This window comes from Lynx canadensis, chromosome B1 (assembly GCF_007474595.2).
Source record: "Lynx canadensis isolate LIC74 chromosome B1, mLynCan4.pri.v2, whole genome shotgun sequence".
In the NCBI taxonomy this organism is placed as follows: domain Eukaryota; kingdom Metazoa; phylum Chordata; class Mammalia; order Carnivora; family Felidae; genus Lynx; species Lynx canadensis.
The window spans coordinates 116,248,698-116,537,055 of NC_044306.2; the positions used below are offsets into that span (position 1 = coordinate 116,248,698).

The following is a 288,358-nucleotide window of genomic DNA, read 5'->3' on the forward strand; positions in this document are numbered from 1 at the left end:
CAGAGCCTGGAGCCTGTTTCCGATTCTGTGTCTCCCTCTCTCTATGCCCCTCCCCCGTCATGCTCTGTCTCTCTCTCTGTCCCAAAAATAAATAAACGTTGAAAAAAAAAAAAAAAAAGGATATCCAAGAGAGATGGCTTTATGAGTGGAGATAGCAAGGAAAAAGAGAGAGATAATGGTAAATCAATCAGAGATCGGTCCTTGGGAAGAAACAGAAAGGAGTACGATGCAGAACTAGAGCTAAGTCTACAAGTAATATGAAGTATATTCTTTTTTTTGCCAAATCCAGCATGTGATATTGGGATAGATATAGACCTTTAATGACATTATACGTATTGGGGCAGTTTGTGAAGGAGCACATGGGAGTCATGGAGAGCCTTAGGTACTTTTATGTGCTCTAAGTATAAATCCCTTATTCTGTGTACAAGGTATTCACAGTTGTAATCATCAAGAGGATAAAACTTAGAGAGGATTTAGAATCTTCATCTCCCATCAAAGTCCATGATCTTTAAAATCTCCTGCTAAAACAAGACCAGATATTTGGAAAGGAATCAAAGTCAAAGAGCAGATTGATAAACCACTAAGTAGAAGATTTGCCTTACTTTTACCAAGCCTCTAAGATAAAGAAAAGGACAATTCTAGAGGAGAAGGCATTGTTTAATGTCATCCTGACATTCTACACTTTAAGACTTGTTTTATTTTTGATTTTGGTAAGACTCAGAGGTGCATACTCTACCCAGTCAGAAAAGCTTTGTTTGTTTATTATTGTGTCTCCTCTTGTGTTTTCAAAAATAGGAAAATATCCTTTACTGTAAAAGTTTTTCACTTATGTTTTCTGGTCCCTAGAGGATATCTATTATTTTCTTACTGGGTTTCTATTATTCAGAAATGGCTGCTCTCTCCCATTCAATATGATTCTGTTGGGACTGCCAATCCTAACGTCACATTCCTTGTGATCACACACAAAAATACCACCACCCTGGTCACAGGAATGGATATGTAACCTAGACCATATTTTTCTATTCTCTTGCTAATGTCGATTGATTCAGAGGCAGGCATGTAACCCAAGGTAGGACAATTTGATATATTTCTTCGAGAGTCCTCATACTGGAGTCAGAGAATGTTCTTGCCCTTTTGGATAATGACGCTTGAAAAGTACTGTATTTGTTAGTACTGTATTTGTTGTATTCAGCTGATGCTACAAAGACCTCAACTTGGTATTAGCTTAAACAAAATACAGGTTTATTAATCTATCATATCAAAGTCTGATCTGTATAGTTAGTTCTCTTTAACCAAGTCATTAGAGACCCAAATTCACTCTATGTTGTTATCTTACAATGGTCCAAGATGCCTGCTCCAGCTTCTCCCTTATGTTTGCATTGCAGCCATGGACAGAGAGAGAACAAGGTGGGGAGGACATCTCATTCTTTCAAAGGCATATTAAAAGGTGTATATGCCACTGCTGCTCAGCTCAAATTGGCTATAACTTGCATGGCACACCTATCTTCAAAGGAAGCTGGTTATACTGCCATTACATTAATAAGTACGTGATTAGTTAGAAATTCTATTGTTATAAAAGAAGTGGAGGGGCGCCTGGGTGGCTTAGTCGGTTGAGTGTCTGACTTTGACTCAGGTCATGATCTCATGGTTTGTGGGTTCGGGCCCCGCATCGGGCTCTGTGCTGACAGCTCGGAGCCTGCTTCGGATTGTGTCTCCCTGTCCTGCTCCTGCTCTGTCTCTCTCTGTCTCTCAAGTATAAATAAACATTAAAAAAATTATTAAAAAAATAAATAAAAGAAGTGGAGAGTGGAAATTTAAGGAACGTGTCTAATTTTTTTTTCCAAATATAAACATTAGGGTTTCCTGGAAGCTACCTTTTCTACCTATATGATGTTTTCCTACAGTTGGTAACGGTTGGAGTATTTGAATGCATTTAAATTTTATAGTTACGATACTTCTTGACACCTAGAATAAGTAGACCAATGAATTTATTTATTTGTGTGTGTGTGTGTGTGTGTGTGTGTGTGTTATGTACCTGTATTTTGCTAAATAAACTTAAGTCAAGCTATTGTCATCTATGGTCCAAAGAGTCCTGACTCTTACCCTACATGCTGCAAGGGTAAGGGGAAAGTGATTCTTAGTCATTAAGAAAAAATGAAAAGAAGAGGGCTTCCACTCCTTCTTGTATGACATAGGATATGTATAAAGTTGAGTATCATAAAACAATGGTATTATATATTGAAAAGAGTTTTGGAATACTTGGGTGGAAGAAAAATTAAACTGAGCAAAGAATTTAAAATGTCCAAAATGGTTGAGGTTTAATTAAATCTGAAGATAAGGATGAAGAGTACAGGGATTTTAATAAGAGTACAATAACAATAAAAAAATAGCCATTTCTTTTTTTTACGTTTATTTATTTATTTTGAGAGAGGGAGAACACATGAAGGGGTTAGGGACCTGGAACCACACACAGTCAGAAATCCACTTACAACTTTTGAATCCCCAAAAACTTAACTACTAATAGATAAAGTCAATTAACACATATTTTGTTATTATGTTATATACTGTATTCTAATAAAATAAACTAGCGAAAAGAAAATGTTATTAAGACCTTGATTTTTTTAGCTGTTTATTAAAAATATAAATTATAAACCTAATACATTCTCACTGTCATTCATTTATTACTGAGAATAGTCTTTAGTGTCAAGCTCTAAACTTGATTTGGGAATGTAAAGGTGTTCAAGGAAATGAGACAACATACAATTGGGCAAGAAGTTGTAATGATACATGTTAAGTGCAAGGAGAGGGGAAGTGCAGGAGAAAAGGGAAGACAGAGGCACCTCACATTTTCAGGGGTGGGACAGGAAGATATCTTAAAGAAAGTGGTGTTTAAACTGGGACCTAAAAGATGAGTAGGAGATGGTAAGGGAAAGAGGAGAGCAGAGTGTTCCAGAGCAAACTGCCTGGACAAAGGCCCAGAGGCCAGACAGATTAAATTAGTGGTCATTGTGGTAGATATGGACATGAGAGGAAAGGGCTAGAACTGTAGGGGAAGTAAGTGTCAAGTCATATAAACGATGCTCAAAAAAGGTGGACTTTATTCTAAGGGCAATTGGAAGGATTTAAAATCTTGTAAGGCAATCAGAAATGTGCTTCAGAACTTCACTTTATTTCATTTTCTTTTCTTTTTATTTTTTAAAATTTACATCCAAATTAGTTAACATACAGTGCAACAATGATTTCAGGAGTAGATTCCTTAGTGCCCCTTACCCATTTATCCCATCCCCCCTCCCACAACCCCTCCAGTAACCCTCAGTTTGTTCTCCATATTTATGAGGGGGACAAAACAGAACTTCACTTTAGATTGCTGCTTGCAATGTGGAGAAGAAATTGTGGGGGTCAAGACTGAAGTCAGGGTTTAGGATCATCACCAACTTGCAGTAGTCCAAGGAAAATCATCATCCTCAAGAATTACCTTACTTGACATGGGAACAGTTTGCTTTCATCTATATAAAAGCAATGAGAGGGAAAGCAATTCACAAATTTAAGAAATCATTAGGAAGTACAATCACCATGACTTGTGGTTGATTTAAACAGGGACATGTGCAGAGCCTGCTTGGGATTCTCTCTCTCTCCCTCTCTCTGTTCCTCCCTTGCTTGCACGCTTGCTCTCTCTCTCTCTTTCTCTCTCTGTCTCTCAAAATAAAATAAATAAACTTAAAAAATAACCAGGACATGAAAGAGAAGAAGGATGTAAAGATAACACCACTGTTGCTGTGTGGGCAACCAGTGTTTGGTGATGTCATTCATTTAAATATGGAGGCAGGAAAGTTTTGTAGGAAAGAGAATGAATTAAAATTTTTAGTAAAAGCAAATTATGTGGAAGTAATGTCATGCTTAATGAAAAATTGCAAAGTGACACAAAGACTCTCCTGCACCTTTTATTCTCTCCTTCTTTGTAGATAAATGTAGATAGATGATATCTATCTAGATAGATAGATAGACAGACATATAGAGGTATAGATAGATATAGCTATTCCTTAACCATTTAAGAGTAAGTTGTTCGCATCATGTGTTTTTATCTCTAGGTACTTCAGTATATATATATATATATATATATATATATGTGTGTGTGTGTGTGTGTGTGTGTGTGTATTTATGAACAAAGACATTCCTTTACATAACTACACTGCACTTTTCGACCTTAGGAATTTTACATTGATACAGCATTTTAGTGTATTGTCTGTATTCCAGTTTTTTCAATTGATCCAATAATGTCCTTTGTAACATTCCCTCCCCACCCCACCCTGGAAGTGGATTCATTCTAGGATCATGTATTGTATTTCATTATATATCTTTTTAGTCTCTTTCATCTGAAATAGTTCCTCAGACTGTCTTCTTCTTCTTCTTCTTCTTTTATTATATTTTAAAAGAATATAGTCTTCTCCTTTTCATAATGGAATATTTTCCATTCAGAATTGTCTGACATTTTGTCCTGATTAGATTCAGGACAGATGCATCCCAGCTTATAACATCACACAAGTGATGTTGTGTCCTTCCCAGGATATTACACTCAGAGGCAAATGATGTCCACCCACCTCTCATGTATGATGTTTATTTTGATCACCTCATCAAGGCATTGTCTTGTTTTCCCACAGGATAGTTACTCTTTCCTCTTTGTAATTATAAGCATTTTATGAGGAGACACTCCAGGACATACAAATAAACATATGCTCTTCATTAAAATCTCTCTCTCCCATAATGATCATCCATTGATGATTCTTGCATGAGCCATATTTACTATGTTGCTTACAAAATGATTTTCCAACCCCAACATTCCCTCCACACTTAATCTTTGTTGTTGTAAACTAAAAACCCTCCTTCTCCCCGCATGCGTTTGATTTACTTTTCTACCTATTACACCCAGGGACTTTTAGATTTCTCTCTTTCAGTGGTTTATAATTCATGGCCATCTTTACTTATTATCATGTTCAAATTGTCCTATATTTGGCTGGCTTGAGTATTTTCTCTCAGCTATTAGATATGAATTCTAGTTTAAAGTTTGGACATTTTGTCATGGGATTCTTTGTGAAGCTGACTTGCCGCTGATGAATTCAGTTGTGTACATGTTGAGTTTTAGTTGTCTGTAGGACATAAAGGAGATCTCCAAGAGGCTGTTGGATTTATAGATCTAGAAGTCAAGAGTGTAGTTTACACTGAAGTATTTAAAGATAAAAATGTACGATGTGAACAACTTACTCTTAAATGGTTAAGGAATAGCTATATCTGTCTATACATCTATCTATCTATCTATCATCTAAATATCTATCTATCTATATCCTACATTGATAGTAATTGAAATCTGAAAGGTAGATAAGATTGCTGAGTATCTGTGTAAGCAGCAGTAGAGAGCACAAATCTAAGATAAACAATATTAATTAAAACAATAATGACAATAACCAGTACTAAGCTTATTTTAAATTATAGAAGTAGTATACATTTATAGTAGTAATTAAAAAAATCAAATAATGAAACTGGAAGCCTTTAAGAGAATACTTTGTACATGTTGCCTCATAAATAGTGGACACAGTCAAAATTAGAATTTTATGTTACCTAATTCTTTCTCTCTTCTTCTTTATCTGTATTTCCCACTAAATGTTACCTTTTTTTTTTTTTAATTTTTTTTTTTCAACGTTTATTTATTTTTGGGACAGAGAGAGACAGAGCATGAACGGGGGAGGGTCAGAGAGAGAGGGAGACACAGAATCGGAAACAGGCTCCAGGCTCCGAGCCATCAGCCCAGAGCCTGACGTGGGGCTCGAACTCACGGACCGCGAGATCGTGACCTGGCTGAAGTCGGACGCTTAACCGACTGCGCCACCCAGGCGCCCCTAAATGTTACCTTTTAAGGCAAACCTGCCTGTAATATTTGTGTTGATCCAAATTGAGTATAAACTTACCCCAAAGAATCCCATGTTAAAATGTTTAGGATTCAAACCAAATACCAACAGCAGCAGCACTCACATCTGAGAGCCGAGAGCAAATATTCCCTGGTCTGTCTGCTGAAATGCTATCTCTCACTACTCCTTGTGGAATGGCAGAACTCCAGTGCTCTCTGAATCTGTGTTTAACAATGTCCAAGAAGCACCAGGAATAAAAGGCAATGTGTTTCATAGAAATTTCCTCTAAAGTAGGCCTCACACACACACACACACACACACAAAATCATTAACCTAGGTGATTATAAATTTTGTGCCTGTGTTTATTTTCTCATAGGGAGAGGAAGTGTTGTGAGCAACTTATGCTGAACGGGAATGAGAAACATGAGTTTAAGAGAGAGTAAATTCAGGGTACACACATGATAAAGCACTCTTATGGAAAATGAACTGGCTGTCAGGGTGAAAAAGGAATCATCAGAACATGTGTTTTTAGTCATGTGACTAAAAAACCACAAAGTTTAAAAAAATTTTTTTTTTTCAACGTTTCATTTATTTTTGGGACAGAGAGAGACAGAGCATGAACGGGGGAGGGGCAGAGAGAGAGGGAGACACAGAATCGGAAACAGGCTCCAGGCTCTGAGCCATCAGCCCAGAGCCCGACGCGGGGCTCGAACTCACGGACCGCGAGATCGTGACCTGGCTGAAGTCGGACGCTTAACCGACTGCGCCACCCAGGCGCCCCAAAACCACAAAGTTTTAGAAAGTGAGACAAATTATACTCCTCAGAGGAATTCACAGAATTCTTGGGCTGGTTGTCATTCTTAGATGAGTTGATGGATTGGTGGGGCAGAAGTGCTATTAGATTGAATCAGCATTCCAGCTAAAACCTCCCAGAAAGTGATGGCATGAGTCAATGACAGTTGTCCTTAATGTCCCTTATAACTATCATTGAAAGTGCTTTACAATTACAGTTTTAATAGTGAGCATTTCATAATGTATATAATTATAGAATCACTAGGTTGTACACCTGAAATGAGTATGTTATGTGTCAACTCCTTCAATTGAAAATTTAAAAATAAAGTGCATTATGTTTGTAAAAAGAGATTACATTTCTTGAGCTTTCAGTATGTGCTTGAAACATTTCCAAGTGCTTAACATGTATTAAATTATTTAATTTTCAAAACACACTTCTAAATTATGCATTATTATCATTTCAATTTTTCAGATAAAAGGCTGAGCTATAGAGAGGTTGAGTAGTTTGCCAAAAATTGTGCCACTGGCCAAGAAAATGCTATCATGATTGATACAGCTTCTTTTCAAAGAAGTGAGCATAGAAGAATTAACTGTATATATTCTAAAATTTCTGTAAATGAATTGATTAATTCATGATTGACCAGTTGTTTTTGTTTTTGTTTTTGTTTGGTTTTGCTTTTTCTTGAGCTCAGCCGACTCTCTGATAAATAGTACTGACATGTCCCATATCTGTTTTGAAAACACAAATTGCCTAATTTGATAGTGCAGTGTAAATTCATATCAAATGATTAGTGTATTTTTATTTTTGCACACTGCTGAGCATACAGAAACTGTAAATTCTCAGAGAGTGGCACTGTTTACATAACATAAATTTCATGCGAAAACCAAGGATAATTATCTTCATATTAATTTAAAAAATCTCATTTCCCTGTAGTTTTAGAAAAAATGTCACTTACTTTGTAAATATATCTTGAAGATATGTCACATTATTTCATAATATTACAAATTTGATTTTAAAACTTTAACCGATAGAATAAAAACCTATAATAATATCAAATTTATTATAAAAATTCATTAAAAAATGCCTTTTAAAAATGTTTTTTGGACAGCCCCTTCATTCCATATGTAGAATACAATATTTAAATTATTCTTTAGTATCTACATAATTTATAATCATTATTCACAGAATTATCATTAATTTAATTGCTAGCACTGATGATATTCATTATTTTGTGGACCCTTTCATAAAGATTCTTGGAGACCAACTGTTGCTATGCATAATGCAATGAATTGCTAAAACACCTGTTGCTACTTCTTAAAAAGTTGGTCATATACATAAATTGCCTGTCAACCATAGCCTGGGCTCCATCTATTGCACAATGTATGACATTGGGAAATGGACTTTTTCCAAGAATTAATTTTTAAGGCTTTCAAACATAAGTGACCCTTTTGTATACATTCTATATAATTTTGAACAAAACATATCCACTAATACTTTTGCATTCCTTATGAACTTTACATTATGAGCAATGAAACTTCATTATCAAACAAGATGGTTTAATCCATAGTAATCAAAATTTGCTTGACTGTAGTTCACTACTTAGTTGATTTTATCTACCTTTCTTAATGTTGCTGATTTTTCTTCAAAAGGAATCATGACTTGCAGAAGAGGTGAAATTATTATTTTTTCATTATCCTAGTTATAAACTCTTACTCACATAATATTAAATTTATTTTAGTGTTAAGGGTCCCATCACATTTTGTGATAATTTGTGTTCCTCTGTAGGAAACAACTTGATTAAAAGACTTAAAAACAAATCCAATGTTGATATTATGATTTTCAGTGTTTTTCTCTGAATCTCAGTAATATGACACACATTGGCCAATTTTATCTTTTGTATCTTTCCTGTCAGTAGTGCCTCCCTCCCTCCCTCCTCCCTTCCTTTTTTCTTTCCTTCCTTCCTTCCTTCCTCTCTCTTTCCTTCTTTCTCTTTTAAAAAAAATCTGTGTACAAGCAACAAAATAAAAAACAAGTGGGACTACATCAAACTAAAAAGCTTCTGCACAAAAAAAGAGACCATCAACAAAGTGAAAAGACAACTACAAAATGGGAAAAAATATTTGCAAGCTGTATATTTGATGAGGGGTTAATATCCAAAATATATAAAGAATCCATAAAAATCAACAGAAGAAAGAAAGAAGGAAAGAAAGAAAGAAAGAAAGAGAAAGAAAGAAAGAAAGAAAGAAAGAAAGAAAGAAAGAAAGAAAGAAAAAGAATAAAGAAAAAAAATGATTCAGTTAAACAATGGGCAAAGGTCCCAAATAGGACCTCAAAATTTTGTTTTCCAAAGATGATATACGAATGGCCAATAGGTACGTGAAAAGATCCTGGACATAACCAGCCATTAGGGAAATGCAAATCAAAACCACAATGATTCTAACATCTGTTAGAATGGGCATTATCAAAAAGACAAGAGATAACAAATACTGGCATGGATGTGGAGATATGGGAATCCTAATGTACTGTTGGTTGGATTGAAAATTGGTACAAGGCTCAAAAAATTAGACATAGAACTACCATATGATCCAGTAATTTTACTTCTGTGAATATATCCAAAAAAAATGAAAACACTAACTCAAAAAGATATCTGTACTCTCGTGTTGATTGCAACATTATTTACAATAGCCACAACCTGGGAACAACCTAAATGTCCATCTATGATTGAATGGATAAAGAAGTTGTGGTATATATATAATGGAATATTATTCAACCTTAAAATAGAGGAAATCCTACCATTTTCAACAACATGTACGCACCTTGAGGGCATTATGCCAAGTGAAATAAGTCAGACAGAGAAAGGTAGACACTGTACAATCTCAGTGTAGAATCTAAAAACAAAAACAAAACCCACAAAACTCATAGAAAAAGAGATCAGATTCGTGATTAGCAGAGGTGGGGATGGGAAAGGGGGAATTGGAGGAAGATGGTCAAAGGTACAACCTTTAGTTTTACGATAAATAAGTACTAGTGATATAATGTACAAGATGATGACTATAGCCAACACTGCCCTATGATATACAGAAAAGTTGTTATGTTATGAGAGTAGATCCTATGAGTTCTCATCAAAAGGGGAAATTTTTTTCTTTTTATTGTGTCTATATGAGATGATGGATGTTAACTAAACCTACTTTAGTACTCATTTCATAATATATGTAAATCAAGACATCATGCTGTACACCTTAAACCTACACAGTGATGTATAACTGGGAAAATATTTGCATCTGTAGAAAATAAAAATAAAATGGAAAATAGTAACAAAAATAAACAAAGACTGTTTATAGAGGTGAGCCATGTTTCGTTAAACTCATTCCCTAGCAATGATCATTTAAATGTATTTTAGCTTTTGCTACAAAAAGTTAACATTATCTCAAATGTGTCGATGCAAACTTTGCAAAAATTCCTGAAAATACGCTTTTTGTCACAAGGGGCATACACATTTCTTTGTATTGGGGTGGAGAAACTGGAATAGGGCTCTCACTGGTAACCAGATTTCTAAATTTCCCTACTTGTCCTTAAGCCCTCATTCTCGGTAGAGCTTAAAAATACAATTTTTATTTTGAATTAGACAAAGGATGCATGAATTTATATTTTATGAAAAATTATCTGGAGAAGAAAATATCATTCCTTTTTTAATCTAAACTCTGGGAGCGCCTGGGTGGCTCAGTCGGTTAAACGTGTGATTTCGGCTCAGGTCATGATCTATCTATCTCACAGCCCCTGAGTTGGAGCCCTGCATTGGGCTCTGTGCTGACAATGCAGAGCCTGGAGCCTACTTCGGATTCTGTGTCTCCCTCTCTCTTTGCCCCTCCCCCGCTCACACTCTGTCTGTCTCTCTCTCACACACAAATAAATAAACATTAATAAAAAAAAATTTAATCTAAACTGCCAAACTGTTTGGGGGGCAGGGCATGCATACATACATACCGATACAGAATTTTCTCCTTTTATATAATGTGATTACACTATATAAATTGCGCTATGAATATGTCAATTCATGAGGTCAAATATTTTTTTTAAATCAACTTTATACAATAAAATTTATCCATTTAAAATGTACAATGTGATGAGTTTTGACAAATGTTTACACCCATGTAACCATCAACACAATCAAGAAATGAAATATTTCTATCACCCTACAAAGTTCCTTTGTATTCTTTGGCATTCAATCCCTTTCCCAACTCTGGCCCCATGAAACCACTGCTCTAATTTTTATTGTTTGAGATTTGTTTTGCCAGATTTTAAATTTCATCTAAGTGGAATTATACAGTAAGTAGTCTCCTGTCTTTGGTATCTTTTTTGATACCGAGCATTCATTTTCTGGAGTCATTCATGTTGCATATCTCAATACTTCATTCCTTTTATTGCAGAGTATACCTACATATGCATTTGTTTATGTAATTACCTCTGATGGACATTTGGGTGTTTCTAGTTTGGGCATTATTTTCTTAAAACTTTTTTTCTCAATTGAACTTCTCTGGTACCTTGTTGAAATTAATTGGCCAGATTCATGTGGTTTATTTCTGGACTCTATTCAGTTTCATTGATCTACATGTGTATTCTTAAGCCAGCCTGCTCTGTTGCTTATGGTAACTTTGAAATAATTCTTGAAGTCTGCAACTTTGTTGTTTTCAAAATAATTTTGCTATCCTAGATTTTTTATCTTTTCATATAAATTTTAGAATCAGTTTTTTAAAAAACACTGATGGAATTTGGATTTTCCATGATTGGTTTTAAAAATTTTGATTATAATGTTTCTTAGTATAGTTGTGTGTGTGTGTGTGTGTGTGCATGGGCACACACATGCGGACATATATATCCTGCTTTGGATTATTTGTGCTCCTTGGATCTATGATTTATACTTTTAATCAAAATTGGTAAGGTGTTGGCCATAATTTCTTCATATATTTTTCCAGCCCACCTCATCCTGGAATTCTAATTGTACATTTTAAGACCATTTGATATTGCTTCACATGTCTTGAGGCTTTATTCATTTTTTTCAGGCTGCCCCATAATTCTCCATCCTTTAGCTTAAGTGTTTTCTATTGAAGTTTATTAATCTTTGTTTCTCTTGCGCTGCCAAATATTATGCCGAGTCTGTTCAGTGAAATTTTTTATTTCAGGTATGACACTTTTTGGCTCTAGAAGTTTCACTTGATCTTTTTTTTTGTTTGTTTTTTTTTTAATTTTTTTTTCAACGTTTATTTATTTTTGGGACAGAGAGAGACAGAGCATGAACGGGGGAGGGGCAGAGAGAGAGGGAGACACAGAATCGGAAACGGGCTCCAGGCTCCGAGCCATCAGCCCAGAGCCTGACGCGGGGCTCGAACTCCCGGACCGCGAGATCGTGACCTGGCTGAAGTCGGACGCTTAACCGACTGCGCCACCCAGGCGCCCCTCACTTGATCTTTTAAAGATGGTTCCTTTACTCATTATATTCATATTTTTCTTTAAATCCTTTAGCATATTATAATAGTTATTTAAAGGCTATTTCTGCTAATTGTATCATCTTTTCCATTTTTCAGTCTGATCCCATTACTGATTTTTTTTTCTTGTTTAGGTCACATTTTTTTTGCTTTTTGGCATTCAGTAATTTTTTTGAGGGGGTACTGGTGATTGTGAATTGTTATATTGTTGAGAATCTGGTTTTTCATGTCTTTATTCATAGAACATGTATTTTGTTCCAGCAGGCAGATGAGTGGCTTTGCAGATCAACTTGGTTCTTTCAAGTGTTTTTATACAGTACTTTGTTAGAGAAAAAACACAGCAGCCTATGTTCTAGGGCTAGTTCAACCTTTTCACTAAGAAAGGGCTCTTCTGGGGTTTCTGCTGGATATCATGGTTATTCAACAAGGTCTCCCCACTCTTGGTCATCCACATTTGTATACCTCTCAGCACTGTGTGTCCTGAGCCCTGTGCCTGGCTTCTTTGGGGTTTTACACTTTATATGGCAGCTTTATATTCTGCCAAAGTCTCCAGGAGACCCCTAGTCAGCCTTCAGAAACTGTTCTGGGTAGCCCCCTCCTTTCCCTGCTCCACCTGCCAGATTTCAGCCACCTTAGCCTCACTGCCACTCTGACCTCTTCTTTCACTCAGAATATCGCCATGTTCTTCCTACACCAAGACCCGGGAAGTTACCTCTGGGCTCAACATCCCAAGTGTTCCTACTGACCACTTCTATTGTTTCCTTTTTCTCAAGGGTCAGTGCTGTACTGGTTTCTGTCCAGTGTTTGAAAGCACTAGTTTCATATATTTTATACAGTTTCTTTTGTTTCACTGGGAGGTCCAGTCTGATATCAGTTACTCCATCTTTGCTAGACGTAGAGTAATAGGCACAATTTATTTTGGTAAATTTTGCCAAATATCCCTTTGAGGAGATTATACCAATGACCATTTCCACCAACTCTGTATGATAATGATATTTTTCTATCTATTATCAAAACTGAGTTTCATTCAGTGAATTCATTAACTTTTTTAAAAAAATATTTATTTTTGAGAGAGAGCACGAATGGGGGAAAGGCAGAGAGAGGGGGACAGAGGATCCAAAATGGGCTCTGTGCTGACAGCAGAGAGCTTGATGTGGGGCTTGAACTCACAAACCGTGAGATCATGACTTGAGCTGAAGTCGGACACTTTACTCACTGAGCCATCCAGGTGCTCCTCATTCAAAGTTTTAATATTTGTCTCTTTGAGAGTAATAAATGACACTTTATATTATTTTTATTTACAATTCTTCAAATATGAGTTAGGTTCAGTCATTTATATATATTATCATGCATTTGCATTTTATTTTATTGTATTTTATTTATTTGCCTATTTATTGGCCTTAGTCATTTTCTCCTTTATATTATTCCTTATTAATTAATTTCTTAGCATTATTTTTATATTCATTCAACTATTCATTCATTTAGTCATTCGACAAATATTTATTACATACCAGCTATGTTGTAGGCCCTGTTCTAAGTACTGAGGATACAGCAGCAAGTTGACTCTGCACTGACGAAGTTTATATTCTAACGAGTAATGAGGAGTGAGAGAATTAATACAGCATAAACACATTTGATGTATCATGTGGTGATAAGTAAATATAGAAAAAATTAAGCAGAGTATGGGAAATTCAGTACAGTGCAAATATATTATTGAATAGGGGGAGGGGCTTCTGTTTTATATAAGATTTTTAGAGAAAGATTCTTTGATAGATGATATTTAAGTGAAGATTTGAATGAATAGAGGGAGTAAGCCATGTGGATATGTGAAGGAAGAACATTCCAGTTAGATGGAACAGCTTGAGCAAAGGTCCGGAGATGGCTGTTGCTCAGCATGCTGGTGGATGTGAGAAGAGGCCGCTGTGGCTGAAAGGGAGAGAGGAGAGGTGTGACAGCAGTCGTGGTCAATGACATAGCTGAAGAGAGTGTGTAGAAGAAATTGGCAGAAAATTATGAACTCACTGTTAATCCATTCACCTGAGTAAGATGGGAAGCCATTGGAGGGCAAAGCACAGAACATGGACATAACTCATGTTCATTTATAAAGAATCCTTCTAGTAGCTCTGTGGAGAAGATACTAACTATAACAGAGCAAAAGGGAAACAGAGAGCAGCAGCCATGTCTCTCAACACATTATTGAATAATCCATTAATTGTGTTGAGTTGCAGTGTTACCTTGATTATATACTGAATTGTCAGATGCATTTGGCTCTTTCTGTTCTTTTTCTTTAACTTGTCTGCTGTTGTTCATGTTACACTTCATCTTGCTCTCTAGTAGGTCTATAACAAGGGTGACCACATTGCCAGTTAACAAGAACAGTCCCAGGATACACCTGTTGTAAGCCAATTAATACCTGTTAATTACTTTTGAGGGGCGCCTGGGTGGCTCAGTAGGTTGACTGTCTGACTTTGGCTCAGGTCATGATCTCACCACTCGTGGGTCTGGGCCCCATGTCAGGCTCTGTGCCGACAGCTCAGAGCCTGGAGCCTGCTTCCGATTCTGTGTCTGCCCCTCTCCCACTCACGCTCTGTTTCCTTCTCTCAAAAATAAATGAAGAAAAAAAATGCCTGTTAATTACTTTTGATAGGTCTTTTCCATCAAGTGTCCTGGTTGGATGATAAACTACATGCTTACTCTATAACCTCATTACTCTGCTTTCATTCCTAGTTTCTAGGTCTTCTTGTATGTTCATTTAAAAAACTCTATTGTTTATTTTCTATCATTCCAATAAAAGGTCTGATACTTTGGGATAAAATTGGTACTTTGGGATAAAATTGAATTTTAAAATACATTTTGGCATAATTATTATTTTTGTGATATTTGTCTTTTCCTAATTCCAAAAAGAGTTCTGCATTTTTAAATAGTGAAGTCTTTTCTACCCTTCAGTATATTTTAAGGCTTTTCTTTGTATGTTTTTTAAATAATTTTTGATACTTGAATGTAGCATTTCATAACGTTTTCTTATGGAATTTTTAAAAAATGAAAAAGTAATGACTATAGGATACCAGCCCCATATAGTCACCACCCAGCTTCAGCTGCCATAAACATTTTCCTAACTTTCTAGTCAATCTAATGTTTTTCTTGCTATTATTATTGAAGTATTTTTTATGGATGTATTTTCTAAATAATTGTTCATATATTATCATAAATGACCACATTTATGAATTCTACTATTGTTTCAAAACTTTTTTTGCTCATGGGATTGTCAAATACAAATACTGTTAATTGCAAATGATAATTTGCAATTGATTTTCTTCTCTCATAATTTTGATCTTCTTCTCTCATTATTTATACCAATTTTTGGCATTCTCATCTTACATTAACCAATTTCTTGTTAACTGGCATAGATTTAAAAATAGCATTGTAATAAGTATCCTTATAACATTATTCATGTTTTAAGGAAATATACTGAAAGAAAAAAGTCCTAAAATTTGCCACTAAATATAAATTTGAACTTTGGTATTTCTCTTTATCAGTTAAGTAGTTGTTTTCTTGTTATGAATCTAAAAATTTATATCAAAGTTACTAATACCCAATCATTTGAATCCAGATTGGGTACCCGTAACTTTATAAGGTAAGCAGCTTTACAAATTTTAATGGATCTTTGTAAACACCTTTTTCAATAAATACATGCTATTCGGTCAGCTCCCTGTATCACTTGGATAGGCTATGAGCTTTGGGGGTGTTGGAAGGATCTCCCTCAATTGCAGTGTGCGCAGTGGGACCACAAAGCCAAATCACACCATGCCAGAAACCACTTGAGTAGACTCTACATGCCTGACCTTCTCTGGATCACATTCTGTTCTGTAACTTACAGTTAAATTGCCCACCAATCTCCTACTTTTGAACTTTAAGCAGTCTCATTTATTTTTTCTATAAACAAAACTGTGTTGAGTATCTGTGTCCTGGGATCAAGAATGGATTATCTTTTTGTAAATGGTCTGTCTCCACAGGAATATCTATAAGGCTTCCCTGGTGGTCTCAGGGCTGGGTGCAGTAGGCTGTCCCTGAAAAAACTCCGGTGGTGAACACATTCTCCTCCCAAGCTGCAAAAAGACAACCCAGAACCTGAGCTACCCCAGAACTGTGAAGGCTCAAACCTCCTCATTATTTTCTAATAGGTTCTGAAGATATGTTTATCTCTTTGATTAGAACATAGTATCATCTTCTGACCGTTTTCACATCCAGTACTGATCACTTATCCATATTTTCTTTGGGTAATTGTATTTTTCTTAATTTATAGAACTATGGCTTTGAATAAGGGATACCAACCATTTTATCTTGATATATATTATCCCTCCAGCTCGTCTTATTTTACCGTTTGGAAATTATACTAATGAATAAGTTGATAAATCTTTTCCTGGACAGCAAACAGTTTTGAAAAGTTTTGCCTAAAGTTTCTTATTTGCTCTTAAGGACAGAGGCAGTAGAGTGTAGTGTCAGGCACCTGTATCCAAATCCTGGAGCTGTTTCTTACCAGCTTCAGCCCTTATGTTACCCCAGAGATTCCTACTCATGGATCTTGCTCTCATCCCTCACCTCTTGCCTCCTTATGCTTTGTGCTTGGCATCCTATCCTCTATGCTAAGCTTCCACTTGCCATGAGGCCTTTGTACATTATACAACACTTTCTTCTGACTTTTCCCCTTATGATTCCTCAGGTATTCATGTACACGTACCTTTTGATCTGACAGCAAAGGGCAAGTGTTGGGGGCAGGCACTGTAAGTTAGCTCACTCACAAACCATTTTCAAATCCCTTCGGATTTGCCTGCCTTTACTGTAGAGCAGGGGTTATCAAACTATGGTTCTGGGAGCAGCAGCAGCAGCAGCAGCAGCTTTTTCTCAAGACTTGGTAGAATTGAAGATTCCCAGACCCCTTTCCGGACCCCTTCAGAACTCTGGGGGTGGGGTCCAGTAGTCGGTGTTTTAATAAGCACTCCAGGTGATTCTGATGCATCATAAGGATTGAGAACCTAAAGCTATTGAAACTGGAGTACTAAAAACCCGATTCTCAGCTTCCCCTGATGCTAAAAGTGGCCATGTGATGCGGCTCTGGCTAGTGAGAATTAAGTGAACTCAGTTGCTGAGGATCCTGGGAAGGATTTTTTTGTCTTTAAAATGAATGAATGAATGAATGAATGAAGGCGGATCTGTCCTGGGGTGGCCCTTTTCTCTTCTACCTTTTTGCTGTCTTGAATATGTTTGAAATGAAACTAAATTAGTATCTGAGAAAAGTTTACCGTGTCAAAGGCAATATAATAAAATGCAAAATTTATTGTCATCGTATCTGTGACCCCATTGAAATTATTGCTAAAAACGCATGACTTAGTGCTGAGACCTCCTTCCATGTTAAACTAGTAATTTTTTTGTGTGTATGTTTCTTTTCTATTTATTCAGGATAAATCTTCATTGTCTTTGGAGAGATGAATAAACCCAATAAATGTAATATTATTTCAAAAGTATCAGCTATACTTTCAAGATACACTCACTTATTTTATATGCCTTACTCCAAACACTAACTTTTGATAGTTGATGCTTTCATTGTATCACAATGAAAGTCAGGGTGGGCTTAAGGAAAAAAAAAGTAAAACTTTCAGAATGAACATTTGTTATTGATTATAAGAATGTGTCAGATATGTATATGGGGAAGAGGGAGGGTGAATGGTGGGTAGCTGCATGATCTATTAATAAGAAACAGTTTAATGCAGGAGATCACTAAAGCATGGCTAATTCTGAAGCCAAAACCCACACATTCTTAACTTTCCCCCCCAGCTTTCGAACCAGTCTCCACACACAGTACAGGAACTGGAACATTATTCTTTGAAAGCAAAGCCAGTGTTTAGAAATTCTGAAGTTGAGCTAACAACCCAGCATATAGAAGTCACACAGGATGTTATTTTAAACTGTAATGCAGAAATGTCAGTTCATTTGATATCTTTATTTGTTACATGTGGGCTTGAAGAAAGCATGTTATGTACATTTTTGTTTTACAGATACTCTGTTACAGGGCATATTCAACTGTCAGGGAAGTTTGAGGTCCATCAAGGATACAGGATCTTTACTAAATAGCTTTTGGAAAGCAAGGGAATTAAAAGCAAAAATGAACTTTTGGGACCTCATCAAGATGCAAGGTTCTGCACTGCAAAGGAAACAATCAGCAAAACTAAAAGGCAACTGATGGAATGGGAAAAGATATTTGCAAATGACATATCACATAAAGGGTTAGTATCCCAAAATCTATAAAGAACTTTCAAAACTCAACACCTAAAAAACAAATAATCCAGTGAAGAAATGGGCAGAACACATGACTAGACACTTTTCCAAAGAAGACATCCAGATGGCCAGCAGACACATGAAACGATGCTCAACATCATGCATCATCAGGGAAATACAAATCAAAGCCACAGTGAGATACTACCTCACACCAGTCAGAGTGACTAAAATGAACAAATCAGGAAACTACAGATGCTGGTGAGAATGTGGAGAAACGGGAATCATCTTGCACTGTTGGTGGGAATGCAAACCAGTGCAGTCATTCTGGAAAACAGTGTGGAGTTCCCTCAAAAAAATTAAAATTAGAACTACCCTACGACCCAGCAATAGCACTATTAGGAATTTACCCAAGGGATACAGGAGTGCTGATGCATAGGGGCACTTGTACCCCAATATTTATAGCAGCACTTTCAACAATACCCAGATTATGGAAAGAGCCTAAATGTCCATAGACAGATGAATGGATAAAAAAGATGTGGTTTATATATACAATGGAATACTACTTGGCAATGAGAAAGAATGAAATCATGCCATTTGGAGTAACGTGGATGGAACTGGAAGGTATTATGCTGAGTGAAATAAGTCAGTCAGAGAAGGACAGATATCGTATGTTTTCATTCATATGTGGATCTTGAGAAACTTAACAGAAGACCATGAGGGAAGGGAAGGAGAAATAAAAAATAATAGTTACAAACAGAGAGGGAAGGAGGCAAACCACAAGAGACTCTTAAATACAGAGAACAAACTGAGGGTGGATGAGGGGGTGGGGGAGAGGAGGAAAATGGGTGATGGGCATTGAGGAGGGCACTTGTTGGGATGAGCACTGGGTGTGGTATGTAAGCCAATTTCATAATAAATTGTATTCATAAAATAAATAAATAAATAAATAAATAAATAAATAGCTTTTGGAGTGTGGAGAAAAGAATATTCAATGACTTCTCACTTCTCCTACAATATATATTTTAAAATATCATTCAGAATTCATTCAGAGAGGATGTCTGGGTGAACCGACTCAACTGGTTATGCAATTTAATCATCTAACTCCTATTCTATCAACATTCTCCCTCTCCATTGCACATAATTCAAAGATTAAGCACAATTGGATCTAAAGAAAGAGGTAATGAACCTCATGCTTAATTGGTTGCACTTGACTAAAGCTTGTGCTATCTTAGCAACACTATGCTCCAGACACCTCATGTAAACCATATCCTGCATTTATATTTTCTTTTTTTCCTTCATTACAAGTTTTATTTGAATACTTCCAAAATGTTAAACTGGATGGTTAATTGCTGGCCTTCTGCTAATTCATTAGTTGGACAAAGGGAAAAAATGGAATGTGAAATTTTATATCAATGACATATGCTTTTATGTTCACCCAGTCTGGACATTACACAACTTTGTTTTGTATAAATAGGATAAAAAATTAGTTGAAAATTTTGATGTCTCTATATTACAGATAAGCAGAAAATTCTTTTGGATATAACACTAAAAGCAATCCTTGGCAATCTTTTTGGAATTGTTTCCAAAGGGGGGAAAAAGTTCTTTTATTTTTAGTAAAAATTAAAAAGGTAATAAAAAAGAGAAAGCTATGGAGTGAGAAAGGACCTTGCTTTTATCAGTAGGAAAATTAAAAAGAAGGTCTGCAAACTATAGCTATACCGATATATTATAACTGTAGGGAAACCAGAAAGTACAGTTTAGTAATGGGTCTTCCAAGGGGTAGTGGTGGTTTTGCATCTTGACAGAAGCCACAGTGTATGAAGGACCAGAGCACATTGGACTATAACATCTGTCCACACCAATTTCATTGAAAGGAACTGCCTATCAGTATAGATAATTCCAAGTAAGTGATGGATATTTAAAATATTATATGAGTTTTAAAATGTATTTAACAAAAAGATCTTGATAGAACTAAATAATAGTGACAACAAGCAGGAATGTATATTTAATGTGGAGAGATTCTATAACTATGTATACTGTATTTGTTTGGGAAGACCTTTATCTCTCCTTCTATTCTAAATGACAGACTTGCTGGATAAAGGATTCTCGGCTGCATATTTTTGCTGTCTAGCACCCTGAAAATCTCGTGCCAATTCTTTCTGGCCTGCCAAGTTTCAAAAGAGAGATCAGTCACGAGTCTTATAGGTCTCCCTTTATATGTGAGGGCACGTTTACCCCTTGCTGCTTTCAGAATTTTCTCTTTATCCTTGTATTTTGCCAGTTTCACTATGATATGTCGTGCAGAAGATCGATTCAAGTTACGTCTGAAGGGAGTTCTCTGTGCCTCTTGGATTTCAATGCCTTTTTCCTTCCCCAGTTCAGGGAAGTTCTCAGCTATGACTTCTTCAAGTACCCCTTCAGCACCTTTCCCTCTCTCTTCGTCCTCTGGGATACCAATTATGCGTATATTATTTCTTTTTAGTGTATCACTTAGTTCTCTAATTTTCCCCTCATACTCCTGGATTTTTTATCTCTCTTTTTCTCAGCTTCCTCTTTTTCCATAACTTTATCTTCTAGTTCACCTATCCTCTCCTCTGCCTCTTCCATCCGAGCCGTGGTGGTTTGCATTTTGTTTTGCATTTCCTTTAAAGCGTTTTTCAGCTCCTCATGACTGTTCCTTAGTCCCTTGATCTCTGTAGCAAGAGATTCTCTGCTGTCCTGTATACTGTTTTCCAGCCCAGCGATTAATTTTATGACTATTATTCTAAATTCACTTTCTGTTATATTATTTAAATCCTTTTTGATCAGCTCATTAGCTGTTGTTATTTCCTGGAGATTCTTCTGAGGGGAATTCTTCCGCTTGGTCATTTTGGATAGTCCCTGGAGTGGTGAGGACCTGCAGGGCACTTCCCCTGTGCTGTGGTGTATAACTGGAGTTGGTGGGCTGGGCCGCAGTCAGTCCTGATGTCTGCCCCCAGCCCACCGCTGGGGCCACAGTCAGACTGGTGTGTGCCTTCTCTTCCCCTCTCCTAGGGGCGGGATTCACTGTGGGGTGGCGTGGCCCGTCTGGGCTACTTGCACACTGCCAGGCTTGTGATGCTGGGGATCTGGCGTATTAGCTGGGGTGGGAAGGCAAGGTGCACGGCGGCAGGGGGGGCAGGCTTAGCTCGCTTCTCCTTAGGTGATCCGCTTCAGGAGGGGCCCTGCGGCAGCCGGAGGGAGTCAGATCCGCTGCGGGAGGTTTGGCTCCGCAGAAGCACAGAGTTGGGTGTTTGCGCGGAGCGAGCAATTTCCCTGGCCGGAACCGGTTCCCTTTGGGATTTTGGCTGGGGGATGGGCGGGGGAGATGGCGCTGGCGAGCGCCTTTGTTCCCTGCCAAACTGAGCTCTGTCGTCCAGGGGCTCCGCAGCTCACCCTCCCTTTGTCCTCCGGCCTTCCCGCTTTCCGAGCAGAGCTGTTAACTTATGACCTCCCAGACGCTAAGTCGCGCTTGCTGTCGGAACACAGTCCGTCAGGCCCCTCCGCTTTTGCAAGCCGGACTCGGGGGCTCTGCTTGGCTGGCGAGCCGCCCTTCTGCCCCGGCTCCCTCCCGCCAGTCCGTGGAGCGCGCACCGCCTCGCCGCCCTTCCTACCCTCTTCCGTGGGCCTCTCGTCTGCACTTGGGTCCGGTGACTCCGTTCTGCTAATCCTCTGGCGGTTTTCTGGGTTATTTAGGCAGGTGTAGGTGGAATCTAAGTGATCAGCAGGACGCACGGTGAGCCCAGTGTCCTCCTACGCCGCCATCTTCCCAGAATCCCTATGTATACTTTAAAAAGTAAAGCACACCTCTTTGCAAATGATTGCTTTGATTTAAAACTATGCAAAACTAAGGATATTGAACAAATTTTATTTAAAAAATCAGGCGTTCCTGGGTGGCTCAGTAGGTTGAACGTCTGACTGTTGATTTCGGCTCAGGTCATGATCCCAGGATTGTGGGATTGAGCCCCATGTCAGGCTCCCCACTGAGCATGGAGCCTGCTTAAGATTCTCTCTCTCTCTCTCTCTCTCTCTCTCTCTTATTGCTCCTTTTCCCTGCTTGTGCTCCCTCTTTCTCTCTCAAAAAAAATTTTTTTTAACCTGTTAGACCGGAGAGGATGGTATTCCATACTCCTACAGGTGTATGTTGCAAAAAGCTAGGGTAGCAATCAGAAACAGTTTTGTTGACGACAGTTGAATCCTGGACATGTGTTTTGTTTTGTTTTGCTTTTAATTTTATTTTTAAAAAGTAATCTCTACAACCAACATGGTTCTCAATCCCACAACCCTGCGATCAAGAGTCCCATGTTCCACCAACAGAACCAGCCTTGCATGCTTTTATTATTGTTTTACATTTCTGTTTTTACTTGTACCCAATTATCATTTAAAATGAAGTGGGTGGGGGCGCCTGGGTGGCGCAGTCGGTTAAGCGTCCGACTTCAGCCAGGTCACGATCTCACAGTCCGTGGGTTCGAGCCCCGCGTCGGGCTCTGGGCTGATGGCCCAGAGCCTGGAGCCTGTTTCCGATTCTGTGTCTCCCTCTCTCTCTGCCCCTCCCCCGTTCATGCTCTGTCTCGCTCTGTCCCAAAAATAAATAAAAAACGTTGAAAAAAAAATTTAAAAAAAATAAAATGAAGTGGGTGGTATTTTCTTATGATTTAAAACAATAGTCAGCCATACAAGTCCACTCTCAAGGATACCTTTTTGATAGTGAGTGAATATTTTGCCCAAGAATCTAAGCAACTCTTGTCTTTAAAATTATTTTGTTTATTCATTCACTTACTAATCTGACAAATATATGTTGAATGACCTTTATCCTCTTGGCACTGTTAAGGCACAGGAGCTAGAACATTCATTCATTAATATATTTTGATAAGTTTGTTGTCAGTCATTTCCTGGGATTCATGTGTTGCCTGGGGAGATTTCAAGTTGTTTAGAGGAGAATAAAATGGAAAGACTGATGAGAGAGAAACATTGAACAATGAGTTAACTTTTCAATGTTTAGACAGTTTGTGAGTTCCCTAGGTTGTCTATATTAAAACCACACCCTTCATTATATGAGAAATATCTAGCAATGATTGAATTTACTTTGATTTGAACAAGACATGAGTTTCCCACCTTCACTGAACATGCGGGTACAGGAATTAAGTTCAGTCAAAGGTCAATGTAAAAAAACTCAGTTTCTGCATATATGAATTTGTGATTGTAAACCATATAACCGTTACATACACATGGCAAAGAACTTGGTGGGAAGTACAAATAAGTCCTGTATAAAATCTTCCCTGAATTAGCATCTTATTATTATTATTATTTTTTTAAAAGAGAAAAGTTTTGAAATTCTGGCCTTGCTCAAAGGCCTCTTTCAACAACCCAAGGGACCATGGTGTCATTAACTATGTCCTCAGCTGTTAATTGACTTTGCCAAAGCATGGAGATTTTGAGAGAGACAAGGAGACAGAGAGAGAGAAAGAGAGAGAGAGAGCGATAGAGACAGGGATAGAGAATTTCATATATATATAGATGTAATTTTAAATCACAAATTTAAATCACACTGTGTGTCTCAGTGGATTGAGTGTCCAATTCTTTTTTAAATTTTTTTTTTTTCCAACGTTTATTTATTTTTGGGACAGAGAGAGACAGAGCATGAATGGGGGAGGGGCAGAGAGAGAGGGAGACACAGAATCAGAAACAGGCTCCAGGCTCCCAGCCATCAGCCCAGAGCCCGACGCGGGGCTCGAACTCACGGACCGCGAGATCGTGACCTGGCTGAAGTCGGACGCTTAACCGACTGCGCCACCCAGGCGCCCCGAGTGTCCAATTCTTGATATCAGCCCAGGTCATGATCTTGCCGTTGTGGGATCAAGCTGCGCTGAGCACGGAGCCTGCTTGAGAGTCTCTCTGCACCCTGCCCACCACTTTCCTGCACGCACGAGCATGCACTCCTCCCTCTCTCTCTCAAAATAAATCAATAAACATTTAAAATAAAAACAAAATCACAAATTTAAATGGTAAACAAAATAAAATACACTGTATTACTTCTAGAATTTTTCATAGGAAGAAAGTAAGTGAGATCCCATTTAGAAAAATATAGGGGCGCCTGGGTGGCGCAGTCGGTTAAGCGTCCGACTTCAGCCAGGTCACGATCTCGCGGTCCGGGAGTTCGAGCCCCGCGTCAGGCTCTGGGCTGATGGCTCAGAGCCTGGAGCCTGTTTCCGATTCTGTGTCTCCCTCTCTCTCTGCCCCTCCCCCATTCATGCTCTGTCTCTCTCTGTCCCAAAAATAAATAAACGTTGAAAAAAAAAAATTAAAAAAAAAAAAAAGAAAAATAGAGAGGACCAAAGGGTGAAAGAAGAATACATCTTCAGAAAATGTCACCCATTTCAATACAAATACAGTGTGAAGAGAGGACTTTCAGAAAAGGAGTGTAAGAGTCACCCCAGACTATGTTGGCATCGTCATGGCAGATATGCCCTACCACACACTTAGGATGTGGATTCTTGGCGGTCGCCATGATTGATCAGTTATGCTGCCCACATACAGTAGGTCAGCGAGCAGATTCTGACACCAGGCTGCCTGGATTTTTATCTCGATGCCACCACGTATGAACTGTGGAACTTTAGGGAAGTTAATTAATTTTCTGGTCTCTAAATTCCCTTGTTCCCAAAGTAGACCTGCTAAAATTCTCTGACTTACAGAGCCACTCTGAGTTAAAAAACAAAATGTACTTGAAACAATCTCTAGTGCTCAACAATCATCAGCTATTGTTATTTTTGTTTACATTGGTGTTTCAAGTATTATCATTCTTCTGAGATCTCTTATTAACCTTGTCCAGTCTTATCCCTTCAACTGTCTGTGTTTAATTTACCAAAATTATTGAATTCCGTGGGTGTCATCTCCCTCTACCTCCTATCTCTTATTAATGAACTTCTCTATAAAAATAAAATTTGTTACTTGCATCTGCTAGGCTTAGGGATGTGGCATCCCGCCTCTTGTGGACCAGCTCATTCCTATCCTTAAATTCATCCAAGCTTTTGTCCATTTTTGGACATTTTATTCCATTTATCCTACTTCCGTCCTTTTTGGTTCTCTTGGACTATTCAAATTTCCATGCTAGTTTCCTTGTCCTCTTTCAAACCATTCTGCAAAATGTGGCCAGCCTGGACTTTCTGAGTTAGTTTGGCTCCAGCTGCTCCTCTAAGTGAATCCTTTCAATGGTATCCCTTTCTTCCTAGAATAAAATACTAATTCCATCACATGGCCTGCATGATCTGGGTTCTGCCTCCATCTTCTTCCACACTCTCCCCACCCTTCACCTCTTTTACCTTTTGTTTCTCCAGCTACATCTGCTCTTCTCTCTGTCACACTAACAGAGGACATCATTCCTACTCTGTTCATGTGGTCCCCTTTGCTTGGAATGTCCTTCTCCCACTCCACCATTTTTTTTTTTATACCTGATTTGATGCAATCCATCTTATTCCAACTTCAATATTACTTTATTAAGGGTAACTTTTATGACATTCCAAACTTTTTGATCATGACTTCCTCTTAAAGTATCCTGAAATTTCTCTTCCATCCCTAAAGAATCCTGAAGTTTCCCATGATAGTTATCTAAATTGCAGATTTAATATTGCTTGTTCAATTTTTTACTAACTCAACCAGAACTTCAACAGAATGTAAAACTATGTCTTCTTGCTAACTGTTGTATTTCTGGCACAAAGTGGCTGGTCAGTTATTTTTGAATATAGTGCTGTTGCCATCACTAGGAATTTTGATGTTAGAAAAATTCCTCCACTCTTCCCTTAAGGCTATCAAATTTCACAATTTACTGCATGAGTTTTGACATTAGCCTCAGCTTTAAACTGTCTGTAGCCAGCAGAGAAACTCACTAGGAATTTTAGCTATTTCAAATCCAAATATGATGAATCAATTTCCTTGCCCCTCCGGAATTCTCTTATGATAAAAGAATGGGACTATGTAATTTTATAATTGAAATGTACAACGAACGAGTTTGGGTGCATTGTTTGTGGCCATCTTAGAATTTTGGGCTCAACAGGTGAACCTTGATAGGCTAGTTAATCTTTCTTTGACTTAATTCTCTCATCTTTAATTTTTTTTAATGTTTATTTTTGAGAGAGAGAGAAAGAGAGAGAGAGAGAGTACAAGCAGGGGAAGGGCAGAGAGAGAGAGGGAGACACAGAATCCCAAGCAGGCTCCAGGCTCTGAGCTGTCAGCACAGAGCCTGACATGGGGCTGGAACCCACGAACCATGAGATATTGACCTGAGCCGAAGTTGGACACTTAGCTGACAGAAGCACTCAGGTGTCCCTCCCCTTTTGTTTTTAATTTTTTTAATGTTTATTTATTTTTGAGAGAGAGAGAGACAGCACAAGCAGAGGAGGGGCAGAGAGAGGGAGTATTCTCTCATCTTTAAATACGAAAATATATTTGATCCTTTAAAGTCTTTAAAGGCATTCTTGGAATATAGTAGGTACTCAATAAATGATAGAGGTTCTGTATGATTCTTATTGTTAATATTAAAACCAGATATAGCAGCTGTATCTGAAGCATATATATATATATATATGAGTGTGTGTATGTATATGTGTGTGTATATATATATATGCATATATATACACATATGTGATAAGACTGTAAATCAGAGTATTTCTTGCCAGGATACCCATTGTAAATAACCAAAAAGCAAACTGGATAAGAAAGGGTCAAGAACAGTTTGGTATACTGTAGGTATGGGGCATGTATGTGTTGAAGGAATGAATTAATAATAGAACAGTTATAATACCACAGATCTTCCATTTCTTAGAAATACAGGAAAAATGGAAAAAGCTTCAAAACTAATAGGTTAACATAGAAAAATTAAGATTTTTTTTTTAAAAAATGAGAGAGTGCAAGTGGGGAAGGGGCAGAGAGAGGAGGACAGAGGATCCAAAGCGGGCTCTGTGCTGACAGGCTGACAGTAGCAAGCCCAAAGTGGGGCCCAAATTCATGAACCAGGGGATCATGACCTGGGCTGAAATCGAACACAACTCACTGAGCCACCCTGGTGCCCCCATATTGGGATATTTTAAAATCTTATATATCCATGTTTGTTGATAAATTTACTTTTTAAAAAAAATTTTTAATATTTATTTATTTTTGAGAGAGAGAGAGAGAGAGAGAGAGAGAGGCAGAGACAGACAGCATGAGCAGAGGAGGGGCAGAGAGAGAGGGAGACACAGAATCCAAAGTAGGCTCCAGGCTCTGAGTTGTCAGCACAGAGCCCAATGCTGGGCTCGAACCCACGAACTGTGAAATCATGACCTGAGTTGAAGTCGGCTGCTCAACTGACTGAACCACCCAGGCGCTCCTGATAAATTTACTTTTCAATTTATTACTTTGAATTTTTAAGGTAATTTCAGTGTAAATAAATACTTAAATTAAAAGTGAAAAAGAGGTCTTGATAAAAAGCAATATCAATTCTTCTCAAATTGAATTAATTAAAAAACTCTTTAGTGCTTGATAGTTGTGGTAGAGCCCTTCTCAAAAGGTTTTAAGTCCCATGCTATCATTTATGACGATGAGGACCTCAAGAGGATTAGTGACTTTATAAAAGGAGGAAGAGACATGGAATCTCTCTCTGTTTACGTACACACACTAAGGGAAGGCCGTGAATGGACATAACCAAGAGGGGGACCTTCATCAAGAACTTGACCACACTGGCATCCTGATCTCCAACTTCCAGCCTCCAGAATCATGACATAATTGTTTGTTGGTTAAGCCATCCAACAGCCCAAACTGACTAAAATACTAAGTTTCTACGATTGATAGCCCAATTGAAACTATCAAGATCATTTTGAGGATACTTGTCTTTCCAGAAAAGTCACAGGAAATCTAACTGTTACAAAAACCATGGGATTTGGAATTGGTCCTACCTGCCTTCCAAACCTGCTCCACCACTTAGACTTTATGTTGATTGAAAACAATGTAAGTGAAAATGTAAATAGCAGAACATGGAAATTGATAGGAGGAAGGCACAGACATATTTATATAATAATTTGTCACTTCATAAAATGTTTAATTAAAGAATCCTTGTTAAAAGAGAATACAAAGAATTACAAATATTTAATGTTTTAGTAATGAATCTATTGTCTATTGTGAGATTCTTTCTTTTGTGCAAAAATATACACCTTCCGATAAAATTAAGAATGTAATAACTCCAAACAAACAGATTTCAACTCTATTCCATGAAACTGTGGAGTTCAAGTGATAACTTAAAAGAAGTTCATTGAAATACATTGTGGTCACAGAAAACATGCTTTAACACTGCCACTTTTGGGGGCTTGATGTGGACAATGAACGTCCATGAGAGAGAGAAATAAAACTGTCTTCTCTGGTTTGGGAAATCTGGGCTTGTGTTAGGGAACCAGTGACAAATTTATGGCAGGTATTTGGAGAAGAGGTAGTCTGTCAAACAAATGTATCTTTCTTCTCTTCTTGAGAGAGAGCAAGCTGTTTTATGGATTTCCTGAAATCCTTAAAAATAGCAGGAAGATAAAAATTTCCATTATTCATGGAATGCAGTACTCCTTCAGGTTGAAAGGGCCAAATATTTATACTTGCATAGGTGAAACTGGAAAGCACCACACCACGCTGGATATTGAGCTCTTTAGGTATGATCCATACCCACAGCCCTACATGCCCTACATCTAGGATCCCTGGGCTTCCTTACTCAAAGGACTGATGTCTGGTTTTAGTATCACGTGGATTCTGAAAATTAGGAAAGTCGGACACAGTGGGATGGAGAGCAGGGCACAGAGTGACCTAACTGTAGTTGCATGTGAGTGCTTGCTGTCTTCCTGGGTCTAAAAAAGGCAGACTTTACACTACAAATTCCTTGGTCACCTTGCTTTAGACTATTTAATCTACCTGAAAGATCCCTGCCCTGACAATTTTTTCTTTCCCCCATCCTCATGAATTTGATCCTATGAACCTTATGCTTTTCTGAAGCTTCTGAATACAAGTAAGTCTGAGATTCAAAATTCACCCTCATCTGTAAATGGGATGTTACTTGCAGTTACCTGCAGGGATGTGATAAAGACTGAATGAGGAAATGTATAGGAATGTATAATGAAGTGCCTGGCACATAATAGACACTCTATAAATGATAGCTTTAAAGTAAAGATATTAAGACCTGCCTCTATCTTCTTTGGATTATTGTCATAACAATATTATCCTAAAATGATTTTCCCTTCTGTGAGTACTATGTATATACTTTTCTTCCTATGATAACCCATAAAAAGATTTTACTTTGAGTTTGTTCTATAAACATACAACATATTTTTCTAGTGTGGTTATAAGTTTAATGAGTTTGAGAAATAATTAGTCAATTTCCTTTATTTTATCCTCAGAGCCTATCTTAGGCACACAGTAGGAGAGTATGTGATAGGTCTTTGATTCTGAAAACGAATTTTGAATATTTAAAAGTATACCCATCATGCTCCTGGCCATCTATTGAAAGTGGGACAGCTTATATAAACAATTTTCACTCTACTAGAAACAAATGTGCAGGATAACTTTGTTTGATTGTATTTGGCAGCTTTAGATCCTTTTGGAAGATAAGGAGGAAAATAATGCTTCATAATGATTGTAAATTCAATTTAAAATTGATTTAAAAGTCTTCCTCTTCGGTTATTATGACTGTTTAAGTTCTGGCCCTCCTCCTCTAATTACCATGATTTCTGGCCCCTGTACTCCTCCTTTATTTCTTGCCAAGGCATAAAATCAAACCCCGCTGTGATGATCCTTTTTCATGTTTCCAAACAAGCATGATCTTTTCAGGAATATAGAGAGTGAAGTAGGGGAAAGTGAACTTCTTGAACTACTCAGCTCAGAACTCCCCTCCCCTGGGAAACCTTCTTCTATACCTTCCCTGCTCCCCCAAATCCCTATAGAAGCAATTACTCTTAAATAGGAATTTTCTATGCTATCTCTGCACCCTGTGCACATTGTTAATCTTTCACATTACCAGATCATACTGTAACTCATTTCTTTACACCTGCCTCTCTTCTGAGACTGTGAGCTACTTGTGGGTAAAAGGTTGTGCTGTAAACACCTTTGTATTCTGAGCTGCTGTTTGGATATATATGTGGCAATTATTGACTGAACCAAATTGTCGAGTTCTTGAATCATTACTATTACTTTTAGTCAACACCTTTTGAAAACGTGTTTACCTGTCCATGTCCACAATAAGTGATCAAGAATAACTATTTGGCTAAGCCGTGATTTTGAAAAAGTTTTCTTTGTAATGTGTTCATATTTTCTATTTTTAGAAGTTAGTGCTTTTATGTTTTTTAATCATTAAGCTCTTGGCAATGAATTACTTCTGCTTTACATACAGCGTTAAGCTCTTGGTAAAAAGTTCCCTGCCTGTTCTGCCTTTTCTGATAAATGTTTTCCTGTTGAGTATATTTCAGATATCTACTTTTCCTGGAATGACACATTCTATCCAACTATATGGTGTCTCTCCATGTATAAATATCCCAGATTTAGTTGCCCCTCAGGAACTAGCCTTATATTTATAAGATTTATTTTCTTTTGGTTGTTCCTCTGATAAATAAATTTAGCAAATACAGAGAGGCTGTTCTTTGGAATATTATGTACCATGTTTTGTTTAACCACCTTAAGTTTTTTTTTGAAAAAGGTGAAGGTGAGAATATAGAAATTAATAACTGAATGCTGTTTATCTCTCTTCCTTATTTTCAACTTTTTTATTTTAATTTTTTACTCTATAAACTTCCAAATGTAACTGCATTAGAATATTAATACTAAGTTTTTCTTGTACAAGTAAGAGATAGATAAATAAAATAATATGTCAAATATGCATATTTATATATAATATCAAAATGATTGACATGACCACCTATTAAAAGTAACAGTAAAATAATTTTCTACATGCGGTTTGGCCAAAGGGCAGAAATCAATTTCCCTACCCAGAACTAAATTATTTCCTGAATAATAGCAAATAAGTGAGATAAGCAAATATTTTTTAAATGCTTAAAATTACATTTAAGTGCAATGATCTCTGTGCCCTGTTATATTATAGAGTTTAAAGGGATATTGATGTTAACTGTCATTTTAAGGATGAAGTTAAGTCACTTGTCCAGGGTCACATACCTAGTTAGTAGCCAAGTAAGTCCTCCTGATACGCAGACCAAGATCCTGTTATTTTTTAGGCAAATAAATCAGAAAGACACATTAAACCATGAATGATCAATGTGTTTCAGTTCTCTCCGTATTAACCATGGAAATTATATAATGGGCTATGTTTTGGTGTTACATTTTTGTGAATTTTCAATGTCTTACTATAGACATGCAAAAAAGCACTATTTAGTGTTTGTTTTCTACTTTATTCATTAAACACTTATTTAGCATCTTTGTTCTGCATGGTGTTAGGAGCCAAGGATATCTATGCGGCTGAGACACACCCATGCCCTGGGAAGGCATGGTTTTAGTAGAAGAGCCAGCCATGTGAGCACATACTCTGAACATTAAGCAGTCCTTATATAAATTTTCTTTTAATGTTTTTATTTATTTTTGAGACAGAGACAGAACATGAGCAGGAGAGGGGCAGAGAAAGGGAGACACAGAATCTGAAGCAGGCTCCAGGCTCTGAGCTGTCAGCACAGAGCCCGGCGCGGGGCTCCAACTCACGGACTGTGAGATCATGACCTGAGCTGAAGTTGACCACTTAACCTACTGAGCCACCCAGGGGCCCCACCTCTTTCCCACTTTCAGCTATGTCCAGTCATGTTCCTCTAAAAGTTTTGTCTCCTTAAATATGGACCACTGTAACTGTCATCTATCCTTGCTCGAATGCATTCTTCATCAGCTGTTAAAAGGACTGCTTAGGGGCGCTTGGGTGGCTCAGTCGGTTAAGCATTAAGTGTCCGACTTTGGTTCAGGTCATGATCTCACAGTTCATGGGTTCGAGCCCCGCTCCCGGGCTCTGTGCTGACAGCTCAGAGCCTGGAGCCTGCTTCGGATTCTGTGTCTCCCTCTCTCTCTGCCCCTCCTCTGCTCATGCTGTCTGTCTCTTTCTGTCTCAAAAATAAATAAAAACATTTAAAAAAAAAAAAAGAAAGTGGGAAAGAGGTTAGTGAGGTCTCTTGCTCAGTCCCAAGAGACTGTTTCCCTGGGATTTCTGCTTTTACAGCCACCTCTCATTCATCCCCAGTAGGTTCTGTCCTCCACCTGCCCAGGAATAATTGCTATTTGTTAAGCTCCTGCCATGCATGTGCTGTAACTCAAAGTCTTTTTTTTTTCCTTTTTTTTTTTTTTTTTGTTTCTGTGGCCTCTGTCACCTTCCTCTAGTTAACTATTACTATTCATTCCTTAAACCTCGGTTCAAATGTCATCTCTGCTTGGAAACATTTCTTGGCTCTCCAAAAGCTATTAATCATTTGAAATGCTATCTCTTGTTGAAGTGACCACTATTATAAAATTTTGATAGCTCAACTTTGTCTTATTGCAGTTTTGCATTTTATCAATTAAATAAGAATAACTTCTATCACTTTTTAATCCTATAAAAGATATGTGGCATTCATTGGAAAAATAGGCCCTCTTCCTTAGAAATTGAATTGTTATCATTTAAACAGATCCTGGGTTGTTTCCCACAGAGATTATTTGCACATTCACCTTAGTGTGGACAGACAGGTTGGTAAGAATTTACTTCAGAGGTTTCTTAATTTTCCAACGTGTCATTAGGGATGAATCAATTCCTAACTCTTAGCGTGGCCTCTGAAACATGGATCTTCATGCCACAAAAGAAATTAAGCAAACCAAAGACGACATGCCATATATGCTTCAAGGAATAAGAAATTTGAAACTACTTTTATCAATGTATTTCTTAGAACTGTATCTGCCTTTAAACATAAGAAGAACACTTTTATGTTTGAATTGAACTGCCAGTTTTTTTATTAATAAAATATTGTCATAAACACCTTTACAAATTTGAAATATCAAGCAGTATAGGAACGTTAAACAGTTATAACAAGTATTATGCAGTCTATTTTACATGGTTTGTATTATTGATTCTCCACTACGTCATTCGCCTCTTTCATCTTCTGAACTTATATCATTTACTCAATTGCCTCATCAGTACTCATTTTAGTAGAGATTATTTCAATATGTCACACTTTAGAAAAAATATCAGATCTTGGAGAGCTTGAATTTTTTGCTTTAGTTTCCTCCAAAATTGCTTTGTATATTAGGTCATAAAGATTTCCTAAAACTAAATCAGATATATTTAATTTTGTATGGTTATAATTTCTTTGCTTTAGATAAATATTATCTATAGTAATATGAATATGTTTTAAATTATTTTATGATGTCTTGAGAAATTATGTCCATTGTAACATCAGAAACAATTTTGAAGTTCTCAATTTATCTTATAGGTTAGTTGCTGATGTTTTTCCATTTCCCTTTCCCCCTGGCCCCAGCCCCAAGATTTCCAGTGAAACCAACATCTCTAAACAATTATCAAAGTGAATGTTATCTCTGGTTTGTTTCTAAAATCTTTATTTAGTTCTGAAATATATTTGTACCACATATCTATGAATGATAAAGAGGTAATACTGTTGATTTTACTTTGTAAGACATAATGGACTGAGTAATTTCAAACATGTGTAATCAGTCTTCTAAGATATTTTAGTTTACTCTTGATACGAACCAAAGTCCTCTGTATGGAATGCAAATCATTCAATAATACTCTTGAAGTATGAATTTATGATTCAAATCATTATGATTTATTTCTTAATGCTATCTCTTATGATTGTATCCTGTTTCCCCAGTGGGAAACAATGCATAAGTATTCCTGTGGTCATCAAAATAGTTTCTATATTACTTTTTGCAGGAGAAAAACTAATCATTACCTTCCTGCTCACATCCTTCCTGAAAAGTACCTGTTCCCACCATTATGAGGAATGGTGAACCTAGGCAGCCTCTTTGTACCAGGTAATCTTGCCCTTGAGAGGATCCAAACAGATTCTTCTGGCCAGGAATTAGAATCTAGAATGATCAAACTGAGTGAGTCATCCAGCTGACAAAAACTGAGTCCCAAGATGATAGAGAAACATAAAAGGAAGTCAGTTCTAAAACAACAACAACAACAACAACAACAACAGCAACAAAACTAAATGCAGTTATGGAGAGAAGACAGCTAGAAGTCAGCAAAGAGAGGTGGTTTTCAGGGATGGATAGGAGACAGCCCCATGGAAAGCAGAGGGAGTGGTCTGGTTCTCAGCTCTGCAGTCTGGATCTTGTGAGCAAGCTAACGCAGCTTTGTTTCTTACCCTCAGATGCCTGGAAGACTGCCTGTTGTGCTCTTACTATCAAATTTCTTTCACTACCTGCTTCAAATTGTCTATGCAAACTTGAGTAGATTTTTATTAATTGCAGCCTAATAATTCTGAGAGCTATTTAAAAATCAAAAGGTATTTTGGGGTCCCTGGGTGGCTCAGTCTGGTAAGTGTCCGACTTCGGCTCAGGTCATGATCTCGCAGTTGGTGAGTTCAAGCCCTGCATCAGGCTTTGTGCTGACAGAATGGAGCCTGGAGCCTGCTTCAGATCCTCTGTCTCCCTCTCTCTGCCCCTCCCCCACTTACACTCTCCCTCCCTCTCTCTCTCAAAAATAGACAAACATATTTATAAATTTAATAATACCTAAGAGGTATTATAACTCAAAAGAGTAAAAGAGATTATCTTACAGTTCCATTTCATATAAAACTACCAGATCCAAAGTATGTGAATTATAAAATATATGTATTTGTATCTAAAAAAGAACCTTTCAATCTTCAGTTGTATTTCCATATTAGAAAACCGTAATTACCTTTTTTCTATATGATATCTATTACACAAGACAATCATGTCAGACATTCTCTAGTAAATTCTCAAACATCTTCTTATCCCTAATCAGACCTGAACTCTGGCATGTGTTATACTTGAACTTAATCAGAAGTATGCTTATTTGCTTAAGTAATACATTTCTTGTATTTGTTTCTAGACTAGGATTTTTCTAAATTGTGTTCTTATTTATTCTAAGTTCAGTATATATATTTTTATGTATTAGGAATCTTGTGATTCTCAGAGAAAAAAAACAAACCTTGAAATGGCTTAGATGAAAAGGGAAGTTTATCAGCTCTCATAATAGGATTCTCTAGCCTAGGCTTCAGGTCTAGCTCAAACAATAACTAAAAATTTTTCTCTCTTTGTCTGTTGACTTCGCTTACCCCTATAGAGCTTTCTTTCTCACATGGGTGCTACGCTATCTTACATCCTCTCAGTTAAGGAATCTTGGAAAAAGGAGAACTTCTCATTCTTTTCTTTTTTAAATGTGTATGTATTTATTTTTGAGGGAGAGAGAGAGAACACAAGCAGGGGTGAGGTATAGAGAGAGAGAGGGAGACACAGAATCTGAAGAAAGCTACAGAGCCTGATGCAGGGCTGGGACCCACAGACTGTGAGTTCATGACCTGAGCCTAAGTCAGACACTTAACATACTGAGCCACCCAAACACCCCTTCTCATTTTTAACGTTTCTAGCAAATGTCTGACCATGCTGCTAAGAAGCAACTTCTGTGACCAGGGATAGAATGCTTTGAGTTATTAAGTCTGGGTCCCATGTCCACTAATGAAGTCACATTAAGTAAGAATGGGGCAATGGGAGTGGGTAGTTTCACAAAGGAAAACCAAGATGCTTTTACTATAAGGACAGATGGTGCAGGGAGGCATAAGCATCCCCTAAATCTACCCAAAACTTCATCCATTCCTGTCTTTATTCTGACTTCACCTGCCCACTTCAGTTATGATAGTTTTGTTGTCAGTTGCGGCCTGTTGACCCATACGTTCTTAGACATGATAATCGGTATCTTTCAAATAGGATCCGCCAATTCAAAAATCATTCATCTAGCAATAGCCTTAAGACCTGAGAACTTTTATGTGATATGCTCAGAGTGCCTGAAGATTTCCTCTTTATTCCAAATATTCCCTCTCACTACTCAACACAGAGATATGTGTGTGTGTGTGTGTGTGTGTGTGTGTGTGTATCCATCCCAGTGGTCTTGGAGTTTTCCAGTTTTATTGAAACACAAATATCCCTTTAGAGCAGTAGTATCTTAAGCTATTCAGAGTTGGTACTCTAGCATGGATTGGTCAATGGCTGGTGATAAAACAGCTATTAAGGGGCAATGTCAAAGGGAGATAGAATAGTTAGATGATTTTCGTTGGCACAGCATCAAAGATTTGCTTGATCTGACATCACAATTAAGTTTATGGTCATTCTTGCTGTAAGCCATCTTTTATACTTCTGCAACTCCAATGGCAAAACGCAGGTAAGTTATAATGGATAAAAGAGAAGAGAAAAAAATGGCAAAAGGGTTTCATATTCATAGATGTTGAAAAAAATAAAGGTATTTCAAATTGCAAACCACATGGAAGATAAGATATTAAAGCTCTCCATCAGTGTTTGTGGAATAAGACTCCGTGTCAAAGAGAGTTTGTATGTTATTATTCTTGTAATTTTTCAGTAGGAAAAGTACACTTCAATAATAGATACTGCAATCACTAAAAATATTATTAAATTCAAGTACAAAGCAATAATGTTTTATTGAATTGAATTGATGAAGAGAGAGAACACAGAGGATATCATTATGTATTTTCTACCAAAATGCTTTAGTAAAAATTGGTTATATCTTCTGAGGTTCTAAAAGTTTAGCTATTATATTGTTTAAAACTGTATTTTGCTTTGTAAATATGATTAAATTGATAAGGTCTGAGCTGTGGTCTACTTTGGTTAGATGTTATTTTTACTTATTTTACATTTTTCAATTTAGAATCTCATTTCATACATAAATGTGAACTATTTTCTAAGTTGTCTACCACGTATATTAGAAGAGTGTTTTTAAAAATGTGTTTTCTTGATGGGCCCTAAGAGTGGGAAGCTGCCATATGTGACTATATGTAGCCACATACTGGATGATGATAAAAAGTACATAGCCATGCTAAAAAATATGCCTGAACATAGATAACTGCAAACAATCTCCCTCTAGTGTCCAAGAAGGAAAATGTTCAGAACTTACTGGAGTGGAATTTGTTGGAAACAATGCTCAAGTGAAATCAGAAGATGGTGTTCAGTTTGGGCCTTTCTACTGATGTGCTGGGCACTGAGAACCAGTTATTGATCAGAATCTTCAATAAATGAAAAGAATTAATTGCATCATTGTGAAGTAACTTAGTAGCTGACAACATTTATTATAGATCAGTTTTTACTGTGTTTGCCAAATGGCAATTATAATTATATGTATAATATATAATATATATGATATATATATAATATATAATCATTTATTTCATAAACATTTGTCAATATCAAACCCTGTGAATGGCGCTAAGGTATTTTGGGGAAAAAATTACAAAAACAGAAAATCAGAGTCCCTACTCTTGATAACTGTAATATATTTTAGCTTTTCTGTCCTGAGTATTTATTCCCAGCCCTGCCTCTGACACTAAGTGAAACAATTTATGGGTTCTTTCTTCCAGGGAATGTGAATGCTTAGAGAATAGCAATTCATTTCATGTCAGTCTAAGTAAACACAAGGAAGCAGTCTATGAAAGGAAATAAAATATTACATTCCAAAAATGGGTCTTATGCTATTACTTGTCTTTTTCAGTGGTAAAGAATTGATAGAATTTTTTAAATTGAATTTTAAATCTTTTACTAATTGCTTTAAAGTCAGATTTTTTTTCCCTTTAGGCCTTGAGTTCTTGCTCAGTGTTTCCTGGATATTAGTATTTTTAAGCTTAATTTTTCTACCTGCTCATTAAATACTTGAATATAGTGTATGTTTACATTTGCACAAAGGAAACAAAAATACAAATGAACTACACAAAAATTAAATATTATTGGAATATCTATATCTATATCTATATCTATCCATATAAATCTACCCTTCACCAACCCATTACCTTCACTCCTATTTCCTTGCCCATGGTAAACCAGCATTAGGAGTTTGAGTTTTATTTAGATATTCAGCTTATGTACACATATGCCACAGTTATAGTACATTTTTCTGCATTGTGCTTTTCTCACCTAACTGTATAACTTGGAGATATTTGCATGTTATCACTATTCATTTATTTCTATTGCTCCATCTATACCTCTCTTTATATCTATTTGCCCACCTATTTATTCATCTACCTGTCCATCCATCCATCCATCCATCCATCCAATATATCATTTCTAACATCATCTAGTAAGTCTCCTCTCTCCATCGTTCACCTCCACCTCTTTCTGTTCACATGCATCAGTCCCTCTCACTAAAGACTGACTTTCTTTCCTTTCTGTCCACAAGACAGAAAGTACTACCAACAGATTCTCAGTGTGCATCTTATATCAAGAACACAGATAGACTTAGTGCTAATTCCGAGTTTCACAGGGAAGGAAGGGACTCAATGGCTTTATTGGGTCACATGTGACACCAAATCCATCCACTGTAGTCTGGGCCACAGATGGTGTTTCAGCAACATGACCATCAGAGGCCTTGCCCTACAGCTATGAGAGCTGTAAGTGAGAGACACTTCTCAGAGAAAAGGGGTTTCTGAGAAAGAGGTAGGGGTCTGGGCATCCAATTAAGTTTCCACTTATAGGTAAAGTTTCTCTTAAAAAATCCAATTCAATTGTAAAACCAACTCTAATACCAAGAGCATTACTTTGGACATTTGTGTAGGAATTATCTTCTAATACAACTATTTCTGGGACATCCTCTTATTTTTCTCCAGCTTCTGGACTTGCATTACCATTATCTGTATCACACTAAAAATGCACTGCCTTGGGATCTGAGCTAATAAAATTACACTATTTTTCCCCCGAATAAATCAGGATACTTTGTCTGAAGTGTTACTACTGAAATGAAAGAATAGAATTCTGAAATCAAATGCCACCTGAAAAAAAGTCAAAACATGTTTACTCTAAGCATATCTCCTAGTAAGAAATATATATGGATAGTGACACTGAAGCCAACTTGTTATTGCAGAAGAATTTAGAGGAAGTTAATTCCTCAAGAGGCCTTTAGGACACTTACAGACCCAATGTTTCAATGTTTTCAACTTTCTTGGAGACTTTCGAGGAACATAAAATGCTATAATCAATATTCGTATAGACAGTTGGTTTCAAAGGTCACCTGTTTGTATACTTAGAAGTGTTGACTTAAAATTGTTGTTATTGTTATTGCTGTTGTTGTCACTTTTATTTATGGACATTTTCAAAGCTATAAAAACTGAGAAGAGTATAATAAAACTACATACACACATCACCCACCTTCAACAATTACCAACTTGTGACCAATCAGATTTAACTTACTCCTCAACACACTTACCCATCCCCCAGATTATTTTGTAGCAGATCCCAGACCTAAAGCCATTTCATCTTCGAAGTATTCCAGTATGTACCCTTAAAAGATAAGAATTCTCTAAGAAAACTCATTCATAGGAACCATGATCACACCTTAAAAATTAACAATAGCTTCAAAATTTATCATATATTTGTCATGTAAGTTTTCCAACTTGCCTGCTTGAATGAGAGTCATAATATGATCCATGAATTATAATTGTTTAAATGTAAGTTTTCCAACTTGCCTGCTTGAATGAGAGTCATAATATGATCCATGAATTATAATTGTTTAATGTGTCTCTCCATTGTCTTTTAACATATGGGTTTCTTCCTCTATCACCTTTCTTTCCTTGCATTTTGATGTTGTGCCTGCTGCTGTTTGTAAAAACTGAGTCATTTATTATGTAGAATTTTACACATGATAAGGATTTTACTAATTTCATCACCTTGGTGCTTTTGAACATGTTCCTCCATTTCCTGTATATCTGAAAATCCAAACTTTGATCTAGAGGCTTGATTAGAATCAGATTCAGTTTTTTGGCAAGACAACTTAAGAAGTGGTACTGTGTACTTCCATCAAGCAGCACATGTGTTGTGTCGTGTTGATTTCTATGATGTTATCAAACATTGATGATGATTGCCTAGATTCCATAACTCCTTAGTGATTATAAAATGGCGATATTCTAATTCTCTCATTTATCTTTCATCCACTAACCCCTATGGAAGTTAAGTTCTTGACAATTTATTTGATTATCCTGAGGTATAGTAGGACCAGGAAAGGCAGAATAAATGCTTATTTTTTTCTCTTTTATCATTTTTCACAATAATAACCTGGTTGCTTTGCATCATCCAAAGGTGACCAATCGTTTTTTTAAAAATTATTATGAACTGATGGGTCTAAATCTATTTTATGAGTTTCAACATACTGCAGTTAATTTCCTTATTGATGCATATTTGTCCAGTGGAGACTCTTTCGGGCTCCTAAATCATTTGGACATCCCAACCTTTTATAGTGTCCTTGCTATCTGATTTTTCAAGTTGCTAAAGCTTATTTTGTATATTTCCTACTTCAGAATTGCAATTAGTCTTTTCTGCAAAGAGCCCAGATCCTTTTAGTTGGAAGTTAATAATGATACCGCAAATTTAAATTCAAGTATATAGAGTTTATTTGTATTTAACCTCATGGATCTTACATCTGTTTCTCCTTCCTTAAATATCAAAAAGCCTGGTACAAAAGTAATACAAAAGTAATTTCAGTCCTGTAGAAGCCACAGCAGTCTCAGGATAATGATACGAACCCTACCGCTGAGAATATGATTATTGGAGATAATTCAATAATGAATAGTTATTTCACAGTTGTGTAAACTATTTGTATGGCTACATGGCCAACTCTATGAAATAAGACTAATTTATATCCATGGTCCCCTCCAACCTATTCCTATTCTCCATTTTGTTTTTGTGGTAGTTTGTTTTTATTTTTAAAAAAGCTTAAGCAAAGACATGGAGATATATATTTGATATATATTTGACATACAGATATATATTTGTACCCTGCCCTTACTTAGTTATATGATCGTACACAGTTTTCCATCTTGCTTTTATTCACTTAGTGATATATCTTGGAGACCACACCAATGAAATATATTTTAATTTCTTTTTATAGATATAGAATTACATTGTGGATATATCCTGGGTGTGTTCAACCAAGGCCCTGCTTCTGGACAGTTAGATTCATTTTAAAACCCTTGAGGGGCACCTGGGTGGCTCAGTTGGTTGAGCGTCCGACTTTGGCTCAGGTCATGATCTCACGGTCTGTGGGTTCAAGCCCCGTGTTGGGCTCTGTGCTGACAGCTCAGAGCCTGGAGCCTGCTTCACATTCTGTGTCTCCCTGTATCTCTTCCCTTCCCCTGCTCATGCTCTGTCTCTCTCTATGTCAAAAATAAGTAAACATTAAACAAAAAAATAAAACCCTTGATATTACAAATAGTGCCATAATAAATACCTTTGTGTCTATGTCTTTGCTTATTTTTACCAGCATATCTTTGGAATAAATTCCCCAAAATGGGATTACTCACTGAATCAAAAGTAACATGCATGTGTAATTGTGCTAGATTGTCAAATTCCCATCCATGTGGGAAAATGCCATTTTGTATTCCTGTCAACAATGTATGATGGTGCTGGTTTTCTGACAGGTCTGCTGTAGAGATATTGTCAAACATTTTGATTTTTGCTGTCTTAGAGATAAGAAATAATATATTGGCATAGTTTTAATTTGAATTTCTTTTATTATGTATAAGCATTTCTTTTTCACATTTTTAAGAGCCATTTCATTTTTTTCTCTAAACTCTCTCTTATTTCCAGGCTATGTTCTTTATAGAATTATTGGACTTTTTTTTTCCATTTTTAGAACTTCTTCATACGTTAAGGATATTCACCATTTGCTTCTGATATGAAATGTAAATATTTTTTCCTGTTTGTCATTAATCTTTGGGCTTTGTTCAGAGTGATTTTTGCCATGAAAAAAAAATCATCTTTATGAGATCAAAGTTTCCAAGATTTCTCTTTGTTACTCCTTGATTTTAAATCAGAAGCATATTTCCCTGGTAATGGAAAAATCAGTTTATGGAGGAGTTCATCTATTCATTTTTTTAACCTTCTGCATTGTTTTATGCATTTATTTATTTTTACAATTAAATTTTTGTTGTATTTGGAATTTATCTACTAGAGTGTGAAGAGTAGATCCAGTTTTAGCTTTTTCCAGATGACTATCTGGTTAAACCAATGATTAAAAAGTCCAACTTTTAGACCACAGATTTGGGATGCTGCTTTTATCAAATACTAAATGTCTATATGCAATTGAGTATACTGCTGAGTTTTCTATTATGTCACATTGGTCTGTATGTCTGTTTATGTACCAATAACAAATCAGTGCTTTTTTTAGACGCTTTAATTTTTGGTAGATTTATCTCCATGTCTCTAATTAGTACTCTTCTTTTTCGGAGTTTTCCTGACCATTCTTGTTTATTCTCCCAAAAGATATTTTGATTCGATCTAATGTGGTTTTGTTGTTGTTGTTGTTGTTGTTGTTGTTCTTTTTAAGTAGGCTTCATGCTGAGAACAGAACCTAATGCTGGGCTCCAACTCACCACCCTGAGATCAAGACCTGAGTGGACATCAAGAGTCAGATACTTAACAAAATGAACCACCCAGGTACCTCTCAATCCAATGCATTTTAAATAAACTTTCCCAATTTCAGGGGAAAAGAAACATGATATATTTCTATTGAGATTATATTAAATTTATTAATTAATTCAGGTATAACTGGCATCTTATAGTGTAGTGTCTTCTGTTCTGAAGATATCGTATAACTTTTCATTTGCTTCAATCTACTTTTTTTTTAATTTTTGGGAGTAGTTTTAGTTGTTTTCATTTCGGTTTGTATATTTCAGGTTATGTTCATACCTAAGAATTGTATTATTTGTTTTCGGCAGTTGACAAGGGGTCTTCTCTTCTATAATACCTTCTAAATGATTTTTTGTTATATATAAGGACAATTATTGATTATTATTATATTTATTATTGGATACTAAGATTAAAAACTGCTTCTGTAGTAAATTTTGTTTTGGGGATTTTCCAGATATATGCTTGCATTATCTGCAAATAGAAATGGTTTAACTTTAAAAATTTTTAGGACTATAATTGATTTCTCTTGCTCAATTGAATGGCAATTACCAATAACATTGCTCAATAGCAGTGGGGATTTTGGTCATCCCTGTCTTGTTTCTGACTTCCTTATTTAAGCATCAAGTGATTCTCTATTAAGTAAAGATGCTAACTTTTGTGATATTTATGGAGAGAGAGATATATAATATAAATTATATAATATAATGTAAAATAATTTTTAACATGAATGGTGTCAGTTGAGTGTTGCCAAATGCTTTTTCTACATTCATGGAGATGATCATATCATTTTTCTTTTTATATTATATTGATAGAACATATTAATGGATTTCCTAAGCTTTCATTTCTGAATAAACCCCATTTAGTCAAAGTGTATTGTTTAAAAGGACAATTGGATTTTGTTTATTACTACTTTAAGATTTCTTCACATCAGTTTTCACAAGGGCATTGGTCTGTTATCTCTCTTTTTTCTTTCCGCCCACCTCATCCTTGTGTAATTTGTTACTGCATATAGCCATTATATAATACTGTCTCTCTCTGAAGACCATCATGTAGTCTTAATTCTGTATGTAATTGCATATTTAGTACCAGTCCTTATTTCAATGTCTCCCCAATCATTGAGGTTGTCTAAATCTTATTTTCTGGTAAATTTCTAAGGATAGGTTTATGTAATAATATTATATGACTGCTTGGATTCACAAACTATTTTGTCTGAAATATTGGTACCTGAAGTTTGGTTTAGCTGGATTCAACACCCTTGGTTCACATTTTCTTTCTTTAACTATTTTAAATATTGTACCTAATTGTATCCTCACATAAAACATGGTTGTTAAAATCGACATGATCTTTTTCCTACTGCCAGAGGATATGTTTTCAAGTTCAGTAGTTTAAAACGTGTTATTGTATTGTCCATTCTGGGCGGACTTTCTCCTGTGTAACTTTATGATATGTATTTTCAAATCTTCTTCATTTTGTTCATTTTATTTTAGAACATTTTCTTAAATTATTTTATTTAATGGGTTTGTTGTTGTTTTTGTTCCGTTGCTTGGGTTTCTTATTTGGGGAAAACTGTTATAAGCCTGTTGGATCTTCTTTTCCTGTCTTATATATCTACCATTTTTCTTGAACTCTTTTTATCTCTTTCCTTATTTCTTTTGATTTATCAAATGTCCCTCTTTGTCATCTAGTATTTCCCTAAAACATTGTATGTTGATCTTTTGTTCTTTCCAGTTCAATCTTCATTTCTGAAATAATTTTTCTTGTTACATCTTTTTTTTTTCCAGATCTTTCTTTTCTTGAAGCATATATTAGAGTTTTTCTAATTCTGATTTATGATGTTCTTTCATAGAATCAAATTTTTAAAATTTCCTTTAACATGTTTTAGAAGATTAGGTTACTATTTTATGTGTTTATTGGAAATTGTTTTTTGGCTTGCTTGTAGTGATGTTATTCTAGTCCTTATTCTCTTTCTTTCACATATTAAGTTTACACAGGATTGGGCCAAAATCTTTTTTTATTGCCCATTTTTAAGTTTAATAAGTTTTTCTTGTTGTTAGAGAGAGGGTTGGGCCAGAATAATTTTTCTAGTTACGTTACCCTAGCACTCCCCTTGTACTGTGTTTATAAAGTGATTTTTTAAATGCCCTTATATTGTTGATATCTACTTCCTCCTTTTGCTCATTTTTATCTACACTTTTTCTCCTTGTCCCAATTGTTCCTGACCTACTCAATTTGGATTCTATTTCCCTAGGTTTTTCTTCATTGAGGAACTTTGTTTTTTGACTTAGAGCCTGCAGAACCCATTCTCTCCTAGTTATGTCTACTGCTTTCAGATTGGCTGTGTTCTATCAAATGAGGACTTGAGAAAGACTTGAGCGTTCTCTTCTTGAGAGCCTCAGGTTTTTCTGTCAACATCATTTTTCATAGAAACTAATATATGGGCCTTATAATCACTGGTGATTTTCATCACTCACCTTATTGCCTTGTTTTACTCTAGATGTTATCTGTGGGGTTTGTTGTTATTGTGGTTGTGGTTATGTTTGTTTGTTTGTTTTTGTTTTTGTTTTCCCAGTGTCTTTTTTCTGGTTTTGTATAGCAGGCATTTAAAAACTATGCCATCATGTGTTCCCAGACTCTACCTTCAAACTTTTACCAATAGACTTTTTGAATAACACTAATCCCTTTGTGTTGGGGCTGCTTTATTTGATGTTTATTGCAAGCAGTAAAACATGGGACAAAGTCAGGACAGAGTGAATAAGGAGGGAAGCAGCTTGATGAAGTAGTTTTTTAAAGAGCTGGGGGGGGGGCGAGGGAGGGGGAAGATGCAAACATTGTTATGGGAGTGGGCAGTCACAGAAGCTAAAGGAAAGTAAGAACTGAGGTATTTGGATTTTGTTGCCTTAAAAAAAATGTTTATTTATTTATCTTGAGAGAGACAGCAGGGGAGGGGCAGAGGGAGAGGTGAGAGAGAATTCCAAGAAGGTTTTGTGCTGTCTGCAGAGAGCCCTACGCGGGACTCAAACTCACAAACCGTGAGATCATGACCTGAGCCGAAAACCAAGAGTCCAAGACTTAACTGACTGAGCCACCCAGGTGCCCTGTTGCTGTTTTGTTTGTTTTTTGTTTTTTGTTTTCAAGTAACCAGAGACAGTTTGAAAATAAAGTGGTAGTAAGATGAAATGGTATGGTTCATTTCCAATGCATTCTGCACATGTGTTAGGCCGTTTGCAACCTGGTTTATCTGCCTTTGTTTCTGAGTGGTCGGGAAGAGTTTTTACAGTAGATTTGGTGCCATGTGGGCAAACTGCACTGATCTTGATAAAGAAAGATGGTTCCTTGTGTGTACTTGGGTAAGGGAAATCTTACTAACTTTTAAATTGTTTTTAAAATCCTTACAATCTAGGATTCAGAAGTATTACAGCATCTTCATGGGGAGAGTAGACCTGTTGTCAGGTCTCTCCAATTCAAAAACACTGGTATAGGAAAGGTCTTTAAACACTTCTTTCCAGAAAAATTATTTTGTAATAATCTCTAGTTCTTCATCCTTCTTACTATTGATAAATGTGCATTACTGCCCTCTGCTGCATGAACTTGGACCTCTTCTAGTCTTGCAGACTAATGATAATTTTGTAAGATCATGGATTTGTTTTAAAGCCCATTTCTAAAAGTTGGCAGGAATTCTTCTTTTGTCAGAGAATAATATCATGATGGGTTGCAAGTTTTATCCCCCATTTGTATGGATTTACTTAGAGGCATTACTTAGAGCGGTTTCCTTAGAGACATTTTAATATTAAATGGACACTGAAAAAGAAAAGCAGATGATCATGTCTGCTATATTCAGAAAGTGCTTTACAAATGAATGGCAGATAGTGTACAAATTAACTTATAATTAACAGTCTTAGACTGAATCTACACTTGGTTAAAGAGAATGAAAATTGGTGGATTTTAACAAGCATAACTTTTGATCAGAACTTACAATTGTGGGCTTTTTAAATGAATCACCTCCTAGAATTATGCAAACATATAGAAAGGAAAATCACATAATTACATGAACTTGAAAGTAATACTTAGGAAGTTATAATTGTATCTTGCCTTTTCACATTAGAAAATGTCCCAGTTTGCATATCTCTGGCCCGGTGCTAGCTCCAGTGTTAAGTGGCGGAAAGACATGCATTCAATATTGTAGAACAAAACGACAGTTTTCAAAATTTGATTAATTCTATTGCATGCTAAGAGTATATTTATACAATACATTTTGATACCTAAAAGGCCAATGGATAAAATACTTGAGGATTTCATTTTCTTATTAGTTAAAATATAATATTGGTATTGGGGAACAAGTCTAACCCACTTTTAGAACGTGGAAACGGTTGTTATGTTCTAGATCTTGTTTGATCTTAGGTACATAAAATCTGCACATATATTCTTGATACTAACAACAAAAATAGCATCTTATGGATTTTGGGAAGAACAACAACAAAAACTGAACTAAATCTGAGTTTATTCTAACTCAGATTTCTTTATAACTTAAAAACTAAATGGTCAAAGTGCACATATATTAAAAAATGATTTCATGAGCAGTTTCAATGAAATTAGATATTCCCTCTGCTTCCACATATTTAGCACTGCCTTGAATTAATTAAAGGTACTGTGATTCCAACTGACTATTAATTTACTGAATAAATGGAACAAATCAAATTAAATAAATGGACAAATTAAGTTAGTAACAGAACAACTTGCTGATTGCTAGATCGATCTATTTTTGATTCCCGCTTCCTTTTTCTTTGATCTACAATGATTTCATTTTTGTATCATATACTCCTGTATTTTATTATTTCCATCTTTCATTAACGAGGTGCTGTTTTGAAATGGAAAAATGACCTTATCTTCTTGGCAAATAGCTTGTATTCATTTTCAGGGCCCCAGTGGAATCTCAACAATCATATTCAAACTCAGCTGGGTCCATAGTTAGCCATAAGTCACACACAGAAGAAAGGTGAGAAAGTTAATATCATTAACACAGGCCAGAGGTAAAATGTAATAGGAAAAATTTGAGTAACATTTTTAAGTGGATGTATGACACATCTCCCACCTTAAGTTTAGGAACTCTGGTGGACTTCCAGAAATGTTACTCCTTCCCCAAATATTTTAATATGCACTATGTCTATAAATCCATCTGTTAGGGGCTGAATTCTGTTTCCCCCCCAAATTTACATGTTGAAACCCTAGCCCCCAGTACCTCAGAATGTAACTGCATTTGGAGATAAGGCCTTTATAAAGGACATTAAGTTAAAATGAGGTCTTTAGGGTAGATCCTCATCCAGTCTGACTTATGTCTTTATAAGAAGAGGAAATTTGGACAAAGACATAAAGGGACAGCCAAGTGAGGACACAGAGAGGTGTTAGCCACCTGCAAGCCAAAAAGAGTGGCCTCAGAAGAAACCAAACCTACCCCCACGTTGATCTTGGAATTCTTGCCTCCAGAACTGTGAGAAAATAAAATCTGTTGTTTAAGCCATTCAGTCTGTGTCATTTTGTTATAGCCACAGACTAGCCATAGACATAAGACACCATCTAAATTGATAGCAGAGAGCCTTTTTTGTTTCTCTGCTAAATGATCACTGAGTTTCCAAGAGGCTCTACTACATTGGATGAAGCTGCAGTATATGTGCTCGTCTACTTACATTATTGATGTTATTTGTAGCCATTTACCAAGCTCACCTCCTTCAGCGGAGTCAGCATTGAGTTCTGCTGCAATGAGGAAATTTTCTTTTTTAGGTGTTCTCTACATCGCTGCCGTAACTGGGCTTTATGTCTAAAACGAGAGCCCGATGTGCTGCAAGTTACTCTTTGCTCAGTGATTATTTTAATATTGTATATTGTTTTAAAGGCATGAACTAAGGAATCCGAATAAGAGGTAATACATGTAATGCATGTAAAGTACTTAACAAGCCGGCATATAGTAAGAATTTTAATATATTTTGCTTGTTATTATTTTTTATTACTACTGTATATTTCAAGCCATTTACCTATAAAACTCCTTCAGTTGATTGTAGTTTAATATCTTGACTTTTCATACCTCAAATTGTTTTGGAGCATTGCAGCCTATTCCTACTCTATCAAAAGGTAGGATCTATTATAAAATGATCATTCAAAAATAGACCAAACACAATTTACATTTCCTATTACCGAGACTAGTGATGCTTGAAACACAGATTTTAAATTGCCACTTGGGAACCTATTTCCTTATTTTTTGCAAACAGTTTTCACATTATTTTTCAATCTGTGCCACAATTTATTTTATAGTTAATGTTTTTCCATGGTCATTAGTCATAGGTTCGGATAACTACCAGGAAGAAACATATTGTCCCATGACTGGATTAGCTACACTGCCCTTCCATTTTTTAATACTCTCTACTTCAAGTGACCAAATCATTTCTGACTGGATAAATTGCCAGATTTTCAATAGTTTCCCCATTTGAGTAATGTTTGTTTTGGAAATAATCTGTAATAATAACAGGGTAGAAATCAATCTATCTTGTTCTTGGCAGGTTGAGGGCTCATAGAATATTTTGCCTAACTCACTGTGGATTCCAAATCTTAGCAGTTAACAGCTGATTAAAACCAACCAATCAACTAACACATCTCTCCCCTAAATAAAAACAATAACAAAAGCAGGCATTTAAAAAGTCATCTTTCTGGATCCCTGTCCTATCAAAAATACAGCAGCTTTAACTTCCTTGTGGGACTTCTCTAGAACCCTGAAGACCTAAGGAATATAGTTTGGAACCCACTGGTCCAGATTACTGAGAAGTTGTTTGTTTTCTTGCTCATCAAGATGAGATTCCTTGCAATGAACCTCTCTTAAGAATTAAACATGTTTCTCTTTCACAGCCAAGTGTAGTAGTTTCCCAAGAAGAATCTTGAAAACAGCCTGCCAGAATTCAGCAGTGGGAGTATGTGGACCACCAAGAAGGATCTGCAGTGTATGGAACCAGCAGAAATTGTGCATCACAAAGGGAAAGGCTTGGTGTTAAACATTTGGAGAATGTTTCCAATTTCAGCTTCACCTAAGGTCACTTACATGCACAAGAATCAGTAGAATTTTGTCCACTTGAGTTTCTGACTATAATATTTGCACACTTTTTATTAGTTGGGTTCAGGTGCTAGGAGAGGGATCTGTTCAATAATTCTCTTTCATCTGAGTAGCAGATAAAGTATTGAGAAGATGATTAGTAGGTCAAAGATCAAAAAAAAAAGTCATTAGCTAAGCAATTGTGTTTTTGATTGATCCACTGTGAAATCCCTGAAATCATTTCATTTGTGCATGTTTGTGTCAAGTATAGCTAAGTGCCTCAAAAGTGACTGATGAGGCTTTTTCTCATTAGTAGGTCCTGTTGTTCATCAGATCAAGGTAGAAAAGAGTTAATAGCTGAAAATTACAGCAGGGATCAAATAGGAGACACAAATTTTTCATATCTGGTTGGAAATGAGCCCTATCAAGAAACACACACAAAAATGTTCACAATACCAGTGCTAACTTACGTTTACTGAAGATTATTTAAAATGCAATTAACAGCAACACATGATACTATTATTTCTTAGGCAGAGTGAGAAGCATGAAATGCTCATGTGATAAGATCCAAAATGTGAGCGTACTACTAGAATAGACAGCCAAGTAGCCTTGTTTACTACGGAGAGAGGAAACCCATATAACCATATTTTCCAAGTCTTTTAACATCCAACAGGAGGAAGGTCTGTCATGTCCATCCTGTGTGGACGAGAGGATTTAGGGTCCTGTGGGGCCTACTAAAATGTAATCTCCCTTCCCAATTTGCCATAATACCATATTTTGGTTCTTAGTAACTAAAATGACCACGACTAGTGTCATTGTAGGACTATTTTCTCCATGTACACTCTAAAAGTGTACATGTAACTTATGAAGAAAGAAAAGACTGGAGGACATATCTATTTTTTTTTCTTTCCACAGCCACATGAATTCAATCCAGTTCAGAAGTTCCAGATACCCTATGAGAGACTGAAATTGGCAGAATTCAGCAGCAGATGAGAACAGAGGAAGGCTCATAGCAGCAACTCCTGAGAGGGGCGAGAGGCAGATTTCAGTGAAGCAAGGCCTTGACAGTGGACCATAAGCCTCTCCATAGCCAAGGCACTGTCTTAGGCACCTTTGTCTTCTCAAGAACTTAAGCTCAATAAATATGCAGTGAATGCATGAACAACTGCTAAACAGACTTATGTAGGAAGTGGTTGCCATTGCGGGGAGAGAGATAATGGGATAGAAAACACGAAAAAGGCAATTATGTGTATGCACTTAATGCTCACCATGGGGCTAAGTAGTCAGAAGGAAACCAGGATCCAGAAACAACTAGTGAGATGGTTATTTTTCAACGGAACCAAAATGACTTGAGGAGCAGAGAGAGAAGGGAAAATACAGCCAAAGGAGAAAGTGCTCAGGCACTTTCTTCTAAGAAAACCCTATCCTTACTTCTGTACAGTATTGCCTTTATATATTTACTCCCTAATGATGTTATTGCAAAATGCATTAAAAAATCTATTTTTCCAAGTAGATTATGAAGCTTGTATCTTCATGCTTATGAAAACACACATGAGAAAACACATGTGTGGTTATGACATTAGTCCAAAGGATTATGTTTATTTGCAGTTAGTTGATTTTGTGTATGTATATCTACTTGTCTATGTGTGGGTTATGTGTGTCTGTTCTACAATTTAAAGAGAGCACTTGGATCATGAATACAATTAGTTTTTACCTCCTGTAAAAACTCCTCCTCCTCCTGTTTAGCCTAAGGTGTAATTGTGTGTATTTAAGCATTTGATTCCATAGTGTGATTTAGTTTCATGTATATGGGGAAGTGTTAGTGCACCTAAATGTAAACTTTGATTTTTAATTTTGATTTGCAAAAATTTCCTTTTGGAGTGTGTAGAGTGTCATGTAAACCCCTGAGATAATCTCTATCATGATACCCAGAGAAGAGGGGTTTCTTGAGAGTACATAAGTTGAGCTTCACATCATTTTGCTTTTCAGCAGATATATTGACAAGAGTTAGGAATGACCATGTGGGATCTTACTTTGGTTGGAAGTAAGGAAAGAGGGAACTGACAGGCAAAGTATCTTCAGATTTTCTCTTGATACATGTGTTCCCTCTTTAGCAGATGATGGATATTTGCAACCTTCAAATGGATGTAGAATGATTTCTTACCCATATCATTTAGCTCTCTTTTGTCTTTTCCTTTGCTCCAGATCTTGAAAAATTCCCAACCAATAGCCTCCTAACTTAAATTTATCCATTTCTCTAATATTTTCTAATTGGCATATCACAAAGAAGGCAAAAGATACACCTTCCTTAAGGTGTAAACACTGAATCCCAAGTACTCATTAATAGCATATCAATCAGTTTCCTTGCCCTTCACTAGTCCTGTAATGTGTCCTTTGTCCTTGCAAATACATTCCCAGGCATATTTTTAAAAAGTGGAAAAAAAAAATTGAATGTGAAAATCTCTACTCTAAGGAAGCACAAAGGCAATCCAGAGATAAAAGATTCCAGAGGTTTCCTCAGTTTTAATGACTCTTTGCTTGTGTTTAAAAAAAAAAAAAAATCTGAAAACGAAGAATTCCACGCCAGACAGACTCACAGATCAGGGCAGAGAAACATGCAAGGCTGGTGCTGTCTGGGAGACCCCAGACATAAATTCCTACTTTAGAACTCGGCCCTTTTGTGGGGAAAAGAAAAGAGTCACTAACGTTCTCACTTAGCGACGTGTTGAACGCATACTCCTGTAGGCGCTGGTGTGCTTTAGGATCAGGAATCCTGTTAGGATCGGGTCCACAGATCAGATCTAGAGTGCAATTCGGGAGATAAGCCTCCTTCTCTAGCTGTTAGCTGCCAAGCTGTGCTCACGGCCTCAATTTCTCTGCGCGCAGGCGTTAGAGCCTGAGAAGGACAAATACAACTCCCAAACAAGACTTCTCATTGCAGTAGAAGCATTGGCGATTAACGGCCAAACCGCTCCAAACCCGAGCACTGAGCTTGCCCGGGACGCCTTGTCTCCTGCAATACTTCCGCGCCTCGTCCGGCTGCTGCCACTGGCGCCCCCAAGCGCCGCGCGCTGGGCGCCCCAGTCCCTCTTAAATCCTCCTAGACCTTCTCAGAAGCAAACCGGACCTAGGGAGCCTTGTGAGCTGGAAGGAAAGGCTTCCCATGGAATTCCCAGAAGCTAGGAGGCAGGAAGCTGAGGAAAGCAGACCCTCAAAAGGCTCCCCTGCCTCCGTTCATTCCAGTTTGGGATTTCCTCTCTGCAAAAAGGGGGCAGTTGCCTGGCACGGTAAAGGTGCCCGGTAGAGCTGGGAGATTGAAACCCTCGCAGCGTACTCAGGGCACCCCATTCCTCCCAGCCCCAGAGACATAAACGTACGCTGCGTGTGTGGTGGGGTCCCAGGGTTAGGGGTGCAGAAGGCGGACACTAGAAAATCCCAAATGTCTCCTGGGTTTAAAGAATAGGAACATCTTTCCCCTTTCTCAGGTCGTCTTCTCCCCAATTCCAAAGCCCCCATCCATCTCAGTTGGGCACCCCTTGGCACACAGCATAGCGCAGCCTCACACACCGACTGGGAGGCAAAGACTAAAACCCAACTTGAGCATTCGAGCGTACACAGACCACAGCATTAACGCCCAGGTGCTCACTTCTCTAAATCTTCTGTAGGGCTTTCTAGTGCCCCAGTAGGAGTCAGGCATTGGAGGTGGGTGCTGGTGGTCCCCAGGGGCGGTGGAAACCTGCCCCTCTCCACTTCCACTTTTGTCCTCCGTCCGTCCCCAAAGGTCTTTCCACCGTCTGGAGCTGTGGTCAGGAATTAGGAGACCTCACGTTCCTCTGGGACTGAATCCCATTTTCTCAATTGTTGTAGCGTGAAGAGGGGTGTGGGAGGGGGGCAAGGAGGAGAGGCAGGAGGGGGGGCCGCAGAAGCAGCAGCCGCATGGGGGAAGGAGAAGAGTGGGGCGGGAACGTGGGGGGTGAGAGAAACGATTTCACTCTTTGTCACTCTTGAATTGGGGGCGGAGGGAAAAAAAACCCCACTGTGGGAAGCTATAAAAAGCAAAGGGGGCGGCGGTGAGAGAGCAAACGGAGAGAGGGAGACCGATCCGCGCGCGAGACCGCTCCCAGGGCATTGCTGCGTTCCTGGCAGCGGTAGGCTGCCGGGTGTGAACCGGGAAGCGACGCTTCGCGGCGACTGTGCCTGCGCGCGTGGGAGACCTCCGCTCGCCTCAGACCTCCAGGGTCACGTCTGGGGCGTTCTTGATCCCCCATTAGAGCGTCCGCTAACACTGTGTCCTGCAAAGGTGGAGGCTTAAAGCGTAGTAAGGAAGGCAAAGAGGAGAAAAAAGCAACTGAGGCCGCGGGAGAAGGAGCTGGTGTGGACCTCCAGAGGGATTAAGAGGACGATTGGACCGCGGAGATCCGGGTCCAGAGGGATTAAGAAGACGATTGGACCGGCGGGACCACGGAGGTGCGGGGCAAGGAGCAACTGGAGCGGTGCGGTCTGTGGGGCTGGGTCTTCTTGCACCTCGGGTCACGCCTCCTTGGCGACAGTGCTCCTCGCCTTTGATTGCTTCCAGTTACTGCAGAACTTCCTGCCCCGCTGGAGAAGCGGGTCTCGCTCTGGTCGCTCTCGCTCCTGGTCTGAAGCGTGAGACTGAGTTCACACGGTGCTGGGCCCCCCCAAGCCAAGTGGGGTTGGGGGAACAGAGCCTGCGATCCGCCTCTCCCCGAGTGAGGGGCCAGGTGTAGGGGTCCTCCCTCCTCTCTCATCCGCACCCCTCCCGGCTTTGCGCCTCCCCGGGGACCCCTCTCCAGGAAATGGCCGCGCTGATGCGGGGCAAGGACTCGTCCCGATGTCTGCTCCTACTGGCCGCGGTGCTGATGGTGGAGAGCTCACAGCTCGGCAGCTCGCGGGCCAAACTCAACTCCATCAAGTCCTCTCTGGGCGGGGAGACGCCTGCCCAGGCCGCCAATCGATCAGCGGGCACATACCAAGGACTGGCTTTCGGCGGCAGTAAGAAGGGCAAAAACCTGGGGCAGGTAGGAAAACACTCCAAATACACTCTACAGCAAGAGCGTTAGGGACCAGCGCTCTTGAGCGCCTCGTTTGCCTTTGCACGCCTCAACCTTTCAAGTGCGTCCCCAGGTGTGGCGCGCACCACAGCTAGGGAGGGGTTCCCAGAACAGATCTTCGTGGGCAGGGGTGGCTGGTGGCTGCTGGTGCTGGAGGGTGTGGACCGGGCGGATTAGGGTTCTCTCATTTTTCCTTTGGGACATGGGCATGGTCAAAATCCAGAGCGTATCGGTGGGGAATGGTCCTTCTCCAAATTTAACATGGCAATGCTGATGATAATGTTAATAGCAGCTAACACATAGCAACTATTACGTGTCAGGCACCGCTCTAAGCGTTTACATATATTTATTTAATCTTCACAACCCTATGAGCTAGGCGCTGTTACTCCCCCCATTCTGCAAATGAAGAAATTGAGTTAAGGAGTGATTAAGCGATTTGCCCAAGGCACACAAGCTAGTGTTAAGTGGCAGAGTGGGATTCCAATCTAAACAGTCTGGGGCCAGGTCCTGGTCTCTTAACCATCACATTTTACAATGTGGAGGGGGGGATTTACCCTCTTTCAGGTTCCGCTTCCCTCCCAACCACTTTCTTCCTTCAAAGAAGTGAGGTCACAGACAGAAAACTTCAGGACAATCCATTTCTCAATTCTCTAGCATTGTAAATAAATCATCCAGGAGGCAGCAAAATGATGAAGCGACATTGACAGCATCGCGTAACTCAGGCGACCAGGGTGCCTGCGACATAGCAAGGTACACGCCAGAGGCATTTTCGCAAGCGGAAACTTTTCGAGGGCGTTTGTCACATTGTCATACAGACACATTGACAGTCGCTTGCAAAGAGTTACGCAAATATTCACAAACAATAAAACTAGCGTGCACACTCAGGGCCCGCTGTGGCCAGCGCGCAGCAGCCAGGAGAGGGGGCCTTGTGGGCACTGGGAACCACGACAGCTCCCCCTTTCTGCTCCTTTTGTAGCAAGCCAAAACCGAAAGCCAGTATGCCAAACAGCACACGCATCCCTCAGCACAACTGTCAACCCGTGAAAGCGGCTCATTGCCCCACAGATCCTGGGTTTCCTTGTTTCATCGGAGGACCTTGTTGCACCCGCTGTGCGAGCTCTTCGTGTCCTCCACTGTCCCTGCTCCTAGCGCAGGCGGCAGGGTGAAGTTGAGAGCAAGGGCCAGTCCTGGATGGACAATGAGGGAAAAGTTGGCCCGGGTTTGGCCCCCTACTGCCCTCTCACGGGGACAGTTTTGCTAGGTTTACAGTTCCAGAATGCTTCCTAGGCTTTGAAATGACAAACATTTCAGCTATCTTCTCAAAGGAATACAAAGTCTACAACCACAGGACTGTTTTTTTTTTAAGGGTCTCCAGGGAAATGAACTATACATATGCATGCATACTACATGCATAAATACTACATGCATACATGTCCTTTGCACATTCTCGTATGTCTTGTGCACATACCTCCACACTTATGTGACCATTGTCATTCCCTTTTACTCTTCCCTCTGAAACACCCAACACTTTCCATAGTAATGCACTTAACATTCCCTTAGATATCCATCATGAAACGAGGCAAAGTTTAGAAGGAAACAAAGCTGTCAATCCAAATCATAAGACTTTTCTCTCATGCTCCTAACTTCGAATTCTGCCTTGTCAGTTGTTGAAGAGAGTTAGACGTTTAGTTCAGCCAAGGACAGAGGGGTGGACCCAATGATCTTTTGAGGTTCCTATCGATTTTAATCAATGTACATCCTGTGAGTTTCTGTAAAAGACTTTCTGTTTCCGTCACCACTGGGCCCCAACACTTGATGTTCCTGAATCAAATTATCAGTTATGTCAGAACTGTCATTAGCCATGGGTTTACATGGACTAAACTGAGGAGTGCAGCCCAGAATCTAGCTTATGCCTTATGTTTTGATATGCCTATTTTTCTCTGTGTCCGAATATCTGCCCTTAAAGAGGTTGCAATTCTATGTGGATGTCTTCAAATGGGAAATTGATTTATTTTTATAAATGAGTTTAATTTTCTTCTTTCTTTCTTTCTTTCTTTCTTTCTTTCTTTCTTTCTTTCTTTCTTAAATACTCTCCATAACTTAGTGGTTCTGGGGAATAGATTTCATTGTATTTACTTAACTGTAATACCATATCCTTAAAATTTGATGATGGGTTTGTGAGAAAATTGTAATTTATAAGAGATAGTGGTAACGTAAGATAAAACACAGTTGAATTGAAGTAAGATAGGTGGAAACTGAGAGGATTATCTTTTGTTATTTTCTGGCTTCTTGTTTAGCGGGTGATCTAAAATGTATTCTATTATGAAGAAACAAATGGAAAAATCTGTCTTCTTTGAAGTATAAGAATTCTTTGAATATTTACAGGTCTCTTTACCTTCTTTAATCTACTAGTTAGGTGGTTTCTGAAATTCTTTGTACTCTCACTTTCAATAATAGAATGGAAGTTAGAAAGACTATTCAAACAGGAAGATGCCACATCCTTTTTTGGAGAAAAAAATGTCGAATTGAAGTGTAGCCGAGCTGAATTTTTATCCATCAGAATAGAAAAATATGATTGATTGATAAGATTGGGTGTTAAGTGCCAACTGATCAAACTAGCTAATTATGTAGTGTCATTCTGAGGCCTGATAATTTGATTTTCTCCCCCTCTCCCAATCTTGATGAATGATGCTGAAATGTATGTGTTTCAGAGGTACAGGAACAGGAAACTGTAGGATGCAAATTCAAGCAGGTATATCAGAAACTTAGTTTTTGGTCTTCTTTTCCTTAAGTGAAAATTGAGTAATTTTTTTTTCTGATTTACTTTCAGAATATAGAATTAAAATAAAGATTTTATTGCCCTTGCAGAATAAATTAATGAAGGAATTTAATAATTCATTAATCTACAAAAGTGAAAATGAGAAAATAGGCCTGAAGCTTTTCTTGATTCGATGTAGACTGTTTTCGTATGAAGAAAACATTCTTATTTACAGGAATTCTATTTATTCTATAGGTGAGATGGATTATTTGTAAATCATTCCTGGAAAAGATGCCTTTGAAGATCAGGAAAGATTAGGAGAGGTCAAAAAGAGAACATACTGTTCTCCAGAGGTGTTACGATTCTCATTTTTAGGTTTGCTTTCAAAGACAGTTGTGAGCTATGATGGAAAATGACCTACAAAATTGAATATGGCAGTATTCAAGTGATTGATACAGAAGTAGCAAAAATGATTTCGTTGAATTAGTCACATTTATGTTTTAACTTGGCTTTCCATTTTCATCTATTGCTTATGAGTTTTAAAAGATAGTGTATCTGTATGTGGGATAAATTAACTTGTAGACTGTTACTAATGTATATACATGTCAAGATATTTCCCTTTCTAAAGAGATTATTGCAAATGTTCTAAGTTAAAAATAATTTTAAACAAAATCTTTTATATCACGTGGATACATATATTCTGAATAAGTACACCGTTGCTTGACATCACCTCTGGAGTTTAATCAAGTTTTACAGGCCACTTTAAGAACAAATAAAAAAAACAAGCAATTTAAAAAATCAATTTACCTTTGTAATTCACTTTTTTTTTTTTTTTCCAAATGGAAAACCTTTGGATTTGTGCTTGTAATTGCTTCTTTTAGTCTTCTTTACTCCTTGCTTTGTCTCTTTGAGACAGATTAATTTGAATGCAATGCTATTGGATTTTGAAATATTTTTAGAGGTTATGAGTAGAAGAGTGGAAAATAAGTACATTTTAAATGTAAATAAGCTTCCTGGCATGTGTCTCTAAAAAGAAGCTGAAAACCGGTTTAACATAAATTCGATTCCGTGATTTTCTCATATAACTTGGACATTTGGGCAGGTTTGGATAACGTTGTGCTGTGAAAAAAGAATGCTTGAAATACGTTGAAACAGAAGCTTGAGGGAGTCGGTTAGAGAGCCCTAATATTTGTGTATTGCATTTTCTTTAATAAAAAGTGCCACGGCTATTTGTATGTATGAATACTCAGGAAAGTGCTCATAGAAGTAAACTGTATATAAAATAGATGGCCTATTTGCTGTAGGTGATCACTTCACTTTTTGAAATTACCCATGACTTTTTTTTTAACCCCAGCCCAACTTTCTCCTGCTAGAGAGTAAATATCTGCAATTTTTTCGAAACATCACTTGATGCTAAGTGCAATCAGGAAAGCAAATCATTTTTAAAATTTAAACTTTCTAAAATAGAAAGGTTTTGAAACAATCTGCAGTAAGGTTCATTTTCTTTCACTGTGAATAATAGAGAATTGATAGTCGATGCAAGTGGAAGGTGACCTCGTGAATAGCAAGAAAAGTATTTTAACGATAATCTAAGTAGGAGCATCCATCATTTTATTTTTGTGCTAGAGTAGAGAGAGCAAGGGACAAGGGTACTTAAACTCACTCCAGCTGTGACTTTGACCCTACCAGAGTCTTTTTTAGTACTCCCCTCCAATACAAACTCCTCCCAGGATGTTTCAAATCTTATAGTTTTTAAAATAGAGAAAGCAATGTAATAGAAGGGTAACTGATGTATTCTGTTCTAGAAGAATGTTGCCGCTTCCTCTTCTTTTCCTTGCACAATCATTTTAAATAGATATTAAAATAACTTGTTAAATTGTAGAAGTTTTTATAATACTCAACATATTTACCATTTTCGACCCACAATTTTCTAGCTGTTCATTCTTTGATATTGATGTAACATCAAAATGAATTACAATCTTTTTTCTGTCTGTGATTCCCTCACAGCCCTTTAAAGTCATTCTACTTCATTAGACCCCTGGTTACTTGTGCTCATCTATAAAAAGAAGGTAAAGCTGCTCCTAGTTACTTATCTCACAATTGAAAATATTTATTTACTATGTGTGTCTGCCCATGACTCTCACTGAGTCATTTTTTAAAAAATAATTTTGAAACAGAACCCAAAAGGAGAAAAAATTAATAATAGTTAATGGATAAATTTTTGCATCGTGTAGGATTGCTTTAAGATAACAGAAAGATTAAATATGGAATGCATAATGAAAATTTAGTATTATCATGGAAGGTAAGCAGAGGTTAATTTTCTTTTCCTCCTTTGTCCCCTCTTGCCAGGAGCTAGAGGACAGCAACATATTTTTCTCTAATTGTTTTGTTGTGTTTTGTTTTGTTTTTCAGGACAAATATAAACTATTCTCCCAAATGAAGAGGTCAACTGATATAAAATATGGGAGATTTTTTTTGATAGGAACATCTGTCCACAGGAAGAAAAGTCACCACCCAAATATTTTAAGTAGTGGCTTCCCAACAAGTCTCTCGTGCTAGCAGCTCTGGGTTACTGCCCATGTCTCTGGGTTCAAACCAATGATGATGGAGGCCATGAATGATACCAACATCTAATCAGATGTCCTCAGGGAGAGCTCATCCCATAAATCCTTGTCCTTGGAATGATAAATTGAGCCAGATGAAACTTTAAGGCAGAGGGATTTCAATATCAGGTCTAAAATGCTGTATTTTAACTCAAGTAATTCGTTTATGTAGCATTAAAAAACAATTATTATTTCAACACTGATTCCATAACCACTTAACCATAACAGACTGTATTTGTGGAGTCTTAATAGTAGTTGAGATTTATCTATATGCAATAAACAATAACAAATAACAAATGTAGCAATAAAATCAGAAAAAAGCACAAAAGTAGTATATTTTTTAAAACCTCATTTCTTCTCTCTCCTTCATAGGTAAAAGGGACAAATGTGCATTAGTTATCCTTTGAAATATATTACAGTGCCTAATTTAATTGGTTGATTCCACTTCTGTATTATAATTTGGTATATAGATAGTTACATATTTTATAATCATACGAATTCTAACTGCTGCACCCTGTCTAAAACAAAGAAATAAAATTAATGAGGGAATAAGTACATTAGGTGGAAAAACATCAAAGCATCACAATTAGGAGTACTGATTTCTTGAAATAGTGGATCTATGCAAACATTTCCTGAAAGATGTTAGTTCTCTGTACTATATCTTTCCAAATAAGAGTGTTCTTTTTTTCTGGGGACTGGAGGAAGTAAGTGGTCCTCAGACATATTATTTCCTTCACTGGCTTATAAGTACTTATAGCACACATTAAATTCTAGTACAAAGTTCCATTTATTATTTACTCTGTGCCATACATTGCTCCAAATGCTTCATTATAATGAACTCTTTCGAACGTCTCAGCAGCCCTTCAAAGGGCAAGTCCTATTGTCATCCTTATTTTTATAAATGATAAAATATTTTATAAATGATAAAGCAATAATTTTTTCTGAGACACAGAGAGGTTATGCAGTTTGTACAAGTCACACAGCATTAAGTGCAGAAAGGCAAAAAACACACTCTCCTGTGTTTATCTGCCTGCATCTGAGGGACACAAGGTGCCCACTGACACCAGCAAGGCAGAGGCCTTCTCAGTGACCTCCCTGCAAGGATTGTGAGTTGGTTTGACTGGCATCACTCACATCTGATCAGATAAGGGAAAAATCATCGAGGGCTAGTGCCTCTGATTGCTTTTGCTTTTCCCTTGCTTTGGACTTCTCTAGCTTCCTTTTGGAGAATCAGATGATCTGTAGCAGCCCCACAGCACTATACTTTCCAAAGAGGTTCCAACTTCTGACTTGCCACTGACCAGCTTAATGTCTTTGGGAAAGTTACTTAATCTCTGGTTCTTTTTCTTTTAATATGTAAAAGAAGATAAGTAACAATAGCAACCAAGAGTAATCATATTTATGTTACTGAGCCAGAGGGAAAGGGAAGTGCACTTATTTACTGTGCTGATGTCATTATTACTGCTACCATTACAGAAATAAGTAAGACCAAGTCAAGTGCTCACGCAAAAAACAGAAAGTGCTGCTTCATCTTCCCCACCAAACCGGGCAGGGGTAACTAAATAAATGCATGTGATGTGCATGAAGGAAACAAATGAACTCAGTGGCACCAAGGGCAAGATTGCACAACAAAACAAGACAAAATGAATACACACACAAACATGCTATTACATTTCTTGTATCGAATGTTAACATTAAGAGGGATGGTGAGTCAGTGCTGTCTTGTGTAAAGTAAGCAAAATAGCATATAATTGAGTAATTGGTGAAATACACAGAAGCAAGGGTACACCAGACATTAAAATACAATCACAGTAAGTGAGGGTCCTAACAGCCATGGCAATATTAGTTATTTAACCACAGGAACCAAAATAATTGAACATGTTAGAGTCTGCTGCCGACAGCATTAATTTGATATTCTCCAAAGTAAGATAGCCTCTGCAAAGGCAAGTTTCTTGACACTTTCTGCACAGCCTGGGGCCCAGAGAGCTTGCTGAGAATTTGGAAGGTTTACAAACCTTTTTTGAGTGTCAGCTGTCCTGCGAGGAGGACTTAGAAATTCGGGGTTCATAATTCCCATTCCACTCCCTTCACTTTCTTTGTTTTATTTGGACTGTTCCAGGATTCAGGTGATTTGGAAGTATTTTAACAATGTTACATTAAGAGTGAAAGTCTTTTAGCATATTGGAAACCAGCTGTTTGCCAATAAGTGTTTCTATCTGGTAACGAGCTAAAAGACTGGGTTCAGATGGGATGATGGGCGTGGGGATTGTCATTTAAAACCAACTGAAATGACAGCTCACATTCAAATAATGGTCTTCACTTGCTCATTCTAGCTTCGCTTCATCTTAACCCTTTGAAACTTGGCTCAAGAAGCATTGGGTTAAGTTGTCTCTTGAAATCTTTTCAACAATCATTCTCTATGCTCGGTAGCCTATCCTTTATACTTAATTTATCCCCTTGCTTCTGGTGTTACATGTTTCCATGTTCCTTTCTAGATCATTCCTCCCTCTTTCTTTCACTGATCCCTCTACAACCTTCTGCCCGTAAATGTGGGCATTTGCTCAAGTCCCTTCCTTACACTTCTTTCTCTGTTCCACTCTCTCCCCTTTGCTGAGAGGATTTCCTTCTTTGCAATCATTTGCCACACAGGCAGAAATCTACCCTTAGTTTGGTTAAACTCCTGAGCCCCCTTACCTGCTCAACTGTTTGGGACATCTTTCCAGAAACAAACAAACAAACAAGTCCCCATATCAAAAATCACACATTTTATGTCTAACTTTGAATTGTCAGGAGTTAGGCAACCAAGTCTTTATGATTTCTCATAGCTATCAAAACAAAACAAAACAAAACAGGTGAAAAGTGCCCTAGGTTAATCTAATGCAGGCCACAAGAATCAAGTCTGATTGCCCAAATTCTTCTCATGCTTTGCTCATTACTCACTGGTGATGAAATAAAGCTCTGTAGATTCCCATGAATGCTCCATATTTAAATGCTTGGGATTTAAATGGCCTCCAATTTTTTTTCTCTATGGTAGACCTGTTGTTAAAACAACTCATGTCTGATTAGAATGTGCAAATAAATCTGTAATGTATGCTTATAAAACATTACATATTATGTGCATACCATTTTAAACAATATATAATGTTTATTTTTATAGCTTGAACAACTTACCACAGAGTACTTTTTGCTATTTGCTATTTTAGAAATAATTGTTAATTTTTAGTGTGAAAACCCTTCTTAACATTTCCTTTCAACCTGACAGACTCTTAAACATGCTTTCATAACTGTGTAAGAGGATTCTTCAAATGTGCTTATTTAATATTATTTAAGATGGAGAGCTTTACAGAAAGAACCAAGAGAACCTTTTATCACCCAAAGGTTTCGAGACTTTGTACAAAACAGACAAATGTAGGCATAGTTGGAGCTGGCAGATACATTAGAAATCACCTAGTTTAACTCACTCCTTTTATGTGTGAGGGAACCGCACTAGGAGATATTTCCTGACCTGTCCCCGATGTCAGTGCCTGTGACAAAAGAATTTCTGTTGGAACTTGGATTATCTGACTTCTAACACAAGTCTTCCAAATAATCAAAAGCAACACTTTCTGTCAAATCCATGGTAACAAAGCACTATAGAAGAATTAAATTCAGTTGATTTAAAAGCTGGTGGGAGATAAATTACACGGAGAGCTCTCTTTCAGCTCTGAATTTTGTCTGTCAAAATGTATTATCAAAGAGTACAATGTCATGATGACAACTATGTCAGTAGGATTTATACAAAATTAATGAAGGGGAGGGGCTTTGACTGTATTGTCTTTGCTCACTTTTTCAGTCATGATACTTAGTGACATGATTAGCAAGAAGTCTGGCTGGAGAGAATCTGCACAGGAACAGCAGGAACACACAAAAGAAGGGAAGGAAATAATGGTGGGCTGGCGGGAACACAGATTGCTTGACCTTTGTCCAAGCATCATCTAGGATAGAGGCCAATGGCTTTAAAACTTTTCTGACAGCGATGCACGGAAAAAATTGTATTTTATGTTGTGATCCAGAATGCACACACACCCCTCAAAACAAAGTTTCGAAAATAAATCTTCTTACAATGGGTAATGCAGTGAGACATTTTAAGAAATTTTAGTCCTTTCCTTTATGTTCTATTCTATGTTAGTCTCCTATTCTATTCTCTCTCTCTTTCTCCCTCTTTCTCCCTCTCTTTCTCCCTCTTGCTCTCTCTCTTTAAAATGCTGGTCATGACGGGACACCTGGGTGACTCAGTTAAGCATCCAGCTCTTGATTTGGGCCCAGGTCATGATCTCACCAAGCCCTGCATCAGGGCTTGGGATTCTCTCTCTCCCTCTCTGTTCCTACCCCCCTCCCTCCGGTGTGCTGTCTCTCTCTCTCTCTCTCTCTCAAAATTAAATAAACTTAAAAAAATAAAATAAATAAATAAATGCTGGTAATGACTCATTGAATTCATTGATCAAAATCTGAGGTTTGATACCTCTGCCCCATTTGATCGTGCCCTCACCCTGCACAGAACTCAGGGTACCATGCTGGGACATCAGCCATCCTTTAGGATCAGCACCAGTGAGGGGAGGTAGAAAGCAGAGGCAGGAAGGTCTTCATGGACAGAAGCATGCATTGTCTCAGACCTCTCCCACTTTCCCTTCTGCAACAGCATGTCGGCTTCTGGCCTAAATGTGGTGGACCTCTTCACCTACGATGTGCTTCACCTTTGCCTCTCTTTCCACTTTTAGGAGTAGGTGACCGATAACTATGCTGCACGTGGTACTTGGATGGTTCAGACATGTTTACTCAGAATCTGTTATCCTACGTTAGTATTGTTCTTCCTGAGTGTATGCTGTGTGCACTGTCATATTTTATTTCTGAGAAAATGCAGTCAAAAATGGTTACAGTCTCTACACAGGATAGCAGGTGAACCTCAGAGAGCATGGGATATAGATTCAGAAGCCCTGGGTAGCCTATTGAAGAAATATGCTGGCCCGTGAAATCATCCAACACCTTTGAGCCTTAGTTCTCTCATCAGTAAAATGTTAGTTCATAATAATATTATATTTTCTTATGTTTGCAAAATATAAAATATTGCTTATTTAATTAACATCATTAGAAGTTATTTTATGAAAAATAAAACTAAGACCTTTCCACCCTGAATTTATGAAGGACCAATGTGAATTAGAGTCAACTCTAATGAGTTAGAGTTAGCTAGAATGAGTTAATCTAGTTGGATTTTATGATTCTGGAATCATAAATTCAGTTTCTGTTTTAATAGATTGCCTTTTTTATATAAGCAGGAAGATTAAAAATTGAAGGTGTTTTTTGGTTTTGTGGGTTTTTTTTTCTTCTTATTCTGATTTTCTTGGATTTACCCAAAAATTGCAGTGCTAGTGGTTATACTTTCACCTTTCTGATTAAAACATAGTTTTTGTTTTTGTTTCATTCCTGCAGGCTACAAACTGCTCTCTCGCCTGTTTAGAATATCTTGTCTATGATATTCAAGGAGACCTCTTTTTTTTCTATCATGTCAGAGATGTGTTACTATTTATGTATTTTCAATATATCTTGGAGAGACATGATAAGTGTCTTAATAATAGAAGTAAGTGTATTTTTAAAACTGTGAAACTAAACATGAGGGTCATATTTTGGACACATTATAGGCTATTGGGGTCAGAATGGATAAGTTTAGGGGAAAAGCCAATTGTAGTCAAGTTGCGTGGATGTGAAATCACATGTACGGTGACAGAGGAAATATATTTTGTTAGAATTCTTCAAACAGGAAAGTGGGTATTTTCAGAGCTGTTGAAAGCATATTGTATGGCTAAGGAGGCATTTCCTAGCGAACAATGTAATAAGTCTTATCATTCATGTTACAAGTGCTGGAATCTCACCCAACCATTTGTCCGTGCTAAAAATAGTCTAGGCTTCCTGCTTTCTATTCCTGCTCCTAAGCAATTATTCTCCAACGTATAGGATCCTACGTCTTCCTTAATATTGAGGTCTTCTGCTGCTTTATTGTCAATCCAATTGTCATTGCTTTGGCTCAGACCATAATCATTTCCGGATGGACTATTTCAGTATTGTAATCGTTTTGTACTTCTCCAAACCATCCTCCGTACTACTTCTAAAGTGAGCTTTTTAAAGTAAAACTCTTATCAGGCTATTCTCCATCTCACGGCCATTTCTAGAGCGTGATGTCTGAATTTCCTGAGATGGCACACCATATCATCAATTATTTTGTTTCTCTCTACTTTATCCCTGGGGCCATACAATTGTTGAGTGGAAGATGTGGGATTTATAACTAAGCAGTCTTAATGGAGTCTGCCTGCTCAATCACCGTGCTGTCCTGCCTCCTCGTATAAACTGGAGGCCAGAGAAACCAGCTAGAGAACTTTTACTAGTACACTTCAGAATTCAGATGTGGTTCCATTCTTCCAAGTCAGTCAACTTGCTAATTGCTTACTTACTTCTTTGGTGTATTAGATGCTATAGTCATAGTAAACAAACATTTGTCTGACACATATGCCATGCTGGGTATTTGGAGTAGGTAGCCATAAAAGCAAATGTAGTCTTCTTGTGGAATCCAGTTGGCATTTTAAGATTAAAAGAGATAGCCAGAAATGGTCCAGTCCATGCTTTTCTTTCTAATACAATATTAAATCCGGACAACCTGATGTGTTTTCCTTTTTCTAAAGAGTTCCAAGAATGAACACTTGAATTGCATCACTTAGTTATCTCATTATTTTAACTTTAATTATGTCAAAAACTAGAACATTCTGCTTTCTGTTTTAGTGGAGCATGAATAAAACAAACCTGGATATCAATCTGTATGTAAAATCCCTCCCTTATTAACAGAAAATGTAAGTACATTATTTTAATCATTTTTCACAAATTACACTCTGATTCCCTTGATGAACAGTCAGGCCGACCTGGAAGGGTAAGACCATCGCTATAAACACTCAAGAAGAAGGTCTGTTCATGTTGGACATTATGGTGACAATGTAGAGCAGTGGTGTCTGCTTTTTCCTTTCTAAATATTTTAGAAGGAATTAAATTTTGATTTTTTTCCTTTGTAAATGCCTCACTATTCCCTGTGGAGGTCTGATCCTAATTTTACCATTTATAAAGGACTAAAGAAACATTAATGGGAAGAGGCATGCTTATGAGGAATTAGAAGAATAATAAGGAATAACAAAGTTGTACTAGTAGGAGGGTAGGAGTCTGGTGACCTAAAAATGGAAAGGTGGAGGGGGTGTGTTCAGTAAAGTAGACAAGATTTTACCGCAGGTAGGGAAGAGGGATGGAATGTGTGCTAAAATACATCACAGAATGAAATTTGATAAAGATACAAGTTTAAAATAATCTCCTAGGTTTTTTTTTTTCTTTAAACAACCACACTCATTATTTTCTGAAATTAGTCACTGCAGAAAACTCATCCTTTTGATATTGTCACTTAAATTTTGTTTTGGAACTAACTTCATAAGTAGTTTACATGTTTATTTTAGTCTACAACTTTATGACCACAACTTTATGACCACCACTACAACTTTATGACCAACTTTATGTTATATATATTGATTAACATACCACATTTAAAATGCTAGGCCCTGGGGCGCCTGGGTGGCTCAGTCAGTTGAGCTTCCGACTTCGGCTCAGGTCATGATCTTGCGGTTCGTGAGTTAGAGCTCAGCGTCAGGCTCTGTGCTGACAGCTCAGAGCCTGGAGTCTGCTTGGGATTCTGTGTCTCCCTCTCTCTCTGCCCCTCACCTATTTTCTCTCTCTCTCTCTCAAAAATAAACACTAAAAAATTGTTTTCAGGGATGCCTGGGTGGCTCAGTTGGTTAAGCATCCAACTTAGGCTCAGGTCATGATCTCACGGTTGGAGGTCTGAGCCCTGTGTCAGGCTCTGTGTTGACAGCTCAGAGCCTGGAGCCTGCTTCATATTTTATGTCTCCCCCTCTCTCTACCCCTCCCCTGTTTGCACTCTGTCTTTCTCTCTCTCTCTCTCTCAAAAATAAATAAACATTAAATTTTTTTTTTAATTTAAAATGCTTCGCCCTGAGTGATTTTATGTTGTTTCCATTAACCAAATAACCAACAGAAGGTAAGGATATCAAAGAAATGTGGTGTCATTTCTGAAAGCAATTCCAAAAAGTTCCAAAAGATATTATGAGTCATGGAATCAGTATTGTGGTTTCAATTGTAAATCCTTCAATGTTGATTGCTTTAAGGTGGAAAACCATCAACTGGGTTTATAGTCTTAAAACTAAAATATATATATATATATATATATATATATATATATATATGTAATATCTTGTAATTAGGTCTTCTCCATTAGAAGAACCTGGTCAGAATTTATATAATATGGTTATTATTTCTCAGAGGATCATGGTGTTCAGGAAGCATTTAATGAGTACAAGCCAGCAGTATGTTCCCCGCCCAAACCCACTCTTTTCCTGAAAGAAGAGGCAGGAACAAATCAAACCCAGTGCAATTCCCTAGAGTCTGTCTGGTGACACACATAACTTTATGTGCCATGTAGTTAAAATGTGTACACTGAAGTCAGAAAAACAATAAGATCCGTAAAAAGTTATTTTTTAATGCAAATATAGTCTATTAAAATTTTAGAGAAAAAACTAAACTGCTTTAACTCGGTAAAAATATTTTTGCAATTGTTCAAATTAATACAGTGCTTCCAAAATGGTCTTTGGAAATCCTTGTAAATTTCCTTGCTTGCCCATTTGCCCCACTGCTATCTTCTCAACACTTTTCAGAGGGGAAATTTTCTTTTTTAACCAGAAAAATCTTCTTGAAATTACATTTCTGGGGGGGTCCTGGCCACACCAGCTGCAACACATTGTAACTGAATTTTAGTCTCTGTTTTTCTTATTGTTAACAGCACAAGTGACCAGCACTCAGGTCTTATGCCACTGACATCCCACTGATTGATTACAAATTGGATTCGAGTGTGTGCTGTGAATTTTCCTGTTAGAAAAATACAAGCTTTCAACACAAAATAGCAGCTATATTTGATGGTCTGGCACTTAAAAAATTAAGTTAGACCAAAAAATATAATTCTGGTTCTTAGTAAACGTCAATAAAGAAGAATGTAGCCCAACCTCACCAGTAATTGTTTTTTCATTTCTTTTTTTTTTTTAATTCCACTTATGGAGAGAGTCAGAGACTGAATGGAGAGAATGTTCTGATAGTTGAGACAAAGATGTTCTGAATTTTCAAGGACCATTTAAAATATCTTAGGGAAGTGGGGCACCTGAGTGGCTCAGTCTGTTGAGCATCTGACTTCAGCTCAGGTCATGATCTCATAGTTCGTGAGTTTGAGTCCTGCATCAGGCTGGTATCAGTGAGGATCCTGCTTCGGTTCCTCTGTCCTCCTCTTTTTCTGTGCCTCCCTTGCTCACACTCTCTCAAAATTAAATTTAAAAAAAATGTTTAAAAAAATAAGATATCTTAGGGAATCAAGGCAGGGCAATGTCCAGAGCAATGGACAAATTATTGATTTTGAATACATGCTATCAGATTTAAGAATCGCGTGCCCAATGACAAGCCCATTGCAATGATCATAATGAGATTTAACATAAGGATTTGAAACAGTGATGATCTGCAGCTAAAATGCATGAAAAGGAAGAACATGACTGAAAGTTACTTGTGACTCAATCACCAAATCAAGCAGGAAAAATAGGCTGAGCTTCCAATCATAGTCATTGCTTATCTATGGATAGGCAGTACACAATGTGAGTAGTACACAATACCTTGCTTCTAGAAGACAGGACAACTAATATTTGTTGAGAACCTACTTCACGCCAAGAACTTTATATTATCTCAGTCTTCCCAATGCCCTATGAGCTTCTGTCATGTGCAGAGCACTCAGTAAATGTTTGTGAGAGGCAGTCAAGCAAGGAAGAAGTTGCTACAAAAGTGAGCATTTACATTATGAGCAAGCTCAACATATGGTATCTGAGGTCCTGTGATGGCCTAGCTTCAAATTCAGAATTATTTGATTGTAGTTTTAATGCAGAATAGCTTTGCCTTCCTGAGTTAGTAGGGAAGCCACCTTACACCTCTTTTTAGAACGGTCATTATAAAAAAGGCAAGAAATAACAAGTGTACATGAAGATGTGGAGAAAAGGGAACACTCGTACACTGTTAGCGGGAATATAAGTTGGTGCAGCTGCCATGGAAAACAATGTGGAGGTTCCTCAAAAAATTAAAAATTGAACCATGATATGATCCAGAAATTCCACTTCTGGGTATTTATCCAATGAAAACAAAAACACTAAATCAAAAAGATATATGCACTCTATGTTTACTGCAGCATTATTTGCAAGATATGGAAACAACCTGTCTGTTAATGGATGAATGGATAAAGAAATTGTGATATATATATATATATATATATGCATAATGGAATATTATCCAGCCATAAAAAGAGTGAAATCTTGCCATTTGTGACAACATGGATAGACCTTGATGGCATTATGCTGAGTGAAGTAAGTCAGGTGGAGATAGACTAATACTGTATGATATCTCTTATATATGGAATCTAAAAAAGAAAGAGACCACCAAACATACAATAAAAAACCAAGCTTGTAGATACAGAGAACAGATTGGTGGTTATTGGGGGCATGGGGTAGGAGAATAAAAAAAGAAAGTGGAGAGACACAACCAATCACTGAGACTGGAAACTGGCACAACTCCATATGCAATTAATTTAGCAAGTGTGTCTGATTATTCTTTTATGCGCTTCATTTCTTGTACAACATATTTGTTAATTATACAGAAACAGATTAGCATGCTTTACTGAAACATGAACTGAGAAAGAAAATGATAGTGGCATTAAATCTGAATTGCAAGTAATTTCTGAAGTCAGTCTACATTATTGGCTTAATTAAGATTATGAGTTCTTGGTTCCTGTGCCTGAAAATTAAGGTGAATATTCTGATCTTGGTCAAATTGGAATCTATTGAATGACTTTTGTGAGATCTTTGTTATAGTTACTATATTTTCAGGATGATACTGCAACTATATTTGTAATTATATTATATATTTATAATTATATTATAAAATCTGTTTTTTTCCCTATTCCTATCAATTTTTTAAACAGTGAATGAATTTGTCTTCCCCATATTGAGATTTTGTTTTGTTTTGTTTTAGGGGTTTAACAAGTTTATAGAATGAACCTGTAAATTCTAGAAACATAATCAAAGTCCTTATCTTCTTATCTCTGAGGAATAAACCAAATTGCCATAATTTTTAAAAGGAATAGATGATAAATATCTATCAAAGGAAAAAATAAACATTTAAAATATCTGTTCATTACTAATAGTTGGTGAAAGGTAATATATGGCTAAACAAGGACTTAATAAAGATAGTTTGTGGGAAATTCAATCCCCAAAATTGCAAAGAAGTGAGTGTTAATTTATACTCTTCAAAATGTCAGTTTTATCAGGGGGGTGGGAAGGCAATTACTACTAGTTGTTCAATAGATTCTGAATTGTCCGCCATATTTTCTCTGTCCAGATTTTCATTAATGATCAGGAAGTCAAGGTGTGGGCCAAATGTCTCCTTATGTTTCAGAAAGACTAGGGAAGAGAGATATTCCCTTGTTGGTCTGATTGTTGCGAACCCAGGGACAAGAACATAGAGCATTTTTGGAATGTGCACATGCTTAACACCTGGAATTTTCTGAGAGTTATAGTCATACTTCATCAGTCACCAGAATGAAAAGCCAAATGCCGATCTGAAGGAGAACTTCTGAGGCAATTCTTCTGGAGCTAGCAATATACCCTACTTGTCATCTCTCAGACATAAGCCTTTAATCCTCTCTTCCTACAATTGTTTATTTTAAAATGTGAGAAAGGCTAAGGATGTCACAGCCGAACTGTGAGCTTTCTCTTTAAAGAATCCCATCCTTCAAACCCATCTTAGGCAAAGGAACTGGCATTCCATGTGCTGAGCAGATGGTGTCCTACGGCACTGGCCAGCCCACATGTGCAGCTGGGCCTATCTGGCACACAGGTGTCTTGATTTGGACCTTCCTGAAATTCTGACACCACACTTTCCTCCATGGGGAAGTATGACTTGGCTATGCTGTTTTCCAGTGACAACAGATATACTGACCTAACAATGACAGCTCTGACTAAGGGGGTAACATAACCCTCTAACTCATATTTAGCTGGGACCCAGGGCATAGGGTTTGTTCTAAGAGTTTGGGCCAACTTTTTGGTTTTAATTTCCTCTTTTGTGTTTTGTCTTTCATGTCTCCTCCCTTCACCTCTTCGAATTTTGGGTAATTCTCAGAAGGGTGGGAAAGTCCCTTGGAGGGGGGAAATGCTGTCGTAATAAACAAAGTTAAGCATCGTACATCAAATGGGTGGCGTTTCTATTCATGGGCCAATATCGGGCAACCACATTCCAATATTAAGTAATCTTCAGAGTTTAAAAATGAGCAAAGCCAGACAAATTCATTAAACTTTTCATAGCATTTGACAAAAACTACTGTGAAAGTAAAAGGCTATTTCAAAACGCCTTTGTAGGCAACAAAGAAGAAATTCAGTTGATGTTCCTTCTGCACAATCTCTTACATAATCATTTGGGCTCACCAAAAATATTTGTCAGTGCAGAGCCCAGATGTTTTGAAGTTTGTTTGTTTGTTTGTTTGTTTTAAAAAAGCAATATTTAAGGACTTGCCCATTTCTTTCCATCTTAGTAACAGCTGCCTCTAACAACTGATTATAATGAAAATAGCTAGGTAGGAAAAACATTCATGGAAGTAATGAGGGAAGTAGATGGTATCACAGTTTTGAGCTGCCTCTGATTTTCTTTCACAAAACATAATTTCAAGAATTACGTATCATTTATGAAAAGCTACTCATCTTCACTCAAGAATGCCCTACAAAATGGATTGGCCCTGCCTTTAGGTAAGCAGACATAATTACTCAGCTCAAGGGGGAATTAAAGTTTATTACCCAGAGGAGATTTTATACCACTGTGTTAAGATAATTCAACCATTCCCATTGATCTAAAAGGGACAATAAAATATGGAAGAGATATTCTGCTTACCAAGAAGTAAAGGTTTATTCCAGAGAATGGTTTGATATTGATTCTGGACTGCATCACAAAGCAGATTATGAAATTCAGTACTTAGGGAAATAGATATACCTAAGAAATAACATAGATTACTTAGAATAAATCATGAAAAACTAATTTTATTATTTCTTGGACAAGGAATTTGTCTGGTCTCAGTATAATACGTGCCATCTATAGTCACTTCCTTCATGATTTAATGATTTTAGGGCTTTAAATACCACCATATGCCAATGACTCCCATGTTTGTATCTCTAGGCAAAACCTCTCTTGAGCTTCAGAGTAAGATACCCAAATTCCAAGCTAACAGTTCCACTAACAGATATTTCAAACTGACCATGTTAAAATCCCATCTTGTCCTTTTTCCTAACCTGTTGCACTTATGGATTCCTTACCTCATTTGACATCAAATCCATTTTTCAAATTTCTCAAAGGACTAGGATTCATCTTTAACTTTTTTCTTTCCCTCACACTCACATTTAGCCCATTAGGAAAGATTTTTAGCTCTATAGATCAAAACAGGCATCTCTATAAAGGTATGAATTAATAGTGGCTCACAGAAAAATGACTTAGGAATTTAAATTTGGCTGAATAAGATGCACATGTAGCAGAGCAGACCTTCCTAAGAAAATAACATCACACATATGTGAGAAACATATTTAGTTTATAGTCTAGGTGGTGTTTTATCCTTATAAATTCATAACTAAAAAAAAATTAGAAACCAATTCAATCATCAGTTCTGCCCAGAGGTGTTGCCAGGGCAGGAAAAATTACTCAAGTGGCATTCATTTGCCATATCCTATAAAAACAAAACACTTTGTCAGTTCTGTTCTTTGTTAGTAAGACTGGGTTCTTTAATCATTTTTTTTTTTAGTGACTAGACAACATCGAAAGTCATATATCAGCTATGTTTTCTTGATACCTTACAAATGTTTTTGTTTGTTTACTTTTTCTCTATATTAGGATACATATAACTAGCAGTGGGTGCTAAACAGACAAGGAGAATGATTTCTTAGATTGGCCATGAGGTTCTCTAATAGTCTTATATAGAGATGTGACTTAGCTTCCCAAACTCAGACTTTCAAATCACTTTGCTTTAATTTGACTCTTTGGGAGGGGAAGCCTTATTGATTATTTAGGAAAAGGGAAATGGTAGCACACTGGAGGTGTTATGATATTGTTATCACACTATTTATCATAGTCCCAATTTTTATCATAATATTAAATTTCTCTCCTTTAGTGAGAGAATTTCTCTCCTTTAGTGAGGAATTTCTCTCCTTTAGTGATTTATCTGTCATACTGGTACATAGACATTTGAGGAAAATTGTATTTTATTTCAGCAACTAAAAGTATCTTCTTTTGCCTAAATTTCAGTTATTCTGTAATCCCATTTATAGGACTTAGTATCTGTGTCTCAAGAGAGATGAAAAATACAAAATTAACGTTGTGATATTGACAAATTAATGAATGAGACAGATGATAGAGCCTAGATGTAGATTAGAACATCAGTCATTAAGAAAAGAAGGAACTATTTAAAAACGAATGTTGGAAAAATCGAGTATTTACATTGGAAAAAAACTGATATTGTAATACTACCTTACTACATATAAAAATCCATTCCAATGTGTTAGTGCTCATAACTAAAGATAAAAAAAAATTAAAATTTTAGAATAAAATATGGTAAATATCTTTCAAACCCTGATAAGAAGAGATTTTTTTAGCAAGGCACCAAACAAAAGGGAAAAAAAAGGTAAATTTAACTATATGAAAAGTGGAACCCTAGTCTACCCAGTGACACCATAAAGAAAGTAGGAAACAGACCACTAGCTGGAGGATGTATGAGCATATACAGCCAGCACAAATCTTGTGTGACTAAAGATTGGTGTCTGGAATATTCAACAAATCCTATAAGTCAACAAAGAATTAAAAGGGAGATAAACTATCCTGGAAGTAAAATAAAATTAAATAAAACTAAAAAAAAAAATAAAAGGCAAGTAAGCAATCCAATAAAAATAGGAAAAACACATGAATAGGCAATTGACAGAAGAGTAATAAAATGGCCAAGAAATATTTGAATAGGTCCTCAGTCTTATTAGTAGTAAAGGTAATGCAAATTAAGATGTTGACCTTCCATTTTATACACATTGGACAATAAAAAATTAAGACCTTGATAATGCCAAATTAGAAAAACTTGAATATATTGTTCATGGGAGTGTAATTAATTACTATAACTACTTGGCAATATCTTGTAATTCTGAACACTCATATATACTATAACTTAGATATTTCACTCCTAAGAATATAACCCAGAGAAATGTTTCCTTCATGTGCACCAGAAGATATGTGTAAAAAGGGCAACAGCAGTACTGCTTATATCAAAAAACAGGAAACAACCTATTTTGTCAATAAGAGAATGCATATATAAATGATGGTTGATTAATATTGTGGACTGTTACGGAACAGTGACAATACATAAATGAAAAAGCTAGAAGTGAACATGAATGAAGCTTTGATATACAATAGTGACAGAAAAAAAACAATATAAATAACATTGAGGATAGTGTTCATATTGGAGGAAGTCAGAGAATTGGTATATGGAAGGTAAGTTATAGGTAAGGTATATAGAGGCAAGTTATTGATATTGTTCTAGTTCTTGGGTTGGATGATGAGGTTGCAGTTGAGTTTGATAATTTATAAATACTTAATTTGCATGTGTCAAATATATTTTAAGATATTTAAAAATAAAACAATTAAATAAAATAAAAATAAAACAATTGAAAAAAATAATTCAAAAGAGGGATGAGAATCTTAGTATAACTTAAGGATTTTCCATTAAAGTGGGATATCTGCAGATAAAAAAATTCAGGAGAGGGGTAAACATTTGGGAGCATGCCCTCTGAAAAGTGTTAACACTTTAAAAGCAATTTTTAGAGGTCATATGTTGGCAATACTATGATAAACAGAACTAGGGAATGTTGTGTAAGAGTAGGACTCAGACCTTAGAGAATGTATTTAAAACTTTTGTGAACTTCTTTCTCAACCAATGGTGAACCACTTTCCTCCTCATACACACCCCTTCCTTCTAGAATATTCCCCTGATATATAAACCTGTATCTCTCTGCTTACTCACCATCTTTGACAACATCGTGGTTTTGGATATTTTCTACCTAAACCAAAAAGTAGAGACTTTTTTTTTTAAAGAAAATAATTTATGGCTTCAATAAACACCCCCTTCTGCAAAATGTATCTCTACCTTATTGCTGTAATTTACTATGATAGTGAATAGAGATGAAATTACTTACAATGAATGAGAAGAATAATTTTAAGATCTCAGCACTGAAACTAACATAAATACTGGATGATGTTTATTTTAATCACATTTACAAAAAACTATTGCTGAATGGTTCTACTGGGAATGTTATTCAACTTATTCGCTCCTTGGGTACCTTGTTGTAAAGTAGGTTATAATTCATAAGCTGCGGTAAAACAGGTTAAAATCTCTTTAAAATCTGTGTATAAACTTTCCTTTCAGCAATACTGCATGCATGGGATATGCGATCTTTCAGCAGTTTAGCTTTCCATGCATTTTGCATCTTGGACAGAGTGGTTTAAATGATTTTTGTTATTTCAATGGTGAGTTATATATAGTTAGCAACTCCCTATGCTAAAGATGATGAGGGGGTGCTATAACTCTTCTCATAAGAGCAAAACAGAAAATCATTTTTTCTAGTTTATTGATATAAAAAATAGCCTTATGCCAATGGTTCTCCAAGTTAGGTCCATGGACTCTTGGCTATACCCAGGACCCTTTCAAGAAGTCTAAAAGATCAAAACCTTTTTTTGTAATAAGAGTAAGATGGTATTTACCTTTTTTCACTATGTTGACATTTGTTATTGATGGTGCAAAAACAATGGTGAATAAAATTTCTGGTACTTTAGCATGAATCATGACAGTAACACCAATCTGTACTAATAGCCATAATATTCTTCATCAAAACACTCAGTAAAATTATACATACATACACACATACATACATACATATATACATACGTATGCCACTTTCCCTTAAGAATGCCCTTGATGAAATAGTAAAAGTTAATCAATTTGATTACATCTAGACCCTTGAGAAGTCATCCTTTAAACATTCTGTGTGATGAAATAGGAAGTATGCATGAAGCACTTTAGCTGCACACATGATATGACTGCAATATTTGAGTTGCAAGTTGAACTAGCTGCTTTTTTCGTCTTAAGGAACATCATTTTTTTTACCTGAAAGAATGACTGAAAAATAAGCTGTGGTTATTCAGATTCAGCAAGTATTTGGGAAATATTTTCTCAGAAATGAGCAAAGTGAACCTGTTACTTCAAGAAAAACAATTCATGATATTTGTTTCCATGATAACATTAGAGCTTTCAAGGTCTGCATAACTGCACAAACCAACATTTTCTAAATGATCATTGGATAATGTTGCAAAAATCATAACGCAAAGTAGACTAAAGGGTTTTAATGTGATAGTGTATGGAAGATTCATTGACATGGTTTCAGATTCCATACTGCAAGTAACCTTTAAGAAACTACCATCTGCCAAGTTCTGGTGTAGTAATCAAAGAAGAATATTCACAATTATATGAAAAAGCTTTTAAAATACTCGTCTTCTTTCAAACTATGTATCTATGAGAAACCAGATTTTTAAAAATCTATTTCAACCAAAACAACATATCACAAAAAATTAAATGCAGAAGCAGATAAGAGAATCCAGCTGTCTCCGACTCAGACATTAGATTTTCAAAAATGTAAAATAATGCCATGCTTCTCACTACATTTTTCTTCTGTTTCTAAAAATCTAGCTATTTTTCATAAACTAGAAAAGGTTATTATTACCTGTAAGTCAATTAATAAATATTATTTTTAAAAAAAACTTCTGATATGGTCATTATGGATAGATACAACAAACATAAACAAAAAGCTTTTTGAAGGCCTCAATAGTTTTTAAGACTCCAGTAGGGTCCTTAAACTCAAAACTTGAACAACTTTCTTATACAAATTATCAGTCTTTCTCTTCCAGTGGTTAAGCAGCAAAGCAAAAAGAAAACTTTCAGGAGTATCAGAACTTAGTAGGAGAACCAGGAAGGTGACTTGATTCATTGTCTTTAGTTTAATGTTTTAGTTTCTGAGACTTAATGCCTTACTAAAGTTGAACCCCACATTTATTCTCTTACCCAAAATTTACTGAGAACCTTTTATGGGATAAATATTGTCCTAGAACTGGAAATATAGAAAAAGACAAACATCCTTGTGGTCCCTCAGAAAAGATGTTTAAATTCAATATTAGATTTGGCTTGAGTTGATAAAAGTGAAAGATTAAATTAAATATTTGATTTAGCTTAAACTGATAAGAGTGAAAGACTGTGAAAACATTGATGTGTATTTAATAGATTATTTAAATTTAGAAACTAGGAATAAAAGTATTATCTTTTTTTATTGCCCACCCACTCTTATGTTTAGCTGTGTTAATAAAGAGTTAACCTATAATTGAAGGAATTCATTAGACATTTTATAGTTTTAGGTTGATTGGTCTTTAACAAAGAATCATAACAAAGAATCTAACTCAGAGAACCTACGCTGTGCCTATAGACATCATCCAGTTACCCCTTTCCTATCTTTGTAGGAAGACAGCCTACTTGTAGGTAAATCATTGAAATGGAAGGAAAAAAACCTACAGGTTTGTTTTGTTTTGTTTTAGTGTAAAAACCAGCTCATTTAAGTCCATAAAATGATGGTAAGCTTCACAGATGGCAAAATGCATTGGGATCCTTAGGGGAAAATAAATTCTTTTGATGTACAAATTTGAAGAATTGAGGAAACTTCACCTGGGGCCAAATTCTTATTCCCTGTAATTCGAGAAGAATTCCCACAGAATTACAGAGATTTAGAAACTGGTTAGCAAGTACTCATTTAAAGAAAAATATCTGTTAGCCAAGGAGCCTAAAATTGCTTTTTGCATAACAAAATGCCTTATTCCACTTTGATGGTGATTCAAGAATGTCCCTTCCAATACTATGTCAAAGTGAGGGCTTGCATATTTTATTAAAGTGACTTACTTGAAAAATATTGCTGTCCCTTTGCCCTCCCCCAGCTGCAAGTTCCCTAGATGAAGCATGATTTCATAAATTTATTCTGAAACAAAATTTTATTTTTCCTTTGCTCTATCCCTTCCAGCTGCAAACTCCTACCTGGCTTTGTGAAATAATTAATACATATGTTTAAAATAAGAACTCATCTTCTCCCCTCTATGCTCCCAGCTGCATATTTCCAGCCCTTTTTCAACTTTTTATTTGTAGTAATATTTCATAAATACAGAACAAGTTCAGATTCTCCAGTACCTCTTTCCAAGCCCACATGTTGCCCTGAGTCTCAGTGGTTCTGATTCTTGTCAGTGGAGAAAAGCCGGGGCTCTTCCTCAGTTACATTATTTTTGAATTCCACTATTTTTTTTTTAATTTTTTTTTCAACATTTATTTATTTTTGGGACAGAGAGAGACAGAGCATGAACGGGGGAGGGTCAGAGAGAGAGGGAGACACAGAATCGGAAACAGGCTCCAGGCTCTGAGCCATCAGCCCAGAGCCTGACGCGGGGCTCGAACTCACGGACCGTGAGATCGTGACCTGGCTGAAGTCGGACGCTTAACCGACTGCGCCACCCAGGCGCCCCGTGAATTCCACTATTTTTAATTTTACTTTTGCAATTTTCAATCCTCAAAACATTACTAAATGAGCATTAGCCAAGGGCGGGCATGTTATAATATCCTAGTGTTGAAATTAAGGGGAATTTTTTTCTGTGCTTGAAGACAACGGACATCCTTCTGAACTACCTTTTGAACTAATCACTGAGTAGGCAATCTATAATTCCTTCATATTAAAAATGTCAGTATATAAAAGCATTTCAGTTGTTGAGAAGACACTCTTGGTGTCTTCGAGAATGATTGATGTTTATGTTTGTTTTCACTTATTTGTCAGATTTGCAAACAAATTCTCTATTATTTGTCAGTTTGTGAAAAGGCATTACGAATAATCAAATGTTCTTGATCATAGAATAATGGATTGATATTTCTCTTATACAATCCAGTTTTGATTATATTCATTTGTCATCTTTCTAAATATCTTGAACATTTTGGCTAAGTAAAATATCAAGGCTAGGGAATCCTTCAATATTATGATTATAGTTGACCTTTGAACAACACAGATTTGAACTACACGGCTCCATTTAGTTATGTGGATTTTTAAAATAAATACAGTACAGTATTGCAAATGTATTTTCTCTTTCTTGTGATTTTCTTAATAACATTAGCTTTACTTTATTGTAAGAGTACAGTATATAACTCACATAATATATAAAATATGTGTTAATTGACCGTTTATATTTTCAGTAAGGCTTCCAGTCAACAGTAGGTTATATTAGTAGTTAAGTTTTGGAGGACTCAAAAGTTGTATGTGGATTTCTGACTGTGTGCCCACCCCCCATGATGTTCAAGGCCAACTGTACTATTCATTTTATTTGACTTAAAATTTCATTAGACTATTAACCCCTAAACATTTGGAAATAAGTTAAGCCTAATTCGACATTAAATCAATCATTCAAAGTCTAGAGAAGTTTCAACAACTGTGTGTGTGTGTGTGTGTGTGTGTGTGTGTGTGTTTAAGGTATTGTGTGTATGAAGATTCAAGGGGCTTTGACCTTCTCCCTTTGCTCTTCCATTTTGTGGCTTGGAGTGAGCTTTCCAAATTACAAATTCGATGGTGCCTCTCCCTTTTAAGATAAAGTTGACAGAACCCACAAGTCTATGATTTACAAGAGTGCTTATCTTTACCTAGTACATGGTGCTTTTTCTTTTTCCCTTTACATGTTTTACTTGGATAACTTACTCAACCTGCAGGCCTTATTGAACTTCTCAAGACAAAACAACATTGCTGGGTTCCAATAGCACCCTGTATTTATTCTCATTTTAACTGTTGTTATTCTGAATATTTTGGGTCACTGCCCATTATCCTTCACTGCCCATTCCCACCCAAACTGAAAGATCTTATCTTTTTCATCGTTGTATACCCAGTGTCTAGCACAATAACAGACTACAAGGTGGATGTGTAGTAAATGTTACTTGAGTGAATGAATGAATGTTGAATTATAAATCCTTCAAAGTCCTTCTCAATCTTAGGCAGTATGATTCTATATTGCTTTTTATGGAGTTCATTGAGCTTTTAATGGTGGTGATTAGAGAACATTTATTTTCTTTTGACCCTGTTTTATCAGAGGCTGAAATATAAGTAAGGACATAACTGTAGAGTGCTTTGGAGTTGAATCAAAACAGTGCAGCCAGAAAAGGAGTAAGGAGCAGGAGATGATATGGGGGACCAGTTTGGGAAGTTTCTCATTCTAAGAGTTGCTGTTTCCCAAGGAATTAACAAACCTGTATACTGACATGCAATTGCCTCCTGCTGTTTACCTCGAGTTTTAAAAATATCAAGTTTGCCATTACATATCTACACTTGCCATATGGCATGACTCTACCCACTGATACACCAGCTCCTAAACTTAACTACACATGAGAATCAGCAGATACCCAGGCTCCTCTTCAGACCAATTAAATCAAATCTCCTGGTGTAAAATCCAGACATTGTTAGTTTTTAAACCTCGTCAATCAATTTTAATGTGCAGCCAATTTGAGATCCACTGTGCTTGACGATGACAACGGAAGTGTTGATTTGGAATCACATTAAACTCCATGAGCATGCTCCAGGAAGGCATCGTCGGATTAGAAAACCACCTCTAGCAGTGAGCTATAGCACCACCACAGGAAGGTATTTGATTTCTTCTCAAAACATTTCTTCTTTGTAGTGGTGTAATTTAAAATTATGTTTATTTTAAAGTACTAATGGAGCCTCAAATGAAGGCACTCTAATTACTTTCAGGAGTGCTGAAATAAATGGCTACTTTGGCAAGGAAAAGCATTGTGTATGAAAAACTAATCTGCTTCCTTACTGCCACCTTCCTGAAGCCCATGCTGAAAAAGAGCTTAAATTTTTTGTGACTCTATAAAGAGGAAACAGAACCTCTGTTACTTTTGAGTCCACTGACACAGAAGGGATATTGAAGTTGCATGCAGGAGCTTCAATTTAAGCACAAACTTAAATATCAAAGCAAATCTCCTAGTTTTAAAAATGAAATCAGGATTATTTTACTGGGGAAAAATCCTTAACCTCAAAAAAGCAAAGCTACCATGATAATCATTCTTATAAGAAAATACACCTGTTTGTTTTACCCTATTAACACTGCAAATTTGAAGTGGTTTTATTTTTAAGAATTTTTTTCTCTTTACAATAATATTTAAAACACTGTCCCTTTGAAAAGTTTTCACTATCAACGTTTGATGTATTTATCATATTAACACTTCTTATTTCCCTCCACTTTCCCCTTCAAAATAGTTACACCAAAGAAGGTTAAGATTTCATTTCAATTCACTCTCAAAGTGCTGTACTTCTCAACCAAATTTTAGAACAATATTTTTGCCAAAAGGTTCTTATCTAACAGTTATATGTTTCCTTAATTTTCATTTGACTTTGCTTTGTACAAAAGCAAGACACAAGCCAGAGACTGTCACCTGCCCTTTCACTGCTTTCACTGAGGTCAAATTGGCAGGTACATAGTATGGATATGGGGGAGAGGATAGCAGAGTAAAAAGAAAAGTGGATACATCTTGTACTCAATTCAGCCAAGTCAATCACACAGAATTTAATACTTCACAAGTACTGTGCACTTAACGTGATCTTGAAGTCACTAAAGATTTCAACAAGATCCTCAAAATTTGACCCAAACAAACCTTGGTTACCAAGAGATTGCTGAAGGTATTGCTTTACCCACGACCAGGTGTTGCTAAGCATGGAAAGAGGTTCTGAACCAGCAAGGACCTTCTGCCTGGGGTTTAGTTAGGTACACAGAAAATTTGACTGCTTTGAAATTTTTGAGATGTTTAAATTTCTCCTTCTGAATCATGCCGCAACACCCTACTCACATCACCAAAATTGTGTATTCAAACATACTTATCATTAATAATAAAAACACTGCTTGTTTTGTTTTTAAATCATTTTAATACGAGACCTCAAGCCATTACCTTCTAGTCCTTTAATTTTTATTTCTGACATTTACCTTCTTGATCATTAGCTACATTCTAGCGCTTTGATTGCCTTCTTAGCTCTTTAGATTTTATTTCTGACATTTTCTTGAATGTTGGAATTGCTCTTTGAAGCCACAACTATTATTTTTTCATGCAGAAGGTGCTATTTATTTTAAACTCCTACTGGCATTATGACTCTAGTTTCTGTATAGCTGTGCTATACAGACCATGGTCTTCCCTAAGGAGCTTCTCCAGTGATTCTGGTATGCTTCCAGATTTGGGAACCACTGCTCTAGAAACAAAAGTGTTTCTTAAATGAGATTGAACAACTTCTTTTTGTAACTAGTATAGCTTAATTAGTGGAAGAAGATATTTCATGGAACTCTATTGATAATTATACGATTATGAATATAATTTGTTTAATAAGGAGCTTTGCATTTGTTAGAAACTAAGACCAAAATAAATTAAATACAAAATATCTCCCCACTTACAAAAATCTTTGAAAATACCCTCTACATCTTTAATTGCAAGTTCAAAATAATAATGCAAATGGGATGCGTGAAGTATATAGGCAAATTAAGAGAATGGTGCACATCAGATACCACATAAGGAAGAAAGAATGAAATGATAAAGCATCGTCAAAATATCTCCATATATTTTGGGAGAAATGTGTTAAAAGCATTGAGATGGAAGACAGATCTTCTAGGTCTTTCTGCTGTTTCACAGTTTAAAATTTTCTATTTACTATTTTTTGTTTTCTTTTACTGCCATAATAAATTACTACAAACTTAGTGGCTTAAACCAACATGTTAATTATCTTGCAGATGTGGCATTTCTGACACAAAATCAAGGCATCAGAGGGCTGAGTTTCTTCCTGGGGCTCTGGAGGAGAATTCATTTCCTGGACTTTTCCAGTTTCTGTAGACTGCCTACATTCCTTGGCTCCTGGCACCTTTTTCCTCCATCTTCAAAGCCAGTAACAGAAAGTCTTCCTTTCACATTGCATCTCTCTGATCCTTCTTCTTTAGTAACATCTCTAAGTTTTATAGTCCTTATGACAATAGCCTAGAAACCGTTTCCAGTTTTAAAGACCTATGTGATTACACTGGGGCTGCCCAGATATTCTAGAATAATCATCGTATCCCAAGGCCTTTAATACCTGCAAAGTCTTTTTGGCATGTAGATTAATATATTGACAAATTCCAGGGATTAGGAAATAGACATAGTTAGGGATTTTAATTCTGCCTACTACAGCATGTGTGATCTTTAGGCAATAATTTGTATGCCACATCTTCTATAATTTTATTGAATTACATGAATTATATAGTAAGGTAAATTTAAAAACTACATTACGTAAGTTTTGTCAACTGCAGATGACTTATGGCTAATGGTAGAACTGATGTTAATAGATTCTTAATTGGGGCTTTGGTCTAAATCGCCCTTGAAAATTTCTTAGGAAGACATAATTGTGAATCCTAAGCGTAGGCCTATCAGTAACAACCAATATAATCTGATTTTTCTTCACTATTGGAATAGATCACTAGCATTGTGATCTAAGTACCAGATACAGTAGTTAGTAGATGAAAACTGTGTATCTTTAAACATTTTAATCACAGTGAAATGACACACCACAATATCACAATATGAGAGGCACTTTGTAACTGGGTAAGTAATTCAATAGCACGTTTACACACCCAATCTCTCACTCACTCTGATTATATGGCCTGGAATGGTGGGATTAATTTAAATTGTTCTCTGTTGCATTCTATTTTGTAGATTCTTGCTCACTTGCTCTCCCAATCCACATGTTATAAATACAAGTTATACTGAACCATGTTGCTTCATTAATTTCAATTTTGGCCATCGGTCATAAGAAAAGAAATAAGTTAAACAAACAGGGAATATGAATTCCATCCCTGTGAGTTCCCTCACCTCCCCCTCCACCACCATCTAATAGTTCATTTTGGAATGCAAGACTTACACAACTTCTAGAACTGTGCTTCTCAAATTATGATATGCATACAAATTACCCAGTGACCTTATTAGAATACAGATTCTGATTTAGCAGATCTGGGGTAGAGCCTAATATTTCTTATTTAAATAATGTCCCAGGTGATGTGATGATGATGGACCCAGTTTGAGACAGTTTAGTACCTTCTGATGACGTGCTGTTGCTATCGTAACCCTACTCTCTAGGAAAGGAAGCTGTAGATACAGGCATTTGGTGTATGTGGTTGGCTGAGGGACCACAGGGGCAAAGCTACCATCTGTGGGATTATGACTGAATGCCTCCAAGTCAGAACCCCACTAGGGCAAAACTTTAGGGCATTGCCACCAAGCCTTGTATAACTCTTGGCTCAATGATAGTGAAGGCGGTGGGATTGCTTGCTGAGATGGGATCCCAAAGCCTCTCCAGTTGGCCAAGAGCACATGAGTGGGTGGGTGGGGGTGCTGGGGAATGGCAGGGTGAGGGACTGAAGCATGAGTGCTTATGTTAGGACTGGGAGTGATGATAAACTATGCCTGAACAGCGTGAAACCAGAGGAAAATCTGGTGAAGGACTATAGCAAGTCCTATGCAGATCCCTCATCTGATCTGGGTAAAAGGGAGAAAGACTGAGTTGTCTACTAGCCGGTTCCCTTCAAAGTTTCCCTCAGCATAGCAGGCACCATGGAGAATGCCATGTGAAAAAGAAGGCAGAGATCTACAAGCCAAGGACTGCTAAAGATTGCCAACAACCATCAGAAGCTATGGGAGAAGCAAGGAGCAAATTCCCCATCAACACGCTCAGGAGGAGCCAGTTCTGTCACCATCTTTTAAGTAACAAAGTTTTAGTGGACTTGAGCTATGAAGGATCTTACTTTCGATCTCTCCATACTCCTATAGAAGGTGCTGAATTATATACTATTACTCATCTATGGAATGTGATAACTTCTCTGACCTATACTAAGCATTTAATATATATTTTCTGATTTAATCCCTACAATGGTGCCAAGAGATGGGCATTATCACAATTTTAAATAAAAGGAAGCAGAAGGTGAAAAAAGTCAATGATTTGTTCAAGACCACATAATTTGTAAGTGGCACAGCTGAATTCAAATACATCTCTGCTTTTCTAGGATCCGAATTTCAATCACAGTGCTATAGTAAACATTTCAACAGGGAGTATACCCAGAACCCCAACTCCAGACATTAGAATATTAGAATATGAGATTGCGTTTTAATTTTTTATACCATTTTTAGGGCATACCAACTTTGTTGCTGGCTCAATATTTGTTCAATGACTGGTGGTTTTCTCTTCCTTTTTCTTTCTTTTCTTCTTTTTCTTTTTGGCAGTAGAAATCATTGAGCCAGCAAAGCAGAAGCATGTGAAGCCCTCCAGCAGATAAACATTTTCCATTCACATTTTGAAGAGAATAAAAAAGCCAAATAAAAGAACCCAAATGGCAAACACTGTAAAGCCATTCCTTCATAAAAATAAATTTTTGGTGAAGAGGTCTTTCATTTGGAAATTAGATCCAGCTTCTGCTTATGGAAAAAGCAAGTAAAAGGCAGGGAGAACCAGTAGGTCTGCTAACTATATAGCCACACGGTGATACTTAGAGTTCCAGAATGCAAAAATGTAGACTTAAAAGATTCGAACAATTTGTTTGCATATCTGTTCCCTGTGAAATCAGGCATTGCAAAGAAAGAGTGTCTTGTAGCTAGCTCAGAATGATATAATTCAGGACAGATTTTTTTTTTTCTCCAACACATGGTTTTGAAATCGAAGATTTCTTTTCTTTGAAGGAAGATGGAAAAGTCATTATGGACCAAGTGCAAAAAATTAAGCTCAGAGTGAGATTTTCATGGCACGTAACATTTCACTTCCTGCTTATCTTTGATTGGATGGGTATATTTCTTGTCAGCAAAGACCAGTAGGTTTTCCAGAGCTGAGGTCAGTGGTAGTCCAGTGATGGTAACATAGTGATAAGGCTTTCACATTCTAAAGGACAATGATTTTTGTCTGTTGTGAATTCAAAATATTTCTTTTTATTTTAAGATTATTTATTTATTTATTTATTTTGAGAGAGAGAGAGAGAGAGAGAGAGAGAGGCAAGGAGAGGAAGAGAGAGAGAATCCTAAGCAGGCTCTATGCTGACAGTGAGGAGCCTGATGTAGCTGGATCTCACAAACCATGAGATCATGACCTGACCTGAAACCAAGAGTCGGATGCTTAGCCAACTGAGCCAACCAGGCACCCCAAAATGTTTATTTTCTCTAATTATTCTAGAAATTGTCTTTTTGCATTATCTTATGCCTTACCTTATGGAAGACAAGTAGCTTCTCCTTCCTTTAAGTTAAAAAAAATAGTTCATTCTTTTGTACACATAAGCAAGACAAGGCAGCAAATGGTGTGAGAGGTGGCAAGCCATGATCTCTGCCCTGTAGAACCTTAAAACCTGGGGTTTAAATAATCTGGGGTAAGAGGGATGAAAAAGAAAGAGAATGCACTATTCTTTACTGAGCACAAGACACCTCCCACGTCTTGGGCTAGGAGCTTTAAATATATTATCTAATCTCTACAACAATCAGTACTACTAATTGATTTAAACCCCAGTTCAGTTGTCTCAAAAGGCAATTTCCTTAATTTAGTCCTGAAAGTAGAAATATCATATAAGAGTTAAACCGTTTATTTAGAAGATTCTCAGAAGACGAAGACCTTCAGGATTACCAAGATCTATTACTTTTCTAGGACTGCTGTAAGGAAGTACCCCAAACTGGGTGGCTCAGAACAAAAGAAACGTATTCACTCACAGGTCTGGAAGGGTGAAGTCTGAAATCAAGATGTTGGCAGAACCGTGATACCTGTGAAGGCACCAAGGAAACGTTCTTTCTTGCCTCTTCTTGGTTTCTGACAGTTGTTGGCAATCCTTGAAATTTCTTGGTTTTCTATGTTCCTTTGCATGTTGTTCAGGTTGGGGATGCTAGGGTTATAGTGACTGCTCTCAGTAGGACTTTATGTTTCTAAGCTAACTGTAAGTTTTTATTTTTACTTTTTTGTTTGTTTTGTTTTTAGTAGAGAAAAGAGACATGGAAATATGATATGGGAGAAGTAAAAAGAGGTCGATCAGCGGACCAGTCATACCTGGGTTCTCCTCCCAGGAACCTTCAAATCTATGATCTTAGAACCAGATGCAGTTATTATACAGTTCAGATAGTTGTGGGACTAAGAATAACGACTTAACTCACAGGTGGTGAGATCTAAACTTCCTAGTTGTATAGCCATGGACAAGTGACTCAATTCAACTTCAATTTCTTCATCTGTAAAATTAAGATAATAAACATGGCATAGGATTTCATGAAACAATACATTTAAAGAGTCTGGAATCATGTCTGGCACATAATGGACCACAAAATTTTGTTCTCTATGTCCTTTGGCTTAAGTGGGTACACTACATCTCAAAGGGGTCACAGTTTAGGAAATCTGATACAGGGCCCCTCTATTAGCATCTAGAAAAAGAAAAGTAGTAAAATGAACCATGATTAGCATATAACACAATAGAAGATACTGAATAGTTACCAAATAACAAATTGAGGTATGCGGGTTTAAATTGCCCTTTTGCTCCTTGAGTAGAAGCCTCAATTAGAAGCAATGTTTCAGGCACTAAAAGTAGTCAAGTGTCCAGTACTAAAAAACGGATGGTGTAGATTTTGCTTAGATTGAAAAACCCATAAATCCAATCTAGTAAACAAAATTCTTTATTCTAAACGAAATAAGTGCTATACTGTTGATGAGTTAAACAGAAACACTGTAATTTAATCTCTAGTCATTAACATCATTTCAAAACTATTGAACTGTAGTTTTGCAGTTTATAACACCAAGAAAAATCCATAATAAAAGCAAATTTCCCATTCAAATAGAAGGCTATTCTTCTTAAAAGAATGTATTAGATATATAACAACATATATTTGATTATTTATAAAATTGTGCATTGTTTTAAATACTTTAATCTGTTGATCTTTAGATTTCTATTTTATCACCCCTTTACACACTTTCCTTTTCTTCAGTTACATATGCTCTTATCACCTCTTTATGTATTTTTTTTTACGTTACATATTTCATCATCACGCTTATTCATTTTCATGGTGATAAAGTTTCTAAACATTCCCCTTCCGTTCACAGGTACCATTCTTTCTAGCCATCATTATTTGAAGAGTTGAAACTTTACCCAGTTTAAAATACTCCAGTTTAGGGGCGCCTGGGTGGCTCAGTCGGTTAAGCGTCCGATTTCGGCTCAGGCCATGATCTCCTGGTGAGTTCCAGCCCCACGTCAGGGCTTGTGCTAACAGCTAAGAGCCTGGAGCCTGCTTCGGATTCTGTGTCTCCCTCTCTCTGTGCCTCTCCCATGCTCATGCTCTGTCTCTCTCTGTCTCTCAGTAATAAATAAACATTAAAAAAAGGTTTTTTAATAAATAAAATAAAATACTCCACTTTATATTTATATTACATGATACATATGTCTATAGAATATTAAAGTTAAAAAGATGGAAAAATACAATTTAAGCTTACATTTTTTAACTAGCTATTTGTCTTTCATGTAGCCACATCCTTCCTCACTAAAGAAATGAAGTTGAATTAGAAAAAGAAGTTCTCTTAAAAAAAGATATATGTATCTGTATGTATGCTCATACACACACACACACACACACACCCATATCCCCACACCTGTAAACATTTTCTTTCCAAAGTAGAGTCACATCTAATGCATTTTTTTTCTTTTTAAAGTTGATATTTTCCTATTTTGAGTGAGACAGAGAGTGTGAGCAGGGGGAGGGGCAGAGAGAAGGGGAGAATCTCAAGCAGGCTCCTCCACGCTGTCTGCGCAGAACCCAACACAAGGCTGGATCTCATGAAATTGTGAGATCATGACCTGAGCCAAAATCAAGAGTTGTCAACTGACTGAGCCACCCAGGTGCCCCACATCTAATGTATTCTTAAAACCCTACAATCTGCAAGACCCCAGAACTTGGGCCAGGTGATTCACATACTTCAGTGGTTATTCTTTTTTTATTTTTTTGTAATTTTTTTTTAAATTTATTTTTTAGAGAGAGAGAGAGACAGAGCATGAGTGGGGGAGAGGCAGAGAGAGAGAGAGGGAGACACAGAATCCGAAGCAGGCTCCAGGCTCTGAGCTGTCAGCACAGAGCCCTACACGGGTCTCGAACTCACCGACATGGGGCGAGAACTCACAGACTTCGAGATCGTTGGAGATCATGACCTGAGCCGAAGTCAGAGGCTTTACTGACTGAACCACCCAGGTGCCCCTCAGTGGTTATTCTTATAGCGAATCTAGAAGGTAGGCACAGGGTTATCATCAAGAATGTAATTTGCCTAAGAACACAAAAGCTAAGCACTGAGGTCAGGATATTAATCCAAGTCTTTCTGATTCCAGAGTTTGTATGCTGCCCTGTGCCCAATTTTGCCTTTTTTTCCCCCTAAAGAAACTTGAAGTGTATAATTCTAAGGTGTCACTTTACTTGCATATTGGTTAAGTCTATGATCCCCATTTTTAATGCTTCACTTCTTCCTCTGAAAGTTTTTCACATAGTAGTCAGGAAGCTATTTTTATCTGTTGCAAAGTCACGCGCTTATAATAGGATCGATTTATGTGACAACAAAATTACTTGGGATGTTTACGTAAGCTTTTTAATGCGGCCCTCAACATGAACTACTATTTAATGCTTTTTGTAATTTGCACAAATAAACTGATTTCCCTTTCTAAACAGGACATAGGGGATTTTTTCTCATTAGCTATAAGCTATTTGATATGGCCCATCTTCAGAAAAGTTGACAACAAATTTATCGAACATGTATTTTTAGGAAGTATTATTGATATTTTATGGAACTGTTCCTTTTACAGGAGAGTTCATTGAAGATTTTCATTTAAAATTATTATTTTTTTAAACACTATTCTTTTTTGACCAGAGCTACTGAATTAAATGAAATTTGTTGTAAACTGCTTGCTGGCATCCATTCCAGAGATGGCTTTTGGAAGGAACATTGGTCGTCCTTACTGAAGTAAAGGAAGGGATGAAAATATACCTTTATGCCCCTGCATAACCAAAGTAATTACACCAACTTGACAGAAAAATATGGATGCACTTTATGTTTTCTTCTTCCAGAAGAAATTTAAGCAAAATAACTTGTTTGGTGGCCAGATGGAGGGCCACCACATTGTGAGATTGAAACAGAATGGACTAGAAAAACCCAGTACATTCAAAATAGATTAGAAAATGTGATTCATTTTATTTGGTGGAAAAACAGGATGTCTTGACAAATGAGAAGAAAAGAAAGCGTCCCAAAGAAAGCATCCCTTTGCTTGTATATTTCAAGCTGTCTCTATGCCAGTTGTTTAAGCATTCTCCTGCCTCACCTACTTAAATGTTCACGGAAAGGGTGTTTCATATGCTGAAGGAGCTCCATATCATTCTTGTTCTTGAACAGTTCTGACAGCTTTAAGACTGTAATTCTAGAAACAGGAGCCTGGTATTAAGCATCTGCACATGTTCTCCATTATTTCCTCCAGAAGAAAACAATAGCTGGGTAAGATTACACTCTAATGGAATCCATTTTCACTAAATAGGTACATTTAGTCAGATGTAATTTGGTAGACCATAAAAGAGAAGAAGAAGAACCTATTTGAAATGAGAAAGGCAAGTATCATGCCTATTAAAAAGTGTCTGAGAAACCGATTACGCATTCATGCATAATTGGAGACCTGGATACACCTGAGTCTTGGAGAGTTTTCAGAAGAAAAATCAGTATTTAAGCTACCAGGACCTTTATCAAGGATGTTTTGGTTTGTGGACTTAATACATTCCCATCCTCCAATAACTTTTTTTGAATGAAATTTATAAGGAAGCTTTTCAGTTGGCATGGTAAAGGAAAAAATGGACTCTAAAGGAAACTAAGAAATATAACTCGTGGTTATCTAGACAGCCAATTGGTCCCAGATAACCTTGTTGATACTCTCGGTAATTTGCTATATTTCAGGAGGAATTGAATTGATTTGCATATTGACATGCTATGCATAAGTGTGATTGATAAATCACCACTAAAACGTGCAGCACTCAGCTGGTAAAAAGAAAAATCTGAAAATCATTTTACAGGATGAACAAATAATTGAAACTTTTTAACCTGGAAAGAATATCTGGCAATATTTTTAGTGTTGCCGTGGGATGATTGTTTATTCATTCATTCATCCATTCATTCAGCCACTCATTTAACAAACATTTCTTGAGAGCCTACCGTGTGTCAGGCCTGTGCTGGAGTTTAAGACGTAGAAATAGCTAGTGCGATGAGTATAGGTATTCTTTGTAATTGAAAGGAAGAACTGAGACTAATGCAGAGGCATTACAGATTCAAGCTTGCATTTTTCATAGATTGAATATTTCTAAAAATCAGAGATTTCATAAAAATAATGGGCCATTTTGTGTTATAGAACTTTCTAGGCACGGTCTAAAGGTAAAAATGTGCTAATTTGTAGGGAATATTTAACATATGATAGTTGGTGACATGTTCTATGCTTCCTCTCAACCCAGTGATTTATTTTTAAAGTCACATATAATTTATTATTAGTTAAATTAAAATGAGCTTTTCAGAGCTAATCTTGGCCTAAAGAGAAAGCTAAACTAGGTGTCAGACAGACATTCTTCAGAGAAGCAGGAAACAAACCTACCAATTGTATTGCTGTCACACCTGCCTAAGAAAGGAGAAAGCCCATATTGTGCAGCTGTTTTTCCCCCTTTCTGCTAGTTTTTAGACTTGCAAAACAAGTCACCAAGGGAACTATGAAAACCTGTTTCCAGCCCATGACCTAGTAATTTTGTGTGTGAGGTTAATCACCAGACATTGCCCTTTCTTTGATGTCTTGGAGTATGAAGGTAGTTGTGGCCTCCAAGATCTGTCAACTTCAACACCCACGTGATTTCATAGTTTACCTTAGAACTTTGGCCTCAAAAGAACTTCATTCAAAAAACTTTCTTTAGAACATACTAAACTTACAGTCTGCTCTCTATGAGAATTGTTCAGTTACTTTTCCTAGAAATAGAATGGAATCCTTATCAGGACATTTGAAACAAGAAATCTCTAAATTTATACTTTTCCCCCCCTACATTTGTAGATCTTGTCTTCCATAACTCAAATCATAGGCTATTTTTAAAATCTGATCTACAAATTATTGTAGATGGGGCCAGCTTTGCATAGGAACACTCACCACTTAAGAGATCATGTGACTTTGAAGATCCAGAATGACAAATATACTTTGTCTCTGTACATTCTATTTAACTTTCAAGTGAAAGATTTCCAAAGTAGACCTTTTTTGGTTTTTAATTCTCCAGGACTACTCCCCACACCCCTTTTAAGATCTCTCAATATCACAGAATTAAGGGTTTGGAACAGATATTCACATGGCTAAGTAAAAATGTAGAAGTAATTTTTTTTTAATTTCTCATGACAAAGGGGTGCTTAAAGGTACAGAGAGTCCTGTTCCTCAGTGACCTCATTCTACATGTGAGAATGATATGTTTTCCCTCCAACATTATGTAGGATTATGAAAATTCATGTTGGTGAATTTATTTTTTGAAGACTCGTCCAGCAAAAAGTGAGTAAGAATAAAATAAATTCTTTCTCTGTATTTTATTTCATGAAAAACAGTAGATCAAACATCCCTTGAGATTTGTATCTAAACTGAAAATGAAAAAAAAAACAAAAAACCGAGACAACAAAGAGGACATTGGTGAAATTTCTGAGATAAAGTTTAATTTCAACTTATACATTCTTATAAGTAGGAAAAATATTTTCAGGACTCTAATCAATATATTTACAATAATGTCTTTAGTGAGACGAAAATAAAATAAAAGGATTAACAAAAAACTATTATTTTAATTCCTGAATCAATAATTCTGAAAGATATCATTTTAGAAAATGAAATTAGAACTATAATTAATCTTACTATAACATTTAATATTGTTAAATTCTGGAAACATAAAAAAGGAAATAAATTGGATTATAGGAAATGAATATTTAGGTAATAGTTCTGGTATTATATATAATTAATGCTATTAATGGTATTAATATCTATAACAAACGAAACGTACTTTTGATAAAATAATATGCCAGTCTTGAAAATTTTTCTGTAGTAGAATAACAGCATATTTTAGTACAAAAATGAATGGGGAACTAAGAGCTACCCTTTCCCTAAAGACCTAAAACCTTTTAGGCAGAGTTGACTGCATGTGCCCATGTGTTGGTCAAACAGGAGCCCTTGTAAGTACTTGCTGTAGGTTCAGATGTGCAAGACAGTCCTCAGAGGGGTTCCAGGACTTCAAAGGAGAGCAGCTGGGGGCCAGATGGGGCCAGCGGTAGCCCGGAAAGAGTTAATTTGGTAGGTTCCCTAGCAAGGTCTTCTTATTTTTCCCTGGTTATTCTCCCATTTACACAAAGAAAGTTATGGCACTGAATTATAAAAGAGAGAAAAACAGGATTGGTCTCTAACCCTCAAATTAGTTTGTATCTGCAATAGCTGGCCCACTCAGAATAACCCACTCTTTGAATTATTTAATTCAGAATTATTATAAACTTTAATTGTGAACTTGCCATTAGGATCGTTTGTATGCGTGTGTGTGTGTGTGCGTGTGTGTGATTGTTTGGAAAGACTTCTTTCTGAAAGAAACGGGTATATGTGTCTAAATCCTGGACTGAAATTGTCTAAGTGGACTTTGAAAAATTATCTTAAGTGAACGTAAGCAAAATTTCGGATGTGTCATGGCCACTCTGGTCTTTGAATGTAGCCAGCAATGCATGGGCATCGCACTGCAAGCTCTGAAAACTTGACTTTTGTCCTTAAGAGATCTTAGATGGGTTGGTAACAACTCAGAGATAAAGAAAACTAAGTGGTCCCACTTGGTGAGAAGAGAGGAAGGCATGTGAACTTAATAGTGGAGAGGCTGCTAAATACAGTGTCTGCTGGCAGTTTCCATAAACCACAAAATGCTCTTTAAGTTCTTCAAACCAAATTACCTCAACCAGTAGATAAGGTTTCAATGCATGATATTATTATGCTGCAGGCTTTTCTCCCCCTTCCAAGTTAATATCTTTGTTTTGATTTTGGCTGGGGAAGTTCCTTTGTTGGTCAGCCACAACATTTCCATTAACTCACATAAATTCCCCATCTCACGATGCTTGCCAGTTTTCTCCCTGCCCAAACAGGATAGATAACATTAGCAGTGTTGCGTGAAACATCTAAAATTAAAATGATTTTTCCCACAGCTTCCGACCGCTGGATTGTGAATAACTTCGGTATTATTCACAACCTTCCTAATGAAAGCAGTGAACTTGGGAATACTTTTTATTTTAACAAGGAACTAAATCTCCATGCCTGATATTAGAAATTGTTGATAGGTTTTAAAAAATAAAAGAATACCAGAGTTGCTCCTGAGATTACTTTTGGATCTTGTGAAATCGTTTGCCTGCTCTGGTTGCCCAGAGCTGTGGTCACTGAGAGCTTGTATGGCTTCCCACTTCAGCTCCTAACAGCATGGAGTTACCCTGTAGGCCCCATATGCCTAATCCAGCAATCCAATCCGTCCACAATCCAAGTGGCCAACGTATTCACTAAATTTCTATTGGGTGTGAAGCAAATTGGTCCTTGTGGATACTGTGGCAGTGACTACATGGGTAAAGTTAGCTAGTATTTCGTGGCTTAAATAAACTACAGAAATGAATGTATTACTGCGATGCCTAGGAACTTCCATTTATTGAGCATTTTACCAGGTATCAGGCACAGGCCAGGTACTCCACATACATCATCTCTTGAGTTACCGACAATAAACCAGTGACATGCATATTATTTTTCAAATTTTACAGATTTATAGGTACATCTCCTTTAAACAATCTGCCCATGGGTATATTGTAACCAATAAAAGAGCCAAGATTTAAACAAGATGCCAAAGGCCGTGCTCTGAACCATTACTCCATGCTATTTAATTGAACCCCAGTTAGCCAGCCTTTGGGAAGAATGGAGGAGAATAAACTTCTTTGTACTTGAACTGGTTTCAGATTCAAAAGATCCCAAGAAGAGTACACACTGGTTCCGATCTTCAAAGCTCCTGAAAAGTTCCCCATTCAATTTACGGGCAACTCCGTTTCTTTCTCAGAGGGACAGGAACACTTGGTGAGGTCTCAGTCAGACATCTTTGTGACAACAATGATAGCAATAAACCCAAAGGGTTTTTGTCTTCTGCCAGGCACTGTTCTGAGTGCTCTCCATGCAATGACTCATTCAGTCTTCACAACAACCCTATGAGGTAAGTTCTTATGTTCTGGGGGCAGGATGTAGTAATGGGAGACTTTCCTATTCAAATATATGCATGAAGTGCTACCTACTATATTCTCTTTTTAATGATTCATATTTCACATCAGCCTAGTAAAGTCTCTGAGAAGTTCTGCAATAAAGCAACTTATCTTTGTTTTAGCCAGCATCTCAAATTTATTTATTTTTATTTTATTTTCGAAGGAGAGAGAGCGCACAAGTTTGGGAGAGGGGAAGAGGGAAGGAGAGGGAGAATCTGGAGCAGACAGAATGCTCAGCTCAGAGCCCAATGTGGGGCTCCATGTGGGGCTCTATCCCATGACCCTGGCATCATGACCTGAGCTGAAATCAAGAGTCAGGTGCTTAACTGACTGAACCACCCAGGCACCCCCCCCAAATTTACTTTAATATACACTCCCATCTCCACTAACACTTATTAACATCTCATAGAGTGCAGATTGAGGATTGCTGTTCCAGATCTTCAGTAATAGCCCAAATGCAGAAGCAAACCCTTGGGCAAATGTTCAATGGCCAGGAGGTGGGGAAGAGGCAGCAGGTGTGGAGAGATGTTATTCCAGCAATTCTAGAGTCCACAGTAGAGACACTGGGCTCAGATGAGCAAAGTAGCATTTGACATGTCAATCAAAAAGTTGTTTGTCAATGCTGAAAAAAATTAGGAAAAGTTTGGCACTTAACTAACCCAAGGCACTTAACTAACCCCAGAAATAGTAGTATTTCTGCTACTACTTAATGTAAATCTTTCATCTAATAATATGGTGATTTCAGGATTTAGGGCAGACCAGCATTATACATGTAACTGCGGATAACAGGATCAATTTGTTCAAGCTGAGATAGTCTTGTTACATTTACCGGTAAGAATTGTTGGTGTTTCATAACCTGCTGCTTATCTTGGAACTCTGAGGAAAGTTTGGCAAGTGACTTAGATTCAAAATCTGGTCACCTTGCTGGCTCCATGGGATCAGTTTAGAGTTTAGTGTTAGGATGGAAACAAAACGGAATGATGCAAGGTTCATGGAAACAAAAGGAGAGAGGCTCCAAGTGGCAAAGGGAGTGAGGGAATTAATTGTCACTGGAGTTCAGGGTTTGGAGTTGAGGATGTTGGTCAAATGGTTATGAGGGCTTTGAAAAGTTAAAGCCCCAATGATGGGTGGAATTTGGAGAAGTACAGATTAGGAAAAGTAGTATTCTGATGTGTGTATGTGTGTGTGTGTGTGTGTGTGTGTGAGAGAGAGAGAGAGAGAGAGAGAGACAGAGAGAGAGACAGAGAGAGAGGGAGAGAAAGAGAGAGAGAGAGACAGGTCAGGCCAAAAAACAAAACAAAACAAAAAAACCACAAAAAAATCAGTATGGAAGAAAAGCACTGTAGCAAATTGAGCCTGTGTTCTAGGGATTGCAATCACTTGACCTGGCTTCATGGAAGTGCTTGCATGAAACTTCAGACAAGTAGGTTAAAATCAAGTTATGGGGTTCTTTGAAGGCCAGGCCAAAAGAGAGGCCTTTATGTTCTTGAGCAGTGGGATGACATAAAAAACAGTGTCTTAGGAAGAATCACCTAGTGGTTCCAGGTGGGGTTACCTGGAAAGAAAGAGAGAAGGCAGAGGGCCATGCAGCTGGCCCCGGTACCAGAGCAGCATGATGAAGACATGTATTCATATTGCAGAGGAATGGAACTAAAAGAAAAGGTTTGAAAGATTTCTGAGTATAAGGGTGAAGACAGCCATGAGAGATCGCAGGTGTACAAACCTGGATGAGTCCTAAAATGGAGGCTGAAATAATTGAATCTGAACCTCACTTTATATGTTACATCAATTTTGTCAACATACTGAATAATTATACTATTAATATATATAAGGTCATTGTTTCATATCAAAAAAGTAACATCTCAATAATTGTAGAATTTCTTTTCACAAAGGAAGTTTCCTAATCCATCGCAAAAAAAGAAATGTGTTCTCTGATAATTTGTGAGGCCACATTAACTGTTTTACCCAACTGTTTATGCACCATGGGTTATATCGGAAGGGCATTTTTCCTCTGTATAAATTCTATACTCACATAGGACAAAATTTTTTAATCTAGAAAAGAATCTGATGCCTTTCCTATTTAGCATCCTACCTTCAAAGTCTGTGCTACAGATTTCAGCTTCCTTGTGGTCATTTTCTTCCTATATGTGCAGAAGGAAAAAAAGAAAAAGGAGACAGATCTTTTTTAATTTAAGCATTGGATATATTTCCCCCTGCTTTCTGATCCCTCATCAACCTATTCAGTGCCCTGGGAGGCAGACCTGCAAGAAGTGTGTCATGGGCACCCTTGCCTGTGGTTCCCAGTTGAGTTTGACCATCAGAAAGGAGTAGCAGGAGACTGAATGATGGGAGGAGTTTCAGTGGTATGTTGGAAAGAGCCAATGTTGCCAAGTCCGCTTTCAGTGACATCATGTTGTCAGTGTGCAATCAGCCGTGATAGGAGAATTTATACCATGGAAATGAACAAATATTACAAATCAGGGTTTTCAGTGTTGGAAAATCAGGTTACCAGCATACCACTAGAAGAGTGTGGGTCCAGGTATTTATACTTTTCATTCTTTCTGTTTCCTAGCCATCTAAGTTGACTATGTACCTCAACCAAAGGTGTGTGGAGGGGACTCTCTCCATATAGCAACCCTATTCCAGCTTCTGTAACAAGTGCTTCCTCTTCAGGCTTACAGGAAATAATGGTTTCCTGCTCTGCTCACCTCAGACTACTATACCACTTTTTGTTTCTCTAAACCTGCAGCATCCAATATGGTAGCCACTAGCTACATGGGGCTATTGGCCACCTGATGGTGTGACTAACATAATAGGATAACTGATGAATTTATGTTTTTATTTTATTTGGTTACAATTAACTAATATTAAAATTTTAGAAACAAACAGTATAAAACATTTTTTCATTAAATACAACCTTGTTGTTTTGGTAGGACTTCATTTTACTTGAGACATTATTTGAACTGAGATAGGCTTAAATATATAATACACACCAGATTTCAAAGACTTCACATGAAAAAAGAGAAACACATGTAATAACTTCTTTATATTTATTACATATTAAAATAATATTTTGGCTATGTTGGGTTAAACAAAATTTATTATTAAGAATAATTTTACCTGTTTCTGTTCACTTTTTTAATGTGGTTACTAAAAAATTCCAAATAATGCCTCCTACTATTGGCCTTTTCTTCCCTAAACCTTGCCCACACTACTGAATATAGCCCTTTTTTATTCTTTTCAAATACACAGTTTAAATATACCATCAGTTTCTGACTGTTGGACCCAACTAATACCACCCTGCCACCAAAACAATAAAAAATAAAAGAAAGAAAGAAAGAAAGAAAGAAAGAAAGAAAGAAAGAAAGAAAAAAGAAAGAAGGAAAGAAGAAAGAAAATTTTAAAAATCTGTGATTCATTTTATTCTTTATGAGCTAAATTACCACTCTATTTTTTAAATTATTTTAGAGAGAGAGAGAGAGAGAACACAAGCAGGAGAGGGGGCCAGAGGGAGAGTGAGTCTCCCTCTCAAACAGGCTCCATGCTTAGTGTGGAGCCTGATGCAGGGCTCGATCCCATGACCCTGGGATCATGACCTGAGCCAAAATCAAGAGTCGCTAAATGAACTGAGCCACCCAGGTGCCCCAGAACTCTGTTTTTTAAAGAGAAAATAAACAAGTTTGTTTGGAGGAATATATTTAGTGGGCACTATTAGCTAGGTGACACTTAGCTTCTAACAATGTTTCCTAAACAATTTTTATGGTGTGGTCTAGTGGAGTAATCCTCAAAAATGTTTCCCAAATGTCAGGAAATAATAATGCTGAGTAGCTATCATATGCTAGACAATTTTTGGATAAATTGTTTAATTCAACTCTCTCAACAATCCTGAGAGATAGGACTGTTTTGAGATACCCTCATTTTACAGACCAGGAAACTGAGGCATGGAGAAGTTACTTGCCCACGGTTGGTAAACATGGAGGCCAAAATCAAGCCCAGATTTCTTGATCTTTATAGCCCAGGATCACTCTAGCACACCAAATAAGAGTTACTCCTTACTCTACGTCATCTTAAAATTTAGAAGGGCAAGTTGTTGATTATACTAGGTCTTGATCTTTAAGCTTTCCTTGCCATGTAGATGGTCTTTAGCCTCCTTTTCCCTCTTACCCAACCTCACAGACCACATTGCACTTCTTTTGCCCCAAGGGGAACTATTTTCAAACAACCCTAGGAAAGACCATAGCTCACAATACTTCCATGAAAAGTTGCGTCTAGGGGTGGCTTGTCAGGTCACTTGCAGGAAGGAAGAGCCAGAGGTTTGGTGAAATAAATCAGGCCAATTTGCATTCTGCTGAGTCCAGCCCCATCCCCAGCCACTATCTCATCCCCTCCTGCTCTTGATCCTTAATCAGAGTCTTATGTGGACCCTTAGTCTTGCTTCCCTTTAATGACAATGGAAAAGGGTGTAACAGAGGCTCAGAGATGGAAACTGTGCCCAAGTCACAAAAGAGACAAAGGTCTTCCATTTGGGGTTGAAGATGTCACAGTGCTGCCTCCTGTTCATATTTTCAGTCTATGCATAATTTGGTCCTCCTGCACTGACTCCAACTTACAGTGTAATTCTTATTGGGAGTTTTAAAGTGATGTTTACACACATGTTAGCACTTGTTGCCCTGGACTTCACGTATCCTCCCTTGCTAAATGGGTGTGAAATAAAAATATTTTTTTAAATGGAGGTAGGGACTGTACTTGAACCCATGTTAATTCCGGAATTGTGCACAGCTGTGTGACATTAAACTGTAAAAAGGAAATTATAGGAGCCTACAGGATCACTGCAAAATTGGTTATGGTTTTGGACTTCTTGTTTAGTGCAAGAAATCCTTTGGGTGCATAATAAATACCGACCATCTGATTAAATGTAACAAAGCAAGGGATGCTTCCTCTTCTACCCATTTTACTGTTTATCCTGATCTAGGATGACTGTGTGGCCACCTAGATACCTTCTCATCTAAGCTCTTCTGAAGATGAACATAGAGGCAATGTTACCTAGGATTAAAAGCTGAGCTAAAATGAGGCAGTTGTGAGTTTAGCCATGTTACTTAAATGCTGCAGGATGGTGGGCTAGCTCCTCTTGACACCCCAATTTCCTTATCTGCAAAAAGAGGGTAGTGTCATATCAGTTAGGGTTCTTCAGGTGCAAGCAACAGAAACCAACTCTTAAGTAACTTACACAAAATATTTTTTAAAAGGGAACTTATTGTTATAATACGAGGTAGCTGAAATAATCCAAGGAAAGAATGAATTAGGCCTCAGAAGAATATGAAGTGATGGAGTGCCAGAGGTCTGGAAAGCAACACTTTGTGGGCATTATTAGGGCACCTCGACCAGAATGGGAGAACTCTTACCTAATTTCATCCTTTGGCCTTTCTATTCAAGATGCAAATTCCCAGAAAGAGTCTGCAGGGTCTGGTTGGGGTCCTGCGTTCCTTCCTTTGGCCAAGGGAGGGCAGGAGAAAGTAGGGTGTCCTGACCAACAAACTGCAGTTAGAGAGACTGAGTTCTTATATAAAACATCAGGGTGCTGTTACCATGGAAAGAAATGTGGTATTGAGCAAGCAAGAGAAATGAAGTGTCTTACAGACTCTTGACTTCTAGAATCATTATGCCATTCAAATGAGATCATTGACTTAGGTACACACAGTGACAGTACATATAAGTTGTCAATTAAGATGATTTAAAAATTGTTATTAAGAAAGAGTTCATAATCCAGTATACTCTACTAAGAATGATCATATTTTCAAAGAGCGTATTTTATACACACACACATATAGACACACACAGACACACACACACACAGCAGTCCCTTAGATTTTACTAATGGGACATAGTAGCAATTTGCTATCTAACTAGATGGAGATACAGGGAAAACAAAATAAGTAGAAATTATATCCCAAATAGTTAGCATGCAATTATTTAATTCAAAAATCTGCCTTTGCTATTTCAAACACAAGCCAACAATAAATCCCACGCCATCTATTTTAGTTATGGTAAATCATAGTCGTATGTGGTCATGATTATGGCTAATTGTAGGATAAAGGATTTAATTTTAGAGTATGAATAAAGTACACTCTTGTTGACATTTATGCATGACAGTCTGAGAACAATAGGGGAAGAGCTAACAGCTATGTGATATAATTCCCCAACAGGGAGAATAATAAAGAACATTTGAATCAATGATTCTGATTCTTAATGATGGTACTGATGATTCTGGAAGCTTGAACTCTCCATATTTAGAATATACCAGCTGCTTCAAATTAGAGAGACTGTAGACTCTTCTGACACGGGTTCATTGTTGTGTGTGTGTGTGTGTGTGTGAATTAGTCTCACTGATATGTGCAAACAGAAAATCTAGAATACTTGCTTTCCTGAAATAGTTTATGGAGGAATATATTCTGTGGTACATTGCTATGCCATACTAAGATTGGTAATGTGCATTGAAATTTGTAACTTTTTAAAGAACCTTAAGAGAGAATCTAGTAACATTTGGCCTCAAATTGCTTGGGACTGCATGACATCAGGAACTTAAAAGGAACCAACTCTGATTTTTTTTTTTTATTTAAACTTCTGCTTTCACTTCACAACAATGTCTCCCATTAAAACTAAACAATTAGCGCTGTCAAAGCAAGGCCTCAAACAATTAACATAAGACTCAAAGTTATTTCCCTCATCATAAATCTTCAGTAACAGGCAAAATATGTATACAATATGAAGAGGAACAGAGTATGCCCTCTGCTTCCATAACACATCCCCATTAAGAAAAACTCCTCTACACTGACGGTAGGTATTTAGTGTCACAATATAGCTCCTGCAAAAACTTTTCAGGGAATTCTGTAAATAAATACGAGTTGAAAGAAATTTAAAATAGTACCATTTTATAATTGCACTGTGTGCAATACACTGTGGGTATTAAACTGAATCTGAGTCACCACCCTTTCCATTATGGGAAGTTCTTAAAATTCACACAGTGCCTCCATCAGGCGGTGAGGGGGAGGAGACTTAGCTAATGACTCAGGTTGTGTCCCCATCAGAGACTCTGGTTGAATTTGTATATTTGTATATCTGACCGAGATTTCTTTCCTTCCTTCCATCCTCCTTCCCACTCTCCCTTTCTCTCTCTCTCTCTCCCTCTCTCTTTTCTTTCTTTCTTTTGGTTAAACGTGATATTGTAGAATCACATGCAATTGTAATAAGTGACATAGAGAGATCCAGTGGAACTTTTGCCAAGTATCCCCCAGTGGTAACATCTTGCAGAAGTATAGTGCAATACAACCAGGGTTTGACATTGATGTGAGTCAAGATACAAAACATTTCCATTCTGCAATTATCTATCATGTTGCCTTTTATAGTCCCGGATACTTCTCTCCTGCCCTAATTTTGTCACTTTAAGAATGTTTCATAAACAGGGGCACCTGAGTAGCTCAGTCAGTTAAGTGTCCAACTTCAGCTCAGGTCATATCTCGGGGTTCATGAGTCTGGCCCTGCATCGGGCTCTGTGCTGACAGCTCAGGGCCTGGAGCCTACTTCGGATTCTATGTCTCCCTCTCTCTCTCTCTCTCTCTGCTCCTCCCCCACTAGTTCTCTCTCTCTCTCAAAAATAAATAAAACGTTTAAACAAAAAAGAATGTTCCTTAAATGGATTCATGCACTATATAATATTTGGGGACTGGCTTTTCTGACTCAACATAATTCTCTGGAACTTCATTAAGAGGCTGTTGTGTGTATTAATAGTTTATATTTTCATTGCTGGATAATAGTTCATGGTATGGAATACCAGTTTGTTTAACAATTTACCCATTGAAAGACATCTGGGTTTGTTTCCCATTTTTGTCAATTAAGAATAAAGCTGCTTGGGAATGCAAGCTGGTGCAGCCACTCTGGAAAACAGTATGGAGGTTCCTCAAAAAACTAAAAATAGAACTACCCTACAACCCAGCAATTGCACTACTAGGCATTTATCCAAGGGATACAGGTGTGCTGTTTTGAAGGGGCACATGCACCCCCATGTTTATAGCAGCACTATCGACAATAGCCAAAGTATGGAAAGAGCCCAAATGTCCATCGATGGATGAATGGATAAAGAAGATGTGGTATATATATATATATATATATATATATATATACAATGAAGAATTACTTGGCAATCAAAAAGAATGAAATCTTGCCATTTGCAACTATGTGGATGGAACTGGAGAGTATTATGCTAAGTGAAATTAGTCAGAGAAAGACAAAAATTATATGACTTCACTCATATGAGCGCTTTAAGAGACAAAACGGATTAACATAAGGGAAGGGAGACAAAAATAATATAAAAACAGGGAGGGGGACAAAACAGAAGAGACTCATAAGTATGTAGAACAAACTGAGGGTTACAGGAGGGGTTGTGGGAGGGGGTATGGGCTAAATGGGTAAGGTGCACTAAGGAATCTACTCCTGAAATCATTGTTGCACTATATGCTAACTAATTTGGATGTAAATTTAAAAAAAAATAAAAAATAAAACAAGTTAATAAATAAATAAATGAAAGAAAGAAAGAAAGATCTCCCACTGACTAATGAATTAAAATACATAAAATATGATTAAATATGTATGTCATTAAGTTTCTTTAAAAAAAAAACAAGAGACAATACAAAGGGGGAAAAGAAAGAAAAGTCGTTGTTCACCTTTGGAAGATGCAAGGTCACCGATTCATTATTTTGAAAGCTGGTTAATACAGAATGAATATATCCACCTTTTCTTGTACCAACGGAATCCCAGGGTAACCAAATGTGTCTTGAGAAGTTTCTCCTCATAATTATGTTCTAACTTGTTAAGTGAAAGAGATATAATTAGAATACCACCATTTTGCAGTCCTTAATGAGTTGATGGATTTAGATAATTAATACATGTTTGAGAGGCATCAATGCTTCCTCATGGAAATACATAAAAACTACCTCTGAAGTATTTTTGCAAGGAAATATAATCTAAATATGATTAGGTCCATAGATCTAAACTTCCAGGTTTCAGGAAATACAAGAGTCAGAGAGACTCTTGCTGTATGATTCCACAGCAAAATTCAAAATGTCATGAACTCAAACAAATGACTGTTTCTTTAACATATAAATTGTAAAGGAAATAAAAATAATCATTTAAAATTGAGAGACATAAAAAACATATCTACCAATTACAATATGTGAAATATTTTGGTCTTTTGAACAACTTGAGACAACTGGCAATATTTGAACATGAACTGTGGAGTTTGCTAATATTAAGAAGTTTAGTTTTTTAGTGTGGTAATGGTATTATTGTTTTTAAGACTCTGTCTTTTAGGTATATGTAGTGACTATTTCTGGATAAAATTATATGCGGACCGGGATTTGCTTCAAAATGAAATCTAGAAAGATAAGTATGGATATAGATGAAACAAAATGGTCCTTAAATTGATAATTATTGAGTCTGGGTTAACAGGCATATGGCATTAAATTATATTCTTTTTATATACATATCATAATTTTATTTAAAATTATTATGTGTTATATAATATACAACATTATAATTTTATATAATCTCTTTGTATTAGATAGTCTTTATAATAAAATATTTTAATTAAAATATGAAAAAAAGAATAAAGCTGCTACAGATACTTGCATACCAATGTTTACAGCAACTTTATTTCCAATAGCCAAGAGGTACAAACAACTCAAATGTGCACCAACATATAAGTGGGTAAACAGGGGCGCCTGGGTGGCGCAGTCGGTTAAGCGTCCGACTTCAGCCAGGTCACAATCTCGCGGTCCGGGAGTTCGAGCCCCGCGTCAGGCTCTGGGCTGACGGCTCAGAGCCTGGAGCCTGTTTCTGATTCTGTGTCTCCCTCTCTCTCTGCCCCTCCCCCGTTCATGCTCTGTCTCTCTCTGTCCCAAAAATAAATAAACGTTGAAAAAAAAAATAAATGGGTAAACAAAATGTAATACATGCGTAGCATAAAATATTATTCAGCCTTAAAAAAGAGTGAAATTCTGATACATGCTACATCATGGATGAACCTTGAAAACATTATGCTATATGAAATGAGCCAGAAACAATAGGACACGTAGTATATGATTCCACTTACAGGATTACCTAAAATAGGCAAATTCCTAGAGAGAAAAAGGAGAGTAGAGGTTACCAGGGATTGAAGGGAAGAGGAAAATGGGGAGTTCTTGTTTAATGTGAATGGAGTTACTATTTGGGATGATGAAAAAATTCTGGAAATGGATAGTGGCAATGGTTGCACAATACTGTGAATGTACTTTATGTCACTGAACTACACACTTAAACATGATTCAAAAGGTAAAATTTTATACAATTGCTGTGTAAGCACTTGTACCCAGGTTTTTGCATAAGCAGAAGTCTTCATTTCTCTGAAATAAAAGCCCGGGAGCATAATTGCTGGGTCATATGACAGTTGCATTTTTATCTTTTAAAGACATTGCTAAACTATTGTCCCGAGTACCGTGCCATTTAAATTCCCATCACCAATGTGTGAGTGATCCATTTTCTCGGCATCTTCACCAATATTTGGTACTGTCACTAATTTTTTAAAAAAATTATAGCCATTCTGATAGGTGTGTGCTGATATCTCGTTATTTTTTTTTAAATTTTTTTAACGTTTATTTGTTTTTGAGAGACAGAGACACAGCGCGAGTGGGGGAGGGGAAGAGAGAGAGAGGGAGACACAGAATCCAAAGCAGCCTCCAGGCTCTGAGCTGTCAGCACAGAGCCAGATGCGGGGCTCAGACTCACAAACAGTGAGATCATGACCCGAGCCGAAGTCGGACACTTAACTGACTGAGCCACCCAGGCACCCAGCTCATTGTGGTTTTAATTTACAATTCCCTAAGAACTAAAGATGTTGAATATCTTTTCAGATGCATTCTGTCATCTGTATGTTTTCCTAGGTGAAATGCCTCTTCATGTCTTTGCCTACTCTCAAATCGAATTGTTTGCCTGTTTATTATTGAGTTTTGAGAGTTCTTTTAAAAAAATCTTTTTTTTTAATGTTTATTCATTTTTGAGAGAGAGACAGAGAGTGAGCAGAAGAGGGAAACACAGAACTCTAAGTGGGTTGCAGACTCTGAACTGTCAGCACAGAGCCCAACGCCGAACTTGAACCCAGGAACCCTGAGATCATGACCTGAGCCAAAGTCGGATGCTTAACCGACTGAGCCACTCAGGCGCCCCTTGAGAGTTCTTTATATACTCTGTGTACTAGACCTTTGTCACAGATGTAATTTTCACATTTTCTCCTACTCTGTCACCTGTCTTTGAATTTCATAGAACAGAGTTTTAAAAATTGTGATGATGTCCATTTATCATTTTTTTTCTTTCTGTGAATTATGTTTTGGTCAAGTCTAAGAACTCTTTGCCTAGTCCTAGATCTCAAAGATTTCTCCTGCTTTTGTTTTTCTTAGAAGTTTTATAGTTTTATAATTACATTTAAATCTGTGATTCATTTTGACTTAAATTTTGTATAAGGTGGAGGGGTTCCTGGTGGCTCAGTCTGTTAAGTGTCCGATTTCAGCTCAGGTCATGATCTCATGGCTTGTGGGTTCAAGCCCCACATTGGGCTGTGCTGACAGCTCAGAGCCTGGAGCCTGCTTGGGATTCTGTGTCTCCCTCTCTCTTTTCCCCTTCCTGCTTATACCCTGTCTCTCTCTTTCAAAAGTAAGTAAACATTAAAATTTTTTTTTAATTTTGTATAAGGTGTGAGATTTTGGTCAAGGCTATTATATTTCCCCCCATGGATATCCAATTGCTCTTGTACAACTTATTGAAAACACTATCCTTTCTCCATCGAATTTTTTTGATTGCCCAAAAATGATTCTCTTTCCTCCCATCCTCCTTTCTTTTTGGCTACTGCTTAACATACTCTACATAATCTCATTGTGGCTGGCTTTTCTTTGTGTAGACTAAGGTTTTGGCACCTTTATGCTATGAAGTTGGATGCTCAACATGTACACGGAAGGCATAAATTTACATTTTCTTCCATATTTACAAGATAACCACACCAGCATATTACTGGTCCAGTTATGTACTTTCGTAGTTGTCATGTTTATTAACGTGCAAAAGAGAGAAGGAAACAAATAGTACATTTTAGTCCTCCCTTTGTTATACAATGTACCCGGTGTCAACAGCACCAATTAGTCTTGGTTTATTCCTGTTCTGCCATATTAGGAAGCCCAGAAACTAGGGAATGAGGCACAGGAGACTTTCCAGTCAACAAAAGTGGTAATGAGAACAGTGACGTATGCAAACAGATCCTGTACCTTCCACTGTCCTTCTCTCTCTCCCTCCCTGAACAAAGTAGACAGATCTTCGCTTTTGAATAAGGTTTTGAATATTTATTGTGTAGGTTGTAATATAAGAATTACAAAATGTGTCATTAGAGTGATATTTGTGTTGAAATTGTTGATAATAATTCATTGATTTGCCCCATATTTATTGAGTATATCAAAATTGCCCTAATTGCTGTTATAACCCTAAAGAAAAAAAATTGTAAGTTTTGGTGTCCAAGAATTTATAATTTACCTGAAGAGATGAGAATACACCTAAAACATAAATATGTTAAATATGTGCCATATAAAGGGAATGAATGATAAGTGATGGTTAAAAACAAAAAATAGTTCAGTGAAGAGGAAAAGTCTCTTTGGATGGGAATGGATGTGGGAAAGTATCACTGAGCAATGAAGATGGGTTTTGCAGTAAACTTCAAAGTGGAGACAGGATTTCAGATAGTTAAAGACCATGAAGGATGCAAAGGACAGTGAAGATGATTACCCTAACAAAGATTTGGTGTCAAGAAAACAGGGCTCCTCTGTTTGGGGGATGATAGACCAGTTTTGACATTTTGGTTCAAAAAGTAGGAGATTCAAATACAAAGGGAATAAATGCATGGTAACACAATTTGAATGCAGTGGAAAGATGCCTATTTGTACCTGGACCCTATACTCACAACACCTCCCAAAAACATTCAAAGATTTAGGCTTTAAATAGGATGCAAGAATGTTTTCATTTGTGTAATTGCTTTTAAAGATTTTAGACTGAATAATGGATAAAATGTAGTGGTTGATAAGAAAAATCTTTATTTTCCCAATAAAAGCTGAAAATATTTGTTTGCATAATTTGTCAGCATGAAATCACAATAATTTTGTTGCTAATTCAGTTCACTTTTGAAAAAATTCAGGCCAGGGGCACCTGGGTGGCTCCATCGGCTAAGTGTCCAACTTTGGCTCAGGTCACGATCTCTGGATTGGTGAGTTTGAGCCCCCAGTCCAGGCTCTGTACTGACAGTTTCTTTGCTATACTCTGATTCTATCCATTTCCCCCATATAGGCTGACTGATAACAGCAGAGTCAATCAACACTTTAAATAATTTTTTTAATATGAAATTTATTGTCAAATTGGTTTCCATACAACACCCAGTGCTCATCCCAAAAGGTGCCCTCCTCGATACCCATCACCCACCCACCCACCCCCCATCAACTCGCAGTTTGTTCTCAGTTTTTTTTTTTAAATTTTTTTTAACGTTTATTTATTTTTGAGACAGAAAGAGACAGAGCATGAACGGGAGAGGGGCAGAGAGAGAGGGAGACACAGAATCTGAAACAGGCTCCAGGCTCTGAGCTGTCAGCACAGAGCCCGACGCGGGGCTCAAACTCACAGACCGTGAGATCATGACCTGAGCCGAAGTCGGATGCTTAACCGACCAAGCCACCCAGGTGGCCCATGTTCTCAGTTTTTAAGAGTCTCTTATGCTTTGGCTCTCTCCCTCTCTAACCATTTTTTTTTTTCTTCCCCTCCCCCATGGTCTTCCGTCAAGTTTCTCAGGATCCACATAAGAGTGAAAACATATGGTATCTGTCTTTCTCCGTATGACTTATTTCACTTAACATAACACTCTCCAGTTCCATCCACATTGCTACAAAAGGCCCTATTTCATTATTTCTCATTGCCACATAGTATTCCATTGTGTATATAAACCACAATTTCTTTATTCATTTAAATAATTTTTAAATTGTTATATGCTGCATTGGCAAAATTATGAGCAGATATTTTTCACACAATTGTGATTTCAATTGAGCAACATGTACAGGACTTGGAGTCCTGACCTGGATTGAATTCTTGTTCATGTCACTTGTCATCTTTGAGTGGGGAGATAATAATAGCATTTTCCTCATATTGTTGTGATAAGGATAAAATGAAACCATGTATGTGTGTGTGTTTTTTTAAAGAAAATTGGTAGACTGTTAATTTAATAATATTAGGTAATAAACTTCATGATGGTCTGGACTACCTCTCATATATCTTAGGATTTTCCAAGTGCCCTGTGTACTACCTGGCATGTAGCACCTCATTATTTTTGGTAGCATTATTGAAAATAGCAACAGAACCACAGCACATTTATTTGCCTTTATGCATAGAATCTGTTTAACAAGCTTGTTGATGGATAAATAAATGTCCTATGAACTTATTTATGAAGAATTTAGCATACATTTATCTTATTTAATCACAGTCGATCATCTAGAATAGAAAAGTCAAATTCCTTGTGTCCAAAATTATGACTTGTTATACTTGTTATACTTCTGATATGATATATCGTGTAATGCTGAGTAAAAGTCAAATTACATTTCCTCCATTGGCTTCACTTTGTGTTTAAGCAGATGTCATGCATGATTTAATAGTCAGGATATAACATGCAGAAAAGTTAAAAAGTTTAAGCTTAGAAGGTTCAAGCCTAAACATTTAAACTTACTTTGTGATAACATATAAACAGGTATAATGTTTATATATGTGCACATAACTATATCCTGAGGTATATATCTATACATGTAAATGTGTAGATGTATAGGTACTGTAGATACACAACCATATAGTCTAAGTTGAAATGAATCCTAGTGCCTCAGAATGTGCTGAGTTTCAAATCACATTGAAACAAAATGAACATGTGTAGCTGTACAGCAATTGTCATGCTAAAATTAAAACTATTTCAGACTTCATATAGCATTCCAGATGAGAGAAGCTTTCTTTAATATAGACTGGTGTAGCAGTAACCAAAATACATGCAGCAGAATGAAATTTTATGTGTAGGTCTGTGGATGAGTGATTTAAGATTTATGATAATAAATTAAAGTGACTATTTTTATGAATTATCCCCTTATGAATCTATTTGACCATTTATCAAAGTCTTACATGGTTAAATGTCAAGGTTTAACAAACAAACAAACAAACATCTGGATACTGTGACGGATGAGAAAGACAGAAGTGCATCTGTGCACAAGTACGGTGAGTGTAAGTTGGTAGTAAGGCTGGGAATAGCACAGCATTAGCTGAGTGTGTGACACACTTAACAGAACAGATCCTGAACACGTGCGAGCCCTTATGGTTTCGGTCAGCAACACTGTCCAACCACGACATGGGGCCCCTTCTAGGATAAGTCACGAGTGTGTAATTTACCATGGAGTGGCCTATTTATGGTGCACAGGAGGATACCTTGCTGTTTTTTTTTTTTTCCCACAGTCATTAAATCTTACCAGCAGTTAGAATCCATGATACTGTACAACTTTGCACAAGATGACAGCATGCTTCCTACAGTCTTCCTGTCTTTGAAGAAAACAATATTAAGTAGTCTGACCAGAACTTGAGGAATGAGAAAAATGTGACTTTTTGAGACAGATGAACTTGCCCTCACATCCTGGCTCTTTTTTTAATTTTTCTTGGCCCACTTTTTAGTTTGTTTTTTTTTTTTTCACAACAGAGAAAACAGTATGTACCTTTCATGGGCACTTTGAGTATTAAGTGCGATAATGGATGCAAATATACAATATAATGCCCAATGTCTATTAGGCGGTCATACTCCCTCATTGTCCAACACCCTATCTCCTCTCCATTTCCTATCATCCACGGGGAAATTAAGAAAAGAATCTTAGAGTTTTATAGTTTCTAAAATTAAAACCTTTACATGTTTTCTTATGGAAAATTGATGCTAATTCATACAAGAAGAATGCGATAGCTTCTCTTATATCAGTACCTATAAAACAAGGCAGCAATGTTCTAGGAACTTTATATGTTAATATTTGAGTACATGTATTAATAAGTACCTCATCCAGTAGATATTATTATAAGTATTTTGCAGATGCTCAAAATAATCATGAGGAAAAAGTACCAACTTATTTATGTTGGCTTTATAACAAGAATGCAAGCTCTGTTGGAAGAAGACATGTCTGCCCTACTTATATTTTAAGGCACTTTGCTTTTCACTTAATAGGCAGTCAAGATACATGAATTGATTGTTTTTTCTTGAAAAGCTTCATTGCTAAATCTAGAAGGATGGCTTTATAGAAACTGTTTCTCTGATCCAAGTACAAATCAAGAAGCGCTACATAGTAAAGATCTATCAAGGTAGTAAGTGAAAAAGCAGGAGTTTTCCTCTGGAATTTGTGAATCACTTTGATGAATTTTGCTTCTGTGAACTGGTTTGTTCATCGATGTAAAGATGGGGGTGAAAAGGAGAGGGAGGGAAGAAAGAGAGAGAGGGAGGGAGGGAGGGAGGGAGGGAGGGAGGGAGGTGACACAATTTTTTAAATTCTCAGGTGTGAGAAATTACTAGTGAATTATCCTTGAAGTGATCAGATTGCATTTCAGGAGGTTGCACTGAAAAGGGTATATTAGCAAAAAATTATTATAGCATTACCAGCCTGAGGCACTTACTCCTTTGTACCTATTAACTAGCATCACAAATGAACGGACACTCCATCACAATAGATTTAGAGTACTGAAGAAAGTAGTCTCAGGTTGCTACATCTGGATTTTTTTCAAGGGTGGAAAATAAAATAATGAGGATACCAACTGGGCCACCCACTGCAAAATGTGGGTGACCAAATGAGCCAACAGAACCTCTAATGAGTATTTACTCCAAGGGACTCTGCATGTAAACTACTTCCAGACTGATGTGGTGCCAAGCTTCAAGGATTAAGTCTTTCAATGGCTTTTGTTGATCAGCGGCCACAGCATCTAGGAACAAAGGAGGGGTCTCCTTATTAAGCATATCAAGAATATTACTTTCAGACAAGAATAATACAAAGAATGGATCAAAGAACACTATAAAATAGATGGAAGATGGTAGAAATAAGTAATAACAGCATCATTCATACTCTGCATTTAGAGTGACTATAGTTAAGGCATTATTTTCCAGAAGACTTTAAAGCATCGCTTAACATTTATGTGGTCTGGCCTACATTATAGGTAGTTGTGAACATGTCCTTGGGTTTGATGATCTTGGGAGCAAGAGTTTCTCTGCTCTGTCTCATCAGTGTGCCATTAATCTTTTGTTCTTTTCCTCCTTTAGCATTAAAGAGTATAGATGTAAGTTTTTTAATAATTATTTTTGAAATATATTAAATGGAACCTTGCAGTTATGATGGCTTTAATAATATAGAAAGCATGAGGACTAACATAACACGGTTTTCTTTTAGAAGAAAGAAATCTGTGAGACAAAGAAAAGATATCTGGAGGGAATAGCTCAGTATCGCTTAGAAAGTTAGTGGCTGAGTTTATCCTGACTCAGGGATCTTGCATATCTCAGACAAATCCAATCCCTCAATGCCATGCAAATGACAGGGTGCATACGGAAAATCACATTCTCAATATGTTTACCCAGAGAAAACACAAAGCAAGAAAGTGTTTACGCACTGTGACAAAAGTCAGTGCTAGAATAGGTTCTAAGATGGCCACCCAAACAAATGTTTACTTCTGTAAAGCAAAACAAAACTTAATTTGGTATTTTAAAAGGTTGAAACATAACAACAGCTATTTGATTCCTTTCTCTTCCTGTTTCTAAATAGTTGCATTATTTGAAAACCTTTATTTTTTCAGTCCTTCTCAAAGAAGTAGTCAGTTGCAGTTAACAGTAAGATTTCCTAAGAAACACTCCTGGATGTAAATTGTGGCCATGTTTCCCCCTCTTTAGGTACAAACTAGCCATATGGGTATGAGGCGTTGACTTGCAATTTTGGAACTGCGCTGTCTTGATTCAAGATTTTTCCAATGATAATCAGTACTAGTTTTGCCACAATCCTGACACATGCTATGGGTCTGACAGGCCCTGTGCTGATATAGCAATTGACAAACTAGTAATAATGTAATAAATACATGATGATCATGTTGATGTTGGTGAGAATAGTAATAATAATAGTGACTGTTGAGTACCTGCTCTTTGCTAAGCACTTCGCTGAGATTTTCATATACATCATCTCCCTGAATCTTCAGAGAGATAATGGCAAAGATAGATAACCATTACTCTTTTCTAAATGGACTGCGGTTGGATACTTGCAGTTATACACATAGAGGGCTTCCAAAATTTTTATTTATATTCTTAACACTCCTATAAAGTGCCAGAAAATGTTTTCATTTCTTTACGTCCACTGATTCATTCAATCCTCACAATAGCCATGTAAAGTAGATAGCAGTAATGTCCCTATTCTATAAATGTGAAAAGTGAGGCTAAATTAACTGTTACAGGTCATGCATCAGAAAAGTGGTAGAACCGGGCTTCCAAACTCAAGCCAGCCGGCTAGAGCACATTAAAGTTTGACCCAAACTCAAAAATACACGTTCTGAGGAAAATAATCACAGTGGCTGGATTTTCATAAAATTCTATCCAACTCATAATATCTCTGAAACTGTATGGTAAGCATCTCCCTCCTCTGTTCTGCAGCCAGCTCTAGAGTAGACACAGGAAGTTCTCCAGGTCTTCTGTCCCTGGGGTCGAGTCCCACACAGTGGAGCTGAGAGGAAGGTAGGAATTATGAGGGTGGGGGATATTTCTAACCAAGCTGAACTCCTGGGGATGTTTCTGTGCTCTCAAGGATTCCGTGCCTTCTTTTGTCAGCTCCTTTCCTTTGCCTCTATGAGTCATTCCAAGTTGTTTTTTTTCCTCCAGGCATTTTTTAGTTTGGAAAGCGGTGGAATATTTCTCTCACCTGAAGCAAGCATTCAAAGTAACTGTCAAAAGCTTTCAAAGGTGGTATGGCTAAGGACCAGAAAGCAACAGAGATGGTGAAAATATATCACAGGGGAAACATATTCCTTCTTCCCCCACGGCCCACTTACCATACTTGATACAAGTTATATAATTGATTTTCAGAGTAAAACTTCTTAAATTCTGGAGTCAGCTTGGGGCTGAATTTCCAGGGGGGCGGGGAGGGGTGGAAAGCATGGGAAGGGAGAGGTGAGGAAAAAAGGGCATCAGCACTGCTGACAGAATAGGTCCTAAGAGTGAGGAGCCCAGGAAAATAGTCCTGAAGAAGTGGGAGTACCTGGGATGATCTGGGCTATGTGGGACAAGAGAAAGGCAGGGATCCCAAACTGGAGGCTAAAATTTTTAGCAGAGGCAGGGTGAGGGAAGCCAGCACTCAACTCTAAGCAAAGATAATGAAACTGCTTCTTTAGGGGTAATTGACTCCTAAAAAAAAAAAAAAAAAATGCATAGCCTTATTCTCCAGGAACCTAGCACTCAACTTAATTCCAGAAAGGAACTGGGATTTGTTTTAGGTCAAATGCTTGAATTTCTTCTTGAGTAGTTTTGTTTTACTCCAGGAGTATCTCTACGTTGACCAGTTACGCTTCTGTGAAATCCAAATTGGCAACGTGGGAAAGGGAGGAAGAATATGACCATATATCTTGAGGGAGTGTCTTTTTATCTTCTCTTCAATGGGGGAGTCAATAATATTAACTCCTTTTTCTTAACCTGAAGGAACTACAACCAGAGCCAGCTTTTCAATTTTCTGTAAATCCCATGTGTGACAACAGCTTAGGAAGCTTGCCAATACATTCAAAGCCAAACTGCCCAGAAAGCCATATGGAAAATGAAAAATCAATTACCTCATTATGCAGTCCATTTTATGCATGTTGGGCACACTGTGTTTCACACCAACTTGAATTAAAAGTAAATATATTCACAATAGTCTTAAGAATATAAAGCATGGCCCCAGTGTTTAGTCTCTTTAAATCTTTTTTTTTTTTTTAGTTTTTTTTTTTAAGTTTATTCATTTTTGAGAGAGAGAGACAAAGCATGAGCAGGGGAGGAGCAGAGAGACAGAGGTAGACACAGAATCCAAAGCAGGCTCCAGGCTCCAAGCTGTCAGCACAGAGCCTGACACGGGGCTCAGACTCACAAACCGCGAGATCATGACCTGAACTGAAGTCGGACGCTCAACAGACTGAGTCACCCAGGCGCCCCTAGACTCTTTAAATCGCAATCACAATCAAGACCCGTCTGGGTAGAGAGATAGAAAATGATACTTATACAAACACATATACTAATATGCTAGAGACAGGATGGATATAAGAACTGGTTATATCACCTTAAGCAAGCTATTTAACTATCTGTAGACAGGTCTTATACCTATCCACAAAAATGATGGTAGAAACCAAAATGAGACAAGCTCTGGGAAAAGTTGAGGAGGCACACAGTGGATGGGAGCTCTAGCTGACCTAGATAAATCCAAATCTTATGCTGCTTACTCTGTCTCTTTGATGTTTCCCTCTTGCTCTCACCCTCCTTCCCTTCTATCTTTCTTTTAACAAGTATTTGTCAACTCTATTAAGTGCCAGGCATTGCATCACCATCCTCTTCAAAATCCTGTGCGTGACTTCCTGTTTCTTCAACAATAAACCAATGAAGTCTTAGTAAGCCTCATTTCGGTCACCACCTTGCTTTCATACCTTGGGACACTCCGTTCTTTTTCTGCCATGCTGTCTTGTGCTGCAGGGACTTTACACAAACCATTTCCACTTTCTGGAACTTTTCCTTAGCGTGGCTCTCCCTTCAGCTAGTTAACTGCTAGGCATCCTTCAGATCCCAGCTCAAATATCACTTCTTTGGAAAAACTTTCTCTGACCCTTCATCTGGATGAGGTTCTTTTGCTATGTGCTTCTACAGCACTTCCACATTGACTCAGAGCACTTAACTCTGTTTATCATATTTATTAATCTCTACTCCACCAAACAGCAAGCTCCACAAGGAAAACATTGCTTGTCTTCTTCCACCCTTGTGAAGCCAGTGCCTCCCAAGGTGCCTGTGTAGCTTACGTGCTCAATTTTATTAGCTGAATGTGTGAGTGAGTGGATGAATGAATGAGTGGGCCCACCAACATACTTCCCTGTCATCAATTTTTGTCCCTGTCAGTGGTGGTAATGCTAAAAACAACAACAACAACAACAACAATCTTTTAAAATTAAAAGAAAAAAATTCGTGTACTTCTGTACTACACAAATGGACTCTAACGATGAAGACAATTCTGTGAAGACAGTTCCTTATTGTGATCTTTTCTTCCACTTGCAATCTATTATTAACCAGAAACCTATGACTGAAAAGCCTGGTAGTTCTGAGACAGCCTCCAGAGACTTATGACTTGCAGGCTGTTCATTAACATGCATATTGTCTAAAGAAAGAAAGAACCCAGAGGCTTACAATATGTGCTTTCAAACATGACTATTTGTGAACAATGGTCAAGACATTTAGTTTACTTCCTACCAGATGAGATTTAAATAAAAAACACACGTACATTCTTGGGAAAATTAGAATGGCTGAAAATTCAGAAGGGATGGAGAGCTAGCTACTAATGAGAAAACCCCCAGGAAATTGACGAGGTCGCTATTCAGTTGCTGCTCTTGTGACTGGAGTTGAGAGTAAGGCTGCATACATTTTGGCTTGTAATGCATATTCCCATGTAAATTCCATTGTGTGTGAAGAAAATGAATGAATTACATGCTTTTCTTTAAACTCAGAGTCTGATTCCAAAGGTTGGAAACATTTGCTATTTTTCTTTAGTGAAGGAATATTATGTCATAAAAGGCAACTTTACACTAGAGTCAGTATATTAGCTACTGCTTTTTGGCAAATTATTGTGTTCAATTACTACTTGGTCATTATTTCATAATTTCAATCACCTTACATAACCTGAAGTTAATTATCCATGTCTTATTACAAATATCTAAATGTAAGTTCATTTGAAACTATGTACTTAAAAGCCTTTAGACTTTCCCAAATTATTTTTAACTCTTAAATTACTTATGTATCACTGGACTTCAAATACAATCAAGGACTTCTCAGTGGTATTAATATTCTCTGTAAGAAAATTGAAAGAATTATACAAAAGATCAAAAGCAAGTGAAATAGGATACATGTATTAAATCTTACTTTTGGCGGGGCGTTTCAAATAGTTTTTATTGCTTTTCAATTAGGAAGACCTGCATAACTCTTGGCTTTGACATTTTTAGGAAACTTATTTCTGCCAAATTTAAAAATAACTAATTAGGCTCACAAAAAGATATTTTACCATAGTTTTAACACAATGGTTATTAGCTATTCCAAAAAAGCCACCCAAGACATATTAATTATCTGGATAGTAACAGAACATGATAAAGGTATATTTCTATTTTGCGCCCTTAAAACTGCTTTTTAGGTGTTATTTAAATGTCTAGAAATAAAATTATATGACATAAAGTCAAAAGGACAAAGGCATATAGGAAAAATATGGAAGAGAAAATGCTTTCTCTTTTTGCCTTTATTCTATTTTAAATCAAGTTGGTTGAGTAGTAATAAACATACATCAATTAGGATTTTCCAAAGAAACAGAATAGGAGAGATATACAAGATGTTTATGGATATAGAAAAATATAGATATAGAGGTATATCCATATTTCTGTATCTATCTCTGTATCTATCCATCTAGATATAGATATAAACATATAAGTCTATATTAACCAGAAACATCGATCTATATATTTATATCTACATATATTTTGAAAGAAATTGGCTGACATGTTTGTAGACCTGACAAGTCTGAAATCCATAGGCTGGAAACTCAAACTTCGGGCAGAATTTCTTCTCTGGGAAACCCTTGGGTTTTGCTCTTAAGACCTTTCAACTGATTGGATGAGGCCCACCCACATTTCTCAGGATAATCTCTGTAAAGTCAGCTGATTATAGATGTTAATCACATCTACAAAACACCTGCACAGGACACCATGATAGATCAGTGCTCGGTTAAGTAATTGACTACATTAGTCTGCCAAAGTCAACTCACCAACACCAGGTTGCTTATTAGTCTCCAAATTTCTTTTTTGCTCCTCACTGGCTATGCAATGTTTATTCTTCTTCTCCTTCACCTTCTCCTTCTTCCTCTTCTTCCTCTTCTTTTGTTTTTTAAAGATTTACTTATTTTTGAGAGAGAGAGAGAGCACAAGAGGGGAAGGGGCAGAGGAGGGGAGAGAGACAGAAGATCCGAAGTGGGCTCTGCAATGATGACAGCGAGCTCAACTTAGGGCTGTAACTCACAAACTGTGAAATCACAACCTGAGCCAAAGTCAGAGGCTCGGCAGATGGAGCCACCCAGGTGCCCCTCAATTTGTATTCTTAATTTAAATTTCAAAATAAAGCAATTTTGAAAACTGATACTTGTGATAGTCTCTTTTTCCCCTTTATTTGCTCACCCTTTTAGTCATTATGTTGCGTATTTGTACATTCATCTAAGAATCAGAATGAAAAAAGAATAAAGCTCACTCCATCCAAGTACTTGATCAGTAGGTTGAGTATACAAGACCCCCTTGGCAGGTTGCTGTAACTTAAGGACTCCTTCTCAGAATAATTAATGTTTTTTAAATATTTATTTATTTACTTATATTTTTTGAGAGACAGAGCACAAGCAGGGGAGGGGCAGAGAGAGAAAGAGACACAGAATTCAAAGCAGGCTCCAGGCTCTGAGCTGTTAGCACAGAGCCCAATGCCGGGCTCAAACCCACGGGTACGAGATCATGACCTGAGGTGAAGTCAGTCGCTCAACAAACTGAGCCACCCAGGTGCCCCTCAGAATAGTGTTTAAATAAAATAGTAGAACTGAAAGAAACATCATTGCATTGAAATATGATTAACCAAATTGTGATGTGTTTATATATTGAATAATAAGATCTAGATCTAGGTTTAATAGCCACCATGATTTTAAAATGGTGATGAGTAGAAACAGTATTCTGAGATCTAGAAATAACTGTAATGTGATATGAACATATCTGTGATTTCTATTGTTGACAGACACAGATACTAATACCACTGTGATCCATTCGATGCATTCACAACTGAAGGGCGTGTAGTTAGAATTTAGGGAAAATAAAGATGTCATATTTTCCCAACCAATTCAGAGACATCTGGTTAAGAACCAGCCAGTTGTTTGATGAGGAAAAAAAAATAATGGTTTGGTAACTAAGACTTGGAGATTATCTATAGATTTAATTTCTCAAGCTTCACCAGATGACAAGAATAATAATAGCTATAGTTAACACAGCACCTATCAAGTGCCAGACATTGTCCTGGGTGCTTTATATATGTCACATCACATCATTCTTAGAAAAAATTTCATGGGTAAGATTTTACAGATGCACAGAGAGGTGAAGTAACTTGCCCAAAATCATACAGTGTTACAGGTGGTGGAGCCAGCTCCATTATGGTCTTTTAAAATATTTTTTTAATGTTTATTTATTTTTAAGAGAGAGAGAGATAGAGCACGAGTGGGGGAGAGGCAGAGAGAGAGGAAGACAGACACGATCTGAAGCAGGCTCTAGGCTCTGAGCTGTCAGCACAGAGACCGACACGGGGCTCAAACTCACCTACCGTGAGATCATGACCTGAGCTGAAGTTGGACGCTTAACCGACTGAGCCACCCAGGTGCCCCTCCATTATGGTCTTTTAACTATTGTGCTATGTATTGTAGTTTTCCTTTATCCATTGTTTTTATGGTTTTTTTTGTTTTTTGTTTTTTGTTTTTTGTTTTCAGTTTCCAGCATTCAACTCCAGTCCAGCAATAAATGATCCTTCTGGCTATACATCAGAAGGTCATTAGTAGCCTACCAATACGTCACAATGCTTATGTCATTCACCTCACTTCATCACATCATCACAAGTGTGAGAACAATACAATAAGATATTTTGAGACAGAGAGAGAGGGCACATTCACATAACTTTGATTACAGTATGGTTATAATTGTTCTATTTTACTGTTAGTTATTGTTGTTAACCTCTTACTGTGCCTAATTTATGTATTAAACTTTATGTTTATATATGTATGTATAGGGAAAACATAGTATATATAGAGTTCTGTACTACAGCCATTGTTTCAGACATTCACAGGGGGTCTTGGAATAGATTCCCAGTCGATAAAGGGGGACTACTATAATTCATAGCTTGTTTCTTTGTATTTGTCTGAATTTTATGGGAAATAATGGGACGTCAGAATTACGTGAGAAACTTGTTGTCAATAGAAAACGTTTTAAACTATTTTGAATATCTATAAATTTGCATAAGGGGTTTACTCTTATCTATTTTATAAATTGTTATAATTAAATTGTTCATGTCAGAAGCACAAGAAATGCTTACAAAGAGTCTGTGACTGTTAACTATTAACAGACTTTCTGCTTTTCTTTTAGTACAAGCTGTTGGTGGTTGCAAATGTAAGAGTTTGAAATTTCCTTACAAGGTTAAAACATGTTAAAATTTGTTGTTATATGGTTGTTTGACTCAGAATTCTAGAACCACTTTGTTATGAAAATGTTAAGATCTTACAAATTTTAATAAGGTTAAAAATTAAGGAAAACTAACATGGTGTTAAAACATAGCTACTGTAATTTAATATTAAATATTTTCAACTCTAAAAATTTAGTGAAAGAGACAACCCACAACATGTACCAACTTTTCAACAAGTTCAAAATACTTTTTTTTTTTTCTGAAAGATTTAATGAGTTTGGGTTTACTGCTTTAGAACACATAGACATTTAGCCAACTCTTAATTTTCCAGAGAAAGGGGAGGTGAGATGGCATGAGGACTCACGTGTAGTGCGGAGCTAAAATTAGCACTTAATATAAACGTTTATATTAATATCAAAATATTAGTTAACGCTTTTAACAAATACATGAATTATTTAAATGGAATTAATCTCTTCGTATAGTAATTGGTCAAAAGAGAAAAATTCATGGGACACCCGGGTAACTCTGTCAGTCTAGCATCCACCTTTTGATTTCAGTTGAGGTCATGATCTAGTGGTTCATGGGCTCGAGCCCTGCATCGGACTCGGCATTGACAGTGCAGCACCTGCTTAGGATTGTTTCTCTCTCTCCCCCCCTCTCTCTGCCCTTCCCTCGTTCTCTCTTTCTCAAAATAAATAAATAAACTTAAAAAAATTTTAAGAGAAAAATTCATATAAAAAGAGAAAAAGAATGAAGTACTTGGATTCCATAAATATGCATAATTTTAATAAAAAATAAACTTACAATGACTATAGATTCAATCATTTACCTTACATAGAGCAGACCAATGACAATAGAATGAACAAACCAGTAGGGAAGAAGAAAAGAGGAAAAATATAAACCTGGCCATTTCATTTTTTATAATTTAATTAATCATTATTATTAAAACTCACAGGAAAGATAATTTAAATAGTTATAAGCATTTTTTTCCTAATTATAACTGATATGAAGGCAAGTTTACACATTTTATAACAATATGAACATCAGTATAAAACATTTGGAAATTTCAGGCAGTGTGTTTTAAGGCCAGTTGGCCATTTATTTAATGAGACTTGAATCCTTACTTATAAAATAAATTTATCATGGATATCTAGATATCCAAGTTCTTCCTGAACAGAACTAGTTTTATCCTTTTGTCTCAGCTTGTATGCCCTCAGTTCAGTTTTCATGCCAGTGAGCCGATTGTTTCATAAATTGATGACATGTTGAGCAAACTCAGAAATCACATTTTAAAAATTACTTGAGCTCATTGTGTATGAGCTTCATTTGCCCTTCCTACTCTACACTCAAGGGTAAGAAGGGCAAACTGATTTCACAAGGGACAAAAGAAATTGTTGAATGAATGAATAAGTTTAAGACAAAGAAGAGTGAACTTCTGCCAACCATAACTTTTTACAATATCTTTCAGTTTTGCAAACTGCTACTGCCATAAATTTGCTCATATTTTTAATTTTTACCTTATTTTTTGTTAAGCACATACCATATTAAGTTTTAAAATATTCCCATTAAAATGTGACCATTCTGTTCTAGTAATGAAGCTACTTATGGGAACTTTTTATAAATTGTGGTCTAGGTCCTACTTAATCTCCGCATCCTCTTAAGAAACATTTGAGAAATTAGGCATAAAGAATCAAGTAGACTTCCAAGATAAATGAAGAGATTTACATGAAAAGGAAAGGAGTAATTTCCTTGCACTGAATACTGCAAACCAGTCATTTCTTAATAGCATGAAGACCAATTTTCTAGAGTCCCAGAGAAAGAAGAATGAGATCAATCAAGAACATAAACTTATGTGAGGCAATCAGACACTCATAAAAACAGCTTAATGTAATTAATTTTTGTGATGTGGAGACTTGGGATATTTCATTCCTAATCCACCAGGAAAGCCCTTTTATATGTTTGGAATATTTTCCCACAAAGGCAAATAAAATCTTTTTTTAAGACGTCTTGTGATTGTAGAAAGTGAAATACAGTAATTGGGCATATATTTTTGGATTTCGAAAATAATGCCTGCCTGATATGATCAACTATTAAGAAAGGAAATGTAAACATATGTCTGTATTTAATGCCATTTTTTTCATCTCTTAAATTCTTAATAATAACCTTTCTGTTCATTTTGTTTTATTTGCGGAATGGCGGGAACATGAGGAAAACTGAATCTATTAGGTAGGAGCGCAATTGGTTAAACTGGATGACAAAAATTAGAAGCAGCTGTGCTCAAGTGCATAATTTTTCCCTCTTTGGTTAATTAAAGTTTTACCAAACTATAACCTTTAAAAATGATGCTAGGCATGCATCCATGAATTCAGGCTTTCTTCACAGGGCATAATAATATATATTCAGTATAGTAGGACTTTAGCTTTTTTTAGTTTTTTTTGTGTGGTTTGGGGGAGTTATAAATGGGAGATTAAGAGTCACAATGCCACACTTATTTCTTGAATACAGTTCCAAATCTTATAAATTATAGGTAATGGGTAATCCAGGTATATTCTCATAGATCTTGAGTTTGCATCTATTTTTTGATCCTTTAAAAAAGGACTGTGATTACTATATATACTTGAATTGGGGATAATTATACTTTGTTAATAAAGCTCCCAACAAAGGTAAAAGTAAGCCAACCCATTCCAAAGACCCTGTGATATAATCTATATATAATTTATATATTTAATAAACCTTTTAATGTACATTATCATGTTGTCAGTAATTTCTATCCTAGATCCTAAAAATTACAAAAAAGTTTTGCAATGCAGACAATTGTGAATAAATTCTCAGTTCTTTGATTTCGATAGAAGTGGTCAGCTACATTTTTTTGAAGAGTTCTTGCTTCTTTTAAAAATGCTAGTAGAGTATCTCTTAACAAAGTTGGACTACATTCTCTTACTCCCTAAATTAAATTATCTGCAGAATTCCTGTATTCAATAATTATTCACTGATTCTCTTCTATGCACCAGAAACTGTATCATGAATTGGCATATATAGATGAGCCAAACACCTTCCCTTCCCTTAGGGAAACTTCTAGACAACCACAAGAGATTGTGATAAACGTGGCAATAAAGGGAACTGAGTGCTGCGGGGAACAGGGAGGGAGCTCTATTTCTGGGACTGGGGTGCAGGAGGGCTGCACAGAAGGGTAATATCCACTCACCTCTTCGCTGGGCTATGCGGTAACGTAAATGTAGGGTTTCCTCTCTTTATCAGTATTCTGTAGTTAATAGCAGTGGTTTACCACCAAGAAATGTTTTTCATTTGCTCTCTTTGTATTTCTGATTATGACAAAAATAGGATCATTTGGCATATTTAGATTTAGCTGCAATTTCACCAAGGTTTCCGTGATATGTCGGATAATTGTTGATCTTTACTGGAAAAAAGGAATAGTTTACGTCTCCCTTGGTATTGTTAGGTGTGAAAAGATGAGTTGTGGTGAATTCATGGGTGCTGTATTCTATGTACTGGGTGTGATTCTACACAAGGGAAAACAATTGTCCAAGAGACACACTCTGGTGTGGTGGTTCCTTTGCCTACCCTGTAAAACCTCCCCAAATTTCATGCACGAGCCTAATAAGTGAAGCCAGTGATGAGTCTTTTTTTTCAATATTTATTTTTTTATATTAAATATAATTTATTGTCAAATTGGTTTCCATACAACACCCAGTGCTCATCCCAACAGGTGCCCTCCTCAATGCCCATCAACCACTTTCCCCTCTCCCGCACCCCTCATCAACCCTCAGTTTGTTCACAGTATGTAAGAGTCGCTTATGGATTGCCTCCCTCCCTCTCTGTAACTTTCTTTTTTCCTCTTCCCATCCCCCATGGTCTTCTGTTACTCCTCATCAGGGAAAGACAAATCAAAGCCACACTGAGATACCACCTCACGCCGGTCAGAGTGGCTAAAATGAACAAATTAGGAGACTATAGATGCTGAAGAGGATATGGAGAAACGGGAACCCTCTTGCACTGTTGGTGGGAATGCAAACTGGTGCAGCTACTCTGGAAAAAAGTGTGGAGGTTCCTCAAAAAATTAAAAATAGACCTACCCTATGGCCCAGCAATAGCACTGCTAGGAATTTAGCCAACGGATACAGGAATGCTGATGCATGGGCCCCAATGTTTATAGCAGCACTTTCAACAATAGCCTAATTATGGAAAAAAACCCAAATGTCCATCAACTGATGAATGGATAAAGATGTGGTTTATATATACAATGGAATAATACTTGGCGATGAGCCTATTTTTAAAAACATATTCACCTTACATTTACCTTCAGAGAGTTTTAGCCACACAAATACTTTAGTTTCAGACTTTGGAAGGATAGGAGAGAAATATGGGTAAAGAAGAGAGGCAAAAAAGCCAGCCACTCAGCCTCTAGTCTTTGGGAGGGCATAAGTATAACATTAAAAGAAAAAATAAAATCCGTTACATTTCCAGTAAGTTGTTATTTTCAAAGATAATTAACATTAAAATCTAGCACACTATGTCTTGTTCATTATTACTTGATTTATGAATAAAAAAATTTCCATTGAGAAGACATGCAAAGTTGCCTCACTGTGCAATTTCCCAAGGCTCTCCAATTGAAGCAAAGCAGTGTTGTTAATTATGAACTTGTGAGGTCATATTCCACAATGGGGAAACCCCTCCACATTGTCCAGAAACGTCTCCATTCCAGTCTCTACAGACGCGGCTTTCTATGTAACATTGATGGTGGTTTCTGTCTACCATGAACTGCCAAAGACCTGCTTTTCTCTGTTACATAAAAATGGGCATTTCTCAAATTTGATTTAGGCTGTCATGTGAAATAATGGAGTGGTATATTAGAGAATGTACTGTGTCTTGATTAAATGCAATTACACAATTCATCTCTTCTTTCTCTCTTATGTCTTATGATAAAAATAAACTTGTAGGTGGTCCAAATGGAAAAATATAAGAAAGTGATGATAATATTATGTCAGGCAAAATGGACCAACCAAGAAAACAATAATACAAAATTTCAAAATTCATATGCTCATTCCAGCACTTTTAGATAATAGCTTCCTTCCTCAATCTTTTGTCTGTTGAAATTTTAGCTGGCACAGTGGTGCCTCTGGCTTCCTATGGGAGAGGAGACAGCTTTCCATCAGAGGTGATTTTTTTTCCATTTTAGGGTTTTTATGTAACTTATTGAGACTACTAACACATTTACAACATTTGCAATGTACTTTATTTTTTTAATGTTGATTTTTGAGAGAGAGGGAGACAGAGACAGAGAGACAGAGAATGAGTGGAGGAGGAGCAGAGAAAGAGGGAGACACAGAATCCGAAGCAGGCCCAGGCTCTGAGCTGTCAGTACAGAACCCGATGTGGGGCTCGAACCCACAAACTGTGAGATCCTGACCTGAGCCGAAGTCAGACACTTAACCAACTGAACCACCTAAGCACCCGAATTTGCAATATACTTTAAATAACAAGTTATCTCATTTGACCACTCAATGATGTAGTAAATGGAATAGTAGTTACTATTATACTCATTGCATATTTGTTAAAACCTCAGCTTGGCTGATAATTTGCAAAAGATATCCGTGACTTGGATTTTCCTCATCATACTGTACAACAGGACTTTTATACCATAAGAAAACTAGATATCAAGAGCTTATGGATAAATGGACTGGCATCATAAAATTAGTACAAATTTGAGGTCTAAAATATTTGCTTTCGTTACCTGAAAGTGATAGGGTTGTGCTGCATTATCGTAAGTTCAATGCCCTATGATTCTGTGATTCTAGAATGTCAGAGAACACTGAATTCTCACTTACCTCTTTGTTGGGCTATATTGTGACTTAAATGTGGGATTTCTCTTTTTATGTGAGGTATTGTCTCACATGGACACAGGGAGAAAAAGAAACAGCCTCTGAGCATCTAAGCTAAGGGAAGGGAAGATGGGGTGGGAAACCTCAAAACTTTCCCTTTTCATCTACTGAGTGAGGCAACTTGTCTATAATGTTGAAAAGCATCACAATGTAATTGATCCTCCAAGTGGTTGTGGTTAAAGCCTTCTCTGTCTCCCATTTTTCTTTATTAAACTCATGTTACTTTGTTATTTTCATGTACAGCAGAATCACCCGGAATGTATAAACACAGTTTACCCCAGAATGGTGTTCTAGCCACCCTTTTAAATTTGTGCTACAAATATGTTTTTGTCTGTTTTATTTCCATAGAGAAAGGTGAGGCTCAATCCCCCCTTTGGAGTAGTGAATACAGTGATGGCAATGGCCAGCACTCTGCTCGTTGTCCTGGTAACAGCATCTCAAATCTTACATTAACATCTGGTGTTCTTAAGCTTAACAGCTGGTTGTCTACAGAAAAATTTGAATAAGGAGTTGAAACACAAATGGGAATACCACAAAATAAAAGTAGTTACCTAGGAGGAATACTAAGAAATAAGTAAGCTTAAAGCAGGAAATTAGATGCAACTTGCAAAAGACAGAGAAATATATCAGAGATTTAAAAAATGAATAAAAGATAATGTTGCCCCTCCTGCAAAATGAAATACAATGAAGATTGTAAGTTTAAGTTTTTTTTTTTTTTTATATGAAATTTATTGACAAATTGGTTTCCATTCAACACCCAGTGCTCATCCCAAAAGGTGCCCTCCTCAATACCCATCACCCACCCTCCCCTCCCTCCCACCCCCCATCAACCCTCAGTTTGTTCTCAGTTTTTAACAGTCTCTTATGCTTTGGCTCTCTCCCACTCTAACGTCCTTTTTTTTTTTTTTTTTCCTTCCCCTCCCTCATGGGTTCCTGTTAAGTTTCTCAGGATCCACATAAGAGTGAAACCATATGGTATCTGTCTTTCTCTGTATGGCTTATTTCACTTAGCATCACACTCTCCAGTTCCATCCACGTTGCTACAAAAGGCCATATTTCATTTTTTCTCATTGCCACGTAGTATTCCATTGTGTATATAACCCACAATTTCTTTATCCATTCATCAGTTGATGGACATTTAGGCTCTTTCCATAATTTGGCTATTGTTGAGAGTGCTGCTATGAACATTGGGGTACAAGTGCCCCTATGCATCAGCACTCCTGTATCCCTTGGGTAAATTCCTAGCAGTGCTATTGCTGGGTCATAGGGTAGGTCTATTTTTAATTTTCTGAGGAACCTCCACACTGCTTTCCAGAGCGGCTGCACCAATTTGCATTCCCACCAACAGTGCAAGAGGGTTCCCGTTTCTCCACATCCTCTCCAGCATCTATAGTCTCCTGATTTGTTCATTTTGGCCACTCTGACTGGCGTGAGGTGATACCTGAGTGTGGTTTTAATTTGTATTTCCCTGATAAGGAGCGACGCTGCATCTTTTCATGTGCCTGTTGGCCATCTGGATGTCTTCTTTAGAGAAGTGTCTATTCATGTTTTCTGCCCATTTCTTCACTGGGTTATTTGTTTTTCGGGTGTGGAGTTTGGTGAGCTCTTTATAGATTTTAGATACTAGCCCTTTGTCCGATATGTCATTTGCAAATATCTTTTCCCATTCCGTTGGTTGCCTTTTAGTTTTGTTGGTTGTTTCCTTTGCTGTGCAGAAGCTTTTTATCTTCATAAGGTCCCAGTAATTCACTTTTGCTTTTAATTCCCTTGCCTTTGGGGATGTGTCGAGTAAGAGATTGCTACGGCTGAGGTCAGAGAGGTCTTTTCCTGCTTTCTCCTCTAAGGTTTTGATGGTTTCCTGTCTCACATTTAGGTCCTTTATCCATTTTGAGTTTATTTTTGTAAATGGTGTGAGAAAGTGGTCTAGTTTCAACCTTCTGCATGTTGCTGTCCAGTTCTCCCAGCACCATTTGTTAAAGAGGCTGTCTTTTTTCCATTGGATGTTCTTTCCTGCTTTGTCAAAGATGAGTTGGCCATACATTTGTGGGTCTAGTTCTGGGGTTTCTATTCTATTCCATTGGTCTGTGTGTCTGTTTTTGTGCCAATACCATGCTGTCTTGATGATGACAGCTTTGTAGTAGAGGCTAAAGTCTGGGATTGTGATGCCTCCTGCTTTGGTCTTCTTCTTCAAAATTCCTTTGGCTATTCGGGGCCTTTTGTGGTTCCATATGAATTTTAGGATTGCTTGTTCTAGTTTTGAGAAGAATGCTGGTGCAATTTTGATTGGGATTGCATTGAATGTGTAGATAGCTTTGGGTAGTATTGACATTTTGACAATATTTATTTTTCCAATCCATGAGCAGGGAATGTCTTTCCATTTCTTTAAATCTTCTTCAATTACCTTCATAAGCTTTCTATAGTTTTCAGCATACAGATCCTTTACATCTTTGGTTAGATTTATTCCTAGGTATTTTATGCTTCTTGGTGCAATTGTGAATGGGATCAGTTTCTTTATTTGTCTTTCTGTTGCTTCATTGTTAGTGCATAAGAATGCAACTGATTTCTGTACATTGATTTTGTATCCTGCAACTTTGCTGAATTCATGTATCAGTTCTAGCAGACTTTTGGTGGAGTCTATCGGATTTTCCATGTATAATATCATGTCATCTGCAAAAAGCGAAAGCTTGACTTCATCTTTGCCAATTTTGATGCCTTTGATTTCCTTTTGTTGTCTGATTGCTGATGCTAGAACTTCCAGCACTATGTTAAACAACAACGGTGAGAGTGGGCATCCCTGTCGTGTTCCTGATCTCAGGGAAAAAGCTCTCAGTTTTTCCCCGTTGAGGATGATGTTAGCTGTGGGCTTTTCATAAATGGCTTTTATGATCTTTAAGTATGTTCCTTCTATCCCGACTTTCTCAAGGGTTTTTATTAAGAAAGGGTGCTGGATTTTGTCAAAGGCCTTTTCTGCATCGATTGACAGGATCATATGGTTCTTCTCTTTTTTTTTGTTAATGTGATGTATCACGTTGATTGATTTGCGAATGTTGAACCAGCCCTGCATCCCAGGAATGAATCCCACTTGATCATGGTGAATAATTCTTTTTATATGCTGTTGAATTCGATTTGCTAGTATCTTATTGAGAATTTTTGCATCCATATTCATCAGGGATATTGGCCTGTAGTTCTCTTTTTTTACTGGGTCTCTGTCTGGTTTAGGAATCAAAGTAATACTGGCTTCATAGAATGAGTCTGGAAGTTTTCCTTCCCTTTCTATTTCTTGGAATAGCTTGAGAAGGATAGGTATTATCTCTGCTTTAAACGTCTGGTAGAACTCCCCTGGGAAGCCATCTGGTCCTGGACTCTTATTTGTTGGGAGATTTTTGATAACCGATTCAATTTCTTCGCTGGTTATGGGTCTGTTCAAGCTTTCTATTTCCTCCTGATTGAGTTTTGGAAGAGTGTGGGTGTTCAGGAATTTGTCCATTTCTTCCAGGTTGTCCAATTTGTTGGCATGTAATTTTTCATAGTATTCCCTGATAATTGTTTGTATCTCTGAGGGATTGGTTGTAATCATTCCATTTTCATTCATGATTTTATCTATTTGGGTCATCTCCCTTTTCTTTTTGAGAAGCCTGGCTAGAGGTTTGTCAATTTTGTTTATTTTTTCAAAAAACCAACTCTTGGTTTCGTTGATCTGCTCTACAGTTTTTTTAGATTCTATATTGTTTATTTCTGCTCTGATCTTTATTATTTCTCTTCTTCTGCTGGGTTTGGGGTGTCTTTGCTGTTCTGCTTCTATTTCCTTTAGGTGTGCTGTTAGATTTTGTATTTGGGATTTTTCTTGTTTCTTGAGATAGGCCTGGATTGCAATGTATTTTCCTCTCAGGACTGCCTTCGCTGCGTCCCAAAGCGTTTGGATTGTTGTATTTTCATTTTCGTTTGTTTCCATATATTTTTTGATTTCTTCTCTAATTGCCTGGTTGACCCACTCATTCGTTAGTAGGGTGTTCTTTAACCTCCACGCTTTTGGAGGTTTTCCAGACTTTTTCCTGTGGTTGATTTCAAGCTTCATAGCATTGTGGTCTGAAAGTATGCATGGTATAATTTCAATTCTTGTAAACTTATGAAGGGCTGTTTTGTGACCCAGTATATGATCTATCTTGGAGAATGTTCCATGTGCACTCGAGAAGAAAGTATATTCTGTTGCTTTGGGATGCAGAGTTCTAAATGTATCTGTCAAGTCCATCAGATCCAGTGTCTCATTCAGGGCCCTTGTTTCTTATTGACCGTGTGTCTAGATGATCTATCCATTTCTGTAAGTGGGGTGTTAAAGTCCCCAGCAATTACCACATTCTTATCAATAAGGTTGCTTCTGTTTATGAGTAATTGTTTTATATATTTGGGGGCTCCGGTATTCGGCGCATAGACATTTATAATTGTTAGCTCTTCCTGATGGATAGACCCTGTAACTATTATATAATGTCCTTCTTCATCTCTTGTTACAGCCTTTAATTTAAAGTCTAGTTTGTCTGATATAAGTATGGCTACTCCAGCTTTCTTTTGGCTTCCAGTAGCATGATAAATAGTTCTCCATCCCCTCACTCTGAATCTAAAGGTGTCCTCAGGTCTAAAATGAGTCTCTTGTAGACAGCAAATAGATGGGTCTTGTTTTTTTATCCATTCTGATACCCTATGTCTTTTGGTTGGCGCATTTAATCCATTTACATTCAGTGTTATTATAGAAAGATACGGGTTTAGAGTCATTGTGATGTCTGCATGTTTTATGCTTGTAGTGATGTCTCTGGTACTTTGTCTCACAGGGTCCCCCTTAGGATCTCTTGTAGGGCTGGTTTAGTGGTGACAAATTCCTTCAGTTTTTGTTTGTTTGGGAAGACCTTTATCTCTCCTTCTATTCTAAATGACAGACTTGCTGGATAAAGGATTCTCGGCTGCATATTTTTGCTGTCTAGCACCCTGAAAATCTGGTGCCAATTCTTTCTGGCCTGCCAAGTTTCAAAAGAGAGATCAGTCACGAGTCTTATAGGTCTCCCTTTATATGTGAGGGCACGTTTACCCCTTGCTGCTTTCAGAATTTTCTCTTTATCCTTGTATTTTGCCAGTTTCACTATGATATGTCGTGCAGAAGATCGATTCAAGTTACGTCTGAAGGGAGTTCTCTGTGCCTCTTGGATTTCAATGCCTTTTTCCTTCCCCAGTTCAGGGAAGTTCTCAGCTATGATTTCTTCAAGTACCCCTTCAGCACCTTTCCCTCTCTCTTCCTCCTCTGGGATACCAATTATGCGTATATTATTTCTTTTTAAATTTTTTTTTTTTCAACGTTTATTTATTTTTGGGACAGAGAGAGACAGAGCATGAACGGGGGAGGGGCAGAGAGAGAGGGAGACACAGCATCGGAAACAGGCTCCAGGCTCTGAGCCATCAGCCCAGAGCCCGACGCGGGGCTCGAACTCACGGACCGCGAGATCATGACCTGGCTGAAGTCGGACGCTTAACCGACTGCGCCACCCAGGCGCCCCTATTATTTCTTTTTAGTGTATCACTTAGTTCTCTAATTTTCCCCTCATACTCTTGGATTTTTTTATCTCTCTTTTTCTCAGCTTCCTCTTTTTCCATAACTTTATCTTCTAGTTCACCTATTCTCTCCTCTGCCTCTTCCATCCGAGCCGTGGTGGTTTGCATTTTGTTTTGCATTTCCTTTAAAGCGTTTTTCAGCTCCTCGTGACTGTTCCTTAGTCCCTTGATCTCTGTAGCAAGAGATTCTCTGCTGTCCTGTATGCTATTTTCCAGCCCAGCGATTAATTTTATGACTATTATTCTAAATTCACTTTCTGTTATATTATTTAAATCCTTTTTGATCAGCTCATTAGCTGTTGTTATTTCCTGGAGATTCTTCTGAGGGGAATTCTTCCGCTTGGTCATTTTGGATAGTCCCTGGAGTGGTGAGGACCTGCAGGGCACTTCCCCTGTGCTGTGGTGTATAACTGGAGTTGGTGGGCGGGGCCGCAGTCAGTCCTGATGTCTGCCCCCAGCCCACCGCTGGGGCCACAGTCAGACTGGTGTGTGCCTTCTCTTCCCCTCTCCTAGGGGCGGGATTCACTGTGGGGTGGCGTGGCCCGTCTGGGCTACTTGCACACTGCCAGGCTTGTGATGCTGGGGATCTGGCGTATTAGCTGGGGTGGGAAGGCAAGGTGCACGGCGGCAGGGGGGGCAGGCTTAGCTCGCTTCTCCTTAGGTGATCCACTTCAGGAGGGGCCCTGTGGCAGCCGGAGGGAGTCAGATCCGCTGCCGGAGGTTTGGCTCCGCAGAAGCACAGAGTTGGGTGTTTGCGCGGAGCGAGCAATTTCCCTGGCCGGAACCGGTTCCCTTTGGGATTTTGGCTGGGGGATGGGCGGGGGAGATGGCGCTGGCGAGCGCCTTTGTTCCCCGCCAAACTGAGCTCTGTCGTCCGGGGGCTCCGCAGCTCACCCTCCCTTTGTCCTCCGGCCTTCCCGCTTTCCGAGCAGAGCTGTTAATTTATGACCTCCCAGACGCTAAGTCGCGCTTGCTGTCGGAACACAGTCCGTCAGGCCCCTCCGCTTTTGCCTGCCAGACTCGGGGGCTCTGCTTGGCTGACGAGCCGCCCCTCCACCCCGGCTCCCTCCCGCCAGTCCGTGGAGCGCGCACCGCCTCGCCGCCCTTCCTACCCTCTTCCGTGGGCCTCTCGTCTGCACTTGGGTCCGGTGACTCCGTTCTGCTAATCCTCTGGCGGTTTTCTGGGTTATTTAGGCAGGTGTAGGTGGAATCTAAGTGATCAGCAGGACGCGCGGTGAGCCCAGCGTCCTCCTACGCCGCCATCTTCCCAGAATCGAAACTCTAAGTTTAAGTTTTGTATTGTTTTGATTAGCAAATCAACCAACATCTTGGGAAGATGACAAATCCTGATTAAATTTTGGAGAATTTGGACTCATAGTAGCCGACTTGTTCGGAGTCTCTACAAATCCTAGCAGAAGTGGTACCTGTGATTATCAGTTCAGTTAAACCTCTTGAGAATTCATTGTAAGGTGTCCAAAGATTAGAAAATTCTTGAGAGTTACCCTAGAAGTGGTTGACCAACACCTTTTAACTTATTTCTATTCATGGAATTAAACATGGTGTTGTTATATTTGAAGGATTTGAGGCTATTTTTATTTTTGAGAAGATTGTTTTTACTTGAGGGACTCACTGAGTACATACTGACATTGAAGGAGTACTCATTTTAAAATTTTTTTTTTTTTCAACGTTTATTTATTTTTGGGACAGAGAGAGACAGAGCATGAACGGGGGAGGGGCAGAGAGAGAGGGAGACACAGAATCGGAAACAGGCTCCAGGCTCCGGGCCACAGCCCGGAGCCTGACGCGGGGCTCGAACTCACGGACTGTGAGATCGTGACCTGGCTGAAGTCGGACGCTTAACCGACTGCGCCACCCAGGCGCCCCCATTTTAAATCACAACAAGACAAATAAAAGTTTTGACATCAACAGGACTCTTCATTTTTAAGGGCACGGAATATGATTACTTACAAAAAGTTGTTAAGTCAGTGATTGTTCTTCACCTTCACCTCTTGAATTGGAAAGTTCATTAAACTCCCAATTTCTATAGGTAAAAACAATTTCTGCTGTACCTACTCTCATATTAGGTGATATCAGAATATCCAAAATCAAAATAGGTCCTTGCCTATAAGGAAATTGACCAAAGCCAAATGGAAGTGTTCTTGTGGCTTAGGATACAGTCGCAGAAAGGTGACTAAAACCACTCAACTAATAGGAGTATAAAACTTGCGGTGAGTAGATTTACTAGGCAGAAACAGAAAAACTGAATAGAAACAGAAAGGGAATTAGAGTTTTACTTGATACAGGGGAGAACAGTTTAGGAATTTGTTTCCTAAATGGAGTGGACAGCCCCTTTAGGTCATAATTTCCTCACTGGAGTGAAGGCTGGATGGCCACTTGTCAAAGATGCTGAATAAAACCTCCATGTTGAGTTAAATAATTGCTAAGTTCTCATCCAAATCCAATCTTTAGTTTTCTTCTTTACTCGATGCCATACCAAATGTAGTAATTTCCAAACTTGTATTTGTCTTTAGTGGTATTTAGAAAAAAATAAGCAAATAATTGATTACATTGCTTTCCATTTAATGCAAATATTTTCCCAAAGTGTAAACATATCATTTTTAAGAGCTATATTTGTGGAGAAAATTTTAAAACACTAAAAATTTTAAATACTAATTAAGTACCTGACTTTCACCACCTAGAATTAAGAGCTTTTTAATGTTTTTCCATATTTGATTAAAAATAAAATGTTAGAGTTTAACATGTTTAACTTTATTATTAAGAATGCTCTGAACACTACTTCCCTTCCTTCTCTCTATGGTCTCATCTCACACTCTATCAGTCACAGGTTTCATTGGTTTTCTTTTAAATTTTTGAGCCACTCCTTTTGCCTTTTTGGAGGATGTTTAAGGAGAAATAGGAAAGTCATGACTAAGAGACTGTACTGATTGAATTTTAGTGAGCTTATATGTAAAGACACACATAGGGTGCCAAAAGAGATCTAGAAAATGTTAGGCACTGAAGGGAAATGTCTGGAGTTGCAAGGACAAGTTTTAGTCATCATCGTTTAGAATGCCATCTCCACCAGACAATCAAAGCCATAGATGTGACTAGGGTTCTGGAGTGAAAGATTCTATAAGAAAATTTAAAATCTGAGACCAGAGCTGTTTAGAATTACCATGTTGGATGAGAGAATGGAGAGGACTCATTTAAGACAAGGTGAAGAACCAGGATGATTCTATAGAAGCCATTGTCCTTTATGGATAATCCTGTCCTGCAGAAAGAGTAGAAAGTGATACCTTGAATTAAGCTCTTAGAGGGTGAGTATACCCAGGACTGATGAGTGTCTGCACATTGGTAGCATCAGGTTTCAGGTTAAATGATGAATTAAAGAATGAATTAGTGGCCAGAAAGAGGAGACTGTATGTACAAACTACTCTTTCAAGAAATCTACCAATGAAAGGGAGAAAGAGCAGTTAGAGATTTGGTTTTTCATAAAAGACTTTTCTCAAGGGAAAGAAAAGTTACTAGTAGGTGGGAAGAAATACGAATAACATTATCTCCTTTTAACAAAACTTTCACCAGTCAGACTCAGGAAAACAATTTTTCTGGTAGTGGGGCAAAGTTTTACAAGAGAAAGAAAAAACAACTGGAAGAGGGAGAGTCTTTGTAGCCTAAAATAAAGACAGGTAGGGAGGAAAAGGACCTTTTTAATGCTAGGTGTGCAACACTATGTTTATAAAATATATCCATTCATTCGTTTATTAAGCATCTGTCCTATGCCAGACATAGTTCTAGATGTTGGAGATGCAGTCATAAACAAAACAAAATAAAAATATCCCTGCCTTCATCATGTTTATATTTCAGTGAGGGGAGAGATGCTAAATAAGTAAACATTAAAACTATATAGCATGTAAGATGGTAAGAAATACTATAAATAGGGAGAAATAAAGTGGTGAAGGAAGCAAAGGACCGGTGACGTGGGGTGTCAGGGAGGCCTCAATAATAAGGTGACATTGAGCAAAGATCGAAGGACAAGAAGGTGTCAGCCATGTGGCTTCTGGGGAAGAGCCTTCCAGGCAAAGAAAAGAGCCAGTGCTGGGCCCGGAGTTAGAGGATATCTGGTGTGTTGGAATAATCGCAAGGAGACCCGTGTAGCTGTAGCAGGTAAGCCAACGGGTGAGTAGTAAAAAAAGTAGTAAGAAGTAAGTGAGTAGTTAGATGAAGGAAGAAAGGAGAAAGAAGTAGTAAGAAAGTAGTAAGAAGGGCTAGCTCACGTCAAACAGAAGGGGCTCTGACTTTTGTGCCCAATGAGATGGACGGTTTTAGCCAGTAACTGATGGGATCCGACTTCCATTTCAATAGGCCCACTTGGGCTGCCATATTGAGAATACAATGGTGTAAGAGAATCCTGGGATGGAGGGCAAGGATGAGGCTTGGAGCACAGCGCAGCAGCAGTGCAGATGGTGAGAAGGGGTTGGATTCTAAAAACGCTTTGAAGATAGAGCTGACTGGATTTGCTGATGGATTTGAAGTTAGGACTGAGAGACAGGAGTCCAGGAGAGCTCCAAAGTTTTCAGCCTGACAACTGCCACCATAAACGTGCCATTTACCGAGATGGGAAAGATTGCTGTGCAAAAGAAACAGAGTCCCATTTGTAACATTTTTTGAAGATCTGGAGAATCATTCCTACCTACCTATGTGGGTTTTCACAAAACATATGTATCTGCTGGGACTTTTTTTTTTTTTTTTGACATTCCAATTTGCAATTGCGTTGTTAAAGTTTTGCAATTCAAGACATGTTGTATACTGTGCAGGAGCCTCACACACGTTATTGCTTGTAAAGCATTTAACACGGAGAGTTGTACATAGTAAACTTTCAGTAAGTATTAGCCATTATTAGAGTTTTTTTTGTAATGCCAGGCTGTGTTAACAGTGATGCCATTTCATATTTATCAAATGTTCTGTGTAGATATCTAGTTTGTTTCACTAGGTGCAAATGAACAATAAAAGGAAGTGTATTATTTCTGTAATGCAAAAAAAGCAGATTAATGACAAATCACCCCTGGGAAATTGGGAAGTTTTTTGATAGTTGCAACAGATAGCCTGTTAAAAACAAAAAAACAGTCAAACATTTTTTTAGGTGATTTCCTTTATTCTACAGATGAAAAACCAGAAGACCACAATGATATGTACAAAGTCTACCTGCTAACTGACGGTAGTCAGGACTTGAACCCAGAATTTAGTCTCCTGACCACAAAATGTTATTATCTCTTGTTTGAACCAAAAAAAAAAAAAAAACCATCTGTACAAAGATTCTATGTGTTTTTAAGAAACTGCTTTTTTATTCATCACAGCTACCTCCCTCTGTTTCCCAATTGTTTGTGCTATTATTTGATGTATGGGAGAAAATAAATAGAAGTCATAACAGTGTGACCAGAGCTGTCATCTTTGTCCCCAGAGTAAAAGAGTCAAAATAGCCACCCACCCACAGAGCAGAGATCTAGAAATGTGTGGGTAATTCAAGTCACCTGGTACCATAGGCTCTGCAGGTGTTTGTAACACACACCCTTTACTGGCAAATGGTTTCCTGGTGTTTCATTTAGTCCCAGTGTCACTGCATAAAGAGGGAAATCTCAGACATCAAAGGAAGAAAGAAGATTAAAGGATCCCAGCACTTTAGAAACAAGACCTTGTCAGCTCTACCGTTTACTCTCCTGCAATGCCCCTCCTCACCCAACCTCAAGCTAAGTGACCAGGAGAGAGAGTGAACAGATCTGGTAGGCAGATGTTGGAATATACGTTGGCTATATTGCAAGTTGTCATCTGTACACATGTACCCACATGGGGGAGGGGAGGGCAAAGAAAGTGGTTTGGGGTTGATGCTAAAACACTGGCATCAGCTCATGCAGAGCCAGGAGAGGAGGGGGTGGCCTAATCAGTGCTTTCAAGACCTTTTCGTGCAGTTGGACTATGACATTGGCATGAAACCTGAGTTGGGTAAGAATTAACCTATGTGTAAAGCTCTGTCCATAATGTCAATAATGGAGGTTTGCTTCCCAGCCCTGTATCTAGAAGTGTCTCAAGTAATACTAAAAGAAGCCCTCTTACTTTTGATATGTACACTAATTCATTCAACATTGACTACTCTGTCTGCGTGTCAGACTCATGATAGGAGATACCTCTCCCTCTGGCATTCTGGAAGTACAAACTTTACACAGTTTTCAGTTTCTCAGACCTGCTGGGAGAGATAATAAGCTTAGCTAGTTAAAAAAGGACTGATTTTCAGCAAGGAATTAAGAGTCTAATTTTACCACTAATTAAGAGTGGTAATTTTTAAGCGGTTCTATTTCTGGATCTGGCACTTACTATCTGCTGGTCACCGAGCAGCAAGCTTCCTCCCCAGGAAAGCTTCCTCCCTTGTAGAACTGAAACGTAGTGATGCCTACCCAACCTGCTTAACGGGGTATTGCATGGGAGGGCTGAAGTGATGGAAATGTTTTGGAACTAGAAAGAGGGAGTGCTTGCTCAGCACTATGAATGTAGTAAAATGGCACTGAATTATTCATTTTTTGATGGTCAATTTTATTTTTAAAAACCGCCTACCCACCTCATCTCCCTTGCTGATGAGAGAATGTGTCTGAAGGCTCTTTGCCAGTCAGAAGGTGCCTTACAGATGTGAGTTTGTGGGAAGGCTATTCAGAGAGTAACTATTCTTAGCTACTTTTATTTTTCCTGAAAAACAGAGAGCCCTGTCATTTCAATTAGACAGACATTTCGCAAGTGTTGCCAAATAACGTGGCATTTTAAAGAAAACATTTTATGTTTCCCTCTCAAGCAGCTGTCCTGGGATGAAACGGGGATGGGCGGAGGGGAACACCAGCTGCAGCTGATGTAGTTGGTATCAATAGATAAAATCCTTCACCTCTGGGTCACACATATACCACCAGTTATTCCAAGATCAAAACCAAAAACAAAAAACTAAGAAACTCCAGGTACTTAGAAAATTTCCACTCAGTCTGATATCAGTTCTTTCCTGTTGTTTGCCTTTTCGAAGACAATGGGGTGCCTATGTGCCCCCTGAAAAAAATGGGCTGAGAGTAAGTATATCATTGACCATGTGCGTGCGACTACCCATACAAGGAATGTCTCGTTTCTGCCCTGTGTGATTCTCTTAAGGGCAGGGACCATATCTTGTGCATCTCTACCACCCCTAAGATGTCTACACGAGCAACCCATCAGTAACAGTCAATGGATGGCAATGGCCTGGGGTGGGTGTTTTCCTGTGGGGTGGGTGTATTCCTGGGATAATTTTCATTCTAGAGATTGGAGCATCAGAGGCTGGAGCGCTAATTCATGAATACAATGAATGCACCACCACCTTCACTTAGTAAACTGTGAATAATCCAGCTTGGGGAAGGTCCAGTTTAATCACACTACCAGAGGTCTTGTCAGCCTGATGTAGCCTAATCAGAAGTTGCTTTTGCAGCCTCTCCAAGGTGAGGATGGAGTCAGAAGAAGGAGAGAATTTTGACTCCACGTTGTCGGGATGCTGCCTGTGCTCTGCGTATGGAACCAAGTGATTTCAGATCGTGTCTGGAGTTGGCTCTCCTTAAATATTAGAGTTTGCCTATGTCTCAGGAGTTCTTTAGTTTCTTCCTGCTGGAAATTTCAAGCGTAGACAAAAGCAGAGAGAATAGTAGGAGTGAACCCCCACATGCCCATCCTGTAGCTTTGATAGTTTTTAACTCACACCTAATCTTGCTTCATGCACACTGCCCTACTCACCCCCACTTTCTGCAGCACAATTTAAAATAAATCCTATACATCCAGATTATTTTATCCACAAATATTTCAGTTTTCTTTAAGAGAAAAGAACTTTTTAAAAAAAGTGCAATACTGTTATTAAAACTAAGGGTTAACAACACTTCCTTAAAATCATTAACTATCCAGTATGTAGAATTCTTGAATGCTTACAATTTTGGAAATTACCAAGCGGAAGTGATTACCATCAAAATTTGCAATCTGTAATGAAGACCAGCCTTTGGTCTTCATTGGTTTGTAAAGTGACATATCGATAAAGTACCTAGGCAAATTGTGAAATCATTTTTGTAAAAGGCACATCTGCAAAATATCTGTAGTTTCCATGAGCCTGTTATTTTCAGGGTCTCATGAAAATGTGTGCATTTTGTAGAGAAGCTATAGCAACTGTGGCATCTGTTAGCAGGAGGAGTCCTTTTGGCTGGTGAGATGGTGAATTTAAGGATCCACGGCTCGGCTGAGGTTATGTGGAGAGTTACTGAACTCTAGTGAGAAATGTGAAAAGCTCATCCTCACCACACCCAGGTTATGCACCCAAATTCCCAGACAATTTTTGTATTATTTTCGGCAAAGTCTGTCCTCAATGAAAACCATACTGCTCTATCACTGGAAACACATTTTTGCTTTTGATTGGGTATTGGTTGGGGACTCAGCAGTAAACCAGCCAGACAGCAGGACATGGGTGTGTATTATTATCCCATCTCTGTACATCCATATATGTTTATCTATCAGTGGAAAGATTCCCCCTGCAGATATTACCAGATGAGAACACATGGATGTTAAATAAAAGTCTCCCTAGAGCTGTGTAAACATATGTTGGCAGTTGTGACAGAGGGAGTTAATTTGTTAATATAAGGAGTTTCCTACTTTGAAGACAGACAGCTATAAGTACAGTTAGTGTTAAATATTAATATTAATTATTATTATATAATCAGTAACTGGCTGATTACTCTTTTAACTGATTCATTCTGTGAAGCTGTGTTTTAAAGCTCTGTGATTTCTTTTTGGAACGTTCCCAGAAAGCAGAACTGGACTTCTTAGCAGATTTGCTGTTAGTTATTTAATGTCTCTCTATAAGAAAGGTATTCTAATGTTTCTTGGAATCATCATTTTCAAGTTGTAAACAGTTTTCAATGTTCCATTTGCACAAGTACAGCTCCAATTCTCATTACTATGGGATGAGCAGTCTTATTTCAAGAGCTTATTCTTGGCTTTTCCAGACCATCCTGTTTAAAATCCCAGGCAGAATTTGATCAGTGTGTATTAGGCAGTGCTGTGCTCAAGGAAGGGAGATGAAAAGCAGCACATGACCAGATCCTTGTGCTTTTGATCTATCCTCAAAAAAGAGCCTGGCTAGTGCTGGGTTTGGTAATAAAAATCACTTCATCCAATGTTAATGTGGAAACAACTTGACTTGCATGTGTGAATGAAGTTCTGGTGATCTCATTTAAACCCAGGAAATGTTAGAGTCAGACCGTAATCCATCCTGTCTGATACCTGCTGTGCCCAGGTGTAGCTGTGTCCTCTTCATACAGAACAAGGGGATCCAATCACTCTAGTCTCTAGACTGTGAAGCTAAAGTGTACAGGAGTCTTATAGAGACCCAACTTTTTCAAACACACAGTAACATCCCTGCCTGGACTCAAAACATGTAGCAAACATCTAACTTAAAAAAATTTGACCTAGAAGGTAGAGATCTTATTTCTTGCCTCTTTGCCCAGGCTATAGGCCCATCTCATTGTTCTACAAATACAAATATGAACCTATCTTAGGCTGAATAAAGTCCTTTGTAAATTTCTTTAAGTTTTTAAACTTGGGAGATGGGTCTGAAAAGTATATGGGTGTCTCTAAAATTCTGATGTGTGGGCATAATGAGAAGAGTTGAATTGGTTTATACAGAAATATAGATAGGATTTGAAATAAATTTGGTTCAAAATCTAGAAGCACTGTCCACATTTTCTTATAAAAATGGACATTCCAATGATATTTAACTAATTTAACATGGCTGGTGAGAACCTTGTTTAGCTCAATTTCATTAGGATCATAAACAAGTCAGAAGCCCCTAAATGCATTGATGTGGCATTCCATGAGACACACATTTGGAAAAAAATCACTTTAGTTGTTAGGTACTGGTTGCTATTTTTCTGTGACTAAGGAGTACCAGGAAACTGAATCCCCTTAGCATTCCATCTATGTGCCTCCAAGACGTTGAAAGGAAGCCATCGTAAACTACTCACCTTCTTGCATCTTTGCAATAATACCTCATAGTGGTGGTGGTTAACTAGGAACACTATCAGGTATGATCCACCAATGAGAAAAATATTGAGAGATAAAGGCAAAGAAAAGTTAGAGTAAAGTACGTAGGGTGGAGTGTCACCAGCTTCGTATGATCCTCAGAAGTACTTAGAGTCATAGTTTCTAATCCACCAATAGGCTTAAACAATTCCCTGAGGACAGTTAGGGAAGAGGTGAAATCCAGAGTCATTGCTGTGAATGGCCTCTAAGATGGCATTATTGCTCTGGCAGAGACATTGATACCACTTAGAAATGAAAGAGCCTACTTTTCACTTTAGGTAATTTACATGTGAAAAATATCATCAGCTATAGGAATGTAACACAAAAGGAATTGATGAGAGTACTTGAAAATGTGAATCTGAGGCTCAAAATGAAACTCTTGAAGCCAAGTTGCTGGTTGAAAAATTACTCACCAACCAATCTCCTTTCTTCTTAAACATATAAGATGTCCTTAGCTATATAGTTGTAGGTTTTACTGATTTATGTAGAACTTAGCTAAGTTTTAAAAATCTATTTCAAAATATATAAAAAATCACTGTTTAATTTCTAAGTTCTTTTTCTTTTCTTTTCTTTCTTTCATTTTTCTTTTGTTTTACCATCTTCTCATGGGTACTTATGTGAGCAATTTTGTCAATTCATTGTACAGATTTGCAGACACTGTTACGACAAAACTTCGTTCATTAATTCATTACTGGACAAAATGTGGAATGCTGTTATTCCAGGCATGATGTGACCACTGGGGATACAGAGATGAAAAATGGTTTCTGTAATCAAAAAGTATAAAGAAGGCAGAGGAAGACTTTAAGACAGCACACTCTATATCATGGAACAAATAAGCATGAAGTATTAACAGGGTGCAGGTGACATGGGAAGTCCGAATCAGCTGGACGTGAGGAGCCAACCCAGAAGGTTCCCCCAAATAAAGTCACTTGATATAATCTCTGAATGGTGAGTTGGACTTATCCTGATGAGGAAGTAAATGGAGGAATGGTATTCTTGGTAGAAGAATATGTACAAATGCCTAGTCATGAGGGAGTGTGGCTAAAGGATGTGCAAGTAGCCCCAAAGAACTGGCATGTGTAATGCAAATGCTGGGGAGGTAGATTGGGATCATGTGTAATGCTGAGAACAAAAATGTGTTCTGGTCATCTTTACTGTGACACAGCTGTCTTAAGTTAAAACAAACAAAACCAAACAGGACAGATTTCAGATAGCATTTCCTAGCAAAGTTATACAAAAACTCTATTAGCCATTTGGCTAATGAATTTCATTTGATTTGTTTGCCTAGACTTTTGATTAACCAACATAGCAGTGGGGTTGTCTGAGGAAGGACAGCTCTACTCCAGACCTCAGGGCAGGTGGGGTGAAGGGTCCTTGTTTTCCTAGTTGCATTCCACTTCTCTTTCCCACCCTCCCTCCCCATCTCACACTTTAATGCCCCATATTTTCTACAAGTCTGCTGGAATGTGAAGCCAGACTCAGAGGTGTTAAAAAGAGTCCAATGCCAGTACATCTGTGATTCTAGTAATGAACAAAGGCCAACAAAGGAAGCAGCAGAAATACAGAGGAGCATACTCTTTGCACAGGCTGGAAGGACCAAGGGATGGAGGGGAAGTGACTTAAGCCCAGAGACATGATTTCATTTGTTTCATCTAGTAACAAATCATCTGACCTCTCTTGCACTATTGAGAATGTGCTGGTTGCCACACCAAAGCAGATGAATGGGATGTGGGTGGCGTGGGGGACCAACGTCTTCAATGTGTTTTCTTTGGGATTACTAACACATTGAGTATTTCATCACAAGATGTACCAAATTTCTGAGGCTGAGATTTGAACAGGAGGGTCACACAAACCAAAGAATCTGTCCTTTGGCTTATAATCTCCTCCTTGTCCAATCTTCTAACAAAGCATTTAAATAGAATTTTTTTGATAAAAATAGATTGTAAGTCAATGAGTGATGTCTTTATGCCATGCTGTTTGCTCGACATAAGTTTGCGTTGTCCTTGCTGACCAGCTGTCCTTGCTGTCCTCTTCTTTCTTCCACACAATAAGAATTTAAATTGGTTCAGGGGAGTAGAAAGCCTGGTAAGTAAGACCACGTGTGTATCAAGATATCGATTGTTTTTTGGAAAATTATTCTATTTTAATAAACAACATGTGGTCATATAATTGCTATTATCAGACACTAAAAACAAAAACACTCTCCAAGCTGGGGCTTTTGAGCCCAATCATCTTGCAAATGTCTGAAATGAATGAGTAGCCTTAGCTATTGTAATTTCATCCATTAGGAAGTCAGGCAACTATTCTACCCTGATGCTTTAACCCTTTTGTTACATCAGAGACTCTGAGAATGAGTTCAAACTGTCTTCAATATAGTTTGTCCTGATCTTTGGAACCCAGAAATGACAGTATGAGTGTATTTTGAGTGCTCCTTGCATGAATTTCTGTGTGAGAACTGTCCCATCAACTGAACATTCCATAAAAATAAAAATGAAGCTGGGGTGTGGGGCACAGATTCCTAACCTGTTTTACAGGCTATATAAATATTGGCTTGGGTGGCTAGGGAAGGAGTCAAGCTGGGAAATAGGAAAGAATAAGGATGGCAAAATAATAGCTTAAATGACTTCTATTCCTTTCACTTCAGTAACAGACATGTTGGCTCATCCAAAGCCCAGGAGTTAAAGTCCGTCCCCCTGCTGCACATGTAACTTGAACTTTAGTCCCTCCATATGTCAGTAGTGTGTAATGTCGTAATGATTCTAGTCCAGGATTCTTCATACACTTACTTTTTATTTTCTTCCAAATGGCAGAGGTAGAAATAGAGGAGTTATTTCGGCAGAATTCTTGTTAGAATTGTCAACCACCTCTGCATCCTACTTTTTTAATCCAAAGGTTTTTAGTCAATTCAATATTTGTGTCTGTAACAATTAAGTAAACCCCTTGCTCCAACCATTTGGGGAATCACATGGGGCCCTGTTTCTTCTCAAGTCATTGCTTCTCCTCCCAGCACACCTGGAGGGATAGAACGCAGGCCTGCCTTCTTGCTCGTGACTCTAAATTTGAATGGTAATATTTTGTAGCTTTAATCAATATTTATACAGAGCCTAAAGTGGCTCTTACACAGAAATTGGGTCTTTTCACTGCAAACAAATATTGAGGATTATATGCTGTGATTTTTTTCCCATCTTCCCAGCCGTAAAAGAACAAACTTTTCAGTTCTATTGGCTTTCATCAACTGTTTCCTCATAATCAGAATAGACTGCGGGGAAGAGAAATGATACCAGAGAAATGTAAAGTTTGCATGTTCTATACTAAATGAACAATACTATAAACATCACCTCAAGGAATTGTTGGGACGATGGATTATTTGTATGTGTATATAATCTAAATGTATTAATGATCTGACTCTGCTAATAAGGTCACACCAATAAAAACAGAAAAATTTTAATCAAGAAACTTCAGCTTGGATTCTTGATACTCTTGCAAGAAATCCTGACTCTAGGAAACCCAAGCTCTTCCAAGACTTCCTAATACAAGAGCTAGGAGGCATAAATTAGCAAGGAAAAAGAAACTTCACATTGAAGCTCTTAAAATTAGTTCCTTTAACAACTGTATTAATTTTAATAGATAATACACCACGTGCAAATTAGAAAATTTTTAAAAGAGTTTACATGGAAACTAAAATTTTCCTCTTCTCAGTTCTCAGTAATTCTGTCCAACCTTCCATGGGTAAATTCTGCTATACTTTTCTTGGATGTACTTCCTGAAAAAATGAAATTAATAACTTATGCACACACAGAAACCTGTATACACAGATTAATATATATCTTCACTGGATTTCTTTATCGTCATTCATAAACCATCATTTTAGAAATGAAAAATGTCTCCAACTAATGTAACATTTAAATATTTTTTAATATGTATTTATTTTTGAGAGAGACAGAGACAGAATGCAAGTGGGTTAGGGGCAGAGAGAGAGGGAGACACAGAATCCAAAGCAGGCTCCAGGCTCTGAGCTGTCAGCACAGAGCCGGACGCAGGGCTCAAACTCACGGGCCATGAGATCATGACCTGAGCCGAAGTCGGACGCTCAACGAACTGAGCCACCCAGGCGCCCCCATATAATATTTAAAATTCACAAGCGTTTACATTCAGGCTCAGAAATATTTACCAACGTTTACTTACTCTATAATCCTAAAGAAAGTATGTTAAGTTCTCATACCTACCTGGACTTCAATATTTGAAGTTTGAATGTGATTTTTCACTGGACAGGGAAATTTGATGCCCTACCAGAAATAGGAAATAATGAGAACACACATCCATCTATTTATCATACTTGATACGGGGAGAAAAAGTAGTTGTTTTGTAAAGACCCACGGGATACGAGATCCAAAGAAAACTGCAAAGCTGTGTCTTGCCAACAAGACACAGGTGCACACCACATGAGGATATGAAGCAGTCCAGCTACAGCGGGTGTGTTGATAGCTCTGAGTCTACACCGTGTATCTCCCCAAGTGCACTGGTATGTTTGTTATGTGTTACTTTATTTTTTCATGTAGTCTCTGAAATTCTCAAGCCTACCCCGAAGCACAGTGGCTCAGCAGTAGGAGTAAAGGTGAACCTGCCTGGAAGTAGCTGTTGTCGGCGAATCTCTTACTTAGACTCATGGTGATGTCGGGGAACCAATTCCCCGCTTAGACCCCTGTCTATCAGAGATAATATTGAGTCCATATCTCATAGAGACCAGACATTTTCTCCATGATATATATGCAAGAAGCATCCTTAATCTTTGTAACAAGTCTATAGAGAAATGTTTCCCTATCTTACTGTATCTATGATTACCAGGACAGAATTTATTAATGATACAGGTTCCTGGACCGTATCCAATTCACAAAATTAGAATCTCTATGAGGAGTCTGTGAACAATTTGTTTTTAAAGAAACCCTGTGAGATTTTAAAGATTTGGTAAGTAGGGAAATGCTGCTGAAGGTAGAAATGCTATCTGCCTTATTGAGGAGAGAACTGAGACTGTTCTCAGTTAAGTGACTTATAACAATCAATCGTGGGGGCATAATTCAAACTGTAGTAGGACCCCAAAATTCTTCCTACCATGTTACCTTTCTGAAGGTCATGAGGTCAGAAAAATATGTGAGGTTACATGGAAAATTTTATATTGTAGGCCTTCAATCCTGGATTTGGAAGAAAACTTGAAATTGTGTAGTTTCTTCCTCTGTTTTGGTTAGAACAATTATACTCCACCAATCACAGAACTACAAAGGGCTTTATAATGATATAAGGAGTATAAAGGGCTCCAACCATTGCTGCAAAAGCACTCCTGCTGCTTTCTGAGCATGCCAGTGTTTTCGTCCTATCTGTTCCAAATGAGAGGAAAATGGGTCAAAAACAGGCAAAAGGAAAATCAGGTAGACTACAAGGTTTAGATTTCTCTAAGTGCTGAGACCCTATGGAAAGGGTTAGCTTTGCCCACCTGTCTCCTGATCAATAGTAGCAATGAACATGTTACAGTTGAACATGTGGTCTGTGTTCCAAGTAGAGAACTCCCTGCTATCTCCTCTGCTTAATGATATACAGAGAACAGGGTGGAACAACCCAACTTAGAGAGGACTTTGCCTTGATTTCATAGAATTATCGTTTCTTAGGATTTAAGTGAGATTTTTCTGAACATATTGGGGAAGTTAATGGACCACTGGCAGAAATCCATCATTCCTAATTTATAATCCAGGAGGCATTAGCAGAAGTCTCTCAGCTCTGCACTTCTATGTCAAAACCAAATATCTAACAATCCCAGCCTTAAAATGAATATGTGGAAGAGGTACCCAAAGGTTTTCCACAGTGTGCACAGCATGAATTGTTTTAAGGGAATTGATTTCCATATCCTTAACTTGCATGATTTTTTTTTTCCTTACAATTGTCTGGGAATGTGCCTGTGTTTACAATAAGTCTTTTGCCATTTTATGTGGAAAGAAAGGCAAAATCGTCATGCATTCCAAATCTTGATATACTGCATTAACCAGCAGTATAAAACCTTTTATGGATGACAGATGAAAGTAGAATTTGGAGTATTGGCTTAACAACGATATTCTTAGTGGTTGATTAGGCATCCTAAACACATCTCTCCTTATCTTGTCATTAATTCTTTAAAAGTGAAGCTTCGCCGTGGTTGGAAAATTATGGATACAGAACATCCAAAATAGTTGTGATGACTTGTATATTTCAAAATTTAACTGAATGTTTTCTAAAACTAACCATTACTGTGAATTTCATCTTATAAAATATTTAGCATTATATGTCACATTAATAAAGCTAGCTAAACTTGTGCTGAAAAATTTTACGTGTTACGCACGTGAGAGGATACATAGTTTTCAAAATTGTTTTATGGATAGTGCAGGCAGAACATTTGTAGATCACAGAACTAGTTGTGTCTGGATTGTAGCTGGTGTTCAATAAATAAATGCTAAACAAACAACTATTGAATATTGAATGAATACCCAAACAGCTGCCTTAATGAACCTATGGCACACATCCAGAACATCATGAAATTTCTGAACTTTTCCCCTCCAATTTAATATAGCTCAGTCCTCCTGGCCTTATGTTCAGGAATCCTCAAAGATACACCCTTATCCCCTAGAGGTAATTGTGGACAAAGGAAAAGATCCGATTGCACTGCCTTTGGCATGCACCATGCGAGTGCACATTAGCCAGCTTGAGTTCTATGTCCCTGCATCTCCCGAAGCTGCAATTTTAAGGTTTGATTTTGAAATTACCACCTTAAACGGTAGCAAAGCTTGTATATGCATTGAAACAGAGAGCTATCATATGGAATGTTAGGCAAGGGAAATTATCTTTTCTCTAAGAACTGAGTTGGGGGTGGGGAGCCAGTCCGATCTGGTTTCCCAAATGTTAATTGCCAACCTTCTGCTAAGTTCCCTTTGAGACCCCAGACCTTCTAGTCCCCAGCCCTTTGCTGCTACCTCCTTCTATGCACTCGCCCCAAATGTTTTTCATTCCCACAGCTGGGTCGTCCCCCTGCAGGCTTTCTTCTTCCCGCCCAGCTGATGATGTTTTTCTGGCTCCAGAAAACTTCCGATTGTTACAAACAGTGCTTGCGGGGACAAAGGATTGTCCCGATTAAAACAACAACAACAAAACTGGGACGGTCTTGCAAGAATCCGGATGGGTGGCCATCCCACATGAACACTATGTGATGTTTCTCCCTTCCTTTTTTTTCCTACCCATCATTAAACAGGAACAATGTCAGTATTTTGAAAACTTGGGAGTTAAACTAAGGTTTCAGTTGTGGCCAAAGGTCTGTTCAATAGCCAGTGCTGCTGAGATACCTAGATACTTTTTCTCATTTCATTATTCGTAGGGATTTGATGATGTCATTGTTGCATTTACATGTTTTAAGGGATGGACAACTGTTGAAAACTAAGAATAAATTCAACCCTAAATCTTACTCTCAAATTAACAGGTATTTTTTCCTCGCAGCTCTGAGAATAATTGAAAGGAAAAAAAAAACAGGCTCAATTAGTTCAAATAAGATGCATTAACATTTCGTTTTATTTCGTTCATTAGAATATTATTTAATTATCATTAATCACATGAAGGGCTTTTACTTGTAACTCTGATTACCTTGAATTTAAGTGGACATAAAACCGTTGTCAAGGAATGAAATGAGAAAATGTTGTTTACGGCATTGTCTGTGTTGTCCGCCAGTATTCCGTCTTTCCAACAGCTGCACCCGGACATGCTGTTGGTATTTGGAGGCTTCTAGAGAGAGAAGTGGCCAAGTTTATTTTTCTAATCTCTAAATTCGGCACACAGGTCAGCACTGAAAGCCCCTTCTCTGTGTGTGCATTAAACCGTCACTGGTAAATGCTCTCAGTCATGACACCTTGTAGGGAGGCCTGAAAACCAGGGTAGGCCCCGAATCCCCAAATTCTCTGCTATTGAGCACATAGGACTTATTTGCAGAAATCACTTAAGCTCTCTTTACTTCATTGCTAAAATTATAAATAATGATTCCAAATTCGCATAGAGTAAATGGATGTAAAAAAAAAATCCTTCATACTAAAAAGAAATGCTCGTTTATGATGGACTTGATTTTCAAGCAGTGCCCAACATGTTCACTCTGTTTTAGTTCAGGTGCTGGCTGTAATAATAACTAGAAAACACTCTATTTTTAGCCTGGAAAGGGGGTTGGGCAAAACTTCTTTGCTTTTTGACCTGATCATGGACAGCTCTCAAACATTCTTAATTTATGGCCTATCACCTGCTATTATTAGGAATTTCAAACGAATCTATCTCCTCATTGTGACTGACACTAAGTCAGGAATGATTTTTCATGGAGGCAAGTATTCCTGGATGATCATGCAACCAAATTTCACTGTTCCTCAGACCGTTCGCTTGACAAGTAAATGAAGAGCCATACAAATTCACTATTAATAATTTCCATAGAGGTAAAAAAAATCAGTCTTCTTGTTAATTTATAAAAATAAGTAACAGGCAGGCATATTATTGTTTTTGTTAAATGGAAACTTAGACTAAGATACTCAAATTCATTTTTTGTTTGTCATAAAACCATCAACAAACGGAAACAGGAACAGCCTTCCGAGTCCAAAGTAAATGGAAAATAAAGATTTTTCTCTATGGAAAAGTATCTGAATGGCACTTTCACTAATGTATGTAATTCCCTTTAGTGGTCTATTAATTGCCACAGTCCTCACTTCTTCAGGATCCTCTGTAGCTACTTTATCCGTGCGCCTCTCTCCCTTCGTCCCTTTTTTTCCTCCCTCATTCTACCTCCCTTCCTCTCTTGCCTACAAGGATACCATTTCCAGACACGTTAAAGGGGGATATGTGGAGAAAAAATAATAGCAAGCTGCAGAGCCCTCATACTTGAGATGAAAATAGTCTTGTTTCAAACTCTGTACTGAAAAATCATGTATGAGGCTGAAAATACAAGAATTGCTATTAATGGTTCAGATCCATATTTTCTCATGTTCTATGTTTTATTGCTAATGGTTATGCCAAAGGAAACCATATGGCTGAGGAGATCTGGGCTGGGCGACATTGATATCAGAAGGTAAGGCATGCCCCCATATTATTTGCTTTCCCAAAAGCCTGCTTCAGTCAATGTGTCTTATCATTTTTTTAATTTCATTTATATTTGAAGGCTGTTTATTGGAGCAAAGAGTTTTATAAGCATACTAGAAGCTGTATAACCTTGAATTTCAATTACTAAAATTTTATTTTAATTGTCGAAGAATTGCTCTTAATGTTATGTTCTGGGATTCCATTTCAAGTGCAACATCACATTAATGATAATCTTTTATCACAAAAAATTCCGCATAGTTTTCTGCCTCTGTCATTTCTATTTAAAGCCAACTTATATATAATATATATAGGTGTAATATACATGCATAATAAAACTACACATCCTCCAGTATATTTTACCTCTTAGAACAACTGAGTTTCCCTCTGAAAAACCTGAGAGAATTTTATTGTGACCCCATTCAAATAAAGGACTACTGTACATTTAACTTTTTGCAATATCATCTGCATCAAATATTTTCCATTTCAAATATTTTCCATTTCCCACCATCTGAGAATGGGAAGTTAATGATGTGCCTTCCACAATTTTCTGCATAAATGAACTGCTACTTTTAGCAAACAACTTGTTTTTTACCATATAGACTTTTTTTTTTAGTAATTGAATCAAATATTATTCTATATTCAGAATCCCTTGAAGATTTGTTGCTTGTGTTGTAAATTTCACGTGATGTTTTAGGTGGCACATGTTTATTTCCATTGAAAGAACATGTCCTATTTTTGAGGAAGGGAAAAAAAAACTTGTAAGACATCAAATGTTTCTTGCAAAACAATTTGATGAAATAAATGTAAATGAATCAGAAACATGTGAATTGTATTTCAATCAAATTAATGGGTTTAAATATGAAGGGAGTAAAGTGCTTCGGGGAGAGAGTGTGGCAAGGCGGGAAGTGACATTTGTTTTGTTTTCATCAGTCTTGGATTTTTGAAAAATGGCCTAATACTCTGAATTTACCTTAATTCATATTCTCTCTTAAGCCTGATGAGGGAGATCCAGAATGGGACAACAATATGCAAATTCACTTTATAGCTTTATCTGGCTCCAATTATAATGTAGGCATCAAGCATGGCCACTGTTCAATCCTTCAAAAGCAGTTTCAACTTGAAATTCATGATTTTTCTATTTTCTCTTGAGGGTAAACGGTAAATTGTAATAATGCTGAAGTTATAATTTTTCCCATAGAACATGTAGTTTTCAGACTCTCATGTCAGCTTCACATTTATTTCCTCTGCCAAAATGAAGAGAATCAGATCTAAACAGAAAATACGTGGGGACTGACTGTAGCCACACTTAGCAGGGAAAGAGCAGAGGGAGAAAGAGAGTATAAGAGAGGGAGAAAGAAAGACAAGGGAAAATAAATAGACCATTCACACGGACATGGGTCATCAAACCTCATTTCATAAGCAAAGCACTCAAATCACACTACTTATTTGAGAGTCATAAAAATTTTACCCATAGTTTTACATTTGTACCATTTATGTGTGCTTAAAAACAACTACATGGCTTTTTTTTTACTTTTTATATTTTTCAACAAAAAAAAAATAACCATGCCTGACTCTGAAAACAGAAAAGAACTACAAAAAAGAAAAGAAAAACAACTTACGAATAAGTCTCCCTGTCAACATGCTTCAAAATATGAGGGAGTTTGATGTGTGGTGTGACAATGCTGTTTCTCAACTCAGTCTCTGCAAACAGAGACATTTTAAGTGTTCCAAAAACTTCCAAGAGGCCAGGAATACATAACTGGAGATTATATTTTTATTTTGGGAGATAATATGGGACACTGCTTAAGTACCTCCCTTGGTGAGAAATGTAGGAACAGAGTCCTTTCTGCACTGAAGGTGCAGTAGCCCATAGGGTTATTTTTGTATGTAAAGAGCCTGCCTTTTTGTTTCTTGAGAACATGCTGCAATTGGAGTTGAGCATTTATTTCTCTGACCATTTGGAACTCCCCTGCTGTTCATCACCACATTTGGAATGAGGACCCTGCTCCTTGATTTCCTTGTGCCAAGCAGCTCATAACCTCAAACAGTTCTGGAAGTGGTTCTCTGCCATGGTCCTCATAGGCAGGAATTGTAGGGAGTCCCTCTTAATATATTTGTTCCATAACTGGGCAGAAGATATGTTTTAGCTTCTAGCACAGCCTTTTGTTTTTTTTTTTAACTTCCCCCTCATCCAATTTTGTGGATAAAAAACAGCATAGCTAGGCTATTTTATTTATGCCTTAAATCAGTGGCAGTATAACAATTACAACTGGGGTGCCTGGGTGGCTCAGTCGGTTGAGCATCCGACTTCTGCTCAGGTCATGATCTCACCCTTTTTAAGTTCCAGCCCAGAGTCAGTCTCTGTGCTGAGAGCTCAGAGCCTGGATCCTGCTTCAGATTCTGTGTCTCCCTCTCTCTGCCCATTCCCTGCTCACACTCTATCTTTCTAAAACATAAATAAATGTTTTTAAAAATTTAACAATTACAACTATTTCTGAGCTCTCAAAGTTACCCTTAAAAGCTCCATTGATCAACACAAAATCTAAATTCCAATTCCAAAGTTGTGACAACAAAAGTATATGAATAGCATCAACATTATCTTTGTTACAATCAACAATCAGTATTTATAAGGTTCTCAAAAAAGTGTCACTATGTAGGATCTATGCTCAGAACATTACTACAATGGCATGTTTCCTTTGACGAGAAACGTATTGTGATTTATTTCCCATTATGATTTGTTGCAGTAAGTTTTTTTAAGTGTTACAAGATCTAATCTACTTTGCGTTTGGTGTTGTTGTTCTACTTTATGACAGGCCTACCCTTGTAGCAGTGATAAGGAATGTGAAATTGGGAGATACTGCCATAGTCCCCACCAAGGATCATCGGCCTGCATGGTGTGTCGAAGAAAAAAGAAGCGCTGCCACAGAGATGGCATGTGTTGTCCTGGTACCCGCTGTAATAATGGTAAGATCTAGTTCGATGTTGATAGGCCTCTTTCTTTTTATGTGAGAGCTGCTTAGCAAATTAGACCAAATTCTCCTTAGCCAGCCCCTGAAATGTAAGGAGTCTTTCAAAACTGGCAGGGATTGGATCATGGTTTAGATATGTGTACAATTACTTGGATTACCTTCCAAATCCTAGTTTTCCTGGACTCTGATCACTTTGTATATCGTACAATTTATGGTGATCTAGGATTTGCCATGTTGAAGTGTTGTATATAAATAGCTAGATATTCTATTCCACTAAACACGAGTGAATATACGCAAAAGACCAAAGAACCTGCTGTGATTTAGCAACACAGTGATGAGTCCCTCTTCCAGTTGCATATTCATATCATACCTTAATTCTTCTATTCAAGGTGTCTTCTTTTAAAGGCTCCACCCTGCACCACACTTATAGGGAGGGAGTGATTTGTTCCTCCAAAAGGAAACACAGGAGTCTATTCCCTAGCCTTTCCATAAGCATGACTTCCCCCAATCTCCATGAATTTATAGGCAGACAATTCAGCATTAATGATGAAATAAAGAATCACAGACAATACATGATAAAATCATTAAATAATTATACCCAGTGATCATAAACATAAACTTAATCATGTGAAACAATATGATCATACTCCTTTTCCTATACTTGCTCCTGACCTCTGGACAGAGTCCTACTGGAAGTACCGTGGGCAGGTGAAGGGAAGAAAGGCCTCATACAATTCAGGGTGTTTACAATGTAAACTAGGATTATATTGTTGATTGAACAAAGGAAACTGGATACTGAAGGTGTTTGTCTGGTCAGACATTTTTAAAGTACTAATAGCTAATATTAATTTAATATTTGCTAAGTCACTATTGTAAGCACGTCACACATATTCACAATAACTTAATGCAATGTTTTAATTCTTATTTTTTTCCCACAGTCACTTGGTCTTGAGAGAGACAAGATTCAAATGAAGGGAGCCTAGCTCAAACCAAATGATTTAATATTATTTCATATTAAGTAATACAATTTAATCTTTATGTAAATAAATGGTTCAATAGAGGAGAGAGAGAGACAGAATATAGCTTCATACCTCATATCAGCATCATACTTAGATAGGAGCCATACTTTATAGAATTGTAGAAGTCTAACTGCTTACCTACCATCTCCAGGCATCTGCATCCCTGTCACTGAGAGCATCTTAACCCCTCACATCCCAGCTCTGGATGGCACTCGACACAGAGATCGAAACCATGGTCATTACTCAAACCACGACTTGGGATGGCAGAATCTAGGAAGACCACACACTAAGATGTCACATATAAAAGGTAGGCTACCTGTAGTTGTACATTTACTTTTTCTTGTTTTTAAAAGAAGTAAAATTAAAATATAGGTACTTCATTGCTTTGATTTTAGAAAAAATACAAGGAAGATACTTTATTGGCAAAATTTTAACTGAATTCTTAATTTATTCTTAATTATGAGGATCCTGCAGGTTTCTAAGAGATCTTAAATAGTTAGAAAATGCATAGTAAAATAACTACAGCACCCTGATCAATCATGCCATTTTCTAAACAGTCCTGCCTTTAAATGTTTGCTGTCATATGATTAAATCCCTAGTCTTTTATACCTTTTTCTCACCTTTACAGAAATTTTATTTCAATACACAACCACATATTATACTATTCATAAACCAACTTATCAAAAATAATTGGTTTCTAGTGGAATTATGTATGGTCATAAAATTCCCCTTACTTGTATCAAAATATTTGGGAAGCCTAATCACTAACAGTAAAATTTGAAAACATGAAATTATTAAACTTAAATACTAATAGTAAAAATTTAAAGGCATGAAACATGTCTATTTTTAAAGGACGCATTTAACAAGTGTGGAGCATTACTCTGTTAAGACCTTCTTTGAATAAAAGGGTTTGTAATAATGCATATTCCCATTTTGAGAACTTTATATAATAAATATTGGTATATTGAAGGCTGTCAGAAGTCCAGCAATGAGGAAAACTGATTAAATTTTTAAACACCCCTATTTCCCCATATTTCTTGACTACAAAACCATTTCCCCACATTTACATGCCCAGAGGAGCTAGTATTCTATAAAGTATCTGACCTATTAGACCTGGAATATTATTGTTGACATGGATAGTGATAAGGAGATGAACAACTCCTCTTCAATTATCCTCTATCTATAATTCTCTGAAGACCTACGTCCTTTACCCAATCTCCTATTTATATTCCACCAAATTCACATACATCTGTTATTACATGAATATCCTTCATTATTCCAACAGATATCTATGTCACAGTACAGTTTCAAATTTACTAATATTTTTATATAGTTTTATGTGTAATTTTCTTCTTTTTTAAAGTTTATTTTGAGAGAGAGAGAGAGAGAGAGAGAGAAAGAATGCATGTACGTGTGCCCATAAATGGAGGAAGGGCAGAGAGAGAGAGAGAGAGAGAGAGAATACCAAGCAGGCTCTGCACTGTCAGCGCAGAGCCCCATGCGGGGCTCAGCCCCAAAAACCATGAGATCATGACCTGAGCAGAAATCATGAGTCAGACACTTAACTGACTGAGAAACCCAAGCGCCCCTTATGTGTAATTTTCTGGTGGCAACTAGGAAGAACTCTTATGACAATGGCTAGTGAGTTGTGTCCATATCACAGAGGGGGATTGGTTATATCTGGGCTGACAGATAATCCTTTAGACCAGGATTGGCACATCATGGCCTGTGAGCCAAATCTGTCCTGCTGCCTTTTGTTGTAAATAATGTTTTATTGGAACACAGCCTTGCCTATTCATTTAGGCATTACTTATATTTGCTTTTCTGATATGTAGCAGAATTGAGGAGTGACAGATCACATAGCCTAAAAAAGCCTAAAATATTTACAATCTGGCAAAATTACAGAGAAGTTTATTGGCAACCCAACTGTGATATGTGTGTTTGCTCTTTGTTGACTTAGTCATTTTTCCGAGTTAAATATCCAGATTTGTTCTTCCATATGTTTTTAATGAAGCGTTCTTGGTTGACCTTGGGGCTGTCCGCCCTTTCACTACTCCACTCTGTATCACAGCTCTTTATAGACTGCATGTTCTAGGCTCCCTATCAGGTGGCTTCTGGCCATGTGGGTTTGGCTGTGGGAGAGAAGCAGGGAAAGAAAAAAGCCAACATGCTAAGCCTGCTTCAGGTGATGTTTCTGGCAGAACTGTATTTCCCTGGGGCTTCAGCGCCTGCCAGGTGGGCCTGTTGGGATTCTAGTCATAGCTAGTGATTGCAGATTCCAGATTCTGACATGACCTTCTCCTTCGGACCCTCCAGCCTATATGTGGAAGTGGTTTCCTGCTCTGTTGCTTTACCATCCTCTGGTGCTTCTTAGCCTTGCCACTCACTACCTGTATGTCTGGTTCTCTGCGTTAAACACCTTATATTTTAAGTTTCTGTTTGCTGGCTAGACATTGATACATGGTTGTAGGAGTTCCTGAGAATTTCAGCTTTCTCCTTGAATCAGTTTATTTATATTTCCAGGAAGGTATCAAATTAATTACTTTGAAAGCACTTTTTTTTTATTTACTTATTTTTCACTTACCTAGTTAAAAAAAAAAAACAAACAACAGACATGATCAGGGAAATATCTAAAAGCAGACCATGCCAAAGTAAAGTCCTAGCTATTCATGGAGCTTGATATGCAGACAGCAAATAATCAAAATGAATGATAATGGATTGACATGATTAGAGAGACACCCAATTGCTATGAATCCAAGACTTTCCATAGTAATGATAACTTCATGGAAGGAAGTACAAGCACAAATATCTTATGTGCTTCTGAGTGACAAGTAGAACTCTTTTCTCAAGTGTGATGATAATATCTTTTGGCCATCATCTCTGTAGGGCATGAAGGAGACCCCTGCCTACGATCGTCAGACTGCATTGAAGGGTTTTGCTGTGCTCGTCACTTCTGGACCAAAATATGCAAACCAGTGCTCCATCAGGGGGAAGTCTGTACCAAACAGCGCAAGAAGGGTTCTCACGGGCTGGAAATTTTCCAGCGGTGTGACTGCGCGAAGGGCCTGTCATGTAAAGTATGGAAAGATGCCACCTACTCCTCCAAAGCCAGACTCCACGTGTGTCAGAAAATATGATCACCTCTGAGGAGAATCAATGCTAGCAGACTGTGAATCTGTGTATTTAATGCATTACGGCATGGTGGAAAATAGGATTTGGATCTCAGAAGAATGGCTAAAAAATAAGGAATGTGATTAAGAATATAGAGCTCACAGAGAGAGAGAAAAAGGAAAAGAGGATAAGCAGATTAGAAAGGGTGACAAATGTAGTACAACCAATGTGTTTCCATTATGCAACTTGTTTATGTAAATAATGTACACATTTGTGAAGATGCTATTACTGAAAAAAGCACACAGTGAAAATTACGGATACCATGTGACTTTCCCAGAGTTTAGGTTGTGCTGGAGGATTGGTTTCCTTCAGATTGGTGATTGCCTATAGAAATAACCTAAAAGCCATATTTCTAGTTCAAAGTTATAGTTTAACAAAATAGTCCCTGTATACCTTGGCATACAATAGGCTCTTATGTAAAAAGAGTTGTTAAATAGGAAATGAAGTCCTGGAACATAGTTAATTTGCAATGCAGAATCGCCTTTTAGTTTGGAACACTACTTCTACTGCTCAGTGAAAGGCCTTGGTAGATAAGAAAAAAAAGTCAGTATTTTCCAAATAATTTCAAAATAATTGCAAGCCCTTTATGAAGGTCTTTAGGAAAAACCAAACTTGTTTTTCTTCAAACTGTTTATTTACGTTTTTCAAATATTTAGTTGCATCAGTAATTAATAAGAACCGGTAGAAGACAAAAAGAGTGCATTCACATTCTAAAAGAATGACATTGTATCTTTCTTGATTGTATGTAATTCCTACCCTGAATATATTTCATTTTCCAAACTATCCTGATTAATTGTGAATAGTACCGAGCAGAATTTCATAGTTTGCGAAAATTTTCAAGGTGTCCAAAATACAGAATCAATACTAATTGTTATTTTTTGAAGCTTTGGCATTCCCTATGTTTGATAGAATTAGATTGATAAATACATTTATTCTTTACACATGCTGCAGTATAGTTGGCTAAAGCTGATAATAGAAACTTGATCTATATTTGCCCTGGACAGAAGTACACAAAGGAAATGGAAAAAAATGGCAAATACTGAGGTTTTGGCAACATGTTGATCATACATCTGAAGCACAAAACTGACTATTCATATTTGAAGCCCAAAGCCACACAACCTAAATGGAAGTTTTCCATGGGGTTTGCTATCACAATATTTACTATGCAGATGAATTCTGTGTAGGTTGCTAATTGACCTCAGAGTATTTATTTTATATTTTTGAGGTCCTAAAATAATAGGAGGTCTCATGAAATGGATTCCCAATGCAGATTAGTATAGTGAGGTTCCATTGCCCTTGATAAGCTTCTAACTTGCCAATGGCACCAACTGAAATTTCTGTACCAGTTTCTGTCTGCAATAGCTGTTTTTTGCCAAAGATAGTGTTTCCGTTTTCTGCAGCCATTGAAATTAAAAATATAAATGGAATAACTTGTAAAATCTACATATTGCTAACCTATAGGAACCACAGTCTCGAAATTCTTTGAAACCATTTTATCACTTTTTTACTTTACTCAGTTCTAAATATTATGTCTAGAGCATAAAGCAAAAATGTTATCTTATAGTTGTTACTTTTGACCTTTTCTTTTATAGACTGAAAGTCACTCCTTAATTTTCTTTTACTTCAACCCCTTCTGCAGTCTCAAATTCAAGTTTTCTCAGTAGAAATTGAATCTGAGTCTGCATATCTATTAAAATTTTCAGCTTCCCATACACACTTACTAGGGTGATTAAGATTTACATTTTCCCCACATGTCTGCTAAAACAAAAATTATAAGCTGATCTATCCAAGAACCAATGTCTGTACAAACAGGTTTCTATAAGCTTGGCAACGTGAAAAATGGAACATTTCAGTCAAGCATTTCCTATATAGCAATTACATCTACAATCTGGTTTTTGCATTATTTCCCTTATGTACATCCCAAAATTATTATTTGAAGTAATTTATTTACAGGAAATGTTAATGAGATGTATTTTCTTATAGAGATATTTCTTACAGAAAGCTTTGTAGCAGAATATATTTGCAGCTATTGACTTTGTAATTTAGGGAAAATGTATAATAAGATAAAATATATTAAATTTTTTCCTTCAAAAATGTAATTCAAATTTCTTTGTGCTTTGCTTATGATAAAAACTTTCATAGAATCATATTCTCAGAGTTCAAATGGGCTTACTTGATCTGATTTTACAGTTGGGTTAGGAATCCTTTGGATGACATCACCATGAGATGATCCAAGGCAGTTTACTATTACTAAAGGCAGCTTATTCATGGCAAGACAGATGCAATTGTTAAAAAGTTATTTTTTCATCAAACTAAAATATGCCAGCTTGGGCTTTGTACCCATTTATTCTTACTTAGCGTTCTGGAATATTTTGGAACAAGGGCTCTCTGCAGACTTCTTCAAAATGCTTGAAGCCACCTAGCATATTTCCTATAATCATCTCTCCAGATTACAATTTCCCAAAATAGAGATGCCAACATGCTCAGGATATTGGTTCATCTCCCTCATGGTGCAAAGAAGCTACAAAATATCTTTGTCCCTCTATGGATACAGACTGAGTTACCTGGCCCAAATCCACTTCCTGGGAAGGTCTTTCCTCTGCTTCCTAAACAGAGATGTCAGAAGTGTTTGATAAACAGTACTCACCAATTTTGAGACTGGGAGTGGTTGTAAAAACCCATGTTGTATTAGAGATGTTAATGGGCTGGAAATGTGGAAAATAAACATTCTGTGACAGTGGAATGGATTAAGTGTAGCTATGGCAGCATAATGAAACTAAAACAGTCCCATAGCTAGAGTTCAGAGTTGAAGATACCTCAAGCATTGCTGAAATAACTCCCACATTATTCTAATTAGTCACTTAAATAGTTATTCTTAAATAGTTATCCATTTCCTCAAATTGAGAACATTTGTATTTCCTAGTTACAGTGTATTTTTAGACTATAACAGTCATATGGGTAATATTTTTCTTTTCCACTGAGCTCAGGGAGATGCTCTGAGAACTGACAAATTGTCTAGACTTCCTTTTTAGCCAAGAAACACAATGCCCTATCATAGCACTAGGATTTGAGGAAGGAAACAATCAATTGCACTTTTCTCCACCCCCAAATTCAGGCCATTTGAGAAAAAAAGTTGAGAGAGAAAGGCAGATGACAGATTACCCTAAAGCTGGTAAGGTTATCGGAGAGTGTGATGTGTACTGTGGGCAAGAGGATACTAGAAAGAGACAGATTCCAGAGCAAGATACTAGAAAGTTGCCCATTCTCAGACAACAACAGACAACGTCATTTCTATCTATGGGAGCTGCCCCTGTAAAACTTATAGCATGGATGGGCAGAATGAAATGACACACTTTCTTCTGGCAATTTGTGCCAAAGAAGAAGGGTGGGGAAGGAACAGAACTCAAGAATCTCATTTGAAATTCTACAAAACTGGGTAATTCACAGCACATGAAAGGAGTGAGTGAGGGATAGAGTGGGACAAAGATTATTATACACTCCACATTAAACTAGGAAAGAAGAAACCCCTCCCCCACATCATTCCCCATCAGAAGAATCCACCTGTGTATTCCATCTACTTTTAGAGGGTGAGTGGTATTTGAAGCATTACTGCCTTAATGTAAAACTGGTAAAGTTTAGAAATTCACCATTTGGTCTTAGCCTCTACTGGGGTTTCTTTTTTACACACCTAGCATATTCAAAGCATTGCCAGTGCTTGAGAATAGGTTTGGTTTGGTGATGTGGCCTCCATATATCTTGCAGTTTGACCTTTTTGGGGGTGTGCTATGGTGCTGCCTCCACTGCTTTATGCATTACTTGTTTCTTCATCCCTGCATTTATCCAAGCTGTAGAAGCACATCAACAAATTCCTGAAATAAAATTGCTATTGATACTTCTGAAAATTACCTGAGCAAAGGATGCCCTGGGACACAGAAGATATTCCCAAATTATACCCCTTCACTCAACACACACTCACTGACAGTGCCTTCTATATGGCAGGCAGCTTAGTAGGCACAACGGTAGAAGCAGAAATCCAAACCAGTAAAGTTCCTCCTTTCATTGTTTTTACACTCCAGTTATTTTTTAGGGCAGTAAAATAATTAAATAAAAATTATGTAAATACTATAGGAGACAGAGGATGAGCCCCATGAGGAAAATTGAAGCAGGGTAAAGAAACGGAGGAAGACAGTGCTATTTTAGATTCTGTGGTCAGGGAGATCTCTTAGAGGAGGCAACTATGAATAGAAACCTGAGTGAAGTGAGGGTCTGGGAATGGAAATTTCTGGAGAAATGGCAGCCCAGGAAGAAGAGCATGGGCAAAATTCTGACATTGGGAAGAAGCTGAGGGGGAGACTCAGATGGGATGGGTAAGGGGAGAGAGCTGGAACATGAGGTCAGAGAAGAAGGTGGGTCATATCGTGTAGAACCTTACTGACTTGATGAGTACTTTTATTTTCAAAGAGAGACGGAGTTGGTGAGAGCTTTTGAGCGGAGGAGTAGCATGAGCTAACATGTTTTAAAAATTTCACCCAGGCTGTTGTGTAGAGAAGAGACAAGGGCATCCAGGCAAGAACCACAGGTGGCTTAGATTTTCGAGGTAAGGTGGAGGTCATGAGAAACAGCTGGATTTAGGGTATGTTGGGGGTGGAGCCAACTGGATTTGCTGTTGGACTGGATGCAGGTTTCATGAGCGAAAGAATCTCTCTAGCCTAACCCAAGGATCAAGGTCATGGAGAAATTGTTGATAAGAAAAAAAAAGGGTTAAAAAACTCTTTCTTGTACAGTGCCCTTGTATTTAATATCTAAGGGAAGAATTGCCCTCATAGAGTACTGACAATTCTTTAGAAAATTACCCTTTGCAAATTTCTTGCCAGCCATCTTGAGAGCTTGAGAAAAAATTATGCAAAGGAGGGATGGAGTCAACAAAAAGAGAGAGCTTGTTGGATGCACTAAGAAAAGCAGTTGCAGAAAAATGGAGGGTATAGAAGAGGGAATAAACAGGGACTGAGCAGAGACAGTTTTAATGTAGGAAAGAGATGCATCAGGTGGAATGCTAGAAATCTTAAAAAGTGCTAATAAGAAACTTCAATTTGATGCAGATGTCAAACGGTGTCAAGGAAAACTTACAGGAAGAGAATAGCTGACTCACAGCAGTAGGTTTAGAGAATTATTTAAGCAAAGGGTGTAGCCCAGGCACCATTCCCATTGACATCGGGCCAATGAGTTGCAGTAAAGGGCAATTTGTCAAAGCGAGTCATAGTTCTCTTTGAGTTTTAAGTAATTATATAGTGTAGGACCTGGGAATTCTAAAGACATAACAATATGCAAGTAATTGAAGTGCTTTCAGGAGAAATACACTTGCCATCATACTGCTCACACATACGTCATGAATACCACAATGCACAACCTTTTAAAATTTCCTGGGGGTCAACATTTCTTATAGATGCCATGGATTTGTTTTATTTGCTCCACACCTTTCCACTTCACTACACCTGCTACACCAGTCATCATTCCGTATTTAATGGCCAGTCAGTCTCCAGGGGCTAGTAACAGATGGAGAACATCAGATCAGCTAATGCATATAAAATATTCTAAGTCTCACTTAAGCTTTTCAGGCAGACTATGAGCTTGAGATCATTCTATCCTCCATTCTTTTCCTACTTTGCCTATCACTTCTTACCACTGTGCTCTTGTCTGTTGCAATACCCATTTATTCTTTGTCTAATTTTTTTTAATGTTTATTTATTTATTTTGTGGGGGAGGGAGGAAGGGGCAGAGAGAGAGGGAGAGAGAGAGAATCCCAAGCAGGCTCTGCACTGTCAGCACAGAACCCCACCCAGGGCCCAAGTTCACGAACTCGTGAGATCATAACCTAAGCTGAAATCAAGAGTCCGACACTTAACCGACTGAGCCACTCAGATGTCCCATTCTTTGTCCAGTTGTACGCCACACTTAAAGCTTGTTTAGAGAACAGGAAAACCAAGCAATGTCTATGGAAATTTCACAGTAACATGCAAACTATTCAACACACACCCATGTCTTATAACTTTCCAAGATCCAAATATAGTGACGCTACCTTTTATAATGTCTGAGAGAAATACACAGCAAAACTCGTTTTTACATGTTTCAAGGGACTTTTAATTCCCTATGAAGAGTATACTCTCCAATACACCATTAGCTTCAGTTTGGGAGCATTAAAAATCATTCTTAGTGGTGGAGATATGTAGGGATGCTATGCAAGGCTTTTCTTAATTAAAAACAGTAAATACAACTCAAAAGTAGTTAGGATTTATTTCTTTAATGAGTGTAAGTTTGCTCAAAAACAGTTTTAGGGCTTCGGAAGAGAAGTAATAGATATTACTTAACAGGGAAAAATAATCTCAAGAAAAACCTAACAGTGTTAAGAGTAGGATAGGTTGAAGAGATTGACCATCTGGAAGAAGAACAGGCAGAGACAGTTCAAGAAAATGTTCAGGGAACAGGGGAATGTGAATTTTCTTTGAAGGAACTTATGTTTTGGTAGCCTTGAAATAAATCAAAGGAAGCATTTAAAGAGAAGGATTAACTGGGGGAAAATGGGCTATTAGGGGTGGGAGTTTCACAGAAAAAACAATGCCTTAGGGACTATCCAAACAGAATATTATGCTAGTTCAACATCCTTCTCAGATTCTTCAGGTAATCTACCAACAACCCAACTCTTATCTCCTCATCAGCTGGCAAAAAAGAATGTTCCTAGGGAAACTCTCATAGGATATAGACAATAGTAATGATTATAATCAGCTCTGTTTACTTTGCCTCAGAATGCCATCAAGTGTGATACTTTATTCCTTACAATATGCTTGAATATTTACTATGGACAAGGTGCTGGCTTAGTAGTGCTTCTACACCATCTCCTGTCATTCTTCAAAGCAACCACACTACAGCCAAGAGAGCTGGAGCCAGGATTTGAGACCCTGACTCTCTGAGAAGAGTCTGCATTCTTAGCCATTAGTTTATGCTGCCTCCATTGGAAACAACCACCCCTTTTATGATTATGGGGGATTCTATGGCTTGCCTACTGACACGGAGCTCATTAGTGTCAGAGCTGAGGTTAAAGTCTATCTTTCCATTACCATTTATTCACTCTAAGATTCTCACTCTAAGAGTAATTCCAAAAGAAGTTACCTTATTTTTCCTGAAAACATAGTAGTTAGTGCTGGAATTAGGGCTAACAGTTTATCGCTCTCTCCCCAGCAGATATTCCTCCCCATTGATTTTTTTTTCCAGGGGACAAACTGGCCCATTTAGTATTTTGGACAATGTTAATAAGAACATCTTATATGTATATCCCAGTTTATAAAGTTTACAAATAAATTTTATAACAGAGTGAGGTAAGAAAAGACCATTTGTATAATGACTGTAATTTGCTGTTTACAAAAAAAGCCACAACTTTTAGTTTGTAATTCATTCCCATAAAAATGTCCCAAGTTGGAAAGATCTTTATTGCTTATTGGTTTGGTATAAATATTAAGTTGTAATATATTTGAAATCAATTTTTTTTAAAAGGTACCCGATTGATGGCTTTTCTTTGCCCTCTTATGTCCCAGGAGACTGACTGACATCGATTGCATTAGTAGATTCCCTAAATCTCTAGCTCTTTGCTGGATTTGATGAAGAAAGGCACTTGAAGAAGATCTGACAGTGAAAACAGAGGGTTCTTGGCTTTTCTTCTGACATGGCCTAGTCTGGTAGTGACACTATTCTTCCACCAAAGGCCACAGATGGGGATGAAGGCCCTTTTTGTGACTCCTCTCCAGGTTTCAGAAATGACAACTTCAGACATAGCAACATTAACACCTATTGATCCTAGCCCTGAGTGCATCAACATCCCTTGTTGCTTTTCGTGAACACTGCCTACATCATTATAAATTCACCTTCATCAATCTCTCCTTAATGACCTGTCTCTGTCTGACACCTGTTTCTTGCCAGGACCCTGACTGACACCTTACCTAGGTGTAAATGTTAATATGTGTTTTCTTTTCACTGTTCTCCTTCACAGTCTATGAAAGTCAAGATGCAACATTACAAGATGGTAAATTATCAAGTCCAGGGCTTCATCTGGCTTCCATACATGTTTAGTGTTGTCTACTAAAGACTAGTGTTTAATGTGATGGCTTGTATCCCAATTTTAGAAAAATTTGTATTATTTGCTAACATTTAGAAAATGGAAACTTCTTACCTAAAAATCTGGATTTCTAGTCTCCTGAAAAACAAAACAAAACAAAACACCATGAAATATAGGAAAATGCTGGGCCTGCATTTCTGGCATCAGTAATTGACTAAAGCTAAGAGGGGCTGGAGTTCTCTAATTCTTTTTGGTTCCCACCTCTTTCTGGTATTTTGAGCATCCATTGCTTTTATTATTTTTATATATTTTTTTAATTGCGGTTGGGCTTTTTTTCTTGTACATTTAGAAAAAAGCAAAATGTCACATGTTCCTCTGCTACAAATATCCAGTCTGCCATTACCTCAGAATAGCCTCTAAATCCAATGTGGCCTCCGCCTACCTTCCTGACCTCGTCTCCTCTCTCCCTCTCCACTTCAGATGAGTTTATTTTCTTTCTGTCCTCACCAGGGTTGTCCCCATCAAAATCACTTTTCCTTCAGTCCTTTTGCCTAGTATGGTTTCTATCTGACCTTAATTCATTGAGGTCCATCAAATGTTGTCTCTTCAAAAAGGTCTTCTCTCTAGAATGTGAAGGTCTCTATTTTGAGAGGATCTGCCATGTATGCCCACAACTCTAGTATCTTATTCTTTCTTTCAGATCCTCTATTTTTTTTTTATCTCCAGCACCACTGCTTCTCAGGCTCCTCCACCAGCAAATCCATAAATTGTAGCTGCAAGTGAACTAATACCACATGACCTCTCCATGGTCCAGACTCTGAATGTTGCTTTGGCCCTGGAATTAAGGGGTAGAAGACTTATTGTACAGTATTAAAACCAGATGGTGTTATTTTAATTAGAGTAATGGGGGTTCTCAATCAGGAAAAGTGCACAAACAAAGCCAGGATATATCATCATGTCCATTTAAAAAAATCGGCAAAGCATTGCAAAGTCATTATTTTAGAATGTCCCTGAAATTTTTCTGTACAAATATCTCTGTTTCCATTAACATGTATTTGTGAGCCTTTTCCAAAATTCCTTTCACAAGCTTTTATTTATTTTTTTACTCCGTCAGTGAAGAGACAAAACCATAGATATCTTAAAGGGCATATAAACATGCTTCATTTGGGGGTGTGGGTGTGTATGTGTGTGTGTTTCTGTGTGCATAAGGTGTGTTCTCCTGAAAAATAAATAAAATAAAAGACAAATCCTCCCTCTGGAACCATTAACCACAAAAGATTCCTACGAGAAAAGTGAAATTTAATTTGGGAGGGATGAATGGAACAATCTGGTCCCATACGTAGTGCAATATACTTAGCTCCATTCCAATCATTTTAGTAACGCACGCCCACTCTTTATCCCTTTCACTCGCCTGTGTTTTAGCACTTCTACGTGTATCTCCAGAGACCCCAGCATTCTTTCCATGTTTCTGACACTTGTGCTTATACGTATTGGGGCTGATCCTCTCTCCTCCATTAGATTTTAAATTTATTGTGCACCAAGAACTTTATAACTCCCCACTTCACTTAGTAGCCCCACAGCTGAAGTCTTACCTCTTTCATGAACTCTCCCTTAGACCCTTCCGACCCCTGGTGAGCCTATCCTTCTCCAAAATCATATTGCATTTCTCATTGCATCACATCCCACAGCACTTTCTGTAATAACATTTACTGAGCACTTGTTATATGACACACACTTTCTCTGTATTTTATTTGCATTGCTAAATTTAATTCTCATAATAAACTTATGCATCATTAGGTACTATCTTTATGCCAATTCAATAGACCAGATTAAGATATTTGAACAAGCCATACAGCCAGGAAATGCTATACCTACCAAGTTTTCTGGATTTAGAACATTCTTTTTAACCATTCTGCTTGATCATGTTAACTATCTCTCATGTATGTAATGTCTATTCATTTATGAATTCTGTCCTATAAATTAGTTGAACCTCAGCCAAATGTCATACTGCACTCAAACAGCCTGTGCAGCACCCAGGTCTGTATTATGGGAGGTATGCAATAAATATATTTGTTAACTAAGCAGTCCTCGTGAGAGTTTCTAGTCCTACGTCAGATCACCTATCTGCACATAGCCAAGTGTTTAACATCTATGAGATTTAAGCATTTCTATTTTTGAGATCATCAGAATATTTGAAGGAAATGGATTTATGCTATGTAATTGAGGTTATCATTTTTAGGATCCAAGGAAGAAAAGGTGAGCCTGCAAAATCTGCCATACACCAACGTGACCAGAAACAATATTCCTTTCTGCTGTAGACTGAGTTCGAGCATAACTGGAAACACTTCATCTTAGTTTATGCTGTGGGGGGAAACAGAGATGACAAGAGAGAGAGGAGAAAAAGGAACCACTATTTATTAAACTTCTCTTTATCATATTACCCAAATTGATCTTAAAATTGGGTTTTATTAAATTGACCTTTAATTGGGTTTCTATCTCTGTCCTTTTGCAGGAGTCCTTAGAACCCCATGGTATCAACAGACAGACTTTGGGGCACTCAAAAATGTTATGAAAGTCTTGCAAAATGCTGTGTGTCTGTTGTTATGTCTGGTTGAAAAGGTTTGTGATGTTTATCAGTTCCTCAAAGGAGCTTTGAACGGTAAGATCTACTGCTCTCCTGATGACTATAATATATCACACATAACCTGAAAGTTGCTCATTCGTCCACAATCAGGAAGAATAAATAATATTAAACCTCTATGAAAGACAATTTTCAGGATTTAATATAAGGAAAGTGAAAACAAAGAAAACTCTTCATATTTTAGGACAGCGTGCTTAGGGTTCTTCCATACTCTTAAAAATGATTAAGGACCCTCAAAGCACTTTTGTTTATGTAGACTGTATCTATTAATACTTGCCAGGTTAGGAAGTAAAATAAAAATTTTTTTAAGCATACGCAAGCACACATTCCATTAACTCTCAGAGTGATCGCACTATCAGAGCCACAGTTGTGCAGCCTCTGAAAAACTCTACCCCGTGATCTGGAGAGGAGGACATGGAAAAAACAAAAGATGTTTGTCTTATTATGAAAGTAGTTTCACTTCGCAGCTCCCTGAAGGGACTAACGGATCCTGAAGTATATATACTCAGACGACATGTGGAGAACTACTGCTTTAGAAAAGCTAAAATCTTGTAATTGGTACTGCTTTCACATTTCATTTTGGGACTCTGGAATGATGAGGTCCAAGTATGAGATTCATCTCCGGGAAACAAGGGAGCTTTATGAGAGTGTTGATGCTATCTTCTCTCTATCCTCCCTATTTTCTCTTTGTCTTACTTTTGTCCTATATTTATTTCATCTTACTACACCGTGTACATAGTCACTAACGCCCTCAAGTTCTTTTGGAAAAAGATAGTATTTAAAGAAACAAAGACACACACACAAAAAGCACTAGACCACCATAAAAGACTGAGGTAGGGACAATAGTTTTTTTAAGGAATTTATTCCGAAATGATTAAGTTCCATGTGATGACACTGTTAGAAAACTCGTAACTTTTAGCAATTTAAAAAAAAAGTGTTCAATGGAATAGTTTTAAAGCTAGAAAGGGTTTTGGTGTTTTAATCCAATCTCACCTTTAACAGGGGAGGGAAATGAAGTAATATTGTCACTTCAGTTTCCGTAACTTACATATTGATTTAAAAAAAAAAGGTTTTTAATCCTTGAATATAGAAATTACCTTGATAGAATTACAAAGTAGCATATTTTTATTATTAAGTGTGATGAATATTTGGTAATTCTCCTACACAAACTGTGACACCCTATATCTCATGTGTGTTCAACATATAATGGCTAATGTTAAATATGGCAGAGAAATGGGGGTCCTGAGTGGGAGCGGGTACAACAGAAGCAACTAGAATCTGTGTCTGTGTATCATTCATCATTGACAACTAAATACTGTATCTTTCACCTGCGACTGGTGGCTCTCTCTTCCTGCCAGTAGCCCATTGTTAAAGATAAATGTTTGAAAACAGGAGATTTCTCCCATGAAACCATAAATCTGTGTTTGTGGTATTGTCTAATCTCTGTTGTGGGAATGGATCTGACATCACCATTTGAAAATTATGACTTCTTTCAATTCAAAACCGGGATGCAGATGACGATGAAGAAAAATTTCCTCTATATTCAGGCAAATGTCACAATTGTGTATAACTCTGTTAGCCATGTTGAGAGGCAAATGGACTTAGGGTTTACTATCCCTTAATTAGATTTATCTTCAGGAGATGTCATGGTTTATGTGCTCACTAAAGCAATTGAACTGAGCCCTTACTTCCTCTCTAGCTAATCCTGGGCTGGAGAATGCAAATGTCATCACTGTAATATTACAAGTCATGGAAACAACCCAGAAAAGAGGATTTTCATCCAAGGGTTCAAATCAAGTCCATATTTCTAGGGCCCCGATCACTTCCCCATGTTCTTTCATCAAACATTTCCAGTGTGCATCATACCTTGCTGGAAATATCCTTTAAATTCCACTTGTCAGAGTGATATGATGCAAAAGTTGTGTTTTATGGTAGGAAAACAACCTGCCATCTACTTATCTGTGCACGCCTCCTTCAGTCCTTGACAACATCCTCCAAGAAAATAGTATTGCTTTAGTTATCCTCCCTTCATTTTTTAACATCTGAGCATATGTTGGGAGCAATGACATCATGTGCTAACCTTCCTCTCAAAGAGCATGCAACACCTTTCAGGCCAGATGCTTGGAGCAAACATTAAACATGCATCCTACCTCTTTCCCAAACATGGGTAACCACGTACACATCATCACAGAGAAGCTCACTTACAGGAGGTTACTCCATGATCTGATGGCGTAGGTAGGAATAGAAGCCAGAAGCCACAGTTCCCTGGGAAGCGTCCCACTTAGAGAACACTAGGCCTGTTTCTTCAGGAAAGAAAACACACTCTGAAAACAGGCCAAAGATTTGGTTAAGGGGAGGATGGGTCAGGACTTCCCCAGCCCTGAGTGAACACCCTTCCAAATTCCATCACAGTTTTTCTTAGGCAGGTGTCACCTTTGTTGAGCAACAATTTCTATTAGCACAGAGATAATTGCACTCCATGTTTGATAGTAATATGGAGGCAATTTCCTTATTTGAAAAAAGAGAGTAAAAAACTGGAGGAGGAGTGTCACTCTGTCTGGAAAATCTTAAACACACTCCTTGACCTATAAGACAAATCTAAACAAGCAAACAAGCAAACAAAAAACCCATTGTGAACCTCTATAAACATCAGGCAAAAAACATATATTCAGTTTTCTTTCCTTGAATTCATAATTTTTTGTTCCTGTGGGTTGAATTAGGCATTTGGGGCAGCTACTTTAGGTGGTACTGCTAAAAATGGAATATTCTGAATTTATTCAGACCTTAAAATCTGAAAACATCAGTACACCCTCTCCCCCATTTTTTCTTTTCTATACCTTTCCACCAGCAGGGTTTAGCTCAGCATCACTAGGGGGGAAATATTCAGTTAAAAGGAAAACATAATTTGTTTTCTATCTGTATTTCCAACACAAAAAGGTTCTCCATAAGCATTTAACTATAATAATGAAAATTGCTATCAAAACCCTTGCCTGTGAATATGCCCATTTCCCATGCTGGATTTATGGGGGAAGAGGGATATGTTTTTAGGGAGAAGGGGATAGTTTATGGGATACTGGGGAATAATTTGATAATGTGCGCTGCAAAATATTTTGAGGTATATCATTCTCATGCAGGCATAAGTGACATGTATTGAATTTAATGTGTCCTTGAACTTGATTTTACTTTCTTATCCTGCAAAATTATTCCTCACTTGGCATTACTTTAATTAACCAATGCAATGAGGCCACAGTCTCCATTTAAGATTTAATTTTTCAGTAAGGCAACACCCAAAGGAGGAGTCAGAAAGTTTTACTTATGTATATGCATCATGAGTCAGATTTTAAAGTTACTTTTTATTATTATTTGCAAATTGGTAAAAAATTTGTAAAAATTTGTAAAAAATTGTAAAAAATTATAAATTATATTTTCCTATAAACTAACCCCTATTAAGTAAGTTTTAAAAATTTTCAACTTAAATAATTATAACCATATAGAGATAAGCAGACATTTGTCAACCAGTAGCCTGCTGGAATCCTGTAGTCTACAGTGATATATAAACTTGTATTAATAAGTGATAAACACAAGTTAATTACTAGAATGATGGGAAGGGGTCAGAGGGAGAGAAAAAGAAGTAATTTTTAAGTGAGTAACCTTTCACCTGACTCACACTGGTCAGAATCCAATATTGACCAGAGGGACAGGAATTCATTCTGATGATGTGATGGTAAAAAGTTATGAGTTCAATGAGTCTGGAGGTCTTGGAACTATTCCCAGAGAACTGGAGTTCCCAGTACGTAACTGAAGGACAACTTCAGTCTAACTGGCAGTCTTTGTTAGGTCAAAAAAGACTCCGGGTAGAAGTGGGCCATTGGGACACATTTTTTCCTTCCTACTGACAGGCTTCATCTCTGACTGAGTAGAAGGAACTCTGGTGGTCACTCCTGGAGAAGTAGTGGCCAGGACCTGATTCTCAGTCTGACCTGTAATTGTATTGGACTCTGGTTTCAAAGGAGTACTTCCCAAAACCTATTGCTGTCTTTGGGGAACACAAAGAAACATAAAATTTATCACTTGGAAAGATAGAATGATTTCATGTGCAGCCTTCATATCAGAGTCCTCAAGGAGAAGTGATGAATAAGCTGAGAAATTTTATTCAGCAGAACAATTCCCTTGGGTATGGGAAAGAGTGAGCCACGGTCATCTTTATTAGAAATTGTGCACCTGAAGGCTCCCAGACAGAGTGAGAGAACATGCACAATCCCACTGTAAAACACTTTTTAAAAATCTTTAGGATGCATTAGTGTGTTAATACACAGGGGTTTAGCTCTGATTGCCTGATATGGAAATCCCAGCTGCTCATCTTTAAAAGCGAACACTTTCCATTATAAAGTGTTTTTTTTAATCTTTTGCACTGGTTTTCCTCTTTCTTTTAATTTGTGGTATTCATTTATAGAGTCCTTATGTGGTCCCTATGGTTTCTAAAATTACTAAAGGAAAAAACTCTTCCCAAAGTCCTTGTAAGTGGCTAGGGTGAATGATTCTTGTCCCTGGATCAAGCTCCAAAAATATATGGAAAAAATGCAAAGTCAGTTATGGTGAAGTGATTCTAGTCTCTATAATTGTACCATTCCATTGGTGTTCCAATCCAAATGGATTATCTACAAGAAAATGATGCAAAGCTCAGAAGTTCCTCAGAGGGGTTCAATCCCAGTGTGAGAAGAATGCGGGCAATCAGAAAAAAAAATTGCAAAAGCAATTCTGTAACAGAAAGGAAAAAGAGCCCCTAGACAATATTCACACATGAAAACACCACACACTAAGCAAGAAAGTGCGAGATGAAAATCCAGTCATCTTCTCCAACTTGCATTTTATTTAACCTGCTGGTAAAATCTGACACTGTTTTTTTTTTTTTTTTATGCCCTTTGTCTTGAAATTTTCTCTTTTTTGTTTTTTATACTGATCTCCTAAACAGGCTGCTACTCTGTTATCTTTCTGCCTGGAAAATCTGATGTCTTTTGGGAACCTAGATCTTCTTTCCTTCTGTCTGGTAGTCTTGGCACTATGTCCATCCTGGTGGTCTACAGACTCAGGGAATCCTGTCCTATCCTTTGGCTTTAGATTCCATCCACTTGACAGTTACTCCTGACTGGTCAGGGCTCATTCAGAAGCTAGTGACAGAAATTCAAATGAAACCAAATTAATTATAAAAAAATGGGTATTGGGCGCCTGGGTGGCTCAGTTGGTTAAGAATCCGTTTCAGTTCAGGTCATGATCTCACAGTTTGTGGGTTTGAGCCCCGCAATGGGCTCTGCACTGACAGTGAGGAGCCTGCTTAGAATTCTCTCCCTCTCTCTCTGCCCCTCTCCTGCTCCCTCTCTCTGTCTCTCTCAAATTAAATAAATAAAAACTTTTCGAACATGGGTACTTATTGGCCCAAACAACAACAACAAAAAACCTAGACATAGTTATGATAAAGGTGTTCAATGTATCTACTCATTTAACAAACTTTTACTGAAGATCTACTATAAGCCAAGCACTATTTAAGGATTAGGGATAGAAAAGTGAACTAAATAGAAAACAATCTCCAACATCATGAAGTTAACAATAAAATAATTTGAAACACTCCCAAAATGTATTGTATGTTAGATGCTGGTAAGTGATAGAAAAATAAGGCATGGAGGGAGATTGGGAGGTCTGGGATAAATAGTTATTCAGGGCAAAATCTCACTGAGGAAGTAATATCTGAGTCAAGATATGAAGGTGCTGAAGGAGTAAGCCATGGGGATAGCTGGAGAAACAACATTCTAGGCAAAGGGAATGACAAGTGCAAACACCTTAGGGCAGAGAAAGTCTAGAGGGTGTGGGACCTGCAGGGAGTCCAGGACAACTGCAAAAAAATGGAACGAAAAAGACAGTCATAGACGGAAATAGAGAGGTACCCAGTGGGCAGAATACATAAGGCCTTTGGGGCCTTTGTAAGGACCTTAACTCTTTACTCTGAATGAAATCTGACTTGTTGCTGTTTTGAGGAGAAGAGAATTGTGATCTAACTTATGTTTTGACAAAATTATTCTAGTGGACAGAATAAAAGAAGCAAAGTTGAAATCAGGAAGACCAATTGATGAATGTGTCATTCCAAAACTTAGGGCTCAAAACCATATGTATTAACTATCACTAGTGCATCTTCAGGTAGTCTGGACGTTTTCTTTGTGGGGTCTCAGGAGTGCCTACCTACACATCTGTGGTTGGCTCCTGGGTAGCTTAGTTGATCTTGGTCATCCCACATTTTGGAAGATTGACTGATTGTAGGCTGGCCTCTGACAGTCTCAGCTGGGATGTCTGACCTCTTCTCTTCATGTTGTTTCATCTTCCACCAGGCTGACCTGGGCTTGTTCATGTGGTGCTGGCAGGGTTTCAAGAAAGAGACAGAGAAGGAGTATGCAAAGCCACTGTAAGCTGGCCACAGAACTGTCAGTCACCTCTGTTACATTCTGTTGGCAAAAGCAAGTCAAAGTCCAGTTAAGATGCAAGGGGTGGGAAAGTAATTCTATCAATTTATGGAAAAAGCAGTAAAATCATGTTACAGAAGGTATTCTGGGAGGCTAATGATCCACAAGAAGGTATTGTTAAAAATAGGTAATTGAATTCTCCATATTTTGAAGGTAGATCCAGGAGAATTTTCTGGAGAACTAAAGGTAGCATATGAGCGAAAGAGCTGAGATTGACACAACTTTTTTGTCTCAAACAATTAGAATGATGGAGTTGATGCTAACCTAGAAGGAGAAGGTAGCAGGAGGAGAAGTAACTTGTCCTTTCTATCAAGATCCTAATTAAAATTTTTTTTAATGTTTATTTTTCAGAGGGAGAGACAGAGTGCAAGTGGGTGGAGGGGCAGAGAGAGAGGGAGACACAGAATCCAAAGCAGGCTCCAGGTTCTAAGCTGTCAGCACAGAGCCCGATGTGGGGCTTGAACCCACGAAGTGTGAGATCATAACCTGAACCAAAGATGGAAGCTCAACCGACTAAACCACCCAGGTACCTCCATCAAGATCCTTTTTTAAAGCTCTGATTTCCTCTATAAGGTAGGCTTTCCCCATATCTGAGAAAAAAGTCATCATCAGCAGCTTCAGGTATGTGTCTCTTTCTGGATTAGCAATTAAGTAGAAAATGAAAGACTTTGTCCATTGTTTTATTAGAAGTTCTGAACTGACTTTCATTGCCTTAGTTAAGTCCTTTGGCCATTCCAGAGCCAGTCATTAGGACTATAATTACTCAGGCACGAGTCACGCGTTCACCCTCAGAGCCTGCTATCAGTCTATTTGAATAACAAGGATTGAGAGTGGAATAGTGGTGCTCTCTCAAAGAAATGAGGATTCTATTACTGGGGAAAATGGATGCCAAACGTGTCCATCACAAACCAAAAGCCTGTATCTGCTACCAAGATCTCTTCTTATGCCTTGTATCTTGAAGATAATATCACTTGGATATTCCATAGGCACCTCCAGCCTGATTTATAGAAAACTGTACTCATCTTTCTACCTTCCTTGCAAACACCAGATGATCCCTATGTTTCTTACCACAGTGAATAGCACAATCATCCCTCTATTTGCCCAAGCAAGAAACTTGGGAGTCATCATTCATTTCTACTTCCCTGTATATTAAACGAGTCATGAAATCCCATAAATTCCCTGTTAGTTATCTGTTAGAAAATCTGTTAGATTGGGGCCATGATCCATAGGATTATTCCTGCTGCTCCCTGTGTTGTCTTTATTCTCATTCCTAGTAATTTTTTAGCTTATTTCTTTTATTTTGAGAGAGAGAGAGAGAGAGAGAGAGACAGCATGAACAGGGGAAGGGCAGAGAGAGAGAATCCCAAGAAGAGAGAGAATCCTGTCAGTGCAGCACCTGATGCGGGGCTTGAACCTATGAACCCATGAGGTCATTACCTGAGCTGAAACCAAGTGTGGGACACTTAAGTGACTGAGCCGCCCAGGTGCCCCTCTCATTCCTAGTTAATCCACCCTTTATTCTAATTCATTTTTTCATGTGCAGACAGCAATATTTCTACAACAAAAAATAGTTACGTGACTTCCTTGACTAACATCCTATAATCAGTCCCTATTACTCTTAGAATAATACAACTTGAAAGTTTCCTGCTTACCTCTTGTTTCCTGTTCTGTTACTTTTTGCCACTCAGACCATGTTCTCAGCATACTGAACACATTCAGTTCCTTAAGGAACTCACCATTTCCCTCTTATCTTGAGCTATTGAACATTCTGTTTCTTTTCCCTGGAATATATATGTTTCAAGACAGATCTCATTTTGTCTAGGAAATATTTTCAAACCTTCCTTCCACTTATCTACTTTACCTCTATACCTTCCTTATCATAACACTTTGTACACTGCATTTTACTGATGATTTATTTGTTAGTAATCAATCATTAGATTTTAAATTTCGTAAGTAATGAGACATCTGTCTTGGTTACTATTTTCTCCCTCAATAACTGGCTCATATTAATTGGACAAGGTTTCATATGCATCTATGAATAAAAGAACTCTGATTAAACCTTTGTGTAAAGAAAAATCTAATCACATGATAGAAATAAACCTCGTGAAAGCTTTGTTGTGGTGGCATCAGTGGTTATAGTTGTGCTGGCTGTTTTAGTGTTCTGGAATTCACTGTCAGAAAATTTTGTATAGGAATCATCACAAAGACTAATCAGAAACACTGAAGAAAGAGAAGAGAGAATGAGAAAAGGCTTATGACAGTGTGAGCCAATTTTTCAAAAAAAATTAAGAAGGGCAAGTTCCCATTTTATCTGTTAGTGGGGTAGCAGAGAAGCCATGGGTGTTATAGAAAATTCATTACAGTAATTATGCTTTAGTCAGTTGTGAGAGGAGTTGGAGAATGAAGGTCTGGAACATAGACCAGTTACTGTAGAAGCCAAGTATACCCAGCTGCTAAAGCTGGGTCAAATGGGCGGGAGTGTGTGTGCGGATTTATGGTGAGGCCTATGGAACCTCTTCTTTCTGTGTAGCTACCACTTCGTGGAACCACATCCAAGTGTCAGGTGGCGGTCTCAAGGCCACTGTTGCTCAGCAGGACCTGAAGTGGGGAAGATCTGAACGTAGAGCAGCATCTCGAAATCTGCCCCTAAAGACATCTGAGTGTAAAGAGATCTGCTTTATCTCTGATTTATTTCTAGATTTTATTCAAATTTCTAATCTGGATCCATACAGGGAAGGACATTCTGGGAATTATATTCCCCAGCTTGACAAATGTGACCAGCATCAACTACTGAATGCTAATGGCCTTGTGTAGATGCCAACAACACTTGCGGATTTCCTTTCCCACCCAATCTGAATCTGGCAAAGAGCAGAGATTTAGACATTGAGCTGCCCTGTAGAGCAGGGTGACCCTGACTCAGACTTCACATTGAACAGCTGTAGTGAAAAAGAATGGGTAGAAATGCCAAAAAGCCTAACCAAGAATGGCAAATAATCTTGAAGATCAAATAAATTCATGGCATATGGAAAAAGAATGAGATCTAGTCTTAATTATAATGGTTTTAAAAATAGAAAACTTGCTGCCAAGAAATAAAGTACAAAAATGTTTAGACTGGGTTTCAATTATAGTTAGAAAATGTAATGAGTTAGAAACCTTGTATTTGTCTTATGGACTTAAGATGCAAATTAAACATCCAATAGAGAGTGTCACATGAGTTAGTAAATTTTAATATGAAATATCTGCTGCTAATGTTGAGGGAGGATGTGTGCTGCAACACTGAATTCTATGTAGCCATCTTCATCTTTGAACCCTACGTCTGACTTCTAATAAGATTTCCATTTCTTCTCCCATAAACTCCCTCCCTTAGTCTCAGTTTCTTGCCAGAGGATACTGGGAAAATATTTGCCCTCAAAATGTTCTCTCTGCAAAGATGATGCCTACATCAGTGATGCAGGCTTTCAAATTATTAAACACAATATCTAACATGCCAGCCTTAAACATTTGTATCCAGATGCTGTCTCCAGTGTCCTGTCCTTTCCAAACACAAGCAGTACTAAACAAGATGGCAAGGAGGCTCACCAAACCAACAACAAAAAGATCACATCAAATATAACTTCTACTTCCCCCTCTTTAAAGCTGTACAATGTCAATTTCTGGCAATTTTAGCATAGCCATCATGCCCTGGCAGCCAGTAAATAAAGCTTTACATATATTGAGGTACAGTCTCAGAACCTTCTAACAGGCAAATGGCAAACTTTAAATGTTATTCCATAGTGGGATTAAATATAGATCTTCCATAATCATTTCCCATTTGCTAGATAGAACTTCATATAAACTACCTTAGAGAGATATCTACCAAGTAGATTCAAAATCCACTTTTGTACGTGTTTTCAAAGTCAGTGCAGGATATTTTTAACGTTTCATCCAGTTCATTCCCACAACCGTTTCCTGGTATCTCAACCCAGGAGAGTCTCCTTCTTTGTCCATATTCTATTCTTTCAAATAAATGTGCTTTAATACTGTCATTTAATTCCCTTTCAGGACTTGCCTGGCCATTTCTAGCTTTGTCTTAGTTAAGATTTTCTTTGTGGGCATATAAGAGCATAGGAGTCAGAGCAGAAGATTCCGTGGAGAAAGAACCTTCCCTACTGCAGATCATTACTCATCTTCTGACTCATCCACAAGGCTGGAGGCTTAGAACTGTCTATTTTAATTACAATTAGTTTTTAATAGAACTAAAACAACTGTGTTGAGAAATGTCATTGGCACATGACATTTCAGTCAAGTGTGTGGAGGAGGGGTGCTTGACCTTAATACAACGTAGACACTGAGAAAGCTCATGATACACAGTTCCTAAAATTCGGCTTAAAGATACTCCGAAATAAATTAGCAAGTGAACAAGCAACTTTTAAGGAAAATTGTATACTTAACTCAAATTAAGCATTTTGGAAACCATTAGAAAGTTAAATTCTGAAAGCTATTTGCAGGCCTTCAAATTCTTGAATGTTAGTCAGGAAAAAAATTAAGAATGTCCATTGTCAAAAACCTAAGAAAATTTAAACTTTATGAGACTCATAACTTCATCTTTTTAAGAATCATAATTCTTTATCTTTAAAATGGTTTATTGGGGCGCCTGGGTGGCACAGTCGGTTAAGCGTCCGACTTCAGCCAGGTCACGATCTCACGGTCCGTGAGTTCGAGCCCCGCGTCGGGCCCTGGGCTGATGGCTCAGAGCCTGGAGCCTGTTTCCGATTCTGTGTCTCCCTCTCTCTCTGCCCCTCCCCCGTTCATACTCTGTCTCTCTCTGTCCCAAAAATAAATAAACATTGAAAAAAAAAATTAAAAAAAAAAAGAAAAAAAAATAAAATGGTTTATTTGTTGTTTTTTTATATCAGTGTGATTATTTTAAGAGACAATTTAGCTACTTTAGCTGAGTCATTGACACTAACCAAAAGAAAATTTAAGATTGAAGTAGCTGCAGAATAATTAAGACATCATTCCCTAGGATTCATCTTTTCCCAGAAAACCAATTGCCACCTTTGGATGAGCCTTACTATCAGAAACTGATTTAAGAAGAGGATAAAGAGCATAATGCTTTAACATATTAGTATATAGGAGATGGGAGGCATAAATTCAGATTTCAACGTTAGAATTAATGCAGACTTTGTTATTTTGGGAAAGAACAATTGCAAACCTTTCTACTCAAAGAAAAAAATCAACATCACAAGCAATCATCAAACAAAAATGTGAAACTCACTACACACACACATACACACACACACACACACACACACGCATGGGCAACTGAAACAGAAACTAGACTAACTCCTTGAACATATTCCATTGAAACAATTTAACACTTTCTGAACTAAAATTAGGGGGAAAATTGTCATTTTTAATCCAGCACCCAATTGTATTTAGGGGCTATACTAAGTAACGCTGATACTATTTTATGAGTTAACCATTACACATGAAGTTTAACTTCATAGAGTTCATAGAGTAGTTCAGACCCTACTTTTAATAGGACACTAAACATTCATCCAGCAGAGGGCAATGGTGCATGCTTACAGTTCAGCTCCCAACAGGGAAAGGGGGAGAATGCATAACAGGGAAAGTGGCTCAGTAAACATGCAAAGCACAGTACAGTCAGACTGCATTATAAATTCTTCAAGGTTTGTTACTAACGGGAGATAAGGCATTTCAAATCTTCAAGGTTTATTGAGATGTTGTTAGAAAGAGCCAAGAAGGGGGGCATATCAGCTTCTGAAATTATAGAATCAGCCTGACTTAACAGCAGTGGGAATTATGCAGCTCTCTCTTTTTTGACCTTTCTAACTCTGTTTTTACTTTTTGCACTTAACACTTTAAAAAAATCATCTTGTCATATTGCTGTCTGCAACATTAAAAATAGGGATCACTAATATTTATTGGGTATTTGTAGTTTTGTTAGGTACTATCTTAAAGTCTTTACATATACTATATGCTATGGACTGAATGTTTGTGTTCCTGTAAAACCCATATGTTGAGGTGTGACGGAATTAGGAGGTAAGGCTTTTAGGAGGTGATCAGGATTAAATGAAGTCATGAGGGTGGAGCCCCCTCAATGAACCCTTATAAGAGTCATGAGAGAGTTTGTTTCCTCTCTCTGCTCTCTGCTGTGAGAGGGGACAAGGAGAACTAGCAGTCTGAAACCCCAAAGTAGGCCTTCACCAGACCCTGACCTTGCTGGCAACCTGATCTCGGACTCCCAGCCTCCAAACTGAGAAATACATTCCTGCTGTTGATAAACCAACCAATCTATGGTACTATGTTATAGCAGCCCAAATGGAAAAAAATAGTAGATTAACTCATCTTCTCAGTAACTCTATTTTATATGTATTCTTATTTCCTTTTTAAAGGGGAAGGAACTGAGGTTAAGTAGTTTTTGTACATCTAGTTTATTGCTCCCCACTGGTGGATTATATTTAAGAGTGTTTCCTCCACCACATTCTATTTATATATTTTTGCATTGCAGAGCTATACATTGCCTCCATCTCCCCACTGTGGCAAGCTCTACTGCAGGGAACTCACTCAAATTTTCCTCCTGTCCAGAACTATGAAATATATATTCTCATGTGTGATTTCTTGGTCTACAATATATCAATACTTAACTTCACAAAAGAATTGCAACTTTTGGGAAGAGCCAAGATGGCAGAACAGCATGGAAGTTTTTGTGTGTCTCGCGTCCATGAAATACAGCCATACCAACACTAAACCATCCTGTACACCTAAAAAACTGATTGGGGGATTGACACAACAATCTGCATAACCTGAACCACAGAATTCAGCAGGTACATGGCGTGGAGAGTTGAACTTGAGGAGCGAGAAGCCGCAGCGGGCAGGGAGGTGCTTTTGCTGGTAGAGAGAGGACAGAGATGGGGGCGGGGGGGGGAGAATATGGGAAAAGCACCCCTTCCCAAAAGCAGCTGGAGAGAAAGTGGAAAATTGGAAACAGCCGCAGGGACTAAACAAAAAAGGAAGAAAGGAGAAAGGAGAGGGTTTAAATTCCATTAAGACTGTAAACAAGGGGAGTGCAAAGTCTGCAACTCCGCAGCTCGATACCTGGCGGTGCTCTGGTGGGAAAGGTGAATCGCCAGGAACAGAGTGGGGTCTGGGAGGTTCTCGGGCCACATGGGGAAAAGCGGTTCCACTGCTGGAAGGACATTTAGTAGAGACTGTTGAAGTCACCTGGTCCCAGCAGACCCCAGAGAACGGCCACATATGCTGGTGCTGGAACAAGGTTGTTAGTGGTGAAGCCTGGTGCCAGATGTGTGTTGTGATTTTCCATAATCCCTGAAAAACTGCTGCTACACAATCTCGCAAACTTGTTCTGGGGCAGGCTGGCACCTGGCTGCAGTCTCAGGGCACTGGCAGCAGCAGGGTCCAGCAAGCATTCCTGGGTGCAGCCAACATTTGGCCATTGCTCATTCGGCCAATGCTCAGTGAAACCCTCCCACAGAGGGGCAGAATGGGTCGAAGCTGCAGTCCTTTAGAAGTAAGGGGACAAGGATAACAACCGCATCTGAGACAAAACTCAGGAGAGAGGTACTGCCTGGGGCTTGGTCACAGACAGTGAAAAAGCAGGGAGTAGATGAAAGCTGAAGACAGAGAATGGGTGCACGATTACTGATTGGAGAGAACAGAGTTCTGATACTAGAGACTGGGTGGCTGGGTGACGCCATTTTTAGCACTCCCGCGTAGGTGCATAGCACATATGAGCACCACAGCATTCCATCCCAGTAGGCTAGCGGTGCCATCTAGTGGAAAACAGAGCCCCACCCAAGTGGGCCAACCTCGCTTTTCAAGAACACAAGTCTTCCTGCCTGCTTAGTTTATGGACTATAAAGCACTTCATGGTCTGGCTTCTGGGGGAAAGTGAAGTAATTTCAGTCCTATTTCAATCTGTTAGCAGGTCCATCTATTCAATTTTCTGTCTTTTTTTTTCTCTTCTTCACTTCTCTTCTTTTTCTTGAATACAGAAAGAAAAAACTCATTTTTATTTTCGATTTTTGTTAAAAATATTTTTCTTTAATTTTTTAATGTATTTTTTACTTTTGTGTAATTTTTTTCAAATTCTATTTTACTTCCATCATTTTATTTTAGTCTACTATAGTGTATTCACTTTTTCAAATTTTCAAACAATTTCCTTTTTTTCTTTTTCTCTTTTTTGTTTCTTTTTCTTGAATACAGAAAGAGAAAAAAGTAATTTTTATTTTCAATTTTTATTAAAAATATTTTTCTTTAATTTTTTTCTACTATATTCTTTATTTTGTGTAATTTTTTTCAAAATCTATTTTACTCCCATCATCTCATTTCAGTCGACTTCAGTGTATTCATTTTTTCAAATTCTCAAACGATTTCCTTCCCCCCTTTTTTTTCTCTAACCTGTCAAACCACTTTCAACACCCAGACCAAAACACACCTAGGATCTAGCATCATTTACTAGATGTTTTTGTGTGTGTACGTGTGTTTTTAATTTTTTAATTTTAATATTTTTTTAATTTGACTTTTTTAATTTTAATTTTTCTACCTCATTAATTCCTTTTCTCCCTTCAAAATGACAAAACGAAGGAATTCACCCCAAAAGAAAAAGCACGAAGAAACGACAGCCAGGGATTTAACCAACACAGATACAAGCAAGATGTCTGAACCAGAATTTAGAACCACAATAATAAGAATACTAGCTGGAGTTGAAAATAGATTAGAATCCCTTTCTGCAGAAATAAAAGAAGTAAAAACTAGTCGTAATTAAATAAAAAAATGCTATAATTGAGCTGCAATCACAGATGGATGCAGCTGCAGCAAGGATGGATGAGGCAGAACAGAGAATCAGCAATATAGAGGACAAACTTATAGAGAATAATGAAGCAGAAAAAAAGAGGGAGATTAAGGCATAAGAGCACGATTTAACAATAAATCTGTGACTCATTAAAAAGAAACAACATCAGAATCATAGGGGTCCCAGAAAAGGAAGAGAGAGAAATAGGGGTAGAAGGGTTATGTGAACAAATCATAGCGGAAAACTTTCCTAACAGCGGAAAGACACAGACATCAAAATCTAGAAGCACAGAGGACCCCCATTAGATTCGACAAAAACCGACCATGAACAAGGCATATCATAGTCAAATTCACAAAATACTCAGGCAAGGAGAGAATCATGAAAACAGCAAAGGAAAAGAAGTCCCTAACCTACAAGGGAAGACAGATCAGGTTTGCAGCAGACCTATCCACAGAAACTTGGCAGGCCAGAAAGGAGTGGCAGGATATATTCAATGTGCTGAATCAGAAAAATGTGCAGCCAAGAATTCTTTATCCAGCAAGGCTGTCATTCAAAATAGAAGGAGAGATAAAAAGTTTCCCAGACAAACAAAAATTAAAGGAGTTTGTGACCACTAAACCAGCCCTGCAAGAAATATTAATGGGCACTCTCTGAGGGGAGAAAAGATAAATAAATAAATAAATAAATACCAAAAGCAACAAAGATTAGAAAAGGACCAGAGAACAACCAGAAACTCCAACTTGACAAGCATCATAATGGCAATAAATTCATATCTTTCAGTAATCACTCCAAACGTTAATGGACTCAATGCTCTAATGAAAAGACATAGGGTAACAGAATGGATAAAAAACAAGATCCATCTATATGCTGTTTACAAGAGACCCACTTTAGACCTAAAGACACCTTCAGATTGAAAGTAAGGGGATGGAGAACCATCTATCTTTCTAATGGTCAACAAAAGAAAGCCAGAGTAGCCATACTTATATCAGACGATCTAGACTTTAAAATAAAGACTGTATCAAGGATGCAGAAGGGCATTATATCCACCAAGAAGACCTAACAATTGCAAACATTTATGTGCCAAATGTGAGAGCACCCAAATATATAAATCAATTAATCACAAACACAAAGAAACTCATTGATAGTAATACCATAATAGTAGGAGACTTCAACACCCCACTCACAACAATGGATAGATCATCTAATCAAAAAATCAACAAGGAAACAATGGCTTTGAATGACACACTGGACCAGATGGGCTTAACAGATATATTCAGAACATTTCATCCTAAAGCAGCAGAATATACATTCTTCTCCAGTGCACATGGAATGTTCTCCAGAATAGACCATATAGTGGGACACAAATCAGCCCTAAGTAAGTACAAAAAGATCGAGATCATACCGTGCATATTTTCAGACCACAACACAATGAAACTCGAAATCAAACACAAGAAAAAAATTTGGAAAGGTAACAAATACTTGGAGACTAAAGACCATCTTACTAAAGAATGAACGGGCTAACCAAGAAGTTAAAGAGGAAATTAAAAGGTATATGGAAGTCAATGAAAATGATAACACCACAACCCAAAACCTCTGGGATACAGCAAAGGCGGTCATAAGGGGAAAGTATATAGCAATCCAGGCCTTCCTAAAGAAGGAAGAAAGATCTCAGATACACAACCTAACCTTATGCCTTAAGGAGCTGGAAAAAGAATAGCAAATAAAACCCAAAACTAGTAGAAGACAGGAAATAATAAAGATTAGAGCAGAAATTAATGCTATTGAAACCAAAATACCAGTAGAATAGATCAATGAAACCAGAAGCTGTTCTTTGAAAGAATCAACAAAATTGACAAACCACTAGCCAGTTTGATCAAAAAGTAAAAGGAAAGGACCCAAATAAATAAAATCAAGAATGAAAGAGGAGAGATCACAACCAACACAGCAGAAATAAAAACAATAATACGAGAATATTATGATCAATTATATGCCAATAAGTGGGTAGTCTGGAAGAAATGGACAAATTCCTAGAAACATATACATTACCAAAACTGAAACAGGAAAAATAGAAAATTTGAACAGACCCATAACCAGTAAGGAAATCGAATTAGTAATCAAAATCTGCCAAAAAATGAGTCCAGGGCCAGATGGCTTTCCAGGGGAATTCTACCAAACATTTAAGGAAGAGTTAACACCTGTTCTCTTGAAGGTGTTCCAAAAAATAGAAATGGAAGGAAACTTCCAAACTCTTTCTATGAAGCCAGCATTACCTTGATTCCAAAACCAGACAGAGAACCCACTAAAAAGGAGAACTATAATTTCCCTGATGAACATGGATGCAAAAATCCTCAACCAGATATTAGCCAACCGGCCCCAACAATACATTAAAAAATTATTCACCACGACCAAGTGGGATTTATAACTGGGATGCAGGACTGGTTCAATATCTGCAAAACAATTAATGTGGTTCATCACATCAATAAAAGAAAGGACAAGAACCATATGATCCTCTCAATAGATGCAGAGAAAGCATTTGACAAAATATAGCATCCTTTCTTGATAAAAACCCTCAAGAAAGTAGGGATAGAAGGAGCATACCTTGAGATTATAAAAGCCATATATGAATGACCCAATGCTAATATAATCCTCAATGGGGAAAAACTGAGAGCTTTCTCCCTAAGGTCAGGAATAAGACAGGGATGTCCACTCTCGCCACTGTTATTCAACATAGTATTGGAAGTCTTAGCCTCTTCAATCAGACAACACAAATAAAAGGCACTCAAATCGTCCAGAAGGAGGTCAAATTTTCACTCTTCGCACATAAAATGATACTCTATATGGAAAACCCAAAAGATTCCACCAAAAAACTGCTAGAATTGATTCATGATTTCAGCAAAGTTGCAGGATATAAAATCAACACACAGAAATCGGTTGCATTCTTATACACCAATAATGAAGTGACAGAAAAGAAATCAAGGAATCAATCCCATTTACAATTACACCAAAAACCATAAAATACCTAGGAATAAATCTAACCAAAGAGGTGAAAAATCTATACACTGAAAATTATAGAAAGCTTATGAAAGAGGGTGGGAGGGAGGGGAGAGTAGGTGATGGGCATTGAAGAGGGCATCTTTTGGGATGAGCACTGGGTGTTGTATGGAAACCAATTTGACAATAAATTTCATATATTAAAAAAAAAGAAAGCCTATGAAAGAAATGGAAAAAGACACAAAAAAATGGAAAAATATTCCATGCTCCTGGATAGGAAGAAGAAATATTTTTAAAATGTCAATACTACCCAAAGCAATCTACATATTCAATGCAATTCCTATCAGAAAAACACCAGCATTCTTCACAGAGCTAGAACAAATAATCCTAAAATTTGTTTGGAACCAGGAAAGACCCCGAATAGCCAAAGCAATCTTGAAAAAGAAAACCAAAGCAGGAGGCATCACAATCCTAGACTTCAAGCTATACTACAAAGCTGTAAGCATCAAGACAGTATCATACAGGCACAAGAACAGACACTCAGATCAATGGAACAGAATAGAGAACCCAGAAATGGACCCACAAACGTATGGCCAACTAATCTTTGACAAAGCAGGAAAGAATATCCAATGGAATAAAGACAGTCTCTTCAGCAAGTGGTACTGGGAGAACTGGACAGCCACATGCAGAAGAATGAACCTGGACCACTTTCTTACACCATACACAAAAATAAACTCAAAATGGATGAATGACCTAAAAGCAAGACAGGAGGCCATCAAAATCCTCGAGGAGAAAGCAGGCAAAAACCTCTTTGATCTTGGCCACAGCAACTTCTTATTCAAAACGTCTCTGGAGGCGCCTGGGTGGCGCAGTCGGTTAAGCGTCCGACTTCAGCCAGGTCACGATCTCGCGGTCCGTGAGTTCGAGCCCCGCGTCGGGCTCTGGGCTGATGGCTCGGAGCCTGGAGCCTGTTTCCGATTCTGTGTCTCCCTCTCTCTGCCCCTCGCCCATTCATGCTCTGTCTCTCTCTGTCCCAAAAATAAATAAACGTTGAAAAAAAATTAAAAAAAAAAAACGTCTCTGGAGGCAAGGGAAACAAAAGCAAAAATGAACTACAGGGATCTCATCAGAATGGCCACTTGTTTTCTAAAATGGCTACATCTCGTCACAGAGGGAATTCTTGGCTTCCTGTATTCTCACTAATTAATATTTTAATATGTACCTTTTAAGTGTTTATCAATTTGCATTTGGTCACTTTTAATGAATTGTGTCCTTTCTCTAAAGAAAATTATTAGCTGTTTGGCTTTTCCATGTACCATTCCAAAATAATGGATTCTATGTGGTAAAGTCCAATTTTCACCTTGTTTCTTTTTTGAGATCTTATTCAAGAAGACTTCCCTCATCTTGGATCACAAAGACATAATGTAATATTTTCTCCTTTTACCCTGTGGTTTTACTTTTCCCATTTAGATTACAAACCAGAGGAAATCCACTTTTATATATGGTTTACAATAGGAATTGAACCATATTCTTTTGCATATGGTGAATGGTTTTCCCAACACCATCTATTTCCAGTCATTCTGTAGTGACAGCTCATCATCCAAGTTCTCACATACATATACCTCTCATTCTAAACACTGACTAGTATTCTGTTGCCAGTGGCTAGGTCAGTTTTCTCTTTCTATGCTAGTTTCATAACATTTTCATTACTATCACTTTATTATATTGTAATTTGTCAGGTGCATTAGGTGCATAATTTACCAACAGTGAAATTCAACTGCTTAGGTAGAGTTCTATGGTTTTTGACCAATATATGAGTCAATATACCACCATAACCAAGATATAGAAAATAATTCCATCACCTCCTCTCCTACCCCAACACACAAAACACCCTCATACCCCTTTGTCATCAACATATACTCCCAAAGCAGATTCTGGCAACCACTGATCTGTTTTTTGTCCCTCTAGAATGCCTTTTCCATAATGTCATATAAATGGAATCAAACAGCATGTAGCCTTTTGAGAATAGCTTCTTTCATGCAGCCTAATTCATCTGAGACAATCTAAGTTGTGCGTATCAGTGGCTTGTTCATTTTCCCTGCTGAGTAGCAAGCCATCCTTTGAATATACCACACTTTGTTTATGCATTCACCAGTTAAAGAATATTTGGGGCATTTTCCATTTTTAATGATTATGGATAAAGCTACAATAAATACTTGCATACAAGTTTTTGCATGAACAGGACTGCTGGATTATATTTTTAAGTGTGTAATAAACTGTGGAACTGTTTTCCAAAGCGTCGATATCGTATCTTCTCATCAGCAAGTCGTGTATGAAACTTCCAGGTGTTCTGCACAAACTCTAGCAGTTGATTATTGTCAGTTGTCTTTTCTTTCTTTCTTTCTTTCTTTCTTTCTTTCTTTCTTTCTTTCCTCTCTTTGTTCTTGCTTTCACTAGGGAAATACTGGTACTGATTGTGATTTTATTTTACTTTTCCATTATGAGTAATATTATGGAGCATTTTCTCATGTGTTTCCTTGCCATCCTTATATCTTCTTTTGTAAAGTCTGTTGGAACTATTTACTTCTATTTTTTATTGGGTTGCTTGTTTACTTACTTTTGTGTTTGAGAATTACGTATATACTCTGGACATAGGTGGGTTTTCAGATATGTGTTTTACAAGTATTTTTGGTTAGTTAATGATTTGACATTTATTTTCTTAATAATGTTCTCAGAAGCACAGAAGTTTTTAATTTTGAAGAAGTCTAATATATCAACTTTGCCTTTTATAGGTAGTACCGTTGGAGAAGTATGTAAGAAATATTTCCTATCTCAAAGTCACAAAGATTTTTTTATGTTTTATTCTAAAGTTTTATAATTTCGAGTTTTACAATGAGAACCACAGTGTATTTTAAATTAATTTTTGTATCTGTTGTAAAGTATGGGTCAAGACTTATTTTTCCGCATATGAATATCCAAATGTTCCAGTGCTCTTTGTTCAAAAGTACTCCCCTTGTTCATTAAATTTCCTCTGCACCTTTTTTGAGAACAACGGACCATATGTGTGGGTTTGTTTCTTGATCCTCTATTGTGTTCCACTGTTCTATATGACTGTACTTCTGTTGATACCACACTGCCTTGATTAATGAATCTTTAGAGAAAATCTTGAAATCAAATACTGTGTGTCCTTTATGGTCTTTTTCAACATGTTTCTGGATTTTCTAATTGCTTTGCCTTTCTACTTATATTTTAAAGCTTCAATTTCTAAAATTTCTGGAATTTTTATTGTGATTACAATGAATGTACAGATCAAACTGGGGAGAATTAATGTTTTGCAACATTGTGTCTTTTGCTTTTTCCATGGGAAGGGTCTGGGTAGAGGTACTGCCTTTCCCATAGCAGATGCATGACTCTTCCTCAAACCTACACTACTGACAGGAACTTTCTTGCTTTCCTGACTAGCTTTTAATTTTTCTTGGGAGTGTCCACTTGAAATCTGTGCAGAAGAGCCTACAAATTCAGGCAAAGTCCCCTGTACCTGCATCTTCCAACTTGCCCTTCATACTAGACCAAGGATGGTATACCTGCACACTCGCCCACATACGGCTTTTTAGCAATGTGTAAATTGCAAATTCTTCCTACTATTTGTATGGCAGTACTGTCTTTCTCACGTGCTTAGACAGGAGTTAGAGCATCTGTCATTCTTTAGAGTAGGGGCAAACAGGTCACCCTGCAATCTCAGTTCACTGAGGAGTTGAAAGACAATAATGATTTTATACATATTCTGGAGTTGTTTTTTTTTTTTTTTTTTTTTTTTGTCAGAGTGGGAGTGAAGTTTTCTTCATCTTTCTACATTCTGGATGGAAGCCAGAAATTATTACTGTAGCTTTATAATATATTCTAATGTCTGTTAATAAGTCTCTTTGTTATTTGTATCTTCCATATAAAAGTTTGCTGGGATATTAACTGGTTATACTGTGGGGTAGAACTCATGGAAAATTTGTAAATAATTGACCCTTTCTAGGTACAGTTTTGCATTGATATCATATGCAGTGGTTCATATCTCCATGTATTCAGACATTTTTAAGTCTTTTAATTAATTAATTAATTATTTATTTATTTATTTAGGCTCCACACCTAGCATGGAGCCCAATGCGGAACTTGAACTCAGGACCCCAAGATCAAGACCCAAGCTGAGATCAAGAGTCAGACACTTAACTGACTGAGCTACCCAGGCGCCCCTACTTATTTATTATTTTTAAATTTTTTTTAGTGAGGTGTAAGTCACATTACATAAAATTCCATGCTAAAACACACCATTCAATTTTGTTTACACATTCACAGTGTAGTGCAAGCAGCACTTTTATCAATTTTCAGAATATTTTCATTAGCCCAAAATAAAATTCTTTACTGATTAAGTAGTCATTTCCTGTTCTTGCCTGTCCTCAACTAGGGGCAACCACTAATCTGCTTTCTGTCTCTATGGATTTCGTTATTGCGGATATTTCATATAAATAGAAAGTTACAGTATGTGACTGTATGTGTCTGTCTTCTTTCACTTAGCGTAATGGTTTCACAGTTCATTTATGTCATAGCATATAGCAGTACTTCATTCCTCTTTATGGCTGATTGGGCAAATCAGCTACATTGTGTTAATATACTACATTTTGTTTATCTACTCATCTGTTGATGGACATTTCCCCCTCACCTTTTGACTCTTATGCATAGTGCTGCTGTGAATATTCATGTGCAAGTATTTGAGTACCTGTTTTCAAGTCTTTAACTTTCTACCTTGGAGAAGTAGAATCGCTGGGTCATATGGTAATTACATATTTAACTTTTAAGGATTTGCAAATTGTTTTCCACAACAGCTGCACCATTGTACATCCCCAGCAGCAAGATATGATGATTCCAAGTTTTCCATATCCTCTCCAACAGTTGTTATTTTTCATTTTCTTTCTTATATCCATCCTAGTGGGTGTGAACTGGTAGCTCTTTGTGGCTTTATTTCCATTTCCTTAATGACTAATTATGTTGAGCATCTTTTCATTTCCTTCAAGATTTTTAATGTTTTTCTCAGAGAATTTTTGTATATTGTTTATTTTATAACTTCATTATTTTATAATAAAAGTTATATATTTTTGATTTCTTTTATAAGTGAAATCCCATATTTAACTTATTTTCTAGCATTTGTTGCTGATGTCACTGATTTCCTGTTTAACTTTCATCCAGATAAACTTTCTTATTATTATTAACAAATTATTTATTGAGTTGTCTATATAGATTTTTTCTCTTCCTTTATGATCCTTATACCCCTTATTCCTATTTCTTAGTTTTTTTTAATATAAGTTATTGTCAAATTGGTTTCCATACAACACCCAGTTCTCATCTCAACAAGTGACCTCCTCAATGCCCATCACCCTCTTCACTCTCCCTGCACCCCCCATCAACACTCAGTTTGTTCTCAATATTTAAGTGTCTCTTATGGGTTGTCTCCCTCCCTCTCTGTAACTTTTTTCCCCCTTTCCCTCCCCCATGGTCTTCTGTTAAGTTTCTCAAGATCCACATATGGGTGAAAACATGGTATCTTTCTCTGACTAACTTATTTCACTTAGCATTACACTCTCCAGTTCCATCCACGTTGCTACAAATGGCCAGATTCCATTCTTTCTCATTGCCATGTAGTACTCCATTGTGTATATAAACCACATCTTCTTGATACATTCATGAGTTGATGGACATTTAGGCTCTTTCCATAATTTGGCTATTGTTGAAAGTGCTGCTATAAACATTGGGGTACAAGTGCCCCTATGCATCAGCACTCCTGTATCCCTTGGGTCAGTTCCTAGCAGTGCTATTTCTGGGTCACAGGGTATTTCTATTTTTAATTTTTTGAGGAACCTCCACACTGTTTTCTAGAGTGGCTGCACCACTTTGCATTCCCACCAATAGGGCAAGAGGGTTCCCATTTCTCCACATCCTCACCAGCATCTATAGTCTCCTGATTTGTTCATTTTAGCCACTCTGACCGGCATGAGGTGGTATCTCAGTGTAGTTTTTATTTGTATTTCTCTGATGATGAGTGACACTGAGCATCTTTTCATGTGCCTGTTGGCCATCCGGATGTCTTCTTTGGAAAAATGTCTATTCATGTCTTCTGCTCATTTCTTCACTGGATTATTTGTTTTTCAGGTGTGGAGTTTGGTGAGTTCTTTATAGATTTTGGATACTAGCCTTTTATCCAATATGCCATTTGCAAATATCTTCTCCCATTCCATCGGTTGCCTTTTAGTTTTGCTGATTGTTTCCTTTGCAGTGCAGAAGCTTGTTATCTTGATGAGGTCCCAATAGTTCATTTTTGCTTTTAATTCCCTTGCCTTTGGAGATGTGCCTAGTAAGAAATTGCTGTGGCTGAGGTCAAAATGGTTTTTTCCTGCTTTCTCCTCTAGGGTTTTGATGGTTTCCTGTCTCACACTCATGTCCTTCATCCATTTTGAGTTTATTTTTGTGTATGGTATAAGAAAGTGGTCTAGTTTCATTCTTCTGCATGTAGCTGTCCAGTTCTCCCAGCACCATTTGTTAAAGAGACTGTCTTTTTCAGCAACATGCAGAAGATTGAAACTAGACCACTTTCTCACACCATTCACAAAAATAAACTCAAAATGGATAAAGGACCTGAATGTGAGACAGGAAATCATCAAAACCCTAGAGGAGAAAGAAGGAAAAGACCTCTCTGACCTCAGCCATAGCAATCTCTTACTCGACACATCCCCAAAGGCAAGGGAATTAAAAGCAAAAATGAATTACTGGGACCTTATGAAGATAAAAAGCTTCTGCACAGCAAAGGAAACAACCAACAAAACTAAAAGGCAACCAACGGAATGGGAAAAGATATTTGCAAATGACATATCAGACAAAGGGCTAGTATCCAAAATCTATAAAGAGCTCACCAAACTCCACACCCGAAAAACAAATAACCCAGTGAAGAAATGGGCAGAAAACATGAATAGACACTTCTCTAAAGAAGACATCCGGATGGCCAACAGGCACATGAAAAGATGCTCAACGTCGCTCCTTATCAGGGAAATACAAATCAAAACCACACTCAGATATCACCTCACGCCAGTCAGAGTGGCCAAAATGAACAAATCAGGAGACTATAGATGCTGGAGAGGATGTGGAGAAATGGGAACCCTCTTGCACTGTTGGTGGGAATGCAAACTGGTGCAGCCACTCTGGAAAACAGTGTGGAGGTTCCTCAGAAAATTAAAAATAGACCTACCCTATGACCCAGCAATAGCATTGCTAGGAATTTACCCAAGGGATACAGGAGTACTGATGCATAGGGGCACTTGTACCCCAATGTTTATAGCAGCACTCTCAACAATAGCCAAAATATGGATAGAGCCTAAATGTCCATCAACTGATGAATGGATAAAGAAATTGTGGTTTATATATACAATGGAGTACTACATGGCAATGAGAAAGAACGAAATATGGCCCTTTGTAGCAACGTGGATGGAACTGGAGAGTGTGATGCTAAGTGAAATAAGCCATACAGAGAAAGACAGATACCATATGGTTTCACTCTTATGTGGAGCCTGAGAAACTTAACAGAAACCCATGGGGGAGGGGAAGGAAAAAAAAAGAGGATAGAGTGGGAGAGAGCCAAAGCATTAGAGACTCTTAAAAACTGAGAACAAACTGAGGGTTGATGGGGGGTGGGAGGGAGGGGAGGGTGGGTGATGGGTATTGAGGAGGGCACCTTTTGGAATGAGCACTGGGTGTTGTATGGAAACCAATTTGACAATAAATTTCATATATTGAAAAAAAAAAAGAGACTGTCTTTTTTCCATTGAATATTCTTTCCTGCTTTGTCAAAGATTAGTTGGCCATACATTTGTGGGTCTAATTCTGGGTTCTCTATGCTATTCCATTGGTCTATGTGTCTGTTTTTGTGCCAATACCATACTCTCTTGATGATTACAACTTTGTAGTAGAGGCTAAATTCTGGGCTTGTGATGCCTCCTGCTTTCGTTTTCTTCTTCAATGTTACTTTGGCTATTCGGGGCCTTTTGTGGTTCCATACAAATTTTAGGATTGCTTGTTCTAGCTTTGAGAAGAATGCTGGTGCAATTTTGATTGGGATTGCATTGAATGTATAGATTGCTTTGGGTAGTATTGACATTTTACCAATATTTATTCTTCCAATCCATGAGCAAGGAATGTTTTCCCATTTCTTTATATCTTCTTCACTTTCCTTTATAAGCTTTCTATAGTTTTCAGCATACAGATCTTTTACATCTTTGGTTAGGTTTATTCCTAGGTATTTTATGGTTCTTGGTGCCATTGTGAATGGGATCAGTTTCTTTATTTCTCTTTCTGTTGCTTCATTGTTGGTGTATAAAAATGCAACCAATTTCTGTATATTGATTTTGTACCCTGTGACTTTGCTGAATTCATGTATCAGTTCAAGCAGACTTTTGGTGGAGTCTGTCAGGTTTCCCATGTAGAGTATCATGTCATCTGTGAAAAGTGAAAGTGTGACTTTATCTTTGCCAATTTTTATGTCCTTTATTTCATTTTGTTGTCTGATTGCTGGTGCTAGGACTTCCAACACTATGTTAAACAACAGCAGTGAGAGTGGGCATCCCTGTCGTGTTCCTGATCTCAGGGAAAAAGCTCTCAGTTTTTCCCCAATGAGGATGATATTAGCTGTTGGTGGCTTTTATGATGTGTAAGTATGTTCCTTGTACCCCGACTTTTCTTCCTGTTTCTTAAATGCTTGATATTTTTGTCCATTTGGGCTGCTGTAACACAATACCACTAACAGGGTTGCTTATCAACAGCAGAAATTTATTGCTTATGGTTTTGAAGGGCGGGGGTAGGGGTAGTCCAAGATCAGGGTGCTGGCATGGTCAAATGGTTCTCTTCTGGGTCACAGAATGGTTTTGTCTTCACATGACATAAGGAGGCAAGGGAGCTGTCTGAGATCTCTCTCATAAGGGTATTAAATGTCATTCATGGAAGGTTCTGCCCTTGTGGTCTAATCACCTCCCAAAGGTCCCACCTACTAATACCATCACATTGGACATTCTTCAAAATGTGCAATTTGGGGGAGGGGAAATGTAAACATTCAGACCATAGCAGTTGGTGAGAATCTTTAATATTATGCTAAAAAGTAATTGTGATAGTGGACATCAATCTCATACTCCTGATCTTATGCATCTAAATTCATTTATATTTCCTAAATTAGGAAGGATGCTTTCTTTATTTTTTATTTTTAAAAAAAATTTTTAATGTATATTTATTTTTGAGAGAGAGAGAGAGGGAGACAGAACATGAGTGGGGGAGGGGCAGAGAGAGAGGGAGACACAGAATCAGAAACAGGTTCCAGTCACTGAGCTATCAGCACAGAGGCCGACGTGGGGCTCGAACTCACAAACCGTGAGATCATGACCTGAGCTAAAGTTGGTCCCTCAACTGACTGATCCACGCAGGCGTCCCAGAAAGGATGCTTTCTGTAGGTTTAAGGTATACAGACTTTTATTGCTAAGAAAGTTCAGTCTAGTCCTTGTCTTCTGAGATTTTTTAAATCTTATATTGGTAATTAATTTATGAAATGCTTTATAGGCATTGTTGTAATACTCAAATAATTATGTCATAAAAAATGAAGGTGGTTTTAAAAAATAATAATAGTTTGTGATGTTGAGTCATCCTTAGTTTCCAGCATAGTTTGGACTTAATTAGATAAAGCTTATCTAAGATATTTACCTCTAGGTTAAAATAAAAATGGCCTACCATATATTTTTCTTATATTATTCTTAGCTGGTTTTAGAGTGTTGTGCTAGCCTCATGAAACCTATCAGTGAACTTTTCTCTTGAAATGAAATGCGTAAAGTATATATTTATGTTTACTGGAAATTTAGCAAAATTTAGTTATAAAGCAATACAGTGCTGGGCTTTTGTGGGACAGCAGGCCTAGGAAAAGAGGAAAATGGTGGATCTTTCACTTATCATTTCCATTTCTTTCATTACTTCGAGTTTTCTATCCTGGGCATGGCTTTATCATTTCTAACATTTAAAACACAAACACACACACACACACACACACACACACACACACCTTATACACACCATTGGTAATGTTGCTGTCAGTTTGTAGATGAAGGGATTCAGGTCCTCCGGTATATTTCTGGGAAAAAAATCACTTCTAGATTGTGGTAATAGTTTAAATCCCTGGGATCAGAGCCTGGAAAATGGACAGAAGCCTCTGTAACTGTGGTTTTCAGGGCCAGTTCATTTGATTCTCACAACCAGTGTTGAGGCATATATGGTAGAGTTTAATGTTCTTCATTTTTAAAGGAGAGAGAGAGAGAGAAAGTGACTTGCCCAAGCTCACAGAGCTGCTTATTGAAAGACTGAAAAATTTGTCCTGAGGCTTTCTATATGTTACTCATTTCAGTAAATATTTTCTTGGCCTATTTGGAGCCATTGCAGAGATGAGATGAGTATTAACATATTGTTCAAAGAACTTTTATATTGTTTTTTAAATCTCTCTTATATCTACCCCTTTCCTGGTAAATTTTTGCTTTATATCTTCCTTTTTTATCTTAATAAAATGCCAACGTTTTGACTTTTTAAAATCCATCTTCCTCTTTGATATTCTTTTTCTTCTCTATTTCTTTATTTTAATGATTTTTGCCTTTAATTTTCATTGTATTCTTCTGGTTTCATTGGCCTTCTTCTGTTGCTTTTTTTCAAAGTGAAATTAGCATGATTTCAATATTTCTTGCTTTATGAGTAGTAAGAAATATAGACTTTATATAGTACAGTCTTTCCAAATTCTGCTTTAGCTGGGTGAAATAAATTTCAACTGCAGTGTTTTCATTTTTGTTTGGTTCTTACAATTTTGTAATTTCCCTAAAGATTTGTTCTTTAACTCAAGGGAATTTTTGATAAGACATTGTTTAGTTTTTTCCAGACATTAGGGATATTTTTAAGTTCCTTTTAAGTATTAATTTCTAATTTTATTGTTTTGTGATCAGAGAACACATACAGTATAATATTCATTCTTTTTAATATATCAAGGCATCCATATATTGTCAAAATTTAATTTTTGACAGCTTCATGTTTAATCATGCAACAAATATTTAATAAATACTCTGTGTCCGGCACTGTTTAAGCATTTGGAAAAATTAGTAAATAAAACAGATAAAATCTCTTTCCTTATGGAGCTTTCGTTCTAACAGAAAGAGAAAGATAATTACCCATAGCTAATAGATAAATGGAAAGTGAGATAGAGATAAATGTTATATGGAAGAAAAAACATAGAGCTGGGTAAAGTAGATTGGGAATGCCAAATAGGGTAGGATTTCAATTTTATTTTATTTTATTTTATTTTATTTTATTTTATTTTATTTTTTAAAGATTTTGTTTTTAAGTAATCTCCATTCCCAGTGTGGGGCTCGAATTCATGACCCTGAGACCAAGAGTCATGTGTTCCACATACTGAATCAGCCAGGTGCCCCGGATTTCAATTTTAAATAGAATGATCAAGGTTGGCTTCAGTGAAAAGATGACATTTGAGTAGAAAACAAAAGGAAATAAGAGAATTAATCATTGGTGTAAGGAAATCATTCCTGGGAGAAGAATCCCACGCAATGTCCTATGGTAGAAATATATGCAGACTCTTCAAGGAATGTGTGGAAGTGGAATCCAAATGATGGGGTCTTGTACACCATTATAAAGACTTTGGCTTTTATTCTCACAGATGCCAACAGAAGTTCTGGAACCCAGGAGTGATATGATTCTCACTTACATGTTAAAGACTGGCTACTGATTGGGGTCAAGGATGGAAGGAAGAAGAGCTATGAGACTATAGATAAAATCAAGATAATCAGTGAAAAGGAATTGCATTGTGGATATTACAGTAACAGTGGTAAAATGTGGTTGGGTTGTGAATATATTTTTAAGGCAATGCAAACAGGATTTTCTAATAAATCAGATGTGACGAGTGAGAGATGAAAAGGAGTATAAGATGCTTCCAGATTGTGGGTAAGGTAGGTTTAGGAGCAATAATAAGTTTCAACAAGGTAAGTTTGAGATGGTCACTCATAACCTAAATACATAGGTCAAAAGAAAATGCAAGAGCTGGAGAAAAAAATGAGGGAGATGTTTTGTAAGACTGTATGAGAGCTAAAATACATATACATCTTATTGGTGAAAGTGAAGTTCTCTATGTATGTATTAAGTAGCCTTACTTATTATTTAAATCTTCTATGTCTTTGCTTGCATCTTTGTTCATGATTAGTATATTTAATAGATGATATTAGGTAATATGCAACCATGGTACCAGGATTTCATTCTGGTTTTCACACTTTTTGGTTGAGAGCAAGTGACTGAATCTCTCTGGGCCTAACTTTTCACATCTATTAAATATGAATAACAAGGTATCTGTAAGTTTGGGTTGTTATGAGAACTGTATGTTATATAAAGTGCTTAGAACAGCACTTGACATAATAATCACTTTATATACATTCTTTAGTATTAGTATCACCAGCATTATCATTTTACCATTATAAACATCTTTTTCCCTAGTAATAGTTTTCATTTCAAATTCCATTTTGTGTCAGAGTATAATCGCTACCACATATTTCTCTGTGCTCAGTACATATTTCTACTTTTCTTTATCTTATATTTTCTTTTGATTTAAATATATACTCCTATTGGGGTGCAGGATGGCTCAGTTGGTTAAGCGTCTAACTCAATCTTAGCTCAGTTTATGATCTAATGATTCGTGGGATTGAGCCCCACATCAGGCTCTGTGCTGATAGTACAGAGCCTACTTGGGATTCTCTCTCTCCCTATGTCTCTGCCCCTCTACCGGCCATGCTCTCTCTCTCAAAATAAATAAATAAACTTAAAAAAATGTATATATATATATATATATATATATCCTCCTATTAACAAGATATTGTTAAACTTGTTTGGCCTAGATTCTATTAGACAGTCTTGGATTTTATTCTGATGTTTCATTTAGATTTCTTGTAATATATTTTGTCATAATATAGTTAATATATTGTAATCTTATAATAAGATTTACCTGTAGCATCATACTTTCATTTACCACTTTCTTTTTCTTTTCTATCCTTTCTTTTTTTTGTTTACTATTTTCATTGTGCATATTGTCCTCTGGTTTAAAAGTCATGTATTTTATTTTATTTTGCTATTGGTTACCCCAAACTTAGTAAGAGCATTTTTCACTTACCAATTGTTTAAACTTCTCATGACCTATATCTTCTACCTAAACAAATCAGCTCCTATTTTTTTTTTTTTGTCAACCACCCTCCCTGATGATTAGCCATGTAGGTATTATCTGTTTTTTCTTTATATTTTGTGTTACATAAATTAATTTTCTTTCTTATTTTTTATTTTTATTTTTTACTTTTTTTTAGACGTGTGTGTGTGTGTGTGTGTGTGTGTAATTAATGCTCACTATTACTTCTCACAGATGTCATAGTGACCTCCTGGGTTTATTTCTCTTCTTAATAGACAGTGTACTCACCAAAGGTTTTCAAAGTGGGTGTTTGCATAGTAACATTCCTGGGAATATTTTTATATTGACTGTCTATTTAAAGGATAACAGCTAGGCAACGTACTGAATAGAAGAGGATATTTGCAAATGATATATCCAATAAGGGGTTAATATCCAAAATATATAAATAACTTATACAGCTCAACACCAAAAAAAACCCCAATTCCAACTTAAAAATGAGCAGAGGACCTGAATAGACATTTTTCTGAAGAATACATACAGATGGTGAACAGACACTAAAACATAAGCTCAACATCACTAATCATCAGAGAAATGCAAATTAAAACCACAATGAGATATTACTTTATACCTGTCAGAATGGCTATTATATATATAAAAGGCAAACAAACAAACAAACAAACAAGAACTAATAAGTTCTGGCAAGAATGTGGAGAAAAAGGAACCCTCATGCTCTGTTGGTGGGAATGCAAATTGGTGCAGCCACTGTGGAAAACAGTTATTTCAAAAACTTAAAAATAGAATTGTCATATGATCCAGTAATTCCACTGATGGGTATTTATTTTTTTAAAAAAAATGAAAACACTAATTTGAAAACATATATGTACCTCTTTGTTTATTGCAGCATTACTTATAATAGTCAAGATACGAAAGCAACTCAAGTGTCAATCAATAGATGAATGGATAAAGAAGATGCGGTATATATATGTTGTATGTGTATAATATATATACATATTGTACATATATAATACATATACTATGAAATATGACTTATCTGTAAAAAAAGAATGAAATCTTGTCATTTACAACAACATGGATGGAGCCAGAGAGTATAATGCTAAGTGACGTAAGTCAGTCAGAGAAAGACAAATTTATTGTATGATTTCACTTAATATGTGGAATTTAAGACACAAAACAAATGAACAAGGGAAAAAAAAGAGACAAAAAAGACACAATCTCAAACACAGAGAACAAACTGGTGATTGACAGAGGGGAGGTAGTGGGGGGGATGGGTGAAAAAGATAAAGGGGATTAAAAGTACACTTTATTTTGATGATCACTTAGAAATGTACAGGATTGTTGAATCATTATACTGAACACCTGAAACTATAAAACTGCATGTTAATCATACTTGAATAAAAAAATAATTTAAAAATTTTTTAAAGGATAACAGCCAATTATGTAATTCTAGATTTGGTACTTTTTTCCTTTACCATTTCATTTATGTTATTATTATTTTTTTTGAGAGAGAGAGAGACAGAGAGAGCACACTCTGGGGGGCGGGGGCGGAGAAGAGCAGAGGGAGAGAGAGAGAGAATCTCAAGCAGGCTCCACGCTCAGCACGAAGCCCCATGCAGGGCTCAATCTTATGACACTGGGATCATGACTTGAGCCAAAATCAAGAGTCAGACTCTTAGCTGACTGAGCCACTCAGGCGCCTCTATTTAATGTTTTTACTTAATCTTTTTGGTATCCTCCAACACATGGTTGACAAGGCAACTTAATTCTCATTTTCTTTTTAGTAATCTGCTTTTATTCTTTGAAAGCTCTTAGAATGTTCTCCTTTTCTTAAATTTTACCATCATGTGTCTGTACTCCTACACTTAGGACATAGCCCTTGGTCCTATAGCATGATTCTAACTCCTAGGTTTTAGCCCTTACTTCCAGGGTGGAGCATTTCTGATGTGTTCATTGAAATAAAGTTATGTGTATGGCAGTTCATAACACTCATAAACAAGGGTGGAGCTTGAACTATAATCTTTTTTTGGTAACACCACACAGGTGAACTCTCCCATAAACTATTTATCCTCCCCACTGTTATTTTCTACTAATTTTTTTTTTTTTTTGCAGTTTTGCCTTGCACATGTGAATCTTGGAAAACAGCAAAGGACCGTGAATGTCTACAGAGAGTTTTAGTCTTCATCCCTGCTGTTTTCTCTTCTCCTCAGTGTTGTTCCTCAAGCAGCAGCCACTTTGGCTGCACCAAACTCCAACCTCTGTATCTTCAGCCAATAAGATGACCTTCTGCTTAGGCTCTGTTCCCCTGCCCCACAATGTGGAAATTGTCTTCAAAGAATAAGTGAGGTTAGTGTGGAGCTTACTTGTGTGCTTCTCTTTTCTCAAGCACTGTCATCCCTAAACTCCTCCTGAGTTGGTTGCTTTCCAATGCTTATATGTACTTTGTCTAGCATTTATGGTGCTTTTCTATAAAAGGCCTAATTCAATAAAAATAAGCCATTCATTGCATTATGACCAGAACTTGTCAGTATGTTTTGTTTGTTTGTTTGTTTGTTTGTTTTTAATCTACATAGCTTCATTGTGGCTTGGAACTCTGACCAAAGCTGGACCAATTATAAGCTCATGCCATGCCACTCCTCCTCATTTTTAAGGCACCTTTACTAAAGCATTTAGCAAAGGGTGAAATGTACTTGATATGAGTGAATTCAGGGATTTGCACAATGTTATTATGACACAATTTCTTTTCATCTTCTTGTCATCTTTCCCTCCATCTTGACTTTATTTTTAGGCAGATATTTTCGTAATGGCAACAACAATGAGTCCCAATATCCATAAGCTTATAATATTTTTTAAACTCATTTTCCCAGTTGGAGATAGCATACAATTCTCCCATCTATCATTTGTATCAATCCTCCTCCAAATAATTCTGATTTGTACTGATTGGGTTATATGTTTACTTAAGACTAATCACTGTTTCTAGAAAGATGGAGTACACTGATAGGTCAGCCTGATTGTATACCTACCCTCGTGATGTGAAAGTATTGCCACAAATTTCCCATCTACACCAGAATTCCAGAAGCAGGAAACAACAAATGAAACAAGATTATCTTCTTACCTTAATTTGCTAAGTAGGCAAAACAATAGATATGTCTCTCATACAACTCTATCTTGGGACTACTGATGTGAAATGAAAGAGGAGATTTATCCCTGCAGGTGTTAGCCTTGGAAACAACCTTCTATGGAATATGAACTTTGAGAACTGTTGGGATCTCTGTTACCAGCCTTTTGGGGAAAGCCATTGGGCAATGTGAGAAAAGGAAGCTAATGAAAGCCATCAAGTTCCATATTCTATGGGTTCTTGAGTCCTCAACTACATTTATTGTTTCTTTGTTTCTTGAACTTTTCCTGGTTTTATTGAGCCAATGAACTCCTATTTTGCCTAAATTATGTCACTTTCAAGCCAAAGTCCTAGCTAAAATGTCTATGCCTATACTTTCCAATATGGCAGCCACTAACCACATGTGGTTGTGAGCATTTGAAATGTGGCTAGTCCAAATTAAAATATTTTGTAACTATAAAAAACTCACTGGCTTTTGAAAACTTAGTATGAAAATATAGAACATAAATATAAGTAATTGTTTTCATGAGTACATGTTGAAAATTACATTTTTTACATATTAGGTTAAATAAAATGTAGTATTAGGGGCACCTGGGTCGCTCAGTCAGTTGAGCCTCTGACTTGGCTTGGTTTGTGGGTTTGAGCCCCATGTTGGGCTCTGTGCTGACAGCTCAGAGCCTGGAGCCTGTTTTGGATTCTGTATCTCCCTCTCTCTCTGCCCCTCCCCTGCTTGTGCTCTTTTTCTGTCTCAAAAATAAATAAAAATTAAAAAATAAATAAATAAAATGTAATATTAAACTAACTTCACCTTTTTAAATTATTAATATGACTAATGAAATATTTAAAATTCTAGATGTAGCTTACACTGTAGTTTTATGGACAGTGCTGATATAGATAATTACCAAAGATAGATTTCTTTTTTTAATGTTTGTTTATTTTTGGAAGAGAGGGAGATAGAGTGCTGAACTCTCAGCACAGAGCCCGATGTGGGGCTCCAACCCACGAAATGCGAGATCATGACCTGGGCAAAAGTCAGATGCTTAATCGACTGAGCCACCCAAGCGCCCACCTAAGATAGATTTCTAAAGATGTACTTTGTAAAAGTTCTTATTTCTAATTTGCAATGTCCTTAGAAGGTTAAGTAGAAGTATGTATGGGGCAATGGGGAAGTATATGGTATTGGGCAAATGATATAATTTCTAATAAGAATGACATTTACTTCTAAATATATGCCAGGAGGTTAAAAATCAGTTACTTGTAATTATTTCACTAAAACTGAAGAAAAGGAATTTAATAAATATAATGGTAAAGTGGAAGTCACAAGTCAGTCATCCCTCCACATTTAAGGAATGCTTTTTGAAAGCATTTCAAGAGTTTCAAGGGGTGGAAGGGGTGCGATTATGGAAGCTAGTATGGGTGAGAAATAGATGTGAGTAGATGAAAAGGCTTTTGTTTCTGGATTTTTTTTCATCTTTGTAGCACCCTGTGAATTTTATTCAACACAACCATGTAGTCTCATCCAGCTGCAGCCAAAACCCCACACCAGACAGTGATCAAACCTCATTTGCATTGTTGGACTCTTAGGTAAGCAAACCAAGGAACATGTGAGGGATTCATGCTTTTGTGTGTTCTGCATAGTGACTTAAACACTTATTTCTAAAACCTATAGTCATAGTTCTTATTATTGAGGAAGTCTTAAATTCACTTATTGTCATTTTGCCTGTAGAAGATCACAATTACAGAGATTAAAAACAAAATTAATTTCCTCTATGACAGTATAGTGCCATAGCTAATCATGGATCCTGGAATCAGACGAACCTGCATTTTAATTGTGGCTTTACCACCTTCTAACTGTAATTATGGATTTGTTACTTCTCTAAAATTCATCTTCCTCTTTGGCAAAATGTGGTGGATAACAATGGCATCTACATCAAAAGGTTATTAAAAGGAATAAAGAAAGAATTCAAGTGCCTGGAATTTACTGAATCAATGATAAAAATTATTAGTTATAATATAAATAAGCAAGCAAAATACTACCATTATATTATTACTATTATAATAGCAGTCTCAATTTTTATAAAAACTAAACAAAATGTTCATAAAAACAAAAAAAATTAAAATCAATCCAAATCTCAACATTAAAAATTCATACTTATTAAAAAACCTAAAGATGTAATAAATAGTATGGAAATAAAAGCTGATTTTCATAATGAAGCATTTTCAGGATGCATTTATCCTTACTTACTTTATCCATAAACTACATTTCAGCAAATTTCATCATTATAAAGGTTACCATCAATTACACTATATATGTTAAAAATATCTTAGAAACAGAAGAAAACAAGATAAAAGAGGGGCTAGAAAGTACTTATGCCACAATATATACAGTTTTATCATTGATTGCATCATCCCTTTGTGGCTTGACCACCCAGATGCAATTTACAGTCAGCACTCCTTATTCCAGTAAAAACTTCATTATGCTCCAGCCCTTGCACAATTTGTTTATTTCTCCCTTTATTTATTTTTTTCATTACTTTATTCTTACCATACTTTTACTTCTAGGAAACAGATTTTATTAAACATAATCTGCTCTGAGAGTACAGACTTGAGTAGTTTGAAATTATTTATTGAAAAGACAGAGTCCATATATTACATTTTAACAGATACATCACACTTTGTGGACTAAAAATGGTATATTTTAATTGGTTTTGAAGTAAAAATCGTTCTAGGGAATTTACTAACTCTATTAGAATAAATAAATAAAATATTTTATTATACATTATTGTAACAATTAACATGATATGTGTTATAACATATGTACTATAAAATGTTCTTATACTATTCTATCCAGCAAGGCTATCATTCAGAATAGAAAGATAGATAAAGAGTTTCAAGACAAAAAAAAGCTAAAGGAATTCATCACCACTAAACCAAACCTATAAGAAATGTTAAAAGGGATTCTTAGGGTAGAAAGAAAAGATCATAAGTAAGAATAAGAGAAGTAGGAAACACAAAGGCAGTAAAATTAAGCATATCAATAAAAACCAGTCAAGGAATTTACAAAATTAAAGGATGTAAAGTATGGTAATATATACCTAAAATGGGGAGCGGGAGAGGAAGAGTAAAGAATGGGTCCCAATTTAAGTGGCCATTAGCTTCATATAGTTTGCTATATGCATAAGATGTTATATACAAACAGACTGGTAACCACAAATCAAAGCCCAGTAATAGATATGCAAAAATAAAGAGAAAAGAATCCAAGTATATCACTAAAGAAAACCAGCAAACTGAGAGAATACAGCAAGAGAAGAAGCCACAAAACAACCATAAAACAAGTAACACAATGGCAGTAAGTACAACCTATCAATCCTTACTTTCAATGTAAATGGACAAAATGCTGCAATCAAAAGACATAGGGTGATGGAATGTATAAAAAAGCAAGATCCATCTATATGTTGCCTATATATAAGACTTAAAGACACATGCAGATTGAAAGTGAGGGGATGGAGAAGAATTTATCATGAAAATTGAAGTGAAAAGAAAGCCAGAATAGCAAAACTTTTTCAGACAAAACAGACTTTAAAGTAAAAACTGTAACAAGGGACATAGAGGGACACTATATAACCATAAAGGGGAATAAGAAGATATCCAACAAGAGGATATAAGAATTGTAAATATTTATGCAGCCAACATGGGAGTACCCAAATGCATAAAGCAGCTAATAACAACATATAGGAAGTAATTGATATATACAATAATAGTAGGAGACATCAATGGATAGATCATCCAAAAGAATATTAGCAAGGAAACAGTGGCTTTGAATGACACAGTAGACCAGATGGATCTAACAAATACATTCTGAACATTCTATCCTAAAACAGCAGAATACATATTCTTTTCAAGTGCACATGAAACATTCTCCAGAATAGATCACATATTAGGCCACAAAACAGGCCTCAACAAAGTAAAAAAGATTGAAATTATAACATGCATCTTTCAGACCACAACAAGAAATAAACTACAAGGAAAAAAACCTGGAAAGAACACAAATACATAGAGGTTAAATAACATCCTACTGAACAAGGAATGGGTCAAATAAGAAATCAAAGAGGAAATCAAAAATACATGGAGACAAATGAAAGTGAAAACACAATGGTCCAAAATATTTGAGATGAAGCAAACCTGTTCCAAGATAGAAATTTATAGCAATTTAGGTCTACCTCAAGAAGTGAGAAAAATCTCAAGTAAACAATCTAACCTTATATCTAAAGGAACTGGAGATAGAAGAACAAACAAAATCCCAAACCAGCAGAAGGGAGGAAAATAAAGATTAGAGTAGAATACATAAAATAGAAATTAAAAAAACAATAGAACAGATCAGTGAAATCAAGAGCTGGTTCTTTGAAAAGATAAATATAATTGATAAATCTCTAGCAAGACTCATTGAGAGAGAGAGAGAGAGAGATGATGTAAATAAACAATATCACTAATGAAAGAGGAGAAATAACAACCAGCATCACAAAAATATAAATAATTGTAACGGAATATTATGAAAACCTATATGACAACAAATTGGACAACTTAGAAGAAATGGATAAAGTCCTAGAAACATATAACCTACCAAAACTAAAGCAGGAAGAAATAGAAAATTTGAACAGACCAATTACCAGTAATGAAATTAAATCAGTAATTAAAAAACAAACAACAACAACAAACAAACAAAAACTCCCAAAAAACAAAAGGCAAGGACCACACAGCTTCATAGGCAAATTCTGCCAAACATTAAAAGAAGAGTTAATACCTACTCTTCTCAAACTATTACAAAAAATACAAGAGGAAGGAAAATTTCCAAATTCATTGTATGAGGCCAGCATTACCCTGATACCAATATCAGATAAATACACTACAAAAAAAGAAAACTACAGGCCAATATCTCTGATGAAAATAGACACAAAAATCCTCAAGAAAATATATTTTACATTAAATCAAATGATATATTAAAAAACCAAATCTAACAATACATTAAAAAAATATTTACCACAATCAACTGGGATTGATTCCTGGGATGCAAAGTTGGTTCAATATTCTCAAGTCAATTAACATGACTCATTACATCAACAAGAAAATGGATAAAAACCATATGATCATTTTCAATAGATAAAGCATTGACAAAGTACAGCAACCATTCATGATAAAAACTCTCAATACGGTAGGTTTAGAAGGGACATACCTCAAGGTAATAAAGGGCACCTATGAAATACTCGCAGCTAACATCATACCCAATGGAGGAAAACTGAGAGTTTTCTCTAAGATTAGGAAGAAGACAATGATGCCACTCTCAACATCTTTTTTTCAGCATAGCTACAACAATCAGATAAGAAAAAAAAAAGCATCCAAATTGGTAAAGAAGAAGTAATACTTTCCCTATTTCCAAATGATATGATACTCTATATAGAAAACCCTAAAGACTCCACCAAGAAAATACTAGAACTGATAAATAACTTCAGTAAGGTTGCAGGATACAGAAGTCCATTGAATTTCTATATACTAATTATGAAGTAGCAGAAAAAGAAATTTTAAATAATCCCATTTACAATTGCACCAAAAATAAGAAGATACCTAGGAATAAACTTAACCAAGGAGGTGAAAAACTTGTACTCTGAAAACTACAAAAGATTGATGAAAGATATTAAATATGACATAAACAAATGGAAAGATATTCCATGCTCATGGAAGAATAAATATTGTTAAAATGCCATTCTACAAAAAGCAATCTACAGATTTAATCTAATTCCTATCAAATACCAACAACACTTTTTCACAGAACTAGAACAAATACTAAATTTCATATGGAACCACAAAAGACCTTGAATGGCCAAAGCAATCTTAAAAAGAGCAAAACTGGAAGCACCACAATCCCAGATGTCAAGATATACTACAAAGCTGAAGTAATAAAAACAGCATGGCACTCACACAAAAATAGACACACAGATCAATAGAACAGAATAATTGTTGACAAAGAAGGCAAGAATATGCGATAGGAAAAATTCCCTTCAACAAATGATGTTGGGGAAACTGGATAGCTACCGGCAAAAAAAAAAAAAGAAACTGGACAAATTTCTCACATCATACACAAAAACAAACTCAAAATGGATTAAAAACCTAAATGTGAGACCTGAAACCATAAAATCTTAGAGGAGAACACAAACAGTAATTTCTCTGACATTGGCTGTAGCAACATTTTTCTAGATATATCTCCAGAAGCAAGAGAAACAAAGCAAAAATAACTCTTGGGACTGCATCAAAATAAAAAGCTTTTGCACAGCAAAGGAGACAACCAACAAAACTAAAAGACAACCTACTGAATGGGAGAAATATTCGCAAATGACATATCTGATAAGAAGTTATTATCCAAAATATAAAGAATTTAACACCAAAAATACCCCCAAATAATATAATTTAAAATGGGCAGAAGGCATGAACAGACATTTCTCCAAAGAAGACATATAGATGGTCAACACATGAAAAGATGCTCAACATCAATAATCATCAGGCAAAGCAAATCAAAAACCACAATGAGATATCACCTCACACCTGTCAGAATGACTAAAAGTTTTTAAAATTTATGGGTATTTAAATTGAGCAACCTTATAAGTTCTGGAAATAAGCAGCATCACTACACATGCTAACATATGATATTTATTCTGAGATTTTATTTAAATAATATCAAAGATATATAGTTCTTTATCTTCTTTTTCTCTTTCCCCTTCTCATTATCCTTCTCTTCCCTTAATTTGCCTTTCCTTCTTTTCTTCCTCTCTTAATAATTAAGCTCAAAGCTATTAGGTAAGGCTGAGCCAGATAGGTGTCTGCACTGGGAAGATGGAATGAATCATAGTGGTCTAGGTTAGGGTGTAGGTGCCCAGAGTGAGGAAAGTTTCTACATAAAAGAGCTGCCAGGCCTGGGTGTTGAAGCCCAGGAAGGGTAAGGGGGTTGGAGGAGATCTATGTATTAGTACATACTGTTGTGTGCAAGCACAGTGACTATGGCATCCCCACAAAGTCAGAAAATCAGAGCCTAAATGTGAACAGGAGAACTGTCCAGAGCTGGGTGTCAAAACCCAAACTGCCTTAGAAAATCATCCATCTAATGGAATGTCCTGCTATAGAGCATCAGAACCTGAAGACAGAAAAGAGGGAATTCAAGCAGGAGGGCCTGACATGTATTGTCAGAGCTTGAGTGAGATAAGAAGGTGTTCAGGCATACCAGCTGCCTGAAATAGCATTCCGGAAATCAAGTAGGGTGAGGATAACATCCATATGGAAGGATGATCTGACCTGGAGTGACAGAATCCAACTGAGGTGAGTAGGGTATCCATATGGGGGCAGGGGAATGGGAAGCCTGACTTGTGAATTCAAATTTCACTTTGGTAAAAGAATGTCCATGCTATCTGGAAGAGGTGGGGGAGGCAGAGAGGGGAGGCATTAGTAGCAGTTTGGGGCAGTATATCAGAACCTGAGTGAGACTAGGACAGTGTCTATAAAGAGGAAGGTGCAATAGCAAAAGGAGATTAGTTACATACAGGGAGATTGAACAAATATGTAAATATTATGGATAATGAGATCTGGGGCCTTCACTTTTGGCAAGGGGCTACAAATAGACAAAAATACAACTAGATTGAACCTCACAGTATTATATCAGAACTGGAGGCATTGAGGCATCAGTGTGAACTTAGTTTCCAGTAGATGTAGATGGATACGTATACAGTGACCTTATGACATCCAGATAGTGATGAGTACACATTGAGCCCAAATTTTGGTTTCTAAAAACTATTTTCCACTCAAGAAGAACCAAGAATTCGTAGAGAAAATATCTGACTCCAATTGTAGGTAAGAGAAAGTATAAGATAATCGTGGAACATCTCATTTTGCCAGAAAGCAAGGAGGTAATCAAAAAACGATGGCACATGTCAAAAGGACACAGAAACCCAGTTGAAGGGGTTCACACTGGCCAAATCTGGGAAAATATGAGCATCAAAATAAATAATGACGGTAAAGAACAAGAAACCATGAGTCAATATTGATGTAAATAAGTAAATAAGTAATTTGACAGTTTGAGAAATGTATGAGTTTTCTGTTGGTATATCAAAAGTTACCACAATCTTAGTGGCTTTAAGCAACACACATCTGTTCTTACACAGTAGGGACTTTACAGGGTAGGTCAGAAGTCTGGGCACTGCTTAGCTAGGTTCTCGTTCAGGGCCTTGTCAGGCTGTAACCCAGCTGTCAGCCAGGGCCATGGTCTCATTAGAAGCTCAACTAAGGAAAAATAGGCTTCCAAACTCCTCAGGTTGTTGGCAGAATTAATTTCCTTGCAGCTGCAAGACTGAAGGTAGCGGTTTCTTGCTGAAAGTCATCCTTAGCTCCTAGAGGTCACTTCAACTCCATTGCTATATAAGGAGTTCTCCAACATTGCCACTTTGCTGCTTGTTTGGAAGAAGCAAGCTGACATGAGATAGAGTCTCTAGTCTGCTAGAAAGAAGGAGTCTTATATAACAAATGTAACAATTTGAGTGATATCCTATTGTCTTTGCCACATTCTCCTGATGAGAAAGAAGCAAGTCTTAGAGCCCACTCATCCTCAAGGTGGGGAGATTAAATAGGGTGTGAATTCAAAATCAAGGGGATATTGGAGTCCTGTGAGGGTATATCGCTCTGATTTGCTGTTCACCCTCTGATTTCCAATTATTCACTCCCCTCCACAGGCAAATGTGTATGTTCATATATTATTAGTGGGATTATAAATCATTAAAAGTTTTCTGGAGGGAAATTTGGCTGTTGGCCTATTTTGCATTAATTTCTCTTCAGGGAAACGTATATGAAGGCAACAATTAAGGATGTGTGCAAAAATTTAGATATAATGGATGTTCTCTGTTTCATATAATAGCAAAAACTGGAAAAACTAAACTTTTACATAGGTCGGCAGAAATATTTAGCCATTGGATGAAATGCCACAAAGCCTCTGAAAATAATATTCTAGAAGCATCTATATTGCATAGCCAAATGTGCAAACATACTAAGTGAAAAAAGTATGTTGCTATATAGTATTTATAGTATAATATGATTTTTATAAAATCTATATCAATCCATATGCATAGATGGAAACTAAGAATATATATTCCAGAGTACTAAAAACTATTTATTTTTGTTCTGTTTTTATTCTTTTTCCTTATATACATTTCCTTATGTTTTGAAAAATGATAGTTTACTTTTGAATGTTTAAAATTTTAAGAATACTCTAGTTAAAATTTGATTAATTCAACCTTTACAACATGTAAAAAATGATAAATTCACTGAAGATTAATAAATTATAGCTAATGAAAGTTATAATAGTTAAACAGCAAAACTTAACACCAACTTATGTGAGTAAAATTTCTAATCAATTTCACAACACAGCATTATCTTATTGTAATGTTCAGGAATAAGGGATATTCCCCAAACATTTATCCTGTTTGAGACAGTGCAGGTCAGAAACAATCATGAAAATATCCGCACCAATTTTCACGTGGATTTTGGCACGAAGTTCTTATTTTCTGTACTTCACACATTCAATCACTCCTTTTCCTTTTTCCACTCACCAACCATATCTCTTTCCACTTCTTTCTTCAATTCCACTAAATTATCTTAATGGGGCAGAAAATCCAGAGCCTGGAATTTCTTTATGAAGTAAACATCCCCTTTCCCTTTGGATCTTCTGTATTTAAAAGCTTTTTTTAAATTAGCCTCAATTTCCTCCTTTATTTTCTTTTTCCATATACTTATGACCCATTTTCCTTTTCCTGTTTGTATAATTTTACCCTCTATTCTCTTCCTGCCAAGCCATTCTCTCAGTCTTCCTTTGCCACCTTCATTTTCCTTGTTATTGGAGAGCTGGTATCCGGGTTGCCCATAATCCTCAGCTATGCCTGATTGATGTGATTAACTTTTGCCCAGATGCAGTGTTTTAGGGGCTCAGGTGCCCACAGCAATGTGAAGTGAAGATGACCATGACAATGCAGGGAATGGTCAAAAAGCTTGCCTAATTATTATTTCTTTTATGGTTAATATGTAACATGTCATGGCTTGGTTCTGAGACACAATGGCTCTTAAGCCACTTCACTAAAGTTATCTCTAAAGGTTCTATTTGCCTCAGATAGTGTGACGTTTATTGGGTTAGCCCAGAATAAAGCCCAGAACAAAATGGACCCATAAATGGCATAGCTAAGGATAAAAGTGTCATTCCTTTAATTCTCCCTTGAATGAACAAAATTCAAGGAGATATTTTCCACGTATGATATTTAGGACAAAAAGAAAGAGGGAAAAGAAAAGTTGGAGCATTGTTTATTCCTGAAGCCATAAAAAGAATCATGTTGAGATTGACAGACATGTAGTTAGCGAATGGTAGCCAGTTAACTTGATTGGTTTCTACTTGATCCTGTGGCTCAAATGTGGTGAACAGGCATTTAATGACTTTCAGGAATCTGTTGATATTAAAGCTTTTTCTTTCTTTCTTCTTCTTCTTTTTCTTTCTTTCTTTCTTTCTTTCTTTCTTTTCTTTTTCTTTCTCTTTCTTTCTTTTCTTTTCTTTTCTTTCTTTCTTTTCTTCCTTCCTTCCTTCTTCCTTCCTTCCTTCCTTCCTTCCTTCCTTCCTTCTTCCTTCCTTCTTCTTTTTTTCTTTCTTTCTTTCTTTCTTTTCTTTTCTTTTTTCTTTCTTTCTTTCTTCTTTCTTTCTTTCTCTTTCTTCTTTTCCTTGAGGGAATGTCATCCCAAACAGGCCTCCTAGCACCATTTTATTTCACTAATTCCATCAACAAATTAATATATATGAAGCAGTTGATATATGTGGGGCAAGATGTAAACATTCCAATGAATGTTAGTAATTATTACTTTTATCTAATATTTATAGCATAGTATATACATATGACTGCTTAATAGGCAACAAGTTTTACTTAATATTAAGTTAAGATGTTAGAGCTAGCTCTGTTTTTTCATGGCCTAATCTTCCCAAAATACTTCCTAGTAACAAAAAATGGTGAAGCAGTAACAGAAAGCAATGCATTCCAATATTTTCTTTGATGACTTTCTAGATATTTAAGTTAAAAAGCAAAAAAGTCCTTTGAGAAAATAAGCTACAAATAATAATCAGAGACCATTCAAAAATGTTTAGAAAACCTGAGGGTTTCAGCATTGGACATAAATGCTAATAACTGATAACATATTATCTTTTTCAAGTCCCTGAGCATTTTATTTTATATATTTTTAATGCTTAATTATTTTGAGAGAGACAGAGAGACAGAGAGTGAGTGAACGCGCACATCCCAGCAGGGGAGGGGCAGAGAGAGAGGGGGACAGAAGATCCAAAGCTGCTGACAGCAGAGAGCTGTCTGCTCAAACTCGCCAACTGCAAGACCATGACCTGAGCCCAAGTCAAACACTTCACTGACTGAGCCACCCATAGTGCCCCTCAAGTGGCTGAGCATTTGAAAATTAAAAAAAAAAATTAATTTAATAAATGTTTTTATTTAGAGAAAGAGACAGAGAGATAGAGCATGAGTGGGGGAGCAGCAGAGAGAGAGGACACAGAATCCAAAGCAGGTTCCAGGCTCTGAGTCATCAGCACAGAGCCCGAGGCAGGGCTCAAACTCTCAAACCGTGAGATCATGACCTGAGCCAAAGTGGGATGCTTAATGACTGAGCCACCCAGGTGCCCTTCCAGTGCCTGAGCATTTTAAAAGTTGACTCCAGATAAGCTGTTATTCTGACCCATGGCTTTTATACCCTCTTTTCAGCATCATTCTCTCATCAGCATTTAGCAGGAGAATCGGAAATATACATAAGGCGCTAGTAAAGCCCCCTGTTCTTTACAGTTCCAGAGCCATTAACAGAAGGACCTCCTTCAGTTTACACAACTTACCTCACATAAATTGCCTGGCTTCTCAATTAATCCTTGCTTCTTAGACTTTGTCCTTTACCCTTACCTGGACTCTGTCCCTCCATTAGTACTACAATAGGTCCGACCCACTAGGTTTTATTTTCTTGGCCTACCTTCAAGATTCAGAGCTTTTCTCACTGCTGGCCCGCTGCTAGCTGATCAAGGGCTCCCTAGTGGACATGGATCTAGATGCCTGTTTAACTTCTGTCCTCAGCATTTCAAAATTATTAGTCAGGATCTGGACTGGGGCCAAAAAAATATGAATATTTTCAGATGCACAGTTACTCCCATACTTTCCCCACTTCCCCCCCCCCACATCTGGAAAGACAGATAATGACTCCCGAGAGTCTTGCTTATCCATACTGCATATTAATTTAGCTCTGATCCTAAGTTAATAGTCACTCCTGGCTATTGAGTTCAGTAAAACTTGATGGATCTGGAGACTTCTGGCATCCTGATTCCACAAGGTGGCTTTGGACATATGGAGAGGCTAGAGGAACCAAAGACTTGCACCACGGAGTACTTAAAGCTTAAAGCACACTCTGAGTCTTCCCTCACTTCAGTTGATTCTGTCACTTTCATTCTACTAGGATGGGGCCATAGCAGTCCAGATTAAATGTAAAATAAATGCAGCTCCAAGCCAGCTTGTTGTCAGTGCAAGCTTCCATTCCTGAAACCTGCTCAGTCTCCAGGCATTTGCACCTCCGGCTGCATCACTATAAATACAAGGTCCTTGTTTCTGAAGGGTCCAACTGTTAAACTCATCTGCAAGTATACAGTGTCTTATGGAAGCCCAGTCCGTATGCAGCCTTTTTCTCTTTAATTTCTTTGGTCTCAAGTTCTTTTTCTCTAGGGAAAGATAATCCTGACCTCACTAGACTCTCAATGTCTAGAGGTATCAGAACACAAGCTGAATCTATAAACAGAATAAGGGCAGCAGCCAGGAATAACTCTTCTGCCAAGATTGGACTGTGAGCCTCTTGATTTCTTATTGCCCCTACATTCTCCACCACTGCATAGTATTTGTCTTTTTCTTACTGTTACTTCTTGGTCATTCCTTTGATCACTTGATTGTTCTTTCCCTCATCTTAACTTAACTTTGCTGTGATCACCTAATTCTACTCTTGCCATTTTCCTTCTTGACACACATTTTTATTTTCTTTCCTTTCTTTAGAAGACTTTCCCAGAAGACTGCTCCTATTTTGTATCAAAGTTTCTCTTCTCCTCCCTTCTGATTTACACTTCAAGAATATTACATAAACTTAAAGAAAAAAAAAGAAATTTGTCTTTTTTAATACTAAATATTTACCTTAACTAAAAATATGTTGCCCTTATAACAGAAAAATTTATCACCTGATTACAGGGTATACCTTAGGTATACATCTCAAGTCCATGAGAGAGATCTCTATTTACTTCCTATATTTCCAAAAGAATAAAAAATTAAAACTAGTAATCGCCTATAAATGCACAGTTATTTTAAAATATTATTTAGACTAGGAAATATTGCATGAGATGCAGAAAATATCCAGTCTGAGTATCAACTTGACTGAAATGAAATAAAATCTTCTTTCCACAATCTGTCATGAGAGAAATAGAATCTTTTAAGAACTACATATAATTAAAATTTAAGTAAAAATTGAAAATTGGATATGAAATTATTAGCTTTATAAATAAGAAAAGCCCATTCTGTTCTTATAGTTAGTGGAAAAAATGTGGGCTGACAAAATGCAATTTTCTATTAATTCCAAATTGTTAATGATGTACCATATATATGATATATTTGATCATAGAATTTTAATCACAAAATATGCTAGTATAAAATTTTTGCATAAACAGATGACAAATGTTTTATTGTACATATTTTGCAAAGAAAGGAAGATATTTTATTTTTCTTTTCTTTTTTTTTGAATGGCACATTTATTTTTTTTCTTTTTTTAAATTTCATTTTTTAAAATTTACATCCAAATTAGTTAGCATATAGTGCAACAATGATTCAGGAGTAGATTCCTTAGTGCCCCTTACCCATTTATCCCATCCCCCCTCCCACAACCCCTCCAGCAACCCTCAGTTTGTTCTCCATATTATGAGTCTCTTTTGTTTTGTCCCCCTCCCTGTTTTTATATTATTTTTGTTTCCCTTTCCTTATGTTCATCTGTTTTGTCTCTTAAAGTGACATATCACATGAGTGAAGTCATATGATAAAAAAAGAAGATATTTTAGTTTCTGTACCATCAAATGAACAGAATAAACTCTGAAAATTAGGCATTAAAGTGGGATAAATTAAATTTTCCTTATGTACCTATAGGTTATAAAGCACTGTTCTGATTGTATTAAAAAAAAAAACCCTCCAACTGTTATAGAACTCATTGTACACAAAAGAAAGACATCAAACATATAATCGCATGTATGTACATATTACAAAGGGTATTAACTTTTGATTCCATATTTGTTACTTTATGTTGGACAAGAGAATTTATTGAATTTATTCTATTAGACCAGAAATAGCTGCAGAGATTTAAAAATAACCCAAAATCTAGTTAAATCATATAATAGGAAGAATTTGCAAACAGAAGTGGGCATCTGTAGTCTTACAAAATAAGCAAAGACACAAGATATATCATGTTGAAATGTGGGAAGTTGAAAAGATGATTTGGGTCACCAGATGATACCCACATTGTTGAATGAATGAAAAAGGAATGCATAGGGTATGAAAAACATTAAATTGGAAGAAAACATATTAACATATTTCAAAAATTTCCAGCAGTACGCAAGTATTAATTTCATGCTGAAAAGACTTTGGCTATATAGGTTTCCTAAATGATAATGAAAAGTGGAAAACAAAACAAGATTATTACTAAAATTTTAAAATATAGTTTACAGAGCCTATGAGACCATAACTAATTGAAGACCCAAGATTTTCTTAGCCTTGATTTTTAATAAAGGTAACCTTGGTAATTGTCTCTTAAAAAAAAAAAAATGTGACCAGCAGATGATCTCTTTAGGTAGCTTCCATTGTGATGTAGTTTTGAGAACAAAAACTGTCATTCACAGAGAAAATATCTAGTCCTGCAAGAGTTGGTGTGTAATGTTTACTCAGTATTTGGAGTCAGTACAATGCCATATTCTTCTGATGAAACTAGATAGTCACTGTAGTTTTTATTTATTTATTTATTTATAATATAATTTATTGTTCAGTTGGTTTCCATACAACACCCAGTGCTCATCCCAACAGGTGCCCTCCTCAATGTCCATCACCCACTTTCCCCTCTCCCCAACCCCCATCTACCCTTAGTTTGTTCCAGTCCTTAAGAGTCTCTTATGGTTTGCCTCCTTCCCTCTCTGTAACTATTTTTTACCCTTCCCCTCCCCCATGGTCTTCTGTTAAGTTTCTCAAGATCCGCATATTTAGTTATATAGTAAACCACGAGAGAAAATGTCTCCCTGCCCCCAACTGACCAACGCCATGACTCAAATCAGGAGCATTGATGGCAATAATATTATTTTTGTAGACTAATGACTGGAATTTAATGAAAATATTTCACTTTTCAAAAGAACCCTTTCACGTATGAAATTACAGCAAATCAATTTACTTATTTATTTAAAAAAACATTTTATGCTTATTCTTGAGACAGAGACAGAGACAGAGCATGAGAGGGGGAGAGGGAGTGAGAAAGGAAGACACAGAATCGAAGCAGGCTCCAGGATCAGAGTTGGTAGAGTCTGATGTGGGCTCAAACCCATGAGCCGTGAGATCAGGACCTAAGCCGAAGTCGGTCGCTTAACCGACTGAGCCACCCAGGCACGCACAGCAAATCAATTTAAACATGGCAAAAGAATAATGATATGATTTTGTGTATTAGTTTTGGTTGGAGAATTTATCATGATACTTAGCATTTGTATAGGATTTTAAACTCTTGTAAATCATGCTCAAATACTTTATTCTGTTTACTGTCTTTTCATTTCACTCATTCAGCAAATATTTATTGAGCATGTATTCTGTGACAAGCACTGGATGAAGTACCAGAGACAGAGATGCAAACAAGGACACAAGGCCCTGGCCTTGTGTCATCATAGAAACCTATGAGGTAAAGCGTTAGTGGCCACCTTACAGATTAGGAAATTAGAACTCAGATTACATGATTTGCCAAGAGTGACACATTTAATAAACTTATAAACCAAGACTTAAAGGCTAGTTTATGCATTTTATTTTTTTCTAATCCAACAAACCACTTGGCAATAGGTGTAAGAAGACGTGCAGTGGTTTTGAGTACTATTGGTGGAGAAATTCCACCTGCACATGACTATCTGGCCACCCGAATGGAATGAAAAAGCTGAGCAAGTCCATTCTGCAGCCACTTGAGGGGCTGTTCTTGCTCCCCAACACAACAAGTAGATCTCTGTTGCTTTTAGGTCACTAAGAACGTCAGGAAGGCTATATTTGTGGGACCAACATTGCTCTGTTCCCTAGCTGCTTCTTGAATCTTATTTCCATGGTTATCTTTCTCCTTTCTGATCCATTCAAAACAAGACAAGCTAAGTTTAGTGTCACTTCCTGGTAACATCACTGCATTCATCTTATATTTTTTTAAGGCTTTAATTCTCCTCTAATTTGTTGGCCAAATTTCCTTAGAAATGTAAATTACTTTTGGCATACATTCTCTGAATTAAGTTATTTTTCTTTTTAGCATGGAGTAGTTTCAAGGGATTCCTTTCATATATGCCTTGTGACTGAATTTTAAGGAGGAAGAATTGAATGAATACCAAGGTAGCTTGAGACTCATTTGGCAAGTCAGCAATTCTCTGTACTTAAGCTTCATCCAAGACTTAGAAGCATTGAGACAATTACTTTAAAATCTAGGGCATTTTCGGCTTTTAAAATATCAAGTTCCAGAGTTAAAATGAAATCCTTTTAAGTTTTCAAAGCTGGCCTCTGGTTCCTGGTAATAGATCAAATGCCATCAGATTTAGACAGAAAGGGCTGAAAAATGCTAGACCTATAGTTCTGAAAATTAAGGAATGTTATGCCATATTTTTTCCAGAAAGGGCCATATCCCTTTAGCATTTCACTCAACTGCTGCGTTCTTGGACAAAAGCAATAGAAGAGAAGAGAGGAAGAAGTCTTAAAAATCTGATTGTCAGAGAACCTCCTAATAATCTCTTCAAAATTACACCTTGAAAGTGAGCTCTCCCAACACAACAGGGCATAGAAATATAAAGTCAGTAAATGACAATTCTTCCACTTATTTAAAAAAGAACGAAGACTATCTTAGATTACCATTTCCTAATCAGTAACAATAGAAAAATCCTAAAAAAGAAAACTTTTGGAAAATAAACCGAAATAAGCAAAAGTAGCTAGATCTCTAAAGTAGCTAAATCTTTCTTAATTTTGTAAACTTTGTCCCTATCAATACTACCTCCCTGCCTCTGCAAAGAACTACTAATTATCTCAAGAGGAACGGTAAAAGCCTCCAAACAAAATGGACTTTAACTTAATATCCAATAGAATATGTGTTACAGAAAACACTGGAAGTGTAGAAGGGCAATATCTTGTTTATACTTGTTATTACAGTACAAAGAATGGTGAAAGTCATAATGTAGACAACCAATATATCTTTAAATGAATTAGTTGTTAAATAAAGTAGGAGAAGTTGAAAAAGTTAGTTAGCCCCCCCTTTTTTTACAGCATATTGATCCAATTTTACTTTATATTTGAAATTTCCCAAAGATCAGTTTGATCCCATAACAATGGAAATGCAACATATCATAACAAGCAAGATACCAAATGACAGGGTGAGTTAGAGACTTTCCTTAACTTGACAAATATTTATATAATGGAGATTTTACAATTTCTGCACATTTTACTTCCATGAAAATATACACAAAAATTTCTTACACAAAATTTATATTCATATGTAAGATATGAATAATACAGTAGAAAGATAAGGAGCTTTGGAATCAAAGAGTTGGATGCAATTTCTAGCACCATCAGAATCAACATGTGTGACTTTTAGTAAATCATTAACTTTTCTGTGCCTCATTTTTCTCATCTGGAAAATGATATCATACCTACTCGACTATATGCTTGTATAAATTACAGATAATGTATGTAAAACCAGCGTAGCTAAGCAATAAAGTTCCATGTAGATTATTTGAAAGCATTTTTATAACTATTTGGCCAAATTTAATTACACATAGGATATAGTTGTATTAGCAATAAAACATACACATCTATATATATAGGTAAATCAGTTTTCATAAAAGTTATGCCATATATGTTTCACTAGTAAAATAAAATCAATGAAATCAGCATTTGTCTACTTTTTGAAAATGTTTATTTATTTATTTTGAGAGAGAGAGAGAGGAGAGAGAGAATCCCAAGCAGGCTCCTTGCTGTCAGCACAGAGCCCGACATGGGGCTCAAACCCATGAACTGTGAGATCATGACCTGAGCTGAAACCAAGAGTCTGATGCTTAACTGACTGAGTCACCCAGGTTTTTTATAAGATAGTTCTTAAAACTACCAAAAGTTCAAGTATACTTGTTTTCACATTAGAACTGCAATACCTTTGTTACATTTTAGCTACTTGACAGCTTGAAAGAAATACCACCTCGCTGAGTAAGATCCACAAACTGGAAGCCGTGATGGCAGGAAGTAGGTGATCCTCGTAATGATAGCTGCTATTCTGAGGTATTTGCCCTGTGGTAGGAATTATTTTAAATGTGTTTTCTATGTTTTAGACCAGTTCATGTTTATAACTTAATATACATATAGTTTTATTCTCATTTTAGTAACCAAGAATAAATGACTTGTCTAAGACAACATAAATTCTAAATGGAAAAACAAGAGCTTAAACCCATAATAGCTACTCATGGAAAGAAGAACATATATTGGGGCGCCTGGGTGGCGCAGTCGGTTAAGCGTCCGACTTCAGCCAGGTCACGATCTCGCGGTCCGTGAGTTCGAGCCCCGCGTCGGGCTCTGGGCTGATGGCTCGGAGCCTGGAGCCTGTTTCCGATTCTGTGTCTCCCTCTCTCTCTGCCCCGCCCCCGTTCATGCTCTGTCTCTCTCTGTCCCAAAATAAATAAACGTTGAAAAAAAAATTAAAAAAAAAAAAGAAGAACATATAGTAAATAAACACAGGTTATTTTTATTAATTATAATAATTTACATTTATCCATAAGCTCATAATACTTTCTTCACACAACCAATTTTGGAGTTTAAGCCTTTTTTCTTTTTTTTTTTTTTTTTTAGAAAAAATTTTTTTAATGTTTATTTATTTTTGAGAGAGAGAGAACATGAACTGGGGAGGGGCAGAGAGAGAGGGAGACACCAAATCTGAAGCAGGCTCTGAACTCTCAGCACAGAGCCCGACACAGGGCTCGAACCCACCAACCGTGATATCATGACTGAGCTGAAGTTGGACACTTAACTGACTGAGCCACCCAGGTGACCCATGCCTTTTTCAAATTTGGAAGCTAACACTATTCTGAATCATTTTGGCCACTGACAGTTGTACACATCATCAAAACTAACTTTGCATGCTGTTGTGGATTCCTTTTTCACTTTTGCTACTGATCATTTAATTTTGAGTCAATCTGAATTATCTACTTTTAAAAATGAAATTAATTAACACAGGAAGTTAAGTAGCTTCTCTTTGTAATCAGTGAAATTCTTTTTGAGTTGGATATTCACTTCCTGAATATCAGGCATTTAGAGCTGGCTTTTTTAAAAAAACAAACACTTTTTCGGGGCGCCTGGGTGGCTCAGTCGGTTAAGCGTCCGACTTCGGCTCAGGTCATGATCTCACGGTCCGTGAGTTCGAGCCCCGCGTCGGGCTCTGTGCTGACTGCTCAGAGCCTGGAGCCTGTTTCAGATTCTGTGTCTCCCTCTCTCTCTGACCCTCCCCCGTTCATGCTCTGTCTCTGTCTCAAAAATAAATAAACGTTAAAAAAAAAAAAAACAAAAAAACACTTTTTTAGTGTTTATTTATTTTTTGAGAGAAAGAGACAAAGCATAAGCAGGAGAGGGGCAGAGAGGGGGGAGACACGGAATCTGAAGCAAGCTCCAGGCTCAGCACAGATGGAGCCTGACTCAGGGCTTGAACTCATGAGCAGTGAGATCATAATGTGAGCTGAAGCTGGAGGCTTAACCGACTGAGCCACCCAGGCACCGCTAAAGCTGGCTCTTGACAATACTCTAGTCCTTTTAGAATTAGGAATTTCTTTCTTTTAATTCTGTCATTTTATCTTTAACCAAGTATCTTCCATTTATTCAGAGATTTTTATTTCAAAGCTAAATGAGAATGTAAAATGTGTAACAACATTTAAAGAACAATTAGAAACCACATTTACCCTTATTTAAGCACCCACATGTCAGGAAGAAAACCACTTTGAATTTTCAAAGTTCAGACAAAGGGAGAAAATTCTACCTGCTCTGTCTAGAGCCTTTTGATTGGCTGCAATTTGGGTAGGAGGTACTTAGCTCCTTTGCAGATACTGCTATAAAGTCCAAAAGCTTTATGCTATAGAAAAGTTACAGAATCTTTCCATGTTACAATGCTGTCACTTGTTAAATAAAAATACTAATAGTAACTACTATAGCAAATTGTTATGAGGAGTAGATGAGATGATGTATGTGAAGCACTCAACACAGTGCCTGTCACAATACAAAAAAAAGCCAACTGCTTTTATTTTTGTTACTGTTATTATGCTATTATTAATATTAACAGAATTCCACAACCATTAGCATTCGATATAAAAACAGGGTGTCGTTTTTTTAACACAGTAATGTCAACTAGCTAGCGACGATAAATCAACAAGCATCTCTTGGTTGATAAGGGACTGCCAGCTTCAACCAAATTATATTTTTAAGTTAAAAAAATTTCATTTATTTATTCTTGAGAGAGAGAAAGAGAGCGTGCATGAGCAGGGGAGAGGCAGAGGGAGAGGGAGAGAGAGAGAATCCCAAGCAGGTTCCACACTGCCAGCCTGGAGCCCAACGCTACACCCAGCTCAACTTCAGGAACTGTGAGATAATGACCTGAGCCAAAATCAAGAGTCTAACTGACTGATTAACTGACTGAGCCGCCCAGGTGACCCCAAAAATTATTTTTTAAATGTGAAGAAACAAAAAGCCGTAAGCTTGAAGAAAATATTTGCAAAACACATACACAATAAAGAACTTGTATCCAAAATATGCAAAGAACTCTTAAAACTCAATAATAAGAAAATTAACAACCCATTTAAAAATGGGCAAAAGACCTGAGCAGACATTTCACCAAAGAAGTACATGCTACACAGATGGAAAATAAACATATTCAAAGATTATTAACATCATATGTCATCAGGGAATTGAAAATTAAAACGAGATACCACTACACGTGTATTAGAATGGTCAAAATCAGGAACGCTAACACCAGATGGTGACAAGGATGTGAACAGGAACTCTCATTCATTGCTGATGGGAATGCAAAATAGTACAGTCACTTTGACAACATTTTGACAATTTCTTACAAAGCCTAACATACTCTTATCATATGAGGACAGATGGAGCAGAGAAAATTTTTCGCACAGTGAAGTGACTCTATATGATACAGTAATGGTCGACACATGACCATTTATCAAAACCCACATAAGTGTACAAAACAAGGAGTGAATCCTAATGTAAACTATGGGCTTTAGTTAATAATATCAGGGGCACCTGGGTGGCTCAGTTGGCTAAGCATCCAGGTCTTGATTTTTGGCTCAGGTCGTGATCTCGCCATTCGTGGATTTGAGCCCCACGATGAGCTCTGTGCTGACAATGCAGACCTGATTGGGATTCTCTTTCCCCTCTCTCTGCCCTTTCCCCACTTGCACTCTCTCCCTTTCTCTCTCTCAAAATAATTAATAAATAAAAACTTAAAAATAATAATGTATTAATATTTAATTATAGCAAATATAATTTGCTACACGGTCATGCAAGATATTAACAAGAGGGGAAACTACATGTGAGTAGGTGTTTGATTTTTGAATGTGCACCTGTAGAGTGATTACTTCATCAGCCTCAAGCAGTTTGGGAAAGATACCTGAAATCAGAAAACAGAAAATTACAAGCTAATTTTGCTCAACTATAAGAAGGGATATCCATTACATAGAATGCATGGAAAATTAATGGTATAATAAATAAAACTGAAATAATGCTTCATATGTTATGTTTTGACTCCGATAAGAACACACCTTCTTCAACTTTCATGGAAGGTGTGTTTCATGGAAACATCAAAACTGATTACATTATTAGGTCAGAAAGTATGTCTTTCAAAATTCCCAGAAATATAAATTGTATAAGCTACATTGTCCATCCACAGTGAAATAAAATTAGGAAAGAATAGGAAGAGCTAAAAGAAAAAGAAGCATCCAGAGTATTTATCCATTTGGAAATTTAACAGCACTCTCTTACATAAGTCCTGTGTCATTGAGAAACTAAAAGTTGCAATTGCAGACTAGTGAAATATTGTAACTGTACTACAAGTTACGGGATTCGCCCAAGAAAAAAAAATGTAGCCTTAAATGCTCTTCGTATTAATCAAGAAAGAATGAAAACAAATTCAATATTCAACTCAAGAAATTAGTAAAAGCCACGCTTAAGAAACCCATCAGGAAATAATAAAAATAAGAGCAGAAGCTAAAAGACAAGAAAGCAGGAATACAGTGGAATTTCTAACTGTATTTAAAAGCTGGTTCTTTGAAAAGATCTATGACATAAACAAGTTGCTGGAATGGGTAGCAGATGAAAAGACAGAAGTAAAGCATAACTTCAGGAATGAGAAAGGGTATATGCGCACAAATGTAAAGAATATATTATAAAAATATATTAAAATGCATAATAAATAAGCTATAAACTTGGAAATTTTAGATTGCCTTTATGTTTCTCTAGAATATATGAATGACCAACATTGGGCAAGGAAATATAGGATGCTCAAAACATAAAATAAATGGAAAATATTATCAAAGAACTACCATCATCTTGGCCCTGGGTCCAAGGCCCATATGATTTTAGGGATGAGTCCTTAATTGATGAAAAATTGAGAATTATTTTTAGTACTTAAGTATTTGAGCCCACAAAAAAAGGCAGATATTTTACATTTATTTTAAGAATCTAGCATTAATATATTTTATTGTGTGTAAAACATGGAGAACTCTTTCAGTATTCAAGTATTTTTTCCCACTTCATACAACAATCTCTAATATGTAACTTTTGATTATTGTTTCTTTTTCATTTGTTCTAATATTTTCTCTAGAAGTATCAATTTTCAACTCCTGTCTTTTGCAAACACACACAAACTTATTCTATTCATTACTGATTAAACTGTATGCAGTATCAGTATACCATATATTGTGGATTTTAAATCTGATACTGAGTTAGATTTTCTTGAAATACTTTCTAATCTCCCGCCACCCTTTTCACTCCATCTAATTTTTTTTTTTTGCCCTCACTTAGTGATTTTAGGTTTTCTTCTCTCTTCAGACTTGATATTAAAGCTTCCATATAATTTCTTAACATTTTCTTCTGGGTTTCACAGGAAATAATTTTCTCAGATGGCTATTGCTCTGGTTCATCAGGATATTTCTTTCCTCATATTCTGTCACATATTTTTTTATTGACTTCAATGATGTTTATTTCTTTACAAATTTTAAAGTGGTGCATCTTTAAAAAAATTTTTTTTTAACGTTTATTTATTTTTGAGACAAAGAGAGACAAAGCATGAATGGGGGAGGGGCAGAGAGAGAGGGAGACACAGAATCGGAAGCAGCCTCCAGGCTGCGAACCGTCAGGCCAGAGCCTGATGCGGGGCTCGAACTCACAGACCGCGAGATCGTGACCTGGCTGAAGTCGGACGCTTAACCGACTGAGCCACCCAGGCGCCCCGAAGTGGTGCATCTTTGAGGGAGGTCTGGTGCAGACTCCCTTTCTGTATTGCATTATGATTAGGAGTCCAGACCCTAGAAACAGATTCCCTGGGTTAAAATCCAAATTTTACCACTTACTAGTTTTATGAACTTTTCTTTTCTTTTTTTTAAGTTTATTTTATTTTGAGAGAGAGAATTAGGGGAGGACAGAGAGAGAGGGAGACACAGAATCTGAAGCAGGCTCTAGGCTCTGAGCTGTCAGCACAGAGCCCTACGGGGCTCAAGTTCATGAGCCATGAGATCGTGACCTGAGCTGATCGGACACTCAACCGACTGAGCCACCCAGGCCCCCTGAACTTTGTTTTTCTATGCTTCAGTTTCATCTGCAAAGTACGGCTAACATAACAATATGTCCCTCATAAGGTTTCTAGGAAAAATAAATAGGTTAATATGTATAAAGGATTTAGAACAATATCTTACATATACTGCACTGCAGAAGTGGTAGCAAATTTGACTTAGTTGAAGGTGGACCTTCTCTGATCAACAAAAGAGCAGGTTAATGTCATAGTTTCTTTTTCACCAGAGAGGTCTGCCCTTTAGGTATACTATTTCCTTCTCTTCCCACACCTGACTCCTCATTCAGGACTCCAAATTTTTTTAATTTTTTAAATTAAATTTTTATTTATTTTTGAGACAGAGAGAGACAGACCGTGAGCAGGGGAGGGGCAGAGAGAGAGGGAGACACAGAATCCGAAGCAGGCTCCAGGCTCTGAGCTGTCAGCACAGAGCCTGACGCGGGGCTCGAACTCATAAACCACAAGATCATGATCTGAGCCGAAGTCAGACGCTTAACTGACTGAGGCACCCAGGCACCCCTCCAAATTTTTTTTAACTGAGAGAGAAAGAGTGTGAGCTGGGGAAGGGCAGAGAGAGAGGAAGAGAGAGAATCCCAAGCAGGCTCCACACTGTCAGTGCAGAGCTCAATGTGGGGCTCAAACCCATGAACTGTGAGATCATGACATGAGCCCAAATCAAGAGTCAGATGCTTAACCAACTGGGCCACCCAGGCACCCCTCTGGTACTCGGAATTTTTTTTTAAATAAGAAAATAGTATTATTTGGCAACTAATATTCTTCATATATTCTTACTATAAGACCATCAAGTTTATACAATGCCATTGACATATCTTCTCCTTTCTGTTCAATTATTTGCCTGGAGTTGCCATTCCTTATGAATGTGAAACAAATAGAAGTATCTGGAGATACAGATTATAGACAGATTCTGGCCTTCTCAACAACTAGAATGTAACTGATGATAAGAGCGGTCCCCTAGGCTTTTTATTCAGTGGGGGAAGGCTGTGTTAGAAACGTGGAGTCTTTCCCTCTTCTGTGGGTCTCTATTGCATGAGGACACATCCAGATGTGCTGTGAGATCAGGATGCATTGTTTTTATCCTAATTTTGTCTGCCTCATAGTGGATACATTAACCAGTTTCTGGCATCCATCATCTTGGTGTTTAATAGTTTGTTTTTGTTTTTGTTTTGTGGTAAAAACACCTGAGATCTACTCTCTTAGCAAATTTCTAGTATACTATGTAATATTATTAAATACAGTAATCATGTTATACATTAATTTTCTAGAAGTTATTCATTCTGCATAACTGCAACTTTGTACACTTTAACTAACATCTCCCTATTTCCCCCACCTCTCCACTCTTGGCAACTCCATTCAACTCTCTTCTTCTTTATGAATTTGATTTTTTTTAAGATTCCACATGTAAGTGAGATCATGCAGCATCTTTCTGCCTGTGTCTGGCTTATTTCACTTAGCAAATTTGTATCTTTTTCTTTGTGATTTTATAGGTATTTTACAGAGAAGTGAGGGATGATACATCTGGGGCTATCCAGCAGATACAATTTTAAACTTTATATATATTGTTAATGTAATGAGATACTATATGCAAACTCTACTAGTATGCCTTTCATAAAAAAATAAACATTTTTCTCCCTTCAATGCCCTGTCCACTACCACTTCTTTTTATCACAAACATGTAATGATTAGATGTTTATCCACGATGTATTTGTTGGACTAAGAAGGAGGAAAGGTCTCCCTTTTATGCTTATTCCTCAAAACTTAACATTAATAAAATAAATAACTCCAGCTGAGGAATACAGATATGCTATATGTAACTTCATACATCATTAAGTACATTGGGAAAAATAGCCACAAACTAGCATAGTCATGTCTCCTGTGATTAAGACTAATACTTTCTCCAGGAAAGCCTCCTTCATAAACATGCGTTTTTGCAATAATTTATCAATATTTTTCATCGTCTCCCAGGCTTTTGAATGAGACTTTCCCACTCTATGTTCCAGTGTCATTTAGTGTAATTTACCTCTTTCTCACAAGTGGTTTTCTCTTGATTTCAGGATATTTAGCAGATTTTCTCTCGGGAAAGTTAAATTAATTAATTGAAGTCAGTTGAAAAAAAAAATGAAACAGCTTTGGAAACTGCATGACATCTGCTACCCTTTTTGGTCAAAAGTTCTTTTTTAACCATCCTCTTTTAGCATCTAACTATTTTTTAGCTAAATAGAGAGAGGCTAAGGAAACAAAAGAATGTAATTTCTTGGCTACTTTGGTTAATTCATTTAAATTTAAACTACAACCATGTGTAAGAAGGATCTCAACATTAAGGCAGGTGTAAGACAATACAAAATCAAGGGAAAAGTGATCATTTATGAAATTATTGACTCCCTTTTCTCTTTCTCATTGAACTTTGAGCAATCTCATACTTGGATCTACCAAATATTTTTCCAACTCCAGTAGTTGGATCGCTTGCTAATTAAAAAATAATGTTTGTGGTTGGCTGGTATTCCAGTCATGTAGCAGATGACTGTTGTGCACAAACAAGGCAGGAGTTCCATAGTATAGCAAATTTCATGGCTTTTGCCTCTCCTGTACTTAATGCCATAATCTGATTTTCTTTTAGAAAAACACTGAAGATAGCTGGTGTTGATAGCTCCTCACACTGACAAAAAAGGTCTTAGTTGCATATGTGGTACATATTTTAAGTAGCTGTGAAGAAAAGTATTTTGTTTATAAAGATCACTGCACATATGGTCAACAACTGGAATTCATACAGAGGCTTCATCAGTGTAAACAATCATTGAAACAATGAAATTGGCTATTTTGGTCCTCTAGGCTTCTTTGTGAATCAGAACAAGCAATTAATCATTTTTACCATTCTCATTAAGAAGAATGTACTAAAAAATTTGAACTTCTAAGATATGTACATTGTTCCATTGGTCCTTAGCATGGCTAACTGTTACATTTAAATATGAAAAATAGCATTTAAAATGTTCTATATATAGACAGTCTCTTACTCTAAGATTGCCTAGCATAACAAACAGATCACTCATGACAGTAGTTTTTCATGATACTATGGTTTAATTACCATTCTACTGAACTCAGTGGGAAAGCCACATTTTCATATCAGAATTCACAAATAATTAATGAGAAATAAAAATTTGGGATGTGCAGCAAGAACATGGCTGCATAAGGCAGTTTCTTCTTTTACTCATAAAATGATTAAAAAAATCAACAAGATAATGACAGAAAATCTGCAAACAACATTTTCAACAAAACTAAGTGTATAGGTATGTATGTATGTATGTATATATGTATATATGTATGTGTACACATACATACACACATTATTTTCTATGAAAGGCTGCAAAAACAGGCAAAAATATGCAAGAGGATGTATATAGAAGAATCTCATAGAGGTTAGTATATGCCAGAACTTACCAATAGATGAGGAACACTTATCAGAAAAAAAAGGTTGTAGTTGGAGGAGATAAGAATGACTACATTTCCAGACTCAAAATCAAAATGATACAATTTCCTCTGAAAAGAAAGCTAAAATTGGAAAATCTCAGGGAAGAGATGTGAAGTAAATAAGATCATTCAAAATATGAGGAGACAAACAGATTATACATTACCTGATTCCCTGAACAAGACGCATATTTGAAGACACTGAAATAAAAGAACTTGAATTTACCAGTTGAAAAGGCACATTTGTGCACCAGAGGAAATAGACCACGAGTATAACAACCAAAAATGTTGGGCAGCCAGACAAAAAGATCATCTAAGAAGGAAAAAATCAGGCTGTGGAGAAAAAGGGTTTATTAGAGTAACATACCTTCACTATAAGGAAATGAATAAATTATGATCCAAGGTTTTTATATACAGCCAAGCTCACTTTTTATCCTTTTTAAAAATTATTTGTTCGTTTTCACAAAGAGAGTGAGAGCAGGGAAGGGGCAGAGACAGAGGAAGAGAGAAAGAATCCCAAGCAGGCTCTGCACTAGCAGTGTGGAGCCCAAAGTGGGGCTCCAACCCACCAACCATGAGATTATGACCTGCCTGAGCTGAAATCAAGAGTTGGATGATTAAGTGACTGCGCCACCCAGGCGCTCCCAAGCTCACCTTCAAATAAGAAGATTACAAACAGTTTTGAAAAGACAAGAATGCAGAAAATATTTTTTCCTGGTATCCTATTGAAGAAACTTCTAGAGGATGAATTGCAGCTAACCAAGAAATAATTGCAAAAATAATGCAAAGGACTGGGATGAGAATTTAATATATTTAACGGAAGAACCAAGAGCTAAGCGATTAGTGTAATAGAACGGATAGTGAATGTTTATGCAACACATTGCCCAAAAGTTAACAAAAAATAACAAAACCTGGGAGAAAGGAGAAAAAGAGGGTAGTAGGTAGAATACCTGTGTTGAATTTTTGAAAATCAAAAGATACCGTTTAAACTTGTTAAATCATGTAGAAATAGAAGCACCTTTAATACTACAAAGGTAAGAAAGAAAACACTATTGGCTATATACAAGAGGTAGAGAAGGAAGGGATATAAAAATTCTTTAAGATACCGTTAAGTAAAAAATAGGTAGGTGCAAAACTATGTCTAATATTCATCTTTTGCGTAAAATAAAGAGAAAATAATAGCTATTTGTGCTTGTTTTATTTACATGAAAAAGAAATGGAGGAATATACCAGAAACTAAAAGATACGGTTACTAATAGAGGAAGTACCATGCAGACTGGGGACACACAGGGGAAGGAAAATTTATACATATTTAAAACATTATAGTATTCTATTCTTCAGAAGATTCAAATAAAAACTAGAACAAAACCGATTTTTGGGATTAGTATGTATCTCTATGACGGAGTATTGTCAAAGTTGATTTTCTTCTTCTTTATTCAAGATAAGTCTCTTAACTCTGCCTCAACTATATTGTCAATTTCAGATCTTTCATTTTTATTAAGCTCAACATATTCCCTAGGAATTTTTTTTTCTTCTAAACCTACTTAATAGGCCTGTTCTAAATATCATCTCCTCCATTAACTTTCTAGTATTCTTACTTTGGTTGATTTGTAAATCAATCAGATTTTACCCTCTTTTTTAAAAATTTTAAAAATTTTTTGAAGTACTTCTTAATGTTTATTTATTTTTGAAAGAGAGAGAGAGAGAGAGAGAGAGAGAGAGACAGAGTGTGAGCAGGAGAAGGGCAGAGAGAGAGGGAGGCACAGAATCCGAAGCAGGCTTCAGACTCTGAGCTGTCAGCACAGAGCCTGATGGGGACTCAAACCCACGGACAGTGAGACATTGACCTGAGCCAAAGTCGGATGCTTAACTGACTGAACCACCCAGACGTCCCATACCCTTCCTCTTTTTAATTTGGATGGAAAGCATGAAGCTTTGTGTCTTATGTCAGGGCTTTGTGTCTTATGTTTGGTGGAGAATATCCACCAAAGACTTAGCACCCCAAAACCAGTGGGTGGGATGACTCATCTGGTGGATTTCAGTCACTTATCATCTGTCTTCAGTGTTAGTGGCACAAAGAGGTTATGCCAGCCACCACTTTGAAAACTCAGTGGAGAAAAGCAGGGTAGAATGTTCCAAATGGTCCCAATATCCCATACTGCAGCTCCTTGGCCAGCCTCTGATTCAGCCACACATGTGGTTGACAGTAGCATACAAGTGACCTTTTCCTCCTCAACAGTACACAGTGTACCCCTCTGTTTCTCCAAAAGTCTTCGGAAACTATAAGAGCCCACTTTACTTGTTTGTAAATGCAGAAGGGGGAGAATTAATACTTCTGGGGCCACCCTCGATAATGGGAGGCAGGAGCTAGTATATAAATGCTTCATTATCCCATCCTTTAAATGGAAAATTTCTGAAGGCATTCTGATGGCTTCCCAGAAAGATCCTGGTAGAATTGAGCCCCATTGTCTATAACAGTGACCTCAATAACACACTCTTATATTGACTCTTCTTCTTGTCCTGACTTAATCTTTTCATTTCTCTCTCCTTCTTCTACGATTACCTCTCAGATGAAATTCCTTTGCCTTAATCCTTGTGTCAGGTTCTGCTTCGGGGGAAATAAAAATTAAGTTCCTTGTCATCATTTGAGATAAAGAAAAGCAGTTTGGGGTAATTTTGACATATATATTGACATCCAAATATAGGTGTGAAAAGACAGTTATATTTATATGAGACCAGTATTTAGGAGGATGGTTTGAACTGAACAAATAAATTCCTAAGTGGTTACCAGATAGTGTTAAAGCCACACAACTGAATGAAATCACCAAGCTAGTGATATATCCGGTGAGATTTAAAAGAACGTTTGTTGGATAAAGTAAAATCTGAATACCTCTAAAATTCCACTATTCACTTGACGTATACCTAAATATTCTGTAAATCGATTAATTTATCTCCATGATAATTTATCTCCATGACAGGCCTCTCTCTGCTCCTGCCAACCCTTCAACCACAGTACATGTGCTCATAGGTTTTGAATGTAGGAGTTCACATAAGATTTCATTTGCTGTTTTCAAAAAGTAGTTTTATTTATTTTTTTATTTTATTTTATTATTATTATTTTTTTTGCTTTTCAAATCACTGAATTAGACAAGCAGTTTTAGGAAATAAAACTAACATTTATAGGGGTGCCTATGTGGCTTAGTCAGTTAAGCATCTGATTTTGGCTCAAGTCATGATCTCATGGCTCATGAGTTCAAGCCCCACACTGGGCTCTGTGCTGACAGCTCAGAGCCTGGAGCCTACTTCTGATTCTGTCTCCTCTCTGCCCCTCTCCTGCTCACACTCTGTTTTTTTCTCTCTCTCAAAAATAAACATTAAAAAAAAGCTTAAAAATATCTTTAAAAAACTAACATTTATTGCAAACCTAATATGTTCTGGACATCACATTATAGATATTCAATATATTTTTTTCCTACTTATTCTTCCTGTCAAGTTAGGTAGAAATCTATAGAAGTTTAGTATCTTCTCCAAAATTATATGTCTCTTAGATGTATTTGTATCTTGAATATTACTTCTCAATACTTGTGTTTTCCAATGTTTATGCATATTAAAAGAACACTACGAAGTAGTTTGAAGTATGATCTATTCTCCACATTTCTTGCCTTTCAAGCATCAGTCTTTTGAAGCTTTCTATATTCCATTAAAGTAAATAAGATGTAATTTGAAAACATAAACAGATTAAATACAAAAAAAGTCTAAAATAAGCTAAAATGTAGCAGAGGTCAAAACAGTAAACCAATTTTACTAGAGAAATAAAAAGAAAACAGATATACATTTATATCACTATGGAACATGCAAAAGCATTTTGCTATAAAATAAAATGTCTAAAATAATTAGCAAAGGATCTGTATATAAATCAAGATGAAGCTAGGATTTTTGTGATGAAAAACTTCCTAAGGCAATATCGAATATTATTTTTCTCATGACTACATAAAATATAGCCATATTGACATGAATTTCAGAGTAATTCTAGATTAAATATACTTATCTCAAATATTTCTAGGATAATGTGTTTTCTTGGTGGCCATAAATTATTTTCAGCTCAATTAGTGCCTCTTGAAACAGCTACTTTAAAACAGGTGCATATTTCACATATATCCTAAGGTTTGTACCCGTAAATAGCTTTATGAATTTTAGAATATGTGAATGTCTTCATAAAAATATGATTTAATTATTTTTAAAAAAAAAACCTTTCAGGGTGCCTGGGTGGCTCAGTCGTTTGAACGTTGGACTTCGGCTCAGGTTATGATCTTGCGGTTCGTGCGTTTGAGCCCCGCATAGGGCTCTGTGCTGACAGCTCAGAACCTGGAGCCTGCCTCGGATTCTGTGTCTCCCTCTCTCTCTCTGCCCTTCCCTGCTCATGCTCTATCTCTCTTTGTCTCTCAAAAATAAACAAACTTTAAACAAAAATTTTTTAATCCTTCAGTTTATTCAATTCCTGTGAATCCATTAAGCCGATTGTAATTCATGAATGAGATAGTACAGTGCCTAACTGGCAGCTACTCAATGTGTGTCTGTTTTGAATAAGAGTACTTGTACTTTTTTGAATAAATCAGCAGTGTTTCTTCTACATACACATACCCTATTCAATGTAAATGTATTCAACTGTCTAGAAACATATGTAAGAATGTACAATCTTATGGGTCACTAAGGGTTTGACTAGTTGGATCTCTTAGAAAGAATTAGTTGTCAAGAGACTTGGACTTAATGAAGTCACTTAGTAAAAAATTTAAACAGAATTTTCTTGACCTACTCAAATATGATGTCAAAATAAACTATATCTGCATTCCCTACTATAAATTCTTCTAGATATCTCACAAATGTTGCTATTTAGAGGCATCTTACTCATTCCCCTTTCACATCATGCAGAGAACCTGATGTTTAAAAATTATAAAATCATGGAATAATGTCTCCTGAGAAACTATACAATAGAAGTTGGGCACGAACACATTGTTCTTGGACTAAATAGATATTGGAAACTTCCTTTTCTCCCCATTAATATCAAGTCCTTCATCTATGATGACAAAAAATATAGAACAAACTGAATTAAGGTTTATAATATAATTCTGGAACTTTTTACTGGCAGATCAGTGGTCCATACTTATTTATGAATGGTAGGAGACTTTGGTAAACTTTTTTCTAAATAATTTCTGTGGTCAGATAAGCCACCTTTGACCTACAAGTGAAAATATGAAAAGTCATAAGGAAAAATACACTTGATGAAATATTTGGTAAATTATAATATCTTTATTATAAAATTGTATTAAAATAGACCTATACACGTATGTGTATGACATATATAAACAGCTTTAACAAGGACAAATATCCTACATTTGTTGAGCTCAGACTCTAGCACTAGATATCCTAGTTCCAATAAAAGTGTGGCAAGTCATATGACTTTTCACATAAATAACCTTGCAACTCTTTGTCCGCAATTCCTTCATCTGTAAAATGGGGATAGCACTATTTCCTACATAATTGTGTTGTTATAAAAATTGCTTAACTATGCAAATAAGGTGTTCAGAACAATGCTTAGCACATAGTAAATGCTAACCAGGTATTAGATATTATCAATAGATTTAAAAAATTATGTGTGGAGGGGCACCTGGATGGCTCAGTAGGCTAAGTGTCTGACTTCAGCTCAGGTCATGATCTCATGGTTCATGAGTTTGAGCCCTGCTTCAGGCTGTCTGCTGTCAGTGCATAGTCTGCTTTGGATTCTCTGTCTCCCTCTCACTCTCTGCCCCCCCCACTAGCACTCGCTCTCTCTCTCTCTCTCTCTCTCGCAATCAAAAATAAATAAACATTTAAAAAAATTATGTATGGAATATTGTGCTATGTTCTAAAACTTTTGCTTTGCTCCCAACAGAGTCCCTCTCATAAAATACTTTTTTATGGGAGGATAATACATTCTTGCCCCAATAGCATGAAATTTGGCCATATGACTTGCTTTGGTCTGTTGAATGTGAAGTGACCTATGCTACTTTTAAACCAAAACTATAAGATCTGTAGTCTTGTCCATTACCTTCCCTCTTATTTTTCTGCTATGAGATCAGCATGCATGTTCCAGAAGTGGATCAGTTCTATCAGTCTGAATCCTGAAATTAATAATATGTGCAGTTGACCCAAAATAAATATGTAACATGACAAGACATGTATTTTTTGGTAGATCACTAAGATATTTGGATTTGTTATCACAGCATAACTTAGCAACACTGATTAATAAAGAAATTGGTGCCAGAAACAGGGCTCTAATAAAAAAAATACTAAATGCCATGTCATAATTTGGTGCTGAACAACAGGTACCAAGGACATTTCTATAGGAGTCTGGAAGGCTGACAATCCATAATATTCTATGCAAAGGTGTCGTCTTTAATAACCTGGAAGGCATGTAATGTATTGAGTGTGTGTGTGTGTGTGTGTGTGTGTGTGTGTGTGTGTAACGTAAGCTCTATGGCCAATGTGGAACTTGAACTCATGACCCCGAGATCAAGTCACATGCTCTACCAACTGAGCCAGCCAGAAACCCCTAGTTTATGGTTTTAGATAAAGAGATTAGGAGGCAATATTATTAGTGTGCCTTGGTTGCACATAAATAAGGTTATACAAGAAAGATATGAGCTAAGACATAAATTGGCCAGTTTTCAGGAATAAAAGGAAACCAGATACTTGAAATAGTCCAATATTTTCTGGAATAAAGGATACAAGCTTCTTATCTTCGACAAGTGAAATAAAACTGAGAAGGCCTTGAGCAATGAAGGCCAATTAAAACTCATACTGGGGGGCAAAAACCACATCAAGAGTACAGGATTCATGCATGTAATGGATTGAATGTGTACCCCCTCAAAATCCATATGTTGAAGTCTAATCCCCAATATAATGGTATTGGAGGTAAAGCCTTTTGAAGCTAATTGGGTCATGAGTAAGAAACTCTCTTGAGTGTGATTACTGCCCTTATAAAAAGAGGCAAGAGAGTTATCTCACTCTTTTTCCACTATGGGAACACATAGCAAGAATTTGGCCATCTGCAACCCAGAAGAGGGCTCTCACCAGAACCCAATCATGCTGATACCATCATCTCAACTTCCAGTTTCCACAACTGTGAGAAATACAGGCGTTCCTCATTTTATTTCATTTTGCTTTGTCACACTTCACAGATACTGCGTTTTTTAGAAATTGAAGGTTTGTGGCAAACTTGCATCAAGCATGTCTATTGGCACCATTTTCCAATAGCATTTGCTCATTTCATGGCTCTGGGTCACATTTTGGTAATTTTGGCAATACTTAAGACCGCTTCATTATTATTATATTTGTTATAGTGATCTTTGGTGTGACTATTGTGATTGTTGGGGGCACCATGAACCACACCAATACAAGAAGGAGAACTTAACTGATAAACGTGTGTTTTCTGACTGCTCCTCCAATAGGCTGTTTCCCCATCTCTCTGCCTCTCCTCAGGCCTCCCTATCGTCTAAAGAACAACAACAAAAAATATTGAAATTAGGCCAACTATTAACCCTACAATGACCTCCAAGTATTTAAGTGAAAAGAAGAGTTATATGTCTCTCATTTTAAATCAAAAGCTAGAAAAGATTAAGCATAGTGAGGAAGGCATGTGGAAAGTCAAGATAGGCTGAAAGCTAGGCCTCTTGTGCCAAGCAGTCAAGTTGTGAATACAAATGAAAAATTCTTGGAAGAAATTAAAAATGCTACTCCAGTGAATGATAAGAAAGTGAAACAGATTTAAAGAGAATGTGGAAAATGTTTTGGGGGTCTGGATAGAAGATCAAATCAGTCAAACCAAAACGTTCCCCAAAGCCAAAGCCTAACCCAGAACAAGGCCCTAACCTATTCAATAAAGGCTGAGATAGGTAAGGAAGCTTCAAAAGAAAAGTCTGAAGCCAGCAGAGGTTGGTTCATGAAGTTTAAGCAACGAAACTCTCTCCTTAACATAAAAGTGCAAGGTGAAACAGTAAATGATGATGTAATTTGTTGCAGCAAGTTGCCCAGAAGATCTAGTTAAGATAACTAATAAAGGTGGCTCACTAAGCAATACATTTTTAATGTATACGAAACAGCTTTTATTAAAAGAAGATGCCACCTAGAACTTTCATAGCTAGAGAGGAAAAGTCAAAGCCTGGCTTCAAAGATTCAAAGGCTAACTCTCTTGTTATGGGCTAATGAAGCTGATGACTTTAAGTTGAAGCAATGGCCATTTGCCATCCTGAAAATTCTAGGACCCTTCAAATTATGCTCCATCACTCTGCCTGTATGTGCTCTATAAATGGAACACAAAGTCTGGATGACAGCACAACTGTTTACAACGTGTTTTCTGAATATTTTAATCCCACTCTTAAAATCTACTGCTCAGAAAAAAAAAATTCTTTCAAATGTTACTGCTCATTGGCAATGTGTTTGGTTTACCCAAAGCTCTGATGGAGATGGACAATAGGATTATTATTGTTTTCATGCCTGCTAACACAACATCTATTCTGCAGTCCATGGATCAAGGAGTCATTCAACTTTAATTTTTAAGAGATACATTTTGTAAGGCTATAGCTGCCATACATAGTGAATCCCCTGACGGATCTTGGGCAACGTAAATTGAAAACCTGGAAATTCACCATTAAGAACATTGATTTGTGGGAAGAGAACCAAAATGTTCTTGTTGACAAGAACAGGAGTTAAGACAGAAGTGATTCCAACACTTATGGATGGCTTTGAGGGGCTCAAGACTTCGTGGAGGAGGTGGCTGCAGATGGTGGTAGAATTAGCAAGAGGATGGAATTAAAAGTGAGGTTTTGAAAAGTGTAACTAAATTGTTGGAATCCATAATAAAACTTTAATGGATCAGTTGCTTCTTATGAGTAAGGCCGAGAAAGTGGTTTCTTGAGATGTACATATTCCTGGTGAAGATGCTATGAAGATTGTTAAATGACAACAATGGATTTTGAATATTATATAAACTCAGTAGGTAAAGAAGCAGCAGGGCTTGAGAGAACTGACTCCAATTTTGAAAGTTCTATTGTGGGCAACATGCTATCAAACAGCACTGAATATTATAGAGAAAAAGTTTATGAAAGAAAGATCCAATTTATGTGCCAAAATTTATTGTTGTTTTAAGAAATTGTTACAGCCACCCCAACATTCAGCAACCACCACCCTGATCAGTCATCAGCTATCAATTTCAAGGTCAGATTCTCCACCAGCAAAAAGATTACAATGGACTGGAAGCTCAGATAATGGTTAGATATTTTAGCAATATTTTTAATTATGTTATATATATTGTATTTTTAGACATAAAGCTATTACACACTTTAATAGACTACAGTATGATGTAAACATAACTTTTATATGCACTGGGAAACGAAAAAATTTCATTTGGTTTACTTATTGCAATATTTGGTTAATTGTGGTGGTCTGAATTGAACTTACACATGTCCAAGGTATGCTTATAATTTCTGTTGTTGTTAAAGTACAAACTTTATGATATTTCATTATAGCAGCCCAAGATGACAATACTTTTATCAAAATCTTTGAATCTTCAAGTGGCACTGAGTAAATCCTTTCAGTTGGACAAAATGGCACAAGTTTAAGAAAGTAAGAATGTGATTCTCCCTGGTAAGACTGATAATCTTAAACTGATAATAATTAAGTAAAGAATAGAAGATTATCTCCCTCAGAAAAAAAAAAAATTGTGGGCATGGCCATTGGCATACAAACATAGCAGGCATAAAACTGGTAAACAATAACTAAGGCTACAAATGACCCAATTTTTGGACACAGATATCATGATGCTAAAATCCATTAAAGACAATTAAATAGCTTGATTAATCATGATTCTTAGGTAGGATAAAAAATATAACACATTAATATTTTTATAACTAACCAGATAGCTGAAAAAAAGTCTGTCTTGACTATTAAATTCTTCCTTGTCAGAGGGACTTCTTGGTGAATGTGATTATCTTTTTCAAAAAGAAATATATCAAGCTGCATATTAGAGTTCATGTCTGGGATCCTAATATTACTATCACTGAATTTTATTTTAATTTTATATCATGTCACAGTGAATAAAATAGTTTTTGGAGAGTACCATTCCTAACAGTACTGACATTAAATGCTAAAGTTCTAAGCACACATAACATCTGAATCATGCTATATGCCTTATTAATTGATGCCTATTTTTTATGGATATTATTCCTTTTCATAAAAGGAAAAAGGAAAAAAAAATAACAAGCTCTTCAAATAAATGTGGGAGGAAGGCTCCTACTAACTTTCAGAAGGAGACCATTTCAGGCAACTACATATGATTAAAAAACATAACAACCGAGTGAAAGAAGACATATATTATATGTCTCAGCATTTTTATAGAAATGATGATATTTTAAACTGAAAGATGTTACAAAATGAAAGGTAGTGCAGTAAATTAAACATATCTTACTTGATTTCAGCAATAATTTGGAATGCTTTTGAAAGGTGTGATGGTTAATTTTATGTGTCAACTTGAAGGTATTTTTGGATGAGATTAACATTTAAATCAGTGAACTTTGGGTAAGCAGATTGCCCTCCATAATGTAGGTGGGACTCATCCCATCTGCTGAAGGCCTGAATAGAACAAAAAGGCTGGCCTCCTTGAGCAAGAGATACTTCATTATCAGACTACCTTCAAACTTCATCTGTACCATTGGTTGTCCTGGGTCTCCAATCTGTTGGTCCACACTTAAGATTTTGCATTTTGAGGCTCTATAATCATATGAACCAATTCTTTATAACAAATTTACTTCTCTGTATGTATACATATATCCTATTGGTTCTATTTCTCTGGGGCACCTTGATTAACACAGATTTCAAAATCTGTCTTAGCCCACTTGGGCTGCCCTAACAGAATATTACAAATTAGAGGGTTTAAACAACAGAAATTTATTTTCTCACAATTCTGGGGCCTGGAAGTCTAACTTAAGGTGGCCAAAGGCTGGTTTCTGGTGAGATTTTTCTTCCTGACTTACAGAGAGCTGCCTTCTTACTGTGTCCCCACATGTCCTCTTCTCTCTGTGCATGAGAAGAGAGGGCTCTCTGGTATCTCTTCCTCTTCTTATAAGGACATCAGTCTTATTAACCTTAATTACTTCCATAAAGATCTTAAAGTTACATTGAGAATTAGGCATCGACCTATGAATTTGATGGGGGGGGTGCACAAAAGACATGTGGAAAGAGGTCATATTTTACTAATTTTTGAGCACTGACAGGGGTATTTGAACCAAGAGGAAATACAAATTTGGGAAATAAATACTTCATGGGGCCACCGAGAGCTCTGTTTTTCCAGAAATACTCTTTAATCTCTTCAACACAGACATTTAAGAAATTGGAATTCCATAAAGTCTGATATATTCTATCAGAACATACCTAAAAAATGCATCACATTTTTAAAAGAGAATTATTTTGTCAAGAGATAACTCACATTTCCCAGGATTCATGGATTGGTATATCAGAAGTTTGATGGCTCACTTTGAGGGTTTATGATGTTTCTCTTATGCTGCTTGAAAACCCAATTACTTATACCTGGAAAGATGGAAAAGTGGTAATAAGATACAGTGGTAATAAGAGAAATTATGAAGAAGAGGGACATAGCATCTGTGAAGAGAAATTTGGTATTTAAAAAACCTTTCTGAATGAATATCTTGACTGGCTAAACCAAAAAGCTTAATTTTAATATTCTTTTTAAAGAAATTAAAGAACAGTTATCTTTTATCCAAAGAAAATACCATGAACTTACACGAAAACTCTTTTAATTGTTTTATGGAGGTTAGCTAGCCTGGACATTATAATAAAGTATAAATCAATAGGCTTGAACCATAAAGTTCACTCACCTCAAATTATTCTTTAGGAACTAAACTACTGAACAATGCTTGCACTATTTTTTTGTTTACTTATTTTGAGAGAGAGAGAGAGACAGAGCACTAGCAGGGAGGGGCAGAGATGAGAGAGAGAGAGAGAGAGAGAGAGACACAGAATCCAAAGCAGGCTCCTAGCTCCAAGCTGTCAGCACAGAGCCCAACCTGAGGCTTGAACTCATGAGCTGCGAGATCATGACCTGAGCAAAAGTCGGACACTTAACCAACTGGGCCACCCAGGAGCCCCTGCTTGCACTATTCTTAAGCATAGTTCATTATAAATAAAAGAGTAAATACATTTTGAATTTAATTCTTTATAATGGTAAATACAAACACTTATCTTACTTTCTTCATTTTCTTAAGATGGGAGCTCTACTATTTTCCTGTATGACTGTCACTAAGCCAAAGTAATTAGGCAAGAACATTAAATAAAATGCATTGAAATTGGGAAGAAAGAGGTAAAATTGTCCCTCTTTGCAAATAACATATAATGTGTGGAAAACATAAGAATATTAAGGATATGAAGAAGACAATATTGTTAAAATGTACACAATACCCAAAGTGATCTACAAATTCAATGTGATCCCTATCAAAATTCCAATGGTACTTTTTACAGAAATGCAAAAAAAAAAAAAAAACAATTCTAATTTTCATATGGAGGCACACTACCTCCAAATAGCTAAAACAATCTTGACAAAGAACAAAGCTGGAAGCTTCAATACAGTGACTATCTCAAGAATTGTGTTTCTTCCCAATAACACAAGAAAACAATGAAACAAACAAACAAACAAGCAAACAAACAGATAGAAGGGGGAAATTGACTTCCTTTAAAAGTCACAGCCTAGTTCTCCTACCTGCACTGATGAGGAATCTGTTCTCTGTTAGCCCACTTTGAAATTAGCAAATTCAATCACTATGCCTATTACAGGACTCGATTTGGTTTTCCTGAAAAATGTCAGATGACTGTCCAGACTCCCCCATTTCTAAAAAACATACACCTGAAATTAAGTTGTTGGGGTTCCTGAAAAATCATTAGATTCCAAGGATGCATAGATAATCTAGAGCCAGTTGGCTGAAAGATCACTTTAATCAAGTTCGTTTTACTGTTGATTCATAGTTCAACATCCACCAATTTTTCTGTGATGTTGAAACTGTATGCTATGGTAGGAGAGGCAGAGAAATTATCCATGTCTTGTCTTTTTTGCCCTTGCTGATCCTCCACTTGGACCCCACATTGGTTCTTTTTCTCTTTCCTTCTTCTTGAAGTTATCTTCCTTGCCCCATCCTCAGAAGCACTCCACAGTGACTATTCACTCTTATTTCCTCTAGGTCTCCCTCACTATGAACTCAGGCTCTAAACCACAGGTATCATTCCTATTGCTTCATAGCTAGTATAATGATTCATTTTTACTCTTGGAACCTCATTACATGATACAGGATTTATAGATTGGTTTCCTTTTAGATTTTGTGTGTAATTTCCCTCACATCATGCTTGACTTGCATATATAGGTAAGGTATTTGTATAGATTTAGAGGAGAGAGGATCAAACTATTCTTAAATTAACTTGACAAAATGATTAAAACCAAGGGTCCTTAGTCTTGTGTAAATATAGCCTGGATTAAGAAATATTACAAAGCTACTGTGTACATGGTACTCTTCTGGTTACTAAGAATCATAATATTATATGAAACAGTAATTAAACAAGCATTTGTTTCATTCTGATTATATAGTAATGAATGATTATGTGAAATATATTGCCTTACAGGGTAGCAAAATTAATACTAAACGTCCAGATTTATACACTACTTTTCCTAAAAGACTTAAAAACATTCATGCACTAATTAAATTACTTATAAAGAAAACAACTAAGCTAATACATTCAGCAAAGTTGCAGGGTACATATTAACACACCAACATCAGTTGTGTTTCTGCACACCATCAACAAATAACCCAAAAAGGAAATTAGGAAAACAATTCTATTTTCAATAGAATCCAAAAATAAAATAGCTACAAATAATTTAACTAACGAGGTAAAAAGTTGTGGTATGAAAACCATTAAAACATCACTAAAACTATGAGAATTAAGAAAGACTTCAATAAATGCAAGCTCATGCTCTTAGATTGGAAAATTTAATATTATTAAGATGACAATACTACCAGGGTGCCTGAATGGCTCAGTCCGTTAAGCATCTGATTTCAGCTCAGGTCATGATTTCACGGTTCACGAGTTCAAGCCCCGCGTTGGTCCCTGTGCTGACAGCTTGGAGCCTGAAAGCCTGCTTTGGATTCTGTGTCACCCTTTCTCTCTGCCCCTCCCCCACTCATTCTCTCTCTCTCTCTCTCTCTCTCTCTCTCTCCTCTCTCTCTCCCCCCTCTCTTTTCTCTCAAAATAAATAAACATTAAAATATTTTTTAAAAAGAAAGATGACAATACTACCTAATGTGACCAACAGGTTCCATCAAATTTCCAATGGACTTATTTGTCAAAATAGAAAAGCTGTTTCCCAAATTCATATGCAATGCAGAGGACCATGAACTGGCAAAACAATTTTGAAAAAGAACAAAGTCAAAGTGTTCATACTTCCTAATTTCAAAACTTACTACAAAGATATAGTGGTCAAAACAGTGTAATACTGGCATAAGGATAAACATATAGACCATGGAATACAACTGAGAGTCCAAAATAAGCCCATGCATCTATAGTCAATTGCTTTTTACAAGAATGTCAAGGCCATTCATGGAAGAGAATAGTCTATTCAATAAATATTGTTGAGACAACTGGTATCACCACATCTAAAAGAATGAATTGGATCTCTACCTTATACTACATACAAAGTTTAACTCAAAATGAATCAAAGATCTGAACATAAGAGCTAATAAAACTCTCAGAAGGAACATAGGGGTTAAATTTGTACAACCTCTAATTTGGCAGTAGGTTCTTCTTAAATATGACCCAAAAAGCATAAACAACAAAAGAGAATAGGTAAATTGAGCTTCATTAAAGTTAAAAATTTGTGCACATCAAAATACATTGTTCAAGAAAGTGAAAAGACAACTTATAGAATGGGAGAAAACATTTGCAGATCACATATCTGAATAAGATCCTGGTACTCACCTTAAAGATTTTACAACTCAACAACAAAAAGACAAACAACAAAAGTACTTGAATATACATTTCCTCAAAGAAGGTATACAAATGACAAGTAACCATAAAAAGATGCTCAGTATTATAGCTATCAGGAAAATGTAAATCAAAACCACAATGAGATACCACTTAACACTCACTAGGATGCCTATCATCAAAAAGACAGATAATAATAATATTAGGATGTGGACAAATTGCAACCCTCATACACTACTGGTAGGAATGTAAAATGGTGCAGCTGCTGTGGAAAAGTTCGGTGGTTCCTCAGAAAATTAACATGGAATTACCTTATGACCCAACAATTCTTATCCTGTGTATATACCTCCAAAAATTGAAACATCATATATGGATGTTCATAGCAGCACTACTCACAATAGCCAATAGGTAGGAAAAAGCCAAATGGCCATCAACAGATGAATGGGTAAAAAAATGGATAGATACATAAAATGAAACATTTCTCAGCCATAAAAGGAATGAGTGATAATTCATGCTACAATGTGACGCATCTCAGAAGTATTATACTAAGTCAGAGAAGCCAGACACAAAGGCCACATGTTGTATGATTCTGTTTATATGAAGTATTCAGAATATGTAATCCATAGAAACAAAAAGCAGATTGGAGGTTGTCAGAGACTGGAGAAAAGAAGGATGGGTGAATAATTGCTTAATGGTATGAGGTTTTATTTTGAAGTAATAGAAAATACTTTGGAAGAGGATAGAAGTGGCAGCACACAGCATTTTGAATGTTAGATGCCAATGAATTGTTTCCCTCAAAATGCTTAAATTGTGATTTGAGAATTTCACCTCAATCAGGAAAAAAATGAAAAAAAAAATAATGCATTTGTCCTTCATATTTGCACTTCAAAACTTTTAATTTCAGTTTTCTTGTTTTTAATTCGATGAATTTATTTCATTTAAACTCAATGTAAGAGTATAAGGGAATGCGTTTAATTTTCATTCCCACTTGCTTGTTTTGTGAGCTTTCCTGTGGATCTGAATGTTTTATTTTAGTACAAGAGTTCCTTAGAATCAGACATTTTCTGTGGAAAATTATGTACTTAAACTAAAGGAGTTGAAAAAATTTTAAAGTTCATGTTACTTTTTGTTACTAGCTCCATTTAGGTCATACAATGTTGCTTAACCCTTTAGAAAATCGTACCAAGAATTTTGAATACATATGATATGTGAAACTTTAAATATTGCCCACCAGAGGGCTCTCATTTTTCTTCTATTATGGTTTTTAGGAAAATAAAAATTATATTTTAGTAGATTATACCCCATTGAGTAAATCAAATATATTTTCTGAGTATATGAAGCTCCCTGAATAGTACATTTAAAATAAACTTATTATGATTTAGGTGCAAATAAAGAAAGCATATTTGATATGCACATACAATGTTTTCTACATCTCATTATAAAGCTCTCTATGAAGGGAGATTCATAGAGTGAACTATTATGATTTGAACAGGAGGGAATGAAACATGTTTTTTTAAAATTTCATAGAACACAATGTCCAGACAATTTAAAAGTACAGTTACTTTTAGGTATTAATCCCTGTCATGATGGAAATAACTTTTCCCAACCTTTTTCAGAAATAGAATCTCAATCTGAAAATTGATAAACTGAGTTTATACTTAAAAAGTAATTTTATTGCAGCTATATTATGTGGGCAACAAAAACACAGTTCCTTTTCTTGAGAAGCTCAGTCTATAATGGGAAACAGGCCTGTGGATAAATAACAATTATATACTTTAACTGCTGTAAGAACAATGCCAATCAAAAGACTTTATCACTAATTCTCAGGGAAAAGTAAAGGTTGGGAATGTTGTACTTTAGAGAAATCCCTCAAGAAATTCTCATCCCCTTCCACATTCCACTGCTGTGCCAAGTGAAATTGTGGAGAAAGAAACTACCTAGGAGAATCAGGGAAATTTCCTAACTAGAAATTCAAGAAAAGAGTTCATCCAAGGATCAATCCACGAGAGGGAAAAGAGTGGTCAATGTCACAGAACTAAGAAATGATACCGAAAACACACAAAGATCATGTGAGGCCTTCAGGGATCAGGGCATGATCCAGGGGTCTGGGGAAATGATTAGGCCACAGGGAATGGCCAAAGACACCACTGGAGAGTTTGAGATCACATTTTGAAAAAGCCCTGAATTCACGTAAGAGAGTGTGACTGTATCTCCTAGGAAATTTAGACTCAGAGATATTTTCAAGCAGGAGAGTGACTTGCATAGACCATTAATTTAAGTTGGCTAATTTGAGGGATCTGGGGAGGAAGGTAATGGTGTGGAAAGAGCAGAAACAGTAAAATGTAAGACAGAGAATCTAATTAAGAAGGAATTATAAATATTGAATAGATGAAGGCCTTAATTAAGCTTGGACCAGTGTGGATGATGAAAAGACAATTGAATAAAAGACATTTCAGCAAGCTTCAGCCAAGCATACAACTTGTCTATGACCTTAAGCTTGCTAGAATTTTATGCAACTCATCCCAGAACTCTTTGAGAACTATGCCTGGTTTTGTGAGGTAAACCAGAGAAATGACCAACCCTAATGATACATTACTATTATCTCTTCAACCAGTCAAATGATATCCTGCTTTATTTCAGGAACATTTCCTCTACTTATCCTGTTAAGAGAGACATGGTGAGGTAGGATCAGTGGAGTGCTGGGGAGGTACCTTTTAAGATGAATAGCTTAAAGCATATTTATGAGCAGAAGAGAAAGTAAGTGATGATAGATACAACAAAAACCAGGTCTAATTCAAAAAGCCTCTTTCTAGAACCATAATAACATTTAGATTTGTTGGCTAATATTATTGAGAACTCAATATACGCCATGCACTAATCTAAGTATTTGCATTATTAACTCATTAAATCCCCACATCAATTTTACTGAAGAAAATTGCATTATTGTTAAGTCCACTGTATAGGTAAAAAAAAATGAGGCAATGATTGGTTAAGTAACTTGCCAAGCATACACAGCCAACGATGACAAAGTCAGGATTTGAATCCAGGTGAAATGGATGTAGATCAATGCTCTTAAATACTACCCTATCCTGCCTCACCTTCCAGCAGGAGGCCACATAGGACAGAGAAGACTTAATAGCAGGCATGAGAAAATCTTGATTTCTATCTACCAAACTTCCTTATAAACATGCCAATGGTAGATTCTGTGGAGTTCTTATATAAGAAATGATTTGAGCAGGATGTGCCTGTCTATGCTAATTACTATAAATAAATCTGGAATTTATGCAGTAATGGGATATGGTGGCTAGAGAATGTAAATTAGTTCTGTAACATCTTTGCCCCTGAATGACTAACTATATAAAAACTAAGAAGCTCTAAACCTAAGTGGCTCAGCTGACATGCATACCGCACATTGTTACTGCTTGTTTGTTACTCCCAGTGTGGGAAAAGGGACAATTAGGAAGCTGGGTTTGAAGGCTCAGGCCCCTCAGGAAAGGAATACTACATGTGTGCCTGCTTCTTGCTTGTATCTTTTAAATCATTAGCAGTTTGATGTTGAGCAAGACCGATGATTCATGTGAGCCTGTTTTGACAATTCTACCTTTTGAGGCAACTCATTGTGGGAAGAAAAGGAGCATAGTCGTGGTAGGTATTTTGAACAGCTTTGGTCTTGCCATAATTTAATCTATTATGGTACAGAATTCACGGTTTTATGCCTATACATATACCTACCATGTCAACAGTCCCCAAATTTCTTTCTGTGAGTTGTAGATTGAGGTCTTTCATATGGCAGAATGCAGAATAAAAATTTAGGGGCTGGTATAAATGGTATGTAAAAATAAAAATAGCTAATATTATTAAGCAATTACTTTTTGCTTATTTATCTTCACTGTTGTTTACTTCTCATAACAAAATTAAGTTTGTTACTTCTCATAACAAAATTATGAGGTCAGTGCTGTTTTATAAATGAAGAAATTTAATAAATGTGGCCCAATCATTTGGGTCTCCTTCCCACAGAGGAGTGAGGAAGCTTGTACAAGGCACGGAGAGAAGCATTTGCCCCTGCCCTTAGAATTAGTGCAGATTTCTCCCTCAGGTTCTATTCTCTGTTTGGTCAACCCATAAGGCTGTATTATTCTACTCAGCCTGTGGTCACAGCATACCACAGACTGGATGGCTGAAACAACAGAAATTTATGTTCTCACAATTCTGGAGGCTAGAAGCCCAAGATTTAGGGTTGATTTTGGATAATTTTCTCTTCCTGGCTTGTAGACTTCTCACTGTGTCCACACAAGCCGTCTTTCCTGTTTGCTCAAAGAGAAAGAAGGATCTCTGGTAACTCATCCTTTTATAAAGTCCTGTAGGAACTACACTGATGGCCTCACTTAACCTTAATTATTTCTTTAAAGGACCCATCTCCAAATACAGTCACATTGGGTCTTAGCGCTTCAATATATAAATGGAAGGGGGCACAATGTAGTCCATAACAATGGTTCCTCTATGTCCAATCATGTTTCTTTTTCCAATACTCTGTATCTGTCTCCTGGACTCTCACCTTCTAATACTTTTGAAAATATTTCCTCTTGCTTTGACTTCAAGCCCATGGGACTCACAGAGATGAGATGAGTTTTCTCCATACCCCTGCTGAGAGTGGGGAAATCATAGACTTGCTTCTGGCTAGACTCCCTTCTGGGCTTCAATCTCGGCTTCTCCAGTTAATTTTTCACATGGCCATCAGAATATCCTTCTAAAAATTAACTGACTGTCTCTTAGTTAGGTAGGCAACAAAATAAAAATTCCTCCGAATGGTTTTGCAGCCTTGCCAATCTACTTTCCTTGCTTTATCACTCTGCTTCAGTCAAGATCTAAACCCCACTATTATGAATCTGTCACTTTCCACAATTCAATGCACTGCATATTCCTCTGCTATGAGACTTAATTCCTTTCATCTTGTATAAATGCTAGTTGTTTACATCACTTTTACAAAATTAGAAACCTCACTGAGCTAGCAACAGTATTTATTTATCTCTGTATACTTACACTGACAGGTATATGTAGGCCCTCAAGAATGGATTTTTAAATTATATGATCACTCACTGAACAAATATTTATCCAATGCCTACTCTGTGCTAGGCCCCCTGATTCAAGATGAAAGCTAAAAATGTTATTAAATTTCTTTTCAGCAGAAAATGATTTCTTAGTTTAGGTGACAGTTCATTGGGTATAAACAAATGTTTTAAGATTCTAAATCCTTGGTCAAGATTTCAAAGAATGCTATGGGTTCTCTTTTCTACCCATTAGAATTAGGCTTAGCTGGGTGTAATCATTCAAAATGGAGTGTTTTAAATAAAATACCCTTCTCACACAAAGTAAGCCCAGAAGTAGGCATGCCAAGAGCTAGGATTGTCAGGGGCTCTGAGATTACCAGGGATCCATCTGCCTCCATATTTGCACCCCATTTCCCTTGAATAATGCCCTGCCTCCATGGCACTCCCAACACCACATATGCTTTCCTAGCTGACAAGTGGAATATGAAACTTCAAGAAATTCCATAAAACAATTCCATTAAATCTCACTGGCCAGTGCATAATCATATGGCCCAACCTGTGTGTAGAAAGAGGATAAGAAATACAGTCTTTTAGCTAGGTACTTGGTCACCTTGAATAAAATCAGAAATTCTTATTAAAGGAGAGAAAATAAGTGGATATTTGGGTCTTTGTTAGAAGTACTTGTAAACTTCTTCAACCAAAATAAGCAAATCTGTAGATCTGAAGTGAACTGGGATTGCAGAATGAGCTTTAACTGAGCTGAACTTGAACTTTTTATATTCAGTTAAATTATAGCTTAAATAATACATGATTAAAATGGAAAAAAAAAAAAAAAACATTGCCAAGTAACATTCAAAGTTTACTTGGCCTGAGGCCCACCTATTATCCCCCTTCACCTCCTGATAATCTACTCACCCACACTCACATCCATTTCCTTTATGTCCTAAGGATGATTTCCCTAAGTAGTCTCCTCCACAATCCTTTTCCTTAATCTGCATGGTCTCTTACCACTCTTGAAGTACATGTCTAAAATAGCTTGCCCAGACAGATTTGGGGTGATGAAGATGCATTTGCTAAACAGCAAATGTCTTTTGGGAACAAGGAACGACCTAAAATAGTCCTCTTAGAATACCACAAAGTAACAGTTGTAGGAATGGTGAAAGGAACAGAAGAATAGAAGCAGAGCCTAAGCAAATGGCTACAAATTCCTGCACTGGTAAGTGTTATTTGAGAGAGAAGGACAAGAAAAGAGTTTTAAGTAGGAAAAAACAAAAACTAGCAAACAAACAAAAAACTCTAGTAACTAGAGTTGTAGCTACAATCTATTTCATTTTTATCCTGTTTTGGTCCAGAAACATCAGTGTTGGTCTTCCTACAAATATAGCTAGAAACATCTGGAAAATGTACATGTACAGTTTTATAACACCACTCCATTTGAATGTTTTCCAAGAAGAAAATGGGTAACAAGAAGACTACTTTTAGAAGAATTAAATTCTCAGTAATTATTCCAAATGTTTTTAGGTGATGATTATCCAAAATCCTCTATCTTCTTTATGTCTTAATGGTAATATTTCCTCTAAATGTGTTTAAAATGGAAAACCACAATGTCTTTTTCTCTTATTGGTCATTCTGAAATATAAGCAACCAGTTAAATTTTCTTAATAGCTCTAGAACAAAAAAATAAAGTTGAAATAATATCTGAGACTTTTTACTAAGCATGGAAGATTAAATATATATGCTTATCTCCAATACCTCTGAAAACCTCATTTAAATTATAGCAAATACATTTTTCAAGGTATAAACCCACGAAAGCCTGGAGAGGTAACATCAGAGAAAAATCACCAAATTTTTGGAAGCTGCCAAGTGGATTGATGAATGATAACTGATGGCAGATTGTAGAAAGGCAAAATTTAAATGTCCACAGAGGGAAATATCATGAAGCAAGGTTCAAGATTGGGGGAATATGGTGTCATAGAGGTAACAATAAGGACATAGAAGTGACAGAAGAATGAGTTAAAAGTCTGTATAGGAGAAGTTGGACCCCAGATACCCTTTCACCACCCTTCCCCCTATAGCCCTTTGTGACTACAGCCAGAAACTGAGATTTACTCCCTGGAGAAAGTCCACAAAAGGGTCTCTGTGTGCAGAAGTAAATGACTGTACTGAACATACAGGCCTACTGGGCTGAGAAACAGGGAGACTACCTGAGGAAATCCAAAAGACCAGCATAGGAAAATCAACACACAACTCCATTCCCTATTTTTGGTCCAAAGTCTAGGCAGCAGACCTCATTCCCAGTTAGAATTATTCACAGGAGCAACTTACTGGCTAAAGAGGAGGACTGACATTTGTGGAACAGCTCACAAAACAAACAGACTTGGCTCCATCAGTCTACATGAAATGAACCAGTTGACCAAAACCCTTCTACCCACAGATAGTTTCCAGTGAGCCTTTTAAGGCCTCCTTCTTGAACATCAAAGGGCAGCCAAGATCTCCAAACATATTAGGAAATCCTCCACATGAAAATAAAAGAATAAAGCAATCAAATAGAGGAAAACTTTAAATGAACACAGAAGGAAAAAGGGATAAAGGGAAATAAAACTTTTTAAAAAATTAAATACTCATGGTGGGGGGCGGGGAGGAAGATACAGTTGGCCTAAAATTATTTTTAAGAAACCAGATCAGAAGACAAGAAATATTTCTTAATGATTAAATATATGTGTGTGTGAGTATATATGTATATGCATATACTCAAGGTATGGTACATTAAAAATGCCTACAAACTCTTTGCTATTCCTTTCATTGAGAGGTATAGAGGTTGGCCTTACTGGGCCATAAAATGAAGTAGAAGTGACATTTGCGAGTCCTGCAGTTAGGTCATGAGAGTCAATTCCTACAGCTTCCACTGAAGATTCTTGGCACATACTTTCTGGGTGTCCACAGTTACCATGTAAGATATTTGACTACCTGATACCACCATGTTGAAGGGGTTACTTGTAAGCATACTGGTCAATAGTTGGCCTCCTGTGAAGGCTCCAGACATGTTAGTAAAACTATTTTAGACCATTCAGACCAGCCCATCTACTAGCTGAATATCACCAAATAACTTTCATCAGCATCACTTGGAACAACTAAGTGCTACCTAAATTCTTGGCCCACAAAGTCATGAAATATAATAAAATAGTTACTACAAGGCACTATGTTTATGGCGGTTTATTATACAACAGTAGATAATTGAATAGGGTTGAATAATAAAGTTAAAGAAATGTCCTGGAAATTAGAACAAAAAGACAAAGAGATCAAGAATGAAACAAAAAATACATAATATCTGGGGCACCTGGGTTGTTCAGTCCATTAAGCATCTGACTCTTGATTTCAACTCCTGTCATGATCTCACAGTTCATGGGTTCAAGTCCCACACTGGGCTCTATGCTGACAGCGCAGAGCCTGCTTGTGATTTTCTCTCTCCCTCTTTCTGCCCCTCCCCCGCTTGCTTTCTCTGCCTTTCTCTCAAAATAAATAAACAACAATTTTTTAAAAAATACATAAAATCATTAATTTGGAGTTCCAATACCCAATAGGAGCTCTTTAAGAAAAGACTAACAGCCAATGGAAAGAAGTCGATTATTGTTGAAAATCTAACAGGTTTTCCTTGAACTGCAGAACATTGAGTTTCCAGACTGAATGGATCCAGTGTGTGCCCAGCACAAGAAATAAAAAATTTAAAACAATAAATAGGGATAAAAGGAAAATTCTGAATGTTTTTAGAGGAAAAAAAAAAGTGACTTATTGAGGACTGATGTCATCAAATGGCATTAGACATCTCCATAGTTGTACTGGAGCAAAACAGGAATGCTTTTGAAATTCTCAGGAAAAATGGTTTTCAATCTAGAATTCTATATTTTTCAAACTACAAATTAAATTTGATTATAGAAAATAAATATTTTTATTTTACAAAATCTCCAAACATTTATATCCCAGGGACCTTTTCTCAGGAAACAAGTGGATATGGCCTATCACCAATATTGGGAAAATCATTTGTACCAGTTCTGTGCCCAGCTAAAAATTCACCTATTATAGAAGAGAGGGTTACGGGATATTAGAATACAACATTTTATTACATCCATTTTACAAATAAAGAAGTGGAGGCATGGAGGTATTAAGTACCTTGTTAAAGATCTCAAAGCTAGGGGTGCCTGGATGGCTCAGTTGGTTAGGCATTCAACTCTTGGTTTTGGCACAGGTCATGATCTCAAGAATTTTGATTTCAATCCCTACATCAGTCTGTGCTGACAGTGCAAAGCGTGCTTAGGATTCTCTCTCTCTCTCTCTCTCTCTCTCTCTCTCTCTCTCTCTGTCCCTCTCCAATTTGTGCTTCTCTCTCTCTCTCAAAATAAATAAATAAACTTAAAAAAAAAAAAGATCACAAAGCTGGTCCATAGAGAATCTGGGTTAAGAAGTCAGAAGGATGGGCTTTAAACCCGGAGCTACAAAACTACATGATTTTCTGCCTTTCAAATTTTCATACATTCATTAGTATTTTGCATTTGTGCTCCCTTTTCTGTAAATTGTGTCAATGAGCTTTGCCTATTTCTAAATCAAGGACCTGAATCAAGAATTAGTTTAGGGATTAGGATAAAGCAGGAACAAGTGACCTGGACCTCCATGTCCCCATCAAGTTTGTATTCACACTTCTTCGTCTCACACCTATGGCTTTATGAAGTTCCTGATGACCAACTGGAGAAGGAAAAAGCCCAAGCTTGCTTCAAGGATGAGTTTCTTTGGTATGTGGTGGCAAGCTAGAAATGAACTGCTGTTGCCTTATAGCCATTTCTGATAGCTCTGAAATATGTAGAAATGAAATCCTCCCAGGGGAAGAGCTTTCGGCAGTGCACTTGATCATCCAATTTTTATGGAGAGGGAAGTGCCCTGATGTAAGATTATGCAAGCAGTCCTCACTCTGCACAGTTTTCAAATGCATAGATTTCAGTTACCATGGTTTGGTTAAATAACACCAGTTGTCTAACAACATGGCTCAAATTCCAGTTACCATGGTGTATTAACTATGAGTAATTCTGTAAAGGACAAATTTTGCTGCTAATTCTTCAGTCCAGAAGCCACTATGTAAATAATAGATGTGCACCGTGATCAATGACGAAACACATCACTTCCTTCAACATATGACTGTGATTGGTCACTGCATTCTGTTATTCAGTGAATTCACCAATAACAAGAGGCAGTTGTATTGCCACTTTGTCTCCCAATGATAAACCCATATGACATTTTACTAAATTGAATCATTGAAAAAGGGCATCATGAGCAAAGATGAAAGGGCAGCAAAGAAATGAAATGTGATGACACTTTATGTGAAATCAGATGTGATTATAAGATTTTAAAATGGCAAAAGAGGGGCTCTTGGATGGCTCAGGTAGGTAAGCATCCAACCCTTGATTTTAGCTCTCAGGCCATGATCTCATGGTTCATGAGTTTGAGCCCCACGTTGGGCTCTGCACTAACAGTGTGGAGCCTGCTTAGGATTCTCTCTCCCTCTCTCTCTGCCCCTCCCCTGCTTGTACTCTCTCTCTCTCTCTCTCTGTCAAAATAAATAAATAAACTTAAAAAATAAATAAAAATAGTAATAGCAAAGGGAACATAGACTGAGACATAAACTACATGAAGCTACAATATGAGCAATGTTGAGAAAGTCATATTGATATAACAAATAAGACTAATTCCTTTCAACATCTTTCAGTTTAAGTTTCATTAGGAACAGAAAGACACTTATGGTTGAAAAGGAGCATTTACCTGTATGTTAAATTATGTGTAGTATGGTAGAAACCCTTACTGCACATAGAAATCACTTTGCAGGCTTCAAATCAAAGTGAAATGGAGTTATAGATGGAATCGTTAGCCATGGAAATGTTGACACTGCTAGCCATTGGCCGAGTGTAGACATGATGTAGCTAAAGAAACTTAGTGAAGGTAAACTTGTGACCACAAATAACATGAAGAAAGTGGTTATGATGAGAAGGATGAAGATGTTCCTGAAGTGATCCCACTTAAAAAAAAAAAAAAAAAACCTTCCCATTAATGGGACTCCCGGAAGCATTTCATGACATGAAAGAACAAGATGTTGGAAGGCAAGACAAAGAAAAATTTCTTGCTCCGTATTTTAAGTTATGTGACAGGACAAAGGCAAGCAATCTTCAAACTACTCTTAATAATATTCATCAAAAAACCCCCATGATTAAAAGATAAATAAGTTCTGAGGATCTAAATACAGCATGGTGACTATAGTTAATAATACTGTATTGCATATTTGAAATTTTCTAAGTGAGTAGATCGTAAGCATTTTTATAACATGCACTGCCCATGTAAAATAATGTATATGTTAATTAACTTGATTTTGGTAACTATTTCACAATGTTATATGTATATCAAATCCTCACATGGTACATTTTAAATATATATGATTTTGTTGGTTAATTATACCTCAAAAAAGCTGGAAAAATTAAATGCAACCCCCCCAAGAATTCTCAATGTTCCCAACATTTTAAATTACAGTGTACTAAGTAAATATTAGTTTTACTTTTTTCATTTTCATATATATATATATATAACCAGCAGTTAAGATAATTTTTACTTTAGAGGCACCTGGGTGGCTCAGTTGGTTAAGCGCCCGAGTTTGGCTGAGGTCACGATCTCGAAACCCACATCAGGCTCTGTGTTGACAGCTCAGAGTCTGGAGCCTGCTTTGGATTCTGTCTCCCTTTCTCCCTCTCACTCTGTCTCTCACTCTGTCTCTCTCAAAAATAAAATAAACATTAAAAAATTTTTTAAAGATAATTTTTACTATGTTTTAGCTACCTTCAAAAGTCACTGAGTAATCATAACATTTCTTATTGATTATTCAGATGGCATTGCATCATTTCAGCTGGCATTGTTGTTATACCATACAAGTAAGGACTGTCTTTAGGACTAATAGACAATGGCAAATGGATTGGATGGTTGGTCATGAATGGAGAAAAGGAGAAAGATTAGAAAACAGGAATGAAGATGCTTGGGAAAGAGGCATGTCGCTGAACCTCTGGGTAAAGGAACAAAATGGGATCTTTATACAGCAGCTGAATGCCACTGGGGACCATCCACTATAGAAATGAATGAAACTATCTCCAACAGAATGACTCTACCAGTAGATGTCAGCCAGACTCTATCCTTGGCCACCTCAAGTGCTCTGGCCAATGGGATCATAGAGTAACTGTATTGGCAGAGATGGATGGTATTGATGGGCTCAAAAGCATGAGCTCCCTTTCATCAAAGCATTTAGCTATTGTCACTGAGCAGTGTCTAACATACAGGCAAAAGAATCTAATGCTGGTCCTTTAATATAGTATCATTCTTTCTAAAATCAAAGTCACTCGGTATTAGCTATAGATGTTTTACAAATGCCATATGTCAGTTTAAGGTCCCTGTATTCTTAGTTTTTTATAATGAATGGGTGTTGCATTTTGTCCAGTGCTCTTTTTCATCTATTGTGATCATATGGATTTTCTTATTTAGTCTGTTGACCTGTTAAAATAAATAGATTGGTTTTCAACTGTTAAACCAATCTTGCATCCTGGGAATAAACATCATTTGGTCATGATTTGACTTATGAATATTATTTCAATAATATTTTTGCCATTTATAGTCATGAGGTCTATCAGTCTATAGTTTTCTTAATTTGGTATCAGGTTTGTAGCAGTCATATGAAATAAATTGTCAAGTGTTCCCTTTTTCCTTTGGGTAAGGTTGGCCTTATTCCTCTTTAAATGCTTACTAGATTTCAGCAGTAATGTCAGGCCTGGAATTTGTTTTGTGGGAAGGATTTTAGTCCTAAATGTCTGTAGTAGATATAGGACAATTCACAATTTTTTTCTTGAGTCAATTTTATCAATCATTCAAAGAATTTGCTTATTTTATCTAAGTGATCAATTCATTGACATACAGTTCATAATATTTTATCTTCCTTTTTAATGTAGGATTTTTGTGATGTCTTGTCTCTTATCTCTAATATTGGAAATTTGTGTCTGTCTCCCTTTTCTTCATCAATCTAGCTAGAGGATTAACAATTTTGTTGATAGTTGATTTATGTAATGTTTGTCCATTGTCTATTTAATTGATTTCTGATCCTATAGTTATTATTTCCTTTTTTCTACTTATATTGGCTCTAATTTATTCTTTTTTTTTAGCTTCTTAGATTAGAAGCTTAGATCACTGGTATTAGATAACTTACTGTTTCTAATACAAGCACGTTGATGTTATAAATTTTCCACTGAAAATTGATTTAGCTATATTTTACATATTGTGATATGCTTGCTTTATTGTATTTTCATTTTAACTCAGTTTAAGATATAATTTCCTTTATAATTTCTTCTTTAATCCATGAATTATTTAGCAAAATATCACTTAAGTTCCTAATATTTGGTAATTGCTACATATCTTTCTTCTCTTAATTTCTAATTTAATTCCATTGTGGTCAGAGAACATACTCTGCATTTTAATTCTTTTCAATTTATTGAAACCATCTTATGGCTTAGCTTGGAGCATATTTGGTGAATGTCATTGGCACTTGAAAAAAATGTGCATTCCACTGTTGAGTGAAATGATATGTTAATATCAATTAGGTCAAATTGGTAGATAATTTGTTCAATGTTCTTATCCTTATTCATTCACTGTCTACTCATTCTACAAATTATTATTTAAAAAAATTTTTAATGTTTATTCATTTTTGACAGAGACAGAGCACAAGCGGGATGGGGCAGAGAAAAAGGGAGACACAGATCCCAAGCAGGCTCTATGCTCTGAGCTATCAGCACAGAGCCTGATACGGGGCTCAAACTCATGAACCATGAAATCCAAGCTGAAGTTGGACACTCAACAGACTGAGGCACCCAGGCACCCCTTATTCTACAAATTATTGAGAGAGTAACATGAACATAATAGCATATTTTTTCTCTTTCTCCTCTCAGATCTGTAAATTTTTGATTCATGGATTATGAATCATAATCCAAATATGTCTTATAGTTTAATTGATACACCCATTTTTATAAAACATTTTTCTTTATCTCTGGTATTGTTTCTTGTTCTGAAGCATGATAGTAGTATGGTCTTTTGGTTTTCTTATGATTAATGTTTGCACGGTATACATTTTCCAAGCTTTTAACATATTTGTATTTAGATTAAATTGTGTGTCTCATAGACAGTATAAAGTTAGAGCTTGCTTTTATCCACTTTAACCCACTGACTTGTTTTCAGAGTGTTTGCACTTACATTAAAGTAATAACCAATATGAACTGAGTTTCTATCAACTATCTTGCTATTTCTTGTCTATTTTTTAACCTTTTCAATACTTCCTTTTTCTGACTTAGCTGGGATTAAGGTGGGTATATTTTGTTATTCCATTATTTTCTAGTTAATTATACCTTCTTAAACTTTTAGTGGGCTATAATATGAATATGTAACTTATCACAGTCTACTTTGAAACAAAATGTTATGCCTTGTCACATATAATGCAAGAAACTTACAGAAGGGCATTCCAATCCTTCCCTCTTACAGCTACTGTTTTCATACATTATACTTCTATGTGTTATCAGCCTCCGGATACTTTCTGAAACAGTTAATTGCCTTTTGAGAAATTTTAAATTGAGAAATAAAAGGTATTTTATATTTACCAATTTTTTAATGATTTCCAGCATTCTTTTTCATTTTTAATAGGCTCAAGAATCCATTTGGTATCATTTTCCTTTAGCTTGAAGAGGTTTTTTTATATTTCTTTTTGCATGGATCTGTTGATAACAAATTCTCTCAACTATTATATTTATGAAAAACAGTTGGCCTTCATTTGTGAAGGTTATAGTCACTTGGTATTCCCTGGCTATTTTCACTGGGAGGCAAATTCCTGGTTGGCAATTTGTTTCTTTCAGCATTGTAAAGATGTCATTCTAATGTCTTCTGGTCACATGATTTCTGATGAGAAGCCTAGAGTCCTTCTTACCTTTTTTTCCTCTGTGCATCATGTGTCATTTTTCTCTGGACATTTTTTAAACGTTTATTTATTTTTGAGAGAGCACAAGCAGGGGAGGGGCAGAGAGAAGGGGACAGAGGATCAGAAGCAGGCTCTGCGCTGATAGTCTGACAGCAGCAAGCCCAATGTGGGGCTCTAACTCATCAACCATAAATAAGATCATGACCTGAGCAAAGTTGGATGCTTAATCAACTGGGTCCCCCGGGCCCCCCTCTCTGGCCAATTTTAAGACTGTTTCTAGAAGCTCACTTTCAGAAATTTATTATAATTTGCTCTGGTATGATTTTTATGCATTAAGCCTGCTTTAAGTATGTTGAGGTTTTTTTTTTATCTATAGGGTTATAATTTTCATCAAATTTGGAATATTTTCAGCAATTATTTCTTTTTAGCACCAATGTACCTTCCCATCAACACAATTAAAGAACCTGGAGTTCTCCATCTTAACCAACTTCATCATCAACATCATCAAACCCATGATAAACTGATAATCACATGGCTCTTAATAAGATGCACCAAGAAGGATATAATATTACTTCAGTGGTATTTCTATCAAAATATTCATAAGATAAATCTAATCATGAGAAACCAGGAAAAAAAAGAAAGAAATGATCTGTGGGACATTTTATAAAATAATTGGCCTATACTTTTCAAAGATGTCAGGTCAAGAAAGATTAAAAAAAAAAAGGCTGAGGAACTATTCCAGATTAAAAGAGACTAAAGAGACATGAAGACAAAAGATAACACATGATCCTAGGATGTGAAAAAAAATAGCTATACAGGATATACTTGCAATAATAAATCAAATTTGAATACTAGCTTGGATTGGATAACAGTGTTGTGTCAATGCTAAAGTTCCTGATTTTGATAGTTAAACTGAGGTTATATAAGAGAATGACCCTATTTTTAGGACATATACACTGAAGTATTTAGAATAAAATGCACACCTCACCAGCTTACTTTCAAATGTTTTAGAATAAACAAAAAATATATGTGTGCATAGGTGTGTGTGCATAGAGAGAGAGAATACAATAAAATAAATGAGGTAAAAATAAAACCAATTGGTAAATCTAGACAAAGGCCATATTTGAGTTACTTGTAAGTTTTTTAGAAATATGAAAGAATAGTAAAATAAAATTTACCAAAGTTTACCATGAAAACTTTAAAGAGTTGTAGGATTGTATTTGTTAGGATGTACAAAGTAGCAGTTGAAGACAGACATGGCTCTATGTTTAACTTAAATGTTCCATGAATTAAAAGAGTCTAAATAGCACTAAGTTAACACCCAATTAAAAATGGCCATTATTTATTAAGATCTATTCAGTGAAGGTATTGTATGAAGCATATTACACGCATAACATTTATCTTACAGAATTCTGTAACATCAGACTATAATGGTGCCCATTTTATACATGAAGAAATTGAAGTGATGAAAAATTAAGGAGGCAGCTTAAAGTCATACAATGAGTAAGTAGAAATGTCAGGATTTGAACCTGAGACTGTATCACTTTAAAATGTGTGTTGTTAAGGGGTGCCTGGGTGGCTCATTCGGTTAAGCGTCCGACTTCAGCTCAGGTCACGATCTCGCGGTCCGTGAGTTGGAGCCCTGCGTCGGGTTCTGGGCTGATGGCTCAGAGCCTGGAGCCTGCTTCCGATTCTGGGTCTCCCTCTCTCTCTGACCCTCCCCTGTTCATGCTCTGTCTCTCTCTGTCTCAAAAATAAATAAACGTTAAAAAAAATTAATAAAATAAAATGTGTGTTGTTAAGCATTGCATTTCAAATTTGCATTGACTTTCAAATACGGTGTAAAGTGTTTGGAAGTTCAGTCCATTAATTACTTGAAGTTGGTGTATTGAGGTTTTTGGGGTTTTATTTTCCAAAAGCAAGACACAGAGTGTGTTTGTTTTTCTCTTTAGCAGAGGACCTGCTCAAGCTTGTCTAAAACATTGTGGTCTTTGGCTCACACCATCTTAATAAAACCCAGGTGTATTTAGCTAGATTATATGACACATGTTCAGGTTCATGTTTGATTTCAAATTAAGTATCTAGATGATTTATGGTAAAGAGTTGATTTCCTTCTTTCCCATGTGGATTTTAATTCTAATCTTCAATCTGCTCTTCCAACACTTCCAGCACTTAGAGTTCTCCCATTTAAATCCTTCATTGTTATTTCTAGAATCATGAGAGACTGTTACCTAGCCCAGCACCTGTTATTATTTCCTTGATTTTTTCTTTTAGGGAAGAAATGAACTTACATTAATGTGACTACATCGTATTTTACCAAACTCCCAGGAGAAAAGCATCATTTCTTGGTCTCTTAGAAGTATTTGATTACACCACTACATAATTTTATAACAATGGGAATCATTTAAGCAGTTTAAAATTTTAATTTCAACTTCAATTTTTATATATGTAAACATATGAAATTTCTTCTCCATATTTCTCACATTTTGAAGACAAGACATAAAGGCAAACAGTTACATTTTAGGGACAGATAACTTTAATTCTAACATGGTTGATAAATCAGATTACATAAATTCTCAACATACTGGAGTTTTCATCACTAAGATAAACTGCAACCCAAACCTACATGAAGGTTCAAAAGCACTTCATGATTAGCTTATTTTATTCATTTTAGTCTTTCTACAGTTCTTGATTAGTCTAACACCAGACTCACTATTTCTGCAATTGTGTAAGACCAGTTTTTGAGCTGACTAAAGTTAAGAATCAGAGAAAAGTCTCCAGCCAAAGCCTGTTTTCCATTGACTTTCTTTCAATGTTTATTTCTTTTTGAGAGAGAGTAAGACAGAGCATGAGCAGTGGAGGGGCAGAGAGAGAGGGAGACACAGAATCCGAAGCAGGCTCCAGGTTCTGAGCTGTCAGCACAGAGCCTCACATGGGGCTCAAACTCATGAACCATGTGATCATGACCTGAGCTGAAGTCAGACGCTTAACTGACTGAGCCACCCAGGTACCCCCTACATTGACTTTCTTTTATTGCAGTTTTATATACTTGAAAAACCAACAAAGAGAAAAATCCTCTTTCATGAGATTTTTAGATTTTTTTACAGATAAAAGTTTGGTAAAATAGTAAAGACTGGCATTGTTACTAAACTCTTGAGTTTTTGAGTGTCATTTTGATTCATTATATATGACCTAACAATTTCAGATAAAGTGCCAGCCAGCAAGTTGAATTACCTCCAATGCATAATGTGGTTGAGAACATAGGTTTTGCTGGAACAGTTGCCCAGTTACTATAATATTGAAAGGGCTGGTTGCATCTGTATTAAACTTAGTTTCTTCTTTTAATGGGGAGGGCAGTCTTGTCTTAAAGTCCTTTTGGAAGATGAGATGACCAGCCATTAATAGGACCTGGCACTGTCACTGCTATTTCCAGCTGGTGCCACAGCTAAATTTTGTTGTAATTTTGGACCCAGATGGAAACTTAAAGATAAACTAATCTATAATTTTGAGTTTATATATAAAAAGCTGAGGTTCCGTTGGATTGATTGACTTATACACAGGCATTTTGTAGTCAAGCTAGAACACAAAATACCTATTTCCTGATTTAGAACATATTTTGGCTCACTGGTTGTTTGTGGACCCAACAAAAGCAATTGATTTTGAAATTTTAACTCATTTCCTCTCTGCAGAAATGTGAGATGCCTGTAGGAATTGTCAAGATCACTTTTTCTATCCTTCTCATCTGGAATGGCCCAGAAGCATGCAAGATGGAGAAACACTTACATTAATAATAAAATATCCATTCATTATGCACTTACTGTGTTCAGGTGTCTATGATTGCTTTGGTGTACTCCTTCAGGAGCTCAATCCTCACATAGATAGTAAGAACAAGGAGAACCATGTAAGCAATGAGCCAGCTCAGGAATAAGGTAACAGCAAAATAAGCCTCCATGTTTATTCCATCTTGGTGTCTTCCACGCAGGGATGTTACTCAGTGACACAAGAGAGGTGACCTGTATTTCGATTACATGATTTGTTAATTACACTAACCTGAACAGAGAACGCTTGTGAAGCAACTGGTCTGTAGTTCCCCAGATACATGTTCTAGTGAATAGACTCTGAATAAGTCTTCCTTTTTCTGCTCACAAACCTGTCCTTCACACATCTTTCCTCAAGACACAGCTTACTACACCATTAAGTGCTTTATGAATTACTCCATTTAATTTTTATCAGAATGCTGTGAGGTAGGTATTATTCTTTCCATTTTACAGTGGAAAAAAAACTGAATCTTAAAGGGGTTAAACAAGCTCTCACAGTCCCTCTGCTTATACTTTGTGAAACTGCCAGTTCAAAGTCCTGGTTCCCAATCAGTATCTTATATCTTCAAATGTGATTTTAAAGTACCAGGAATGGAAATATAGTAATAACCTTAGGATTAAACTTCCTTTTGGTTAGGATAATTTCTAGGTAAGGTATTGACTTTGAAGTGTAAGGAACATAGTGTTTTTAATCTCAGACCTGAAAACAGAAATGTGAAGGAAACAAACTAAAATGTTTCAAGAAAAGATTAAACTAGTTGCTACCTTCTAATCTAAAGAGTGCTTTGGCACCACAAAATAGCTAGACAGGTGGTAATTCATCAAGGATTTCTGTACAGTTAATAATACAAACAAAAACGCTATAAAGATCTTTTTCCAACTCATTTTTGTTTTATCCCAAATCAAGCTGCACATTAAGTATGGGGAAACCCTTGAGAACACAAGTGTTCTATTTGTTTACCCCATTAACTAAAATCCACTTAATTGAAGGGAAGTGTGTGTATCCTGGGGGAGGGGTGGGAATAATAATACACATTTTAAGTGTACTAAGAAACTAAAAAAGTGCTTCTTACACAACCACAATTGCAATAGACAGTATATTCAAAATGAATGAGAGAGAAAAACCGGAAAGGTTGTCATGTATATTTTAGATCACAGTTGCTTTAAAAACAAAGACCAATATCAGGGTTCTTTCAGTATAAGAGCAGGAGAACAGGGGCACCTGGGTGACTCAGTTGGTTAAGCTTCTTACTTAGGCTAAGGTCATAATCTCATGGTTCATGAGTTGGGAGTCCCACGTCCAGCTCCACGCTGAGTGTCCAGTGACAGCTCAGAGTCTGCTTGGATTCTCTCTTTCTCCCTATCTCTTTACCCCTCCCTTGTTCACACACCAGCACTCTCTCTCAAAATAAAGGAATAAACTTGAAAAGGTGGGGGGGGGGCAGCAGAACATTCATCTTAAAACACAGTATCAGTGCTTCATCTTTTTTTCTTTTTTAGATTTGTTTATTTTTGGTAGAGACAGAGCACAAGTGGGGGAGGGGCAGAGAGAGACGGAGACACAGAATCCGAAGAAGGCTCCAGGTTCAGAGCTGTCAGCACAGAGCTCAACGTGGGGCTCCAAGTCACAAACCTGGAGATGGTGACCTGAGCCAAAGTCGACCGTCGGAGCCACCCAGGCGCCCCAGTGTTTCATCTTTGTAAGAACACCATTAGGTTAACTGCTACGCTGTCCTGCTCTTGCTCGCATAGTAGTTATGGGAACTGCATGGCTGAAGGTTGCTAAATCCAGTACTGCTCTTTAAGACCTCCCTTTTGGCTGATAGACCTAGGTTATTTGAATGGTAACTGTTGCCATAATTTTATTGTTGAGGTCTTCTCCCACTATTATCCTTTAAAAAAAGGATCTCTGTACAAACACAAACTGCCAATTCAAAGAAACACAGACAACTTTTATCTGTTCATTGAGAAATTTTACATGCTTCAAGTTTCTATCTATGAGGACCTACACATCACCTGGATAGCTTGCAAAATCTTGTTTTAATGAAACACATTTGAAATCTGATTTTAATGGAACACATTTTTACCTTTATGTCATGCTTTCTGAAATAAAATACAGGTTTGCAGCGCTATGTGCTGCTCATCAATAAACTGCAAACATTCTTGGCCTTTATCAACCACCTGCAAGCCTATCTCTCTCATCAACACTTTCATTTCCTTTTGGCTTATTATAAGCCTCTTCACATTTCCCAAGATGAAAAGAAAAGGGAAAAGGCTTCCTTACTTTAAATTCAGGGTTTAATCTTCTAATACTAGTGTTTTATATCTATATATCGCTTTTCTTTCAAATGTGACCTAATTGTACAGTAATTAGAACTTCTCCCTGCTCTAACATTATTTTTCAGTCAATAGACAAAATGTTGAAATGATGGCGTGTTGTTGGAAAGATCTTGCACAGAGGAGCTTAGGCTCAGGGAAGTGTCCTAGGGATATATCTAAGAACCCAGAGAAAGAGATCAGATTATCCCTTCAGAAATCCATGATGATACAGAAATCACAATATAAAAGTGAAAGTTTAGTCTTTTACATAAAAGAATGTTTGTTTTCAAAAATGTAATAAAAAGTACATCCTCCTCATGTGTTAATTCTTCAAAATACATCAGGAGGAGTGAGTTACAGATTATAGCATTCATATAAGCAGTCTTTACATTTCTTGTAAGCTAAGCTTGAACAAACATAGTCTTTAAAATATCCTCCCTTTAAAATCACATTATAATATATTGAATGAAATGCCTGAAGGCAGACCAGATCCCAACTGTGTATGACAAGGGTATCTGAATGGATGTTGTTCCACCTGCTCATTTTTGCAGCTAGTCGATATATTTTTTAAACTCCAGTTGATAGTAATTAATGGTGATAGGTCACTTTAATTTTGTGATCCATGTATAAGACCTATTGAGGATATCTGACATGACATCACTACTGGATGACCAGATTTTGAAACTCAGACACCAGATACTTTATTCTACACTTTTTATAGCATTTTAGGATTTTTCAGCTACACCAGAGAAAATCCAAAGCATGCATTGAAATTAACACCAAAGATTACTTTTTAAGTGTACCTATTTCCATAGGTTTTACAAATATTTCAGTTTTTTTAATTATAAAATTATTTACAAAACTTGAAAATAAAAGTCATCAACTTGCTTTAGGGAAGAAAAATGGATATAAATGGATACACCCATTTATACTAATCAGCATGCAATATTCTAATATTAATATGAAGCCTAGGTAAACTTGAAGTGCATGTTGGATTTGAAATAATTTTCATTTCTCTGGTTATTATTGGTCATTTCTTCAACCTACAGGGCAGTAATTTTTACATTATACACCTTAATTCTAGTTGTTTTTTTTACTCAATGGACCTGATATAGTCATATAATTTTCCAAATTGAATAATAATGCTAACTTTCCACAACAAAGACTATCAAAATGACTAACACAAAACCAAATATTTCCTGAACGTAGTGTATCTTTTACATTCTTTATTTTTTGTGCAAATGGTTAATGATGACCTACTAGCAGTATTCCAATTGTATTCTAGTCTTTTAAATATCACTTGATGGCTTGAACCATCATCTAATGCCTTCTGTGAAGTAAAAAAAAAAAAAAAAAAAACGCAAAACTCAAAATATTTGAATGCTTGCTGCTGAACATGCTAAATGAGCTAAATAATGGGAAACACATTTACAATATACTTTAATAGTAAGCCTATCCAATTTGTGATTTAAGAGGTCAAAGTATTGGTTATTTTTGCATTCTTAGTAATTTAAGAAGAAGCAGGCTGGGAAATATGCACTCACAGGTCTTATAAAACTGCCGCAGTTATTTTGACTAATAGACATTTATGGCCAATGTTCTGCTGGTAGAAAAACACCCTTGTAAGCTTGTAAACTAGTAGGAGAGCTCACAGAACCTTGAAGTGTCACATAGCCACAACTGTGCAGGCAAGACCATGCAAGGGATAAAGCAATTTTCTATGCTAGTGAATTTACAGAAATGTGGATAACCCACTAACAAGTGAAGGCCGAATGGGGTGTGTGTGTGTGTGTGCGCGCGCGCGCACACGCATGCACACGTATGTGTATGTGTAATCTTGATCACCCAAGTCAACAGATGAGATTCAATCAGTAATTTTCTATCCCCTATACCTCCCTTTATTTCACATCATTCTTGTCTGATTACTAGAACTCTTCTTTTCCCCACTTGCATCCTGTGCTCCAGTATGGGCAAAACCTATGATTAATAAATGAAAAAAAAAACCAAAATACCATTATTTTTGCTACGCTAAATGATTTCTTCAAATAGCATGATACAATAAAAGAAATTTCTGTTTCAGTAAAATTCCCACAGAAAATTGCATACCAGAAATTACAACTGAAAAATAGGTTCTTTGGTACAGACACATTCATGTTTGCCCAAAGGCTTTCATTTGAAGAGTGAGAAAGAGACAAAAAGCAGAACATTAACTTTTCAACGATTGATGAAAATTATAATTTCCGCCCATACTATTCCCATTCTTAGTCTTTCTGTGGGAAATGTGATTTGTTAAAACCACATGAACATTTTCAACTTATGTAAATGTTGTAATTGCTTCCATTACTTCCTTTATTAGGAATTTTTCAACATAATGTAGTATATACTATATGAAAAGTTAAAGCACTCTTTTCCAACATTTTTTTACATAATGTACTCAATAAAATCATTTTCGTGTCTGCCTACAGTTAGGATATATAGATAACTTCAAAGAATGCCTGACAAACAAAAACTTTGGTATTTCTCTCTCCCGGAATCTGCCAACTTTATTTTAATAAAGTTATCTATGTAATTATGAAATCATACTGTTGATATACAAATCTTCATTGATAATTTATTGGAGAATACAAGGGTAAAATGTTTAAAAAAGAAATAGAATGAGGAAGAATAGAGATGAAAGACACCATGCATAGATTTTTTGAAATATATACAGAGCATACAGAAGCTGTAAACACAGTTAAACTTGGCATGACATATCTTCAAGCCCAGGAATAACAGTATTTAAAATTTGATGAGCAGTTATTACATGCCAGCTTTACAAGTATTAATGTTTTATTTTTATAGTAATCCTATGGGCAGGTACTATCATTACTCCCTGTTGCAGACGTGGAAACTGAATCACTGAGAGGTTAAGTAGGATTTGCAAGATCATAAAGGGTTGAAGGGGTCAATGGTGGATCTCACAGTGATCCCTCCCTCTCTCCTAACACTGCTTCTGAAGATATACTTTCAGCAAAATTCTTAGACACATAGTATGAATAGTTTTTTAATATGTACTTATATTTTGACGTTTTCAGACACAAAACACATTATTACTGAATTTATAGAATGTCTTGTTGGCACATTTAGTCACAAGTTGCTTGACTAAACTTCCCTTCGCTATACTCCTACAGATTTCAAAGGTATTTTTTATCCACTAAATTTTGACTTTTCTCCACTCCATTCTGCTAACACTGTACTTTAATGGAAGAAAATGTTTTCATTTTTGTTTTCGTTTTTTTCCAACAGGTTAGAGCTTTGGGTACATATCTAGAGTTTTATCATAACTGTCCTCTTTCTTTTGCTCTTTAAGGAATTTATCAATAAGATAAATGCCCATGTGTTGTTTGGCCCCAATGGTCTGGGCTTTATAAAAATATTATAGATTACTGGCAATGATAGGCTTGAATTCACAATGAATAGAACTGATTTATTAATGAAAAATCAAATGAGTAAATACCTATCAATTCACACAAAAAGAATATCTCAGGGTCACTTGGTTGACTCAGTCTGAGGAGCATATGGACTCTTGATTTCAGGGTCCTGATTCTGAGCCCCAAATTGGGTGTAGAGATTATTTAATTAATTAATCAGTTAATAAATTTAAATAAAAGAATATTTCAAATATTCCAAACTCACAATTCAACAATAAAAAGACACACAACCCAATTTAAAAATGGGCAAAGCATTTGAATACACATATTTCCCTAAAAAAAACATTCAAATTGTCAATAAGTATATGAAAAGATGATTAACATCATTAGCCATCAGGGAAATGCAAATCAAAACTACAATTGGATGTCACATCATACCCATTAGGATGACTAGAATTAGAGATGGAAAAAAAAGAGAGATGGATGATAGTAAGTTTCTTTCTTTCTTTCTTTCTTTCTTTCTTTCTTTCTTTCTTTCTTGGGATGTGGAGCAATTTGAATCTTCATACATCACCGGTGGAAATGTAAAATACTGCAGCCGCTTTGGAAAATATGGAAGTTCTCAAAAAGTTAAACATAAATTGCCATCTTACTTACCCAGGAATTCCACTTCTAAGTTTATCCCCAGAAGTTATGAAAGCAAATTTCTACACAAACTATACATCAATGTTTATAGCAATTTAACACTATTTATAATAACCTAAAGATGGAAACAACTGAAATGCTCATCAATTGACGAATGGATAAGAAAAACATGGTAGATTCATAAAAATGGAATATTATTTACCTATAAAAGGGAATGAAGTAGTTATACATGCTACAACATTATGATAGGGAAAAGATAGGATAAAATAGGCAGAGAAGGAAAGGTTAAGACCTGAGGTCCCTGGGTGGGAAAAAACATATTTTGGAATAATACTGGAGGGTCTGACCACAGCAAACCACCACCTACTCTCCCTCAGGCTCCCCTCAGGAACGTCACAATTAACCTACCCAACTAAGATAAGTAAACCATAAACTTATGTTATACAAGGAACAGCGTGACCACAGTCTGACTCCTCACACAATGGAATCGAGCCAATCAGGAATGGACAACCCAGCACCTAGAGTGATCAAGCCAATAAGGGTAGAACCTGAGAAGAAACAAAGGGAAGGAGAGGGGCTGACCAAAACCCTATAAAATAAAGTCTCTTGTCTGTAGTCATGGGCCTTCACTTTCTAATGCCCTCTCTGCAAAGACAGCTTTCATACTATTCTTACTTTCTTATACTCCAGTAAACTTTTGCCTGCTGCTCATTTTATTGTGTGTCCACCTCTGCATTCTTCGAAGCGCCAAGGCAACAAACCCTGGGTATTGAGGTAAAGAATCCTGCAAAAACATGATGAACCTTGAAAATGTTATGACCAGCGAAAGGGCTCAGACACAAAAGGCCACATATTGTATCATTCCATTTACATGAAACATCCAGGATAGGCAAATTCATACAGACAGAAAATAGATTAGTGATTTTCAGGGACTATTAGTAAGGGGCATGGGGGATGTGAGTATGGAATTCCTTTTTGTAGTGAGGAAAATATTCTGGAATTTGGGAGTGGTGATGGTTGCACACATTATGAATATACTGAAAAACATTTAATTGTACACTTTAAAGGGGTGAACTTTGTGATGTGAATTTTATCTCATGCATTTTTTGAAAAAGAATAAAGTTGTATTATGTTTAAAAAATTAACCACTAAGTGAAAAATGATGCACGTTCTAAAATGTAACTGGCTCGGTATGATTTTTTTTTAATTATTAGGAATTCAAAAAGCTCTACATCACCCATTATTTTATCAATTTCCTCGGTATTGATCGTTCATAGTTAACATGCTATTCAATATAATTGGTATTACATTTTTGGAGCATTTATATTTGTTTTTGACTTAGCTAATTACAATAGCAAGTATAGACCACTTGTTTCCTATCTTAAATCATCAAATATCACTAGTGAGCCAGGATTAGTAATCAAACTACTGAAAGAAGAGCTCAGTGGGATTGGGAAATAATATTTGAGTAATTTGATGCTTTTTTGGCTAATTTCCCTCTTACAGGAATTTTGCTCTTCATAGTAACATTATAATAATTGTTTGTGCCAATCACTGTTCCCAATACTGCATACATCAACCACGTTAATCTTCATAATGACCCAGTGAAAGAGGAATTTTTGCTACTTCATTTTTACAGGTGAAAATGATATACTAATAGGTTAGGTCATTTGCCCAATGTTGCTTACTTAATAAATGATGAAGCTGGCACTTAAACATAAGCACATTCTCCCATGTTCTTAACCACTATGCCATGTTTCCTCTCTGTGTTACTATAGTTTACATTTCATTCTTAAATTTATTGGTTATTTTGAATGAATATTTTAGGATAAAAAGGAAATACTTAAAAAATTGTTATTATTTTGGAAAATAATTCTTTATCATTAAAAAATAAACCAAGGGGGATGAGTAGGTCAAAGGGACAAAGAAGCCAAATCAGAAAAGCTCCCAAAGTCAGAGCTAGGATAAGTTGAGCTACAAAACAACAACAAAAAAAGTGGCATTGGATTATAACTCAAAGCATTATAAATATAGATAGATAGATAGATAGATAGATATAGATATAGATATATCCATGAGTCCATACTGATATAAAAATCATTAAATAAATAAATGGAGAAGAGTCATATCTCCCATGCAGTATTCCAAATACTTTTAGATACTTTTGCCCCCAAAGCAGTTGAAGCATAACTCTCCCTACTTGTGGGCTGTGCATGATAATTTCCTAATAAAAGTATGGTATGAAAAAGATGGGGAAGAGTAACTTTTCAGTAAAAAAAACTAACAAACAAACCTGGTGACCCAGGTTAACATCATCAGTCATAAGTCATGTTGATGCAGATACCCACTGTAATGTGATGGAAATGTCGCTTCACCTGTGTGGTTTTCTTCCCCCAAACTTAAGACCCTAGTCTCACTGAACTTGAGGAAAAGTTCAGGCAAACCCTAATGGAAAGACATTCTATAAAATATTGGACTTGAACTCAAAATTGTTAAGTTCATCAAAAACAAGGAAAATCTATGAAACTATCACAGATCACAGGAGGCTAAGGAGACAGGATGACTAATGTAATGTAGTATCTTAGATGGGATACTGGAATATAAAAAGACATTTGGAAAGAGCTAGTGAAATTCTAAAAAAACTGTTGTACTAAACATATCCTAATAATGCAAAATGTTAACAAAGGGGAAAGTGGGTGCAAGGGTATACAGGAACTCGTGGCTACTATCTTTGTAACTTTTCTGTAAACCTAAACTGTTCTTTTAAAAAGTGCATTTTTTACTTATTTAAAAAATAGTTCATTTGAAAAGTATAAAGCTTAAAATTCTGTAATGACATGTACCAACTGTGGAAGACACCAGCTTGGCTCAGCCAGCATCCATTTTCTCTCAATTCCGCTCCTCTAGCCTTATTGCATGCTTCCCTAGACTGCTTAGTATTCATGCATGGCTGTGTTAACATTCTATCCAGTGAGACCTACAAGTCTGCCACTGTCCTTTCTCCCTTACCATTTTTCCTGCCTGGAATTTGGAAATGTGACTGGTGCTACAGCAGGCAGGTGTTGACTGTGAGAAAAATGGCTTAATGTCATTAAGCCCTCTTACCAATTAAAACACGGCTTCAAATGAAGAAAAGAATGCTATTATGTTTAAGCCATTGTCCTCAGGTCAGAAGTTGCCTGAAGTCAAATAAATTCCTAATTCACTTCAATTGCTACTATCTCTTAGTGATCTCTATTAACTTTAATACCTTAGCTATTAGGCTATTTTTTTTTATTTCCATGTTTAAACTACCAAGGTCATGTAACAAATTCTATTTTCTCTAATTAAGGGTGTAGTTTTGGATACCCTAAAAGCAGTAAGTGGTAGACAGATATGAGAGGACAAATATTATGGAAGCTTCAGCATGTTATTCACTATCAAAGATAATAGATGCATTTTATTGTGTGCTAACCCTCAGCTAAGACTCTGGACTCTACTGGACTCTAAACCTTAACTATGTTTAGGATGAAAAAGGGTCCACCCATGAAACTACAATTTTCCTAAATAAACATTAGCCATTTTTATGCATACTAGGTTTTAATTAACTTCAGATGCATATATCTAAAATTGTCACACTAAGAAATATATCATAGTCATGGATATTTTTAACTTCATGAACTTCTTACTAGTTATGATCAATATGGCCCAGATCCACAGGGAAGGTCTTAATTAAGAACTTAGAAAGGGTATAATAATTTGGGTTTCACATTTGATGTAATAACTTTTAAATTAGTTTTGTGATTCTAGAACATCAAACCCAATTTATAAAGTGCTGCATGATGGTTAAATAAATAAAACCAAGTGAAATATTTCCATTACAAATAAAACACTTATTTGCTAATGTAGCCATAGGGATATTTGTATATTTTATGGCCTACATACAATTATATAATAGTAACATTATATTTCTTAATATAAAATAAAAATATTCTTTTTAAAAGGTTGATAAATACTAACAATTAAAGAAAAAATATAAAGTATGCATATGCATTTGTGTGAATTCTGTATATGTGTACATATATACACACACGTGAAAATTTGAGTGTGCCCATTTCCCAGAGAACCACATGTGACCTTAGTAAACATTTTCAAATAAAGCTCCCACTCTTTTTCCTTTTTACTTGCTCCTTTCATATCTGTTTATTTTTTTTCAGATTTATTTTTCTTCTTTTGGTTTACTTTGGGTATATTCATAGTAAATATTGCAATAAATCATGAATGACTGATTTATAGTCTTTGAAATAAACTCATTAAATCATTTATTTATCTGAAAATCTCTAAGTGAATTCTCATCCTGGCACAAGGGGAACAAAAGCAAACAGTGAAAATAGAACAAATAATTCTGAAAATATCAAGTAAAATAGTTATTTCATTGTGATAGAACAAAAATTAGATATTTGACAACTTCTTGGATGAATTCCAGTGGCCAATAACAAAGTTCACAACTGAAAACATATAGCACTTAGGCAATCTCTCTGATGCCTTTTGCTTGTTAAACCAAAAAGAAAGTTAATATTTAGAAGGAACCAGTCTTTAATCTCAACCCTCCAATCTAACACAAAGAGATATTTTAATAGCCACAGAAAGCATATGCTTAGAAAATGTCTTCAGTTTGGTTTTTTAAATTTTTCTTTTTCTTTTTCTTAAAAAATTTTTGTAATGTTTATTTATTTTGAAAGAGTATGCATGCATGTGAGCAGGGGGAGGGGCAGAGAGAGAGGGAGAGAGACTCCCAAGCAGGCTCTGCATTGTCAGTGCAGAGCCCAATGCTGGCAGAACCTAATCGAGGCAGAGTCTAATGTGGGGCTCAATCCCACAAACCATGAGATCATGACCTGAGCAGAAATCAAGAGTTGGATGCTCAACCCTTTGAACTACCCAGGCACCCCTATTTTTCTTAACCTACTTCTTTATATTTACTTCACCTTGGCATCATGGAATATGGTTTTGAAATTTCTCAATGAAAAATTACAGTTAAGATGTGAAAGGCAAAACAATAAAGCTTCTAGAAGAGCATCTTCATGTGCTATGGAATTGTTAAAAATTTAACAGGGCATAAAAATGGATTCACCATTAAAAGTTTTCAGGGGTGCCTGGGTGGTTCAGTCGGTTGAACGTCTGACTTTGGCTCAGGTCATGGTCTTGCAGCTCATGAGTTCGAGCCCCGCATTGGGCTCTGTGCTGACAGCTCAGAACCTGGAGCCTGCTTAGGATTCTGTCTTTCTCTCCCTCTGCCCCTCCCCCACTTGTACCCTGTCTCTCTCTCAAAAATAAATAAAACATTTAAAAAAAGTTTTCAAAACTATAATAAAATTGAACAATTTCTTATTGCTAAAAGATGCCATTAAGAGAGAAAACTTGTCACCAACAGATTGGGAGAAATATATTTGTAATGCATTTTACTAGCCAATGTTTTGAATCAAGAATAAAAATAAAGAAATTTAAAAAGCGGAAAAAAACCAATAGGAAAAATGGAGGGTATTTCACCAAAATAAAAAGTTTATCAAATGATTAATAAACATCTAAAAAGAAGCTCAGTTTCTTTATCTGAGAAATGCACATTAATCACTATGAAATACTATTATACACACACACATATACACAAGCATACACACATTCACAATAATGGATAAAATTAAAAAGAAATAAAATACTAGGTTCTGGCAAGGGAATGGAATAAAAATATATCATATACTCAATCAGTTAATCGCTTTGAAAAAAGTTGTTGGCACTATATATTAAAATTGAAGCAGGGGCACCTGGGTGGCTCAGTCTGTTAAGTGTACGACTTCGGCTCAGGTCATGATCTCATGGTTCGTGGGTTCAAGCCCCGCATCGGGCTCTGTGCTGACAAGCTCAGAGCCCGGAGCCTGCTTCAGATTCCGTGTCTCCCTCTCTCTCTGCCTCTCTCCCACTCACACTCTGTGTCTCTTTCTCTCCCAAAAATAAATAAAATTAAAATTTTTTTAAATAAAAAAAATAAAATTGAAGTAAAATATACCCTATGACTAAAAATTCCTCTTCTAAGTATGAATATGGATGGCCTTTGACAGCAAGTATTCCTTCAAATTAATTAATGTTTTAGAATTATTTTTATAGCCTAGACTTTGTATATGCTGACCTCATAATGACAAATATATAGATGTATACTTTTATTATGTATCCAAAAACAAAGCCTATAATAAAATGTTAAAACAATCATGACTGAATCTTAACACACTACCACACAAAACACAAGAAATGTGTATTATGTTTAGTCAAGACATGTATGAACTGTCCATACCTGCATTATTTGTAATAACCTAAAACTAGAAATAACACAAATGTCCATCAATGGTACAATTGATAAATAAATTGTGGTATATGCATATAATAGGCTATCACATGGCTATGAAAATGAACAAATGAATGTCGCACACAAATACTACATGTATTAACATTGATAAAGCTCATTAATGAAAGTAGCTACACACAAGAATACATAATCTATGCTGATTTCATTTTTCTAGAGCTCAAAACCAAGTAAAACTAATCTATGGCATTAGAATATTGGTTAGCTTTGGGATGAAGAATGAGAGTAATTATGGGGATAAATATTAACGGGGCTTCTCAGTTCCTGATGTTCTATTTTTTTAACCTAAGTGCTAATTATATGTCTTTTTTCATTTTGTGATAATTTTTGAACTATGCACTTACAAAACTGTACTTTTCTGTATAAATATCATACTTCAATAAAAATTATTAAAAATGAAGTTATGCCCTAATTGTTTTTCTAGTTTCAAAGCATTGACACATATATTTATTTTACCTAATACTTACAATATTTGATGCAAGTATGCAAATTATATACATACCTTTAAAATTGAGACTAGGAGCCGTTTTATAATTTATTTATTATCAGATGTTTAGTACAAATTTTAAAAAGAAAAAAAGAATTCATATATTTATTTTATTTTTATTATTTTATTTTTGTTATTTTTGTGTATGTTTGTGTGTGAGAGAGGAAGAGACAGAGAGAGAGGAGTAGAGTGACAGAGTTCTTTTTCCAATTGTGTGGCAATATATTGTGAAATTATTTCCAGGGTCAGATTTTTCTTTTTTTTCTTTCCAATTTTTATTTAAATTCTACTTAGTTAACACAAGTGTAATATTGGTTTCAGGTGTAGGATTTAGTGATTCATCACTTGCATATAACACTCAGTGCTCATTACCCGTTTTTCAAAGCCTTTGCTTCAGTTATCAAAGCAAAAGTTAGTTTTCAGACACAAGTGGCCTAATTACAACAACTACTGGAGAAACACAGAATTTAATGCCATTAACAAATTTTTTCAGAATGAAATTTTGTGACAAGATTAAATTTGGTCACCAATAACTCACTTTAAAACAATTAATATGGAATGCATACCTCTTAAAGAAACAAAAGATCTTCAAACAACTTCAACTGACAAATCAGGAATTATAAAAAAAAATAAAAATAAAATAAAAACAAGTAGGAGAGTCACAGAACTTCATCTCACTTAGTCCAAACCTTCTATTACACAAATGAAGCTCACTTGTTTTCCTGCATAGACAGTATAAATCTAGACAGTATAAATTAATAACTAACTTTGGCTTATTGTCTGTGGATTAGGGATTCCAGGGCTCCTGGGATCTAGAGGAGTGTTCTTTCCTAGTCCTCATTCAGCATACCTGTACCGTCATAGACCTGCGGTTAGAATAAACATTTAGCTGTAAGTTCCAATGAACCTGTACTTCAGTTCACAGAGAGTTTCAACCCCCATGAAGAAAACAAAAATAACAACAAAAACATGCAAATCACTGTGGTACCTGAACCAAATCTGAGATTATTTCTCTCTATATGACAAATCACTACATTGGTATGGGCTCTGTTCAAAACAGAGTGAATGAATGAATGAATGAATGATTATTAAAGTGACAACTCATTGTAAAGTAAGATTCAAAGGTATCTTGTCATGGTGATTGAGAATAAATGTCCTGACACACAGCTGAAATGAGGGCATCTCCCCAATTACTAAAACCAATAAAAGTAGGTAGTTTCTTAAAAAAAAAGAAAGAAAGAAAAAAAAAAAAGAAACCAGGAATAATGTTTATATCTCTAAATTTTGTTTTAAAAGATACAATGGTGAGATACATTGCATTTACCAAAGACCACTGAGCATTTTTTTTTCAAATATAAATTGCTACTTCTTTAGTTTTAAAGATTTCTTTCTATGGCAAAATTAAATTTTATTGTAGGCTAAGATATAATTTTAATCGAATCATGTCATGTAGATGATCCACATTTATCTAAACCTTTAAAAATAATTTTTTCAAAGTGCTTAATCCTTTCACTTAACAAACATTATTGGGTAACTATGATGTAGAAATTAGTGTGCCATTTTTTAAATGTACATAGCATTCACTCTTCCAAAAGAGTTCCCAACTACTTTAAAGATTTTCCAACCACTTTGCAAGATGCATTATTCCCCTAGCTAGTGGTATATGGTGCCTTACAACAGATCAATCAACCACTGTTAGGGAGCTAAGATTCCTTCAAAAAGTGACAATGCAATTTTCTACGATGCAATTTTCTAATACTTTGGCTTATTCGCCTTTTCATGGCACTACGCTAGGTAGACAGAAGTGGTGTGCAAACTATACCTGTGCTATCAAAAAACTTCAAACTTAATTTCAGTGAACTTCCATATTAAGTAAGTACTGTGTCCAAGGCAACGTCAGGTATTCACATTGGCAAGTGCATCTTCCCAATACATTCTTATTATTCAGCATACATCGGCCTTGTGAGAATTTTGTATTTATAATCCACGTTAAATATTTTTTGAAGTGTTGCAGAGGTCATACTAGTTTTCATTGATTTTAACCCTGCTGAAATATTAAGAATGTGAAGTTAGTTTCTTTAAAGTATTTGAAACATATTTCTTTTATAATAACAGCAAGTGCTGGCTCTTGAAAGTGTTCTGTTGACATTATCCATATCTGAAATGAAATTGTTGAACTCAAAGTTCATTGAAAATATATTGCAGTTAAACACATGATAGGCAACATATTAAATCCATGGAATCCATTATAGCCCAGGTGACCCAATATTAATGGTACTGAAACAGAAACCAAAACTGTTCCCAACTGTGGAGTAGAATAAGTTTCAATGGTATTTCTTCAGCTGAATACTTGTAAGTTGATAAAGTGCTCATTCCTAAAGTTCAGTCCCATGCTGTACGTATACTGCCTTGGAAAATCAAGGAAGTCCTGCTTGCATCCTTGATTTTTTTTTTAACCACATCATTTTATTATTCCAAACTGTATGTCAAAATACAGATTTGCGAACAGGCACCTGAAAATTATTTTTAAGTGGTCAGAAACTTTATGGTGTGAAGATTATATTGATTATAATTTATCTTTGTGAGCACAGATACATAGACGCATCTGCATCAGCATAAGGATGTTGATTTCCACGGAGCACAGCAAGTTTCCCAGCTTTTTCTAGATATAACAGGTATCCAAATTTTAAAATGTGACCCATAACTTGTTTAATATTGACAAATGTTTAATGTTTATTGTCTGTCATTTAACAAATGTTAAATGTTTAATGTCTATGTTCCATAAAAGATTTTATTTTTTTATTTATTTTTATTTTTTTAACATTTATTTATTTTTGAGACAGACAGAGACAAAGCATGAACGGGGGAGGGGCAGAGAGAGAGGGAAACAGAATTGGAAGCAGGCTCTAGGCTCTGAGCTGTCAGCCCAGAGCCAGACGCGGCGCTCGAAACCTGAGCTGAAGTCGGACGCTTAACCGACTGAGCCACCCAGGCTCCCCTCCATAACAGATTTTAAACCACTGAGGAAAATACCAAATAAAAGAGGTTTTTTTGTTGTTGTTTTTTTGTGTTTTTTTTTTTTAATGAAAACAACTGCATCAACTCAAAATTAAACATTTCAAAAATTCATGGGAAGTTCTAGAAGTCAGGCTAACAATTGAAATGGCGCAGAATTTATAGCATTTCTATATCAGTTTCTGGATAGATAGATATTTTCACTTCCTACATTTGATTTGCATGAGGATAGTCTATAACCCTATTTCTCTAGTCATTTTAATGCAAGCATTATAAAGTTGTTGAAAAGGTATTGCATATATTTTTAATAAAATAATTTAAAAAAATGATCATGAGTAATGTAACAGAAAGAGTATGGAAAAGGGGAATAAAATATATAGCCCTGGGGCACCTGGTAGCTCAGTCCATTAAGCGTCTGACTTCAGCTCAGGCCATGACCTTCCGGTCCATGGGTTCCAACCCCATATTGGACTCTGTGCTGGCAGCTCAAAGCCTGGAGCCTGCTTGGGATTCTGTGCTTCCCTCTCTCTCTGCCCCTCCCTTGCTCACGCTCTGTTTCTCTCTCTCTCTCTCAAAAATAAGTGAACGTTAAAAAAATTTAAAGAAATACATAGACCTAACAAATCACTAAAACTTTTTAAGCCTCAGTTTCCTAATTTTATACGATTAGGAATACTAATATCTGCTGTGGTCTCCCCATAGGGTTATTATTGGGGAAGCAAATGTGTCCATGTAATATGAAGGCACTTGGCAAACTGTAAAGTGCATTAAGCCTAAGACTTGAAGGCATCTGTTCAATTACATGAGAAAGCCTTCAGCCCATAAAGAAATAAATAGCTAGTGTGACATCTTCCTTGGCAATGAAATTTCTCCCCTAGGACTCTCCCTACAGGCTCAATTCCAGAAGACTGAACAGAACTCTCTGGGAAAATGCGGAACCAAATTTGAGCTGTTTCAAGGGCGGCGAGAGGCTGCATGGCACCACAGGCTTTTAGCGGATAGCCTGCACTGGTGTCCTGGGGAGAGCCGCACTATGGTCCAAGGAAGAATCGAGATTCCCACGTGCTCAAACAACCTGGGATTGGGGAAGAAATGTTCATGACCAGAGGAGCACTGGGTTATTGGGAAGAATATATATCTCACTTCTAGGTCTGCTTTCTCTCACCAACTGTTGTGCCTATTAGCACTAATATTTTCTCTCCTCAGCTCTTCCTTCCTTTTTCTTTCTCATTTACTCCAAGTGCAGACAATTTAGCAAACTGCAGATGTTAGCCAAGAAAGTTACTTCATTTTGGACCTAGGCTTATGGTTTTTAAATTAATATTTATTTTGGCCCACATTTTACTTTTGTTTATATTTTTCCCTGACAATCTAAGTTACACTTGAAAAGAGTCATTTACAATGCAGCATCTGATGCTGGCCTCCAAGAATAATGGGAATGAAACTTGACATTAGCAATAATCAGATATTCTGTGTACAGGACTCTAGAACAGCCTCTCAGAATTGATTTCTAAGAAACTCTTTATAAAATGTACTGACACAGAAGCACATTGAAAGCTGAAGAGATTTTCTTCTTATCCACCCCCTCCTTTTTTATCTTTTTATTTTTATCTTTTGTTAAACAATCTTTTTGATAAATAGGTCTATAAGGGAAACTTTACAAGAAATTTGTGAAGAGGGTTGGAATCTCTAAGATACTTATCTACAGAGTTTAATGCCTGTAGGAGAATGTGACAGAGTTCTGTATTTCAGAAGAGATTTTTGCACAATACCCACTGAAGAGTGTAGACGTTAGAGGTAAAAGAGAATGTTGTGGAGATTCTTCATAATAAATATTCTAATTTTCAAAGCACTCTCAAGGCTGTCTATCAAACAAATGTGTACAAAGAGATCTAATCTCAATACAACTGTAGCATTAAGTGTATTCGATTTCCCTTTGCTTTAACTTTCTATAAAAGAGAAAACTTGCTGCAATCATGGCCAATTTCACCTCTCTTTGTTTAGACAAACAATTAAATTGAAGCAATTGTACAAAATCCACACATTAAGTATCTGATTGCTCAGTTAAGCCTTTGGCTTATATCCTATCAGGCAGCTCTAGGCATTCTTATTTCCACTTCTCAGCTCCTTTCTGACCATAGCTTCCTTTGGTTATCTTAACTTCTCTCCCAATTTTCAATGACTGATTATCCAGCCAATAAGTTGACATCTGTAGATCCAACCTTATAGTCACTCTTTTCTACTTGGATGCATTGAAGCTCTCCACAGCATTTCACCAACTCCTCCACTGAGTTCTGGATCTTTCCCATGGACAGTTTTCTCTTCATCTCTCTGTATAAATTTATAAGAGAAAACACAGAACTTCCACGCCCCCACCCCCACCCCCCACACAAATTTACCAGGTGAAATTCTCAGAATATGAGAAGAGGGTCTCTAAGTGGAATGAGATTAAAGGTTTCCTTACAAAGGAAGAGAAGTAGGCATTAGGGTAAGGAAAGAAAAAAAATAATTTTCATTTCTAATATTATAGCTCCTATGCTGTATGTTGAAGTCTGGGCTAGGTAAGCTGCTTGTCTGACCCAATGTGGAATTTCTTATGATTTTTTATATTCCTCCAAAGCACATAACAGATGGTTATTGAGTTGAAACCTAACCAGTCACTGACCATTAATAATGGCATCAAGCTCAGCTCTGGGAGCTGAACCTTAGGTTCGGGGCATGGGGAATGTGTAGACAAGAACAGCATTCTGATTCCTATCCCTTTGTTTGCTACTCACTCCCTTCAAAGTCTTGTCTTGGACTAAGAAATGAGTTCCCACTTAGTGATGAAACCATGAAAAATGAGTTGCATTTCTGAGATATTTCTTTTTTTTAATTTGAAAGGGGGGGGGAGTGGGTGAAAGGCAGAGGAAAAGAGGGAGAGAGAGAGAGAGAGAGAGAGAGAGAGAGAGAGAGAGAGAATCTCAAGCAGCCTTCATGCCCTTGTGGGGCTCAATCCCATGACTGTGAAATCATGATCTGAACTGAAATCAAGAGTTGGAAGCTTAATGGATTGAGCCATCCAGGTGCCCCTTTGGGAGCAAAGGGCAGTAGGAATGGGGATGATGAGGCATGGGCAGAATATTCTTTTTTTAATCTCAGAGTGGACTGATTAAGTACACAATAAAGAGCAAGAGGCCCTCTCACCAGTGGAACAGAGACTGAAATTCCTAATGACTAGAGTTAACTCAGGAGAGTTGAGCTTGTGAATGGATTAGATACCAGGGACATGGGGGCCTGAAACAGTTGTTTTATGGGACTGCAGAATACAAAGGGTAACAGCTCTTTCTTCTCTGCTTCAGACTCTTTCCTCCCTTAGGAAATCTCAGTAGTAGAGGTTGAACAGCTCTTTTTATTTAACAGTTATGTGTGCTGGGGGTGCCTGGGTGGCTCGGTGGGTTGAGCATCCGACTTTGGCTCAGGTCATGATCTCAATGTTCCTGAGTTCGAGCCCTGCGTTGGGCTCTGTGCTGACAGCTCAGAGCCTGGAGCTTGCTGCAGATTCTGTGTCTCCCTCTCTCTCCACCCCTTCCCCACTCGTGCTCTCTGTCTCTCTCTCTCAAAAATAAAATAAACATTTAAAACAAAACACAATTATGTGTGCTGCACTTTTCTGCTTGTTGAACAGCAAGCTGGCTTTTCTCTAGGGGCCATGCAGCAGTAAGTTCCAGTGTGGTTCTGAATTACCTTCAATTGCACTTCAAGGTCAAAGATCATGGCATTACAGGTAATCCAAGGTTGGAGTTGGGTTTAACTTTGCAGACAAGCATCTTCTCTATCCTTCACCCATGTCTACTGGCCAGGGCAACCAGATTCATCTAACTTTGGCTTATATAAGACATGGAGCTAGATCACAGTGAATGTTTTCTCCTCCCATGACGAATAATGTTAGTTTCATAGTTAAAGGTCATAAATGAGATATATACACTTCAACCTTAAAAATAATTTTTAACAGGGGCACCTGGGTGGCTCAATTGGTTAAGCATCTGACTTCAGCTCAGGTCATAGTCTCGCCGTCCATGAGTTTAAGCCCCATGATGGGGTCTGTGTTGACAGCTCAGAGTCTGGATCCTGCTTCAAATTCTGTGTCTCCCTCTCTCTGCCCCTCCCCTGCTCACACTCTGTCTGTCTGTCTCTCTCAAAAATAAATAAACATTAAAATTTT

General features: G+C 36.8%; 1 protein-coding gene and 1 non-coding gene across 2 annotated transcripts; one reads left to right on the forward strand and one right to left on the reverse strand.

The window, feature by feature from the left end:
• Positions 1-54,237: 54,237 nt before the first annotated feature.
• On the forward strand, positions 54,238-162,845 carry DKK2 (dickkopf WNT signaling pathway inhibitor 2). The gene is made up of 4 exons (XM_030311909.2): positions 54,238-55,196; positions 156,403-156,553; positions 157,729-157,884; positions 160,464-162,845. Exons 1-4 carry the CDS (start codon positions 54,975-54,977, stop codon positions 160,712-160,714), a joined length of 780 nt encoding a protein of 259 aa, XP_030167769.1. The 5' UTR covers positions 54,238-54,974; the 3' UTR covers positions 160,715-162,845.
• LOC115513115 lies at positions 103,946-104,060 on the reverse strand. Its single transcript, XR_003968542.1, has one exon. It is a non-coding gene; the product is annotated as a U5 spliceosomal RNA (small nuclear RNA).
• Positions 162,846-288,358: the final 125,513 nt, after the last annotated feature.

Coding starts and splice junctions, on each gene's coding strand:
- DKK2 (XM_030311909.2), top strand. CDS start 54,975: ATGGCCGCGCTGATGCGGGGCAAGGACTCGTCCCGATGTCTGCTCCTA. Junction 156,554..157,728: donor TGGTACCCGCTGTAATAATG/GTAAGATCTAGT, acceptor TACCATCTCCAG/GCATCTGCATCCCTGTCACT. Junction 157,885..160,463: donor TAAGATGTCACATATAAAAG/GTAGGCTACCTG, acceptor TCATCTCTGTAG/GGCATGAAGGAGACCCCTGC.